Here is a 247,228-nt window from a genome sequence, read left to right as displayed (position 1 = left end):
CTTGTAGAATCAAATTACTGACCTTTTTCTCATTTCATCCTATTTTCAGTGACCTCTTACAGTATTTGACAGTGGAACTTAGGCACTTCTGAGAGCCAGATCAATTGTTTTCTTGGTCTTTTTAACCTTAAGTTCTTGCCTTCAGGAAACAAAATCCAATGAAATCAAAATGATCTGAAACAAAAATCAAAAGTGACTGGGTTTATAGGCCCATTTTCCCACATTACTTCAGATGTTATCTGTTATGTTCATACCACAAATAATCAGCAGGAAAACACTTGGAGGGTCACATAGGTCAATAAACATCTGGCTTATGAAGTGTTGCCCTGCTGCCTGTATTATGTTGATGAAATTACTTTAGTCAGGAGAAAGAAATATAAAGTACAAAATATAAATGGTAAATTTTCCCATCTTGACATATGGAAGATTTGCATGTGTAATTTACATCAGCATAAATCTCAGTTTATCAAAATGAAATTCTATCCAAAAATCTGAAAGAAAAAGAAACCTGGGGTGTGTGTTTCGGTAGTGTATCTCCATCTCAGTGTGGCTAGAGGGTCCTCTGCGCGTTGAGATGAGACCATTCAAAAGCGCTTTATACTTCTTCAAGCAAAACATATGAAGGCACTGTTTTTTTCCTGCTATGGAAACAATTTTAAGCTGCTCTAAATGCAGATCAGCAGCGGAACCCCACAGCTATATGTATTCTCATAGTCACGCTCTTCCCCATATTCTTCGTGTTTACCTCTCGAGTTTTTGCAAATATTTGAAATTCCTGGAGAAAGCCATCTTCACCTGCACCCACTAGCAGATTCACTAAAAGAATATTTAATGAGAAAGTTCTGTGTTGTCTATGTTATCGGGAACGGCATACTTAGCTTCCTTTAATTCATGTGGCAGATAACTGCCTTTCTGATAAGTCAGTTTTCTTATTTTTACAGTTGTTCTTTGCACGGCTTTTATGTTCTCTTGTGATGTTACTAAACATTTTGCTTTAATAAAGACTGGGCTGCTCAATGGATTTTTTTGAACCTTTCTGTATTAAAAAAAATTGCTTTGGGCTAAATTTTTTTTTCTTTTTTTCAAGGAAAATTCCTGTTGACTTCAAATAAGGGCTTCAGGGGTTAGCTGTCCAAGAAAAATGAATGTATGATCACAGGAAGAGATTTCTGACACTTTCCTTGGCTAGGGGCATTCATCACATATTTGAATGGAGTGCTGCTTAGAATGGATCCAGGAAAATAGGTATTAGTTTATGAACTCCAGTTGTCATGCAACCAAAGTGCAATAATGTTGTCCAATATATTTAGGTGGCAATCTTTTGTCTGTAGGAGAGTAAACAAAAATTAGTAGACGTGATACAAACAAAAACAACAGTCCTGCATTAACTGAAGTAATTTTGTTGCAGTCACAAAATTAATCAAAAGGCATCTGCCATAGACTTCTAATTCTAGTGGTTTGCTCCGAGAATTTGTTTTGGTACATCGTGTGGGTTGGATCATTTTTCAAACAACTTTAATGGTCAACCTGAAATGAATATTTCTAGAGACTTGGTACTCACACCGTAGGTAATGAAATATCCCCAGCAAGGCATTATGGTCTGTGATCATCCCATGTATCCTCCCAAACAGAAAAAAAACCCACTGATCTTTTAGTGTAGGTCTTGGGCACTTAGGCCGTAGATATTTACCATGAGAGGCAATGATATCCTCAAGAAGTCATCATCTGGTGTTTGTTAGGTAGGTTAGCTTCCAGTGTAGCCAGTTGCTGTCTGATCTGACCACTTTTCATCCTACATTCCAAATAAGTCACCTCATCCGTACTTATCTGGCCACTTTCTCAGTTTTCACACAGTCAGACGCGCTCATAAAACTGTCCTAAACACCTCTTTCACATCCTTCAACTATTCCAAACAGGTGTGGTGATATATCAGAATTTCATCGCTGTTGGCCATGGTGGATTTGCTCTGTACTTCCTAGAGTACTTTTTTTTTTTTTACCGTTCCCTGGAATGCCACAGGTGTGTGCTACGTGCCAGCAGCCAGCAGTAGCTCGCTCTATCTGTGGAGAAGAAAGGCTAAAAAAGCCTTCTGCTCTCAACTACTTTGAACTGTCAGAACCGCAGGGAGTCAGGCAGGTGCCTGTCTCTGCTCCACATGAAGGAGTGGCATGCAACGTTAGCAAGCTCAGTGTTTTTAAGCTGCCCTTCAGGATGCATGCATGGCTATGTGTATTGGTTGAATCCGTTGAATTAATATCTCCAAATGGTTGTCAGTACCATTATTTGCACTCTGCAAGTGACTCGTCTGGGTGATGACTTCCATGTGGTACGTTTGGTAAACTTAAGTTGTCCTCTTCGGTATCCCCTGCTCTTACATTAATGTTCACAGTGACAAATACTCAACTTTATGTTTTTTTCTTTTACTTCATGTGTGTTAAAAGCTGGGATCAGACTTGAAAAGAAGGAAGCTTTGAGGCTCGAGTAGACAGACAGACATTTTCTATATGTTTGGAGGCCTCTTCTATTCCCATTTAGGGTTGTTGCAGCCATGTTTGCATGTCACTGAAGTTTTGGCAAACCCTGTGAGTCCCAAAGGTGATTCTGCACACTGTGCCAACTGTCCACAACACATATATCAACAGCCCCAGCATCGCTGGCCCACTGATAAGCCAGCATTTCTGGAACCAGCTGGAACTAATTTAAGTCTCATTTCTGCCCCCTGTGCTACTGAAGATCTGTGCCTGCCTTAATGTTTCAAAAAACTATTTTGTGAAGAACGGATGGCATGGACAGAATTACTGTAGGACATCTGAAGACACACTGTCATCCTGACTGATGTTGTTACACATGATCCACTTCAGACTAATTTTTTACAATTGCTGTGAAGATCAGAAGGCCTTGAATTTATTTCTAAGCTTAGATCTTGCACAATACGTGACTTTTGTGCTATAAAAATCTAAAATTAAAACATTAAAAGATATATCAGTATTCCAAGTTAGACTCTTAAATCTACCTTTAGGCACTTAAATAAATGGGCAGGTTTTTAGATAATTAAGCACTTGCAGATCCCATCAAGTTCAATAGAAGAGCTGTAGCAAGGAACAGGCAGCAACTTTAAGAAAGAAGATATAAAGAAAAGAAGATTTTAACCAGTATTGTATCAACCTAAGGCATATGCAGAAAGAAGATGTAGAAAATATACTCTTAACATGGATTCTGCTAATTAAGGGGCTCACTGTTCATCTGTCCACTAGTTGGCAGGCATAGCAACGCAGTCGGCTCTCCTGTGAATGCATCCCTGGCTGGTACTGAATCTCTGCTAAGACGTCCTAGCAACTGTGTGCCAGCACTGCACCGTGCGAATGCATGAGTGTTAATAGGATCAATCAAACCTGCAGGGGAGTTTTCCAGTGGCTGGTGCATAAAGCATTTCACTGGAAAACAGTGAAACACCTGGTGAACTGGGATACCAGGGTTAAGTGTGAAGGTATTTGCAGGACGGCGTGGTTTTTTTTTTTAAAAAAAAGAACCAGAAATCACATTTTTGAATGCGTAGCACAGAGATTTTTCCTTTCCCTTCAAGATCCTGTTCCTGAGGATTATGCAACTGTACAAGTGCCTGCAGCAGATGCTCAGAATATTCTCACTCTTCTGATGGATTAAATGGGTCACTTCAAATTTAGGGACGATAGGACCTTACAGGTCAAGTTCACAGTATATTTAGTATTCCTATTTTGATGGTGGCCAGTCCAAAACATCAGCAGGGATTGAACTAGCTGTAATGTAGAAGTATACACTTTTTTTTTTCAGATACGTTTTCAGAAAAATGCCATTGTATATCAGCAATTTCAGTTGACTTAAAAGACAAGGTGGATTTTTTTAATTTTTCATTTTGCTTTCTGCCTTTGTGTCCCCCATATAACAACCCCGTAACATTTATTTTGGAGCAAATTTGTTGTTCAGTCAGCAAACCAAAAAATGAGTCACTCGGCTCCCATTTTGCATAAACCTTTTACTCCATGTATGTACAGATTCACAATTTCATTTTCTGTCTTGTGTGCATTACCTGATATATTAACATGCTTTCCTAGTCTTCTCCCACTCTTTCACTTTTATGTAGCTGCTGGAGAGACTTTTGTTGGAGCTTTTTTTGTACTGAAGCAAAACCCTGTCAACAGAGCGCAAAAGCATGTTTAATGGCCTCTAGCTGGCTGCAGATGCCCACATTTCTGAATAGTACTCAACATCAGAAAACTGAACGTACTATTAATTAAAGCTTTCTTTTCAAATGATGCCAAAATAGAATATTTTCTAGAAAGACTGCACTTTTCCTCCAACATGAAGTAAGATGAAAGACATTTACTCTGTGATTTCATTTGCATTCTCTGAAGTGACTCTGTGAAATGTCCTTTGGTAATAAAGAAAGTACTTGTTGCTGAAAACCTAAAACAAAGTATTACTTGTCAGTCTCTATACAGTGTATCTGCAAATGCAAGTCTCGCATGTGAAAAATTAGTGGTGGTGCAAAATAGGACATGTAAGGTCACACACTTACTGGTTAGAAGATCCTAAAAGGGAAGTTTTTTCCAACCACATTAAATCATCCACACCAAATATCTATTTTAAGGTTATTATATAATAATACATTAAGATTTATATTTGGCATGTGAAAGAGGTGTAGACAGTACTGAATAGAGCTAAAGTGACTGAATTATTTTTTTCAGAGTTAAAAAAAAAAACTTTTTTGAGTTTTACAATATAGCACTGAGTTTTACAGTACTTCATTTTGTACCCCTGCATCCCTGTAATGCTGCATGAAGATTCTTTTTACATTTTGATTGCCGTTTATACATATATATATATATATGTATTTCAATGAGAAAAGGAAAAGTGTGTTTAAATAAAGTGTAAATGATCGGTGAAATATATAGGCATTGCTTATTGTCAGAGCGAGCAAGTATATGCTTAGGGTTACACGAGTGACATCTAAGTTGTGTGGAAGGTGTGCTTGTCCCAGTTCTTCAAATTGGGAAACAAGCTGGTAAGTGCCTTTCCCCCCACTTCCAGGCCCCCTACCGTGCTTTCATTTCCACAAACACAAAGCTGAAAGGAGAATAGGAAATGTGATCTCAACCTACACAGAGTTAGGATGCGACTGCAGCATAAACTTGGGCCCGACGGCTGGGGAGACGATGCAATATACGTGCAGCACTAGGGACTCCAGAAGCAGTTCAGGGCAAGAAGAAACATACTGTTGGGCTCCAGTCGGAAAACCCCTTCCAAATCCCGTGCAGTTCAGAAAAAGGGTAAACACCGCTATGCAAAAACCCAAAGATACACTGGCTGGCATGCTGGCAAAGCTTTCTCCAGCCTTAATCTCTATCTGCCTGCTCTTGCCTGCCTGCATGAGGAGAATACGTAATGAGTCAGTGGGACCTGCGTCTCCTCTCGTACTGTGTTGCGAAGAGCGCTGAGGAACATATGGATAACTGGTACCCCTCTGTCCTCATTAAGTTACTATGTATTAGCACTTCCAGGGTACTAGGGGAATACTTTTCTGCCCTGTATTCTGTCGTATGTCTTATTTCAAATTATTAAGTCCTGTTGTTCTTGCTCAAGGACTTTTATAAGCTGTAGGAAAATGCTGCTGCTAAACTTTAAAATCCTTACAAAACCCAAGTTTTTCTGGGAGCAGTCAAATTAACGAAGCTTGATTTGTGAAGAGTTGTGCAACTGCACCTTCAGGGATCTAACAGACTCTAAGCCTTTTCCATGGTAGGGTTATTCATAATGGAGCTCTCCCATTTCTACAGTATATTTTTTAATGCTTAAAAAGTTCATATCCATCCTTTGCCTTACTGGAAAAATATTTCCACAGGGATGACGGCGAAACACTGGAACAGGTTGCCCAGGGAAGCTGTGGAGTGTCAGTCCACAGAGATGTTGCACTCTTGACTGAACAAGTTCCTGAGCAAGCTTAGCTGGCTCGTTTTGAGAAAGGAGTTTGACCAGGTCATCTCCAGGAGTCTTTTCCAATCTAAATTACTCCATGTTTCTACATAAACAATGGAGTCTCATTTATCCATTCCCATCTACTTTGTGGCACTACTATGCTGCACCTATATGCCATTGAATTGGGTTGAAATGGGCAAAAGGAAATCAAAGGTTATAAGAAGAAGATATACATCATAATCTCATAACCCTTATTTCCCTGCAAAGCTAGACTGCACATGAAAAGAAAGAAAAGCAGTTTTGTCTGAATAACAGGTTCAAAAATTGCTGAGATACAAAAAGTTGTAACTTACAGATACATTTAAAAAAAAATTACTTAATATCAGACTTTGAATGAAATTGGGTTTCTATACAGATTTTTAGTTACTAGATTAGTTAATCTAGCATCTATATTAATATATTAGTCTATATTAAGTCTTAGTGTGACAAAAAATCAAACTCAGGCAAATTCTGACCTCTGCAACACTGAAGTTAATTGCTGAATTAATATCAAACTAAACAAGAGTAGAATTTATCCCACTGATTCAAAGAAGTTATTCTGAATGTTACCAGACTATTTCTATACAGATCTATAAGAAAATCGTATCTTAAAAAATAAACTATGTCTATGCAGTGAAGAGAACTGTGCCTAAGAAGCCAGACGAGAAACCACAGCAGTTTTTTTCATGTAGTCATATAATTATTTGTGTTATTTTGTAGACACTACAACTGTATTTTATTACTTTTTAATCATTTCCTTCATGAGATACAGGATACACAAGATTAGAGAAGATTCTGGGGCACACGAAGGCTTATTCATTTGATAAACATCACTGATGTCATGAAACACAGGAGTGAAGACTGAGGAAACAGGACATAAAATGCATTCAGCCTGCACAGGACAAAAAGCTCTCAGGTGGAATACTGTAAGTGTTATTTGTTTATAAATCTAAAAACCCTACAAAATTGCATGAGAGTTTAGGTCTTCTAAATTAATGAGATTGGTGATAATGCAGAAAGTTAGAAATCTTTAATCTGACTCCATAAATTAATTCAGTTGTAAAACAACCCTTCTTTTGGAGACATCTCAATTCTTTCTAGAATAGAAACAGCAGAACAAACCAGTGTCTGCTAGCATGGTGAATGCTGCATTGGTGTCATCTGGTGGATGTTTGACATGGTATCCATGCTAAATAAGGTAGGAACCAGCCCAAAAATCATATTTTAGGAAGAGAAGCATTACACCCTTTTCTTTACTACTTTCTCCATCTTTGCAAAGGAAACACTAGAAATAAAGTGTTTCTAAATCAAACCTCTAAGATCCCTTCCCATGCTGTTCTAAAGATCCTGGATTTGAGATTCTGTTGAGACTTACTGAAATGTCTCTCCAGATGAATTAAGCAAAAGAATTCATTGTTTTATAACTTTATAGATACTTTAGAGAAAAGCAAAGATTTTGGAAAAGTTCTTCAACTGGTGTAAACTGGTTTGCAACCTTTGATTTCTGAATTTATGCCCGGTAAAATTGTACGTGGGTTTAGTGCTATCAAATTGTCCCATTGGAAACAGCAGGATTACTATATAATATAGCACTGTGGTACACTCTGAAGGTGTCAGTATCTGGCCTAAGTATCCAGAGTAGTAGTATAATCTATAGTCATGACAAAATAAACAAGTCTTCTGGGCCTGAAGCATGGACCTAGCTTGTCTGTGCTTATTGCAGCTCCTTATGAATAGAAGTAGATTTACTTTCTTTTGTAGAAACCCAGCTTTGGGGAAAGTTGATACACTTGGTGCTTGAGATTGCTCTGCCTTGAGCTGTTAACAGCACCCAATAAGATACTTGTCTCCCTGCCAGCAATTGCAAAGTGGATGGTAAGGATGCAGAGAAACCACCATTTGGCTAGTTAAGCACCTTTAATGTTGCTTTTGCTCCATTTCTGGCACAGAGTTTCTGAACTGATGGCCACACTCCAAATCCTTCTCAGACTTCTAGCCCATATGAAGTATACTGCAAACAGAAATATTTATATAGTGTCTTCCAGCATTGCTCAAGGTAACTCAGATTACCATAAGAAGGAGACTATTGTTGCTCATTTTCACAATGTTTCTATGCCTGTACTAAATGACAGCCCTCCCCCTATTTTGGCAGTCTGCACGATTTTCATGCTCAGATGCCAGCCTCATATACATAATATATAAAAATCTGCTTCCACTAAAACAAGCAATATTTGTCCAGCATTTATAGTGGTAGGTAGGTGTTGGGTTTTATACCTGGTTCTGCCTCTGTGTTTGGGAAAATCAAGTCACCACTATACAGCAAGATGTATTAAGCTCTTAAATACATCTAAATTTCTGGAGTGTCTTCTGATTACCACAAACCAGGGAGGACGGATGGGAAAGAAAAGTACTCAGTCACAGTTGACTAAGTTGGTTGGGAAAAATGGTAATTTTTTAAATAAGAGAGGTTCATTGGCATGAGACTATGGCTGAAGGACATGCCCTTTAAAAGGGTTCCTTGTGACACCAAAATTGCTAGGAAACTTGCTCCTTGGTTACTATGCAACACACCACCGCAGTGTCCTTCAGCTCACAGTGCAGCTGGTTAGAGGGTCACGGACTAGCTGCCTATGATGGATGAAGTCCCAGAGTGGACATGTGGGAGGTGAGAGGCTAGTGAGCGAGTCTCATACGCAAAGCATAAGTCTTCCTATTTCCAAAGGCCAAACGGTAGTGGTGTGGAGAAATTCCCTTGAAGAATTGTAGGGGTTCCACCCATACAGATGAGGAATGCAACTCTCTGTTCTGTCTCTAGCCCGAGCGTGAGTTTTATAGCTCTGTGAAAATCCCTGTTGTTGCAGCTAAGCTGACTGCCTGCAGCTGCTTTGGGTGGTTAGAAAAAAACATAGGTAGCTCTACTTTGTACTCTACAGAGTAGGCTACCCTAAGTCTTATCTTTTGTAAAGTGTAAATAATAACATTCCCATTTCTTCGCAGCAAGTTTAAAATCTATAGGAACAAATAATAAAAATTAGAACTTTGGAGTTTGTATAGTGCCTAGTTGGTCCATGACTAAGGTGCTCTATGATGACACAAACCATTAAGGTAATTGTTTTCTTCTTTATTGAAGGATTCGCTCATAGATATTCTGATGCACCAAAATATATGATGGGTAATAATGGAAATGTGTTGCCTGCCAGCTTTAAGATAAATTCACTAGCAAATAAACATGCTATAAGAAAGCATGTAATCTGCAAAGGAAAATTCTTCTCCGCTTATCTCCCTCCATGCTTGAAAACCTTATCCTTGATCTACGCCCTTCCCTGAATCATGCCCCTCCCCCCCAAGACAAATGAAAAACCAGTGTCACAGAACAAAAAACCTATTAGTTACAGAAGCTGAAAATGGAAGTCCAAAGTAGGTCAACTTTAACCAACTGACTCAACTTCTAAGGTCAGGGAAAGCTTCAGTCATACTTTTTGTTCCTTTGCTAGGGAAATTATTACACAGTAATGTCTTGGGGCTGTGCGTTTGCTGGTGCTGCCAAGACAAGTCATTTCTGTGTGTGCTGTGAGCAGCATTCCTTCTCTATCATATGACTACGAGATGGACATAATGCATCGCAGTTAACAGCACTGACTCACCCTGTAGTTTACGCCAACACTTAATGTCATTCATGCTTAATAAAACTGTAGGGTTCTGCTTTTCCACCCACTTTTTGTTATTTATCTTGAAACCTACCAGAGCACAAGAAAAGTTATCGCAGCTTGATATAAAATGCTTATTTTATATTCTCCATTCAAGTTTTTTGATGCATTGACAGTATATCTGAGAAAAAGTTCTCTGAACAGCCACATGTAGCTGGCCAGCGTATAGCTGAATGACTGCGGCATGCTTTTCAGAGAAATAAGTATCATCTGATATTCTGACTGCCTAGTCTTTTTGTTTGCTGCAAAGTTTGTTTGGAAATCACAGATTCGTGCAAGCCAAAATCTCCCACAAAAATCCTCCAGCTCAGATCAGTGAACTGACCCACTTCTGATCTCCTCAGCTTAGCCCTACCTTTAAATTTCATACACCAGCTGCCGTGCTCCCTTTGAATGACTGATGTGAAGAGAATCTGTTAAATATTGCAGGTACAAACCTTATTAAAAAAATATTAAATCAAACATGTTTTCCTGCAATGTTGTAAGCCCAAACACAGCAGCAGCAGTGTGGTAGCTAATGAGAAACTGAAAGTTGATGCACCTTAGTCCCAGCTCCGAGATGTGCTGGAAGGCCACAAATGCCACCTCTTAACGTCACCTCCTAACACCACGTTATGCCTTGTCCTACACACATGTCCAGAAGGATTTCACTCAGTTGCCATTTTGAGCAATGAGCAGCTGTAATTCCAGCTCTCTCCGTTCTAAGTAAAAGCAATAAGGAAATCAAACGGGTCTGAGGATGGCACGGCTCACGGAATAGTGAGGTTGGGTGGGGCCGTGATGGCTTTCTTCATGCTGTGCTGCCAGCACACCTGAGCATCCATGGGAACCCCAGTGGTAAAACCCTGAAACTTGTCGCAGAGTCTGCAATTCTCATGAACTGTGCTACTCATGTGAGAATATAACATCTAGTGAAATTAGAAGTGCTGTTCTGCGTTTGGGCTTTGCTGCAGAAAAAAGAGAGTGGAGTCAAAAAAATGGATTTTTGCTCCTATGTTCAGTTCCTGAAGTCTCCTGTCCCAGCAAGGGTAATGGAAATACCTGAAATTTGGTGTTCTCTGCTTTCTCCCAAATGGAACAAAATTAGCACTCAGAAATATCTGTAGCAGTTCCAGGAAATAATCGTCTCTCTTATTGATTTAGCAATACCAAGGCAGTAGAAAATTCTCCATTATATATTGAGGGAATTGTCCCAGTTTTCATTGTAGCAACGGAACAACTGAAATAGGCAGTTCCAGTAAAGTATTATTCTACTAAAACCACTTTAATTGTACTTTAACTGTATCTGTGTTCTATTCCGTCTCCTTTTTCCAGCCAAAAAAGTCACATATTTCGGTAATATTCCAGTAAAATTAGTAAACTGGCTTCTCTGTGTAGTATCAGTTTGATTAGCAGCTACCGTACTCAAATGCATGACCTTCTCCTTGCTCAGGGACCCTTTTGGGGACAGTATGGAGTGTGAATACAGATGTGACAGTGAGTGGGTGAGTCGCACATTTGTGGCTGGTTTTACCTCAAAAATACTCTTTTTCTTTTTTCTTTTTTCTTTTTTTCAGTAAAAAAACCTGAAAAACTTTAAACAACTAAGGATTTTTCATTGCTGGCTTTTAAGATATACAGAGGATTCTGCCAATATATGTGATTGTTACAGAATATTCCCCTAAGAAACAGGACAATGTTGCTCTAAAGCCTTCTATGTTTACCATATTTGTTTTGGGGTCTCCTGTGAAATCTATCAGAAGAAAAAGAAGAGACAGCATGTGTGTAATATATAGTTTGATCAGTCGAACACAGTGAAAAATCGTATCTGCTCTCTGTGGATAGAAGCACATTTTCAGCTAAAACAAACCTGTCTTCTGCTTTTTGCTTGCTGCAGAGAGAAGGAGTGCTGTTCTGATTAGGATAGAGTACTAGAAATCAGGAAAGAGACTCTTCAAGGCTCTGACAGGCACTTCTCTGTCTGAATAGGTCACTAAACCTTTATATGTTTCAGTTTTATTATTTGTAAAACAATTCTTATTTATTTCAGAAGAGTATACCGGACTAAATAAACCAGTTTTTGAAAAACATATTTAGATCCCTAGTAAAAATATTGTAAATACAGGACACGTTGTCTGTTTAGAAAAATAACTTCAAATAAAAAGAAAGGAGGAAAAGTTTTTAAAGGGAGCTTTTAAATGTTTGTAAGATCTTTCTACTTATTCCTGGCTTAATTTTAACAGTAAAGTCTGGGAATAAAAACCAAAGCAAAGTGTTGCAGTAGGAAGGAATGACACATGCTGTTTCCTTTCCCCCCCACCCTTACAGCTGGCATTGCTGACAGGTACCTTGGGGTTTTGGGACAGAAATTATCCAGAACTCCCAATATTGTGCCAGGATCGTACTCGGCACTTGCTGTTCAGCTGTTCCCATGCAACAGGACCCTCCTCCAATGCCATTTGAAGACCCACAGTCAACAACAGGGTGTGCAGTCCATGTTTGGATTAGGTCCTGTCGTTGCTCTTTGCTAACAAGGACAGAGGGGAAAGCAGAAAGGAGAAGTCCTAGAGCTGTTTCGCAAGGACTCAGATGCCTCAGGCAGCGAGTGCTGTTGTATGTCTGAGACACAGACTGTCTTGGAGAGATTTGAGACCCATGGTTTCAATTCAGATGGCCTACAGTGTAGGTTGCTTGGCTTCCCCTAACTAAATGGTATCTGAACTAAATCATTTAGTTCTTTGCCTTAGGCTTCATGTCCTGACCATTACCATGAGTGTATTTAAAGGATCCCCATCGCCTTTCTAGCTATCACTTAAGGCAGCAGACATACACATCTGCTGTATATACACATTCAGATTTATTTTCAGGTTTCCCATTTCAAGGCTTTCTTTATATTCAGACTTCTTCAACTCAACTGGCACTCCATGTTAGTCATCCGTGTTGCATTCATCTCATTACCCTCAGGGCCAAATGAGAGACGGCAACAGGCATACAGAAGAAAGAAAACTGTGTGCAAAGAAGTCACCATACTGGAAAGAAGAACTTGAAATCAAATGGTTGAATTATGTCCCTGTGGGCTGATGCTCTATATACATTTGCAGAAGAGCAAAAATAAAACCTTGTCCTACCTCAGCCTTGTTGGTACCAGACTAGGATTACTCAGGTGAGTAACTACTTGCCCATATGAGCAAAAGCATCACACCTTGCTAAAATACACAATTCCCATTTGCCACCATAGGATTAGCAGAATGTGGAGTTGCAATATGAGCAACATCAGTGTATTTACAGATAATTCGAGCCAGTTGATGCTACTGAATATCTCCTACATATTTATAAGCTGTATAAAATAATAGATATCACTACTTGCATTATTCAGTATTCAGTATATGTGCATACCTAAAAGTATATAGATGCACACAGTGTTGTTCCACTGCAAAGTGGGAAGGAGCAGTTCATAATTCCTTCTGGGATCTGCTCAGCAATTAATAGGTTATGGTAACATGTTCTGCATAACAAAGGACAAAGTACCTCATCCAATAATTTACACACCAAGCACCTAATGTCTGTTTGAGTTGGCATGGGTTTTCCAAGGAAGACCCAGTTCTGACTTTAGCCCTCCCTATACAAGTCATTTTAATAATTAATTAACCTCAGTAGTCATAATTTGTGTTGTGTTCCTGGTGAACATTTGTTTAATGTCTGTTTACATGCACTGGAGCTCATGCCCTTTGGTTTGCTGCTCACTTGGGCTTTTTTTCTTAAATTAGAAACTACCTTCAATCAAAAATTCCTTTACAGCACAGGAGCTGTTAAACTGAATGCAATTCACCTCACCACCTTCTTAATGGCATTTTCTACAAAACCATTAAGAATTGCAGGCTGCTTTCTCCATGCAAACCTAAGGGAAAGGAGACAGAGCTGGGCTGTGCAGGGCTGCCCTTAGCTGAAGCAATGGGGACCTGCTGCCAGAAAAGACCCTAGAGATGCTGCTCACCAAACACCTGGGGCTCCCTCTGGCCCAGACACATGAGTTTTACACCAAAAACCAAGACAGGAGGGTCTGAGGCATGGGTATGTCTCACCACAGTATGGGGTCCATACCTTGACAAGAGGCATACCTGGGCCTAGAAGCTCAGAAACACTACAGCAGTTTAGTCGTACTCTTGGCTACTCAAACGCATTTGGTGGGGAAGAGATATTGCCCTCTGTTGTACTGGTTCCACTCAGCTAGTGCTCAAGGTAGCGCAAGCAGCCACACTATGTCTTCCTCCACAATTCGTGCAGTAGGACTAGGAGGTTTTTTCCCCTTTGGCCAAATATGAACAAAAGTGTGGAAATGATCACTTTTCATATGTTCTTAATGCTGCTAAATACCTTCTCGCCTACTCTGTATGTGTTCTGTTTATATATAAACAGAATAGTTCTGATAGCAGGGTACAACCCAAGGTTTATTTGAGGGCAAGGTTTAGGAAAGCATGCCTCTTCTTCCTCTGGGAAAGGAGGAGCACTGTAATAGTCAAAAATTACCAGACATAAAGCACCGTATCTCATTTACCTAGAGCTTAATTTGTCTCTACTGTTAAAGTCTAGAATACAAAGCACAGTATATTGTGGGCAAATTCCGTAGCCTGGCTATCATATGTGTTTCCTACCTTTTGTGTATCTATCTCAAATGTCTTTTTCAAAGAAAAAATGCCTTTAGAAAAATGCCTTTAAAAAAATGCCTTTCTATATATCCAGGTGAGTTGTGTGGAATTCTTTAAGCTAAATTGCCCTCTAGATAATTTTGACAATGGGAAAGAGTATACCTGCACCATATACAGAAGTTGGGTCTGTGATTAGAGAACAAAAACTGTGGTATAATTAGAGAGATATTAAGCCACACTATGCAATAGATGAAGAGTTTTGACAATAAGGTAGAGGTATCCCGAGCCCTGTTTTTATTCACTGACAAGTATTATGTAGGTCTGGAAATCAGATATACGTATCAGAAAACTATTAGCCAAATCTTGGTATCAGTTGTACCATTGCAATTTCATGGTTTAAAGACTTTGGTTGGATTGCTTGTAAGTGTTTCTCCTCAACTTATTCTGCTTATATTAATACTCCTCTGAACAGTATTAATTATCCATTTTCAAGTCAAGTGAAACATTCCTCAGCTCACAAGACTTGTTTCTTCTTGAGAAAATAATTTAATAATGAAGAAAAAAGATAATCTTCTGATACTTGGGTTGTTTGTTGTCTTTCTTAGTCTGGAAAAGCCAATTAAAAAAAAGAACTGTCGGAACTTAAGGATGTCATACAAAAATAATTTAGTACTTTATTGCATATTTAGAGTTGCAAATGACCACTGATGAGTCATCCATGTGTTGGTATTGTGGCAAATTTGATTTAATCTTTCTGAAGCTATCCCTGATAAGAAGACATCTGCTTCTCTTCACCGCTCTGACATTTTGTCTTGAATATATCCATTCATGGTAGACTTTTACAGTTTCCTATCACTGTAATGGTCACTGGGAATTCAAAGGAATGTCCTTCCTTGCCCAAAAGGCAGGATTTAGTAAAGAGCTACAAGATGGATCAGAATTAACCATTCGTTTTAGGCCTTTGACTTCAGTGGGCCGAGTTTGAAGCAAAGGGTATACAGACTGATCTTTCTTAACTCCTTTCTATTTATGGCTATATAAAAACCCCATTTTTTTTAAACCATGCAGAAACAAAAGCAGAGGACTCCATAAAAACTTTGAACAAAGAGATGCAAGATGTAGAGGAAAAAAGTATGGTATGGTACTTAGGTATGGTGAAAGAGCAACAACCCTCAGAAAGGTATACATTAAGGAGGGTATCTCCTCCCTCATCAGGGAGGTGACACCTCCTGAGAAAACACATGTCTAGGAGATAAGGAGCCTTAAGAAAGAGAGCTGGCTTAGCATTAGGAGCAAAATAAGTTGTCGAAAAATTTACTGGAATTTACAGAAATCTGCATTTACCCCAAATAATTAAAATGGATGAGGTAAATCTTTAAAAAATAGATTGGGAGAAAAGGCCTTGTAGGATAAGAAGATAACCATCACAGCATTACATGAAACACTCAGGACATTGAGTTACTGGCCTTTCTACTGAATTGAGATAGAAAAAAAGACTCTTCCCATTACCCTGATTTTGTTATCATCTTACTCATAGAATAATTTGAAGAATAACTCAGTAACTAGAATGGCCTGCCCTTGAATGATATAGTTTGCTATACAGTGAACTTAAAAAGATAACTTCTGTTTAAAAATTAATGTGTGATCAGTTGGTGGTCCTCCACCCTACGCCATCGTACCTGATAATCAGTAGCCATGATTCCCTATCACTGTTTTTCCAATGGCAAAACCTGGGTATAGGAAATCACTACCAACATTTAAAAATTGCACTGGGCTACCATCATTGCAGTTCTGAGCAGTAGCAACATCTGTCACTGCTTTTTACTTTTACGGCATCCAAATCTCCACTTGAAACTCACTGAAAGGACTTTAAGAAAGGAGATATAAAATAAAAAATCTCACACTGACCAAAAATATCATTAAATGGCATTTTGGGCTCAGGGCTCAAGCTGCGGGGGAGACCATTTCCTTTGCTAAAAATGAAAGCATCTAGAGTCCAGTCTTGCTTCCACTGAAGTCACAGACTTCATCATACAAAACAGGGAGAGAGAAATTCACTTTCTTTAATAATTGTCATTTCAGTTCTTTATGTTTCTGTTTCCTTAGAGACTTGCGTGCTTGTAGATAGGCATACATTTTCTGATAAACACACCTCATTGTACTTTCTTCGCTTTTACAGGTTGAGTTTAAAAAGTGTTTATGCATTCCTTCATCTTCTGCTCTCTCATACGTGTTTATAGAAACAGTAAGGTTGCTGCAATATCATATGCAGGATAAAATCAACAAAACTCTGACTTGGGATGTTCCTCACTAGTTACCTTGCCTAAATAAATTTATTGACTGTAATTATAACAGATCAAAGCAATGATATCAGGAAACAAAATAAACTGTGCACACTCAACCTCTCCCAAATATTGATCTTGTTGTCATAAGTATTATTGCACCCTGTTCTTTTCCTCCATTTCCATATCCATGACAATGCATATCCAACAGACATTGCCAAACAAACATGGTATCTCTACTATTTCTTATGTGCTACGGTAAGATAACAAGGTTGATGTCCTTGATCTGGTAGGTTATGTTGAAAACCTGCAAGATTTATCTTTCTAGTGTGTCTATATGAATCTATTATTGGATCACCTCAAGATCTTCAATGAATTTAACCTCACACAACCTCTGTGAAATAGGAAACTGTTATAATTACCACTTTACATATTTGGGAAGTGAGCATCACAAAGAATAAGACCAAGATTATTAAAGCTATTAAAATGTCCCCGCACTTGGGAGCACATAAGATGTCACTGGTTTAGACGCCTAAGTCTTCCTGAAGTCACAGACCCCAATAACTACAGCACCCATCCGATTCAAAGCAGAGGCTGGGCCACCAGCAAACCCAGGAATGATTCAGTTGCCCAACTATTGAATCTCAAGTCCATCCTTCTGTGTCTGGTTTTGACTGGAAAATATAGACTTGAAGAGTCCGTTCACACAAAAAGAAGAAAATGTTGCCTGCCTTCTGGGAAATGTTGTGGATCTGATGAATCTGTTTCTTTTTTCATTGTTCAAACTAGTTTTGTCTAATAATTCCCAAAGAGCTTTTACTCTACAGCACGTCAGCTATGTTACTGCAGGATAGTAGGAACTGGCACCTGCTCAGAAAGCCCAGTTGTTCTGAAGCAGATCTTTCTTTAGGCCTTTCTTTCATTAACGAACCTCAGAAGATCACATTGTAAAAGTTCACTCTGATGTCCTGCTTACATTCAGTAGCAACCACAGACTAAAGTGATTGTTGAAAAGGGTGCAGAACAGGAAAATAAATCAGCATTGGTGTCAGTTTGTTTTATTTCAATAGTGGTCACCATGGAAACAAAAGTCACTGACCTGTTTCTTTTCATACGTACAAGTAAACACGAGGGTTTCCAATTTTCATGCATACCATTTTTTGTACCAACAATTTACCTTACACAATGTCCATACTGTACTATCTTATTGGAACTTACATTTTTTTCCCCTAAAGGGCTATTTTTATTTATTTTTTTGCCAATTTCCTTCACCAGGAAGACAATGAAAACTCAGTACTGTCATTATAATACCAGACTACTTCTATTTTCACTACACCTACCCTAGCACATAGGTGCAGTAACTGTAAACCAGCAGTCTAATAGCAGTATGATTAGATGTGCTTCAACAGGTGCTTCTGATTTATCAGATTAATTTCAGATTACTTCATTCTGCATCTTTTTAAAATATTGGTCAGTGCTACTACACAAGAAGACCATCTTCCTAACGGCAAGCTAGCTGCCATTGAGTAGACACCTTCTGTGTCCAATGGAGGAGACCTTTTCTCTTACCTGCCCAACATAGCACTCTTTAAATAATTTATTACCGCCAACCTTGCTTGTATCATACTGTTCAGAACCCATGGATCCGTTCTTTGCTTGTTATATTTGCATTATTCACATGGATTCATATGCACTTAGATAAGCTGTAGGTGTTATGAACCCACAGATAAATGGTTTTAGCCAGCTGACACCCAAAGTGAGCGTGAACATGTAAGCACAACATGTGCATGCTTGCACAAAGAAGAGGATAATGGAGTTTGCAAGGAATACTGCAAGAACATCAGGCTGAAGTGCCATTTCTCCTTTTAATACTGAGCACAGAATAATGCCCCCTCCGTAACCCTCTTAAGATTGACTGTGTATGTTGTGTGTGTGCAATGTACTGTGGCCTCAAGGATAACCACCCACGTGTGTGGGAAGAGAGACAAATCATATATGGAAATGTTGAAAAGTAAAAGAATATAATATTTGCTATATTATGGCCTCTGAGACTATGCCCTGTGCTTGTCTCATCTCGGTAACAGTTAAATAATCTAACACATTAGCTGCACGTTCTGGGCCAAATGCACTGCTGGAGTAACTTGAGTGATGTAATACACATATTTTCCTCTCCTTTAAGTAATGTAAATCCATATGATACCATTGAATTTGATGGCATTACTCCAAGACTAAATAGCTATAACTATGAACAGAATTATCTGACTGAACCAAGCTGTCCAGAAAGAAATCAAAGACATGCCAGAGAGAAAGTGTCTTTTATTTTATTGCTCTGTGACAAGCCTGACTGCTCTATCTTTCACAGGCATTTTAGGTTTAAGCTAAAGGCATATGAAAATAGTTGTTTTAAGTCAAGTTCATCTACATCACTGTTCACAGCAGTCAATATATGCATTTTAAATGACCTGGGAATTGGGTGTTGTCTAGGTCACTTCATATGGATATTTGTTGGATTTTTTTTTTTTTCCAGAAAGGATTATGCCTAAACTTTGGCTGCTATTATTTCTGCAATCTACTAGACAAATGTGGTTACAATTTCCTAACTCCCATTGCCCAAATTTACTTAAACTGCTTCATAAACAGAATTTAAACATGCTGTAGCCAGTGCTTGTGACAGATTAAACTTTTCCTGCAGTACACTTCCAAAACCTCTGTTCCAGCTGAGGGCACTGACCTTCCAAATAAATAAAACATGTTTTGTTTCCGTGCTCTGTATCTATCTCAATGGCCTGTAATCTTTCAAACTTTCCTTCCCCCTCCTTCGCTTGGGTTCTGCTGCCGTTTCCCACTGGTGATACCGATATGCAAGCTTCCTTATTGGGTAACGTTGGGCAAGTTTAACTGCTGCTGTCCACTGAAGGAAGATTTCTGTAATGACGTCCGCCAGTTTTTACAACAGCAGCCTGGGGAGTCTGAACTCAGCAGTCAACAGATTGTGGGACTAAACAGGAAGACGAAAAATAATAATAAAAAAACCCATCAACTGCTTCAGTCTTAATAAACTCCGATGATTTTTATTATCTCGAATCACTGGGATATAAAGTCAGAGGGCTTTCTCCTCATTTTCCACTTTCTAATATTTCAGTGTTCATTCCAGATTTTATTTTTCAACTTTAAAACATTTTTTAAGCTTATTTGATATTTGTATCTTTCTGTTGGTCAGGGACACAGTAGGGGAGAATTGGTGTGGGGACATAAATATTGGTGACTCTTGAGTGCCAAGCAGAGCTCACCCGTAGTGTGTTGGCCGCATAGTGTCCCTGCACAGAGTAAAAATTCATTGAGAATACAGACGGTAAAAACAGTGCCATTTTAGTTCATATCATCAGTTCTTCATATATTTTGGGTTATCTTTGTTTATTTCTAAAACAAAAATTAATACACACTACATTAGGATTGCACAGTCCACTAATAGTCCCAGATTGATGGGACCAGTGGTGACAGAGGCGTAATAAGTTTTCTAAAGTAAAACCACCCTAAAAAGTGCATTGTGTTCCAGGCAACTGAATGGGGAACTTGGAGTATTCCACATGCTGCCTCGGAGCAAAGAGATTAGCCAAATCTTAACTGTAGGAGTTAGCTTCAGAAAGAGTTTTTATTTCTTTGTCAAGTGGAGTTTGCAAATGGGAAGTTAAAGTAAACTAAATTAAAACAGGATAACATAAAATAGCCTTTCTTTAATCATTATGCTAAATTTGATACATCAACCACCCACGTAAACAGAGGATCTTAATTTTCAAGATTTAGAATTCTAAATATAGGCATTGTTGAGACACGTGATTTTGGAGAGAGTGAAAGAGAAGTCCAGGTCCGAGACAGAGTATGCGTAGCAATAATATCTCTTTAGAAATATACCCTCCCTCTGGTTTTGGCCACCCTCCAAAATTCTACTTCTCAGACATCCCAAACAATGGAGACGTTGTAACGAGAACCCGTGGAACAGTGTCCTGCATCGCGCTGATGGTTTATAAAGGAATGTTTGTCTCAGCTAACCGTTCCACGTATATAAAATTAATGGTCTCAAAAGACAAGTAAATGCTTACTGCACATAGCAAACACATTGCAGAAATCCACTTAGATGGTACTAACTTTCCATTAATTTTCTCTGCACCTTGCCAGAATAAGCAAGCAGCCGGCAGGGTACTCCTGTGTGTAAGCCCAGACCTTGAAAGTGTTGATTCCTACAGGCAGATTTCTCACACCATACTTAAGGTGCTTAAATGAAAACGACCCGTTTTTCAAACTGGTGAGAAACACAGTTGGCATGGGCATCGAGGAGATCTGCAGCTTCTAGGCAGCCAGGTACCTCCTCTTTGGGCACCTAACTATGGGGTAGCTCTGGCTGCTCAAACTTAAAAATCTTGGCATGAGTCTGGATCTACAGGATTTTGTACTGCTTACAGTTTTTTGACTTGATTAGTGATTTTTCTATTAAAATTATCGAAATGATGCATTCCCAAATTTAGAGAGTTTCCCGTTCATGCAAAGACTTCTTACGCTCTTGCTCCCTGAAAATTTAAGCCATGCTGGTGTGAGTTCTTTATACCTCCAAACCTGCAAGTGTGCCAAAGGGATTGCACTGAGCTGGGGGTTAAGTGGTAGAGGCTTGTGTTGGTGGTTGAGGGGTGGCACGGGGGGTTGAGCAGTCCCAGCTCGGCTGTGGGAGATGCAGGTCCCTGTCTCTAGATGGTGATCTGGTGAAGTTCTGCCTCTGCTTCCCGGGGCGGCAACTTTCGCTAAGGCTGCAAAATAAATATACTTTATTTGTGGTTTGGAGCCTTAGAATTTCTTTTATTAATCAATCAGCTGGATGTAAATTAAAGAGCATGGTCTATTAAAACCTGTGTGTACATGGATGGTGATCCACCCTAAGGAAAAGCCTGCTTCCTTTTAGCAAGGGATTTCCTCCTGCCTTCTCCCACCCTTCCCCTTGCCCCCGCCATGCAGGTGAGGGCAGCCCAAATGGCAGCAGGGAAATTCCTCTGAAGCTGGGAATTTGGTGGCAAGGACTGGAGTATCCTGACTTGACTTCAGGGAATTAAGAGATGACCTCTGCTAAAGCTCAGCCACTAGTCAACGTAGATGCCTGACATGGTCATCTCTTGCTCCTGAGTCATTGCTGGTTTCTCTTTTCTAGTCTTTTAAGTTCAAACTGAAGATCATGTTTCGTGAACGTTTGCTTTCCTTAGCAGGGGATACGTATACAAGGGTGCACGTGAGTTACTAAATCAACCAAAAGACATTACATGCTTGTGACTGTGGGCTACAGAATGAGAGTGACCTCTCATCGTACCAGCAATTTACACCTAAGTTTTGTTAAACTCTATTTCCCACTGAAACTTGGTGTCTCTCAGGAAGCTGCTAGGATGAACAATGACATTAGTTTATAAATTACATTTATAAATTTTGTTTGAAGACTGTTTACTTACTTGTTGATGCCATTATATAAAGTTACTGGTATTGTGAGATGATATTTTTTGCAAAAACAGTTCCCATTTCAGTTCTTATCCAAAGTCCTTCAGGCCTCTGGAAGAAATAGAAAGTGATTAAAAAAAAAATAATTATTAAATATAGTGTTTACCAGATAAAAGCAAATTGAATGTGCATAGAGTGTGTCATCCTTAATTATTTAAAAGTAGATATTGTTCTACCTTAATGAAAACAAAGTTGTTTTTATGATTTTTGCAGGTGTATTTAATAGACATAACCCAGAAAATCATTTTATGTATGACTCCGTGTTTATGCACATTATTTCAAGGATCTATTCACATGAAATAACTAGCTTGTTTTAAGGGCCAGTTCAAAGACAAAGGATTCATCCACCTATACATCTATTAATTCAAAATGGAAAAATATATTTATTTGTATCCATGGATTTTATTCCCTGTTGTGTTTCTTTACAGGAGAAAGCATTATGTTAGTAGCAAATAAAAAGCCTAAGGGTGATGAGGAGACAAGTCTGTGGTTTGAAACATGCAAGTTGCAGTTTATGAGTTAAGAGGAACATATCTTCTCTTGTGTGCTCAAGAATCATATGATGTTTTACAAAAGAAGCTCTGATGTTTTTCTTCTGCCTCTTGCACTTGTCCTGTAGGACAAAACCAGACACATCAGAGCAACGCCATGGGCTGCATTTCAGCATTCATACTTTTGCGTTAAAACATCGCATCGGTGTATGGTAAGTTCCACCACTACTTTGTAACTGATTAGTATTATGTATTGATGAATCTTATCTTGTCGTACTACTTGGCATAAATCCAAATCTTCCGATACACAAAATAAATGATGCCTTTTTCAATGTAATTTGAGTTTTGCTGGTGTAAAATGTGGACAGTTCAACAAACTTAGAAATGGAGGCTAGTTCTAGCTATGCAGACCTTATTCTGGTGGTTCTATAATGCCCTCGGAGAAGAGGCAAATATATTTTACAGGAGATTTCCATACAAGGGGCTTGCAGTTTCTACTGTTCCCAGGAGATGGCATACATCTTTTGGAAAAAAAATGTCTGCTGACTTCCTAAAGGAGGAGTGAGGTGTAGGAGGAAATACTTCAATGCACCATTCAGTCCTGCGATTTCCACTTGAAAAATTGAAAGTCAGTTGGCAAACCCCTTGGGATTTAGAAGAGATGGAATGGGGATTGCCATCCACAGAGGAGAGTTTGTGTGAATAGCTCAGCAGGAGGAAGGCGAAGAGTCCCCACCCAGCAACCGCATTTTCTTTGTGGCATAATATATGTAAGACTATAATACAATGCCCTCCTACTTTCATCTTTCTATATTGCCACTCATCAGCATTACAAAGAATGTAGCTATTAAAAGAACTGCCTCTTGGCACCCAAAAGCCATAGCACTGTATTTTCTACAACAAAAAACCTCGAGCCTCTATTATTTGTTTTGCTACATTTGCGGCAGTCTCCCCATTAAGCTTGCTTCTCACAGCTCCCTGATCTCATTCCCTGTTGGATCTAGATCAGACACACAAGAGGTCAGGCTGACTTTCAAACCTTCTTGCAGGCTGGCAGGCATAGAAAAGTCTAACAGTAATAAGGATTAAAAAGTTCTCAGATGGTCCTACCAATGTGGAAAGCCCCTCCTTTCCCCAGACTTGCCACCCTCTGAAACCCTTGGCATAAACGCCAGAGCCAGATTTATCAAGAGAGCTTGTATTAACCCCTAGTTATTCAGGCCAGCGCTTGCAAGCATGGGGGCCTGTCCTGAAGCTTCTACAAATACACTCTTAGGCACTTCAGTGAGGTTTTCAAAGGTCCTGCAGCTCCTGCTAATGGAATAGAATTGCCACCAATTTCTTGTGGTAATCCCAAATCTTGGAAGTGCAATCTGAGGCAGTGAAGGGCCATCGGACATCGCTCTCGTTACTGGCACACCAGCGTGTAGGTGTTTGTGGTAAATGGGAACTGGTATGTCATGATTTGTGACACACTGCCTGTATGTTCAAAGTTACGGTAAAAAAAAAGATTAAAAAACTCTTGCTGAAAGGGAAGCAATGTGACCAGCAGCAATGGCTACAAGAACCAAAATCTAATCTATCAGCAGTCACCTCCCTACCTGCTGACAGCCAAGACCGAGGTAGCTGCAGCGGAGAAAGCAGTGCATTGTGTCTGTTGCTGAAGGAAGCTGCAGCCAGAAGGAAAATTAGAAATATTTAAGAATTGGTTGCCCGGCTGCTGCAGCAACCAGCATCTTCACCACACATTGCAGCTGAGGGATTAGCTTGACTGCAAGCAGGGTCAGGTCTAAAATTCATCACAGGGGATGTGTGAGGTTCCACACCTGTGTGTTTCAGAGCAACATGCTGGGCACGGGACTCCTGATTCATCAGGTTTAGACTGTTGCATTGCAGGCAACCTAGGCACTGATTTGTGGGAATATAGGGAGGGGGGTGCAAATTAAAGAGGGCTGTAACCCCCAACAGTCGCTGCCAGGGGTTGCGTGTGCTCATCGTTATGTGATGGGTACATGGTTGCACCTCCTCGTTCCTCCCATGAGCACCAGAGCTGGAGCCATTCCCACAGCCACTATATAAAAGCCCCTAAAGAGGATGCACAGCTCCAGATCTCCCTAGTTTGTTGCTGTTGCTGTTCACAGTGACCAACTTTTAGCTAAGGCCTTGCTGTTCAGGACAAGGCTCACTTGTGTCACTACCTGGATTGCCTGCCTCTTGCAGGTCTTCCTTCAACTGCAAGCAGTGACTCTGGAGCCTGAATTTAAATTCACTAAGACTGCAACAGGCAATCTGTCTTAATTCCCCAAGGCAGCAAACCCCCTAACTGGAGCCCTCAGTGCCTGTGACAGTGTTCTGGGACATTAATTTTGCATACCTAACTGGAGAACAGCCCTTACTGTGCATCACGGTCTCCCACCAGATGGGCGCTCTGATAATCGTTGGTGTGCTTGGGTGCCTGGCCACCAGTTGTCAGAGATAACATGGCCCCTCAAAGACACACTGTGAAATCTTAAAGCAACTTGACAGCATGCTCTTCTCAGCCTGCCTTCTTCCACAGTGTTCAACAGAACAGAGGTGGGGCAGGTTTCAGACTTTGGGGGTCACAAAGGATTGAGATGAGCCTCTGCCAGCTCCATTAAAATAAAAGTAAGCGAAAGAGCTGGTGGCAGGTAAGTGGTGTATTTTTGAAGTTGCTGGGGGCTGTTTGATATGCACTTATCTTGATGTTAGCGGATAGTTTTAAAAGAGCTCCCTGCATTTGCTGTAGTCAGCTGTTTGCTTATTCTACCAAATAAATATAAGACACTGTGCTTCAAATATGAAAGGTTAAATTTGGATGCCATCCACAGGAAATGGGAACGTTAAGAGTGAGCGTGTATTTTGAAATACAGATGTTACAATTCGCATTCTAGCTTGCAAAACAAACCCCAAGCCTGTACCATGTCATTTTAATGATTTATAAGCACATCTTTAAAACTTATTCACTTCCTTGCGATGGCTCTCTGGTACACATGAGGCTCAGCAGCCTGCTTGCTTCTCGTGCTGCAGAGGTTATTGCTTTTACTGATGGCCAGACTGTGGCTACCCGGGAGCAGGTGTGCGAGTGAGGGGACGTGGGGAAGCCCAAAGCCTTCATCTCCTCAGGCACCTATTCAACAACCAGCAATCACAGTCTTGCTTCTTGCAGTCACCAGTTCAAAAAGAGCAGGCGAGCCACACCACCAGTTGTACCTACACAGTTCAAATGGGGTAAATGCATTTCCATCCAACACTGCCCACTGGGCTGATGTGGAGATGTTTGTGCTGCATCTTGAGATGTGTCAGTAGCTGCTCCAAGCACTGGGGTAGTGTTCAGCAAAGAAAATCACATGGCTCCTTGGACATACTGACTCTCCTCCTTTATTCACAGGAAGATAAATTCTGTGTTGCTGTTAATTTGAAAGGGCTGGATCTTTCAAGAGTATCTATATAGTCTGCCCCATTGCTCAGGCCCTCTGACACCTGGAGCTTGATTTCAGATGGGCTGGATGCTCAGGACTGCACAGGGGCTACCAGGTCTTTGCTGCTCAGAAAACCAGGAAAGTGCAGCTGGAGGAATTTTGCCATCTAGTGAGGGAGAACAGGAGCAGATTTAAATACAGACACACACACGCAGAAGCATGAGTGGAAGAAAAAGTGAAAATGAGATCAAGGGCATACAGACATGGAATTATTAAAGCATTAATTAATGATTTAGGATTTACTCTGAACCATACCGAAATGGAACAAACCAAAGGAAGGTGTTTCTCAGTTTTGTTTGACTAATGCAAAATCTAAACCATACTTAATATATCATCAGGTTTCAAAAATAAACTTATCTGACAGCATGCTGTCTTTTTTTCCTGTGAGATTTACTGTTCTTTAGAGCTGAAATAGGCAAAAGGGGACTTTTAGGCGGTTATGATAACTGGCTTATCCCCATTGACTTCACTGAAGCTATGGTATATTGGTCTAGTTTTTGAATATCTGACCTGAAGGGCTAGAAAAACTTTGAGGAGACCAGCACTAAAACCTAATCCTAGATGCAGGTAATGCAACAGTTTTTCTAAGGACTAAGAAATATTCAAGGCTGTAAGTATGAAGCTTGCAAAATGATGAGGACATTTCCAAAGACAGAATACACTTTTTTCCCCCCAAACTGAAACTCTTCTCATTGAAATGCATGTATATTTTTCAAGACTTCTCCTGATTTCTTTTTTTAAGGAAGAAGTTGCTCAGCTTACATGCTAAATGCTGGTCTTTCCCTTTAACATTCTGTGCGGAATCATGTTACAGAGAATTAGAAACTTTCAGGGCCTCAGCCCTCTCAGGGTTGAATTGACAATGATTAACATCATCATTGCAATGATTGCCACTTTACCCATCTCACAGATACCCTAAAGGTTTTCTTCCATCATGTAACCACAGCTGAACGCTAAAAATGCTTTCCACTGTAGAAACAGCTATCCGAAGATCATTTTCATTTCTCCTTTTCACGTGCAACTGTTTGCTCCATTCTCAGAGTAATGCTAAAAAAAATGGTGGCAAAAGCAGAAATGAAAGCAGTTGCAAAAAAAAGAAAGCCGTTTCAATTTGGTTAAAATTGAGACTCTTAGTGGAAAACAGCAACAGCCAATCTCAGGGCCAGAAGAGCGAACAAGAAGATGCACTGCGCTTGTCACCAGGAGAGTTACTGGCTTCTGCTCAGAGGGAACATCTGCCAAAACTTGATCTGATCAGGGTAGGGTTAGCCTGATATAAAAACAATTCTATTAATCAATTGTTAAAGACCAAGCAGGGAAAAGTTACAATTTGGTCTCAGAGCAGTCACTGCGTCATAAAACTTCCTTGAGAATTGTTTTAAATTTCTTTCACAGTCTAAATGTTTTGATTACCAAGGCAGTGTTTTCCCATGAGACGTATCTTAAAGAGATGTGGTGCCAGGACCAAGTGGGATGAGATGATAAAATATAAGAAGCTGGAACATGAGAAGTTTGAAACTCAGCTGTGAAAATGTTTATTGGATAAATGTTTACTCTGCTGCATGCTCGTATTTATTTTTCTTTCGAACCTTTGAGTCTCCTTACTGCTTCACTGAGACAATTAATTCTCTTTGGAAAACATGACATGGTTAATTAAACAGGTGAGAGAAACTAGTTTCTCAACTGTCTGGAGATTCAAAGATCCAATTGCAATTTACAAAGAATATATTACAGTTGTCAACATCATGTGAATCCTGGATTGTCTGAGAACGATAAACACGGGAATGCTGTAGAGAATACCCTTTACAGACCTGAGCTCTTACTCGTCAAGGCCAGTTCTCTGGTCACAGCACGCTGTGCTTTTCATGAACTGATTGTGCTTTGTCTTAAAAATACCTAAGGATTTTGCCCCTTTTTTCTTTCTAAAGGCTGGCTGCTTTGAAGCCTCGCTACTCTGATGGTTAAGAAACAGATTCTGAACCCCCTGGCTATTTCGTAGCCATTTCTTCTTGTGCCAAAATTGTTCTTAGCTTCAGCAGCCCATCTTCGTCCCTGATGTTAATGCCCATGATATATTTATGAAGATAAACTTATGTTCTCTGAGGCCTTCACCTTGCTAGCCTGGCATGACTGTTACTTCCCCTATTTTTGCCTTACACCTAGAACGATGTGGCCTTGATCGGTGGCCTCTCGGTGCTACTGCAATATAAGCGTTAAGTATTAATAGCTTCAAACAGCAGGGAGTTTTTAACCACGCTATGCTATCTGTTGTATTAAGGAAGACCTGTGCACTTAGCTTTATTTATGGCAGGAGGGACTTCAGCGTGACAAAAAAGGCACTTAACTGGGTGGGGAATGGGATGAGGATACTCTGGCAGTGAACTTTCTTTACTGCACCAAGTGGTAAGGTGTGCTCCTCGTTGCCTCTCATTAGTGACTGCAGACTTTCTTTCATGGTTTTCCACACAGAGAGATCAGGCAACTATGTGTAAATTCTTTACATTTGACTATTGTTTAATGCATGTTTTATTTTACTGTTTTTAATGTATTATCTGTAAACAAGCACTACTGTTTGGCCGACTGTTATGTTTTCTTTAAGATTACTTAAGTCTCAGTTATTTGTAGAATGCCTTTATATTCCTTTGGGCAGTCAGTGCATAACTCACAATTATCTAATTTTTTTTGGGGAAAAAAATATCTCCAGATCACTTTTATGCATCTTTTACATCGCTGTTAAATATTATCAGACATACATATTCACTTCAACCCCGCCACATCTGCAATTGTGGTTGAAAGTAAGAGGTTCTCTCTATAGCAACCAGCGCATGTTCAGTTTTTTTGTTTTAAAATACCAAGAGCCAGATTTTGCTCTCAGATCCTCAGTAGTTTTGTTTTTCTGATTTATTTTTTTTCTTGAGGGTGAATAAAGTCCTGATATTTTTCCACTGCAAGTGTCTCAAGATCAGTCTCATTTTGGCAACTTTCTGAACAAATGGTTTGCTGATTTTCCTCTCAATTCGAAATGTATTAATGGATCTTCAGGAGGGGCTATGCTTCGAATGGATCTGGACAGAATTAGTGACGATGAAATGTTTACTGCAGTAGATTCCTTCTGCGGAGCCTTTAGAACTAATTCCAAATGCATACACGACTGCAGACTTCTAATTGGATAATTCTTGCCTGTTGACTTTCCTCCAGCTTTATCCTGTAAGGCAATGTGTGTCAAGATTTCAGAGTCACTGGCATATCTGTGTATCCCTATTTTTCGTCCGTATGTATAAACAACTATTTGCCCATGCAAAATGGGTCCTTAGATGTGCAAATACTTGATCTTCTTGCATAAATACTTTTTTGCAAGCAGATCTGTTTACAAGAATGACTACATGAAATACAGATATGTTTGAAATAAAATGAAATACAGTTAATACAGATCTGTTTATATGAATGACTACATACACAAAAAGAGGGAATGCAACTCTGAAATTGGGGACTTCTGTATCATCTCTCAAGTTTATTGTATTTCTTTATGTATGTGGAATTACCTCACTAATAAAGTAGTTTTAGTAGCAAACCTAGCAGATATACCAACAAAACATCTAAGCATGTGCTTAAGTTTAGTGAAGCTTAAGACCCAAACAAAGTTAAGCACATGCTTCAGTGCTTTTCTGAATTGGACCCGCATTTAAATCCAGCGCTCTACATTTTTTCAGGCTTCCCAATTTCCTACACTGCAAGAGAGCCAAATTCCAATAGGAAGAGTTCATAGAGGATGCAGCATTAGGTGTTGTCAGATATATTTTATAGTCAGATTCCTTTTGTAGTCAAAGCTGATCTGAGTAGGGGCTGAGAAATTCGAAGACATGCTGTGCACTGTACCTAGCATTTCCGGAGCTGTTAAGGAAATGGTGATCCTATTGTTCTGCACGTTACCTTGCAGTTCTCCAAAAATGAAGTCTGTGGCATTTACCTCTCCAGAAAAATTTATGCACTGGTCTTTGAATGTTATTTGACAGCACAAATATTTATGCTTAATTTAACGGACGAACCTATTAAGTGGGAATCATATCATTCGAGAATAATCAATGTTCGGCTGGTGGTCTAGGGTGCCAAGAGCTGTTTCTGAAGACCATTACATTTGTCCTCATTTCAAACTGGGATAGATAGTTATTGGAGAGCAATATTGCAGACGATTAGTTATGCAGTGTTGTTTTGTTAAAGGCCGAGCCCTGAGCAGGGGGCTAAGGAAAACCACGTTTCCCCAGCATTGACATCAGGAGGGAACTTGTGCTCCTTGACAAATGGTCTTTCCCCTAGGTTATTAGCGCACAAGACAATTGCTCTCTTGCAGAAGTCTTTTGGGAAATAGAGAATGCCTGCAGTACGAGGGTGGGAGAGCCCCTGAGTCCCCGTGACTGCTTCAGTTCGCTTTCAGGTACGGCATAGAGGGGCAGGGCAAGCCTCTGCCTTCTGTCCTCCTCGCTACGGTTTTCTACCAAGCTTTTCGCTGCTGTGTCTCTGCTTCCCGTTCCCCACTCTCCCTTGTATTATCATTACAAGATGAATGTGGAAATCCAAGACCTTGGCCCTGGGACCTGGAATTTGTTGGCTCTACTGGATCAGGCAAGGCTGAAGATATTTCGTAAACTTAGAAAGAACCAAGAACACCTGATTTGCTTTATATTTTGTGATGGTGACTTTAATGATACTTAAAATTAGAAGGCAAGTCTCATAACACTGTTGTGTAAGGAAAACAAAATGCTTCTGGTTAGAAATATTTTAATTTTCCATTTACATGACAAGTTGGTAGCTATTTTTATATCAAGTTGCTCTCCACCTTTGCTTCCCCCCCATTTTTTTGCTGATTCATATGTGATTACTGCTAACTTAATGCTACAGAGATTACTTTATTTTTACTGCAGATATAGTTTTCATCTGCATGCTATAAATACATACAGTAGGCTCAGCTTTTAGAAGTATAACCTTTTATAAGACTTCAATTAAATTTGGTCTTTTTTGCAAATATTTTATTTCTATTTTGTTTAAGTTTAGTTCTGACTTGGCAAAACATTTGTGCATTTGGCCCACTTTTTAAAAAAACGTGCAAAATTTTCTGTGCTAAATGGTTTAGTTTCCAAAATGCCACTTAGTGAAAACCAACCACAAAGACAAACCCTGTTATTTAGCTGTCCCATTTAAGATAGCAAAAGATCAGCTTCCATGTGGACAGGGCCTTCGGATCGAACAGGAGGAATGGGCTAAGAGATTGTATGACTGCGAACAGATGAAATCATGTGACGGGCTTTATTGCTGGTGAAATCTGTTTCCACTTGCTGCCACCCACTAATTTGACAATAGATTGCATCATGTGGTTGCAGCAACTGAGATGACTAGCAACCATTTTAAACTGCTTTCCTTAAAGGGGAAAACACCCTATAAAAGCAGTGGAACAGAGAGACAGTGTTGTGAACATATTTTAAATTTTAGATAAATGCAGTAATGTATGCTCAGTATACTAAATTTAACATAAGCCAAGTATTGGTGGGGAGCTAAAGTATTAGCCAAAATTTGTTTATTGAGAAATTATTCTTAGTGGACAAAGACAGCTAGGAGGTTTGTTAAGAGTGATTTAGCTCATACTAGAATTGCAATTACCACCTAAGTGCTGTATGGGAAATGCACAACATTTTTCAAAGCAGAAAAATAAATAATAATGAACCCTTAGCTTAAAAATGCAATTCTCTCCGTGTTCTTTTCTTGTAAAGAAAAATCTACATTTCAAAGGAATATTTTCTTACATATGGAAATGCTTATTTTCTAGCTACTGAAGATCTGCCAGGAAATATTAGAGAATATCATGTTCAGAGTTTTAGAAGGCAAATTGCTTCTGCATACACTGTATCTAGCAGACAGCTTTATGGTGCTCTTTACCTGTCTGTCATAACATCATCAGTTTTTCCCAAAGTACCTGAAGCCTTTGAAAGTTAAGAATTGTAGCAGTGTACCTTCACATGACACATGTATTTAGCAATGCTAAGCTGATTAGTAAGTAAATATAAACAACAGAATTATGTGCTTTAAACCCAATTATTAAATGTTCCTTGATGGAGGGAAAAAAAAAACCAACTTTGAAATGAAATACTTGCATCAGCGTAAGAAGATGGATTTTAAAGAGCACTTATCAAAGCACATATAACATGGCTGTGCGCCTTTAAAAATGAGTTTCAGGTGTACTTTATTGCCTTAATTTATATCCCAGGGAAGCAGGGAGGGCCACCTTAGCTGTGGAAGATTTGGCTTTTTAGATATAAACACTGACTTTAAAACATCTCAGCAGCATTTTCAGATTGTCACAGTGAGCAGAAACATCCATGTTGTTAGCCAGATGGGAAATTTCATATGCGTTTCTTAAACTGGGTAATTTTCTTCTTCAGTGTAGAGAAGCCAAGAGCTAATGCTGAGGTCTGGGATGTACTTTCAAATGCGTTTTGTGTCAAATTCTCTGCACCCAGAAAGCCTTACTCTTTTATTTATTTGTTTGTTTTTATTTTAGAGAGAAAACAGTGCATTTCTGGCAGTTTATTCTCAATCTGGTTTAAGCCATTCTGGTATTCTGACAGAAAAAAATTTTCTTTGAAACTGCCAGGATAATGTGAAAAACTATTTCAGAGATAAAAACTGAGCTCTCCTTACATTTCATATTGAGACAAGTTTTAAGTGATTAAGAGCTGTAGAAATGCCTCATGCTCATACCTTTGAGGAAGTTTTCGTCACCACTGCATTTACCACTTTGGTCTCCCCCTTATTTTAACAAATCACGAAACAAAATAGGTCTCATCTATCTGTTTGCCATTTGGTTTCTTTCATTCCCAGTAAATTTTCCTACTTGCTTTTGATTGACTCCAAATTACAGAGTCAAGATCGGGTTTATTTATTGGGTCAGCGTAATGCAAATAAATTGCTGCTGCTGTTGGTTACTGCTTAGTGCCTGCGAGGGAGCAAGTCCAGCTCCCCTTGCCCCACGCTGGCTGCCCGCAGTGTGTCTGCTAACCAGCAAGGGGCTTGCTCAATTGCAGCCGCCCTGGGGGGAGCTCCTGGAGGCAGCAATGGCCCAAGGCTGCTTGTCAGAGAAGGAGGAAAAGGAATTCAAAGCCAAAGCTTTTTGAGGAGATGGTTCTTGCAGACAGACAGACAGACCGGGGTGAGGAGTCAAGAGAAGCGCCAGGTGGGATTGGGAAATGAAGCGCATCGAAACTGGGTACCTTGGGGCTGCAACCATCGTCATGCACGTGGTGTTCGTGCTTAAATTTTAAAAGCAGGTTTTAGCAAAGTTCAGAACACCAAAATTTCCTGATACTCAATAGTTGTGAAAGCACATTTTTGGAAAACAATGACTGAGGGAGATCCTCATTGGTTTGGAGACTAAAATTTTGAGAAATCCTTGAAAACCCCTAAGCTTTATTTTTGAATCAGTAAAACTAGAAATTCTGCCTGGAAAAAGCCCACAGATTCTGTAGGTTAACAGAAAAAAAAACCACAAAACACACACAAAAAAAAACCCTTTCCCAACTGCTGTTTCTACATGGTCTCATGAGGGGTTTTTGAGCAGGTGAAATGTAATGGGAAGGGAGCAGAAAAACTGGGATTTCCTACTCCATGTGAAATTACTTGTGTTTGCAAAGAGGAATTGTGGCCATCTTACAGAAATGCCACCACACCAAATGCCTTTAAGCAACGATTGACAGTTTGGTGATATCTTTACCTGCAGTGTACCACTTTGTGTGCTTCCACAATGCTACCAATTTTGATGGTAATGATTAGTACACAGGTAATTCAAAGCAATACCAGCATTAACCATGCTCAGCTTGGCACTCAGACAATGGAAGAAAATAAGGTGTAATTTTCAGTCTGGTAAAAGACCCGTGAAAAACCGGAGAACAAAATAACATGCTTACCCTCCTTTAACGAATATAGTGTTCAAATGACTCTTTAAGAAATAAAGATTTTGCATATCCTATTATAAGATCACTATGCACCAGGTTAAATGGCATAGCTGATCAAGAGATGACTATGACCCAGTTTTATTACGGGTAGGCTAACCTCAAAAGATTCAGCAGATCTTTTCAGTTCACAGAAGGATAAAATTACCTATATGCTTATGCAACCCTTAGTCAAACCTCCTGCAAGCCAACAGAACTACTACTGATGCTTATAAAGCTAGCCATGTGTAGAAGGATTTTTAGGACCAGGACCTAATGTTTGCCCCAGTTCCTAAGCTGGAAATAATATGAATACCATCCCAAGTAACTCCAGGATGGAAGTGCTTTGGGGTAAAAAAAAGAAGCATAAAAGAAAGGTAATTATGTCTTCAATTCACTACAAAAATTCTCAGAAGAGAAATTTTGGAGATTCTTTTGCAGCATAAAAATTTGTTCCATTTATTCACTATCACTTGTCTTCCATGATGAACACAGCCATATGCACCTCATGCCTGTTTTTTCGCTTAGTTTTTCATCCTTTGCAGGTCTTTATATCCAACAGTCTTATGAGATTCATCACTATTGCTATGGTAGTTCAAGGATGTGTCTAGAGCTTGAAAATGTCAGCTTGGATCTCAGCTGGACTTTGTATGTAGCCTTGCTGACTGTGTCTCTTCTCAAGAGTTTCTTCAGTTGCTAACTATGCAGTTGTGTTTGCTTGGATTTTGCCTTTTTGGGGTGCATGTGATCCTTCTGACATGTCAGATAGGTGCTCCAGGGTTCCCTCTCCCATCATCTCTGCATGGTGCTGTCATGGGGCTATCTCTGGAAATTGTTGCTTTGCACCATGAGGAAACATTGTTCCTCCCAAGAACTGTAGGGCCTTTGGGTCAGGTCCTCCAATTCCTTTCATTCAGATTCCCAATTCAGCCAGATTTGTGTTGTGCTGTGGAAGGCAGCATTCCCAGGGCTGGGTACTGGACCCAGCCCAACCTCCTTGCCTAAAGGCAGCAGGACAAGACTGTGGTGGCAATATAGAGGCAGCTGGGTGAGGAAGGGAGGAAGGCTGCAAATCCTCTCAATTACTCTCTGTCAATCTGTTTGGTCTGACGAAAAACTACAGAGAAAGTGCACGTCGCTGAGATACCCAAGACCTTTAAGACAGCTTTGCTTCAGGGAACTGAAAGAACTGAAAGAACTGAAAGTCACTGACTGATTCAGTGAACTGTCCTGAGGTAATAATTTAGGAGATACTTTGATTTTTTTCTTTTTCTTTTCACCTTCTGAACACCTACACAGAAATGGCACTGGTGAATCATTAGGGTATTTCACTCATTAATCTGGGAAGCTGCATGACTGATACTTCAATAATTGTTATTGAAAAGCCACAAAAAGACATTTTATCAGTCAGTGTATACAGATGTTTAGACGCTGTTGCAACACTAAGTGTGGTTCTTAAGGACTCATGCCTTTTCACTCCTTTGGCTCATAAGGACCTGGACAGTAGCAAAGAATGCTTTAGTTATTCTCTGTGCCGGTGGGAGGTAATAGCAGAAAGTATGGTGGTCAGATGAAAAAGATGGCGGAAATGACTTATGATTAGGTCAGATGTTAGTGGGTTCAAAACCTCAATCTTACGGCTGTTGATTGTTGTTTAACAAAATGGTTATCAGTATTCATAAAGTGGAGAAACTCCATCAGGTGGAGGCAGAAAGGTTTAGGAAATCTAAGCACAAAGGCACTTACCAAAACCTCACCAAGTCCTGCGTGGCTGATGGCAATGAGAAGAGCTGGGCAGCCCGATGCTTTCTTAATGTGCAGTATTTGGCCAATTAGAACTGTTATGAACTTTTATTAATCTTACTGAGGTGCTACATATTCATGGAACTGCTGTTTATTTGCTTCTTCTTGTTCATTTTATCTCTTACTTACTCATTATATCTCAATTTTAAGGGAAAAAAATAGTCTACATACCAAAATGAGACTCCGTTGTTCAACAAACAAAATAAAAACAAATGCCAAAATTCTGCTTGTTTTGATTTGCATCAGAAATCATTATAAGTACTCAGAATACTCCTTATCATTCACTAGTGATGCATGGAAAGGACAGTTTTACAGTTCATGCCATCATTCTCAGTAGAAAGTACAAGATGCTGAAACCTGGAAGATACTAGCAACAAGGAATTGCCTACAGGACTGATTGTACATCATCCTTTGGAAACTTTTATTCATAGTATTTTGAAGGAGTTCAGCTTGCTATTGGAGGAGCTGGATGACATCTTAGTTCACTTACTGCTGTTTCATTTTACTTTATTTACTTTTCTTCCCTTAAAATCCCATGAATTCTCTTGAAAACCCTGAGTACCGTGTGGCTTGAAAAGTACCATCAAATACATTTGCAGTGGTAGTTCCACTGTCTGTTCTTCTTTTGCTTCCATCTTTGCTTTGACACTTTCCAATGTATTTTTTCTAAGTGTCCGGATACTGGTTTGTGTATTTTTTATTTTACTGGTTCAGGCAAATACTCAAGTTCAAGTTGCTGTGCATGACAATTATTCTGAACTCACAAAGTTAGAAAAAAGGCATTTCTAAACCATACTGGGGCTCTCAAAGGCAAAACCAATCATGACTTTAGTCCCAGACGTCCAAGTTGAAAACTACAACTAGCAAAATCCTGCAAAAGTGATAATGTGATGGTGGGATTGGTAATGAAAAACTACTTGTAGAGGGACGGGTAATGTCTGCACAGGAGTGTCTACACAAGCGTGGTAGCAGTGGACCTGTATTGTGCAGGCCTTGTGGTGCTGGAAGAACTGGTCTAACCTGACTGACAGAAGTTCAGGATTTTATCTGGCTTCAAAATTAAGTGTGGATGCAGGCATGACCTATAAAATTTTGTAGCATAAGCACAAAAATTTCTCAATTCTATGTCTGTAAGATTGTGTGTCTGTAAAATAATGATGTTTACTTGTCTTGAAGATTATCACATTGAAAGCTGTGATTTTTTTCAGAGAGCACTGTAATGGGGCCGGGTAAGTACCATCCATAAAGAGAGACTTACTTTTAAAAACATTTTTCTACTGAGAAGTAATGGCTGCTCAGTTTAGAGTTTCCAGCAGCTCCAAACAGCTGGCATTGCTTCAATTATAGTGGGCAGGACTTCTTTCTCTTATGAGGCAAAGGAGCCATCATATTTTTCTGTAAAGAAAAAGAGGACGGACAGGTTATTGTTACTATTATTTGCAAGATTGTGAGACGGGGTAAGTTACAAACCTCGAGATGCTACAGACCTTACCCTTACCATTTACAAGGTTGCCTGCACAAAGCCTTGCTCAAATCAATGGGCTTGAAAAAGGAGTAAAATCACTGTAAGTCTGGTCACATTTTGGGCTATGTTAATCAAACAGCATGTTACAGCCTCAAAGCTCAGGAAAACCACTGAGTTGCCTTCCTAGCTGTAATTCCTGGGCTGCTTTGAACCCATGCATGCCCTGCTTACATGAATTAGAGTTGATAGGAACGACTGACCCAATTTGTGAAGGATATGCAACCCATAATATAGAGAATATAGAGTACTGCAACCATTCCCTCTTCTGTCTCAACATTCCTACTCATGCTCTGGGCTGTTGAAACAGGAACCCCTGCATCAGGTGTAAAGCTGGCTGAAAATGTGGGCTTCTGTGAAAAAGATGTGCACATGAACCATTCCTTGTTTCTGCCTCTAACTGGGAGAATTGTCCCAGCTGGGATCTTCCTCTATGGGCAACTCCTGTACCCCATTCAGGCGGCATACAGCCTTGTCTGGTCATAATATTTTGCCTATGAAAAGGCATGCTTAACAATAATGACAATAGCATGTCTGGACATCATGATAACTTCACCTACCAAAAGCAGGATTTCTTAATGTTATATTAAAAACAAAACCATCATCAGGAATCAAGCTGCTGTTTCATTATGTTTATTTGAACTTTCCTTAATGTTTCAACTCAGCAGTGAGTTCTTTTGAGGAACAATAAATTAATCACCATGTTACAAAAATAAAACCATGAGAATCCCACAGAAAGCAGAAAGCTTTCGTTGCAGAATATTTTTCCTCTGACTCATTATAGCCTTTTTTCCTAATACATACCTGAAACCCAACACCTCTCATTACATACCTGAGAAGTGCATAACTCCTAAAGAAGGTGGTCCCACTATTTACAAATTAAATGTGTATTAATTGAAAGCAATCTCTGACACTAGAAATAACTTATGCACTGACAATTTATAAAAGGTTATCTCAACACCTATTTTTCTGTTAGTAATAAAAAAAATCTTGTTGTTACCATAGAAACTGTCATATCTCTACCTACACTTCTCAAAGAAACACACCAATATACTCATTTGTGTGTGTGCGTGTCCCCCGCCCAGTGCTTGAAGGTAATCCTGGATCCTGTTAACAAATGCTGAAAGAAATAAAGCAGCATTAAGTGACAGTTTATTGTCATCAAGCCTAAAAATCTGTAGTCAAACTAATGGACAAACCTCACCAGGCAAAGTTGTTCTGAAGTTCAAACAAAGGTCCCTGTCCTGCCAGCTACTCTGTGGTTCTCAAATCCCCCTGCACCCATGAAGTTGCTTTAGGTTGGGATCAATTTATCCTTGCAATGAACATTTCAACAAGATAACTGAAAAGAAAGGAAGATTTTTGTTTTTCAAGAAATGCTGTTTTGGAAGAAATTTATAGTTGCTATTAACAGGTGAGATCAATAATTCACATCACTGCTTTTAAATATTATGCTCAAATGTCACAGTAGTCAATTTTTCTTTATTTTCTTTCTGATATTGTTTCCACCCTCACTAGAGCAAAGCTCTCCCATCACAACCACTCTGTGCAGTGGAAGGAAATTATTTTCGCTGACACAAGTGAGACACTTAAATCAGATCCCTGTTATATTTTTATTAATTCTCTAAATTGTCTTGTCACTTGGATACCATCTTGAAGGAAGGGAGAATGCTCAGGTTGTTGCTATGTAGAGTGTAAAGGAAGACGTTTACAGCAGAACCATCAAGTAAATAGATACAGTTACAGCTTTAAACATACTTTTTTCTTTTTTTTGACTCTTACATTTTACAACACATATAGTCTCTGTCTTTTTTGGCTATCCGTGAACTATTTTTTGTGATCCCTGGATTCTGTCCTATAAAGTGCTGGGCTGCTTATGTCAATTTAAACATTTTTTGAAGTGAGAAAAGGTAGGAAATTTTTATTTTGAGGACTTGCTTCTTCTTACATTGAATCAGTGAGGCACAATTATGTCTAGGGTTTGATTACAGTCTGAACTCGGTAAACTTTAAGGGTTCTAGCAAGCTCTAACTTTCAAGGCTAACTAAAAATTACATTACAGCATAAAAACCACTCAGCAACAAATCTGGCTAGGCATTACAAATGGATTTTTATTCATTAATGTACTTAAGCATATGAAATTCATAAATTTCTCTTCCTCATTATTGTACAGAAGGACTGCACATTTTGGTTTGCTAAGAAAGGCACTATTGAACATATATAAACTAGACTGACAGAGGAGGAAAAATTATGATGTTTCTATTATAAAGTTTTGCAATTGGAGTTTTGAGGAGACTGTTGAGGTGGAGACCTGAAAGGAACTTTTTTCATCTCTACTCGCAATGCTAGAGGGAAAAAGACTGCTTTCAAACACTGCCTGCATGACCTTGGTCTGCCTGTACAAAAAGCCTTCAGGTAGGTATATCATAGAACTTTGTAACTGGGAAAATATATTTATATGATGTTACCAAGGAAATTCAGTGGAGTTCTGTAGCCCCGATATTTTTATTTCTAAGCCTTGTACTCCTTGAGAATCATGGGAAGGAGGGAAGGAGGAGAAGTGGGTGAGAGTACAGCTGAATGAGACTTACTAGTCTGGATGTCAGTATTTTGTCTGCTCTAGGGATTTGCTTGGCACAAATAAATTATAGGCCAAACCCTCAATTCCTTACCTAACCAGAATTCCAAATGAGGGCTCTAGTAGACTTTTTGCTTAGGTAAAGGCTTGGAACAACCTGAGAGGCAAGGCCCAAATTAACAAAAGGTATCAGTTATTACTACGGTAAGTGTTGCAGCATCTCACAGCGAGTACTTCCCTCGAGTTTTCCTTGGGTTCACAGCTGTGAATAACCTCCAGCTAGGGAGTGGAAAGGTTTCTGTATTCCAAAGCTCTCTGAAATCTCAAATCCTGCCTCTTTCTTGGTTTAGGATGCAGCTTGCAGCCTGCAGCTTCACACTTCTGTATGACTAGCAGTCAAAATTTGAAACTGTTTTATGCCCCTGAACTCGAGGAGATGACAACAGCAGCCTTCAGTGTAAGGAACTACAGGACTTACTCAAGGAACAAAAAACTAGGTTTTAGGTCAGAGAGTGCTTGAGCTCACAGCTCTCCCCATAAGGAATGTCCCCTAACCACCAAACTGCAGGCAAGATGAAGATTGAGCTAGTTTCCATGTCACTGTAATGCAAGGAATGCAGGACTCCACCATCCAGAAAGAATAAGCATGACTTTTGTGCCTAGGACTTCTGGAATTTGCTTAGGAGAGAGGATCCTGACTCCCGGACCTTGGTCAAGATAACTAGCAAACAAACAAGTTTAGGCCTCGTGAACCATTTTGCTCACTTTGAAATGGAAAAAGGCATTGGATTTCAATCCTCTCAGAAACAAAAGACATTTTGAGCAAGAAAATGTGAAACATCCCATTAAGAAGCTGTTGAGATGAAATGCCTTTGACTTTTTTGGATTCCTTTTAGAATGGCCAGTTAAATAAAAGTGGTATGAGTCTGTAAGCATTTTGATGTTACTGAGTTTGTAGCATTTGCAGAAAACCATTAATTAGAATTCTTTTGCCAAGCCCTTATGCAAGTATATGCTTCAGAATTCAGCAATTTGGCTGAAATTTTGGACTTCAAAACTCTCCCAAACTCAAACCTACACTCATTGGAAACACTCAGGTTCCACCTTATTTCATGCTTCACCCATGCAAAACCGTTAAGTTTGCTGTAGCATTTCAGCACAAACCCATAAATCACCCTGAGAGTCATTGACAGGCCGCAGAATTAGTGACCCTATTCTAAGTTTTGAATTTGTGGCAAAACAGCAAACCAAGTAGCTTTCATCTTAGACATTTTGTGCAGGTCTTCTTAGATGTTACCCACGCTTTTTTACTGCCTCCTTGCATCTTCCGATATTTAAGAGGAAAAGCTTTGAGAAAACAAATGCCACAAATAGAAATTAGGCATACACTGTATGAAAAGGGCTGTTCGTGATCTGTCAGAAGGTGATTAACTTAAAAGTACTCTCACATAGTAATCCCAGGCTCGTACTATAATTTAGGACATCTCAATATGAGAAACGAGTGAATAATTTTTAAAAAAAATGGTATTTTCTCTTTCAGAGAGTGTCTTGAACTATTGAATTCTGCAAACACCCCATTCTGTTCCACCAGCAAAGTCACAAGGCAGTCAGGACAGAGAGTAGCTCACTTGGATGTAGAAGAATGGACTTGTAGTCTGAGCAGCTGAAGATCTATTTCAGTTTATTTGTCTCTGGGGATTGCATTTTTAGTACGTTAAAATACGTTACTCTGGGTGTACGTGCAATTCAAATATGAGTCACATTTGTTTCAATACAGGTATGCCATCTTCATGTAATGTGAGCATCAGCAGATAGGCAACAAATGCTTTTTTGAATATGTGTGTTTGAATATTGTTTAGACACCTTCAGAAATGGAGTATAAAAGTCTCCAGAATATTCTGTTCTATCCCACAAGGAACAGATTAGAGTTAACTGAATCTGTTGACAGTGAAAACACGTAGTGTGGATGCCCAGTGGTAAAGACAGAAAGCCTAATTCATTCCTACTAAACAGAGTTATGGAAGAAATCCATGTTGCTGTCCGTGTGTGGATAGCAACCATTCACATATCCTAGCCATCTTGTACTTTGACTAAGGGGGATAATACATTTTAAGCATGTTGTAACACCAAGTTGTCACAGTATAGTCAAGCCACTAAGCTTATATGCAAATTTTCTAAGCTGCAGGCAGAAGACCCTGGTTTTGCAGCATCCTAATCGAACCAGGTAGAGAGAGATTCTTCCAGTCAAGTAGTATTTGCCTTAACTAAATTACTGTTTGCTTTAGGTTTTTTTATTTAACCAAAGGCAAATTGTTGTTAACAGATGCTGGCTGGCTGTAGGAAGGCGGCTTGAGAACGTGTTACTAAATATTCTTGACAACAAACTTTTTAACATAGTCAAGAGAATCCTTTAGTGCCGCCAAAATATCTGCAGAATTCACTCGACGTGCTCAGATGTAAGTCATCTTCTGTTTCTTTAAAAGCAAAGAAGCTGCACAGTAAAAAAGCTAAGCAAACAAAACTGCAAGAATCTTTCACAGTGTGCATTTCACTAAATAATGTACTTTTCTTGATAAGGTTTAACAGCAGAAAACTCTTGCATAAGATTTCATCATTGCTATGTATTTCATACATTCGATTTAGTTGCATAAGATGAAACAAACGTATCAGCAATTCCTGTTAAACTATGGTTAACAAAACTAAATGAACCTGGTGTACTTTGGATGGAATACACCTGCCTTTTGTGTTGTACTGGTACACCAGTTGCTTATCTGTAGAAAGAAATTATTTGTAATCGGTCACATAATAAGAATATCTGTATCATGTTCTACAGACAGTATAAAACACTATGACCTTGATTTTGGGTTTGCACATGTGCTTAATCTTGGGAACAGTCCCACAGAAACTGAGGAAAACATGAGAAAAGATAGGCAAGTCTGTACAGTGCCAATGTAAATGAAATGAATTTTTGCATACTTGTGAGAAACTCTGATCTTCATAGCAATTAACTTAAGCATTACCAACACTGTGTCTATGCATTTAGATGTGCATTTAAAAGACTTTCTGGTAGCAGAATATTATATGTCTGCAATGTATGTTCACCGATGTCTTAGCTGGAGATTCAAAAAAATGACACTGACTCTCCTTGAGACTTGTATTCCTAAATCCTTTCTGGTTTACGGGTACAGACACTTGAAAATCATCTCTGTACCTTTTAACTGGAGGCAGAATTTAAAATATCCAGCTTACCTACTTGATCCTAAATATGTGCCATGGAAGGTGCCTGCACCTTTTCCAAAGTCAGTTGGGTAATCTAAAGTTTGCAGCAAAGGACTTAAAAAAAAAAATCTGTATTGCTAATGCTTTTAGGACATGAAAACAGTCTCTGCAGTATTGTACAAAAGGCTATCTGATCAGTGGAGAGTTGAAAATATGTGCATAATACTAAATTTCTCAAGAAGCCAATCCAAGGTAAAGGGAACAAATAGCGCAGTGTGATGAGTCATTAACAAATGTTTTAGCAGAGGTGAAACTGCATTATGCCAGCACTTTGTTAGCAAGAGCGGTGCATCTTCTTTTTGTGCTTATTCTGCAATGTTAGTGGAAAAATATTTCCACTACAGGGGCAGTGAGCATATGTAATGCAAACATTTTGACAGTGAATGTAAACAGCTTTCCTGCATTTTAAACCATTAAATCAAGGACACAAATTTCCATGGTTTTGCAGATTGCAATCTTCGCTGACTATAGAGAAGATGGTGTTGCATCTGTTTTGTGTTTATAATTGCATGCTATGTTGTGCCACTGTGACTGAATTTTAATAAACATGGGCGGTTTTAATTGTCATGGACACTAGGGTCTCACATATAACTATGATACAGAGATCCAATAATACATTCCAGAAAAATATTTTTAAAGAAATAAACAGTAATTGGGATGACTCAAATATTGCTCTTGCTTGCTCATCTGATAGGGAAGTACAGCAGCCTGCCTCCCATTTGATTTGTGACTTCTTGCATTTCAATTGCAGTTGATTGGCTTAAGCTGTATATTTTTGGCTGGGTTCGTGAACAGGAGCCAGGGGGGAGTCCTCTCCATCAGACTGCTCTGTCTAGGTGTCCATCATTATTTCTGTCATTGGAGAGCGTGTAGTGTCTGTTCGAGAATGGTTCCCCCAGCTCTCTTCTCCATCCCTCCAAGCTGTCCCAAAATAGGTTTACAGGGAAAATGGAAGTTGTCTTGAACAGGAGCAGAAAGCGCGTGTCAGGATGGGCCCCATATGCCAGGGAATGGTGCCCCAGGGAAAGAAATAGCTGCAGACTTATGGGGCAGGCGGCTTTTCGTGGAGGAGGAAAAGCTAGAAAGTGAGTTACCAACAACAGAGCTAATGACTTGTGAAAGAGGTAATATGACTCTCTCAGCTTAAAGGAAAAGTTTTCTTTTCTAATAAATTATTTCTCCCCCTGGTTAGTAAATCATTTCCCCTTCCTAATACACTTAATTTGCTATTCCCTTTAATTATTGCTTGTCCAGGTGGATCTTAGAGGCTGCAACTTAAAAGGAATCTAACTTAAACCTGGCAAAAAGCCACCCCCTGCCACATCATTAACTGAAAGACAATCATACCTTGAGTTGCCTTATAATAATACAGACAGGGTTCAGAATGCTGCAGTAAGTGTTCTTCTAAAGGCAAGATCTTGCATTAATAGGAAAGACTATGGTAGGGGTTGTATCAGGCCCATCAGACCCTTCTTGAATGAAATGATGGTCTATTCATATGAGAGTTTGTGTCCCTTGGTTAATGTAGTTTCACAGAGGTGCAGGGGATGGTATTTTCTCAGAGCCAAATTGCCTTTGCAGTGTCATTACCTGCCTGTAACTCTAACCTGTTTACAATATAGTGGAGTTTACCCCTCACTTCCCATAGGAAGGAACAAATTGGGAACGTAGTTTTTATGGACGTAAAGAAAGTTTTTTTCCATCCTGTACCTAAAAGTGCTGATCTGCGTTTACCTTATAGCCCTGCCTCTTTCTCAGTATGTGGCTGGCTGTACATTGAGATTTATTTCTAAATCCACTGTGTAACACTGTAGCCTGTCTATTGAATACAGAGAATCACAGCTCGCTTGTCCTGATATTTTAAAGTCATTTCCAGTAGCATATGATATGTTCCCTGGACGTCTGTAACTTGGGAGAAGGGGCTGGGAGAGAAGGGGTGAAGACAAAGAGAAGAACCAGGCGGAAACAACTCTCATCTCTTTTCGAGATGTGATTTGGAAATTGAGACACCCCGAAGTCCCAGGGTTGCCTGATCCCTCTGAGCACTACGCCTCCCACAAAAAAAAATCTGGCTCTGTCTGCCATTAAACACCTAATATGTCTACAGGTTTTATAACGTGCTCCTCCTCAAAGTTTTTAGTCTTCATGGGAAGAGAGACGTCCTCTTTCCCTTCTGTCCTGAAAATGTGTTCGGGGGCTCAAGTTTGAAAGAGCCCGGCACACTGACTCCCAGAGACACATAAAAGGAGCAGCAGTGGAGCAAGGGGAGCTCCCAACCCAGGAGCCTGTTTGGTACTCTAAGGCACAGGCCGCAGAATGACTTTGCATTTTAAAAGGACGATTATCAGTTGTCAGAAGAGGATTGTGAAGGAAAAGGCATCTTGCAAGCCGCAGTCAGAGTCATTCTGCTTAGTCCAGTGCCTCAGGAACCTGCACCGCAAAACAAAATCTTTTCAGACAGAGAAAGCAGCTGGTCAGTGTTTTGGAACAACAGTGATTCGCCGCTGAAGAAGGGAGTGAGTGTCTTCAGTGCCGGGCCATGCCGGCCTTTTTGTTGAAGAGTACTGCTGGTGACATCGGTAAGGGTCAAATTCCCATTTATGCCTGATCAGTTTAGGATCAGTCTTTTAAGAGGTGCAAGGCTGCACTGTATCTGCCCCGCTACGTCCAAGGAGTCCTTCAATTTTTTGATTCTCCCAGCACTGGAAGAATGTCACTAATTATTCACAATGCAGAAGAATAGCTGTTTGAGCATATGCTCAAGTTAGAAAATGAAACATGGAAAGTCTTCCTTTTATTCATGTTTATTAGGACCCTCTATTTTTCTTGCATTTAGGTACACAGTTTTAGAAGACCAACCTTTTGGTCAATTGTTATGTTAAGGATATCGTTTTGTCTGCCTGTCTTTACCCATTAGGACTTTTTTGAAATAACCAGCTAACCAGCCTCCTGTAGAAGCTTCTTTAGTCACTAGATATTGTGACATTAAGCCTACCTTCTACCCCTTTTCTTTATTCCAGCTTTCAAATCCCTCATGTGAATGAGATTTAAATTCAACTTAATGAAAAATTCGTCTCCTGTGTTAACCAAAGCTGTCTGAAAAATTAATAAGAGGAAGTGCAATTATGCTAAGTTTTCATGAAAATGGAAGTGAAAATCAATTCCTAAACATGACTAGGTTCAGTGGCAGCAGTACCACTATAGATATATATACACAGGTACACCTATCACTACATCCACTTAATGGCCTAAGCTGAGGTGACAAGACTATTTCCAGATGGCCTTCATGTTCCAGCTATTAACAACTGCAGAAGTTGCTCTGGAAGGACCACCGCAGCCCGTGCAAGCTGCATGTGTTGCTGGCCAGCCTGGTGCCACATCAGACCCAGAGCCCAGAGCACAGCACAGATGGCAGACAGCCTACCATCGCTCACAGGAGCACAGAATTTGGGCCAAACACCATACTTCAGCAGTTTCACTTCCAGGAAACAGGAGGGAAGACAAAAAGATAAATACAGAATAATACATCGTTCTTTAAATAAAAATGTCTTCTACAGATTACATACATTGGATTTAGCTAAGCTTGTCAGTGTACGGCTGGATCAGTGCATGCTTCTGCCTGTCACTGTTCACTGACTCCCAAAACTAAATAGACCTCCTCACTGGGACAGTGTTCACTGATCAAGAACTCAATCTGGTATCGCAGGCTTGGCTATCTTGACCGCAGAAACCCTGGCAGTCCCCGTGAGTTCTTTTTATTCCCCTGGCAAATTATCTGGAGGCCTGGACACCCTCTGGACAAAGCCTACAAGACCAGTATATGGGGCATGGCACCAACTGGCAGAGTCTTTCTGGTTTTTTTGGTGCACGAGCAGGTGGTGGAGGTGCATTGAAGGCAGAGCTTAGGGGACAAGTCCTGCCTGCCTTCAGGGCACTTAGTCAGGGTCCTTCAGTCAGGTTGAGGTGCACAGCATCAAATGACACAATTTTAATCCCTGAGAGAACAAAACTATCATGTTCTCCTCTTCATGGGCTGGGAAAACGGATTGGGACCCCATAGACCTATGGCCCATCATGCTCCCATGATCATCTGGAAGCCCTTGGAACCCTACTGGGCAGAGAGGATTCTGTCTCCTGGTCCACCCTGCTGCCCTGAAACCAAATACTGGGTGGGGGCCACAGAAGCCAAAGAAGCCCATGAAGAAGTCATGACCCAAAGCAGAAATAAGAGCATTTGGCTTGAAACAAGCCCCCCAAAGGCCACCAAAGACATCCTCACTGTGCTTTCCTCCTCCCTTCCCACTGACCAGGTACCTGTCTCCTTGCCCTCGTGTCCCTCCTGCCCTGGCTCAGAAACAAAAATCCAGTGGTGGGACAGCCTGGGTAAAATAACACAGACAAGTCGACCACCAAAACCAGTTTGCTTAATCCAAAGCACAGCTGGGCACTGCCTTGCTTGGGGGGGAACTGCCACAGCTACCTTTCTGAGGCTAAAAATCCCAAATTTTGGCCCTATCTGAGGTCTGTCAAAATCCAGCCCTCCACTGCTAGTTCTGTCCTTGCCTCGTGCCTTTATATTACACCCATACAAGGAAAAAGGGAAAAGTAAAAATACAAGCCAGCCTCTGTCTTTCCTGCTATTAGGCTGTTTAGGGTTTTTAAAGCTCACAGTTTCCTTGAGGGGAAAAATAGTTAACATGTCAAAATATACCAGGCCTTCTGACTTGGAGCAGGACTTACTGAGTTCACTTGCTAGCTGTTTCAGGGTTTGTCTGCCAATTAAACCTCTTCTAATAGAAATATAACATTCATTAATGGGTAAACATCTGTTAAGAATATGGTGTCCTCCTTTATCCTAAAAAGAAGCATCAGAGGAACAGCAATTGTTAATGCTGATGGTTGTTAGCTGCAATAAAATGTCTCTTTTTACAGTATTTAAAAAGAATTGATGTTTGCATAACAAATTAAAGAAATTCAGGCTGGGAATGCACACATCTGCAGGATGTCCTCGAGGCACTAACCTTACCCAAGAACACAAAGTCCTTGTTATGATATGCAAACTAATGAATCAGCTGAAGGAAGCATTTATATTTTGACAGTGTTTTAACTTTCTATGCCTCAAATTAGCTGTGACTGGCTGTGACTCTCTAAGATTCTGTGAACTTTCCAGCTAAAATTAATCTTTCCACTGCTGGATGTTATCGCAGAGAAAGTAATTTGCTGGAAAAGGAATAATTGATCTGAAACTACCCCTTTCATATTTTGATATTTGGAGAAAACAAGTTACAGATCATAACTGTTTTTTGCACTGTTGCCTGTGATATGTTAAACCTGTACTGGTCTTAGCTGGTTTAAACACAAAATTAAACTAAGGTCAGGTAGCAGCACCAACTGTGTGTGGATAGGCTGTGCTCTCCACACAACGTGGATTTTTGTATATTATTCCATGAACACTTAAAGAGGCTTCATACCTAAAACCTTCCACATGAATCTTGTTTATTACCTTTTATTGAAAGAACGCATTGTTGGTTGACTTTGACTGTTCTGTCAGAATGAGCTTATATATAAGAGCCCTTAAAGTCAATTTATTGACAATTCTGAATAACGTTTATTAATCACTGTATTAGGCATTTTGTGCAGTGCTTCCTTAGCCACTAGAGCATCTTTAAATTTCCAGACTTCAAGGTCCTTCTGTCTTCTGCCTAGATCTCTGCTCTAGAATTAGTTTGAAAAGCATTTAATTACCTATAAATGGCTCCTTTTTTGTTGTTTATTTTGACATGACTTGGTCTTTGACTTTGACTTGGCAAACCCAAAGCTTCACTCCTGATCAGGTTGGACGAAAAAACTTATTATGAGGCATTCTTTGGCTTGTGTCACATGGGAGTTCAGATTTGAACTCGTGCTGCAGTTGGCCCGGCTGTCTCCAACATACAGAAATATTTGAGTTGTAGTATGTGCTGTGAAAGCATATCTTCAACACACTCCCATATGTAATTTTATTCCAGCTGCCTGAGATCTAAGTTTGTTGCAGTACAGCATGTTTTGGTGTCTATACTCTCCAGCACAATGACCCGAGAGCCGAATGCTGTGCTGCAGTGACGGAGCCCTCCCGAGTCAGGAGGTGCTTGTTTGTATCGTAGCATGAGCACAAGGGGCTGGTACCCCCAGCGTGGGAAGAGAAACATGCCCTGGGCCCTTTACATGTGTAATGCTCATGCAAAACTCTCATCTAGCCATCCTGGAGGTATTATTTAAAAGAACGGTTCGCATTCTTATTCAAAGATTACACAAACAGAGCTGACAAGGTCAGTGTCTAGAAGGATTAGCTGGCCTGTAAAGGCCAACCACGTAAATAAAGCTCCTCAAGAGTAGCATTAACTTGCCTAGTAATACATATATTTATTTAACAGCTTTCTTCATCTCTTGATTTTATGAATCGGTCTTTTTATTTGTTTATGCTGGCTTTTTCTTTGCCCTTCTTCTCCTTCCCTCTGTAGTGTGCTGACAGGTGGTGCTAAGGGATATTTCTTCTGCCTTACTCATACATGCTTCTCTTACTCGTTGCTCGAGCATATTGTGAAAAAAGGTGACCTTTTAAAATTTGCATATCGAATAATTGAGGTGTGGTACATTTGCAAAAGACTGCAAAGAGATTAGATGATGAGCACCTTGACACACGCACACACACACGTACATGCGCACATGCCATCCCGCCTTGAAACAGGTACCCCTACCTATAAAATTACTTTTCTGTAATATAGTATGGAATTATTGCTGGGGATCCAAGCACATTAGGTCAGGATATGACTATAGTGTTAATCTATTCACTGGTCATTTCTTTGCTAAAGCAGTTCAGCTAGTGAAACCACAATCCAGTCTCTGCAGTGGAAGCAAACACTGTACATATATGTATATAAAAAAGTCATTTCTCATGCATAGTAAAGTTCTTCTTTTATCTCTGTGTTTAAACATCATTTTTTCTAAACCTGAAGACTAAAAACCCAGCAGCCAGGCAGCTCTGTTGTTCCAGAAACGAAGAGCCCTCCTATTCTTCTTTGTGCACCACTTCGCACTACTTTTATAACTTTGAAACTCTCTGTGTAAGTGCCAACACCGTCTCTACTCATTCACTTTTCACTGTGTCTAAGTTAGTTCTGCCCTTAGGGGGTTGTTCGCCTGCTGCTGCTGCTGGGACAGGTTGTCACCGTTCCCAGTTCTCCAGTGCCATTGCTACTAGGACTGCTTCTGCTCACTGGGGCTGGCCCCAGCCCTGGCTCTGATTCCGCTCCTCCAGCACTGCGCTCCCTGCGGTTGCTTTGATTTGTAGTGTCCTGTGACAGTCTTCACAACCCGAAGTGTCTTTTCTCCTTACTTGTTTGTTTCTGCTTTTCTTTCATTTGATTCTGGGTAGCAACCATAACATGCTAGGTTTGCGACACAGAAGACTGTCCCAGCCTCAGAGAACCTGGCATGTAACATTATTACTATTTCCAATTCTTCTTTTGTCACTCTAAATAATTGTATTCATCTCTCTCTTTCCAACCTCTGTTTCACTGCATAACATACCTTGTGGCTTCTGTGGCTGTATTTGAAAGAGGCTATGTCAAAAATAAATCAAATACCCCTCAGATTAATAAAATATATATTAAAGAACTGTATAACATTTCCATTCTTTCCCATCCTACTGATCTATGCTAACTGGAGCCAATATTTTCAGTTTAGTTGCCCTATATTGGTTCTTGAAATATATGTTTAAGCATCTAAGTAAATCATGTACCATGGAGGAAGCTAAATCTGTACAGTTCTGTGGGTACTAGACCATCCTCAGATCAAATCTTAGTGGCAGTTTTTTGACAAGGTTTTGGTGCCAAACTAGGCATTTCCAACTCCAGCTGTCCAAAATCCATGAGTCATTGAAATCTAGAGATTGGCTTAAGAATTTTGACATTAAGACCAACTTGAGCAAAAGCTAGTTCTGTTTTTCCATTATTTGTTTTGTTTGCTGATGCTGCACTCTTTAAAGTTCTATTTTCAAGATTTTTTTCTTCACAGCCAGGAGGAATAGCAATTGCCTTTATTGCCAAATGAGAGCTTGACAGTGTCATGTGAATTCAGGAACTGTGGCTTTTATTATTTTATCGTGCTTGTTTGCAGTACTTAAGGCTCCGCCCAGAGTTGGTAACAAGAGATTTAACTTCAAAAATTTTAGCATCTGCATCTGATTACATCTTTGTAGGACTTCTTATGGGCCTGATCTTTGAAATAGCTCCATATTAACTAGAACTATGAGTCTTCTGAAATTAGGCTCTAGGTTTAATCCTACTTATACAACGCAGCTCTTGTGTTTCACAAAAGCAGTGTCAGAGAAATGCGAGCTTTGAGGAGACACTCTTAGCCCATAAATTAGGTTCTTGGCTATAACATTTCATCTTTATCTTACTGTGAGTTATTTGGTGTCACGAAGGTGTACTTCCATTAGTGCAGAATTTGGTTCTCTTCTGTTTCCTGGTGGGATTATTGTTTTTTACTTTATTCTCTGGTATGTGTGACACTCTGTAGCTGTGGTGCACAGTTTCAGCTGTTAAATCTGTGCAAATCGGCATGGACTAAAAGTTTGTCTTCCTCAGCACTTGAGACACCTTAGTGTGTAGTGTCATGTTCAGAGAAAGAAACTGCTGAAATGCCTAAGCTGCTTTGCATTTATTTTGCATTAAGACATTACCTCATTCCTGGTCACGTAAATTCAGATGCTTCCTGAACAGCAGTAGTAGTTTAGATGCTTATGTTTCAGAAAGGATATTTCCTTTAAGGATAAAACCCAAAGGAACTTCTTATGAAATCTCAGGGTTCTGCTTCCCTCCCTTTCAGCTATTCTAGCTCCCCTACCCCACAACTCTCTCTCCTGCCACTGATCCCAGGAATATACTGCAAAGGCTGAAAAATGCAAGATTTCAGCCTGCACCACTGAGATCAATATGAATTGTCATCAAGGGCTTTTATGAAGATTTGTTTTACCAGTAATGCTGGCTTAGCCACTCCTGTTTCCCCTTCCATATCATTTGCTACATTCCAGCAAAAAAAAAAAAAAAAAAAAGTAGGTAAAATCTGTGTACTTATTTATATTTTACTTACCTAGCATTTACTTGTATTTTATTCATCCATATTTATCTGTTTATTTATACATTTGTAAGCTGGATCAGCTGGCTGCAGCCTGGCAAACTGAAAGGGCAGCGAAGACTCAGTAATTAAAAGCTGGGAGTAGGTACTCTTTACCTTGGTACTGCTGCTGGAAGAGTAACGATGCAGCCGTGACTTCAGAGCATGATTCCATGTGAATTTTATTTGTTTGGGAAGGAGACTAAAGAAGTTGCCAATCCCAGTTTTCCCATAAGCTCCTGCTCTTGAATTGCAATTTATCCCTTTCTGATGTCTGCCAATAAAACTGTAAGACTGCGCTATAAAATGGTCAAGGAAATGAGAGAACCTGAGGTTTTTGGAGGCTAATTTTTAATGATGAGTTTACAGTGCAGCCTCCCAGACAGTTGTATCAGCACAATTCAGGATGACGGTGAACTGCAGCGTGGGGGACGCAAGAGCGTACAGGAGAGGATCTCGCAAGGCAGCTTTGCTGCCAAAGAAAATGTACCCAGAACCACATCCTGTCTCCTGACCCAGGTGAGTTTGCATTGCTTCTCCTGTAGCTTTAAGGTATGAAACTCACAGGTATTAAAAAGCATCTGTTTCTGTAAAGCAGTTAATTAAACTAGTCATATTTAACTGGTTACGTAAAATAGCTAACCCGTAATTTAAACTTCTGGTTGCACATTAAAGGCACCCCTTTGTAGGAGACACATAAAATAGACTTCAGTGGCACCACTCAGTATTGCTAATTTTTCACAAGTGACAAGGAATTTTAGATGCAGAAGTCCCATTGATTTTCAATGGAATTTAGACCCCCGAGTCATGTAGTCTCTTTCGAAAATTTTTACCCTTAATGATTTTCTTTGGGAAAGTTAAAAAGCCCACATGCCACCAGCAGTTGTGTAAAGAGAACGCTTACTGTGTTGGGTGCTTAGTCATAAGGATTTAGCATTAGAAGTCTTCCTGTGTCTCTGTGTGTGTGTGTGGCTTTACCACACATAAATTATCCAGCTTTCCTTTTTCCTCCTACGTGTGGAAAAATACACGGACGTTCAAAAGACAGGCGAATCATCTGAAACAAGAACCCGTGCCTTTTATTCCTGTTTTAGATTTAGGCTGGAAGATAGCTCCAGAGCCAGGCCCAGTAAAAGAACTGCTTTATGCAAAGCAAAAGAAAAGCAGAGTAAAAAACTATTGAGTTGTTAAAGCAGCGGAGCTGCAACTCTTTAGCATTCAAGCAACTATCTCTAGAAGGGAAACAGATTATGCGGTATCATATTGCAAAAGGGCTGTTCAACCCTGTTGCTCTTACTCAGAGCTACATATTTACTTTTGTCACTGTATAGCAGCGATTGCATTATATCCTTCCTGCCAGGACACGAGGAGAAACAGAAGGTTGAGTGTAAACGGGGGAGGGGAAAAGAAGGAGGGAGAAGCAGCAGGAAAAAGGCTAAAAAGGGAGAAAAGAACAGCTGAAGAGAAAAGTTCCTCGCTGAGGCAGGAAAAGATCCTAAAGAAACATGGAGAAACAGGAGATCAGGCACCGCACATATGGGATTACTAATGCCATTATATTTCATCCCTGATATGACTGAAACCAAGATAGTTTGCTTATAAGAAAATAGATGCATTTTATTAAGCGTACATAAAAGTGGGAGGCACAGAGTCTGGCACCAGCGTAGCCTAAAGGAATTTCCATGATTTGTGCCATGAATGCTGAATGGGAGACTTGTAAAAAGCACCTTTCTCTTAAGGATAACTTGCTGGAATTTGTAAATATAGCCAAAAAAACAACAACAAACCAACCATGAACTAAAATAGTACACAGTGACAAAAATACCAAAGTCCTGTTCTCCAGATATAAAAACCTGCAACTAAACACATTTACTTTAGGGGGGCTCAAGCAATCCAGAGGCCACTTGGACCGATGGGTTTGGGGGGGGGGGGTCTCAAGATGGTCGTGAGTAACAGAAATGGCAGAAGGCAAAGAGGTCTGGTTTCATAGCTTAGGGTTTCCCAAAATCAAGGGTTCATGGGTGGGGGTGTGATGGGGGAACAGTCCTGAGAGGAGGCATTCAAGGTGAGTCCCTCACCACCACCTGCTGCTTTTGCCACGGCAGGTCATGGCATCTTCCTAGTAATTTCAGCACTCATAGGATCTGGCACTGTCATCAGGTTTGACAACAAGACCTGTCAGGTTTCACTCATTTTATGGAGGACCCACTCATTTGGCCTCCATCCTAATATCCCCTGGTCGTCGTCCTCTTTCTGAGATGCTTACAGCACTGTGGCTCAGCTTCTCCCTGTGTGCCAGCAACAGTGGTTGGCCTGACTGGCGGAAGAGGCCATGGCCCCACAGCTAGCGTGGTCCCAGGTGTAGCAGGGCTCCAGCCAAAGGCATCTGGCCCTGCTTTCCTTCTCCCATGAGGCTCAGCCGCTGCCGAGTACTCAGCCACGGCCCAGCATGCAGCCCTGCAGGGCAGGGGTGCGCTCCATCTCCTTGCACAATCCCATGGGCCAACCTTCTCGCCTCTCCCATCATGTGAGCCCATGCCAGAGGTCTGGACAATGTAAAAACTATTTTCCCTTTGCTGGAGAAAGAGCTAGAAGGAATATTCAGCTCATTAACAAAGTGTCTTGGCTTGAGTAGATGTGGCATTTTTCTCCAAAATGAGTTAGCTAACCCATATTAACTACTAAATTATATATTCCGGTGCAGGCTGAGCAAGTAATGTTTTAATATGTGTTAGGTAGTGTACATGAGCCCTAGGAGTGAGCCAACTAAATCATATTAAAGTACAATTTGTCCTGTCAATAACAGGAGTCGAAAACCTGTGAGCTAACACACTTGAGAAAAGAGAAAGAAAACAAAACTCCTTTTATTCCCATCCACCACCATCCCTAGCACTGAAGGAGGTTTGTGGATCTCAGGATGGTCTCAACATGGGAAGCAGTGAGAGGCAGCCAAATGGGTACATTAAGTTACAACTGTCTCTAAAAATATTGGTTTATAACAGCACAGAAACCTTTTAAGTCTGGCTCTTCCAAATTAGCTGTATGAAAGGATTAGGAATCTCTGCTAAGTAGATGGGACATACTTTTAAAAAAAACCCTGACTCTTGCTAGACTTTGATGTGAAGTGTGAGTCCATAATGACTCAGAGGGTACTGAGCTGATGAGAAGGAGAGAGACAGTGTGGTACTGCCTTGGCACCGTGAAAATGAGAGTAACTTCACTGAAGACAGCCAGATTTAGTCTGGTGCAGTGGAGAAGAATAGCAGGCTGGAGCTGTAGTGTTATTATCGGTTGGATAACCAGAGTTTCCACTGTCTCTGCAAGATAAGTACTAACTGGAGAAAGAAACTCTCCCTGGCTCTGTTGTTCTCTCACTTGCTGTAGGGGTAGCATATTTGACAAATGTCGCAAAGGTGCGGATAGCGCTATCAGAAGCACAGCAGTCCCTGGGAAGGTAGCGTTACTGGCTCCAGTCCTCTGAACTGGTGTTCTTCCACACCGAATTACTGTTTTCCATCAGACTGGGACAGCACCCGCTATTCACCAGTGTAAGCCTGGTCCATATATTTATATACGACAATAAGCATGCACAACAGTTTAAGCAACTAAAGGATCTTACAGCATAACCCAGGCTTAACATAGAAAAGGATCACAATAAACAATGGGAGGAAAGAGGAAGAATGAAGGGAAGAGTGAGAAACCATGATGAAATTATTCTATACACATCAACCTTTACTTCCTTTTATTATAAGTGCTTTATTTAAACAATCATCAAGTACTGAAGACTTAAAGTTTTATGAATGCTAACTTTGCCTATAGAGCATCAGCAGACTAAGGAATTGTCCTAAGGCTGGATATGCAAAGCAACAGCAGTGTTTTCACTGAGAAAGCCTACGTAGTCCCTGGCTTGTAATTGTCACCTGTAATAAAGTCACCTCGCTTGCCCCTCCTAAGCAGCAAACAAGCAGGGATTAAGTGCTTTGGCCTCATTCTTCTTGTTTTGCATCTCAGGTGCTCATTTTTAAGTGGGTAAAACCCTGCCACGTGCGCCACATTTGTGTTGGCATAAAATGATAGCAAAAGACAGTGAGTTCCAGTAAGCAGGTGCCGTAATGCAGCTTAAAGAACGCAAATCCCTGCTCCCTTCTTTATGTTTATGTCTGTGGCTCAAGCACAGCAAGTGAACAGAGAACCTCAGGCACAAGCACGTGAGAGAAAAGGTACAGGTAGTGCTGCTGGCAGGAGATCCCAAATGGAAGGTTACCTGAAAAGCCAAGGAGACAAAGAAAAGATGGACATAGCACAGGGTCTGAATATATATATATATAGGCGAGGGCAGGCACAAAGGGAAAAGGTCATGGAAAAATCATGCTAGGGAGAAAGTGTTGGAAATTGTTTATAGGGTATAGACAAAGACCCTGTATAGAGGTTCCCAGACCCAAATCCTTTGCTTTCATGGCCAGCTGCCGTGACCAGACTGACAAAAAGTGGCCCTTTAAGAATGAATGGTGTTATCAAGACCTTGCACGTAATCCCAGCATTGCTAATGGGGGAGGGCATGCAGGTCCTTCACTGTTGCTTCCTCCTCCTCTGTCCCTGATTGATCAGTATTAACATACTCTGGGGTGCACACCAGGCTGAAAAGCTCATGCAATACTAAACGCTAACATTTTTCCGGGAATTTATCTAAAGTGGGAAACTGTTAAGAAACTACTGCAGCAAGGAACTACAACAAAGCAGAGAACAGGGGAGGGATGGGTGACAGAGAGGAAAGTGGCCAGCAGGCTGTCGCTGGCCATCAGGGGATTCCCTGGCAGCACAGCCGTAGGAAGGGGCAGGTACTCTGTTCTCATCACCTCAGCTGGATTGCTATCTGCTTTTATTGACTCAGGTGCTGGAAAGCACCAATTATTTTGATTTTATTTTTCTCCTCACTCTGTATTTAGGATTGAAACCTAGTTCTCCAAGGCCATAAGATATTATTTCCTTCATAGGCAGATGTTTGGCCCCTAGGAATCGTGTTGGTTATGGAAACAGCTGTCCAGTAAATGGAGTGAGGCTCCCTGTCTAGTCATCCCTGGCACGTGCTTTTGCCTTGGTCCCATCATCCAGTACTTGATGCAGTTTCATCACCTGCATAGTCAATAACTGTATCCCTGGATCTTCCCATCCAAATGGATATTAGATGCACTAATTTATTGTTTCTGTAGTGACTTGGTAAATGCATAGAGTTCCATCAACTCACCCTGCTCTCCCCTACACTCTGGAAAGCAGGGTTCCTGAGGAGGATTTATCCTGAAGAAAAAAAACGAGGGTTACTGTTATCGGTGTACTGATGACTGCACATGATAATTGCCACGGCAGAAATGTCCTAGGTAGCCATCGTACTAGCATCACCTCAGCAGTCAGCAATGTCCACTCTGGTAAGCTACAACTTCCCGGGGCCCCCTGTGCATTTACCTCCCAGTCAGCCCTCCCACCATAAGGTCCTCATCTCTGTTACGCCAAAGGAACCCTGAGAAACGCCAGCCTCAGACTGGCCCCCCTCACATCTGATGTACGCTGCATGCAGTGCGTGCCCAGCAATCACAATGAGAGAGGTTGCTTCCGCGCCTGAGCTGGCTCTGGATGAAGAGAAAGGCTTGGAGTTGCTTTGGTGGGTAGTACTCAAGCCACAGGCAAACAGAGTGACTCTGCAAGGACTCCTGCAGCCTCTTCTCCTTCCTCATTGCAGGTTGCTACATAAATTAAGTCCTCCCAGGGGTAGGCAGATACCTGCATATTGGCTTGGTTTTGTTCTCTTTATCTAATTACCACCAAGCAGCTCATTCACTGCAGGGAAAAAAAACAGTCTTCTACTAATGGAGTCTTTTCTGGACAATATAAATTATCTTGCTCAGCCACGTTTTCTTAAAATCTTGAAATAAATCCTTTTGTATAATCCATTCTAAAAAGTAACCCTCATTGTATTGTGTTAGCAAAGCGAAGACTGTTTGATAATATTTGATAAAGATATTAAAAGAAAGAAAAAAAGTTATCTTTCTCCTGCTCAAAAATATTTTCAAATAATGTGGCCAGTCTGAATGTGTGTGAGGAGACACCTAGCAATCTGTGAAAGAAAGAAGCCAGACTCAGTCATCTTACATTACTGAAACTTTTGGCAAGATATACAATTCTAAGTGTTTTATAAAACATTATCTTTGTTAGCTTGCTTTTGACTGTAAGCAAATTCTCTCAGTTGATTTAGCATCTGGTATAGTAAAACACATAATCAAACAGCATGTCAGGTAATGCTGACTTTGGTGGACTTTGGTATTTAGTGTCCATATCTAATATTGCAGAGGATACAGATCCTTAAAATCAGTGTCTGTCACAAGATAATTTGTTCTCATGACACCTCGGTTATTATCAGCCAATACTGCATGAAAATAGCCAAGATAATTACCAAGAGTCACAAACTTAGCTGTCACCAAGGTACGCTTAATGCAGATGGGAGGGGATGGAACAGAGATAGCTTAAGTTGTCTTATCCTTTGCATTCTCAGGCTGCTCAGGGGCTTTTTTCTTCCCTGCATAATTTAAAGCAGCCTCAGAGCATTCACATTCTCTTCCTTTGGGTCAGGAGCAAAGAGGAAATGGCTTGAAACTCTTCAGGGGCAAAATGCCTTCTGCCCTCTGGTTGAACAGCTGTAAGACACCTTAGAATACGCTACGCCACACACTGCAACACCCACAAAGGGAAACCTGGGCAATGTATTTTACTACACACTGTCTTGTCAAGCTAGGAGAAACACAAGTGGGTAGAAATGTTTTGTAACTATCTCATGACTGTTGTAAATAGTCATCAGCATATACCACCTTGGCCTGAGTCAGTCAAAATGCTACAAAATCCCACCTGTGCCTAGGAGGGCCTATCCACTGAGCTCATCTCTGGAGGCTGGATGGGAAGATGAGGTCAGGGGCTTTCCTGCAGCCAGTGAAGTGCAGCCCTCATTCCCACAACAGGGAGAAAATCGAAACACCTATATGACCAGTTCCGAAGACCCGGTTTTCCATTTCTCTCCTAGAGCCAGAGGATGGGTCTGGGTTGAGAGTGTGAGTGCAATGACATATGTGGTTCACAAAATGTTTCCTGCCAGTATCTCACTCAGCCTTATCCTCAGAATATGGAAAATGTATAGGTTAGGACTTGAGGCTGAGACTGAGAGGGGGGATCCTCTGTGGCCTCATTGCACTTCAGTCCTCAGAATGAGACTCCAAGCCTGCCTAATAGGTAACAAGAAAATCAGTTGAAGTTCACGAAGTGTTTGGTCTGAATCATTCCTCTTTCACATGGCAAATGACGACCTGGGGCCACCATCTCGCCATTGGCAATCTTTCATCCCGAGTTCTCAATCAGCTGGATCCATACAGGTCAAATGTTGTCAATGTGTGAAAGATGTCTTCAAAAAGACTTGGTTTTGGAGACTCTGGGCACTGGCAGAAAAGTCCAAATCATTAACCTGGTCTGCCAGTCTGTAGTAGGGCTCCCAGATCTCGCAATGTTCAGTGCTGGTTGAGCCCCCCTTTTGCAGGTCTGCAGCTTCTTTCCGTACAGGAGCTGCGGTTGCTGTCACACTGTCCCTGTGAACACAGCACCTCAGAAGAATTATGGGCAATAAGGAAGTTTATCATCACATTTCCGTACCAGTATAAATGTTTAGCTATAAAGCTGCATTATTTGAGCTGGCATAACAAAAGCTCTTTTTTAATTTTTTTTTTTAATCCACAATGCTTGTCTGGAGAATTGGTGGCTGGACTGGCAATTAGCACAGTTAAGAGAAGTAAGTGGGAGTGATTTTTCTTCCATAACGCAGATGTGTATGAGTTTTGTAGATGCCTCTTTTGCAAGTGGCATTGTCTGTTCCTTGCAATATCCTCCCTTAAAGAGAAAGCATCATCCTCCAGGCCGCATTTAAGAAGATGTGTAGGTTGGATGTATCTTATAATAAGAAAACGACAGAATCACTTTGCTTCTAGCAAATTCTATGGACAAAGTGACCTTCAGGAGAAAAAAAAAAAAAGTTTACAGTATTTCTACTGTCCTTGGTTTGACAAAATGCCATATGCTTCCAGTCACCATGGGGCTCATTAGAATGAGGATAAAAATCGAACCCACAACATAGTTGACTAAGCCAATCTCTTATTAGGAAGTTTCATTTCCAATACTTGGGGTTTTTTTGTTATTCAGCAGTATAGTCACAAACATTAGAAGTGGTAAACCAAGTTAAATAATTTTAAATTTAAAGAAATCCTGTGTAACTTCATGTTTTTATCTTCCATTCTATTTTCCATACACATGGGGAAGGCACCAAGTAAAATCCTGGCCTTGAGTTGATTGCAAAGTTGACCTACAACGCAGCCTGAGGTTGTAATACTGTTTTATATCCTGCTGGATCCAATTCATCACCCTTTACTGTTAGAGACAAATGACAGCCTACTGGTTAAGGCACAGAACAGGAGCATCTAGATTTAGTTCTCTGCTTTGCCATAGTCCAGAGAAATCCACTTGGTTCAAAAGCCTTTGAGGGATTTTACTCCTCTTTTGGTACCCCTGACCTCCATTGATTTCCAAAACACAAGTCAGACATCTCAGAGGATTTCAATCTTGAGCTTTTAGCAGCAGTTCATCCCCTCTGAGAGGAAGGATTATAACTTCTCCCTCTCTCACAAGAAAAAAGAATTCATTAATCTGTGGAACGCTTAAAGATTGCAGCAATGGGCTCAGGGTGATCGCTCTTCTGTTACAAAATTAGGCAGAAACTGGTACAAGTAAATAAGGTTGTTTCTGTGTGCAAAAAGCTGTGGAAATATAGATGAAATCTTAAAGACCTGTTCTCCACGGATTTGGAAAGACTCCATAGCAGCGTTTTAGTAGTAAGTATTGCTTTAGTGTTCATGCAAAAAATTTCCCTCATCTGCAACCGCTTGTGTACATCTTAAAGGTCTTTTCCAACCTAAATGGTTCTATGATTCTGTGATTTTGGCTTCTGTCATGTGGCTGCCCTAGAGGTAACTACATTTCAGTAATGCTGAATGGGCAGCTCAGGAGGAGCCCTCGGAGTCTGTCAGCCAACCGCTACGCAAACACACAGCATCGTAGCATGTTGGGTAGGTGTCTTCTATTTAAAACCTGCAGATAATTGCCTCATCCACTTACCTGGAGTCTACCAGTAGTGAGTATTTTCCATTCCTCGGGGTAAAAGGATAGACCAGGAATTCAAGCCTTAGCCCAGCTCTTGTGGGTAGTGCTCTAAGAATAGTGCAATGCAGCCCCCACCATGTCGCTGCTGCCAAACAGGATCAGACATCACACAGAGTTCATTAGTCAGTTTAAAGACAAGTCCTCTAACCTGAAGTGTGGTTTAAAACTAGTCCCTGGTGTTCTGGGCTTTAGATTGAGATACTTTAAGAGTAGTAAAGACTGTACCATTTTAAAAAGAGCTTCTCAGAAATATAGCAGCATCGATCTGCGGGTATATATTTTCTAGTGCTCTAATGATGCATGCCTTTCAAATGCACAGGGACAAGGACTCCCTCCATTAAGAAGCTATTGCAATCGCTTATTGTATTTTTAGTGGTATTGAAAGTAAAATTATATTACTGCTGCTGTTTGATATCATGATAAAAAAGAAAAATTTCTTATAATAGTTATTTCCTGATAACTAATTGCATATTACTGCCTGCTAACTGTCCTTCCATCTGTACACACATATTTGACATCACAGTAAAATATAATAATCACATATGTCTTTTCTGTGTTACTCTGATACAGAAAGGAGTCCTGAGCCCTATTTTGAATAGCTATTTCAAAAATAAAAACAATTCAGACTTCCTTTGGTGACACATTGCACAACTTAGATATCAAGACTACAATTATTTCCTGCCAATACATTTTCAATTTATAAAATTGATGAAGATGCAGAAGAGAAAGAAATAGAGCAATAATTGCATGGTATAATTTACTGTAAACAGTAAAATGAGCTTCTTATACGCAGCTTCCCATGGGACACGAGTATAAACAGGCAACCTCCTCTTGTTTCTAAAGAAGAACAAAAAAGGAGGGATGGAGGGAAGCTAGTTACTAGTTTCAGAGCAGCCATTAAGATAAAAGCAGATGGGGACGTGGCCCAGAGGACTGGTAATAGGATACAGAACCTTTTCCTTCCAGGTTACTGACTTGAATCAGTTTGTTAGCTACTGAAAACCATGGTAGCACCATCCAAAGTATGTTCAGCAGCCTTTATAAAAAGGGCTGTTGGTTGCAGTCCAGTTTCTTGTAGTACCAGAACCAGTTGAAGTGGCACCTCAGGGCTATGCAAGCAGAGACACTAAGCTTTGGGTACAGAGAATAAAATTCCCACCCAAACTAAATCCCGATCTCCCACCCACAGCAAGCTGAGGAGATGGGGCAGAGCTTCCACCACACTGCTGACTTTGCTACGCCTGTTTTCTGGCCAGACAGGGATTTGTTTTCAGTTACTCCCCTTCAGTGTCTTTTACTGACAGATCTTCTACTGTAGCCTCCTCTGATGAAGAGGCATAATTTCCTCCCTTCCTAATGTAAGAGCTGGTTCCTGGGCACTGACATGTCCCTTCTCTTTCCTCTAATTTCTGCGCAGTCTTTCACAGTTTTTTCCCCGTATTGTCCTGATTTATTGAGGCGCTGTTTAATTAAAGGTATGGATAGAGAATATGAATTAACATCTCTGCTTCTGCCATTAAAACGATCTAGATTTTGTCTTGTGCACTGTGCTTTTTTGCTTCACTTCATCCTGCCATCTTTTCCCCTTTTGAACTCAGGGCTTTTAGGTTTCATCAGGAGGACTGTGGGCAGAGATGGTGATGCTGAGGGTGCTGTGGTGTCTGCAGACCAGCCGGGGACAGGGCCTCGCTGGGGTAGGCACCCTACCAAGCCCCACTGGGAGCCAGTCCCTGCCTTGGGGACATTGCTGTGGCCAGCCTAAAACATGCAGAGGGGAGAGAAATGCTTCTATCTGCATGAAAAACACCACAGGAATGACGAGCTCAATCCGATCGTTGCAGTAGTTTATTTTAAGTAATACTGGCCTTGTATCTGTTGAAATTCCTTCCGTGATTCTTCTTCCAAGGTTAATACATTTTGAGATGCCTTTTTTTTTCCCCAGGGCTTTGGAATAAAGAAAGTATACTCACCTCTCACCAGGCTGGGGTCTCAAGCCTGGTTAATGGCAAGTACCATAATCTCACCTCAAAGACGAGCATGCTGAGTAGGTCAAAGAAGGCGCTCAAAATACCTGAGAAATAAATTGTGATGGTTATCGTGTTCAACAAAGATGATTTTTCATTTCCTAAGTCACTCAGTCTTTTGAAGTGATACACCGTAAAAGCAGAGCAAAGGTAAAACTTTTCAGTGTCTTCTTAGTCATGAATCTACCTGCCAAGATGCAGACTAGCTGGAAAAGCTGCAAAAACTACATTTCCCCCCCCCCCTTTTTTAATTTTTTTAACAACTTTTCATTTTTAGGATTGAAGAAAAAATAGTATAATGCCTCATTATCTCTCTCTCCCATCTCTCCCTCCTGTTCAAACTTTTAAAATATACTATAAAGTAATCCAAGCATTCAGCAGTGATTTAAAATCTTATGATAGCCACTAATAAATAAAAATATCCATTCTGCCACTATTCAGGAATTTCATCTATTTATTTCAATAAGGACAGAGTAGGCAGAAGCTGAATAATACATAAAGTAAACAAAGAGTCAAGTCTGCTTAGGGAAGCAGGCATCAAGTTTCATTTCCCAAGAACGTTACATTTGTAAAATTAGTATCTCACAAATATTTTGAAATGTCTTCAAACTGGGAAACTCATAAAAGAAATTCCCTTTTTTTTCATAAATTTTTCTAGAGTTAATACTTCTGGAAATGAATTATTCAACATTTCTTTAATGCTTGAAAAGATAAAGAATATCCTTTTAGCTTTGCAGATATGGGACAGCAGAATATCTACTACTATGGAAATAAAAATTTACCTGCTTTCTTATTGTTTTCAGAATCTGTGCGATACCTGCACATCAGATAAAAATCCGTTCAGATATACATTTTGATATGCAAAGGTTGCTAATTCACTTTGTAGGAGATATTATATCATTGTGCAGGATATAATAGAAAATAGCAGACTTTCTACAGCATTTTAAAACTAACTGTGAAATGTAATAGTGAACTTAAACAGAACTTTATATCAAATTACAGCTTTTTCCAGACATTGATTAAAACACTGGGGAAAGGGTTTAATTTTTCATTGCTTTCTTTAGCTTTTTACAGTAATTTTCTGCAGAAGACTTGTTTTCTGAGAGCTTATTTTTTAAATTTATCTTGTGTTTCAATATCGATGCTAAAGATAAAATTAAGTTAAAAATAGTTGCTTAATTCCTAATTATCATTACTGTATGATGCTACAGATTCAGTACTCGTGCACTCTGGATTGAGTATGAAGTCTTGGATCTCAAAGAATATGTGCAGCTGGTAATATGGAATTAAGGAGGCAAAATACTGTAAAGGATAATGCAAGAAACAGAAAAGGAACTGAATAATGACTGCGGTTTTACTTTGCAAAGATGTATGCAAACAATTGCTGTTGGCTTTTACTTTGAATACCTGTTGTGGGTGTGTTGGGAGCTTTGGATGTTTCTCTAAAAAATCAAAGCAAAACAACGTTTATATTGGTTGTAGTTGGGTTATGGTCTCAGTTTCGCTGTGAAAAGCAAATTATCACGCATTATGTGTTATTTCAGTGTAAATACGTACTAGCTCAGATGAATTTGAGTGAACCTTGTTATATACCTAGTCTGAATTTCAAGGTTATAGTGAAGAAACAAACCAAGGTAGTCTGAAACATTGTGACATCTCTGACCAAGGGATCTGCTTACCATTGACTCTGAATATGCCCTTATAACATATACAAGTTATAAATCTTTCTGTACGTGTGCAGCACAGATATAGATAAATACAATGCTTTCTGCTTCTGAGAGGCATGGACTTTACTTGAATGCATATTGAGCTCTTCAGATGAAAGTCACTGCAGACGTAGGGCAGCGTAAGTCATTGAATGGAGGACAAGAAACACAAGTCTGGGCTTCTGCTCCCAGCTCTGCCTCTGATTCACTTTCTGGCCCCAAATGAGTCATTTTGCATCCTCAGATATGTTTCTTCACTCTTAAATGAGCATTGCTGGTATTTAACTACATATTTGAGGTACCTCAAGGTCTCAGGACAGAAGCACTAAGTTTTATTTAAAGTGCAGTTCATTACATGCCATGTATTTTCTTGAACACTAAAGAGTTCTCAGTGAACTCCTGGTAGAACAGGGCTAGCGAGCAAGTCAGGAATAGGACAATGTGAACACTAAGTAGATATGATGAATTAGGGGGAAACAGATTAAAACTGAGGTAGAGACAAAGAAAGAAAACCACAGAAGAGGCAGGGGAAGGGAACAGAAAAAGAAGGGTGACAGGAGGTAGGAAATAGGACAAGTCTGGGGAGATGGGAACAGGAAATGAGCAGCACATCTCATTCTTCCAAAGCGTAATCCTGTGCAGGACAGTGTTATCCATACATTAAGTTATTATCATGGATTCACCACTGGAAATAAGGTGGTTCCTTATGGTAGGCACCTACCAGAAAAAAAAAAAAACACAGGCGCCTCATCATCTTGCTGATGCTTTGCCATTAGATTCAGCAGGCGAGACACTTCAGGTCAGGCAGTGATGGGGCTGAAGTCCCACTTAGAACAACGAAGGGCAACCAATATGGAAAAGTTCACATTGACATGGCCTATTTCTGTGGATCACTAAGGGTTTGAGTTATGAGTTTTTAAAGAATGGAATAATAAATACGGATTTCACAGCATGTTTTTGGATAGTTTTAAACTTGCCCACGGGTTCCTGCTATTGGTACAATTAGGCTCAGGTCCTTGCCTATAGGATATGATCCCTGCGAGTAAGATCAACAGTAACTGATTAGAATATAAAAATAAAAATTTTCATAGACTGACCCCAGAATTTTCTCCAGAGTGAAACAATAATGTTATGCTTTGCTACAGCCTAAAACAGATTTATATTTCCTAATCCACCAAATTATAAGGTTTATAGAGCTATTACTAAGGCGGAGAAGTATGCATCAATATGTAAACTGGCTATCAGGCACAGAATAAACCATATTTTGTCTTCTAGTAAACACTTAAGCCTCAAACCATCCGATTATCACCAATAGGGAAAAATGTGAAGTTCTTGACAAGGTAGTAAAAGCATCTGGCAGAGAATGGAGATTTTTAATTTTTAATTTAAAGACCAACTATCATTCGTACTAAAAATATCTTGAAACAATCAGGTGATCTTCAACACTCCAGATGGGTTAAATTTTTCACTGAAAGCTTTTACCAGTCTGCAGTAATCTGTCATGACTCTGCTCAACATGAATAGTGTGGATGAAAAATGCGTGGTTTATTGGTTCACGTATAAAATGTGTAAATAAGGGAGCAGAGAGGAATGTGTGCGTGTGTATTTTTATCAAACTTCCTTTGTTCCATCCAGAAAGTTTGAATAGGGCATGCAGCCCTAGTCAAGTAAAATAATGTCTAGGATTCATTTCCTAGGAACCCAATGATTTACTTATTTCCTACGGTTGCCTGTGTAGGGACCAACTCTGCCTCTTTATCAATTTAGGAACACATTAAGAATAAGTTAATATTCAGTATTTTCAAAAATCTCAGATGAGGGAGAATGTCATTGCTCCTCAGGCTTTAACTGTACACAAGTCAAGATCTGGTTTCATATAAATAACAGTGGTAGAAACAAATCCTCAGTCATTTTTTTTCTCATAGTCTCCCTTTCCTTTCAATCTTTTTTTATCCTGAAGTCAATCCTGTACGTCCATGAACACCTGAGAAACACTTTTTTTAATCCTATCCATATAGTCACAGTTTGTTTTCATTGTTTCAGACAAGTTTGAAGTCAGTGATTGTCTCTGCATTACTTTTATTGACAAATCATTAGAATGACATACGTTAATTTAAAAGTACAGAATATGAACTACGTGTATTTTTAACTTAGCTTACATGTCTAGAATATGCAACACTAAGAAAGGCTTTTTCAGATCTCAGAGAGAATTTTTAAACCTAGATTAGATGTCAACACCTGTATTTTGGCCCTGAAAGAAAATGCTGAGGACCTATGTCTTCTGTTACTTTCATTCAAGACGGTGAGCTCTTCTGAGACTTAGGCTCATGATATTTGGATGTCCAACTGCTGGTTTAGGAGGTGAGCATTCAGCATCCTGGGCCCAGTTGTGTTAGCAAGACCTGTAAGATAATTTAAGGGGCACTGTGGTTTCTCTTACAGCTTTAGGGGAAAGCCCATGGCACCAAGTAGACATTGGAGGGCTGCATGTCAGTAGTAGAGGCTGAACTTTACTGTGTTGAGGATGAAGGTAATGAGCCTAGAGCAAATGCAGAGTAAAAGGAATTGCTTGGTGGGTAAAAGGAATTATTTCTGCCTTAATGAGAGCATGCCTTCATGGTTATCAAGAGAAGTTATAAAGAGAAGAGAAGAGAAGAGAAGAGAAGAGAAGAGAAGAGAAGAGAAGAGAAGAGAAGAGAAGAGAAGAGAAGAGAAGAGAAGAGAAGAGAAGAGAAGAGAAGAGAAGAGAAGAGAAGAGAAGAGAAGAGAAGAGAAGAGAAGAGAAGAGAAGAGAAGAGAAGAGAAGAGAAGAGAAGAGAAGAGAAGAGAAGAGAAGTTATAAAGTCTTGATCCCAAGCTAACAAATCCAGTTGTCTTTCCCTTGTGATTCAGGTTCTTAGAAGGGAGAAATCTCTTCATCTGCCTAAATATTTCATTTAAAATCATGTGTTCTTAGGGGTGCTTGTTCCCTGCCCGCTGCCCACCTGTTTCTTACTCTCCACACTCGATTTAAGGACAAAGTGCTTATGCCTCTTAGGTAGAGTAGGAGTTAAGCACTGAGATACCTGCAAGAGCCTATCCTTCAGTCTCCTGACTTTCATGGGCACTTGGTGAGCACCACGAGTGCCCTTCCCTGCTGCGCACTGTGCAATGCCAAGGAAGGCGGGAGGGACGTTTTGAGGGTGACCTTCTCTCATGGACTCCCCTTCACTGAAAGGCATCACACTTCACACCATTTCAGCAATGGGCAGGCTTTTCCTCCACATGAACTTTTGAACGTCTAGTCTCCTCTTAACGTTAAAGGACTAGGGTGGCTCATTATCAAAGCATGGGGAAAGAAGTACAGTTAAGAGAGAAGTATCATTATGGCTCACTAGGGCTAGGTTAATTTGAAAACCCAAGACAAAGAGCATGGCAGAGAGTGAAAACAGGATTGTATCTATAGCTGCTTGAAGAATTCACTAGAAAAACATCCCAAAAAAAAAGGTTTCCCTTTCCTAGCTATGCCTTTCTGTGACCCTTACTAAGACCTGTTTGCAGTCTCCAGGTCAAATCCTTGGCACTGACAGAAAAACTTTCAGGGTGTACATCACAACCAACACTGGAGAGAGACGGGAAAGCCTAGAGTCACTGCCTGGGGCCCCTGTCACTGCAGAAGAAATCTCCATATAAATTATGGCCATAACCTTGGGAAACTTTTGCTTTTGTTGTCCCAAAGGGCTCGGTATTTTGTTAAATAAATAGGAATTAAGCACATGCATTTTTTAATATCCTAAGAATTCAGTGCATATGCTGCAATGACATGAAAGTGGGAATACTGGCAATTTTTATGTGCTAGAATTCCACCTGCACACAGAACAATAGCAAGTCCAGATTCTCTAACATCTGCTCAGGACAGGGTGATGACGTTATGAATCATGGTGGGTACTCAGTCCCTGTCTGCTAACTCACACTAAAATCCACTTCGTCCACAGTCTGAAAAGGTGTCTACATAATGGATTGTGTAATTTCTATTATTTCTTGCTTTCGTGTGTGCTACTATGCCTTTGGCAATCACCTTTGTTACACAATATACCAATCATAACGTTGACTCTATTGTATCCTCAGCAAATATGAAATCGGAAGATGTAGTTTCCTCCCTTTGAAGTTGTGCAGTCAGCACTATAGCTCTTAGGGACAAGGTTTCCTTCTAGATTTTGTAAAGTGTCTCCTATAAAGAGATTAGAGATTGTAGCTGCAGATTGCAGATACTGCCGTAGTAGAAATAACTATACATAATTATTAATAGGAATTGTACTCAAGGAAGGACTGAAAATGCACGCTTTATGATGTAGACTGTATTAATATTAAATAGTTATGTGTTTTTTAATAAATGTAAATATCTGGATAATATTTCTGTCCCCAGACAAAGGAAATATATGTTTTTTCCTCTTTACTTTTCAGTGAATTTTTATGGAAATTATCAAGTGTGAGAGGCTTATCAGATCAAGTTTTGTACTTATTATAAAAAAAAATGAAACAAAATGAGCTGCATGGGGTCAGTGAGAATTCTTCCTGTTGCTCCATCCATTCTCTTCACCTTCAGTGGTATAACAGAGGGAGTCCTTAGGAATGCGCTTTGTAAGTGTGATTTTTTCCTAATAGTTAAGTTGGTGGAACCAGTTGAAAAGCATGAAATACTGCTGCATAAATTATCATTAACAATGTGGTTTATTTTTTGTTTGGCAGTTGAAATTTTAATGTAATGTTCTGCTGAAATTCTGAGATTCAGTCAAGTTTTAACAAGCTGCAGCTAGAAGGAGATTGCATTATTTTTTATGTATTTGTTATTAAAATTCTTGATAAATGTTGCAAAGATTCTACCTGTGAGCTGTTTTTCACTCTCTAGCTGCTATTAAATACTTGCCACTGGAGCTGCATTTTTGATGGTGATTTGTCACATGGTATTATTTCTGCTCCTAGAGTGGATGAATGCAACCTTCATCAGCTTTCTTGTCTGAAGCCTCGCAAGAAATACATTTCAAAATGAAAGTCTTCAGTGTGTATGTGCATAAAATTTTCCATAAAGATGTACTAGTACTATTTGCTTGCATGAATGTTTATGACAAGGGGATGTGAAGACTTTCAGCATGGGTGAAATGGATACATATTTTAATACTGAGGAAAATTTAATGGAAAAACTTTGTGTTGTTCGCCCAACTGTGTTTTGTTTAAGTCAGCATTTATCCAGGAAAAGCTACTCAGGAGCCTTAGAAAACCCCACAGACAAGGTTCCTGTGACCCACAGTGGCCTTTGGCCAAGCCACCCAGCCTGGGAAGATGGGAATGCTGAGGCTGTGGGATGCTGATCCTCAGAGCATATGAAGGTAGTTTTAGATCTGAAGGGGAAAAAGCTGAATTTTCCTAACTTTTCTCTGGCATGCTTTCCAAAGCCTTAAGCTAACAGGATCCCACCTTGCTTGCAAGGCTGGTTATGGTTGTTCTTTAGGGGTTAAATGAACCCTGCTGCATTTCTTGCATGCAATGCTATCTGCTTTCTTTAAAGCATCAACTAGTCCTTCAAGAAGTCAGTGTGGTGGCATCATGAAGCCTCCATGTGTGCCAACCTGACCCCAGGCCCTCCAGCCAATTGCTGTCACAGGAGATGCTCGCACATCAGTGGCTTTGTGCACCTAATTGTCCAAAATGAGTGCAAAAAAGGTGGGTCAGTGATTCCATGTCTGGATATGGGCCTGACCCATCTTCTCTGCTGGTTCCTGCGAGCATCATGCTTCTTCGAGCTTTTCTAGTGATTCTGTGTAATTAATCTTAGCCCACTGTGCTTAACCCTCAGCAAGGACTTGCGGGTGCAGATTGTTTGGTGGTAAAACTTGTAGGAAGTGGCTTCCAAGAAAAGAAACCTCCCCGTCGATTCTTCCCTGATCACATAAACGGTCATGCAACCTTTAACCATCCTGGGAGCCCAGAAGGAATATAGTCAGTGCTCTCCATGACCCCGGTCACCCTTTCACACTATAGTTTCAATGAAAAATCAACTTATACCAAGATGGCTGTTCTCAGGATGGACTCCTGGGAGCGCAGACCAGAGTCACAGAGGTACATGCCCGTAAGTCATTTCTCCTGCCTGTCACGCCGGGTGGGCCCAGGGGGTTTCTGTGTTATGCCGGGAGGGTGGGCAGAAAAGCCTGCAGCATCCTTTCACGTGAGGATCTGCTGCTACTCTCTGACACTTTCCTGTAAATTGTAATACGTGAACACGATTAAACCTTCATCTATAGGTTTTGTATATGTGGTGGCCACAAAAGGGTTGGGTGTCGGCTTTGAGTCTGATTTGAGGGAGGAGTGGGATCTGAAAGCTATAGATGCTGTTTTAAAGCTTTTCTCCAGTAATGATGATAATGAATGACGTAAGCCATTCCTTAAGACTGATGATTAATCCTAATGAATATGTTGCATACATATGTTTCACAGCTGTCATTAAGCTTCCATTTCAACCGCTCTTCCCCCTTCCCCACTCCCACCCATGCCTGCAATCTGCAAACTCTTATTCCCTGTAGGTATTTTGATAGAGAAACAGACAGGTAACGATCCCGATGTCAGACTGTAAGCCATGCAACTGTCAGTTCATATTGTGTCTGACAGTCATTGACAGCTTGCTTCTTCAATTTTACTAAGATTAATATTCTTCACATGTTTTATTTATATTTACTGATCTTGCTGCAGTGAATTTTTAAAGAGACATTTTCATGTTAAAATTCCCTGTTAAAAATCAAATCTGCATTTTCTTCAAAATTTAGATTTACATTTCATCAATAATGCTTGTGAAATTTTTGCACGTTGCTAATGGCCCGATCACTTGCACGATGCTTTGTTCATCCAGTGGTCAATAAGGCTTATTCAGATAAACCCCCAGGATCATCATCCTGGGAACCTCCTCATCCTGGGAAACACATCCGCACATGGTTAACTTGACACAAGGCAGTAGCTTCACAGCAGAAGACTACTCAGATGCATAAAATTATTCATGTGTGCAAGCATTTGAAAGAGTCAGTTTCTGTAAGAGTAACATTGCCACCAGAGTAATGCTGTTGAGCTCAAAAGTATTCACGTGGGTAAATGATGGCAAGATTAGCCTTTGTACTCTCTGGTGAAACTCTCTTACTGTTCTGTCTGTTTGGGCTGGCTCACCAGCTCTCTAGATGCACCACAGCGGGATGCTGGAATTGTAAATACAATGGGGGAAATTATACTTAAGCCAAAAGAATTTTAAACACAAAAGATAGAAATAGTTCGAAATTTGGAAAAAAATTCCAATTTTATGACCATTTTTATCTAAATAGCAATAGGTTATATGAAAATAATGTTTGAGAAAATGTTAAATTATATATCTATGTATATAAACATACATTTTTACATTATTTAAATGCAAAGACAAAAGCTGAATCTTAATTTCTCTGCTCTCTCTGCTTTAAAAAACGCTAACTAAATGCCCACTCCTTAGTCAAGGATTTTTATTGGGTGTCCTATCTGAGTGCAGGCTGACTTATTTGACCCATTTTAGGGAAATCCAGATCCTCACGCTGAACATCTTTGTATGTTTATGAATTGGAAATTTTCCACTTCAGGACTCCTTTTAACCCCTCTGATCTTTCAAATTGCATGTCTCTTAACTTCACGGATAAATTAGCCAATTCCGACCCCATCTAGCCTTGAGATGACAGCGGTGTTTTATCTCTTTTTTCCTTCCTTTCTCTTCAAATCTGCATCATCGTGTTTTTCCTATTGCCATGGCAATACGGCTAAGTACACAGAGAAGTGCAACAAGCCAATTGCATGTAAAAAGTTTGCACAAAGGCAGAATTGCTAACTAAACAAGGGGCATTGCTGATACATGGCTCCTGCAGGGATATTGGCGGGGGCGGGGGGGGGGGGGGGGGGCTGTGTGTCCATTTTTATCTTCTCTCCTTACCAAGTGATTACAGGTGAAAATGCAAGTGGAGAGATGAAAGACGACACGTCAGGATTTCTAAAAGGGGCATAGGAGGGGAAATCGGCATAAAATAAGAGTACAGTAGCAGAAAAGTGTGACGTTTCATTCAGATCGTATGGAGCTCTGGCAGCCTCTGATGACAACATGGGTGATTTTGCACTTCTTCAGTGAAAATAACCCTGCCCTGGCCCTCGGAGAGGGGGTGTATTATTGATGAAGAAACAGTGGCACAAACAATCAAGGACACAGAAAACCCAAGGAATCGGTGAAAAGCCCCTCCATTTAGCCTGATAATACTCTCCATATTCTTAGGTGTGAAATGAATAATAATTTGCCCTTCAGTAACACTTCAAGACAGCTTCTTTTTTTCCAAATAATAGTAATAGAGAAGTTAAAACAGAGATCCCTTTGATTTTTCCTAAAGTGAGAGGAAACGGCAGATGAACGAGCTGTAGCTTTTTACTTTTCTGGCTTGGTTTCATTTACATTTAGTTCATTAATTATTTTTCAGGGAGAAAAGGTTTGTCTTATTTTCAGTGAAAGGAATGCTGATTGTTCTCCTAGGGATATTATAAGAATGTCAAGGCAAACCATAAATATTTTATAAAGACTGATAATAGAGTTTTCTGTGCTAAAGGAAAAGTCAATGATTTTTGAAAAGGGATACATAATGATTTTCTGACTAACTGCAAAAATGAGATGGCAGTAATTTTAATATTAGTTAATAAATATTGACATTGGTATTTCAATGAGTGTAATCAGACTTTGGCTGGATATTGGAAAGTCATGATTTGTTCAGCACTGTTATTACAAAAGCTTGACTATTTCCACTGAGGCTATTAAAGGAAGCCTCAATAACTTCTCAGAATAAATCCAGTAAGACTATGCAAGAATGAACGCGTGCTCTCTGCATCATATTGTGAGCTCATCTGCTTTGCTGTCTGACTTAAAAACAGCATTGCGCAATAGGTTGCATGTTTACGGCATCCTCATACAAAATCAGCCTTTATGCAAAACGGCTTGGTTACAATGCAGCATCAGGCATATAGGTAATCTGATGTCTTCAGCACGCTTTACCTTGTTGTATCTCACAGTTATTCAGAAACTTACTGGTTCGGAAAAAAAAGAGCTAGAAAATACCCAGGGGTCACCCAGAGTGTGAAATGTCAGCTGTTATTCATGTTGGTAGCCTATTATTGCAGAGACAGTGAGAAAGTCATTATTTCATGATGACTTTTGAGTTTTCAAAAGCTTTTAGTCCCAAAGTTACCACCCCCCCACCAAAGCCAAAATCCAAAATTGGTTTCAGAACTGCTACATTTCTGGTGAAGGATACCCCTGGGATACCTGGTATTTGATGAATTAAAAATGACATCATTCTTGTTGGCTTTAGGGCTGATAATTACTGTCTGCTGAGAACACGCAGCAGTGAATGGTGGGAGAGGAAACGGAGTGAAATGAATCCTAGGGCTTTGGTTAGAAGTTCATTAACAGACATGTCCGCACCAAACAGACCGAATTTAAAAATTGGCTTTTTGTTTCAATACAGACCATTTTCATCAGAAAATGCCTTAGCAGCGATACTGTTGCCTCACAAAACAGCCCCAGTCTCTAGGCAGTGTATTTTTTAGGGGGCAGCACATCCTTGTCTCTGGATGCCTGCTCTTGCTTCCGTTCTTCAAAAGCTTCTGCTAGGCTGGCACGGATGCCCAGTGAGCTGGACTGGGGAACAGATCTGGCTGAAAACCTTCCTCTTTTGGATAATCTTATGTGGATTAATTTCCTGATCCAGGTGAAATTGTTTGAAATAAACTGTGAGAGCGGGAGAAACTGCAGCTGGCTGGCGTAAGAAATGCTGCTCACTGATGGGGAGCGATGACCCTGTCTGAGTGAGCGCTACTGCACCACCCTCACCTTGGACTTGGTGACGTATTCCCAGACCCTGCCCTTCTGCTGGCCCTGGTGCTCCCCTGACCTCTCTGTGACTCAATTTAAAGTCTCAAACCAGCTGAAAAGTAACCCAGAAAAAAAAAAAAAAAACAACAAAAAAACCCCAACCAACTATTTGTTTAAATTGGCTCAATAAGGGGTCAGATAAGCAGCGGTGCTAACGCACTTCTGTGCATTAGCAACATGTGGCATGGCCCAGGGAAGAGGGAGGACCCTCACTAGCTCGATCAGTTTAAACTGTCTTGAAACCGCTCCCTGGATGTCTTGCCAGGGGCTGCGTAATAGCAAGAGGAGCAGTTTCTGTATTGCGATGTTTAGTCCCGGCTAATTTTAAAACATAATGTAAAAAGGCTTCCTTTCTTAAAAAAAAAAATGGGATTTGTGACCCTTTCTTTTATAAATACGCATGCAAACACACAGTATAAATTAATCTGGAAAATGTCTTGATTTATATATTGGGGGGAGCAGAGGGGAGAAGAAAACTAAACTCTGTCTTTTAGTCTTGCTAATACCAAGAATGCCAAACCTGGTTTTTCCCTGCTTGGAGATGAGGAGGTTGGAGGCTTTTGAGAGAGGGACTGGGATCTTATTATAAGCTTTTTCACAGTTTAGATGAACTGAAAGGGATACCAGAATTTTAAGTAAGGGTTTTTTTTCTTCCTATATGATTTTGCATGCTGAAGTTTAACAGCTGTTGCAAGCAAGAAGAAAACATATTTTTCCCACTACATCTTTTGATTCCACCAGATGAACTGAGTTTCTTTGGCATTATTTCTTTTTAAAAAAAATCAAAAAACTAGGCAGTTAACTTTAACCCAGATATAATTCTGCTGATTTAAAATTACATTAAAACAAAGGTTGGATTTGGCCAAACCTCATGACTATGCTATTTTCTGTCCCCCTTCCCCCCCCCCCCCCCCTTAACTATTTGTCCCATTGTTTCACTAGGGATTGAAGTTAGATTTACTGGCTGGCAATTACAAGGATTGCTCTTTTGCCCCTTTGCCCCTTTCCCTGTTTTAAAAAATAACAAGGGAGGGGACAGGGTGAGGGGAGAGGGAAGCCTCAGAGGGGTTTGTTTGTTTGTTTTTTCCCAGTCTCCCTTTAGGTTGCTGGTGTTATACCATGACTTTTTAGGAAAAGTGAGAATACAAGCCAATCGATTCCCTTCAGCTCCACAGGACCACACTTTCCGGGGACACTGCAAACATCCAATTGCCCTGTGAACCATCCTATCTCATTTTATTAGATTTGGCTTTCCCTGTCCTATTGTTTATCATCATTTTTATACATATTTGACCTAATGTTATATTTTTGCTGTCAGCTAGAGCAACAAATAGGCTTTTATTAGCCTGTGAACCACATGCAGGCGAGCAGGAGTGGGCAGTACCCGGCATACAATCTCCCCTCCTGCATTACCAAGCCCCCCACGCCACAGTGGGATTCACTCCCTAAAGAGATAAAGTTCCCACCGGGTCCTCCTCCCCCCTCAGACTTTCCACTGGCGTGAGTGCCGGCATTTGCTATAGTTTATGACCGTTAAGAGAGGCTGTGGGGGACGTGCTGGGTCAGCACGTCCTGTAACTCCTCCGGCCGGCAGAACCAACGTTGGGGGGCTGCTGCCATCCCCAGGAGGTCCCCCTCAGCCACAGAGGGGTTATGGTTGGTTTGGGTTGTGGCAAATTCCTCTACCAACAGACTTCCCACCTCAGGGGTCCCCTCTGGAGGTTTATATCATCATAAGATAGCACCGACTAGGATTGAATCTGACCCCCTGTTTATATCCAAATAGAATAAAAACCAGAAGTAAAACTGCAGACAAACATAAATAACACATGCTTGCACATACTCTGCTGCGTTGTGATCCCGGTAACGCTGAAACTGGTGTCTGAGCACTTCGAACCCTGGTTTTAGAGAATTTGAAATGCATCTATTAAATTGCAGCCTTTGCTGAACCTGTCAAGAACGGTTTCTGCCCCAAATGGAGACTGTCCAAAAAATTATGCATGGCCATTTTAAAGTTATGCAAGGTCAGAAAATACAAACAAAACAAAACAAAATGAAACAAAACAAAAAAGCTGGGTGATTGAATGACCGCAGGACAAAACTGTGAGCTAGGAGAGACCTTTCCCTTCAGTCATGCCCACTTAGCCACGTGAAATCAGGGCAGCGGTGAGTTACACAGGGCTGAGTTGGAGTCATCCTCCCCCCGAATCACAGAAGTTTAGATTCCAGTTTTGTGTTTTCCATTCTGACTTTATTTTACGCTAATAGCTGGGGTGAAAAAAAAATGCTTCATTAAACCTGGTAGCCTCAAAGGGGTGGATATGTGAAATGGTCCTTTTTTTTCCTGCTACAGCAAGAGCAAGCTCTGGGGAAAAGGGGGAGACAGGTGGGGTTTCAAACCCATGGCTGGCCGGGATTCAGCGGTCACATCAGTACACGCTGCTGCCCGCGCTAGCAGACAAATGTCCCAATATCAAAGGCCCATGCCTTTTTCTCCCCAAAAACTACCCACGATAGTTAGGCTGAGGACAAAGTGAAATATTAAGTGTACTCTGATTCATAGGTGCCTTTTTGGAGTTGGGTGCACTGATGAATTATGGGGGTGGCTGGGAGAGGGTTGTCATTCTTAGCTTTGCTGGATCTGTTTTCTGGGATACTTCAAATGGATGAGTCTCCAGAGCCGTCAGCAGCTCCTTCTTCCTTGGAGCCCCCCTTTCCCCACCCCAGTCCCCAGACTGGCCCTCTGACATACATTGCAGTTCCTGGTTTTCAGTGATTTTCCCCTTCGTTAGTTGAATTCTAAGCTCAGTTAATCTCTGCTCACTGGATTAGTAAAACTTTTTTGTCTTATTGTGAGCTGCACTTTTTGTGAGCTGTATTTTTAAATTCCCAACAAGCAAGTTAAAAAGGAAATATTAAAAGTTTACTGGCTATGACTATGAAATCAAATCAACCACAAGTGACTTGAAGTTTTATCGATGAAACTTGATAAATGTGAGGTCTAATCTTTTCATTTATTTTTTTCATTTAAGTGAACTCTGAAAGGGTTTTGCAGAAAATCTAAAAAAAAAAAAAAAACTCTATGTAAAAACATGCCTCCAAAGAAAACTATCTCAAAATACAAAAAAGGGTCAAATAATTTAGAACCTGTGGGTTTAACTTTCACCGAACATGACAACCATTTTGCAAGCTGAAGGCACTCTGGAGCCAGTGTAAACCAAAAACACTGCGATGTTGAAAGTTAAAGCTCCAAGCCTGAGTACAAACTGCCTCCCTGTGTACATCTGACAGCCCGAACAATACCTTGTGTTGGGAAAACATCACTCCCCCTCTGTCCAGGGAAGCCTGGAAGATGTAGCAGCAGTAAAGACATGAGAAGGATGGAGCGTGAGCCATAGCTCTGTCGTTACTTCCCTGTCTCTCATGGAAGGCAGGTCCCTTGCCAGGATTTAAAATACTCCGTTTTTTCCCAGCGTAATTATTTGATGAACAACTTTTCAGGAAGGCTGTCAGCAACCTCCTTTCCCCCTTCCCCTGCCAATGCTTCATGTTGTCCTTGGCCCTGTACTGGTTTGTCCCACCATGTGGTGAAATGGGTGAGGGAGCTGAATCCCTGAAAAAATCACCATTTATTCTTATATTTCCTATTTTTTGTATATTTTATCTTTTCTAGGTGTTTGTTTGTTTTTTTTTTTTTCCAGGGGATTAGCTCCACCATCCAACCTACTGCACAGCCAGGACAATACTGCAGGAGGGACATGGGAGGAACAAGTTGCTGGCAAGGGTTGCACAGGGCAGCTAAAGCATCCTCCAGCCCATTGGGTGCCAGATCACACCTTCAGTCCATTTGGAGAACTGCTGTCTGCTATGGTGATTAAATATATATTTATCAGCATGTCTGCAACCACCGATTCTCTGCTGAACTGTCCCTAATTTACACCAAAGCAACGCAAACGCAGCACGTCTGCAGAACACCGCTGCCCAGCTGCGGTTTTGACTTGCTTTGCACAGCTGTGAATGCAAGGTGGAAAGTCAGGAACAGAATAGCTAAGGATGTTCTAAACAACGTCTGTGAGGTTAATTTAAATTTAGCTTATGTTTCTCAAGAGCCATTAATGATACATCGCTCTGCATTCTTAGAAAAGGGGCGGGGAGGGGGGTATCCAAGTAAATTGACACTGTTATCAAAACAACAAAAGAAATCCCTGGAGGCCGTTTAGAAGCTGTTGGAACCAGGTTTCCCAAATAACGTTAATTGTATTCTTCCCTGTTAGCGTGTTAAAGCATGTAGGCGAAGATATAAGCAATAGTAACAGAACCCATGAAGTCGCATGTGTGTGATGTGCCGCGTATTCTTCTTGCTCTTCTTCCTCTTCCTTCACCGCTCGGGGTACTTATATATACCTGCCGCTCTGACGTTACTCCTTTCAAAGGAATAATTGCAGACAACAGACTTCACTCTTTGGTTTATTGGCAGCTTAAGGCACTTGAGTACTGCAAGAATGAAGTCTTATATTTTGAGGGACACCTTTCTGTTTCATATTCTTGGGAAAGCTAGTGGTTATTAGAGATGTATGGGCAGGTGTGTGACTGGCTGAAAAATTAAAGACTTTTGAATGACTCGGTGTTTATTTTATTTTTATAGGTTTTGACTTTCATTTAACTTTCCCTCAAATCCTTTTTCTTCCAGATACTCTAAGAAAGGTGCAAGGTTCTCTAAATGTCACCTTAATCCAACATCTCCTCCCCGTGCTCCGCTCCTCGGACACAGCTCTGCCTATCACTGCAGAACATAATGGACAAATGCTTCTTATTATACCATACTTTAAAAGGTATTTTCCAATTACACAAGTATACAACATTTTCTAAACAAATAGTCTAATTTTGTGTACGTAGGCAGCTTTTTAATAGGATGCTGCAATCGAAAATTACCATACAATTCTTAAGGCCCAGTATCGCAAACATGTTATTAATCTCCTAATGAAAGCATGTGAACTGCTCCATGCTTCACCGCAGAAATCCCTTTCTTTTTTCTTTTTTACTTTTTACTAAGTGCAGGTAGCAGATTGTTTTGGCCTATTGGAAACAATTAAATCAAAGTCCGTGGGGCTTTCTACAGCTGTATTTAATAGAGAAGAGCAGACTCCTTCCTGCTGGTTAAATTGGTTGCTGCGATGCACAGCTATTTTTATTTTTGCGTGAAAGTGAGGTTTTGAAACCTTAAAAATAAATGATGGACTTGGCAGGGGAAAAAATACTTGATTACAAGTCAGCACAAATGTAGTGCTCTGTATTTACTCTGTGGTGTGTATCTAAATTTCTATTTTGATTCAGGTATTTACCCTGATAGATTAACCTATGTTTAGTGAGAGAAGCAACTCATGCTACCTGCTTCAACAGTGAATTTGCATTAAATAAGATGGGTAAGAGGAAAGCTGAATACCCCATTTGCACATTAAAAGCTGATCATTAATCCTATATTTTAACTCTGCAACTGTCAGGAGCTATTATTTCCCGGAGAGCCTGACAGTTCAAGGGATAAACTGGAGAGGGTCCCATTATAAAGGTCTATGAATAGACGTCAGAATAGTTTGCGTATCAAACCCCAAAGGCTATTAAATGTGATACTTTAAGAATCAATTTGTAGCTAAATTAAAGAGGAAGGATGTGAATCCTAGGACAGATTTTAATAAAGCAGAAAATGTAACATATAGAGAGGCATTTTAAATACAATTAGGCAGATGTAAAGATTTAAAAAAATATTTATTATTAACCATGAAAAACCCCACCCATTGATTTTCAGCCTAGTGCTTGGAAAACTGTGCCACATCTCGCCACAGCAAAGAGATCAAACGAGGAGAGGTGCTGAAATGCTGCTTTCAAAATTATGGTTTCAAGTGAATCTAGAGCAGATCAATAAGAGAGCTGATAGCTTACAAGCCTCTGAGACAAGTCAACAAACGCAATGCAAGAAAAGAGGACCAAAGAGCTGTCTTGGTACGAAAAAACTGGTTTCTAACAGGACATCCTGCTGAGTTTTATCTGAGTTCATTAGGCTTGAAGACTGAGATCTGCTAATTCCACATGAAAAGTTCCAGACATTTGCAAAACCAAATCAAATGTGATGCTGTACTTAAGCTTGTTAAGAAGTTGAAGTTAACGCTAAAACCTGCTTAAATGGGCTATCAGGAAACATGGCTGCACAAGCGGTACCGTGCTCACCCTTTTCAGCAAGCCAAAAGAAACCATGCAAGCTCGACGTAGTTCTTGTGAGGCTTTTAAGCACTACACTAGATTGGCCCCCCCAAAAAATAAGCGTTAGGAATAAGAACATGATTCTCCAGTATGTTACTTCTGTTTTCCCCCAAGGGGTCTCAGATGAAGTCCGGGAATCAGGCCCAACATATATAATTACAAGGGCAGGAGTGCAGAAAGACTGACAACCTCACTGTTCCTCACTGGGAACAATTTTGTTATCTCACATTTATTTCTACAATTTCTTTCTCTTAAGTAGTTTATATCCCAGAGTCCCTGAAACAGGATGTGCTTTAAAAATTACATGTCTTTCTCTGCGCTCTGAAAGTTAATAGTTGTTTATTATTCAAAGTAGGCTACTGAAATAAGATCTCATAAAAATGAAATCACGGTTCATTTCCATAGCTGAAAATGGAGATCCTCACTTACTGCAGCTGGAAGAGGCAAAGACAAAGCAAAGTTTGTCGTAGACTTCCCCCTGGTTGTTCTGTTTCGAGCTAGCTGAGACACGAATGGGAACTCCAGAAAGCCCCTCACTTCGTACTTCACTGCTTTATACAGATTTTAATATTCCGGGGCGGGGATAGCTGAAAGCTCTATGCTGTGTGTTGACCATAATGTCTAGTAAATCATTGTCTCTGATAACTTCGGATTAGTTATTCCTGCCTTTTTTATATTGTCAAATGCAATTAACTATTAACCACTGCATGGTCCACCAGTACTTGATTATTTTGAACTGGAGGCAAGCTCTCTATAGGCATGTGTTTGTGTGAATGTATAAACACATGTTAAAGGAACTATGTTCTTAAGCTGTGTAGACAAAATAATATAGAAAGTGCCAATACTGAGGATATCTGTTCACTCAGCCCCTTATATGTGTGCTTTATGGTATCATCTTTAATTGCACAGCCACATATTAATTTTATTGCAAAACATCATTTAAGTTTCAGGAATTAGTAGTAATTCCATTTTTTGTTACCTTCAAAGCAGTTTGTTATCCCATGCCTTATTTACCATATGCTATTCAAATGCTTCTCTGAAAAGGGAATAATTAAATTCCTCGTGAGACTTTCTGTGGTGACCAGTTCTGCAATATTTGAACACTTCATGAACATAAATTAATTTACCTTCCTCTTAGCAGTTGCTGTTGGAACTGATCCCAACCGTACTGCTCTGAGTTCTTAGTATAGTGAAATTTTGGCTTTGCCCCTGTAATCTATCCTAGAATAATATATTTGAGCATGGAATAGTGAGGACACTAGTCTATAACTGAGGATGTGGCATATGTGGTTCAGTTGGCGCTACCAGCTGTGAGAAACCTGAGCATCCTCGGTTACAGCAGAATCTTCTTAGAATTTAGCGACTCCAATTGAAGAGGTAGTGATGGAGCATGTGCAAACTGTGATTTTTCACAGACTTATAACACAGCCAAATGTATAACGAGAATAGCAAAAGGCAAAGCCCTAGCACAGGGAGCCTCTTCAGATTTTTCAGACTCTGGCTTCAAATTGTGGAGGTGCTAGAACAATTCCCAGAGAAGATCCAGAATGTTTTGAGATGGGCAAAACAACCTGGTTTCTGTTAACCTCACTCTCAGAAACAGCTAAATAGTTTTGGCTGAAATTTTCATTAAAATTTGAGCCTGAATCAAACACTCTGCATGCAAATTACAGCAGAAATGGCTAAACTCGGATGAAATATAGCTGTCTGCCAAGACAGGCTTATAAAGGCAAAGTGTCGGGCAATTCTGCCTTTTAGGACTCTGCATATACACAAATGTAAAAATCTCGTTACGCGTAATGCCACGCATGTGATATAAATGTGTAAGCACCGTGTGGGTGCAAATATGCTTGTGCAAATATACGCGAAGATCAAACGTTTTGTCATGTTCAAGATTATCACCTACAGATAGTCACCGTGTGTAATTCGGGATCAGTTACGCAAGCACACAAGCCTACTGCTCGTGAGCCACTCGGCAAAAACGCTACCTCTGACTTCGGTAAGCACAGGACGGCCAGGACTATATTCTTATTAAAGGAGCATAGATTCAGAAATCATGTCCCACTTTTGATAAATGCAGCACTGGTAGGTTACATGGATTGCTTATGGTTTGAAATGCTAGTTACGTATCTGGCTTGCAAAAATGATTTGATTCATTTGAGAAATTCTACATATTACCATTAACAGAACTTTCTTCCTTGGGCCCATAAATCCAGGTATATATATATAAAAAAAAAAGCTTGTGTTTATCACCTGTAAAGAAGTTCTCATTGTCTTTTATTGCAGAGAGCCAAGTGTAATCGCCACGAGAGGAAACGATCCAGTTCAGCAGCAGCCTCAGCAGGAAAGCTGACTGCCAGGTGCGTGAAGCGTAAGAATATCTGTGCTAGCTATGTACGCACCGACGGTTTGATCTGCATTAAAACAGTGCTGAGTTGGAGGGAAAAAAATGAAAGAGAGGATAGGTAGGCACCTACCCCACCACCCCGTCTCTGCCTGCTGAAAAGGTTTGGGTTTCATGGCAGAAACACAAATACAGCATGAAACTAAATAATTAAAGCCTGGCATTACGGGCCAAAGTCATTTCTTGTTATCAGAAGAGTATCTTTTTGTGTGTAACAGGCAAAGCTTATTTTGATTGATTTTAAATGTGGTCCTAAGAGAGAACATAATCTCTTTGAGCATTTGCAAAACTTATATTACCCCGGGAAAAAAATAAAATACCGACACCCCTGAGCACATGGGCTTATCTGCAACCTAATACTGTTATTGTAAGGGTTTGTATAGCTCACTTCCTGCCTTGAGGCTTACACAACAGGATATTTAAATTACAAAGACAATGAAGAAATGAGGCAAAATGCTCTTGATATTAAAAATATTCTAGTTGCTTTACTGTTCTAATTCCCCATGAAGTGACTTGCAGAATTAATGAGTAAACACAAGGTCACTCCTGGAGTCGCGCTGCCTAAATAAACTACAGGCAAATTAAAGGCAGCCAGCAGGGTTTATCAGCTGTCCCACTATGCTGTGAAAAACGTATAACTTACTATTATAATGGCAGCCACTACCCCTTACTACTGTTCACAGGCTGTCACTGTTTCCATTGTTAACGTGGTCTTCGGGGTGTAATATCTCACCTGTATCAAATTGCATCAGGCTGAAACTTGGCACACAGGTGTGTCTGGATGGTATGCTCTTTTTTTAAAAAAAAAAAAAACAAAACCAACAAAATTAAATTGTATCAATCAGGGCTGAGGGATATATTTTTTTTTCCTTTGCTTTCAGGCACTGTTTATTCACTTCCCAAATCTGAACACAAACTGAAGTTTAACTTTTCACTGAAAAAGCCTCTAAGTATAATTCGATCTGTCCATTGAATCTTTTGGTTCCTGTTCAGTTTGTATCGACGGGGCTATTTTTATTCTAGAGGTCTTTATCTGAGTGGGCACTTCTCAGCTTACGCTTTCCTGGTCTACCATCCTGGAGTACTAACAGAAACCAAACTAACCCATACTGGATTGCCATTAGACCCTGTTTTTTCTCTGGCTTGTCTTTGACACAGACTTTGTGTTCTCTTCAGACTATATTCATTCTCTTTTAGCTGTGCGACCGCCTCTCTCCAATTGCACAGCCAACTCAAGGAAGGTGCAAAAACGCTTCAGCAGAGATTGCTGAATGAATATAATCCTTGCTGTGTTAGGTAAAAATGCCAAAACACAATTCCAAGCACAGGTACCATGCATGACTTGTGCCATGGCTTGCTCTGCCTGGGTCAGAAAAGGTCTCACGGTATTTCATTACGGCAGCAGTGAGAGCAGCGCTTTAAACATACCGACCCATTTTGCAGCTACAAAAAATGAGGCTTGGAGAGAAAAACTGACTTATTCAGCGAATGAGTGGAGTGCCCCCCCCAAACCCAGTACACAGGGCTGCAACAGGGGTCAGACCCAGCACAGGGCCTTGCGAGCAGGGGAGAGATGCGCTGTTCCTGCATCCCATGCTGCGGCAGGCTGCAGGCAATGCCCAGGGAGAGGGGAACACGGTGCACGCCGTACCGCGGGCAGGTAGGCGCAGATGCAGCTGCAGCCAGCCAGTAATCGCCTGGGATCCAGATCAGCCACCTCAGCATTGCCGGGTGGCACGGTCCTTCCTCTCTCCTCATTCATCTGCTCAGCAGCGGGCTCTTCGGCCGGGCCTGCCCCTGCGCTGGGACCCAATCTGCGCAGGGTGAAAAGAGGACAAGTCTTACAAACCCTTGGCACGGGCTGAGTATCTGCTCGCGCGCAGCTCACGTGAAATTCAACTTAGATTAATAGTCGGAGTTCTAAACCCGTTTTGCATTAGCGATGAAAAAAATGGGCTAGTATGTGGATGAATGTAACTCATTCATGGGTTTATGGGCCCAAAGGTCAGGGAGTGGAGGACTCTGCAATAGCTTTGATGGTTGCATTCTTCCATTCATATATCTGATTAAGTTTAAGTGTAAAACTCACGGAATTTCCCATTAACTGTACATCTGAGGAAGCTGCTGAATGCGCTTATGCGAGTCCAGATAAGCAGAAACTTCAGCTTATACAAACTAGTCACACATCCCCTTGCTTTTGATAAAGCAGAAGGAGGACAGTAGGACTGTATGTGTGCTAAATAAACGGCATTAGATGAAGTAATGCCTTTTTTGGACATTTTCCACTTTGCATTTGGAAGTCAGGAGGATCTGGAACACCACATTTTTTTGAAATATGGTAGGAAATGATTAAATGAGAATGTTGCTGTCAGTCTCTTGCGTGCAAATCTTGCAGGGTCTGGAAATCACCAGTGAACTTTGGAGGGAATTTTAGCCTTAATATGGACTAAACACATTTGGTAGTCAAGGAGAAAACACTTGGCTACCAACCAAGCAAATACTTCCTTTTAAAAATGTTCTAGCGAGCAAGTGAAAAATGAGGTCATTCATGCAAATATCCCATTCACTGGCACTTTTTTTATTACCAGATTATGGCTACTATGCCTGCCCTACAGCAGAGTCGTGTGGACTCTTGAGTAGAAAACTCTTGAAAGTAAAACTAATGTGGGTACATACTCCTTGCAGAAGCACTTGTGCTCACTTTCATTCAGTTGGAAGGGGCCACACTGAAATTAGGAGTGTGCTAAGGTACTGGCAATGCTCTGCCACATTGTCTCCTCCAAGAGGCAGAGGTGGGAACAGAGCAGGTTTCGGGAGCAGATGTTGAGCCAGGCGGCGGGCAGGGGTCTGCAAAACCAGCCAGCACCAGCTTCCAGTCGCCGACCTTGCATGGACTTGGCACTGGGACCACCATAAGGGTGGCTGGGGTTACGTGGCAAGAGAGCGCTGCTGGAGGGCTCCTGGCCTCCCTTGACAGTCCCTTGACCCCTTCTTCCCATGCATGCCTTATGCTGTCTCTCCTATAGACTACAGAAGTACAGATGCACATGTTAGGTCAGTTCTACCTAGTGGAGCCTTCAGGGAGTTAAGCACCAAATGGTGAACCCGACTCTCTTGAATTCTGTAAGACAGACAAACAAACAAACAAACAAACAAAAGCTTTAGCTTTAGTGACTATGCAGGCACACCAAATGGAGTTGCCAGTACACACTCGTATGCATCCTTCTTCTCTGGAGAAACAAAACATTGGCTTGGACAGTACCGACAGTACCATTCTGTGAGCGTTTTTGGCAGCATTGTTACCACACTTATTTTGCAATGTATTATTTTTATTACACCAAAATAAACAGGATCCTGGACTTCTTAGATGATAGAGGGATTTGGCATGAAATGTTCTCATGTATTAGGGAAAGATATGTGGGATATTGCACGGCAACATACTTCATAGCAATAAAAATATGACTAGTGCTACATCTTATATTACGAGAACATTGTCGTACTAGTGATATGAAGAGCAGATCTACCGCTTTAAATTGACTTTATTAAGCGTAACCCTTTTATTATATAAAGCCCCTAGGAGAGAACAGGATGCTTGCACCATTGATATTAATGGGATCCTTTGCAATAAAAACAGTACTCAGGAATCTTTTGCACAGCAGAAGGAATCTAAGAGTTGCCGGCATATGTGATAACTGCTTTATTGAGTGAGTACATCGCCGCTTTTGTCAGAGAAGCAAATGAAAAAGTAAATAGAAAGAAAAAAAAAAGACAAGGTATCGCTCCACAAGAACAACATTCAAAACGAAGCAGTATCTTCCAAATAGCCTCTTCACCTCCTTAGGAAGAGAGATAAGTATTTTAGAATAAAAGCGCTGCTTATTCCCGAATGAGGCACCCACATCGGGAACTGCTTTAGTTTGGTTATTCTGCAAACAATCCCGATAGCAAAAGCTATGCCAGCCGGCTTCCTTGGAGAGGAGGGGGGAGGAGGTCTTAACTACATTAGGAGCCTTTTGTTGGGCTGATATGGCTATATTCCCCGCCGCACTGGGGTTCAGCAGGGTTTCCGGGATAAAACAGAAATCCAAAAACCCCTTTTGGTCTACATGAAAGTTTGTTCTGATTTGAACAGAATTTGTGTACTTACCGGACAATTAAATAGTGTAGTTTAACACTCGGCCTTTTCTGTGCTCGTTTTAAAACGCGGGGCGGGGGGGAAGCAAAGGGGATTATACTGTAGGAAACAGAGAAGCAAAAGTGCATGTTCAAAGTACGCTGCATATGACTAAAATATCTTCAAATCCTCGCCACAGAAGTTTCTCAAAACCTCACCGTCTCTAAGTAAGGCCTTTGTTGACATGAGTGCCTCGCTTGTTACTGAATGCTCCGGGTTTATTAGCTTTGGAGTTTAACAGAGGAAAAAGGCAAATGCCTCGCAACGTCTGCAGCGGACCGACTTCCCTAACTCACTTCTGTCTTTCGAACCCAATGGAAGCAACAAACTAGAAGCCTCCTGCAATTTTTTCTTAAAAGTGAGGGTAATTTTATGCCGATAATTTTATGCTAACGAACCTGGGCATTTGTTTCAGCCTCTTTCTCTCAGTAGAACAAATTCACTCGGTTGATTTGTGGATCCAAACGTGGAAAAAGGAGTCATGAATTTTGCGTGATTTATGGGGAAATTAGAAAGGTAGCCAATTTGGCACAAAATTTTACAGGGAAGAAGAATGGTCTATCAGTAATGAAAGAAATAGTGGGAAGTTTTAGGAAGAGTTCCCATTCTCAAAATAATTTTCCCCAGAATTGTGCATCTTTATTATGACTTATACTGTTGCAAACTACTGCATCTTCAGAAGTAATCATTGCACTTTTATTCATTTTTAATTTATGCCAGTCCAGAAATACAGGCTGGAACACACGGTTGTAGGAGTAGCAGATACACAGCAACACCTTCACTACCCACCCTAATCTAGGATTGCATGATTTGACTTTATGAGGTGGGCAGCAGTGGCTAATGCCACACATTTCTGATTCAAATGAGATCCAGAAGGTGGAAAAAAGGTTTGGGAGCTTCTGAATCCCGAGTTTTTGTCTGGCTCACTGAAAGGTTAGAAAGCACTGGTAAACTTTTTCTCCAGCCTGTTAATGGATCTGTGTGGATGGACCTCACTATAGGTTACAGCACCTCTGCAGTGAGGCAATAAAATCTGGGATTTAGACTCCAAAGCATCTCTATTTCTTATTTGCAAGTTCTCGTGTGCTGTCAGAAAAATAAGTATCTGACGCTGGTTAAGTTTTTCTGTTTCTTCTGCTGCTCGTCATTGCAGATCCACATCCTAGTGCTTACGGCGTATTATGTTACAGCCAACCAACTAACTTCCTCTTAAACATGTTACTTCTACTCTGTTGCTTGTGATATTGATGGCTATTTTGACCTTTGCAGTTCTCTAATTACTGAAGCCTTAAAATAGTACACGTCAGGTAAAATATTCTCTTTTTGAAGTTCCTTTTTCCTCGCATGCCTGAGCTGAAAGACCATATAAACCAAGATTATTCAAACACTTAGACCACTGCACAGAATGTCAAGGGAAATTTTGTTAGTGAGAACAAGTGACCATTTTGTTCCACTTTTACTTTTGAGGTATTTTTTACTCAGCAGAAGATGATAGCACATCAATGCATTTACCATGGTGTTACAGAAACCGCTCAAAGCCTTCCCCTTCCTAACCTCCAGAAATGAACATTTGTGAAACTATTTTTTTCTGTCTTCCTTTATTTCAAGTTTGTGAAACATCACCAGATAATGCGTCGTTTTAGAGCTAGCAACCAGTTTGCCCGGTTGTATCTAGCGGCGTGTTCGCTGTCTCATCGGAGGTCATTTTTAGCTATTGTACCTCTTTGGTCCAGTTAGAAAAGCGCACAAGCGCTCCAGTACTATCAGTTATGCTTGGAGGAACATAAGAAGGGCGAGGGGGAGGGGAGGCGACACAAACTCAGAAATAGCCCGTTTCTTTGCTTCGAGAGAGAGCGCAGCCCGCTAACAGCCAGGTCCAGCCTGCCAGAAAATCGGTGTAGTGCACTGTTACGATCGGTAGACAGCATGAAAAAACCCAGGCCACAAAAATATGCCCTCCCAAAGATTTCTTAAAAAAAAAAAAAATTCTCTTAAAAGTGGCATCCTTATTGAATTTGTCTTTCTTGAAATTAATTCTACGTTGCGGCCTAGTTCTTTTTTATTTCTGAACCTATTATGGGCCACATCTGTGGAAGTCTGTATCAGCTATTCTGAAACCAGCTGCTGCTGAGATTCTTTCAGTTAAGCTGAAATTAAGAACAGGTTTGTGGGCTCCCTACCTGCTGTGAAGCCGTGATGTCGTTTATAAAATTACATATGGGTGAGAAAATCTGACTGCCAGGGCTGGAAAAGTTGGTACTATATACAGCATTTAGCATGAACCTAAAATAACCATGTACACTGAGGCTGTACTTACTTTGCAATATTAACTTTTTCGTCTCTCTTCCTCACTGTCTTTGTAAAAGCGATGTCGGATAACGCGATGTAAAAAAATGTGGGTTTGAGAGGATCAAAGCACAAAAATCAAAATCAGGCTATATCCTAGCAACTGTGTTGACGGTAGGGGCAAATATGAAAGACATTAGAGTTAAAAATGTTGATTTTTCAAGAAAAGTCTCGGGATTATTTCTGCCATAAGGAAAAGCTCATTACATGCCATAAATGAAATGATGGAGACAAACACTGATTGTCTCTTATCATTAAAGCAATTCCATTAATAGCAAGGGGACAACTTGTATGAGCAGAAGGTAAAGAGGATATGACCACATCCTGACGCCCCATACAATTTGTCATCAGATATGCCCAAGTCGCTTATTGTGGTTACGTGTTAACAGATTCTTCAGATCCCGAAATATGTGCAGCTCTCTGAATGGAAAATTATTTTCAAATCCGTTTGCTCGATTTATGCCTGACTAAATTAACGGGGTGCAAGAGCTTGACCTGAATCCATGCCGACCCAGAGTACACCGGTGTGCAAAACTTTGCTGGGTGGTGGTGCGTTTTCATAGCACAAACTTTGGAAGCAGCCTGACAGCGCACAGCTACCGAGGCACCATTAAAGAAGAGAGAAAGATTTTTGCGGCGCACATGAGAAGTCGATGTATTTTATCCAAGAGTACACGCTTGTTATTGATTGAAACCATTTTGTTTCAGAGTGAAATTTGTGCCACCCACATAAACTCTGAAAGCACACCAGTGTTAGAATGGCCCATTTTAATTGGAGTCAGAAATGTTGGTTTCTTGTTAAAAAGCATCACTGGGAACGTTTCTGTGCAGAGATCTGCAGATGTACAGGGGTATTAGAGCCGCCTGCGCCTTCCAGTTTGTAACTTCTGCGCATGCTCTTTGTATTTCCAAATATACCAAGAAAAAGTCTGGTTTAGAATGTAAAGACTAATACAAGATTATTTGTCGTCAGGCTTTGCGTGCTCTTCTTTTCTGACCCAAGCACGCTTTGAAAGCAAAATCTCTGGTTTAGACTAAAATAGATATGTATTGTTTTCCTGGCAGAACTGGAGAACTAACTATAAAGCTAAGGGCTGCGTTCAGAAAGGGTCGTTGAGAGACAGATACGATGGGAGACCCCAAGGAAAATGCTAGTCCGAATCTTGAGATGGAGAGGCAGATTCCTCAAAAAAATCAAGAGCCTTAAACCCCCTGGATTAGCATTATTTAGAGCCATTCTCTAAATTTAAGATAGATTTGTAACAACGGAAAATATTCATCGGCACAAAACCTGAGTAACTCTGAGCAAGCAGACAGCGAAAGCTAAAGCAACTGACTCCGCTAGATTACATTTCACTGAATATATCTGTGTATGTGACATGTATACACACACACACCCGCGCACACGCGCACACATATATATAAAATGTAATCCAAACTTGGCTTGTTTGCCTGCCTTGAAGTATTTATATATGCTTTCAGCTTTGCTTTTAGAGAGACGGCCCTTTTTTCCTTGCTATTCTACGATGGTGTTTCTCGGGAACCTTTTCTTATCTAAACTTCCACCAATCATTCCTAAGGCTAAGTTATGCAGACAAGTCATCGCACAGACTTTCATCAAAATGCCATTTTCCTTAACTTGAGAAAGCCTGGTCCCAAATGCTGAACAAATAATTTATTAGACCATAGCAAAAGTAAATAAATGTTTTCCTGCCCCAAGTATTTCATTAGCCAGAATTATTATACATGCGAGTCTATAAATAGCAAAACACGTATTGAGCCATTAATATCGCTGACACTCTCATACGAAATACTGTAATTTAAAGAATTTGAAACGGGAGGGCATCTCCTGGAAGATTTCTGGCAAAGATAAAATGGGTAAACAGTGTCTGCAAACAGATTAATCACCCATGGTAATGGCACGTTACTAACGATTTGAAAATCAAGAATCTCTTCTCTACCTGCAATTTCTAACGACACCGGAGATATTGTGCAAATACATTTTGCATCTCTTTTAAGTCTATAAATTGTTATACTGTTCGAGTTTTGCTTTTAAAACCCAGAAGTGCTGGACTCGGCGGAAGAAATGTGAGAAAATCTCCTATTTAAAATTACATGGACAGAGGAACTCTGCTAGTGACTTTCCGTGAAATTAATATACCGCTTGATTGTTTTTAAAGTCTCTGCATCTTCTGAATTTTTAATTGCCTTTCCATTAAAGCGGAATACCCCTCACTTACTAAGCTTGAGATGGGTTCTCCAGTCCTTTCACCCCCGTAGCCTCAGTCTCCTATTTTTTTATGGGAACAAGGAGTGCAAGACTCGGCCCTATGGAAGCAAATATGGAAAATATTAAGCATTTTAAGCACTACCCTATCAAGTAATGGAGCAAGCACTGTGTTGTGTATTCTCATGTTTTACTGTCTAAGGCAGAGAGTCTACACAGACTATGAGAGAAAAGGAGTAAGTCATAAAAATCACATTTTTACGTAGAGGAGTTGGGAAGTCTCATGCACCTTTCATTGCTCTGACTTGTCAATTTTCGCCATATGGAAATTATTAGCTTAATACTGTAGTTCTAAATACTGCACAGGAATGCTGATTTATAATGGATTTCTTACTCTTTGTGTAAAGAAATGCTAAACTACTATATTAACTGTGATTAGAGAATCTACACGCTTGTGTTACAGGCGTGTGCCTGGGGTGAATTCTTCACGTTTGGAGAGGCGACGTCTGCTCCGGTCTGCTTGCAGGTAAATCCGGCAAAAGTGGACTCGGAATTCCCACAAAACGCTGCAAGTCTGGAGTAACTGCGAATGCGATTTGGCCTGCGATTGAAAAAGTGTGCAGGAAAGATGCTGATGCATAAGGAACAAAACCCAGACATTCCAGATACATTATTTACTATTGAGGCATTTTAAAAATACTACCTTAATGTAATGAAGCTGCCTTTGAAGGACAGGCAAAGTGCATTTCTTAAAGCGCGTCCTCTCTGTATTTTGACCAGCTGCTATGCACGTCCGATATTTTTTTTTTTCCCGTGAGTTAGAATTAAATTTGATTGTCCCAAATACATCCCACTCGGGCACTCATGCTGAAAGCAGCAACAATTGTCAATGACCTTTAACACGCCTGCTATTCAAATTAGTGCAGATCATTAATCACACATAGCTTACATTTTATGATTCGTGTATCCTTCATTACCAACTTTCCCTCTCGCTCGCTGCCCCCCACCCCCGCCCCTTGCCTTCATTTCGAGGGTTCTGGTAATACGCACTGGAAAGGGCAGGATTTAAAGTCCGTCCCCCCCCCCGCGCCCCAATTTTGTTTTCTTCTCTTTGCCAGCGGTGCCGGAGCAGTTTGCGTCCCAAGTCCAAGAGACCGGGGCCGGGGCCGGGGGTGCAGCCCCGGCGGGGGGCTCGGAGCCGGGGTGCCCGGAGGCGGGCGGGGGGCGGGGGGGGGGGGGGAGGCGGCTCCGCCGGGCCGGGGCGGTGGCCCTGAGCGCTCCGGGGCGTCGAGATAACACCGACCCTCCGTCAAAAGTCCTCCTTGTCAGTTCTACGTCATCGCACATTACGAGACAAAGAAAGAAAGAGGGGAAAAAAAAAAAAGCCTCCACACCCTCGATGTCTCGTACCAAGCTTTAGCAGATTAAATTAGGCTTTCCAGCCATAGACTAAACATACTCCCCTCGCCTATGGCACACATATTTGGCGTGATTAAACTGAGCTTCGCAAACACGCAGGAAAACAAGAATTGAACTTTTCAGACATAGGAGTGGTGGCGGTGGTTTTTGGTTGGTTGTTGTTTGTTTTTTTTTTTTTTTTTTTTTTTTTTTAAAAGCCATATGGCAGATTGATTTGTTCGGAGGTCTTTTCAACTTCCCCAGCGTGGCTGTTGAACAGTATTCCTCTTTGATCTTGATTGAGGACTTTAATGTTGTTGTTTCTGCGCATTTCAATAGATCCATAAATATTTTACCAGTGGAATTGCCCCCCCCCCCAAAAAACAAAGAAGGGGGGGGGAAGTTTCTAATGGAAATGCATCTGGGGCAGCTCCAGCCCGCACCTTTCGCAGCGGAGGTACGTGGGAACCGGGGGGCGGCGGGCTGAGGCGCGACTCGGCGCCCGCACAACGCGGCGCCCGGCTCCCCCCCCCCCCCCCATCCCCCGCCCCGCTTCCGCGGCGCCCGGCGGGTCCCCGGTGCGGCGGGTCCCCGCTCCCCAACTTTGCTCCGGGCAGACAATAGTGCCCGGCCTGCGGGCCCCGCACCGCCCAGGCCATCGCGGGCGGCGGCGGCGGCGGCGGCGGCGGCGGGGGGGCGGGCGGGGCGCGGCGGGCGCGGGCGCGGCGGGGGCGGCGCGCGGGCGCGGGGCGCGGCGGGGTCGGTGGGGCCGCCCCCGCCCGCGCCAGTGGAGGCGCGCGGCGGATCATGTGCGGCGGGCGGCCGCTCGCCTCCGGCGCCCCGCTTCACCTTCAGGGCGGCGGGCGGCTCGGCGCGCCCTTCCCCGGACGTCGCCGCCGGTCAGCGGAGGAGGTGAGGGGCGGCGGGGCGGGCTGGGCCGGCCCGGGGGGCGGGGGGTTCTCGGGCTGCGCCCCCGGGGGGAAAAAACCCAAAGCAGAAAACTTACACCCCCCCCCCCCCCCCGCGGGAACGGGGACTGTCCCCCCGGTCATCGGAGCGGCTGCAAAATGGTAACTTCGCGCTGTTCTGCGAGGAGGAGGAGGAGGAGGAGGTCGGTTTTACTGCAGTGGTGGTGCCGGGGGTGGGGGTGTGTGTGTGTGTGTGTGTGCGGGCTCTGGGAGCCTTTTGGCTTTGTAGGCTCCGTCAGGGGCGGGGGGTGGGGGGGTGGGGAGGCGGACTGCGATATTAATCCATTAAGAAACAAAGAACAAATTGCCTCACTTTAAAGTAAAATGCATCGGCTAATGAAGGTGGGTGATGGGTCTTGGAGCCCCGAGTAGCCACTTAAATTATTAAGTGGGATTTTTTTCTCTCCCCCCCCCCCCTTCCCCCGATAGTACTGATTCAGCGTGTGCGTGAAATGCCCCGATGCGTGGTTGTATGTCCGTCCGTCCGTCCGTGTGTCCGGCCCCCCCCCCCCCCCCCTTGTTTTTGAGCTACTCTCCGCTCCGTTGCGAGTCGATGGCTGCGTGATCGCCGCTGCAGAAGTACACAGTTTATCAAAGGAAGTTGGGGGTGGGCGGGCAGAGAAAACAATTATTCACGTATAGACAGCGAGGAGGGCTGGAAGGACAATGTCTCCGTAGCGATTATTTCCAGAAGAGGAAAATAGCCCATTTGGTGCGGGTGGGGTGGGGAGAGAGGCAGGGAGTTTAATGTATACGTTTAAAAAAAAAAAAAAAAAGGGGGGGGTGTCAAGGGGAGGGGGGGGGAGAGAGAGGAGAGAAAAGAAGAATAGAAATAATGCAGTTCCAGACATTTTGTGCTATAAAAGCTTTCCTCCTCCTCGTCCCTCCCTCCCTTCCCCCGCTACTATCTTCGGGGATAATTAGCATAGCGCCTAGTCGCGATCCTGATGCGAATTAAGCACTTGGGCAAGTTGGGGAAAGTTTGGATGGGTAAACTTTGCTGTGAGGGAGCAAGGTGGGGTGCTGGAGCAGGCGGTACGTGTGGGGAGGCGCCTGGAGCATGACAGCCGGCCGTTGTTTTCTCCCCTCCAGCCGGCTAACCCCTGCAATTAACTGCCGGGGACCAGCCCTGTGTTTTAAGCCGAAAAGTGTCGGTTTGGAGTCGGCACCGTTTATTCGGAGCGTTCATAAGCTCCCGGCGGCAGACGGGGACCTTGTGGGGAAGGCGCATTGTGCGCGCCCGCCGCTCATCGCCTGCGCTGCCCCTGGAGATGCGGAGGCGCTCGGGCACTGGGCGTGCAAATATCATTTTGCTCGGGCCACTTTCTAAACATTATTTCTGGTCTTTATTTAATCCAGATGCAGGGTTCCCCTCCCCCCTTCCCCCCCCCCCCCCGTTTGCTGCCTTATTGTTGGTTTACATTTTCTGAAAAGGCGACTGGTGTAACCTGTGGAATTTGAAATGCAAATAAAAGCCTGTGGGAGTTGAGGCAGAACAAATCAGCATTTATAAAGTGAAAAAGATTTAATGTCTTTGAAACCATTGCGAGATTTTTTTTTTTTTTTAATAAGAACTGAATCGTGACGTCAAGTCGTTTGGGAAATTTTTTTTATTATTATTTTTTTTTTCTAATGTCTGAAACGCGGGTATGCGAAGTGCTTACTGGAAAAACAGATTACAAGATTAACATCTGTTAACATGATCGTTTATCTCCAGCCAAAAATAGGTCAGTCCTTTCTTAAGGAAACACGATTGCTGGGCGCATGATTAAATAATGAAATTAGGCTGATGAGTTCATAAATTAGACGCGGGGCCGGCGTGCGTGAGGATCCGACCTGTGACAAAAATATGTCATTCGGGGTCCGCCGGCGAGCGGTGCGAGGTCAAAGTCCCTTTTTGGGGAGAGGCGCAACTCTCTCGCCTCCTCCTCCTCCTCCGCCCCCTCCCCCCCCGCCCCGCTCCCCATCGCCGGGCGCTCCCGCCGCCCCCCCCCCCCGCTCGCCCCCGGCAGCGCCCCCCCCCGGAGCCCAACTCTCCCCCTGCCAGCGGAGAAGTTTCCTCGGCGGGGAGGGGCGCGGGGGTGCTGCCGCCGCCGGCGGCGGGGGGGTGCCGGGGACGGACGGACGGACGGTCGGACGCGGAGCCCCCGCCCGCTGGCGGTCCCCGCCCCGCCGGGGCGGCCCCAGCCCGCGGGCCCGCCCCCGCCGCCGCCCGGCCCCGCTGCTCCGCTCGGCCCCGGGGTGTCGGGGCGCGGCGAAGTGGGACGAGGAGCGGCCGGGCCGGGCCGCTGCCGCCGTCAGCCGGCGCCCAGCGCACCCTCCGCCCGGCCTCCCTGGGTTGGGTCCCCTCGCTGTTGCCCTCTCAGTGGTGGGGCTGGGTGGGTTGGGCTTTTTTTGGAAGTGGATGCAAAAGTGCCCTTACACACACACAAAAAAAAAAAATCTCCTCGGGCCTGGCGGTGCCATCGATTTTTTTTTTTTTTTTTTTTAAATTCTTCTTTTTTTGAGGCCGGTGCACTGATTTCTAGAGGAAGATTGCAGCTCTCGAAATTGCGGGCTGGCTGCTCTGCTCTGGGCTGGCTCCTCGGTGGTTCGGGAGAGGTCCCAGAAGCCTGCCCGGCAAAGGGCTGCTGCGCTTTGGCCCCCTGCCATGGACTTTATTTCATGCTTGCTGCACTAAATGAGTTAACAGCCAAAGGGTTTTTCATTAACTCGACTTGGCAACCGTGCATTTGGTTGCCTCCCCCCCCACCCCCCCCCCCCCCAAAAAAAAAAAGAGCATAATTTTAGGCAGAAGCTGAATGGCAAAATGTGGGTTGCTTTTGGGGGGGGGGGGGTGTCTGTTGTTCAAGCTCTTCTGTCAGATTTCCTCTGTGCCCCCCTCCCTGTGCATGGCCTGTGGGTGGGTTGATATTTTGAGGGGTGTGCGTGTCTTGATTTTTGACCATTGCTTTCCCCCGACGCATTAAGGCCCTGCATGTCCTGGAGGGGACCAAGGAGGAGGATGCTGACCCTGAGGGAGGGCAGCGACCTGCAGCAGCTTCCCCTTTATCTCCCCCTCAGCCCTGCGGGGCGTGCGGGGATGGGGCCGAGGGGCACGTGTGTGTGTACATGCTGGGGGGCACACTGCTGCATGCAAGGCAGGTGCCTGTGGGGCGGAGGGGAGTCGTTGCAAGCAGGACAGGGGTGCATGTGTGCGTGCATGCATGCAGAGCCAAGGATGGGCTGTGTTGCATCGCCGCACGTGGGCCAGATGTGTGTGCCTGCAGGTCCTGCTGGGTATGGGGGGGCTGGGTATGCGTGTGCACGCCAAGGTGGGGATCGCAGGGGTGCGTGTGCACGTGCGCAGGGGCAGTGCTTCATTGAGGCAGGTGCACGTGTGTACTCGTGCATGTGTGTGTGGCGCTGGGGCTGCGCCCCACGGACAGGGGTGGGTGGCCGTGGGTGCAGTGGCACTCCTGCTCCTCCAGCGAGGCCCCCCGCTCTTGCCCCCCAGGCTGCCCGCTGCTAGCGGGCCAAATATAACTGTATTGCAGGAGGTGTTGGGTGTTTTGGGGGAGAGCGGCGCTGGGGTAGGGGTGGTGGTGATGGGAGGAAAGGTTTCATCAAGGCGGGGAGTATTTTGGGAGTTTCGCTCCTCTAGTTTTGTCTGTGGCGGCTGCTGCCGCTTTGTTTCCCGCCAGGGTGTCCTTCAGCTCTGGCACAGCAGCAACCCCACGGCCAGCCGGCCCGGTCGCGCGCCGCTCTGCGCACCCCATCGCATCCCAACCGGGCGGTGGGGAGGGGTGGGCCACGGTGGTTTTTGGAGCCTCCCCCCCCCTTCCCCTGTAAAATGGGAAGCTGAGTTGTGTAGGAGCACCTGTGGTGTAATTAGTGTTATGGTGCAGTGATTTCAGGAGTCATCTTCAGTTTCGCAAGAGTAGCTGCCATAGCCGTCTTCAATGAGCTCTGTACAATACAGTGGTTTGTGTTACTGGCATGGTGTGCACCTTCACTGGCTCCTGGTGTAAAATGTTTTTCAGGTATCTCTAATAATTCTTGCCTCGGATGTGTTTTCAAGCCTTTAGTTCCTATAAAACTGAGTGGTGTTGAAGTGACATCTAGTTGCTGGCAAGTACTATGTGATCTGTGTGAACAATAGGGCATTATAACCCCCCTCTGAACTGTTAGTTTAATATGCAAAGATAATGCTTACAAAAGAAAAAAAAGAGAAAAACTAAACATCGGTGAGAATAACATTGTCTTAAGGAATGATCTGATGGAAGGGTATCCAAAACATGTTTAGAGAGAGGAGTGGTATTTGTTAGCACGGCTCCTATCTGAGCTCAGCTGTACGCAACTAAAACGATATGCATCAAGAGCTGCATACCGTCCCTCCGTGAATCTGAACAACTACTTCCCTGTGCATCATAGAAAAGAAAACAGTTTACATCACTGAGGTGAAAGCTGCCTATTATTTGCAAGTGACCTCGGTAACAGTATAGCTGGCTGGCATGGAGCAACAGCAGCGACATTCAACTTTTTGTAGATTAAAGTTTTCCTGTGAAAGTGACGAATGTCTGTGCTTCAAAAATCAGGTTCATCATATGTTTTTGTAGTTGGTCATAGTATCGTGCTGTCACCAAGATTTAATAATAGCAATTATCAGTACAGAAGTGCTCATTGAAGGGGTGAAAACGATTGTGCCATCCTTCTGAGTCTCTGCCTGTTCAACTGCCTGTAAGTGCAGCCGTCCCTCATTTAAGCAAACAGAGATGTTTATGCCTTAACACTTTACAGACCTGCTTTGGAAGCAGGGACGTTGGCTTCAGTTGACTGAAAAATGAGTACCCTTTAAAATGCACGTTGCTGTGGGTGCTTGCGTAGCTGGTACCAGAGGGGGCAGCCTGGAAGAGTATTATCGGATGAATGATGGGGTCACCAACTCTTGCAAACTTTGGGCAGTCTGTCTATTCTGATATATTTTTTTAAAGGTCTTTGCACGCAGGTGACTTCAGCAGAGTTATCTGTAGTTAGCTGTGATCCTAACTGGCAAGTTTTACACTATATTTAGTACGATCCAAAACCTGTCAACTTTGAAAGACCTTTGAAAGTCTCCTGTGGAGACTTAAATTCATGCCGAGTACTTCCAGGGCTTTTTTGGGATTACATAAAGTATGCAAAAAGAGCCAATGCACGAGCTTTTGTGAGACCAGTGACCAAGTCTGTATATGTGTACGCGAACTGGAAAGCTGGGTTTGACTATATTGTTTCTTAAAGTCATCAAAATAGAAAGCTGAAATACAAAGTGATTGCATTTTACAGGAAGCAACTTGTCCGAGCTTGCAAATTGTACAAGTAAAATGTGCCTGTTTAAGTTTCTGAGACACAAGTACGAATTTGTAGATACATACCTTTTAAGCCTGAATGGGCATTAGTTTTCTGCACAGAAAGAGGAGACGGACTGCTGCTGTTTTCCAGAGCTGTGTGATGTTCCTCGATTGGGTAAGAGTGTGTACAACCACCCTATAAATTGACTCGTTGCTTGTGAGCCTGGTGCTGTCCCCTAATAAGCACACTTGCCACTCCCATTGACTACTGGGAGTTGCATGAGGGTGTCTCTGGGTGGAATTACAGTTTCTGTATGCGAGTCTGAAATCCTTAACGATATTGGCAGTTAATCAGCTAAAACTTACTACAGTGTTGGGTTTTTTTTTTTTCATTCTTTTTTTTTTCCTGTAGCCATAAACTTAATCCAGGTAATTAATCACTGCATGGCAAAGAAAAAAAAAAGAAAAAAAAGTTGCATTTATTTGATTAGATATCTGCAGTATAAATATTTGAACCTTGGAGCAATGTTGCTTTTTCAAAGCAGACATCTCACATGCTGCAAATGTTTATACACTTCAGTGCTACGATAAAGCTGTTCTGACTCAGTCACTGAAGGCAAAATTCTGTTTTTCAGTTACCCACTGTAACTGCGCAGTAACTCTCTGGGTGTCATCAGTACAGTACTTGGGAGTTAGAAAGACTTAACAAATAGCAGTATTTCTTGATTGTCGCTTCTAAGTTAAAAGTAAATGAGACTTCCTTTCCTTTTCCAGCAGGAGCGATTCTAGTAAATATTATGTTAGTGAGCCGGCATTAAAACATGCTAGTGGATTATGGTCCAGGTAGTTAACATTGCCATGGCTTTCATTAGGATGATGACCTCATTGCAAATGTTTACTTTCATTACCTAACTGTTAGTCAGCAAATGTTCCTTCTCTTGATCTGCTGAACCTGCTTTGCTATTTGAAGCTGATGAGCTCTATTTTTTTTGATGCGATGATTACTCAACGTCGGTGGTTCATTTTTTGATGTTGTTTACATCTTGGTTATCTGTAGAGGCCCGTCAGCGTTGTTACACGCTTCGTGTTAGCAGTTTCTCCTTGCGTTCCTGAAACTGTGTTACGGCAACAGCGCTTATGCAAACGGACTCAGGGCATTAAGCGTATGTTCTGAGATTAAATTAGTGTGCGGATGGACAATACTTGCATCTCTTAAGTTGCTGCCAAACTATTTATTGCCTAATAAGTTCTAGCAGGTATATTATAGCAGTAGCACTTGGCTGCTGTAAGGTAATGCGTTTGTTTACCGCTCCCGAGCTGTGGGCTGACCTTGCAAATGGTGCCTGTTGCAGGGACAGTGGGATGGTGGCTGTTCACGCGGTGGCGAAGTCCCGTGTTCGTGAGGACGCCGGTCTAAACTGTTATAAATCTCGTGTCGCGGAGGAACAGAAGGTTTTTACTCTGGATTCAAAGCCACTTACATTCTGATGACTGCTTAAAATCCATTTCTGCTAACCTTTTATTAAAGTGATTGCTTATGGAAAAGAATTTAATTTGTATCAGCAGGATATTGCATAGTTTAACGCTTGTTCAATGAAATCCACATTTCATTACGGGCTGTTAGGGAAGCCAGAGGCCAGGCGTTGCTGTTGTACAGTCGTCGTAAACCTGCAGTAACTTTAGTAGAGTGACTCTGAATTTACAGGGCTGTGTGTGGGGATGGATTTACCACACAGCACTTAGCTCCTAATTAAAGCTTATAGTATTACATCTGTAATCAGGGCACTCTTAGAATCTCTAAGAAATTACTTTTTTCTTTGTCTACTCCCTTTCCTTTCTTGCCATCTTGCTTTATGGCATTGGGAGCTTGCTTCTCCATGTTGGGGCCGTCATATTTACGTCCCAAAGGAAATGTTTTCCAGCAGTGTACTCCAAATTGCAAAGTAGAATAATTTTGTGGCTCCCCGAATCTTTAAGGCCAGTTTCTAAAATGATCTAGCTTTTAATCTTCTTTTCAAAGTAAAACAGAAACTACAAAGCATATGTAATTACAGTTTGTAGCTATTTTTAGACTCCTGACATGTTTCATTTATAGTATAATGATAAAAACAAATACTCAGCACAGAGGCTAGACAGACAATTCTCAAACCAACAGCATCTGCACCAGTTACCCTGCATGTATTTCATACATGTTTGCTTTGGTCCTTTTTTTGTTGTTGTTGTTCCTTTTGGTTGGGAGTGTACTGAAACTGTATGTTTCAGTACATGACTGGAGGGGGGTGCAGAGAAAACGAGAGCTCTGTCTGTCAGGCAGGTCCTGTTGGGAGTGTTTGCTGAAAATTGGATCATATGTCAGTGAGTTTTAATGTATTGCACACACACACACACACACAATGCACGCACGCATGCATGCTTTGCTTTTCCAGCAGGTAAAATAAAGGAAGAACGGTGAGCTGTCTTGTCACCATTTTTACACCGTATGGAAATGCTCATGTTGGCTTATTACAGGGATAAAGCTGACTTAATAGCAATTTTTCCTTGTCTTTTTTAAAAAGATGGTCAGCAGTGAAGCGGTATTAGTTCTTAGTAAAGACAGAGAGACTGGTGGAAATGGAGGTGTTTTAGTCGCAACTGTAGCCTCATTTTAAAATAATCACGTTTATTTATTTAAAAATAGATTTGGGAAAGAAATTAGCCATGTTCTTTGTTTGTAAAAGGATAACGTGTGTGCACTCACCATATGGTAGCATTTAACCCATATTGTATGAGCTGACAACAAGTCACATTTATGCTCTGATTTATTTTAGTGTTGCAGAATGTTCTTTTTCTGAAATCTGGTACAATAAATGATGCATTTAGAATTGTGCAACGTAACTGTGTCTTTAGCTGTTTTGCCTCATTGTTGTAATGATACCAGGCTAATCAGTAAGCAATTCCCCCCCCCCCCAATTTCCTTAAGAAATAATCGGGCTCTGGATGTTGAAATGATTTGCGGGAAGAGTTACGAACAATAGCCAGTGACACGGTGTGTTGCAAAAGGATCGCGGGGCGAGGTGTTACGGTCTGTGCTGGCTGAAACTAGAGCTGCTCCTTTGATGGTTGAGGATGTGCTTGGAAGGACTTTCTCGCCCCCCCACTCCGCTCCAGTCTTTGCACAGAGGTTGCTTAGTTGTCTATTTTAATGGATGCATGCTGGCTTCCCTTGCGGTAGACTGTGAGGCACCTGTGCTGGTGAGCTGGTACTAGTATTGGCAGCCACAAGTATGATAAAACCATGAGTCAGGCAGCTTAAGGATTGACTTCTACTATGCAATTAGGGAAATAAGGTCTCTTATTTTCCCGTTGGATTTGGAGCCCCTGGGAGTTGTATTTTTAGGCTTCCTTTCCCCCGTGCTATCCTAGCTCCGCATATCTTCAGGATTTCAGGAGATGGGGCTCTACTCGGAAGTCCCAAGGCGTGCAGTAAATAGGAGTTAGCCCCATACTGTGCGTCGCGTGAGAACTTCCAAAAGTCGGTGGCGCTCCTCGGTGAGGTACCAGTTGCTCACCATCTGTCTCTTAAAGTTGCTTCTTTTAACCTTGGAATACAAAAATATTTCAACAAGGCTATTCACCTGTTTGTGTGAAGTGTCTATAAGCGTACCGAAAAACTGCTAAGCTTCTAATTTCAATGTGGTGTTTGAGTACTAATGTATACCAATTAGGAATGGCTGACGTAATTTATAGAAGTTGAAAGGCGCATTAAACACCACCCTTCCAACACTAAATACAGCTTTTCCTCCTGTGTGTAGCTGCTGACATGAAACCAAGGGTCTGTCTTCCAGATTGTTGTGCTAGCACGTTGATACATCCTTGGGTAAACTACCGGTCTCGTGTATTATCGCGTCAGCCCCTTCGCAGCATCCTGTGTATAACTGTACCTTTAGCTGATTAACACAATGCTTTCTTGGTACTCTTTTTAATGACTCTGCGAACGCTTATTTTAAGACCATTTTTAGAGAAGTGTTTTCATCGCTGCTGAGAAAAGCTGTATGAAATCTAAAAATACTTACTTTAATTAGATTTGCTCTGTTTGTCTCTGTTTTTTTTTTCTTTCCCCCCAGATAAATTTTACCTCTGTAATGAATGCTGTGATCTTCAATGCATAATTTATATTGACGTTAATAATGATACTTGGAGAATGTTTTAATGCCAGTTTGAGAAGACACGACAATTTATGTTGATAACCCCAGTCCCATTAAATTGGAACAGATTTTAGTAGAGAGAGCTGTGACTGTTGGTGGTATGATGAAATAACCCACTTCTTCTCGTCGTGGCAAGCATATTGGAGAGTTCGTCTTATCATGAACGGTACATACCAGGTGTCAAGTGACATGGCAGACACACAGCTTTGCTTCTGAGTGACTCCTTCCAATTAGAAAGTAATGGCTTTAACGGGATCAACCGAGTAATCGGAGTCTCTCAGCTCTCCAGTGCCAGGAGGTGTATATTTGCAAATGTTATTTATTTATCTGTTCTCTAATGAGTTGCAAAATTGTTGGTAACCTTGGGTAAATTTAGGGGGGTGGGGGGAAATACTATGTGGAAATGGTGGGATTAATGGTTTAGCAGTCGGTATTAAAAATAGTCTCAGCAAATTACCCTGTTGATACTGAAGCCAGAATCTGTTAATGGGGTTACAAGCAGATTGGTTTATCAGTCATTTATTTTCTAGGTTGATTAGGGATTATAGGTTGCCATGTATTTGTATCACAAAAGTAAAGAGTGCAGAAGGCGAGGATTGCTAATGTTTCACTTCAGAGTTTCATGCACTTAAAAGGAGGGTGTCTGGAGCTCAAAAGTGTCTCCTAGACTGTGGGCAGCCATTCCCCCCAGATTTTGATGCTCTGAAGTGGATGTCTAAGGAGCCTGGGTTTTGTAAAGGGGTGGCTTTCACGGAGTGAAAGCAATAAGGCAATCTGTGAAATTCATGCAGGCCACTAAGCATGAAATTTTAAATGCCTGTTGCTGAATTGTCTGCTGTGACGTCTCCTACTGTTTCAGTGCAGAACCTAGGGCATTTTTTAGTCACGATAACGTATATGATGTGCAGTCTGTGCAATAGACTGACGACTTCTGCGTGTCCTGTTCTAACCTGCAAACAAACTGTCTTTGTGTGTACCCCTGTGTAACAAAATCTTCTGACTCCCACCCGCATGTTGCAGGTCACGCGTTTGAGCTAGGCATAGAATTGCAAACCAGGGCGTCCCCTCTGAGTCTTCCTAAAAGATGAGAGCCACGATGGAGTCTTTTAGATATTGCTCTTATCTTCTGCTGTCTAGCTCAGGAGACGCTCTGGCTTTGACACCCTTTGCTACCTTGTCGTGGTGTACAGCTTGAGATAACCTAGTGACTTTCATTGGCTTTTCAGTACTTGCCAAGTGCAATGCAATGAAATGGCAGGTGAAGATGATTTCTGCAACTGTTTAGCTAGATCTGGAGTGCTGGAGAAGATTGGTAGAGAGACTCCTAACTGTTTTCACTTCCTTGGCTCTGACAGAAAATAAAGGGGAGAACAAAAAGTTTAAGAAGAGAAATGCCAAACTGGTTCGAAAGAGGAATGGAAGATATTAGCTAGAGAGGAATCCACTGGGGACTGGCCGGTCCGGCAGGCTGAGGAAGGGGAAGGAAATGAGGTCCTTGAGATGTAAGAGATCAGGCTCATTCCTTACCCTTCTAAAGCCTAGGTCCTCTTCTCCCCTTGCAAAAAGCTTGTCCAAGCCTCCTGCACGCTCTGGGACTGGTGTCCAGGGGTCAAAGCTTGTATCACCAGACTGGAGAGGAAGACAGATGGTTGTCTCCTTAACTTGGCTCTTCTGCGCCTGAGTTTTGTGCTCCTGGAGGATGGGAGATAGGAGAGAGAGTGTAATGGACGTGGTGAAGGATGAGCAGCCCAGGGCAGTGGCAGGATCCAGAAGTTTGTCTGAAGTTTGGTTCGAGCCCTCTCTGTTCCATGTCACTTTGTAGACCAGCGCAGGTTACTCTGCAGCGTGTAGGGACCCTTTCGCGGTCCTGCTGGCTCGTTAGGGTCCGGGAACACTGCTGTCAGAGTTGGTACTTCCCCTGCGCAGGAAAAAAACCCCACCCATGGCTGAGGAGGGTCTCTGTCCTCTCTTGTCCCCATGAAAGAGGACGCACTCTCTCCTAGACTAAACTCTCTTCAACATTTAAGAAAAAGGACAAGATGATCAGCAGCCTGACAGCTAAGAAGATGCTAGACATGAAACAGATTGTTGTTGTTTTTACAAACCTGGTTTATTCTGCTTCGTTTAGTGTATTTTACACTTTGGAGAAGAGAACAGTATCTGAAGGGCTGAAATCCCAGTTTCTCATTCTAATATGCAAAATGAAGTTTTCTGTTTGAATTTTCTCATTAATCTTTTTAAAAGAAAATATCTTTGTAGGTATAGGGGTATGTGAATGTGGAAAAAAAAATATAGGAAAAATAATTTTGTGGAGGATTAGTAAAAATGCTCTTCACACAATCATCCCTACTTTACTTCCATGCTGTTAGGGTCTAGTGGATTTCGACTAGCATAACTCAAGAGTTTTCTTGTAGAGCCCTACAGCAGCTCTGCAAAGTTTACTGAAGACCAGATACACAGAATTACTCTTTGTGTCATTCCACCCACAAGGTTGCACCTTGCGTTCGGGATAGCGGAGCTGTGCCAAGATGAGCTGGTTGACTTGTAAAGACGTCTCAGCCGTTTCACGGCTGGCATCACCGTTGGTCCCCGCGGAGGCAGTGAAGAGCTGGTGTGGGCAGCAGCCGTGGCAAAGGCTGGGGGAGAGGAAAAGGCAGGGCCTGAGGAGCTGAACACAGCCTTGAAGGAAAGAAGGATGTAACAAGACCATACAGAAATAAGAGGGGAGAAAATCAGTGTTTGGAGGAACTGTGGATGTCCAGAAAGACTGTCGAAGGTGGAGAACCAGTTTCCCCTGTACCTAGGGACGCTGGGTTTCTGTAGGTTGGTGTCTTTGTTCTGTGTTTCATCAGAAATCGCCATGGCAGAAATCTGGGCTTATCTGTGGTAAGGTAGTAAAAGGATCGTTGCCCCTTGGTGATGCTTTTCTTCATGAGCAGTGAGGCTGAGGTGGCGGCTGGAGCTCCTGCAGTCATCGTGTCCCTGTACAGAGTTGCTGGATGTTGCTGTCTGGGATGGGTTAGCATGGTCTAACTGAGGTCTTACTTATTTCCCATGACACTGGCGTGCTGGGTGGTCTCGGCCATCCCGCAGCAGCAGGAGAAGGAGACAGGGAGTGTGCAGAGTTGTGTAGGAGCGGGGTATGGAGATACCTGGTGTTTGTCTGGTTCCTAGCATGTGTGGTCCGGCTCCATCAGCAGGGGTCCTGGGAAAAATTACAGTGCAAATAATGGTTTAGGGGGCGTTGTGGAGGGGAGATCTTAAGCAGAAGGAGAAGAGGAAGTTGGCCAAGCACGTTTGTTTGCATGTGCATGAAGTAACTGAATTTTTCTTTTGTGTAGTTACTTTAAGGGACTTAAGAGTTGGTTCCTACTTGACAAATCACTGTTTATCGTCGTCCCTTTTCCTGCCTCTCTGTCCCCCAGATCTGCTTTGCTCTGCGATCCTGCTTTCCCAGCTGCTGCCTACTTCTTAACTTGAGCTGGTGTCAACATTCAAAACCTGAAGATGGCAAAGACTTGGGGTGAGTGGGTGGATGTGGCATGTTGAGCATGAGAGTTTTTGGAGGAGGAATATGAAGTGGAGCAGGTTTGTGTTCAGGATGAAAATGGGAGCGATCCGAGTGTTGCAAGGGGCCCGTGAGAAGGATGGGGCTATCCTGAGAAACCAGGCTGTTGGCACAGGAGGGCTGGGTGGGTGGCAGGCGGGATGCTGGCGGCCACCTAAGGCTGATTAATTTTTAGCAGTGGCAGCAAACTTCCTTAAAAAAGGAAACAAAGAAATTGCTGTGAATGAGTAGAATTAGTTAGGACTAGCTAGGTTTGTGAAAGATGCGTGTCAGCAGAACCAGCCATTAAGAAAAAAAAGGCACTTGGGAAGTCTGTTGTTCATCCCCCGTCTTTTCTGTGAATAGTCATGAATCTGTCCTGAAAGCACATTCTCTAGACGTGACTTTTACTGCTATGACCTTAACTCTGATTACTTTTACAAGAATGTGCTGGGTATAGTGTTTCTGATCTCTTAAAAAGAAGTAATAACTTAATGTTTTAAGCATTATAAAGGAGATAAAATGAGGACATGCAGCAGTTCCTTTTTGCTAACTTCTGTAGTTGTGTTCAGTTCCTTTTGCTAACATTTGTCCTCTGAGTCAAACCACAACATGATGATCAGGTAAAGGTGTGTGGGAACACGCCGGGCATCTGTTTTAGTCTGACACAAAGTCAGCGGTTTAAGCTTACAAAAGATTATGATTTATCAGGACAGTATAATTATAGCTGTTGTCATATGGTGGCACCCAGTAGCAGCGATGATCTGTTGCTGTTGTTCCGGGATGTGTACAAACACATCGTAAGAATCGGTCCCTGGACTTGATTGTATCTTCTCTGTGTACATGCGGTTGTATGGATCCATTAACGGGTCATTAAAATTCTTCAAAGCATATCTGCTGTCAAATTAAATGCTAATAAATGCCTGTTAATTATCTTCACAATAATAAGTTATTAGAATTGAATTTACCGTGCATTTTACTAGAGAAGGGGGAGAGCCAACTTCAGCATTTGATCCTCAGCTGGCATTTGAATGTGTATCCACAATATGAGGCAAAAATTTGGCGGCAGCCTTCCTGGTACTGAAGGCTGCTCGTGTGTTGATGCTGTGGAAGTGCTTTCTGCTCTCCTCCAAACTCCGGTGGTTTCTGTGCGAGGATGGCGGGCGCCATCCAGTCCTGCCCCAGGCTCGCAGGAAAACACCACCGTGGGGCTCCGGCTCTGCATTGCTCCGTGGGTGCCTAGAAATGTGGTCCGTGCCAACGCACCTGGGTCATCACAGAAGTCAGCCTGCCAGCTACCTGGAAAAATAAGGGTGGTTTGTCTGTGTGTTAGCCCTCTTTGTGTCTTTTACAGAGGGGTAGTAGTGCAAAGATGGCAGTGAAAAGTCACACAAGAGATGAGAGCAACCAAGGAGGAAAAAGTTTGGCATGCCATGTAGCATGGGTGTATTCATATGAGTACAGTCTGGCCTGTGAGGTAAAGTATTGTTTGTGCAGTTTTCTCCACTGCAAAGATCTCTCTGCTTGTGCAAACAGCAATGGTAACTTTTTGGTTTTGGTGATTCAGCTTATTAGTAAGAGCTGTCTGGCATAGTAAATATGCACAGATACAGAGCTCACTTTTATGTATTTTCTGAGCAGTGCAGCTGGGAGTAAGTGGTGCCATATCCCATGGACATGTAAATGGCTTTGTAATTTCTTCTAGATACTGGTCAGAAAATGATACAAATGCTATTGCTTTAGCACCTCATGTAAACTTGACCCCCGAGACAGCCTTGCTCAGTTACTCTGAATTTCATTGGTGTTTCTCCACTGACTTCAGTCATATTAATTTAAACTTACATCAGCATACGTGAGACCAGAGGTTAGCATTCAGTGTGCTAACTATGCACTGCGGTATAGAAAGCGTAGCAGGATGGAAGGGGACTGAGCCAGCAGAAGGAGAGATGCTAAAGGAATATATATTGTGCCTCTGTGTACTTTACTTCAACCCTGTACTCCCTGAGTCATGTTTAGTCCCAGTATAGGTAGGTACAGCCTACGCTGAGGTTATTCCTATCTCAGGGTCACAGCATAGGGTCACTTATCTCTCTTTCTGACTGCTTTTCTCTGTAACCCGTACTGCCTTGTAGGTTGGTGATGATTTCATGGCTTTTATGTAGTCATGTCTGCTCCTGTGCATGTGCACACACAGACACACGCATACGCACTACTACAGAATAAAACCTTCAAAGCCCTCGCTGAATAATCTGTACTGACATCAGTGACCACCTCTTACTCATCCGAGGAGTCTCGCTGACTTCAGAGGCACTTTCTTATGAGTAAGAGTTTGCCAGTGCTAGCAATGGTTACCCAGCCTGGCCCCATAGGGTGGTGTTGACTCAGTCATCCTAAGCTTGGCACTGCCTGGGCATACACACACACACACACAAAGTGTTGGTATTACCAGGCCAGGACTTGAAAAACGTGGAATTGTTGGTTTCACTTCTGTTATTGATGCTGGCCATCTCTTTAAAACCGGGCAGACAGAGTACCTACAGCCTCGTAGGTGCAAGTGCCTCCTTGGCCCTGTGTGACGACATAGAACACTGCGTGCTTACGGCAGCGCGCTGTGATGAGCTTCTGCCCCCTTGCCTCCTCTTTGTCCTGGTGGACTGGATTCTCCTCGACTCTTTGCCATCACTACTCAGCGACGTGGAGATTTCAGGGGTGCAGGTCTGGCCAAGTTTGTCCTCTGTGTGTACAGGACATAGACCTGCATGCTCTGTGAATATATTTGTTCAAAGTACAGGTCAGTTGTTAAGAGAAAATGGTACGTGACTTGTTAGGTAATGGGAAAACAAAGGCAATATTGTCACAATGACAGCTTTAGAAACAGAGGTTGTACTCTGTAGTTCCTCAAATATAACAGAAGATGCCTAGCTGAGTATTGTTAAAAAAAGTACTTGCTCGCTAGAATAGCAGCAAGTGTATGATACAGTTAATGACAAAGGTAAGAATACAATTTAATATAGGGACTAAAGAATTCTGTAGTCATTCAGTATTTCTGCTTCTCTTATCTTGGTAAAGAGCAAAAGATTTCCTTTTTTCTTTTTTTTTTTTTCCTTCCCCTACTTCCAGTTTTGCAGAAGTAGGTTGTTTGTAGTCCTCTATAGTTTTGAGGTTATACGTTAGCAAGCATCATATTATTAACCCTTGCAAGTCAGTGTTCATTTTTTGTAATGTAAGCGTGGTATATGCCTATACATGTAGGGGAAAAAATGTCACAGATTTATTTTAAAGCCGTAAAGGTGGATATGTGATGCTGACAAGAACCAGAGTGTACCCTAAGGCATCCTTACATTGCCAGTTGGGATTTGAGCTTTTATACAAGTAAATTTTATTGTCTAGGTTAAAAGCCAAATTCATTGAACCAAGTTTAATCTCTGGTTCATTTCCAGTGTTGGCAGAGTTTAACCAGGGACAAATGTAGCTGTTTGGTTAAACATTAAAGGATATTATTGATTTGATATTTTTAAACTAATATTAGAGTGAGCTCAAAATTAAATAGGTTTTGAAGTTTTTGCATGGGGTTGCCATGCTGCCAGTAATAAAATGGGTCTAACTTTGTTTATTTATTTAATCAGCATACTTGCCATGAGTACAAAGCTTGTAATTTAACACTCGTCCCTGGTCTGGCAAGCTGATCCATGTAGGCAGATGCTAGTGGCCACTTGGAAACCTATTGAACTGACTGCAAAGGTTTGCTCATGTGGGTCAGTCTGTACAACTGGGGGTTTAGTTTCAGAGGCAATTAACAATTCACTATTGCCTAATTTTAAAGGTCAAATAATTGCTTTTCTTATTCAAGAGAAGAAACACCACTTCTCTTTGACACATTCCTAACTAGGGTGTAAAACAGGTAATTTACGTTAAATGGCAGGAGAAAGTTTGTCTACTGCATGAAACTGCTATATTTATGTACCAGTGTAATCTATCCATTAGTTTATGGGTTCAGAGTCCTCCTGGAAGTGTCACAAATCTGCAGTGCCCCCGAGTGCTAGATTGAGCACCTGATGCTCAGATGTAGTTTTCAGATCTATAAAGTGTCTGGATCCTTACAGCTCCCCACTGGCTGTGTTTTTCAAGACGCTCAGGTGCTTGGTATCCTTCCCAAGTCAACTGTAATTTATGCTCAATCAGAGGGGTCTCAGGCAGCCCAGATGGTAGGATTGTAATTATCCTAAGGGATGCCGTCGTCTTCAAGTTGGCAGCTGCCCTGTCCAACTTAAAAGCCTAGTTGAGTATATAACGCGGTATCAGCATGCAGGCGAGCCCTGCTGCTGCTGCTGCCGGTCGAGGGCTCATGTCCCGGCTGACGCCTCCACCCTTCCACCCACAGATACCTGCAGGACAGCAGAGTGCGCCTGCTGCAGGTCCAGGGTCGGGAGCTGAAGTAGCAGGCAGGAGTGTTTGTTGCTGTGGATTTTTGTAAAAGTGATGAGGAGAGGGTGAAAGAAAGTTTAGGAAAGCTAAAGTGCTGACTTGGGTAAATGAAACAATTTAATAAATGCACTGCTGAGATAGCATAGGTGAGATCTCCTTGCCCAGTTGCTCCACATGCCCTGTCGTGACAGCAGGAGCAGCTGAGCAGGGAAGTGTGTCGCCGCTCCCCTTCCCGAGTTTTCGTGCTGCAACCCCTATACGTCCGTCTTTTGGCCAAAAACTCCTCTCTGGCATCACTTTAGGAAGCATGTTTTGACACTGCCTGCTTGCATATGTGCTTAGAGGGAGTTGCTGCAGGTGTCACTGCAAAGAAGGCTCTTCTCTGGTGTGCGGTTGGAAGACTCCAAGGCAAAGTCGTCAGGGAGAGTTACTTATTCTTCTTAAAGTTAACCAACTCTTCCTCCTGAAAACAGCAGAAATGTTACAAAATTATGTATCAACATTGGGTTTATCTGAGGGGAGGCGATTAGTTTTAATAAGAAATGTTTGTTTTAGAAAGTTCCAGGTGAAGGACATCATATTGCAAGTTTAAAAGGTTTAGGCTAATTCAAAATGGTATTTTAACATTTTCCAGGAAGCACTCTCTGCAGTGTCAGGTACACCCATTTTACCCCAAACTTGCTACTTTTTCATAGATGAGCAGTTGTACTTAGTTGTGTGTTCTCAGTAGGAATGTGCAAGTATTAAGCTCATAAGCAAGACTGATGTATTCGCTAGATCCTGTTGTCAGTATCTGGAGACAGGCATGGACGTGGAATCGGGCGGTGACACTGATACCTCTGAAGACCAGATCTGCTGAGAGACTTCATTAACACGCTGCATGTCCTGTGCAACTCTGCAAAGGTTGAGGAGGAAAGGATTTGGTTGGGATGTAGCAACTGAACAGTATGCTAAAATCTGATAAGGCCAGGTGGATGCAATTACCAGGGCGCAGTCAGATTCGTTTGTCCTGTGCTTAGCTACTCTTCCTGTGGTTACTGACAGGTGAGGCATCCTGTAGGGTAGCAGGCGTCTGCAGGTTTGAGCTAGGTCATAGAGTACCCGATCTTACTGATATAATAATCTGGAGAGGTTTTACAGCATGACAAAAAGAGTTTGCCTACTTCTTCAGATTAACAAGGTCTGTCTCCTAAAGCAGGGGATTAAGATGTAATTATTCTGTATTTATATAACAATCATTTGTAGTGGTGTATGCTAGGTAGCTTATATAAACTTTTCTTTAGGATTGTTTCTTGTTACTTCATTTTTAAAAGCTATTAGGTGGTGGAGAAGTTGGTTTTATTTTTTTTAATAAGATTTGAAGATCAAGCTATTTTTTTTTTCCTCTGTGCATAGGATGTGACTGTTGCAGTAGTGCAAATTGAAATGAAAGCAGTTTGCTTTATGCTGACCCAACAACATGGAAGTTGTGCCTGTTGCTGGAGTGCCTTGTGCTTTGTGGGTCACTTATCCATCCTTTCAAGCCCAATGGGCCAGGCTTCTTGAGCAACCTAATCCCATAAAAGAGAGCCCATGTTCCTTGCGGCGTGGTGTCTTCGTTTGTCACAGCGGTCGTACAGGGGAAGGCAGAGGCGGGAGAGGTGGAGACCTGGGAGCCTTTACGCCGCAGGGGCATGGCATAGAGGTGGTGGCTCACCTCCGCTGGAAGCGTTGAGATGTTTTTGTTTGAGCTGGGGAGTGCTTTGAAGGCCTCCGGTGGAAAGACTGCCTCCTCGCCCCCCGTCTTCGCTTTCAGGTGGGTAGGTTTTTCTACCTACACTTTACCAGAAGTGTAGGTTTAGCTGCCGTGCTTTACAAGAAGAAAATGTTTCCTGTAGCAAACAGAAATTGCATACAGAAACCCATGTTTGATTTCTCTATTCTGAGTCTCTCTTCTCTCAGAAGAAAAGGTTTGATGTACTTCTTCTTGTTTCACTTGTTAAGTTTTAAAGATGCAAATTGCACTGTTCAAGACCATGTGAAATATTTAACTAATCAACTTGGCCAGCAGAGAAGGCCTGATGGAGCTGGGAGGTGGCAAGGGAAGAGGAGATAAAGATACCTGTTCATGTAAAAATAATGGTGCAGTGAAGTTAAGGACCCTCTAACGTTTTTATGCCAAAACTCAGGCATGAATTTCAACTGTTGATTGACATGATCATGGCCCCTGTTGCAGCATCTGACTAACCGTGAGGAAATACCTGAGTATCTCCTGTTTACTGGCGATATCTTGGTGACCTCATGCCATGATGTTCCTGTTTTCTCCCGTTGAGGCCCGTATGCATGCAGCTGCCTGTGCTTTCCTCCATCCACTGGTGGAAGGGTGTGAACGCTGGACTTCATCTCTGTGCTGCTGCCCATCCTCAATCAAAATTGTTATTTCCTCCTCTTGGTGGCTGGAAGTACATCTTTGGACATTGGATGCTAGCATCTTAGTCTTCAGTTAGAAGCGTAGGCAGCCCTACCTACCTCGGGCTTGTAAAAATCACTACCCCAGCAGGTTTTGTCGGGTTTCCTTCTTCTATTTCTGTTCGTTCTTCAGCACTTGAAACTTGCCGCTGTTTGAATTTTAAGCGTGAAGTTTTAGTTGCTAAATAAAACTTCAGTTATTCCTATAAATTATGAGGGAAGCAGTAACAGCTTCATGTTTCTTACCGTTCTGGTTACGCCTGCTAGGAAACTTTAAGGAAATATATGGAGCTGTCAAGGATGTTAAAGCAAGAGAGTCTTGTTCTTGAAGAGAAGAGACTTGGATGGCTGATGAAATCGCAGCCCTTGGGTGCTGTGGAGAACTAAATTGAAGTCATTATGACATTATGGCAGAGAGTGCCTGATCTGCCAAACTGTCAGCGTTTGATGGACGCGGTATCTACTGACATGATGTTGCACGAGCGCCAGCCAGTTTCTCTTCCTGTCAGCGTGGTGTTGATACTGCCAAATGCCTGTTATTCCCTAGAACTATTGCACGTGTAAAAAAAGCTGCTGATCAATACTATAAATGGGCAATTCATGTTTGGTGATTATCAAACACGTATTGATCTGTCTTTCAGTTATGGGCGTGTTACGTTAGGAAATCACTGCTTGAGAGGGTTGACGTATTAGTAACAGATAATTTTTCTAAATTAAAACATAAACATCCGCAACACTTAATAACCTGCAAGATATAAATAGTTTCCTGACGGCTGTCCAGCATCGGTTTCATTTGGGAGCTGACTCACTCACACCCGAAAATTGAGGGGAAGAAAAATCAATAAAAATATCAGGAAGTGATTTTTTTTTTTTTAAATGTTTGGTGTGCTTTTTTGTTTGTTTGTTTAACATGGCAGAAAGGGAACATCCCAAGGAAGTGATTTTACAACCCTGCTATGACTAAATGCCTCCAAAATGAGTCTGGAAGCAGGTTCTGAAAGTGGAGATGCAGCAGAAACAAAGGCAAAAGTTGAAAGAGCAAACGCTGACATTATGCAAGATAGCAGATGAGAAATGATTCAATAATGGTTACAAGCATTCATACAAGGGGAAAAAAAACCTGGATTCCCACTTAAGAGTATTGATTCTGCATTTGAAAAATGAACTGCAGCTTATTGCAACCAAGTTGTAGAGAATGCCGTCCGCAGATACAGGGAGAGGTACGATGGGGAGGTTTTTGCTATGTGCTTAGACAACAAAGTCGTGCAGGAAGGATTAAAGGACTTCTCAGGTGAAGTCACCCTCTATTTAACGCTTGTTGAGAAAGCACTGGCATCTTGTAGTGCTGGCTGAATATATTTTGGAGGGTTAAGGGTATTTCTGCCACTGTATGAGTGATTGTTAAAAAGATCAAAGCTCCAGTCTTCTATTGGCATCCTCTCATACGATTCTTCGAAGAAGAGTGTGCTTTTTATTTTACTGTGTCATAATTTCTAGGGGTTTGTAGGGTTTTTTTTGGTGTGATAGTTTATCATCTCTAGAACAATGCACAAATTAGTTATTCAGACAAAAACCATGAAATACGGATGACCTAATTATAGATTTCTAAATTTGCACTCCTGTGTCCTGGTATTAAGTATTCCCTTACTCAGAAGAGCTGAGTACTTAGAAATCCCATTGCAGTCAACAGGAATTGCAGTAATAAGCACTTTGAAAAAGCAAGCTCTCCTTGTTATGCACTTAAACATGATGATTTATAGAGATACCTGAGACTTGGAAAGTGTTTGCCTAAATTAGTAACCTAGTTAATATCTCCAGAGCCAGTTAACTGCTTGAAAAATATTTGCGCATCATTTGGTAAATTTCAGGTTTAATTTTACGTGATTTTAAATATTGTGGGTTTTTTGCTTCGAGCAGATGAGTAGAATTTGATCAAGTGTTTTAAGTACTGCCTTTTTGGAAGAAATTTTGAAGTTTCATACTGAAATCTCTGATTTCACTTTTTGTTAAATCTACTGTGACGTGATTCTACTCACACCTGATAGATACGAGTAGCTTTGAAAATATGAGTAGCCCCGCTGGACTTAATCTGATTATTTACGTGTGTGAAGTTACTTGGTTGCGTGTTTGCAGAATTGGGGCTTGTGTAAAGTTTCAGTTAATGACTTAAGTTCCTTTTTGTTCCGTTCTTAATAACTTTTTAAGATGTCTGAAAAGCCTGTATTTACAGCACAGCCCACCCTCTGCATTTGGTTTCAGAAAGGAAAATAGTTTTAGGTCAACTTTGTTCCTGTAGAAGGAAAAAAAAGTAACGTGGAAATAGAATAGATTTTGGCTTTATGCATGTTTCATCAATGATACAATGGATTAATTCATAAACATTTAGCAAGATGTATTTTGATATTTTTCTTCTCATTGTAAAATCTAGGTGCAAGTTTTCCTGGAGAATAACAACACAAAAGCCTTAATTTAGAGTTATAATTATGAAATGCTGATTTGACTTGTTTCATGTGGAACGAGGAGACAGATGAGGCTTTCTCTAATGCAGGCTGCTTTAGGACAGTATAATTTATGTGAACCAGGCAGTATACAACAAAATGTGGAAATGCTAAGACTTCATTTTTTAGGAAAGTATCTTTATAAAATAGCAGTTTTAAATGCATCCTGTAATACTGCCATACAGTTTGGACAAGCTGTGAGGCTCAGAACATGATGGATTTCCTCAGACAATATAAAATACTTCTTGTTATTAAATTTTAAGCAGGATTCACTATGTGTCCTTTTAAATAGCTGTTCTGGGTAATACCTGGAAGTTTAATGGTTTCAGATACTTTCTGGCTTGCTCTGCAGGCAAAATAGGGAATTTTCAAAGTAGCAGTTAAAGCATACTGAACCCCCATGCGCTAAAGGGTAGACCAAAAAGTACTTCCTTCAAAAACTCACTCTGTAACCTCTCTCCCTCACTCCCTCTCTTTTTTTTCCCTTTTTTTCTTTCCTCCTCTGTGCAAGAGATGTTTTTTGTTTTGTTTTGTTTCCCTTTCTGGGTATGCATTCTTGAGTACTTATCACTAAATTATCTGATTAACCCCTATACAAAAAAGCAAATGAGGACACTTGCAAAAAGCAGAGCTGAAGTTTTCAAAGGAACCTCCAAAATAAGATGCCTGAGTCTCTTTGGCTACTTTGAAAATTTCAATTTACGCCTCTCTCTTTGTTTGTCTGTTTAGCTGCTGCGTGTCTGCTCACATGCAAGTATATAAAATTTACTGTATTGAAAAACTGGCTTAACATCTCCTTCAAGTTAAATGTAGGCGTTGAGGAAAGGTTGCTTTAGGCTTAGGTTATTTTACCAATTTTCTACACTGAACTTATAGTCAAAACCAATACTGCCTGTAACAGTTTGTGGAGTTGGAGCGATGCTTGAGTGAAAAGGGATGTCTTCATGTGGCTGGGTGCAAGAATGAGCTGACCTCTCAAAGGCATTTCATCTGTAGAACTCACTATGTCAAGTTATTATTAGAGTAAAACATTACAGCTCAGGCTAACTAATGGAGAGGTTATGACATACGGCTTATGGCGTAAGAGAGCTGCTTAAAGCATGAAGTCAAGAAGACACCTTTTTGAACAAGGATGCTGTTGCCTACTTCAGAATTACTTTGCACTTTCTAAAGTTGGGGGCATCGGTCATGTCTCTTATGGCTGTTCTTCTGGTGAACTGATGGTGCTGGTTTTAGAAAAAGTATTCTTTTTCCTATAAATCACTGCTATGGTGGCTCAAATTTTAAGGAAATGTCCTCATGATTGTGCATGCTCTGTTATCTTGATACCAAATATGAACAGTGTACATCATAAAATGACTTTTTCCTCCAATAAAATTGATTTTTAAAAACCTGGTGCAGCAGTTAAGCTCTAGGTCAGCCAAAGCAAAGCCACAGAGTGCTTGTAATGTCACTGAAACTACACTAGCTTGTATGACAATGAGTGGTGACCTGACAGCACTTGCACTTGATTATCTTCAGAAGTTTTTTGTACAAGAGACTCCAGTTCATATAAGAAACAAACACTGTAGTACTAGGAAAGCAACACACTACTTTGCTCTGCAGTTTACATCTCATGTGCTTCATTGAAGAATAGCTTTATTAAACGAGCCACTGCTTGCAGAACTTTTCCAGCAAGACCAAATCTGAGGCTTTTTAAAAAAATTTTTTTTTCTTCTCTTTCCCTGAATGATGAAACAAGCAGAAGCAGGCAGACTCACTGCATGTTGCTTCTCTATTCATGGAAAAGATGAATTCAGGACTATCAAGCCAGTTTCCTGTTTAAATTGCTGAGTTTTTTGTTGCCCAGAACTGGAATTCAGATGAAGCAAGAACCAGCTATTTCTCTCTGACCTTGGCACATGTTTGCTTTTCTTGGCCAGCTGAAAAAATGTTAGAATGAACTTCATGGTAAGACACTAAGGGAATAACTGAAACCTTTCATGTACTTTTTCGCTTATTGGTTGCATTTCTTTAGATAAGTCGTTCAAATAATTATAAGTAAAAATAATCATAACACTCCCAGGAATCTTCTTGTGGGTGCTAGAATTGATGGGTGAAGAACTGTGATTTTGTGCACGTTTGATAGATATTTGGTCATTGTGGAGACTCTCCCTGGAAAGATTTTATTGTGCTGAATGAATGAGACCAACTCTTGGCTTCAGCCTTTGTTCTGTAAGTGTCCTGGTTTTGGCTGGGATAGCATTAATTGCCTTCCTAGTAGCTGGTGTAGTGCTGTGTTGTGGATTTAGGATGAGAATAATGTTGATAACACACTGTGGGTTGTTTTTTTTTTTTTTTTTTTTTATTGTTGCTGAGCAGTGCTTACATTAAGTCAAGGACTTTTCAGCTTCTCATACTGCCCTGCCAGTGAGGAGACTGGAGGTGCACAAGAAGCTGGGAGGGGACACAGCCAGGACAACTGACCCAAACTGGCCAAAGGGATATTCCATACCATATGATGTTATGCTGAACGAAAAACTGCGGGGAGTTGGCCGGGGCAGGGGGGGGGGGGGGGGGGGGGGCATGGCAGCTGCTTGGGAACTGGCTGGGCATCGGTCAGCGAGTGGTGAGCAATTGCATTGTGCCTCACTTGTTTTGTATATTCTTTTATCATTATTATTTTTGCTTCCTTTTCTGTCCTATTACATTGTCTTTATTTTAACCCACGAGTTTTACCTTTTTTTCTGATTCTCTCCCCCATGCCACTGAGGGGGAGTGAGCAAACGTCTGTGTGGTGTTTAGCTGCCTGCCAGGTTAAATCACAACAGTCCTTTTTGGCACCCAACATGGGGCTCAAAGGGTTGAGATAACGACAGATCTGACCAGAGCATATTAAAACAAATTGTTATAAGCATTCATTATTAGGTGAATAGTCTCTGGTCACAGTGTTGATTTATTTGCTTTCAGAGTTGTTGTGCTTGTTCTCAAGAGTTGTGCTGTGTAACACCTTACTTGCTGTATATGTTCCCTGTTGTGCTGTTTATCACCTCTGGGGGCTGGGTTAAGGTTATCATTTTGCTGTACTGGGTAACACTGGCTTATGATATGATAAAATTACTGGTCGTGAGACTAACCTGGTATTTGTACTCAGCGTTGCCGTCATCTCCATACTTCGGGAACCATCTCTCAGAAACTATTAATAATTATACACTTTACCTTTTCTCCTCGGAGAGCCAGTCTATGGGTGAGACAAAGACGGACACTTTTCCCCGCATCTCCCCCTTCACCAGGGTAGTTACAATAGCTCTTGAGAATTTTGAATATCCTTGGGATGTTCAGACCAGCATGTTCCTATTGCTATGTCTCCTGAACGTGTTTCAGGTCTTGTTTAAGGTTAAACAACTATTTAAGAATATCACCCAGAGATCTGCCCTGAGGCTGGATAGTTATGAGTGGCAAGGTGTGTGGGATAGTATGGGCAAGTACCTAGGACAGTGGGCACCTCCAGTGTTTTGGAACTTCACCCCTGAACAAGTGCAGAATCCTGAAAAACTAGTAAAATATTTGGCAAAAGTACGCTGTCACCATGGCAATTCCAGAGAGACACAAGTCACCGCATCGTGCTGGGGCCTGGCCCATGCCTACCGAGCCCTGTTGAACACTATTCAGTGCCCTTAAGGGGAAGAGAAGGTCTCTGGATCTGACAACAAAACGACAGGCACTGCGGCTACGCCAGCCCCGTCGACAGGCGCTGCAGCTAAACCAGAGAACCAACTCATGCTGGTATCAGTCACCCCTGTGCACAAGAAGAAATATTAGATGCGAAAGTCAGCTCGTTTAGTAAGGGAAGAAACTCCTACTAAGAAGGGGAAGGAGGAAGAAGTGGACGGGGCAGGCTCCAAAGTGGGGCCATCATGAAAGAGGAGGAGGAAGAGGCAGAACTCATAAATGAGGCGATAACCATCCGATCCCTACACCTGAGTGAGCTGCGAGATATGCAAAAAGATTTCAGCTGTTGTCAGGCGAGCACATTGTCACCTGGCTGCTCCAATGCTGGAATAAGAGGGCAGTAGCCTGAAATTACAGAGTAGGGAAGCCAAGCAGTTGTGACCCCTTTCTAAGGAAGGGGGCATTGACAAAGTGATTGGAAAAGGGGCACAAGCCCTCAGCCTCTGGAGGCAACTCCTGTCAGGTGTGAAGGAAAGGTATCCCTTCAAGGAAAATGTTATATGTCACCCAGGCAAGTGGACCACTATGGAGAGCGGTATCCAGTACCTGAGGGAATTAGCCGTGCTGGAGGTGATTTATGATGACCTGGATAATGAGCAGTTACCCAAAGATCCAGATGAAGTCAGGTGCACACGACCCATGTGGCAGAGGTTTGTACAGAGTGCACCATTGTCACGTACCAACTCTTTGGCAGTAATGACCTGGAAAGACAGAGAGGAACCAATGGTGGATAAATTGGCTGGCCAACTCTGGCAACATGAAGAAAGTCTCTCTTCCTCCCTATGGGCTGGCCTTTCGGCTGTGGAAAAACTGGCCTGGGAGTTCCAGCAACTCAAAGAGGGTATGTCCTACTCCCCACCTGTACAGACCAGTATCTCAGCCATTAGAAGTAAGCATTCCTCTGCTCAGGAGGGAAGATATAGTGGGTACACACCATGGGCCACCCTGTGGTTTTGCCTGCGTGACCATGGAGAGGACATGAGAAAGTGGGATGGAAAATCTGCCTTGAACCTAGAGGCACAGGTACGTGAGTTGCAAGGAAAAGCAGTCACAAAAGGGGGTTCTTCAGGAAAATTGCCTCTCCAGTTTCCAGTGGGCAGTTCCCCAGACAGAGTAGAAGGGATGATTTTGCTTCCGATCTTAAAGGGACTTCTGATTCCTATTTACAAGAAGTGAGTAACAAATACTATGACCAGGGCTGGAGGGGCCCTGCCTCCAGCCAGGTGGAGGAAAGGGACAACTTTGTTTACTGGACTGTGTGGATTCGATGGCCTGGCACTTCAGACCCACAAGAGTATAAGGCTCTAGTGGACACCGGTGCAGAACCCATCTGTATTTCTGGATTGACAGGGGGATCCCAACAGCTGACTGTACTGGAGGCTGAAGTGAGCCTAACTGGGAATGAGTAGCAGTCCCATGTGGCCAGTGTGGAAGTCTAATGGAGAATGGAGACTAACAGTAGACTATCGCGGACTGAATGAAGTTGCACCACAAGTGCTACCGTGCCGGACATGCTAGAACTTCAGTACGAAGTCAAAGGAGTCAAAGGCAGCCAAGTGGTACGCCACAGTCGATATCGCTAATGTGTTGTTCTCAATCCTTTTGGCAGCAGAGCGCAGGCCACAGTTTGCTTTCACGTGCAGGGGCATCTAGTACACCTGGAATCAACTGCCCCAGGGGTGGAAACACAGCCCCACCATTTGCCATGGACTGATCCAGACCGTACTGGAACAGGGAGAAGCTCTGGAACACCTGCAATACATTGATGACATCATTGTGTGGGGCAACACAGCAGAAATGGTTTTTGAGAAAGGGAAGAAAATAGTTCATAGACTCATAGAATGCTTTGGCATGGCAGGGACCTTTAAAGGTCATCTAGTCCCCTGCAATTGGTAGGGGACATCTTCAACTACATCAGGTTGCTCAGAGCCCCATCCACCCTGGCCTTGAATGTTTCCAAGGTTGAGGCATCTACCACCTCTCTGGGCAACCTGTTTCAGTATTTCACTACCTTCATTGTACAAAATTTCTTCCTTGTGTTTAGTCTAAATCTACCCTCTTTTAGTTTAAAACCGTTACCCCTTGTCCTATCGAAACAGGCCCTGCTAAAAAGTTTGTCCCCATCTTTCTTATAAGCCCCCTTTAAGTACTGAAAGGCCACAAGAAGGTCTCCCCGCAGCCTTCTCTTCTCCAGGCTGAACAACCCTGGCTCTTTCAGCCTTTCCTCATAGCAGAGGTGTTCCAGCCCTCTGATCATTTTTGTGGCCCTCCTCTGGACCCGCTCCAACAGGTCCATGTCCTTCCTGTGCTGAGGACCCCAGAGCTGGACGCAGTACTCCAGGTGGGGTCTCACCAGAGCAGAGCAGAGGGGCAGAATCACCTCCCTCGACCTGCTGGCCACGCTTCTTTTGCTGCAGCCCAGGATACGGTTGGCTTTCTGGGCCGTGAGAGCACATTGCCAGCTCATGTCCAGCTTTCCGTCTATCAGTTCAAACCCTTCTGGAGGCCGGTTTTGTCATAAAACAAAGTAAGATCAAGGGACTTGCACAGGAGATCCGGTTTTTAGGAGTAAAATGGCAAGATAGACGTCGTCAGGTCCCAGTGGATGTAATCAACACAATAACAGCTATGTCCCACCAACTAGCAAAAAGGAAACACAAGCTTTCTTAGGCGTTGTGGGTTTTTGGGGAATGCGTATTCCAAGTTACAGCCTGATTGTAAGCCCTCTCTATCAAGTGACCCAGAAGAAGAACAATTTCAAATGGGGTCCTGAGCAACGGCAAGCCTTTGAAAAATTACATGGGAGATAGTTCATGCAGTAGCCATTGGGCCAGTCCGGGCAGGACAAGATGGTTAAACAATAACATGGAGATAACTTAATTATAAAATGCATAGATGTTGTTTCACTTATTTGCTCAACAGTCCGGAGACATGGGAATATGAACCAGTGAAGCAATAAACGTTCTTCTAACAAAGAAGCATTTACAAATAAAATAGCTTTTAAATTTGGTATTTCTGCAGTGTGCCGAAGACATGTTGTGCTTTTATGCCTTGGAGTTTAGTATGGTTATGTCAAAGGGCTATTGGAGTAGTTTAAATATTTTTGGGTTGCAGATCCCTTATAAGGATACGTAAGGTGATACAAGCTGTTTCTTCAGTTGCACTTTCCAGTGATTTAACGTATACGGAAACATGTTCGCTTCAGCTTTGTGAAAAATATCAATCGAATATCAGTATGAAATGCGAGTCTTTTCTCAAAGCCCCACGCTGTGCAGTTAAAACTAAGCTGGACTATAAATTGTTGTTTTTGCAATACAAGTAGTTATAACGCGGTATCTCTCGGCCTAGCAACAGCTCCGTATCAGCATAGCTCACCGCCTTAATTAGCTGCTACCACACAGGCGTGGCAGCAAAGGGTACTAACTACTGCAAGCAAATCCCCGAATTTGCATGTGTTGTTTTCATTTACAATGTTCATGTAAACGACAAACATTATTAATGTAGGGTAATTAAAGCGCGCATGTATAACTTTCTGACATCTCTGCAGTTTGTTTTATTTTAGGTTGCGGGAAGCATTATGAACTCTGAGAAAGCTGTAAAGAGAGGTTAATAGAAGTTACTGAAAACAATTTGAGATTTAAATGGGAAAGCCTTTAAAATTATTGCTCATTCTCTTACTCAGATATTTACATGTATTTCATGGTTTCTAAACTACTTTTTCGAGGGCTTATATAGCTTCTGCTATATAAGGAGAAGTACTTTAAAATGACTGTTGGAATGAATGTTGATAATAGATGGGTCCGACTCTTTTTAATGGTTTAAAGTTGTTATTCAGTTAAATTAGACCTTGCTGCACTGATACACATCTGGTCATTACTTTCTTTTGGCAGGATTTCCCTAACAGTTTGCCTTCATTAACAGCTACCAAGTGACTCTTAGAAAATAATTAAAATTTCATTTGATGGTATTTGTAATACGATGGCTGTATTGTTGCTGGAAAGTGAAATCAAATGCTTGTTAGCCACAAAACCTCTACAGATGAGTTTCACTGTTTCAAACAGAGAAACTATCGGTCTTAACAGTGAAAGCTGTGATGGCTGGTGTGTGTGCACGCGCGCGCAAATACCCTGATATTCTCTTTCTTCATAGTAGTATGCCATTTGCTCAAGAAATCTTAACGGTGTTCGGGTACTGAAGCCTTCTAAAGCTCATGACATCTTTTAAAATGCCATTGCTTAAGAAAACAAAATCCCTGTGATTAATTACGTATGTATTTTCCTTGATTTCTGTTCCTCCCCTTCGGGTGCAAGACACTTGAGTTGGTCGCCCGAGTCCATTCGATGGAGGCACAGCGAGGATGTCTCTGAAGCTCCTTGTGGGCAGCCGCGGCGGTGTCTGGTTTGCAGTAAGGAAGCTGTCCGTGTTGCTGCCAGCCTGTGCGCTGGGAAGTTGTGACACAGAAACAGAGCAGGTAGCAGAGTGGGAGGAGATGTGTGTGCTTTTACAGCTTTTCTTTTTTTTTCTTTTATGTCCTGGAGAACCAGCACTATTTGCCTTCCCAGCTTGAAAGTTGTGTTGTCAGCTTTTCTGGAGACTGTTGACCTCTCGCGTATGTTCATAAAAAGGCAGGGAAGGGAGTCAGCTTTACCTTGGCGAGGCATGTTCCCACCGCTCTGCTGGAGGTGCTGGCTGCATGCTGGGCGGCTGCAGCGCCGGCTGTTTTGCAACTCGCCGTGAAAGATAAGGCTTGCCCTGAAATTCTGCCGTCACACCAAAGTGGCTCCCCACCCTTCACCTGGAGGTGGCTGGGCTGTAAGATCTGAACACGGGGAGGCCTTCAGCCTTTTCTTGTATAGCAGCAGTTGGCTTGAGATTTGTTATTAATAGCCACGGGAACATAAGAGGGTCTGAACTGGGTCAGGCTGAAGGTTCGTGTTCTCCTGTATCCTCCCTCTGACAGCGCTCGATGGCGGCTGCTTGGGGAAGGAGCATGAGAAGAGGGATAAGCCTTTGGTGGTAGCTCCTCCTGGGGTACTTTCCCAGTTTGAGCAGTTTGCAGCTCAGTGACTTCCTAAGGTAGAGGTCATGTCTGTGTCTTTTTGGTTTCTTAGCCCTGGATGGGTTTTTCTTTCATGAGTTTGTCCATTTGCAAATGTTTGGCCTTGTTTGAATCAGTTAGGTAGTGGTGAGGCACTACACGAATCGGGAACTTTTGTGTAATTTTGGACGCCTTGGTTTCCAGTTGATCTGCACGTTGTAGGCTCAGGCAGGGTTTAAAAAGAAGTCTGGTGCAAAAGGAAATAATTGCAAATGTATAAGGAAGATAAACGGCAGCCTCACACTTAAAAATGAAAACTGAAGGGCTGGTGTCTTCCTTCTCATGTGGGCCTAAGCGTGCAGTGACTCCGCTACAGTCAGTGCGGTAAGTCGGGATGGACACCCGTCTCACTCAGGCTAGAATTTGACTCACAGTTTGTAACCAAAAAAACCTTGAGTGTGCCTAAACCTCCTGTGAGCTGGCGATCTCTCTGCTAGCCCTGAGACGAGAGATCCTCATGGAATAAAAGAGCTATGTAAAACTGCTGTAATGAGGTTCCCAAAGACCAGCTGCCTCATGCAAGAGGTACCGTGTTGCCCCATGGCAGGGCCCCATGGTGGCCAAACACTGCTTCAGAGGCTGGACCAGCCTCAGTTGGTTGAGCTATCGAGAAGGCAGCATGAGGAAGCATCTAGGTAGCAGCATGAGACCACCCTTTGTACCTTTGGTTTGTGGTCTGCAGCATACGGAGGAATGTCGTCCTCACAAGTTTGAAGGTGATAATGTGCTAGAGAATAAGATGGTGAAATAGATGCTAATCCGGACCTTTATTTTCCAGCATTATTGGTGTGTCTCAGAGAGTTGGCCTGTTGACTTCTCTTTTACAGGATACCTAATAATTTGAGTCGAAACAACCCAATCCTTTCCTCTTACTGGTGTCGGTGTTAGCAGATGCTGCAGCTGCCTTTAGTTGTACCCAAGACAGACCCAGTTTTGCAAATGACAAACCCAATAAGACACAGTGGAGTTCGTCTGCTCCCTTAGAGCTGTCTTGTCTTACAGTAGTATTATCACCATCTATTCTACTTATATTCAGGGTTATGGTTTACTAGAAACATTTTGGCAGAAGATCAAGGTATTTTTAGTACCATCCAAGGTTTTGCAATGTTTGTGCCACATTTGCACCACAAGGCACCTGGCAGATATAACAAAGGACTTGTGTCCAGCGGGAGAAGTAGCTGGGGGCCAAGGAGCACTGGATGTATATCAGCAGATACCTGGATTTTTTTATGGTTATACAGGCTCATCAAATTAAGATTTTTTTTTTTTTTTTTTTTTTTTATCTCTAGCATTCTTCCTTTTGTTAAGTCTAGTCGAAAGCATTAAGGAAAATATTTATGAACCTAGATCTCAAACGTTATATACCTAAATCAAATATTATTTTTTTCCAAACCAACTAAAATGCTTTGTTTTCTTTTGCCTAATTTTTTGATTACACATAAATCCCATGGAGCAAGTGGAAGCTACGCATGCTCCGTGCATCTGACCATCCACCGAATGAGTCTGTGGAGGGATTATTCTGTCCCCCTGCATTAGATGTTTATAGGTAAGCTGCCGTAGCCTTCTGAGGAGTGTTTTATGGGGGAAGTGGAGGAGGAAAGGAATACCACATCTGTTTGCTTCAGTTATGGTGTTCCCACTTCTTATGATTTTGTCAGTGGAGAAGACGGGGATCATTTCCTGAAGCCCCTTTTTCTGCAGTCCAGTGGTTGCAAAACAGAAGATGTAAGCCTCTGAAAACAGAAAGTTCCTCGGTTCTGCGGTTGTTGGAAGAAGCTTGAGACATGACTGGGTGTACTGTAAAAGCTCAAAAGGCAAATTAGAGAGTCCATAGCTAAGTTATGTTCAAAAACCTAAGTCTTTGGATGTATCATGATATTTGAGTGCTTGACCCATGAGGTTTAGTGCTCTGAGTCAGCAGTACTATAATAATAATTTCTATTGTGCTTTCTGTGGATGGTGTTTTTAAGTAATACCTTGGCTTTATATGTTAATTGAGTTAATCACACGTGGGAAGTTCAGGAGGTACTTGAAAGCCTATCAGTAGAGAAGTGCAATAGAATGAGGAACGATACTTAGCATTTAGTAGTAAAGCTGTATTTTAAGAGTTGTGATGTTGAAAGGAGTTGTCCTACTTGATTACAAGCCTGATACATGGGTTTTATGAAAATATGTTTATAAAATATGTGATTATAGCTAAAGTGCTGTACTGTGACCCCATACCCAGTAGTAATAATGCTACGTGTGTTTCTTTCAAGAATGTGTTTTAGTCAAGTTGTGAGGCTGGGATTTTTTTTTTTTTTTTAATATGGCAAGTTTTTTCTTGTGATGAAATCTTTTCTTCAGATTATAAACAGTGACTTTGATAAACGTACCCATTACCTAAGGAAGTAAATACGGGTGTGCTTATCTAAACCTGTTTTAAAAAAAATAAAATCCAAAATCCTCTAAAGTATTAGCAAACATTGTAGCTGACTGTTGTAAACCTGCCAAAATTAGATTAAACCTGCCAAAATTAGATTGCACCTGCCTAAAAATGTGCTTTCAGTCAGGCCTTTTTGATTAGTTTTGCTTGATATTTCTGCTGAAATAAAAACCTCCTCAGCGTAGACGGCTTCTTTTTATTTGTACGCTCTGTGTTTAGCGCTGCAAGTGGAGTAGCCGTGGAGTACTAAAGATAATATATAGTTATAAATGGTTTGTTTTGATAGTAAGAAGTGTCAAGTAACTGTAGTACGAGCAGTCGTTTATATACAGAGCAAGTATAATACTGAGCCGTTACATCAATATTATTTAGCACTCTATACAGTGTAAAAGTGTATTAAATAGGGGGTAGGTGAGTAATAAATGGGTGAGATGCAGAAAAGTGAAAGCGATAAAAATGATGCATAATGAAAACTAGGAGAATGGTCTTTATGTATGTGGCTAAGACAAATGGCATTGGTGTGTTAGGAACAGCATCACAAAACATCCCATAATGAACCAGCCACAACATAATCCATGCTTATTCGTTGTGTAACAGGTTTAAGGACTTAGCAGTGTGGCTCGAATTCTGCTCTCGGAGTTAGAGTCACAGTTACATTGTGCTTCTCTGGTGGAAAACCTACTTGCTTCAGTATCGCCCTGAAGAGTAAAGGAGTATATTTGTATTTGCAGGAGCAGTAAAATGTGTAATATAAAGCAACATGCGTGTGCTGGAGGAAAGTGAGTTTGGAAAGCTTTTTCTACACCTGGGACTATAAGTCTGCTTTAAGAGACTAACCCCTCTACGAAGAATACCTCACTTAAGTGAGCCTCACTACTAGGGACCTTACACTTTAATTTGGCCTTCCGCATGGCCCCCTTTTTTCCAGTTGCTGGTGAATTGAAGAAATGGAGAGAGAAATGTTCCCTTTGGTGATATGTGGCACTTGAAACTTACTTGTCCTTATGCTTCCTGCTTGTTCTTATTGATAATCTGTAAATGGATAAAATTGGCTGGAAACCTATGTTTCAGAAAGGCGAAGAGATGAGAGGTTAGTGATGTGATTTATGCTTTGTTTGTTTCTTTACTATCTGATGGTCCTTTTGGTTCACTAAGAGATGAACTCTGCGTAGGCAGAAGAGGGGATTAGTTTACTTTTGGGGCTCATGGGAAAGACTCTCTGTTTCTCAACTTCTGGCTGTGCCTCTGATGAAAAGAGGGACTTCAACTCTTTGAAAAGGTGAAGCTTAACTTTATAATGATAATTTGCTCTTAGAAATCATTTGAAGTCAGAACATTTGGCACTGTATAAAAGTATATAAAAGAGCACGTATAAAAGATCTCAAGTCCCTGCCTTGAGGAATATACATACCAATTAGAACATAGCAATATGTACTACGCATATTATGCATCGGGGGGGAAAAAAATCCAACAAAACCGAGTGATGGATTTAATTTTGGAAAATAATTTTGAGTTGTTTATGGAAAATACACTTTTAAGAATGAATTAAAAAAAGAATGAAAAACCAGTTCTGAGTGCAGTGTTGCAACACAAGGTCGTAAGTGGGAAACCGATACAAAAGATGCATTAGGGAGAGTGAATCACTGCCCACACAAAAGAGAGCAGGATGGAACTGTGGAGGTCCTTGAAGCAGAATGGCACTTGAACCTAATGTGCGAGACATTTGACCTGGGTGTTGGCATCCTTTGATTTTTGGAAGAGCGCTATGCTGTTAGCAGCAGAGTTACTTGAATAGACCAGAGGGGAACAAGTTATGAGCTTGGTGGCCGGAGATGTAGTAACTGAAGATAGAAAAACCTGAAGAACGCGCATCTTCTAGGGAAGAGGACAGAAGGGGGAAGGAGGAGGTATTTAAGCTGGTGCTGAAATGTCCTGGCAAACAGGGAGCCAGTGCGCAGGGACCGAAGCTGTGCAAGCGAGGGAGAGCCCAAATTGGAAGAATTAGTCACGAAGGGCCCAAACAGGTTTGAGAGAGGAGGTGAAGGTGCTTCTGGAAGAGGCAGAAGCATTGGGGAGAACTGAGAAAGCAGAGGCTGAAGAGTGAGCAGACAGAAAGGGAGGAGTGGGGAAAAGAAGTGGCCTTTAAACTGCGTCCGCGGGAAGGCGACGGCCGGGGAGAGGGACCGAGGGCCTGGCAGCTGCCTGCAGGTGATCCAGAAGGGATCTGACAGGCGGGCGGCGCGCGTGGATAGCTGGGGCTCGGAGGCATGGCGGCTGGGAGAGGCGGGGTGGAGCCGGGTGGGAGCGTGGAAGTAAGGAGGTCAGTGCGGCAGGAGCGGGGTGGACAGGGATGTGCGCTGCGGCGGAAGATGAAGCAATGCATATGCAGTAATGACGGCGTGCTGAGTTCTCTGTCGCGAGGAGCATGTGTGAGAGGGGAGGGTGTTGGTGTGTACGTGGTACATAGCCACGTTTCTTTGAAAGGAGAAATAGTCTAACCGTGGTGTTTGGTGATGCAAACAGATTTAAGTTCTTGATGTGTGTAATTCATGTTTGTCTTACCGGTTGATAGATCTGTCTTGCAAGTTGTAGTGTATGGAAAAATAAACAAACCGTCAGTAGCCTGTGCAGCAGAGTCTTCTTCCGTGCTGGCTTGTTTGCTTGCTATCCTATGAGTGGTAATTTCAGGGGGTTTGGTTTGGTTTGTTTTTAAGTAGTTGCTCAGCATTTGTGTGCCGAGGCTGGAGAAGAGTTTCCAAGTCGGGGGTGGGTTTTGTTCCTTTGCTTTTTTTCTGCTCTTAGCTCTACCTTCCTGTTCCAAAGGCCAGCAATGAGCTCAGGAATGGTTTGGGGGATGGCTGTCCAGCCAGGCCCGTGTCTTTCATGGAGGATGTAACGCAGAATGATTTTCTGCACTTGGGTAAATTTCTGTCTGTCTTTTGGATCTCTGGGGAAACGACTCCTACACTGTAGGACTGGCCCAAAGATTCAAAGTCTATGATTAAATGTCAAGGGGAGGGGACGTACATGTACTTGTTTATGTAAGGAAAGTGGAGTAGTTCTGAACAGAGTTGTCAGCGTGTATCTTGTGATATCCACAAAGTCCTGAGCTGCCAAAATCTGAAGCATGCATTATGTAGTAAGGAGAGCAAAGTTAACGGTGTTGGTAAAACGTGCCTTGAAATCGTGTTTATAAGCAGCGGACGGAATCTGTTTGTCTCTTTGGATGATACATTGCAGTGATGTTCCACAGAGATAGTTCAGCGCTTCACACCAAAATAAGCCGGACCAACTGACAGCTAAAAGATTTGATTTTGGGTTTAGTTTCTTTTCTCTTGGCTGGGAGCTTTGAAATGCAGAAAAAGTCATCTTGTGCTTCATATTCATTCGATATACGGGACTATTGCTTTCTTTCCTTTGTGTTTAAAAAAGTAAATAAATAAAAAGAGGAGAAAAGTAGTTACCCTACTGGGTAAGTCAGCTCATGCTTTATGCTAACGTCACTTTTGTTGTACTGGCTATACCTGTTTGCTTTTGTACGCTGACAGTGATGGGCCAGTGCAGGACTGAGTGTATTTCACAGCTGAATTTATCACATATGTAGTGGAAGTAGCTTTTAATGATGAGAACTACAGAAAACTCTAAAATGAATTAATGGAGTAATGAAGCAACAGCAGACATCTCGTCTTTAAAACTGCTGGTGAACTTACAAACTTGTGAACCCCTCTTTTAAACTACTGGCAATCACCTGTCTTACTACCAAGTGTAAGATAAGCTCATCATCATAAATTACGCTTGTGGATGAAGTGATCTTCAGGGGTACTGTGTACCTTAGCGAAAAAAGGTGAAATGAAGGTATTTCTCAGACACTGGCTGCTCACAGGTTGGCCTTCAGCACTGTCCTCTCCTGGTCTGGGGCTGGTGTCGCTGAGCCAAAGCTGCGCGCAGCGCGTCCCGAGTCTCAGCTGGTGCAGGGCGAGCTTCAGCTTGGCTGGTTTGGGATCTCTGAAGTGCAGAGCCTCTGCGCTCGGGCCTGGGCATAGTCGGCATGCTTGACATTCAGAAATGTTGCAGAGAATGGAAAAACTGTGATTGAAAGTCTTAATTACCTGCTTGAGTTCTCAAATGTTTAAGAACGCTTCCTAAAATAGAGCTTGTCCATGTTGTTTTGTGCTTTGCAAGAGCTTCCAGTGAAATACTGGGGGTTTTTATACGTGTGTGTGTGTGCGTGTGACTGTGTGTGTGTGTGTGTGTACACTTTATATACAGTAACCCGACAACTGAAAATGAGGTTTTGGTGGTGTGCGTTTCGTGAGTTTTGTGTTGCTTCTCAGTGCTAACCAGTGCTACCTGAGAAGGTCATGTTTAACGGAATGCTTTTATGGCTTACTGCATATGATTATCCCTCCTTGTATTTCAGGGTACAGTTCCTCTCTCTTTGCCCTTTCTCTCTCCCTCTGTGTCCACCCCATTCCCCATTGTCGGTGTGCCCCCCCCCCCCTTTTTTAATGCAATCTTTTTATTCTCTTCAAATGGGATTTTAAAAAGAGATAAGGAAGTATAGCCCAAAAGCTTGTTTCAGTGCTTTACAATTCCTTTATAATACTGGAGGGGAGGGGGAAGTAAGCATATGAGTTGCTGGTGTTACTTCAGAAATAATTTTTTATTACGATAAGGCTTTAATAGTTAATCAAACAACAGTGCTGTAATTCTAAATCTGTTAACAGGTTAACGATTGGCAACACTTGTATTTATAAGGTAATGATTTTACTGTAGCAATTTGAGCGGTAGGATATATTAGGTATAAGAGAAAAGAATTTATTACCTTGAATTTCTTAATTCTCCACACAGCTTATTTCATAGCAACGTACCGTAGAAATAATCTTTACCTTCCATTGACCTGCTGAACACATAGTTGTAGCTAGTAAATTTGCTTGGTATTAAACATACCGCTGTTTGCGTTTGAGGTCTGCTGTGGGCATGTCATTACAGCGCTATATGTATGTACTAAAGCACTGAAGTTCGTTCCTCGCTGGTGTAATTGTTAGTTGTGACAGGGAGGAATTTGGGCGCTTAGGACAATGTTGCTTCGTGTAACTTTTGCTGGGATAGGAAATCAACAATTCAAAATATTTACTTTTAATTATGCTCATGTTTTTATTGCATTGGAGTCTTGATTTACACAGCACAAAGGCATTCTGGTTTTAGCTAGCAGTATAGCTTCTAATTTGGTACAAATTGATCTCGTGGCACTGTGTGCACTTACGGCAGCTGAGGATGTGGTTTGTGTGTACCTCGCGTTGATGGGGCAGATGAAAGAGGCAGCAAGAAGGGGTGGGTGTATACATGTGCGATGTACTGCACTCCACTGTTTTATACCAGATGCAGTCCTTACTCTTCTGCAGATAATGTAAAAATAAGAAAACTAAGTATTTCCTTGCACAACACTGCAAATAAAACCATATACGTTTTTTCCCCATTTTAAGGTGCAAACTGAGCAGAATGTAACAGCATATTAGCAGGACAATACCCTGCCCATACAGTTTGAAATCAGCCCCCCTACACTGCAGATTTAAAATCGCCATGTTACAACTCTGTGTAAATTGGTTTGCAGTGGAAACCCTAACAAGATCGTTAAATATAAGAGCACTGTTGGATGCTGGGAAAATACTGTGCTGCCCATGTATGTGTGCATCTCCATAGACACGCATGAATAGACAGCATCAATGCCATCGATTTGAATAAGGAGGTAATATACAGTATTGAGGTGACTTTGCTTGTATTTGTAACTGACTTATTTTTGGTTTGATACTATCAGAATTGTGGGTGTTTCTTCAACTTTTATTTTAAGTTTTAGTACTTGAGAATACTAAGATGCTAAAGTAAGTCACTTGGTGGGTGTGGCCAAATAGGGAAACAATATTCTTAAATTGAAGTAAAATGGAGGGCTTGCTTTGTTGGTTTTTTAAAGATTTTTTTAACCTAAGATGATGCTTATATTCAGAATTAATGATACTATTACAACATGTCAAAATAAGAGCTTTTGACTTTCCAACATATATCATTAATGACCCTAGGAAAAAAAAAAAAAAATCACATCTGCACTAGTGCAGTTCTTGGCTTTCCTACGGCTGATCAATAATGACATTGTGTATTCATTCCCCCAGCCCCCCACCTCACGAGGTCAACTTTAACTACTAGTCTTTATATTTCAGAAAAAGGACATAGACTGCCTTATCCATTAATGGTATTGGTCTCAGTGATTCCTTTGGATCTAATTTACTGTTACCCATCAAAAAATCAGTAATGTGTGTGTTTTTTGGTTGTGGTTTGTTGTTTGGTGGTTTGTTTTTTTTTTTTGTTTTTTTTTTTTTTTAATTTAAATACTTTAGCTGTAATTTTTCAGGAGAGCTTTTCTCCTCTTCTACCTTCCAGTGCTGTGTTGAGAGGCATAGGTGGGAACTGGACTGAGGATGCTGAGGTTTGCTATGGTTTTGCTTTTTAAATGGATCCTCTCGTGATTGTATCGTAGCACGTGACAGTGACAATGGGAGAACAACAGTTTCAGGGCCTCATGTCTGGATAGTAACACAGCTGCTGCAATAAAGTCTTGTTATGGTGACCAGTCACGTTTGGACAGTTATTTCTAATTAGAAGTTCTTATTTATGTTGCATTAGAAAATAGTTTGAAGCAAACTGGTAGATACTTGGATGAAGTTAGTTCATTTCCTCCGCCTTGCCTTGAAAGATTAATGTTGCTTTTTTGTTTTGTCCCGCAGCAAGAGTAACTACTCTTGAAAGAATCTTGCCTTTAAAATAAGCTTGCCTTTTTTTTCTTTTTCTTTTTTTTTTTTAATTTTATTTTGAGCTATAATGTAGTGGTCTCCAGCAATTGCTGGAATAATAAAGGGTTATTGTGGGTAGTTCTGTCAGTGTTAGACATCACCACTAGTTTTAAGTCTTGTGATGGCATTTTGTGATTTCTGCATTGTTGTTTTTTTCCGTGAAAGTACTAGTGATACTGGTTCCCTTTTATTCATTTCTTCATATTAGAGGGGAAATGTAGCTTGTTCATAATGGATTATTGATTGGTCTGTGAACAGCAGAAGCCCCAAGGCCTTGTCATCAATGGTACTTACTCTCCCAATAGTGAATGCATCGCTTCATGCAGCTATTCACAACCCCAGTCTGTAGAATATAAGCCCATAATTGTTACTCTTGTGCAGCGCAGTTTTTAGGGAGAGGAACTCTTCATTGTCATTATGGGATTTTCCCCCTCAATTTGCTCAAAGAATAGTCCCTTTGTTTTGGTAGCAAGATAAAGCTTGTCCTGGATGTTAATGATATATTTCAATTCATTGCTTAGAGTACTACAGTGTAACTAATAAAGTACATTTCTTTGTCTCCCAGAAGACAAACACGCACAGTATACTAAAACACAAAATATGTACTGAGTGGGTGACAGCTCTGTGTTTCTCAACATACCCCGTAGCAGCGCAGAAGCAAACTCCCCCGCCCCCCCCTCTCTCCTGAGCTGCTTCTTGAGGAGCCACAAAAAAAATCTGGGTTACGGAGGTTTTGCTGACTTTATTTTGAGCGAGATCACCTCGCTGCAAATGCCTACCTCCAGCGTTTTCAGCATTAGTGTTTTTATCTTTATTTCAGCGTATTCTTTCCCCTGCTAAGGGTGTGGCATCAGTTGAGAAAGGCCTGACTCTGCTTTCGCAGCCCTGGCTGCCGCTCTGAAGCCTGCTGCAAAATGTCATTATAGCTCATGGAGGGAGAAGGACGCAAAAACACATGATGCATTTGGAGAAGCTCAAAATAATATCTCAGGGTTCAGACAGCAGACTTTTCAAATGGGAAGAGCTTCCCCAGCTGCAGGGAAAGGCTGGTTTAAAGTAATTGAACAAAAAAGTATTGCAAAATGCTGCTGAAGGATTTTATAAAGCCTAACCGGAGATAGACTGATAGAAATTCCTTGTTTGTTTTTCCAGGAGCTTTTTATTTTTCCTTTCCAGTCCTGTGTCAATTTTGGCAGGCTTAAACAAACTTCAGGAGGTCTGTTGTCAAGATTGCCGCTTTTAATAACTGAATACGTTTGAAAATTTGACAGTCTTCTACAACTGGCTTGGGATTTTTGGATAGCTTTTTGCTGGGTTAGTTTGGAGTACTCTCAGAAAATCAATTCAGAGCTATGCTGCCTTTACCTAATGGCAAGTTTAGTCTATAGGTTGCAGAATGCCAGGATTTCCTGCAAATTCAAGTATGGGCTTACTATTTAAAGATACGCCCTCTCGTCGACCCTCTGGTGTAGTCCGAAGGATGCTATCAGCTCAAGGCAGTAAAGGGTCTATAGGCTAGTGACATGGTCCATAGGAGGCATTTCGGTAGGACTGGTGCCTAAATGAGGACGGCAGGATCGAGCCTTTAATTGGGGTGGTGGACTGATGACCCCCATGGGGTTCAGGTGTTCAGAAGAAGTCACGTGCCCTCACAAAGCGAGGAGAACGGTGTGGAGGTAGAGCGAGGCTGGTGCGTGGAGGACGGTGTCTCTGCAGCCTGCGGAGAAGACATGGAGAAGAAGAAAGGTCTCTGCAGTTCAGTGAGCATGAAGGCTGTCGAGGCAGGTGTAAAATGCTCTCTGTCTTTCGTCCACTCTTTTCCTGCACTTTGCTCTCTGTTTCTGGGGCAACCTGAGCCTTCTCAAATCAGGAGAGATCAGCTGTCCAGGTTGCCCTTCTTTGAAAGGTACAACTTCCTCAAAATCACCTAGATGTTTACGTGCTATGTCCTATCATTTCATCATCTAGAAGGAATTTCAGTAAGATATTTTTTCCACAAGATCATGCCTCACAGCGTGGTTTTTTTCTTTTTTTTAAGTCACTGTTGCTTTTGGCAGAGGAACATGGTGGAGTGATTGCACTGTATATTCAGACCTCTTGGAGATTAGAAGAGCGGTATTTCTCCAGTGCATTTATCTTTCAGATGGGACTTGAAATACACCTGAACTGAAAGCAGTTTGTTTTAAAATCTACACAGTGCCATTTGAATAGGTCTGTGTAGCTTCCCAGATTGTATGTTCTTCTTTCTTACTTACTGGAGAATTTTCCCTTCTTGCCACTATAGCCCATGCAATATGATTTTTAAAGTCGGGTTTAATTGAAGAGAGAATATATAGTCTTCTGTATGTTGGAACAGGAGTAATTTTCTTGTATGTTTTCCTCTCAGTCTACGCTGCACAGGATATTTGTAAGTAAGAAATGAATTTGCAATTACTTTTTCAGTGTGGTATCTCTTGCATTCTATTTTTCAATTTTCTTGTGTTGTTTATTTTCAATTTCTTTTTTTATTAATTGTTTTCCAAGAGGCACAAAAGCTTCTTAAGAGGGTCTGCCTCGCCCTGCAGGGAGTCCTTACAGCATACCTGGTTCCCTTCCAGAACATGCAGGTGGCATGAAGAGAAGCGTAATAGGTATTTCAGAATGCTCCTGTTTTATTTAAAGTGCTGTTCCCCTCTACTTCCATGCATGCTTCACTTCAGGACTACATGAGGGTCTTGCAGAAGTTGCGAGGGTGATGCAGCTGGGCACCGGTGTACCTGCTGTGCACCACCGGCAGGGACGGGCTACCATGGCCTCGCTGGGGAAGCCGTGGCTGATGCTGGGAAAGGCGCCGGGGCTCCGTGATGAAAGCAGGTTGCTTTGGCCAAATGTGTTTTCTCTCAAGCCAAGAACTCCATCCAAGTTAGTTTTTAAAACCAGGGAAGTTTTGATGCGTAAATGTTTGAAATAGAGTAGAATCTGACAAATAACTTGGTTTAAGCTTGTATGAAAGCTTGTTTTCCCTGGGGGGCGGCATAAAAAAAGTTTATTTGTATTTGTTTCCATGTGGGTCCAGGCAAAGATTCTCTGTGAGGGAACGGGTGCAGGAGCAAGCCTTACTACTACAATATTTGGCTGAACAAAGACATTTCTCAGCATGCCACCCCTCCTGTTTTTGGGTCTTTGTTCATGTTTCTCTTCCACCTTGCTTTATATACCAAACCTGCATGTAAACAGTGATGGTGTTAAGTGCCTCAATGTATTTTAAAGGGGCTGAAAATGCCTCCCAGACACTGACCAGCAGCTTCTTAATGTGAACTGCTGATTCCTAGTTCAACAAAATGAAGTGAATCTCGTTCATATGCCCCTTCCAACAGAATATCAAACCCTCCTGAAGGAGTTGTATGGCATTTGGCATAGTCTTAATGCTATTAAAAGACAGAAAATATTTTTAAAGACTACATATTAATTTACAGTTTACATTCACTTGCATTTCCTTATGGCTTGCCTCTCTGCTGGTGGGGATCTCTGCTGTGACAGTCGGGGAGAAATCTGCAGGCTGAATGTGACTCTGCTGTGGATTCTGTGTGACAAGCCGGTGCTAAGGAACTGCAGGGTGAACTTGGACCAAAGTGATGAAAGGTTACTGGTTACCACCTGAAATTACTGACAGTTGAAACATTTTTTAGTAGCCTTAGGGTAGCCAGAGGTGGCTGTGTTCCGTGTGTGCTGAAAGAGAATTATTTCAGAATACTTCCAAATTCGTAATTATTTCAAAATACAAATACTTCTATCATCGCATTCAGCCAGAAAGAAACAAAAATAGGTATTGCAAAATTTTACTCACAGCAGAAGAGAAATCGGTGTGATTTAATTTACCAGTTGACGTCTTCCATCCCTTGTACCAACTTTGATGTTGAAATAATTGTTTAATAATTAATACTAAGGTGGAGACTATTAAGCCAAAATGTTATTTTCTCTTGGTAGGGTTCTTTACAAGTGGTGTTTTCCTCATTTTGTATGTTCTGAATGTCTTCTGAATTGAAGCTTTTTTCAAAGTTGTCATTTTTACTTCATTTTTGCTGCTTCTTTCTGATGACCACTAGCTTTGCTGTTCTGCAAAGAGCCCCTCTAAAAGAATTACTTCTAAGTGGCACTCAAGTGATGTGAGGAGGGAGTTGTAAGTTGTTCGTATATGTTTGTGTCAGTTGATGTACCAAAGCCTAAGGGAGACCTCCACACACTGGGTAAAGCAAACTCAGGTCGGGTGAACACCCTTCCTCCCCATGGAATTTCTGTCTGTGGAAGATCAGACTTGAAATTTTGTGTGTCTTAAATGTGTATGAATTCCAGTAATTCGAATCTAGGAATACTTTATTTCAACTTTTAAAGTTGTAAAATGCAGTGCATTGGCCAAGCTAAAGTAATAAAGATTGAAACAATTTTCTTAGAATATTTTGGTGAAGACGATAACACTTCCATTAAGTATTTTAGACTAATAAAATAATTTGGTTATTTTTTAACTCTGACTTTTCCCCCAGACCTAATTTAATACAGGCCTACGGGGATCTCCTGCGAGTGGCTAGTATCCCTCTTATAAGTAATGCTTTCTTCATAGCCTCATTTTCATAACTAAGTTTCATTAATGAAAATGCTATAAATAATTGAAGTGAAATATGTTAAGACCAAGCACAGGGAAGCTGTGGCCAAGTAAACAAAGGGACTCCGAAGCTTTGGATTTACATGTGGCTGAAGTGCTGCATACAGCATTCTTGTCTGAGTTTGGCTTTTAAAACTCTTCTGAACTTTTACACAGGAAACACTGTAGAAAGTTGAGTTAAAATGAGACCTATATTTAAAAAAAAAAAAAAAAAAAAAAGTCTCTAGTCTAAAAGTCAGCCTACCAATAAGCAGTGTTCTCACTGGTGTAAACTGTAGAAAATGCAGAATGTAGAAAACATTGTATAAAATACCTGCAAAAGTCTGTCCCCAAAGCTTACTGTCTTTTTTTCTACAACAGTGGAGAACATTTCAGAAGAAGCTGTTGCTTGTTCAAGTATACTATGGTGTTAAATGCAAGAAGTTAACCCTGATGTTTCTTTTTATGATTTAATGAGTTTTAGATTATGTCTTTGATTATACGACAATATGGGTTGTTACTTAGCAGATTTAGATTATGGGTCAAATAAGATGTTACTCTGAATTGTTTCATCCATCAATAAGCAGTGTAAACTGCATTTGTATTTGCTGGTTGGCATGTTTGTACCTTCTGGTACAGCCACAACTTCAGTGGCTGCCATCCTTTATATACCCAGGGAGTTTCTTCTGAGACTGCCCCTCGATTTGATTTTAAATGGCTAATTTCAGAGGTTAATTTAGATACTCTTGTTTGTAAACTTCCTGCTCACAAGGACTTTTGAATTTGTGATCTGATTTTTTTTTTTAAGTCATAATAAATTAGTCATAATATAAAAATGCTTCATTCAAGAAATAAAATTGCATTTGTAACATGTCCCTTAGATATTACTGTCAGCTCTCTGAGGAAAAGGTAGTTTGGGTAGATGCTGTTGATAAATCTTAACATGCTGAACGGATACTAGATATGCAGAAAATCAAACCCAGAAATGAATGGTCTCGTAGCAAATAAGAGGGCTCGATTAACTTAAACACAATGAAGTTATTTTATAGTGTGTAACTGAGATGAGCATTGCATCAGTTTTACCTTGCTTTTTCTTAGGCTCATGCTGGTGATGTGGTTAGACTATTTATTTATTTACATATGGAAGAGACTCAGAAGTGAATACAATGAGAAACCTTGAAATTTGCAACTGTAGATCTGTAGCTCTTTATTTATTGAGTCATAGAGGCCAAGTGATGGATGTGTGAATATATAGTCTTGTTATTGCTCTGCATATTTTTAGCTATGTTTTAAGAAGCTGATGTTTTCTTAATATAGTAATAGATTAGTTCTCTCTATTAGAGAATACAGTATTCTTTGATGTTAGTCATGTGGTGTTTGTAGTACTTAATGAGGATGGGAAGGAGGGAAGATTTTTGTTTTACAGTGTGGTAATTGGAAAAGAAACCATCTATGGAGATCTTAACCTTTTGTTTTTGCCGTGTGCAAGGTGGAGAATTGCTGGTGTGTTGCATCTTGCATTGCTGAGGCAGATATTGACACTTGCATTGAATCGTGACAAGATACAAAAGCTTTTAAACATTTATTAATCCGTTTTGTTAATCAAAATTGTTTCTTGTTTTGTTTGTTTGTTTATGGTTAAGATTCTGTTTCATTGAGGTGGGTGGTGCTGTGGTTTCCTGTAGGTCGTCTTGACATAAATCACTGACTTTTAAGACCATTTGATACCTGCGCACATTATCCATTTGCTTTGTTAGATTGAGACTAAATATTACACTTCAAGGTTTTTCTTCCTTCATCGTCCATCAGGAAATAACTTTTAGTTTTCCTGAATGCTTTGTCAGGCTCTGGATTCTTGTTTTCTCCCTAATCAAAGTACTGAGCGTCCTTAGCCTCCGCGCCTGCTCTGTGCATGCCACATCAAGCACAGCAGAGCTGTCTGAGACGCAAAATAATGCAGTTGGCAGCAGGAATATGATACTTGCTAAAGTCTCTAGGAAAGCCTTTTATCTTTGGCAAGTAAGTATTTTACATGAAATTACACATGATGGTAAAGCCACAAATTTAAAGTGTAATAACCCCCTCAAGAAATGTTTTCCTCATTTAAGGTGTATTTTTAGCCACTTCTGCCTGGTTTTGAAACAAAAAATATTTTTAAAGTTTGCACTTTTTTAAAGATACTGTGATGTCAGTGTATGGAAATGAATGTTTGCTGTTTTTTTGGATTTTACTTGTTTATTAATGATGCTTGCCATTGAAGTCTAGAATATCAGCAAAAGGAGAAGCTGCTGCTTTCTGGTGCAATAAATTGTAGTATAGTACACTTCTGAATGCGGGGTGAGTGATGGAAGCTGTTGAATTAAAAATATCAATAGGTTTAAGTATATTTAAGAATCTACTTACAGAATTTCCATACATTTGTGTGATTTTTCTTCTTCTTTCAGGTGATCTATACCATCCGCTTACAGAGCACACGGAAGTAAATTGGCTCTTTGGACACTCTGGAGCAGCTGAAAGGAGAAACGTTACCCTGAGAATGAAGCAATAAAACATCTCTCTGCAGAACTGTATGATTGAAAACGCGGTCCAGCCCTCCTCTGCTGCCGGACATGCTTTTGTCCTCCTGCCCCGCGCACCCGATGTTGCAGTAATACAGATGGATCGTAGTAGAGAGGCAGAAATGGAGTTACGGAGATCCTCCAGCCCAGGCAAGCTAAGCAAGAACGACATGGACACTGACAAGACCATGTGCCACAGCTGCTGCATCTGCGGTAAAAGTTTCCCTTTTCAGAGCTCCTTGTCGCAGCACATGAGGAAGCACACGGGCGAGAAGCCCTACAAATGCCCTTACTGTGATCACAGAGCTTCCCAAAAGGGCAACCTGAAGATCCACATCCGTAGTCACAGAACAGGCACCTTAAGTCAGGGGCACGAGGCAGAGATGGGAGAGGCGCAGCTGGGGGAGATGGGAGTTTCGGAGGGCCTCGGCGGGTGCACCAGCCCCACTAAAAGTACGTCCGCCTGCAACAAGATCTTGAATGGTACCGCTCAGGTAGATAGCAGCAAGATCTTGTTGAGAAGCAGCAAGAAGGAGGTCATGGAGGCAGCGCCAGCCGAGGAGGATGGCAAGCTGACCTCTTACCAGTGCACCTTCTGCAAAAACAAATTTGAAAGGAAGAAGGACCTGGAGCAGCACCTGCACCAGGTCCACAAACCGTTCAAGTGCAGGTTGTGTAGCTACATGACCCTGAGGGAGGAGACGCTGTTAAACCACATAGAGAAGGACCATATAACAGCTCAGGTCCCAAATGGGGAGGCCTATGCCGAGAACTGCAAAAGCGAGCTGAGCGCAGGCGAGTTTCCATGCGAAGTCTGCGGCCAGGCCTTTAGTCAAACCTGGTTCCTCAAAGCTCACATGAAAAAGCACAGGGGGTCATTTGATCACGGGTGCCACATTTGTGGCAGGAGATTCAAAGAGCCCTGGTTTCTCAAAAACCACATGAAGTCGCACGGCCCCAAGACCGGGAACAAAAACAAACCAAAAAATGATTTGGAGCTCATAGCCACTATCAACGACGTGATACAGGAGGAGACGATTGTGACGGGCCTGTCTCTGTACGAAGTTTGCACCAAGTGTGGAAATCTGTTTACAAATACAGAAAGCCTGAAAGCGCATAATGCTGTTCACTACCGGGCGCAGCGGGGCAGTGTCGGGGATAAAGCCGAGGGCTTAATTGATGGAAGCATAAGCTCCTCGGTAACGAAGCAGGTTTTCTTGCAGTGTCTCAATCTAAGGCCATCTGTAGGGCTGGATAGAGTTACGAGAGGACAGCCTGGGAAAAGAGTAGCCGAGCTGGATCCAGTCAGTAGCTACCAAGCTTGGCAGCTGGCCACCAAAGGAAAAGTAGTAGAGCCCTCGGAGTATGTGAAGTATGTGGGATGGGACGAGGCCCTGGCAGATGCGGACGTGACTTACGACAAGGATAAGAGAGAGTATATCCTTGTCAACCAGGAGAAGCGCAAGCGAGACCAGGACTCGCCCAGCTCTTCCAGCAACCCCAAGAAGAAGAGCTGCACCAGCGGGCGCCCAGAGAAAACCGGCAGTGCTCCGCCAGGGGAGAGCTGCCCGCTTGCCCAGGGGGACCTGGACTACCGCCCTGCCTCACGGCAGAGCCGGCGGGCCACCCAGAACAAGTCCACTGAGTGCTTCGAGTGCGGGAAGATCTTCCGCACCTACCACCAAATGGTGCTGCACTCCCGGGTGCACCGCAAGGAGCGGAGGAGCTGTGGCGAGGGCGGGACAGCTGCCCAGCCTGACCGCTATGGCTCCAGCAGCGAGGAAGGGGACTCAGGGTCTGTCAGTGGGCCCAGCACCCCCGGCTCCGCATCCGCCCCAGAGGACTCGGCCACCTCTGGCCTGGGGGAGGAGGGGGCCGAGGAGAGCTCAGAGGAGGGAGCAGCTGACCCCTCGCTAGGTAAGATCACTCCCAGGCTTGCCCTGCTCACTGTCACTGGTCCCCGTGTCTCCCGGTGCAGGACACGGTGATGAGCAGAGGGAGAGATGGCACGAAAGCACATGAGAGGTTTAAAGGCAGCATGGATGGGGTCCTGTGCCTGCTGAGCGCTGCTGGTTGTCTTGGCGTGGCGACTGGTCGTTTCTGGTGCAAGTAGTAAAAGCGAGATCAGAGGATGTCTTCATAAGGTGCAGGTGAACTTGTATTTTGGTGAAGAACACCTGAGAAGTATCTTGGTTGCGTATAGCAATGCTGTAGGGTAGGGTAGTGTCTCCCCTGGAGATCTCAAGGGCTGTTTTTCCCTGATTTATAGGTGTCCTGTGCACCGTTCTGCCTGTAGTGTGCAAGTGTAGCACGGGCGCAGTCTGTGTGATGTAGCCCCGAAGCACGTAAACTTGTTAATCACCAGCGTGAGAGGCATCGTTTCTCCTCTTCTCTGCTTCGCTTCCCAAATTGTGTTTATAACTCCAAAGGCTATAATTAATCTCTCTGGATTAAAGCGGTCCTTTGAGCCCAACACTGCTAAATGGAACAAATTATTCTCCAAATAACAGCAAAGTAAATATTTAAAAGAACACCATTAAGCACTTTTGTATCTTTTTTTAAATATTTTATTTTTGTTGTTCACCAGTCTTTGTTTATAATACCCTTTTAGAAATCTGAGATTAACCATTCTTTCCTTACTAGCCTTGTGCTGTTTTTTGGTTTGTTTTCTGTTTGGCAAACAATAACGTTTTCCTCTCATTTTCATTCCTTTTGTTGTGAAGAACATAGTTATCTGTAAAGTAAAACTAATTTTCAAGATCATCGCGGATGAAGTAATCTGCACCATTGTGGAAGAGGGTGGGTTTATTCAGTTAGCTGCGTTCTTCCAGGATTTTATATAACGTTGTGCTTTCTCCACTGGCTACAGACAACGCAGCAGCAAAGCAACATTTTCCAGAATTGTGTATTAATAGTTACATGTTTTTCATAAAGTTTTGAAGCAATGTTGGGTCTATTTATTTTTTTTTTGTCATTAAGCTTCTTTCGTGAAAGTCCCATGGTTTTAGGACAACTAAAGTTGGGGCCGACGCTGCTTGGCAGTACAACTTTGAAAATGCAAGGCAAAGAGGGAAGAGAGCTCCAAAGGACTGAAATGGTAAAAAATTAAACCCATCTGTTTGTCTTTAAAACTTACAAGAACGGTCCTAAACTTGATTTTGCTACAACTTGGAGCAAGTCCCTGATGGACAAATTGGTTCCACACTAGGACAGACATGTAAATTAAACCAAGAACTCCACTTTTTTTGTGCTTTCTTGCCCTTTCCATAAACTACAATCCAAAAAGTCCTAACGACAAGCTGACTTAAGTATTTTCACTATGATTACTTGCCCATTTAAAAGACTCAAAACTTGACTTTCCTATCTGCTGTTGGATTTTTGACACTTAAAGTTGTTGTGAAGCATACATATTTAGTTTATGTGAAAAATCCATCATCTGCCACCTGAAACACCTCTGTACAGTTGACACAAGATGCAGTGATAAAACTGCAGCTTTGTCTGGAGTTAAATGAGGCTGCCATGTTTTACTGGTGTAATGTACAGTGCCCTTATGGAAACTGCTGTGATGGAAAACCATCTCCCTGGAGACGGGCTGAAAACACTGAAACACTTTTTCACATGATGTTCAAATAGGAAAGCTGTTTTTATGCACTCTCCGTATTAAGCACTTTATTGTTAACAAGAGGAGCTGTCTCATCTCTTTGCCTGTCCCACTTATTGCCTCAACTCAAGCTCTGAGCCCTTGTTGCAGGACTGAAAGGTGAGAGTTAAAGTCATACAGCAGTTTCTCTCGCAGGAATTAAGGTGACTGGCTTAACCAGTGTCACTAGCCAACACCTGGAAACTCGTTTCTTTGGGTGCCAAATTGGTCTTTTATCTTCTTTATCTGTAAAGAAGCAGCAAACTGATGGGCCTAAATAAAGGTGCATCTTGGAAAAGGGGTATGTTTGCATTAATGGGCCGGGAGGGTGGCTGCTGCATTTTATATTTGCAAATGTCACATCTGAAGAGCTAGTCAATTAGTTAACTGGCTAATAAGAAACGTTTTAATCTTATGACCAAGAGAAATGTTACCCTTGTTTCTTAATAGAGTTTATTTAAATAAAATCACTGTGTCAATGAAGTGAACGTTTTTTACAAGTAACAAAGATTTTTTGGATTAAAAAGAAAGTTTGTAGGTTGTTTTTTTGTTTGTTTTTTGTTTTTTTTAAGGAGTTTTCATAGGTTCAAGACTTGGGTTTCTCATTTTCCTCTTTTTGGTATGCAGATTTACTGACAATGCCCTTATGTTATTTTCTAAGGGACTGGGGTGCTGCTGTCCAGCAGGCTGTAGGGTTAGTTTTACTCTTCTGCAGTTTGCTGCTTTAACTCGAAAGGCTTGCTTTCCCTCCCCTACAAAGAGAAACTTAAGGGGTACAGAATGCAGGCCAGATTCTGCCCTCATGTACGCTCCTGCTAAAATCAGGTGTTCTGGTATGGCCTTGAAGCACGTTTTGTCCTAGAAGTGCTGTGGTTTGCTATCCTCTCCTGCGGCTTTTTGTAGTTACTCTTGCTGGTGAAGCTTTTCCGTCGAGAGCCGTGCTCCAGCCCCGCGGACAGCATCCCTCCCCAGTGGAGGTGGGTGAGCAGCGCTCTTGGTTCCTGTTCCTGACATGCCTTCTACGGTATTATTTTTACTCAGGCTGTGGTCAGGAAAATCTTGTGCTACTCATAAGGTTATATAATAGCTGTATCTTTTTTTACTTTCATATTCCCCCCCCCCCCCCCCCCTTGAAACATTACTGTGTTATCCGCGTCAGAAAAGGGCCTTGAGACCGCCAAGTATTGAATGTTGTGGCCTTGACTCAACTGGAAGTACTTCTTTGTGCATTTAATTCTTAATAATCTGAGCAGTCCTGTTGCCACACAGTGTCTTGCAGCAGGGAAGCTGGCAGTGCACCTCCGTGGTCACTTAGGGCCAACAGATGTTGGGGCTGAGGGTGGCTGGGTCTGGGAAGTACTGAGAGGGCTCATTGGGAAAAGGGCAAGAATTGCACCTTGCATGTGAAATGGGGTTGAGAGCCTCCAGGGTAGGCACTTCTTTGCTCTTAACACATTGGTAATTTGTCTCTGCTGTGTATGTAGAGTAACATAATGATTTCTCAGGCATGGGGCTAGTGTTTGCAAACCCACCTTATCACCTGCCAGGGGGTAAGGTAGCTGGTTACAAAATGCTTTCCATCTTGTTGGAAGGAGGGTAGAAATTAGTTTTCTAGAGTCACAGGGGCAGTGTACCACATCATACCTGTCATACAAAGATATAAGCATGATGTACGTATGCTTCATGTGACAGCCATGTGGGAAAAGGTGGCTGGGAGCATATTCACTCTGTTAAGAGCAGCCTTTAAATATTTTCAAGATCTTCCTGCCCGAGATGAGTGCTCGTTTTTATTTGGCATTCAAGCCACTGGCAAACTGTACCTGAATTTCCACTGAGTTGCATCCAGAGTTGTTTGAATCACTTCTGAGTTGTTGCTCAGCACTTCCCCAACTTGAGGCTTTTTTTTTTGTGTGTGTGATTTTCATTTTTAACTAAAAAAAAAATCCCCAGAGCTATGGCTGAGAGAGTAGAGGGGGATTATGCATGTGTTGATAAAAGTGGAAGGGAAAATACTCTATTTTTTTTTAAATCTTTCAGCTTCTCAACTAAAATACAATTTTAGGTATGCTAAAGAAATAATTCAGCCTGTGTGCATTCAGTGGTTAGTATTTTTAAGGCTCAACGTGGGCCCCCTCATTGTCACGGTGTATTTAGCAGTGAGGGTGTTACAATTTGTTACGTTAGGCACTATGAACTATTTCAGTCCTGAAATGAAGAAGGAAGCATAATTCTTGAGGCTGTGACTGCTGCTGGCAGGTGGGAAGATGAAGAAAAGTGAAAACTATTTAAATACCACTTGGTGCTCAGCAAACACATAGTAAGAGCGCAGGCCTGCGATACTCCGGTCGGTAAGGGAGTGCCATAGAGGTGCTGCTTTTTGTATGTAAGCGCTAGACTGGGCAGGAAATAAATGTTAAAAGTAATCTAGGGAGGGGAAAAAAAAAGAAAAGAAAACGAAAAGGAGTGTTACATAGGAATAAAGGAGAGGAATGCTGCTTCTAGCTTGACCTTGTCAGGGAAGGATGGCAGTGACAGGAGAGGGTGTTGCACCTTAGAGGGAATGCTGCCTCTGGTGAAAACCATCTCCTCCATTTTGTTTCCTTTCTCTCCTGCCTCTTCTCTTCCTTTTCTTTTTCTTTTTTTCCTTCTGTCAGACTCTTGATTTTTGAAATGCTTTAAGGAGAGACTGATTCACTCTTACTCAACACATGCTGGTTTTATTATGCTGGCTAATGCAGGAAGGGGCTGATTGCGAGTGAGCACTGTTGTGCTAGGCCCTGTACAAGCACAGCTTTAGGCCCAAGGAGCTCGTAGTCTTGACTAGATGAGGTGGACAAAAGTTGCTAACCAAACAACGAATATAAAACAGCGGTGGTGTGGCTGCATTTGGTTTGTGTCGGGAATTACTGGTGGCATGGTGGGACTTGCTCAGGAGAAGAGCCCCATGAAGGGGCGAGACCAGAGGTGGGAGCTGGGTACAAGGAGAAGAGAAGGGGGAATGGGGGAAGGCAGGGAGGAGCAGGACCTCGGTGAAGGGAGCTGTGCCCTGTGGTGAGGTTTCGAAGAGGAGGGGAGGATGAAAAGAGGCGTGGGATGGTGTTGGGGTTCAAACCCTACAAGGCAGTGCCAGGGTGCTGGGTGTCTTGCACTGAAGCCGTGAGGGCTCGTGACACCCTGCACTTGGAGGTGGGTAGCTCCGAGAGGATTTCCATGTGAAAACCAGAAGGTCTGGAGCAGGCACGTGGATGGGAGACAGCAGCAGGAGCTCACCTTGTCCACACCTGCCAGCGGACCCACCGGCTTGTTGTTATCGATCTGCTTAAAAGTCTGAACTCTCAGCTCCTTCCTTGGTTTTAGTTTACAGAGGGGGAAAAAAAAAATTAAAAGGAGCAGTGCCTGGTTTTGGAGCTCTTTGTTTCAGTTTGTTACATTTTAAAAACTCGTAGAAATCCATGGCCAGACACTGATTTAGTATCTTTATCAGTAAACTGAAGGAGAAGAGACAGCTGCCTGTGAATCGCTTACAGGTTATACAGACTGGGGGATGTAACACATACCATTTATCCCAGGCATGTTATAAGAAAACCCTATATGTAAATTGGAAAGCTTGAATAGAAATATAACGAAGTTAGTAAGTTTTGTGCAAGAAGAAGAGTAGGAGAGGTTTATGAAGCGTAAATTTGGACTTTGTTTTGCTCAGATATAAATTACAACAAATCCAAGAGCTGGAACTTTAATGAAAAGTACCTAATTTCATCAGGGTTTTGATCTAAAATAAAAGAAAAGTAAAAATTGTCCAGAGTTGCTTTAATTTTCCAGTAAAATGGTAAGGCTGTAATTTGGGGGAGGAGAGGAACAGTAAGAATAAAACAGCTAAGCAAGTGAAAATAGAAAAATAAAAATGCATAGTAACTCCAAAGAAGAGAGTCCTAGTAAATGTTTTCTGTTGCCAAAGTGAGAGCATGAAACGCAGCTGCCGGTATCCAGTACCAGGATTTCATTGTTCTGCTTATATGAGAAAATTTTCCTCTGTGTGCAAGGGAAGTGGTCTCCACTATTTAAAAATCAAACATTTTTACTATATATCTTAAATAATTACACTGTAGATACTTCTTACACCAGACTCTCACTTACTGTAAATACCACAGTAGAATGCCACTGAAGGCAGTGCTGTTTGGACATTTTACGCCAAATGAAGATCTTGTTCTGTATGTGCAGTCTTAAGTATGTTGAAGTTATTTAGCATATTTATGTTGCAGAATAAGCATACAACAAATTGGAGAATGTCTCGGTGCTGGACAATTGGTAACTATTGCCCCGGGCTTCCAAGAAGTGAGGAGGAGTCCGGGAGTTTCAAGGAAGAACAGTGTCTCAGTGGTTTCTGTTTGATCCCTACAAGAAGATAAAAATGTTACACTGACTACACACTTCACCAGTTACTTTTGGCATTGCTGAGGAGTGGTTGTTGGAATATAAAACCCCCTCAACTTTTCAACCCCAACTAATTGTTTTGGTTGTTAATGTCAGTGGGATTAATGCCAGGACTGTCAAACACAGCAAGATGATGATTCAAATCTTAGGGGAAGCTGGGCAGAGGCGAGGACCATGTGCTTGCAGAAGTAAGATCCATTAGGCATTGTTTGGGACCTTGCAAAGTTCAGATTGTTCCTTAAAGCAAATTTGGTGGATGGAGGACTAGATCAGTTACCTAGTTTGAACGTGCCTAATAATACCAGTCAGAAATTTTTCTTTTATACCTACCTTGCTGTAATGCACGTAGTCCAATCCTGATGTGCGTAGCAAAGCCACATGCTCATAACCTGAAGTTTCTCTGCAAAGCACTGCAGGCTGGAGCATCATTTCTGACCAGTACAGGCCTGTGTGTATCTCCACAGCAGCACTTTGTTACCTCTTCCCTCCCCTTTGGGCTCTTGTATGCTCCTCAGGACTGCAGAGGATATCTCCTATGTGTGACTATATTCATGTGGGGCTGCCATCAGGAATAGCTTTTTGCTTTAATTTATCTTTAACTGTGGGTTGATATGAATGGGAAGAACTGAGGGAACAGAACAAAACAGAAATTATAGTGATCATCGCAAGGAAATGGATAACAAGAAAAATTCTGGCAGCCAGAATCACTGAAGTGTGTATCGAGGGGAGAGAGAGAGAGAAGAGCCATAGGACGCCTAGAGGTGTGGTTAAAACCTCCCTTGGCATGTGTCCCTCACAATCGTGAAGTTGCTTGGCCCTTCTTTATTTTAGGCTGATGGTGGAACCTGCGCTTCGGGAAGCTCATGCAAAAAGTGTTTGACTGGAACAGGGCAGCAATGCTTTGGGGTAATGCAATCTGTACCCTTTAATGCTATACATTACCCTGACATCATACCAACTAAGGAACATTTAACGATTGCCCTGTAGGCATCTTGGGTAATTTCCACTCTGTTCCTGATTACCATGCTCTGCATTACTAGGTCCTGTTTTACTCAGTCTCATGTAATGTGGGTGGCCAGCAAGTGTTAAAACAGTAATTCAAGTTCCTCTCGCAATGGGGCAGGGTGATGAGGAACAGATAACACAGTCAGCTCAAGTCAGAACTAAGGCTTGCTGGCTGAGCTTGAGATACTTCAGTAGATGAATGGCTTCTCATGACAGAGATTGCCTTTGTTGTTGCTCAGAACTTCTTTTGCAGCATTTTGAAGTTATTAATCCAACTGTTGCACTGCTTTTATTCCTTGCAAATGTTTTAGTGGGGGTCTTGTTTAAGTACGGAAGAATCTTATGCAGGGTATTTTGATAGAGCATGGCAAAGATACGCCTACTGTGTTTAGCTTTAATTGTTAGTGTTCCTTTTTTGCAGGTTACCATATACAATAACAAGAGAGACAATTAGACAGAAGTATTGTTTAGACAGTTTATTGTAGCTGTAGGTCTGTGGTGTGAGTGACCACAGCATAGCTCAGCTTAGAAGAAAATTTGTACCAAGATGCTAAGGGAGAGATACCTTTACCCAGCCTTTATTTTATCTGTTAGAAAGCAAGGAAGTGAGTGTGGTTTCTTGAAGGTAGGTGATAGTAGGATAAACTTTGCCCTGAAGCTTATGTAAGGTGCCCAAAACAAGATTAGTTCTTCATACTTCTGCAGCTTTTGGAAATGTTGGCACAAGAGTTGCTTCTAAGGATTGCTTGTGTCTATGTTTAGTCCTCCCTGAATTGCTGATCTGCATTCCATGCTTACCAAACACTAACATTTAAAAAAAATACTTCCAAAGGTGTGGAAAGCTATTAGCCATCTTGGTTTCAGTTCATGCATTCAAAAATACCCCCTTATGTTTAAGTCACTTGCACAGGGGTACCAGATTTTATAGTAGGCTTTTAGCTCTACTTCAGCAAGTATTATAAACATCTGTATATAGGGGATGTGCACTTAGGAATCCTGCTGCACAGTAACTCAGCTTTCTCAAAACCCTCACTTCTTGACACCTGCCCTGGCCTTGCTGCCTTGTAAAAGCCAGTTTAGCAATTCCGGTATTTCTTAGTACTGGATGTTTCTATTACATCAGGCTATAGCATCTGAAATACTGCTTTGTGACATTTATAGTTGTAAGATCACATTGTGGTGTGCTTTTATTTTCTAGCAGTTTCTGATTAGTGAGTGAGGGCTCCCTTCCCCCCAGCTAGTAAAACAAGATTCAGGCAATGAAAATTGCAATGGTAGTGTTTTTAATCTGATTTCCAAATATTTTGGTAGCACAGCGGCTGCGTTTAGTGGGGTTCTACTGATCTGTAAAAGACTGCTAACGAGGGACTTGTGCAGATGTCGTTGAGATGTTGTTGCTGCTCTTAACATTATGGTTCACAGTTTGCCCTTCATCTTAAACCGAGAGTCAGGTTTTCTTTGTTACCGTGTTGGGTTTGGCAGTAGATGGTCTTAGTGGATGTGGTGGGCTACGTTCTGCGGGAGCTGAAACCTGGTGGAGTCCCAGGGCTGCACAGGTAACACGCGGTTTGGCCTAGCGTTGGTAGATACTTTGTTTTCTGCAGGTGTATTTTACAAATACCAGTTTTACCAGGTCACTTGACTTCACTTTACTGCTTTTTAACTCAGTACTCTCATTCAAGCACTGGATTGCTTTAACTTGAATGGGCCTGACCATGGTACCAGTCATACCAGTAAAAGTCAAGAGCAACTTAGCTGCAGTCAAGGGAACACTTTACAGTGAGAGCACCAATAACTTTTTTTTTTTATTCCCAGTTTTCTCTTGATTGCCTACAAGATTTATTAGCAGCAAACCTGGATTTTTGGGGAGATGTAAAACATGTAGTGAATTTTATGGAAACTGTGGAGGAACACAGAGTTTTTCATTATAATTTTCAGTGCTCTAGTCCTTGAATGAGACTTTTGGATCCTTATTGCACTTGGTGTGTGACTGCTACTGTGCTATATTTTGTGACCAATATCTAGACGTGGTTTTCAGTGCCTGGAATGGATTTGTAAACATGTAAGGAACATATTTTCATGGTGAATTTGTTTTCCTTGTTTATAGACAGCATGGGTTTGAACTGGCAAATTGCTGAATGCTTTGGCCCTGATCCAGCAAAACTCATAACTGCTGGCTTGATTTTAAGCATATGAGCAGTCAGGTTGGAGTCATTGTTAACTGCTTTGTTGAACCACTTGGCACCTAATGGCTTGAGGTTAGAGAAGAATACAGAAATCTTTCTTTTCTGTAATCGATGCCAGTGTAAATTGCATATCCTGAAATGTACTGTAGCGTACAAACTTTACACAGGATAAGGCATAGGGGAGGAGCAAGTCTCAGAATCGTCTTTTGTGGATACTCTGTTAATGGATTCGGTTACGGTTTAGTGATGCTAAGGGCAAAAATCCAACACTTGGTCCTTTTAAAGTGCAGAATCTCTATTGAGAAAGTGTCCATGTGAAAGACAAAAGTACTCTCTCAGTTGATGCTTATTGTAACTTGGATATGGGTGCTTACTTAACATGGATTTAGAGCATGAGATACTCCTCCTCGTACAAGACCCATGGGGGAAGATTTGCCCTCCTGCTTTTTAGAACTTCGTTTTCCAGGTTGGTAATCTCAAACCTCTGTTATTACTTCATTATCTCTGTTACTTCAAATAACAGAAAAATAAATAGCCATTAAAATATTTTTGTTTTGTCATATCACAGCTGTAATTTTAGTCTTGTTTGGGAGCCATAAGGTAGGGGTAGTTAACTCCAAGTCAGATCTCTCTTCTTCTTTTTTTTTTTTTTTTTTTTTCCTTCCCCCTGAAAGGATACAAAATCACTGATTTATTTTATTTATTTTTTTTAAGACTAAATTTGGGTTTAGTTTGTAATATAAGACACTCCCAAACCTTGTGTTTCTTTGAGATAACAAATTCATCAGGCAGCTGAAGGCATCAGCTACACCTAACAGCACTTCAGAGGTGTGTGTTATCTCAGGATAGCATATGTCTTGTGATGTCTTACTGCTTAAATAGCGTTTGAGGCAAGCTGCTGTCAGCAAAAACTAAATATTTGGGGGGGGGGAGCACAACCACAAGGGAAATAGATGGGTTCTTTCGGAAATGTGAACCTTGGGTCTAAACGGCTTCCCCCCGCCACTCCGTGAAACATTTTCAGTGTGTTTTAACAATAGAGGTTGCATACCAGTGTCATGATGGCGAAAGACTGAGTGCAATGGATCGGGATGATAACGGGATGTAAAAGACTTCATCTCTTCCCATCCCTGCTTTACCCCGAAGTAGATGAGCAGATGCTGCATTTGGTCTTTGCCTTTTGCCTGTTTTGCTAGGTGTGTAGCACCACTGAGCCAAAGGTGTGTTCAGTTTTCCGTGACTTAGCCTTTATTCAGTAGGTAGTAAAGCCTTTTTTACTAGATAATGAAGCAAATAGATCCTTCTCTTCCCTTAAAAGAGAATTCAGGAAGTACAGCTTACACTGCACATGGAACACATTAATCCTAAACCCCCTCGTAATACTTTGCAGAAGCTTCTTGTCCTTAAACATGCCTGTATCCACATGCACAGCAATTTCCCAGAAATGTCTTAACCTTAAGTACTGTTGAAGCCTGGAGAAGCCTTAAGAAAAAAAGACAAATACAGAATGGCAAGTAAAGTTGTAACAGGAAAAAACTAATCTTTACGTGGATCGTTCTGGGAGGACAAAATGGATGCATGTAAGTGAGGATCTCTTGCTTGCTACTGTAGTGCTAAATATGTTTGACAAGGAAGCCTCAATGCTGTTATTTGTGTGGAAATATGGAGTGTTGTTTTTTTCATTGGTTTGTAGACACAGACATGACATGTTAGTTATAATTCAAACATAATCACTTTATTTTGCAAGTGAAGTCATTAGGGTTTTTTTATCTCTGGTGTTATCAGCATGCAAGTGCCTAACATTAAGGCTCGTAACGGAAATGAGGTGTTATTAATGCATAATGAAATTTTTATGTGCTAGTAAAATTTTCTGCTAGACTGACCTTTCTTGGTCAGTTATATTAGAGCAAGAATTTTTTTTTAAATCTCTTAGGATATTTTCACTAAGTTGAAATACTGAGTTCACTCAACCAGGGCATCATGGAAAGTACTCTTCACACAGTATTTACTCAAATTCCAGTTTTGCAACTTTCTTTGAGGCTTTCAGAAGCCAAAAGGAAAGAAACACGATACCTAGGGAGGTGAAGGTTGGAATGAGCCAAAAACATAATCTAATTAAAAACTCCATCAAGCTGAAAAAGGTTTGAGAAAGGCAAGGCAAGGCAAAAATTCAGAAAGTGTGTGAGTGTACGTAACAAGTACAGATCAGCATATATAAACGGGAAAGGGCTGATGTGTTACTGTTAGAGATGCATCCAAGTGATGTAAACAACAACTCCTGCAAGCTCATTGGTGCTTCCAAGCAGACCTCTGATGCTGGCAGCCCTCCAGAGATCCCTGTCGTAGCGGGGAACGGAGGGCACGCAAAACTGCAGGCCAGAAATGTGGTCTTCTGCAGTAACTGCCCTGTCTGTGAATTTGCTTTCTGAGGTGAATATGTTTGGTCTGCAGCACAGTGTTGAATGTATCACGCTGCATATACATTGTAAGATAACCAATCTAAATTTCTTTTGTTGAGGGTCTGAATTTAGCGTGAGACAAAGTGCCGTTTCCCGACGCATCGCAGCGGTGCTGTGGGCGAACCAGGCGCCCGTGCTGGCGCTACCGAGAGCTGGGTGCCGTGGGGCGGTGGACGGGACCCGGCTGGGGGCATTTCCCTTTGATCCAGCTTGCTGCGACGATCACGCGGTTCTGACCCAAAGGAGGGGGTAGAAGAGTGTCCCTTCAAGGGGCTGGTCTGGGTGCAGGCTCTTGTCGGCTGCAAACCGTAGGTGCTTTATGTAGGGATGGTAGCAAATGGGAGCCTTAGGAGCAGCCTTGGAAAAAAAGCTGAATTGATGGCATAAGGAAGTAAGCTGGAGGTAAGCGTGTTGTGTTTGCATAAGCGGTGTCATGGCGTTAGCTTACTAATGGGAGAAGGGCCGCGAGGGCGGCCGAGGGCTGGAGCAGCACGTGCCAGGGAGGCTGGCACGCTGCGGGGAATCAGCCTGCGCGGGCACAGCTGGCGCTTGAAAAACGAGTGTTGTTTAAAGGAAGGAAACGAGTGACCGCGGAGTGCACGTGGGGAGAAAGTGGGGCACCAAGGAAGGAGGCACCGTAGCCGAGCATCGTCCTGTTCACGTTGGGGCGTGGGAGCGCGTCGGGGCAGGAGGTTACACAGTGCCCCTGCCGCAGCCCTGCGTGAGCAGCCCCAGCGCTCGAAGCCGTGCGTGGCGGCAGAGCAGGTGAAAGAAAAACAGGTAAAAGTTTTTCTTTCAGGTCCTGAGAACAGTGGAAACTGAAAAGGGAAGGAGCAGTCTTAGCTATGAGGCGTACAAATGAGGGATTCCGTTTTGATGTGTTGTGTGCCTTAGCGTTTCACCTGGTAAATCACAAGGGTGATTATATTCCTTTGTACCTTTTCACCTCAGCGCTTGCGTGTCGCGAGGTAATCGTTACGTTTGGAGAAATGCTTTGAAAGAAGACATTGGCAATTCTTAGACATCTGTTTCACTTTCTTGGTGCGTGGGGAAATGGAATAAATACATTTTTATCAAAAGCGTCATTGAATGGGAAGATTCAGAATGATAAAGTGCTGGACTTTGAGAACATGACTGTTAAAACTGGTGTGGCTGGACCTCTTGGCTTAAACGTAGCATGTCATTTCAAAGGCACTAAAGCCAGATACATAACTTGCCCCAGATGTTTAGATACAGTGGAGCAATCACACATGGTGTTTTGAACAAAGTTGCCTACACCCTAGTAATGGGTATTTTATGAACAATACTGTAATTCCAGACACCTTTCTTTGCCTGTATTTTCACACAAATAAATTGGCACCAATGGCAAGCATTGTGTTTGTCAAACCAGCTTCAAAAGCTTAATGTGTTATTTTCTGGTTACAGATACTTGAAAGTATTTGCTACGTTTCTTTCCTTTAATGAAATTAACAGCTTGTTGAGAGCTAAGGTTGCACGTTAGATTCATAATCAGTCTTGCTTCTATGGAATATTTTATTTTCTGCCTTTCTTTTGTTTTGGGGGCATTTATATAGTAACAGAATTTCCATTAACTCCTGCTGTTTATTCTTTACCCTTAAGCTATAGCCCTTTGTTGCAGGATCGCAGTGTTGACCCTGGAACCAATTACTGTGCATAACAACCAGAAGATGATGAGGCTTATTCTGTAGCCGTTGTTTTCCAGTAGTCTTGATGTATGCAAGTCTCTCATAGTACATGGAGCGGTAGGATAAATCTGTTTGAGAACTTTGTAACACTACCTGGCCAAAAACAACAGTAAAAGCAATACGGGAGAAAATAGGCTCCTTTGCCGATCTCTTGTTTTACGGTCCCGAGAGCACAGCCGTGAAGGCTACAGCATTCTTCCTGCATTCGGAGAGTCGGGATGTTCTCCATTAGTTTTGATGCCTGTCTCTTCTCTGGAAGTGAGTGCATGTGCAAATGTCATACAGATGTCGTATGAAAGCTTAATTATGCCTCTCTTTACTTTAAGCTGTGGTGCTGTTCTGTTTTGACCCCCACCCCAAAAGTCTTTTCCTGAGAAGAGAAGGAAAACCATTTTCCCATTCTTCCCCTACTCAGGGGTTAATTATATTCTGCACTGTGACTGTACCTCAGCAAAAGCTGAATGGAAAAACAAGACTCTTTTGACAAAAAGGCGGAAGTTTTTAGGCTAGCTCAGATTTTCTGTTCTTTTTTAGGAATTAGAAGTCCAATTTCAGCCAAAAGAAGAAATCCCACCCCGAGGTTACGTTTCATCCACGCGCTTTGCTTCTGAGAGACCTTAAACCTCTCTGCTATTTCCTCATGTTTGGTTGCTGGTCCTTGACAGCCAGCTCGGTTAAATTGTCACAGGTACAACTGTAAGCAGCTAGCAGGAACTGAAGAAAATGGGTAATCCCGCTTAGGAAATCCCCTAGTAGCTTGGTGCTCACTTGAAGCATAACACCAGAAATACAGTTAGCGGCAGTTAGAAAAAAGGAAGGAAAAAAAAAAAATCTTAGCTCATGAATCAAAATTAAAGGGATAGTCTCTGCTGTCATTTCTGGAGTTAACGTGTGTTATCACAGCTCTTCTCATAGTCTTCTGTCTTTTGTATCTGGACTCCTGAAACCAATGAAGAAATCTCTTGATTATGCTCTTAAAACTAATACTGTACTCTGGTTCTGGGATGCCAGGTATGCAGTCAGATTGGATAAACGCGTTTTTTTTTATTTTGCTGTATTTATTTCTATGTACGCCTTTGTGCTCGTTGACTTTTCATGCTTTCACAATCGCCAGTATAATCTTTTTCCCCCTTTATTTTTAAACATCCCCTCCAATACAACAAAATGAAACAAGCCATTCTTTCAAGATGTCTGAGACCTGACTTGTTTATATTTTCAGATGAGATTTAACAAGAATAGTCTCATAATTTTTATGAACAAATATAACATGGAATTCTTTTTTCAGTCACCTGAATCATGAGGTAATGAGACTGTCAAAATCAGCTTCTAAGCTAACATGGCTTGTAATTTATGTTTTCTTTGGAAGAAGATTAATTGAGCAGATCTGAAACAATTTTGGTGTTTGGTCTCCCCCGCCCCCTGAAATGGAGCTTCCTGTCTCTTTCTGGAAAAAGTGTCAGTTTGCTTTTATTGGTGTTTGTTTGTTTTTGTTTTTTTTTTTTGGAGGGGGGAGAAATATGTGAAATGCATTATTTCACATGCCATTTAAGAGAGAAAATTAACAACCTCTTCTTGTCCATCAGCTCTGTTGGTTAAAAATATTGTTGGTTTTTTTCTTCTTTTTTCATTGGTTCTTTTAAGGAAACAGTCTGCATTTTCACAGAATTATATAAATGATTTTTTCAATTAGAAAGAAGTGGAGTGACAATGTCACAGAGTCATTTTCAAGTGGAATGCTTTGGCAAAGTCCCCAAGAGAAAAATAAAAGAAAATTTTAAACAGGGATCAAAACAGAGAGTTAAGGAGTAGATAATGGTATATCTGAGAACTATGAAAGTGTTTATGACCAAAATCTTTCAGCAGGATTTCCCACTGCGTGTTACTATTTTCAAATGTACAGCTGTGTCTAATTATCTAAAGCTGCTGTACAATGCAATTAATGTGATGCTCCTGAAGAGCCAGGTAGCAGGGCAGCTGACCCTGTATGTGAACAAATAACCTAATGTTTGTATGCAGTGTCTGCATACAAATGCACGAGGAGCAGATTCAGACATTCACGAACCTTTGCAAGCCCAGCTTGTGCGCCAGTGTGGACACAGACATGTGGAAGTCAAGTGAGAAAACAGCAGAGAGACAACCAGTCAGTTTGGGAGCATAGTGTTCAAAGTTCAGGGAAAGCATTTCTAAATTCGGTTTCAAGCCATAAATAAAAATGATCCGGCAAATAGTTACTACAAAACTAGAGGCATTGTGACTTTTTAGAATTTCTCAACAGCTGATATGACCCTGTATTCTTTGTTATTTATGGAAATGTGCTACTTGCCAGATTGTGAAAATGGCTGCCTGTTTGTATATATATTATTTTTGAATCGCTTGTAACTCAGCAGCTGCATTTTCACTAAAAGCTTAATGACAATATAAAAGATGGAAAAGACAACATCTCTTTATTAATACCTAGATAGGAAATTCTTTACCTAGATATGAAATTCTTTAAATGCTTCAAACACTCAAATCATTTGTGCGAAACAAAAAGGCTGGAAAAGCTTTCCCAAATAAATGACTGTCATCAAAGCTTCTTTCCATATAAGGCTCATATTTCCGATCTAAGCCTAACTAAAAAGAACAGGAATATACGATCATCACATATTAATAAATGACTGCCTTCTGATCGTGCAGTAATTTTACTAGGCTTTCTTTAAAGTGCAATTAGGTTTTTTTCTACATTATGAAGTTCATTTGAGCTTCAGATCTTGTATTTTGCTTAGATGTTGTAAGGCAAAGCTAATCTTCATAATTGATTTACTAAATGTTGCTGTTTGTATTTGCCTATCCACATCAAATGTTGTATGGGCCTTTTGACTTTGTAACTAGCTGAGGAATTATGTGGAAGCAAGAGAGTTAAGTTAGTGATAAATTATTTGTGTGCAATCAAATCGGTTTCCCTCTCTGTCTTTCCTTCTCCCCACCCTGCCACCATACCAAAGGCTCAGCCAACTCAGCTGTAAATTTCTTAGTGAAAACTATTCAGTCTCTTCAACTGTCCTGTCACCAAAATGGTGTTTCAGACCTGGTTCATCCACTTGCCTGGAAGTCTGTATCCCTAAGCCTCGGGAGTGGAATAGCTGAGAATGCACCCCGTCAAAAGCGACCACCGACTGTACGTGTGTAGGGTATCTACGGCCTGACCGCTCCAGACAAGCCGTTGTACAAGAGCTTGGTGTGGGAAAACTATTTTAAAGTGAAGATGGGAGTGGGATTGGGTTTTGCTGTTTACAGGACACGTGAGAGAAGGGGTGCTGCTGTTTTGTTCAGGCAGGACGTTAAGTAGTTTCTGGTCAAAAAGTGGCACCACAGAGTTGGTAGAAATGATGAGTGGGAGGTTGTAAGAAGGCAAGTACAAAGCCAGTATTACTGATCTTGGAGTCCACAAGACCAAAGTAGGCAGGCTCCAAAACTCAGTCCAAATCAACAAAATTTATCTCCTGGTAGGAAAAAGTAGAGGTTTGAACAAAGCCACCTTCAGGTTCGTTTCCTAACAGGCTGAGTAGGAGAGAGGATGGCTTTTGGCAAGGAAAGTTTGAGTTTGTCAAAAAGACTGTAGCACTTTTTTGCTTCTGTCAGACATAAGTCTAAGAACTGTGCAGTCTGCAGAATACATACTACTAATTTGCCAAAGCCCAAACAGGTTTTTTGACAATCCTTACGCTTCCAGTATACCCTGGCCTGCCTTATATGCAACAAGAGTGCCTTAAGGCTGGTGTCTAGACAAGGCCTTGTGTTTTGGCAAAGGGAATTAAAAGCAGGCTCTGATGTCCCTAAGTTTGCCCAAAAATCTTTGTTTTGACTACCTGCCTCTCCTGTTTAATGGAAAAAAAGTTACATTTCTGTTGGGTCCTGGTATGTGTGAAGATAAGGTGTTCAGGTGTTGCTTGTCAAAGGATGTAACTATATTGTGGCTTGTTCAAATGCCGCCGATGAGCTGCTGCTGTAAGGAGTAAACAGTGGGGCTGCTGTTCTCAGACAATCCCATTCAAAGTCTCAGGCTGTCATTGTCATAAAGGACTATTCTGACATTATAAACTATACAAAGGCAGCTCAGTGAGCTTGACCTTCTTAAATCTAATATGAAATTATGGTCTGTTTTGCACCCTGCGGTATGGACTTAGAGAGTCCGAGATGGTGACTCTTCAGTTCAGGCATGGTGAACTAAATAAATTGCCCTATCTTACAAGTTAGTAGGACTGTTAGTAGTTAATAGATTCTTATTTGGTGTATTAGCCTTGCTCCAAATTTCAAGGGTATGCTGCTATTTGCTACCATTGGAATTAATGTCATCGTTGAGCCAGTTACTTGGGTCATGGCTGTGTCAGGGTGAATACAGTGTAGGTCATGTTGCAAGTCTCAGTTCCTCAGGCATCCAGTGCAGTTTGTAAATACAGCTATTCCTGGTTTATTATTTACTTATTCTAAAAGTAACATCAAAACTTTGGTGCACAACAGCTCTTTATTCTTTGATGGTAGGTCAAAGTCACTTTTCAGGAAGACACATACTGGATGCTCAATGCAAAATGTATAAGGGCATGTGAGGCAAATGTACTTCTCAGCCTTCAACTCAAACAACCAAGCTTTTCAGAGATCTAAGACTGAAACCTCAAGTTCAGATTTAGCTAGTATATTTTATTCTTGACAGTAAATTGTGCAAAATAGGTAGACGTGAAATGCTGTTTTGCTACTTCACAAAGGGTAGTGCCTTGGGTCTGAGAAAAATTCAGCTTTTGTTTTCAGATAATCTGCATTCCCTCGTCACTGCTTGCATCATTGAAAATAGTTCCCTATAGTGCCCCTCCATCCTTCGTCTGCAGTGCTCTTTGCTGTTGGTGAGCAGCAGGTTTAGAGTTTTGAGTAATGGGCTGGGACTCAAACGGATAACCTCTATCAATTCATGATAGATCTCAGAGTAGCCAGTGTACAGCACTGACAACATTCATACCTTTCTACTGTAATATGAACTGTAAACGATGTAGTGATGGATAGACTAAAGATGACCTTTGGCCATTTTTATTAATTCCTGTGGCAGAGTTCTGTAACCTGTCTTTCGTTGCTTATGCCATGGAGCCACTGGGTTTTTAAAAACTCCAGCTGTCCAGAGCTGGGAGAGGCTCTGAATTTACTGCTTATTATCTATTTATATCCATTTTTGGACCAGTTCTCCTTCCTTTGAGGTTAATAGTGGTATCATCAGTGACTTCAGCGGGATCATAACAGGCTGCTTGTACATATTTAGACTAATATTAGGTGGATGAAATAAAACGTGGTTGGGAGATTCTGTACTGTGGCTGATGGCAAGTAGACGTGAGTAGAGCTGTGGGGAACTCTCCTCAACAAAAGCAAAGAGGAGAAGGGATGCTTGCCCTTTGCTCATGGCCTGTTTCTGTTTGCCTGGTAGGTTAATACAAAAAAACCAGATTGAAACTCTGCGAGGGTTGAGGTGTTTTGCTTCCTAACTCTATGCATAATGGAGGTCCATTGTATAGTCTTACTGTGCTGTGAAGAGCCTCAGATGCAAATCTAGCATTACAGAATAAGCTGAAGTTTTAAGAGCATTTAAACAGTTTACTCGGTGTCCTGCTACAGAATTGTTTTCTGAAGTACAAAATGAGAAAAGGCTCTTTAATTTTGCATTTGTTTTGTTCACAGAATACATTGCTTTTAAGCACAGTAATTTGTGTTTTTGCTAATTTGTTTGAGAATGTGCTGTAGGTACAGGTCTACAGAGACTTAGTTCTGCATTTGAACATGCTGCTTACCAGGAGTTCACATGAAGGGCATATTTAGAAGATAAGAATAAAATTCAGCCAGACTTGGGAGAAATCAAGACTGACCGCTGTACTGGAAGACAGAAGGGGATGGAGGGGGAATCCTAGTCCATGACAATAGCCAAAAGTAACCCACAACTGCAAGATGAGCAAGAGACATCTCTTTCGCAGGAGACCCCGATGCACTCTGTGTTGCAGGCTCTGCTAGCAGAATTGTCAGCGTTAGGCTTCATAGCGATGTCACCCCCTAGCCAGTATAGGTCTGGTGGAAGGGACCCCTAGTGCAGGTGCAACGATGTTGGCCAAGTGGCATTTTTAACTGGGTTTTGTGTAGAGGAAGGGGTTTTTGGCTGTAACAACACAAATAGCAGCCTTGCTGAGTTGTCTGCATCCATGCTGGCAATCCCGTGGGTGTCCGGTTTTGGCTTCTGGCACGGATGTAGCCTTGGGACTCTTGGCATGAGGATCCTCGCGGTGACACCACAGCTGCTCTCCCCATCAGACCTGTGAAGCAGGGCTTCTTGGTGAGGGATGACGGGGATGGCGGTGGCTCGCGTTGCAGTAATAGCTACGCCACTACTCCGTCATGAGTGAGGGTGCTGTTGTGCTTGGCGTTCGTGCAAGCGGGGAACAAAATGCGTTTGGAAACCCTGCCACCTGTGCTCACAAGGTCACTTCAGACACAGGCGTTAAATGAGGAAATCTCCTCCCTTCAGCTTCATTCCAGGGAAAGAGCTGTGGCAGGCTTTTGCTGTACGTGCTGCAGGTGTTCAGGAGACTAAACCTAATGTGTTAGGTTACCAGGCAGTCCTGCCGGCACACCTGAATCCTGATGTGGCTGCCGTGCCTCCACCGGCAGCGCTGGAGCACCAGGTGCCTCTTCCCCGGGGAATGCTGGTCCTGGTGTTCTGCTCCCTTGTATTCGCGTCTTTAGTGTAGCTGAAAGTAGGGCTGTTCTCACTCACCAGTCCACCTTAACAGAGCGTTAGTGGCCAACATATTTTGTTGAGCAGTGTGATTCCAATTCTGCAATAATATGCAGACTAACCAGATGGAGGCTTGTACCCCTTGTGATTGTAAAATTAACCAGAATCATTGATAGTTACGAGAGTGATGACGGAGACCCAGGCGCTGTCAGAACAATGTGCTTTGAGGCATGCTTAAATCTGTTAGCACAATATTTTGTGATGGGGCATGCTCAGTACGCAATTTAACAACACGGCAAAGCACGTCTGCCTCCCTCTCAGCTGTGATGGTGGATAAGGGATGAAGGCTAATCACTACTGAATTTGACTTAGCAAAGGAGAGGCAGGTCCTGCTCCATTCAGAGGCACATCCAAGAAATTTTAGTCACAGGTCCAGGTGTCTGTATTCTTAGGTTTTGTTTATTTTGGTTTTTTAATAGGTCAGAATAGGATTTTCTAACTTTCTGAATAAAAGAAAGTTTTTTAATTGGAACCTAGTGTGAGAACTTCTAGGGAATCAGTGAGAAATTTGTAAGAAACAGCTGGAAATAACAGCGGAGACGGCAGTGCCATCTCTATTCTCTTGCTGCCACACAGCCCACAGATGTACTGTAGATCCCTGTTCATTTACATCAGTGACTAAAGGACCTATTTAAATGAATGAACTTCATGAATTAATAAGTGCAGGGAGGGGAAGAAACCTGCATTACAAAAGGTACTTTGTTCTTAGATGTTGAGAGTAAGAGCTCGGTTTGATATTTCATAACGTAGCGCTGACTGCTGTTTGCTGTATTTTGTAATACGCCCCTAAGTAACATGAGATCGCACCACAGATTCCTGCTATTAAATGGTTATTCAGACGTGTTGCGCTACCAGCAGCTTTTTGCTTGCATGTGAATTATTAGGTGTTTGAATTAGCAAAATGTGGATTAACAAAGTTTTTGCTTCACTAGTGGTACAACAGACACTTTAGCCATTTGGTCGTTAGCTACAGTCGTTCTGTGTTTGACCTTCTCAAAATAATGCCTGCTAGTGCCTCTGTAATTAAACATCTGTCAGGGTTTTCAAAATTCCCTATGGGTTTTCTTTTCGGGGGGGATAACAAGCCCCTGCTTTTAGGGGAAAAATGGCGTGTGTAACAGCAAAATGTATTTTGGCCGTTTTTGCAGGAGGGCAGACTTAGGAGATCAGCAGCTTTCTTCTCCATTTTGGCTGATGTAAATAAGCAGTAAATTTATTGAGACATCCGGCGCAAAACTGGTGTGAGAACAGAACTTTGGGCCTCGTGTGGCAGCTTGAGCAGATGGGTGCTTCGTACTATTTCTTAAAAACTGAAATGACAGGGAGATTAGGGTTTAAAAATCACAGCTTCTGTCGCATGCATTAATTAAAGGGTTTTAGTGTAATAATTTTATCTTATTGTTCTAAAGCATACGGTCAGCTACTTTCAATTTTTAAAAGTACTCAGCCCTTCTCTGGGAGCCACGGCTGTTTGTTCAGTTAAATTCCTTCTGATTAAAGCTCCCTGAATAGTCATTGCCTTCATATACCGAGACCAGCTCTGTTTTCTCCATGCTACGCTGATAATGGGGTCACTGGGAGATTTCTGAATTACAAGTTCTAACCGAAGTTACAGTGCTTCAGGGATGCTTCGCTGCTCAGCACAGTCTGATGCGCCTCAAAGTACCACTGGAGCACTTGGGGCAGTGCCTCATACGTTTCTATTCCTGACTTGTTTTGCTCACAGGGGAAGCACTGTAGCAATTTTGATTATTTCCTATCAGGTCCAAAATATCATCACATTTTTAATACGGAAAGAAGTTGGAACCCAACCTCTGCAGCAATCTAGCAGTACTAGTATTTTTCTTTTCATTTTTTTTTTTTTTTAGATATGCTTGCAATAGCCTGTCCTTTATCACTTTTTCCCTGCAAAATATAAACCTGCAGATTTTTCAAATCTGAAAACGACATGCATCGAGAGTGCCGATTTAGCAACCTCGGTTAGGAGAGGTGGGCCTCCTCTGGAGTCTTAAGCCGATGGGCTGTGACAAGGTCGCTTAAAGAAAAAGGCCCTTATTGTAACCGTCACACAACTTTTATTTGAAAATGTCAGTTCTATGGATATTGCGGATTTGTTACTCTTTTGCTTCTTCCAACAAAACTTGACATTCTGTGGAAGAGCAGATGTTCATGGAATGAACTCCTTCTGGGGAATTAACTAATTAAGAAGGTCGAGCTTCTGCATTCCTCCAAACCGTGTATCTCGAGGCTGCAGTGTGGTGTCAGGGCTCTTGCTTGGCAGTGCTCAATAGACATGTAGGTTAAAACTGGGTGAAGACCTGTACCTGTCTGCCAAGCTGGTGATCCAGGGCTGGAGTTCAGCAAAGGAAAGGGGAAGAGCTGCCAGTCCAACAGCTTTCCTGTTTTCCCTTTGAACTGATGATCGGGAGATATGGTAGAGATGGCATCAATTTCCAGCAATTTGCTGGAGAGCCTGTCCTGGTACCAGTTCAGGGAGTGAGTAGGCAGAGGTGATTTATCCTTTCCATCTCTGGCCAGCATCACCTGGTAGACACGGGCTTTGCATCTGGGATATGCAGATATTGTCATCAGCTCTGAGACTGACTTCGTGATGAGTAGTGAAATGATGATGAACCCAGGTTGTGTGTCTGTCTCTTTCTTTCTATTTATTTATTTTTTTTAAATTTCTTTTTTGGCCAAGCTGGGAAGTGCCACTCCCAGCAGTTGGGAGCAGCACCTTGCAGTAGCCGAGTTGTTCTTTGCCTTACTAAGCCCTACAGCTCCCTGTAACAAGCTATTAAGCTGTTAGGGCAGGCTGATCTATCTTTAGACTGTATTGACCCATTATCACCCTGAGTCTTCATGTCTAGAGGACAGACCACACCAAATAAGGGATTTCTTAGATCCTCTTACATGCAGGAAGGAGCTTGGTAGAAAAGGTAGGTTGGCGCCCACCCTCAACAAGGCAATCGCAGTAGAAGGGGCTGCTGATAGTGCGTTTCTGTCTTTGGGGGAATGGAAAACCTCCTCAGAGGGTGTTTCAAAGAGGGGTGAGACTTGTTCAGTGGTGGATCTCCATTTTGAGGGTGCAGCCATCTCTTGCAGAGAGAGCCTGCAGGATGGAGAAGACTAAATTGGCAAGGATTTGGGGTTGAGAAGACTGGCAGAGGGATAGAGACACTCTTCGCAACCCCTCCTGGTGCCTTTCAACTTGGATTATAAACCCCATCAGCCTAGAATTTGGAATCAACTTTAACTGAGCTTATGCATTAAATTTCTCATTCTTAATTTTAAAATGAAGGCTAGAAAAATTTAATGAAAGCTACTTAAAATGAGTCTAAGATCCAAATATGCATATTTTGAAAGTACTGTTTGTAGCAGGGTGATATTATAATGTTTAAATCACTGCTTTCCACAGAAGATAATTTATTTCTTGTGATTCAGTAATGTTGTTAGACAAAGTATTGCTTTGTTTTTTGTGGGTTTTTTTTTCAGCCTAGTAACAAGATGACTCAGATAGTAACCTGGATAATTAGGTTACATAGAAACAATTTCTATTAAAAATTTAGTTTTATGTTCTTAACGTTACAGCTTAAGTTTGCTACCAGTAGTAGTGGATCAATTTTGAACCAAAATAGGTTATGCATAAAAAATTCAGCTCCATTTTGAAGGCACTTTTCATCGTAAATACAGGAGTACAACACTGCAGTAACAATGCATTTTTTAGGTAAAGAGAATGAAGAGTTTTTTAGAAGAGCTGCTATGGTACTTGCACTTCGGATTTGTCTGAAAACAAGGATTGTATTTTACCACAATATTAAAAGTACTCCATAGTCCTAAATGTTTTAAGTTGTTTCTGCTGAGAAGATTTCCAGGGTAAAACTCGACTTCACTTTGAAGTCTGACACTAAGCAGCAAGAAAGCATCTAGCACAATGCAAGTGCCAGTGATATTCAGCCATATGAAATTCCTGGTAGTTTAATTGAAGTCTGAATTTTATGCTTAGGCTGAGGGAGCATGAATTTCTTGGACAAGAGTTACTGCCTAAAGGAAGTTTTTCGACTTTCTGTAGGCACAAATATAATGCACTGAAAGTATAAGAGTTCAGAAAAACTGAAGAGTGGTGTTCAGAGATGTTGGGGGAAGGAGAGAGGCAAAGAGAATGTAAAGCGCTGTTTGTTTACTTTAAATTTACATTTTTTTTTCATAATGACTGAGACTTTTTTTGCCCTACATAATTACTTAGAGCTTCACTTCAACTAGTTTACTTGAGTGGAAAGAAGGAATAACGAGGCTACAAACTCTGATCTACATATGCAGTTGCAGTAAATGATGAAGACTGGATATGATGAGTAGTTATGATCAGTATGGCTGTTCTCACTGTTACATCTTCAAAAACTGGCGGTGCACCAGCTTATTAAGCTCCCTGTCCTGGCCAGGGCAAGCCGTCAAGGAACCACAACTGAACTTAAGCCAGAGACTTTTACATGGAGAGTTGAGTCAGGTAGAGGACAAATCTTCTCAGATGGTTGGGGCTAAGAGATGCTCTCACTTCTGACTGAGTAACAGTGCTCCTCTTCCAGAGGACAGACAACTTTAATCTCAGAGGGACTGAACAACTTTCTCATGGTTGTTTATGGGAATAAAGTATGTGGTAAAACTGAAAACTGTAACTTGGAATGTCTTTGGATGCCTTTAACTACAAAACCATCTACCCTCTGAGATACGTTGTTGATTTTTTTGTTTGTTTTTTTTTTTTCCTTGTGAAGCAGAGAATGAGCGTGACAAAAGGACAGAGAAAGATTACTGATGAGTAGCAAGAAGGATGTGTTCTCAAGATACTGGAAGGGTGTGGGGGAAAGAGCTCCAGAAGGCATCTTTATGGTTTTGACTAAGGCAAAACTAGGTGTAATGAGCTTTTCCGCGGGCTGGATAATACAGAAAGACAGACGGGAAGATTCAAACAGGAAGGGCAAAGGAGAAGAGCGTTAGGGTAAAGTCCTTTTGTGGGAACTCAGTGGAGATTGAAAGGTTGACTGAGCTTCGTAGTTGGTGGAAGGCGCTTGCTGCCGAATTCTGCATGCTGCTGTGGAGGGTGGCTTTCACACCCGTGACCTGAAACGCAGACCACTGAGATCTAGAAACACAGTGCTAACGATTCCCTTCTCATGGCAGGCCTGCGTGCAAATCCCAAACAAGATGAAAAGAGGTACCTCATAGCGTAGAATTTCTGAACTGTAGACAAAAGAAAAATTTGAAGGCTCTTTTTAAAATAAAAAAAAGGGGAGGGAAACTGTTGACGGCGAGCTTGGGAAAGCCAGTATTTCGTCAACAAATATACAAAATTAAGACAGAGCCTTGGAAAGTCCCTGGTAAGCTCTGTGCTCATTTATGCTCTGATTTTTTTGGAGGAACTTTCATTCTGTAATAATGGAAGAATTATTATGTGAATTAAACCTAAATCTTTAAACCTGGCAATTTTTTGAGAATTTAGCTTGAAAGTGATGATTTTCGTTAAACTTTCATAAAACATCCTGAAACTGCATATTCTGACTTTGCTACTGTTGCTCTCAATTCCCAAAGAATCAAATGGAAAAGTGTAGCATCAGGGAAGAGTCAGTGGTTTGCTCTCATTCCTCGACAGGCTGAAATGGAAAATAGATGCCAGTCAAAGTACCACGTGCACTTGGGTGCCTAGTGACAGGTAGCGTTTTCACGTTTTTCAGAACATGATGAAATATACTTGTCTTCTGAAAGCTATCCCCTGTGAATGAAAGCATATGACGTATGTTGTAATGCTAAAAAATAGGAGTACCTGAGATCCTTTATTGCTTTAACCAACCTAGGCCTTTGTATCAGAGACTCCTCCCCCTAAATCCTTGATTTTTTTTTTAATTTTTTTTTTTTTTTGCTGAGAATAAAGAGTTGTCTCCATTTGTCCTACTCCAGGTCTTTGTCTTAGGATTGGAGTTGAATTCAGAACATAAAATCATACTTTTTTTTCTTTTCCTCACTACATTTGGCAAAATCTGTAGATTTTATTCACATGGCCTCTACAAATATTTTAAACTTCATAATGTGTTGCTGCAGCATCTTAGCTTGTCCTCCTCTGACCATAATCCAGCAGTCCGGAGTAGTTTAAAACTGACTTGGTTGCAAATGTTGGATACCATCTCCATAGATACTTGCTTTCTTGTGCACGTTGCTGCTCATGGGTTTACTTTCTTGTTAGTTGTATGTAAGTGAAGCTTCTCCCACTCCCACGGTACTTTTTTAATCTGTGAGAATGTTCTCTCAATTAGCACTCGGCAGGCAAAGGTTTTTGCATTTGGGAGGTCTTTGTATTTCCTTCTCCCACGTTTCTGTATTTTCCCCAGTGGCTGCGCTGGGAAAGCTCAAGCGATCCTTTCCTGCAGAGCGATGCATGTGGGCTCGCTGATTACCGTGCATCAAGAAGGACTCTCTGAAAAGAAAGATAGAGGTTGGCATTACCTCATCCTGCTGCAGACTGCCCGCACTCCGGCCTGTTTTGACGGAGATCTTTCTACATAGGAGGAGCAGTGAACAAAAGTCAAAACCTCTGTGGTGGAGATTTTGTTTCCCCTAAAATGGATGCTTTTCTACCATCTGCAAACATGGTGCTTCCTGTAAAGTAACCTATGCTAGCCTCGTGGGGTCTGTTTATTTCAAGGGAGTTCTAGTTTTAAAGAAAAATAAAAAAGGTGTAATAATATAATATAATATAAAAAAAAAAAAAGTATAATACAGCACATTGTGTAGAAAAGCCCATCAAAATACTGTACTTCCTCTCTCTGTTCCTGGCGTTTCTCTAATTACACCCCAAATCACTGGGCCAGACACAGCTTCACCCACGAGAAGGTTTTTATTCTCTTTATTTCCTTCGTGGGTGCAAACGCTGCGCCCTAGGGTGAGTTGCTCCTTGTCGTCGTCGTTAAACATGTCGGCGCACCTCAGTCCCGCGGGAAGCGTTTGTCCCGCGGGAGGATGGGGCTCCCCTCCGCCCCGCAGCGCCGGCGGGCGCCCTGCGCCCGGTCGCTGGACGCCTTGCTTCCCCGTCATGCAGAGGTGTAACGGCACCCATGGTTTTGGGTATGGATGGCAGGGGAGCTCAGCTCAGGGATTTCCCTGGAGTTGGGACCAGGTTTCCCAAATTCACAGCTGGCAAAAGGCGTAATGAGAAGATCTGCGGGATGCTGGCTGCCCCTTCCTGGTCCTGTGGCTCTTTCTCCGCTCTTGGCCTTGCAAGGTGCTCTCGTCTCTGTCCTTCGGAAGTGGTGGTGGGCGCGCACACGTAAGCCGCTGGCTCGGCTGGCACGATCCCTGTGGTCGGCTCAAACTCAGTGCAGGAATGGGGCTGCCCCGAGCGGGTGGTGATGCAGGGAGGAATCCCGCCTCTCCCGGGAGCCGCGTCCCGCGTGGCACTGGCGAGGCTTCTGCGGGTAAGCCCTTTTTCTGTTGTTTGGGTTTTGGTTTTTTGGTTTTGTTTTGGTTTTTTGGGTTTTTTTTTTTTTTTTTTGTGTCTATTTTTTTTTCCCAACTTGGAGGTGTTCCTGGTGCAGAGGACCCAACTGAGGCTGGTGGGGGATGATGGCAGCTCGAGGGGTGCGTGCGCACAGAGGGGAGGTTTCCACCTGGGTTAGCAGGTGTGGGAGCGCTGTCACCTGTGGGGTTTTTTGGGTGGGGTTTTTTTTTTTGTTCTTTTTTATTGGGCTTGTTTTGGGTTTTGTTTGTTTGGGGGTGTGTTTGCGCTGTGGGTAGGGTCTTGGAGCGGGAGGCCCAGGCAGCAGGGGGACTGGCGCAGCGTGCAGACAAGAAGGCGCTTTGGCGAGGGGTGGCGGCGGGGGGTGGGTTTGGAAACCGGCTGCGGCCCCCCGCAGCAGCGGCCCCCGCAGCAGCGGCCCCCGCAGCAGCGGCCCCCGGGGGGCGCGGGCGGCGGTGGCGGCGGGGGCTCATCCGCTGGGCGGCGGCGCCACCTGGCGGCGGCGGGCGGAGCGGCCGGCGCCGAGTCGTCCGAGTCGTCGTCGTCGTCGTCCTCCTCCTCCTCCTCCTCCTCCTCCTCCTCCTGCCGGCCTGCTCGCCAGCTCTGCAGTCCGCAGCTGCCCGGTGCCTGCTTGCTGCTGAGCCAGGGACTGACATTGGGCATGCAGGGGAAAATAACAGCGCCTTTAACGACAGTGAAAATACCAGAGTTTTCTTGGTAGGCAGCGTACTGTAAAAATCCGATGTAACTGTGCTCTTTGAGCTACGATGGTGTGTTCGTGGCAGGGAAAGGTCAAATGTGCTGCACGTGATGATAAACTCATAGGGTGGGATTTTAACTGAGGGCATTACCTATGTGCAGATGAAGGTGCCAGGGTGAAGTACACCTTAGTAGTGCTGAGAGCGTATTACTGAATTCATGGGGATACGTAACTCCGTTAGCTACGTAACCTCTTGTAACTGCTTTGAGTCGCTTCGGAAGCGATGTGTTTCTTCTGATTAAAGAACTAAAACTGAAATTGGCTTGGTGCAATGTCTGTGCCGTAAAGACCAGTTATCACCTGGACCTCATCTGTGGTCAGGTGTGCGGGTGGATTAAGTCACGGATTAAATGCGTCTTAGTGAATAGATTTAAAATGCCTCTGACTTTGAGGAGGATTTTCAAAACGCGTTTATTTTCCTGACGTTGGCCTAATCTGTATCTTTGCCAGAGTGGCTGCGGTACTCGGTACTTCTTTGTGCGATGCTACTGGGGACACACGCATACACGTGCCACGCAATTGCTTACCTCTCTCTTTTTCGAAATATCCAGGCAAACATTGTTTTTCTGTATGATTTTCTGCTGTTTAAGAATCTGAATTAACCAGATTAGTTTCTTAAGACCATTCTTCTTTAGGCAAGTTTTATTTCTGTCTGGAAGCAGTCTTAAGGAGTCAGCTGTGATTGGGATGGGGGGTGTCCTGCCTTTTGTAACAGGATAAATGTGGATAAGTAAGTGAGCAAGTAAGTGATGTAGGTGACCTGAGGAGCTCTGTCTTTATTGGTAACTTAATCCTTCATGTTTTTTTTTTTCTGTGCAGTTTTACGTGTATAACAACAGACCCTGCAACTGACACAGGGCTCGGGTGGTGGGGTGGGGAGGTGGTTTGGTTACCTCAGTTCCCCTCATCCCTCCCCAGTGCATTGCTTAACCCTGCTGGAGTTGCTCTGACCAGACCCGTCGTGCGCTGCTGGGAAAGCAGATGGCCTTCCTGAGTTTCCAAAAAAACAGGTCCCTGTAAGAGCTGAATGCTGGGGAATAATTAACACTTAAGCTCCTCAGGAGGAGAGGTGTCAGTACTGTTTCTTGCAAAAATATACCATGCCACAGCCCTCACCCAAAAACCGATGCATCTTGTTCCTTGTTCCCCGTGGGGTGCTCCTCCATCCCACCAGGTTTGCACGGCTGAGAGAAGAGCTTTGCAGTGAAGTGACAGGCATCTTTCTGTTTAAGTACACCTCATGTAGATAGCCAGTCGTCGACATTTTCAAATCTTCTCTTGCTAATCCCGTGGCAGGCGCAGGGATTTTTCACGCTGCTTTCTATGGGCTTGCTCTCAATATGGAGGCAAAAGACGGCAATGAGGTTTGCTGAGCCTCTTGCCCAAAATGATGTTTGCAGGCTGCTGCAGGTACATGTGTAGAAGCTCTTTTCTGTCAAGCCAAGTTTGTAAGTTGCCCTTAAACATACTTTCCTACTTTCTTGTAAGGTACGTAACAGAACAAGGACTGGGGAAAAGAAAAAAATCTGAAGTACTTTCTAGCTTTTCTGGATGTGTGTGGTGTGGGGTTTTTTTGTTTTTTTTTTTTTCCAAATCCTTTTGAAAAGGAGAAATTCCAAATTAAGCCAGCCTGTGGCAGTGTTTTTCAGCATTTCTTTTTCTTCTGCTGCATTCAAAGCTTAAGCCTTTGTGCTAATTGGAAAAGTTGGGAAGCTTCCTATGCACTATACGCAGTAGTTAGTTTCAGTATTTAATAACGTTTTAGCATTTTAACACAGCTCTTTACTTATTAAAATGAGTGTGTGATATAAATAATCTTGACTCACAGGTGCAGAATTACTGTTTCGTTGTCTATGAAGCTTATTTTAAAAGCGATCTGTTGCTATTGCCATTTTTCAAATGGATTTGATTTCCCCCCTCCGTCCTCCTTTAGCATAACAATGTTTCTATTATTTGAAAGATTCATTAAAACACATTTACAGCTGGTTCTTCTTTTTTCGGTACTTCTTTGAGACACCCCCTTGTCTCCTGACCTTTTGTGAGCTACATCATGCACCGTGGGATGATTCTCCTCTGACTTCCTTGCCAAACAGAAGGCTTCCTCTTTTTTGAAATGGGAAGCCTACACACCAGAGATGAATAGATGGTGGAATTTCTTACGTCTTTTAAATTACATCTTGAAAATTATTTTTTTTTTTCTTGCTCATTTTCCAGATCAGTAAAGACTTCAAAAAGTAAGAATTTAAGCGAGCCCAGAACTTTGGTGCTCTTGTGAGCTCTCAAATTCACCTCTCGGTATAAAAGGAAAGGTGTCAGGAAAAATGCTGAAACTCCAAATCCGTTTCGGAGCGCGGTTCGCCCGCAGGCAGCTGCCCTTTCTGCCGCCGGGCTGGTGGCGATAGGTTCCAGCCTGCTTTGTCTATTAGCTCTTCAAGGGGATTATGGAAGTTGCCAGTAAACGGCTGATGTCTTTAGTGATCTGCGTAAGGCTGTCACAGGGTTGTTTCAAGCCAGGTCTGAAAGGCCATTTACTTTGCTGGAAGTGCCTCCCGTAGTTATTGTTAGGGTTTCCTCTGTTCCTACACAAAGGAGTGAGGGAGGACACTGGAGAGAAAGGGAAGGGGAAAGGAAAGGCTACTTACCTAGCCATTAGCCCGCCGGCGAATGCCGCTGCCCTGCGCGGTCAATAGGAGCGAAGGCCAATGGCGAGCGGGAGGCTGGGTGGAGGGGAACTGGGTCCGGCCCGCAGGACCTCGAGCCTCTTCTGCTGAGGCCTTTGGCTCAGGGCTGCAGGCCGTGTGGCGATGCGTACAGCCCGTTTGGTGCAGTTCAGCCGCAGCCGCCACTGAGACGGTGGCCTCGGCCAAGTGGCCAGAGGCTGCCCTCGTGGCTGCGGCCACATGCTGCCTGGTAGCTTTGGTTCCCTTCGGTCCGTCCGGAGCAGAGCTGTTCAAATCAACTTTTGATCTGTCGAAAGCTCTTTTAGCGCTTTCCTGTACCTGGAGGAACCTCTGCACATCCCACACCCTGCGGGGCTCAGCCCCTCGTCTCTCCTGCCTCATCCTTGCTCCACCCCGTAATGGTGATAATTACGATCCAGCAATCTCACCCTTGTCGAGGGCGTCCAGTTTCCAGTGATGACAGTTCTGTCTGTCCAGCCTGTGTCTTGGATTTGATCTGGCTTGCTTCTTTTCCTGCTCCAGCTCTACTTTCTTCCATTCTCTTTCCAAACTCCTCTTTCTTCTGAAAACCTGAAAAAAAAAAGTTAACACAAGGAAACAGGATTTTTACCCAAGTACTGTATAACTATAAAATCTTCGAATAGTCATAATACTTTTAAAATTATAATCTACGTTCACTTTTCTGTGACACGCCACTGACTGACATGACTGACATGCAGACCAAAGATCCTTGACTGCCTTAAGTCTGTGAACAGAGCCACCAGCCACGGTAGCGTGGCCTTCGGCAGGAGAAAGAAGGTAAACTAGGTCATGCAGAGCTCCTTAATTCCATAGCTGTGCTACCTCTGTGACCACGCTGGGCTTGCTGGCTGTAGCTTAGGTATTTCTGCAGAACCCTAGCCTACAGCACAGCTGTACCCTCTGTTTTCAGGCTGAGCAGCTCTCGTAAAGGCCTTTATGATGTATGGTAATACGCTACCCATGCTTAACAAATAGGAGAAATGAAATATTGGATGAAGAATGTTAAGCTGTATAGGGTGGCTGCCAGTCCACAGTCCTGGCCTGGAAAGCCTTTCTCCTTAATGTACTTGAAGGAAGAGGAACAGGTGGTGGTCAAGATGACGCTCTGGAGCAGACATTGTGGCAAGTCTGACTATTGGAATGAAAGGGAAAATCTCCAGGAGGATTTACAACTGCTTGGGTCTATGTTTGGAGTGGCTGTACCGGCAGGCTGCTGCTTGCTTAAAAAAAAAAAAAATCTGAGTCATAATTTTCCATCTCCTCTGCAAGTCGTTTTGATGCATCAAAACCAATTGTACTTCTCGTTCTGTGCCTAAAACGAAAAAAAAACCCAAAACCAAACCCAAAAAACACAACACCCCCAACTCAAATCCAACCCTCTCAAATTTAATTATGTATCCTGCTGTGTTAATGGTTGTATGCCCTTTCTTTTTCCTCCTCCTACCTGCACCAAAGCTAACACGCAGGGCCACACACGCAGAAATGCCTAGCAGCTACAGTGTACTGGAAGTACTCTGCTTAGGTTTTGGACCAGTTCATACAGTATTGCTATTAACTCTGGAATTACGACAAAGCTGTGTTAGAGTCAAATTGGTATCATCTGGCCTAATCACTTCCTAATTTTGCAGAGCATTCCAGGGGTTTTATATCCCATAATTTTCTTTAAGTATATTATGAGCAGCAACATTTAAGGCAATGCCAAATTTTATGGTTTTCATCTTGGCAAGCAGTCCCTGCAAGTGTTTTTGTATTGGTCCTGTGTATGTATTCATCTCTCCCTCTATTTTACCTGTAATTTATAGATAAGTACTTACCATCCCTCACCACCTTCCAGGGTCCAGACGGTGATGTGGGATTGTGAAGGTGCCTGTACTTTTTAAGCCAGTGTAGTACCCTCGCTTGGGTTTGGTCTGTGAGTGGGAGTGATGGACCCTTTTCTCTGCATCCACCTGTGCACTTCGGCATTATGTTTCCTAAAGGAAGAAAAGCAGGTTGGAAGTTTCGTGAGGTGGGGACAGAGTTGCCAAAGCCATGCGTAATGTGGACAGCTCACTTTGGTTTCTTGGCGCTGTGCTTTGCCCAGCTGTAGCTGGAGCAGCCCTGCTGGGAAGGTGAAATGGGAAGACATCGGGATGCTCTTGAAGCTCACAGGGCAAAGAGGGGCTGTGGGGCACAACCGGGAAGTCTGGTCCCCAATCCCAGAAGGGGCCGTGCTGGGCCTGCGAGCAGGATGAGGCAGCAGCATGGGGGTTGGATGTGGTAGTTGCAGCCTTGCTGTGTGAGGCTGGACAGACCGGTGTCACCTCCCCTCAGCTCTTTATTTAAAGGACAAGCTTTCTTCTCAACTGGCAAAAGCCCCACTGAAGTCTTAACTACCCTTGGGTCAAGCTGGTGTGGATGAAAGGTGAAAAAGGCACTTGGAAATACTCTGATAACAGGAGCTACAGCTTTGCCTGCAGATAAGTGCACGTTATTTCGTGGGGCTTTTCCCCTGCTGCGGGGCAGAGATTACCCTCACAGACCTCTGTGAGAAACACGGAGGTGAAAGGATTGGTAAGTCATCGTTAGCTCTGCTGCTGCCCAGAATTCATATGCCCCATGTATATAATGACTTACCAAAAAATCCCACTGAGCAGGTACAGAGAGATGTGACGAACACTGGAAATGTCGTGTCTGTGGCACGCTGCCAGCAGCAGCCATTTTACCCACGCATGCACTTTCACTTCATTACGTGCTCTGCTGTGATTGCTTTCCTGCCCTCACCTTCAAATAAAGACTCTGTTGGCTCTGGAAGGGCTGATACTTGGGAGACAGATCCCAAAGCACCTGGTGCTAGAAGAGAGTTTGCGTTTGGGCTTCAGCACATGGCTTTTTGCACTCGATGTGCACCTGTGCGAAGCTGAGGGTGATGAAAAGATACTACGCGAGGGGAGAGTGGAGTAATTTGCACATGGAGCTGCTCTTGCAGCCAGTTGGCCTTTGCAAGGCTTGTAGCGTTGGTACTCTGGATAACCACAAAGCCAAATATTCTTTAAAGAAAAGTTATATACAAGTACCTGGAAAGAACTAGTTTACTGTGAACTTTCAGGCTTGTTTTTCATCATGCCTCCAGTACCTGACAATGTGCACTTCAGCCTGGCAGGTTTTGGACCTGATACCCTCTCCCACCTAGTTCCTCAGTTACTTTGTTGGTGCCTATTTGCTGATTGTGCTTGAAATTCCAGTAACCCTGCTGGCGTTTGCATCTGTGGCTGTGTGGATGGGCGATGGTTTTGGGTCTCCCCACCCCCCCCTTTAAAAAAAAAAAAAAAAGTGATCCTTGAAGTGTGACATAACTCTAAAGCATTTCTGCTGTGCAAAGGAATTTGTAATTTTACTGAGCTAGGGAATACCTTGTAGAAAGGGGTCTTCTGTGTGCTGTACTGTAACTGTTCTCAGACTCAGATTTCACTCATCTTAAAAGGTTAAGTTTCAAATTTAATCAACTAAAATTTTTGTGGTTTTTTTCCAATCACTTCGGTGACCTTTCAGATTCTTTCCAAAATGCAAAATGAATGCAGTCAGTATCTCTGATGATAACAACAATAATAATCTAAAATAATTCAAAAACCTCACCATGTGCCGTCCAGAACTGAACAAACTTTATTGAATTAGTTTGATGGTTGCCTATTCATGTTTTTTGCTGCCTGGATTGTAAGAGCTCAGTGGGTTTTGTTTTCACAAGCAGCAGGTGTCCTACCAGACAATGCCGGAGAGATTAGTCCGATGGGGACTGGGGAGCGTTAGGAGCGGTGTGCTGGGCTGGGCTGGCCTGTCCCGCTTTCGTCCCCTGCAGTGTCCCCCAGTTCTGCAGAGGGAAGGAGGGTGAGCAATATAGTGGGACCCTTCAGCTATTTGCACACTTGGGGCACGGTGGTGCGATGCTTTAAGCGTTCAACAGCGAGGGTAAAAAGTAACTTGCGGGTAAAGTTAGAAATTGCGGAGGGTAAAGTTAGTGAAATGAAGCAAACGGGACTTTGGAATAAATTCGTATGTTGTTGTTCCAGGAATAGAGGGAAGCCTGAAAACAAATGTGCAAGAAAACCAGGTGAAAAATAGAATGGTCATAAAAAAAGTTGAATTTAGGGCTCCAAGCATGAGTCATTTAATCATCGTGGCAACAGCAGTAGTACCGTTTGGGAAGAAGAGAGTGGAAGGAAAAAAACCTAAATTTCGTTACTAAAAGAACGAAAAATTGCTAAATAAAAGCCTAAAAGAACTAAAATTGCTTTGGTTAGATAATAATTTCCACTCCCTGGGCCCACTCCCAAAAAACAGGGATACGAAACTGCAGTTCTTCTCTCTCTACTTGTGAGCTTATGCTTTTTCGCAGTCAGCGCCCTTTCCCAAGAAGGACTTGGCTGAAAGCTGACAGTTGCCATCATGCATCCTTGTCCTGAAATTGTTGGCCGTGGGATGGAAAAGTCAATGAGAAGTCATTTTAATAGCTATAAGGTTTAGATGTAGAAAAGGAGAATGGAGACAATCAATGCAAACCATACCAAAGCACTGCTGGTTATGATTGGTAAACCCGTGATCTGGGTTTATTTGCTAAGGATGGAATTAATAGTGGTGTTAGAAATATATAGCTGATTGCCTGGAATTGAAAAGGTAACTCCCCAGCATCTGAACCACAACAAAAATAGGGGGAAAGAATGCTGAAAAGTAATAAGAAAGAGCAGTGTGGTATAAACCAGCAACACCTCGCTCGTGACTGGGCGAAGGCAGGACTTCTTGGGGCAGCTGGGACTTGATCCCCGCGCGCTCCCGGGCTGCGGCGCACGATGGCGTGACTCCCCTTTCCCCTGGCATAGCCGAAGTGAAACCTCTGCAGGGCAGAGTATGCTGGCTGACTGATAAACCATCTGTATCAGCCAGCATCTCGATCTCAAGAGCTGGGTTTCTGCCCGGTTAAAAACCTCAGACCTCAGCCAAAAACACTCACCGTCAGTTCTAAAATTAGTCCGAGAGGAAACGCTTAGGATATTAGCTGATCGTGTGCTTTCTACCCTTCAGTATCGCCCTCTTACCTGCTAGCCTGCCCCATCCTGCAGTACTGCGTACTCCAGTCTAATCCTTGGCCATCGCTTTTTCTGAATTATTGGGGAGCTGGTGGAGCTGCGTCTGAAAACATCTAACAACCTGTAAAGCAAGATGAGCTTTGCAGATGAGAAGCTGCATCTCATATCAAAACAGCATAACTTTTTCTTCCCCGTATCTCATTGCGGCACGTGGCCTTGTGCTGTAAGAAAACCTAAGAGGGTTCGTAGGAGTTGTCTCTCACCTTGCGCCCGCTTTGCCACCACGCTGGGGATCTGCCAAGTGACGCAGTCGGAGCAGAAAGCAGGGGAGGTGGCGGATAGCATGTGAAGTACAAAAACTAGACACGCAGGCAGCTAGAACAGGGGGCATGGCTGGTGTGAGACAAATCATCCTCTGCAAAACAGATACTGGGGTCTCTTGGAACAGCCTGACCTACGCTCAGATGAGAAACCTGCTGCTAAGGAGGGTCACGGGCTCACTGTTGAATGCTCCAGGAGTCCTTTCCTTAGCTAACCACATAGGGAATTAGTACGAAAGGAAGGCTGGTTTTGGCACATGTCTACAACGCAGTTGTAGTGCGTGGATATTAGCTTACGAGGGGTTTTGGTTTGCTGTGCTGGTAGAGCGAAGGGAAGGAGTAAGTCGTGCTTTCTGCCTCCCTGTGAAAAGGATGGATTTTTATCTTGCGTTGATAATCTGTGTTTTGTCCATATAGGTTTTACAATCCAAGTGGTGTTCCACCTCTTCCCTTGATGTTTATTCTGCAACCTGCAAATACACGTAATTGTGTTTTTGTTTTTGTTTTTTTTTTCTATTCATCGTGAGTTTTCCTGCGTGCAATTGTATCTGGTTGTTGTGATAGACTCCAGTGCTCAGGATGACATAATAATCTCTCTTGGAGCTTGGCGCTCCTGGGGAGGCTGCAGGCGTTGGCCTGTCACCCTCCCATCTTCCCTCAGCCATGTGAGGGACACTTAACTCTTCATCTTTATTTTCTGGTCAGTTGCTTTTCTGTTGCGGTTCTCTGAACTCCTTCCAACTTGTCCATATTTGCACATCTGTGCAGATATTCTAGGGGCATGGAGTATTTTTGTTGGCCCTTCCTTTCACAGGATATTAGACCTCGATTTTTCTGCTGCAAACCTGCTTTTTGCCTTTTTTCCTCTGCTGTGTCCCACTGTACTGTGCTTACTGTGGGCTTTTACATAGTGCCCGTTACTACGGTATATATATTTTGGGTTTTTTATATATATGTATATGAAATACATAAAAAATAATGTGACCAGCATGGCCATCATGTAAATGTCTTCTTCAGAGGGGTAGTTTTATTTTTATAATGTGTACTTTTATTTGTGAAAGCTAAGCTGAAGAAGCTCACCTAGTACACTGATATTTAACTTGCCGTCTATTGTAACATCTGTTATTTTAAACATCGCTGCTTCCCAGATTTCACCCTCCCACTGCCTGGGTTTTTTTGGATCATTTCCCTTCACTTGTCTTAGCCTGCTTTTTTTTCCAGAATGAATCTCACTTGATTATTTTCAGACTGCATTTCTATTCTCTCTAAGTCCCTGTGCGTTATTTCCTTGTGCCCGTTATTTTTGCAGCTCCTCCAAATGTGATATTTCCTGGAGATTTAAGTTAGCATGCTGTCTAGAGTCTCTTCTGGATCATTAAAGAAAATACCAAGTGAAATAGGACCTAATACAGGTCTTTGCAATATTGCACCTTCTTCCAATATTATCCTTTGCTTTTATCGTGATTTATTTGCAGCCAGATTTCAAATCGAGCCACAGCATTCATCTCAAACTGCAAATCACTCTCAAATGTTTACTAAAAATCAAACTCGTCACATCTGCTCCTTTCCCTTCAACTCCTAGTGCTGTAATGCTAGCCAGAAAAGGGGCCAATTTCTAGCCAGTTCTGCTCTTCTGAATGGAAATCACGGTTTCATTGTCCTCGGGCTTATAGCCTGGTTTACTTTATAGGAAGCCTCATGAATTAAAACAGCTGTGCGGCCCATTCTGAAATTGGGTTTTGTGGAGAAACAGAGCCGGGGAGGAAACAAGTGGAGTTTGTGCGGGGGAGAAAGAGAGGAGAGAGATGCATGTCTGTGGGGAGAGGGGAGTCGCTTTTATCTGCCGGTGTAAAAAACGTAACTAAGTGATGGCAATTCGATATGTTTCTGAAGAACTGGTTGATTCCCTGAACGTTTCTATGTTTCTAGACCATGGCTTCCCATATAGTTAAGTGTTTTGCACTGTCTGGCTTTGCTGTCCCGTGGCCTGCGATGCCATCGATACTTGATGAAGCTATGGCCAAACAGAAGGCATGAGATGGCATCAGCAGCCACCTCATAGCTGGGCGCCTTGTAAAATTCCTCCACGTCAGCTGTTGGCCAGGTATCCGTGACGCACAAAAACTATAACACTTTAGGGATGTGGTAAAAGGACCTTTCTCGCTCTTAAGTACAACAGGTAAACACCTGTTTTGGGTAAGAAACAAAGGAGTTGAGACAAATGTGAGATGACAGGGAGTGGAGGATAAAAAGTGAGAGCATGCTTAGCCAAGAACTCTTTCAATGGGGAATGTGAGTTATGGTCCCTGGAGATCATGCAAAAGGCATCCCATTCATGGCTTTTTGCTTTGACCTGGCCATAATAAAATCTCGAAAGTTTCTGGTGACAGTAATGCCTGCACTGCGCTGGTTAGAGCAATATTTTATACCAGTGATTTAAAAGGATTGTTAGTACCCTCTTTCAGCTGGGGCAAGCGGCTGGAAACAGGCAGAAATAAATTTAATCTCTTTCTCTAAAAAGGCTCTGCGTATATTACTAGGTGGCATGCCGTCTCCTCTTGCTCGTGTCTGCATCCCCTCTTCCCCCTGGCTTCGCAGCCCAGCCTGGACCACCACCCATGATGGGCAGGATGGCACGGGGCAGCGTTTCAGCCTGGGTGTTGGTATCTGGAGTGCTGGGTCGCTGGCGGAGAGCAGGATGGGGCTAGGGAAAAGCTTAGGCTGTGCTTTGTGCTGGTGAAGAAGTATGAGTTGGCCTGCCGGTGAAAAGCGTGTCCGTCCAAATCTTGGGGAAGGAGGGTAGGGGTGTAGTTTTGTTTTGGGTTTTTGGGGTTTTTTTGCTCAAAGTGCAGCTTGAGCAGTTAACACAAATATTGCTATTGAGGCTCCTGATCTAAGCTTTTAAAATTATTCCTAGTATGTTCAGTATTGTTCGTGTGAGACATCAGAGGAATTGAATCTAGCAAGACGCTATGAAGAGATGTTAGAAGCTATGTTTTGTAATAACCTTACAAATTTTCCTGTATTGTACTGACAGCATATGCCTTCAGCATTGTGGCAACTGCAGGCCTAGGTACACCTCAGAAATGCCTTCATCGTTTTCCTACTCTGTGCCACGTTTTCCACCTGGAAGATCCCTTTTTCTTTGGTGGCTGCAATAAAGTAATAGGGCTAAAAGGACAGTAGCCACCTCTAGGTTTGCAGTCCCAGGTTTTATACTTGCAGTTGCTGGGGCACGTGGGACTGTGGCATGTGTCTCTGCTGCCCCCTCCTCCTTTTCCTCCTCCTTTCCCCAAGCACAGACCTAAACTGAACAGTCGAGACCTGAAGACCAAGCCCAGACAACCCATGCCATCTCACGGTTCATTCAGCTCAGTCCCGTTTGCTGAAATGGCACAGTACGTAGGCTTTCACCAAGTCAGAAAGCGTCAAGGAGTATCTGAGGTAGGCAGAGCGACCGGGGAGTCATGGGCATCTGCCCAGCATCAGGGCTGCACCAGCAGATCAAGGAGCAGCCGGAACCTCCCGGCTCCGCAGGCCCTGCGAGCGGGGCTGGCGGCGGTCCCCCACCTCCCTCCTCTGCCCGCTCTTCTCAGCGTAGCCAGTAGGTTGGTTCAGTCGCTGCTGAGTACTGCTACGACCGAATGATTTGGTTTTGCTTTGCTTTATTATTTACTACGATGATCAAAGGAGCCACTCCTTGTGATCGTAAAGAGAAGCCTTAAAAAGTCTTATTTAAGAGCACAAATATTTTGGGCTTTGACAGATATGCTTTGAAAATAACACAGATGTGCAGTGTCAGATTTCACCGCTGCACGCAGTGTCTTTGTTTCAAACTGTAAATTTGGCTAGTAGTGCTGGGCATGTGCTTTCCCAAAGCCTCGTCCCCTGCAACACAGGAAAAACAAGTTTCTGGGTCGTGGGGGTTTTTTCCCCCTGAATTTACCCCCTTACAGAGTTTGAAAGGAAAATGATCTTAGCAGAGTGAGCACTCAGCCCTGCAAGGCTGAAAATCTATGGGTTATTTTTAACCTAATTACGTTGAATTAAACAAAAGCTTAAGAATTTTTTGCTTGAATTGAAGGCTCGGCTCAGTAGACTTTATTTGCAGTGAAACTCTAGCCGAAGACATGCTTCTTCCATTGTGCCGTGCAGAATAATGCCCGTGGCACTGCGCTGCGCTAACGAACAGCGCCTGATTTTCTGAAGTGCCGGCTTTTACGAGTTGATGTGAGAGGATATGCAGCTCTAGAGCAGTTCACTCCTTTCCCATTCTCACCCCTCCTATGGATGCAGTGATCACTTTGGACTGGTGACATTTTAGATGGAGCATGGTCTCCTTACACTTGCCTGGCAGTGGCTCATTAACTGCATGTTAATTGAAACTGAAAGTTTGTCGGATGATTCAATTCAGTTACATGTTAAATGGGTTCAGTGCAGTAAGCGTTACTGCTGTGGCGAAAATCTCTGTGGAGGTGATTTGTGAACTGATTTGGAGGCGTTCAACGGCTTCATCAGTGGCTCTGAGAGGTCGGCATCAGGAGAGCAGGCAGAGGTAGCCGTGCTCCCAGCAAAACAAATCCTACTCTTCTCTTTCCCCCTAAATGGCTTTAATTACTGCCCAGTATGTTCCCTTTCAAGGGGATGTGTTAGGTAGATAAATTTACCCTGGAGAGCTGAGAAGCGAAGAAGAAAATGGTAAGAATCAAAAGTCGGGTTTGAATTCTGTAATCCAAATGGCTGAAAATGTTGAATTGCTTACCTCTCAGTGGACTGAGCGGTCATAAAGTTTTCCTAAAGTTTGACTCAAACGTAAAAGTATGTTAAAAAAAAAAATGTATCTGCTTTAAACTAACGGATGGAAAATTCAAAATTTACATTCTCCATAACTCATCTTTTATACTTGGCCACTGCAAAAGTCCCTCTTAAGTGAACAGTTTATTCTGTATGCTGTACCTGCTTATATGCTTGGTTTCTGTGTGGAACCAATTTTTATTGCTGAGTTATAAACCCTTTGAAAATAGGGGCTTGTAATGGAAGCGGTGACAGACCTTTAACTAGGTCAGTCTTATCTGGCTCTGTTACCTTTGCTTTTGTTAAAGAATTAAATGGTTGCGTATTTGTTTATTTTTCTTGCAGTCTCAGAATTTTAACATGGGTATATTATTGAATTGTTCTTTCTTCAAAATGTCATGAACATGCAGCATTAGAGAGTTTATCCAGACTTCACAGTCATCTTTAAGAGTAAATTGAACTGTTGTGTCTTATTTCATGATTTTCTTGCTTATACAGTACATTGAGTCTGTAGCATGTCATTACGATACTAATACCAAAGTTTGCTTTTTCTCCTGCTATCTGACTCTAATTTTGACTTTTGCTCTGTCCTTTGGGCTCCTTTCTGCATAAAATGACAATGATGTTTTTTTGTTTGTCCCATTCAGATGAAAAGCCATACCACTGCAACTTTTCTGAAGAGGAAACCCCGATGGTAACATCTCAGTTGGATGAACTCCCGAAGCTGGGAAGCCGCAACACCAGAGAAAGTGAGGCCAGGGAATCTAAACCAGAGATTCCCGCCCTGGTGTCAGCACTGGAGAATGTCATCAAGGAGCCCTTTTCAAAATACCAAGATCTAAAAGGTTCTGCAGACATAAAGATGCCGGCATTTCACCACAGCCAAGGGCTTCCTTGCTCCAGTCACATTGCTAGCTTTGCTTCGGGTGTGGGCCAGACATCTTCAAACATGGTCATGGACTTGAAAACGTCACTTGAAGCGCAGGCTAGTCACGCTAGAGAAAATTTGCTAGACCTGAACAGGGAGCATCCTCTGACAGAAAAAGGTGCTGAAGCTCAAGAGGTAGCTCCACTCGATTTGAGTGAAAAATCAACAAGGGATAATTCATGCAATAAAAATCTGAATACATCCTTGCAGGCTGCTTTAATTGTCTACCCGTGTCCTTTCTGCAGTCACAAGACCTACTACCCTGAAGTCCTGTGGATGCACAAAAGAATTTTGCACAAAATCAGCTGTAACTCGATGGTCCCCCCTTGGGTTCAACAGAACGGATTCAAGAGTATTAAAAACAACCTGGTCTTTCTGGCGAGGAGTGGGCGTACTGGCCCCCCTCCTGTTCTTGGCGGTAAGGAATGCCAGCCTTTGCCCGTTGCCAGATTTACGCGCACTCAAGTGCCAAGTACGTTGCCAGGGTCCAAAAGCAGCTCTCTTTCTGTCGGGATGACTGCAAAGTCTGGGAGTACGCATCCGTCAAAGGACAGTCATGCCTTTGGCCACTGTGGTCCACGCTTACCAGGTCTGGATGGGTACAGACAGCCCAAGTTAAACCATTCCCAGGAGCAATATAGCCTAGCAGCACAACAAAAAAGTAAATATGAAGCAAATTCCAAACTTACGCAAATGGGAGCCTATAGCAGAAGCGTAACGCCTACTCAGACGGTCATATCCAGGCCTAGCACACAGTCTACCAACAGTAAGCAAGTGGAAAAGTATGTGGTTCCCCAAGGAAGTACTGGTTTTGCCCCTCCAGGTAAGCACTGTGCGTCCGACTCCGTGAAGGCCAAATTCAACCCACCGCCGCAGTATCATCCTCTGTGTAAAAGCGAGCAGTACACTAAACACGAAGAGCCATTGGTGCCTCAGAGGGAGTCTCACGTGAAGGCTGGGAATGAGATGAGGACATTGGCAAACTGCACAGCGGTAGCACGAGTGAGTCCACTGCTGCCGCCCCAGCCTAGCGCCGCGGGAGTTTCTCCGGCTTTACACTCCAGCAAACAGGATCCAGGATCAGACGGGCATGAGAAACGTTTGGACATTTTAAATATCTTTAAAACATACATTCCAAAGGACCTTGCTTCCTTGTACCAAACCTGCGGTGCCAACAGCCCTGTCCTGGATCACGCAGGTAAGATTTTTACAAGCCCTTCAGTAGCTGAGGACGCGGCTTGCTCGTTCCTGCCTCGTTCGGAACCACGACATGCTGTTTCACAGTTTCTTCCTTTTCTCCCTTTAACAGCTGGGATTACAAGTTCATTGTTTTTATCATTTCTGGATAGGCTTGAATAGGTTTGTTTACTGATCTCTTAACATTGCAGAATCCCCGCCTCGTGCACTGTGTGACATTTCTGTCGCAGGTTAAATGTATCTGGTTCCACCTGGAGTATTGCTGTTCCTTTGTCTCCTCGCTTCAAGCAGGGTAAAGTTACACAGATGTGCTGTCACATGAAGATCCCCCTGATATGCTGGTGCTGGCACACATCATCATCTTTTTGCTTCGGGCAAAATAAACATCCTCTGGGGCTTATCTGTGATGTTATTTTGGGGGTTTTCTTCAACTTCGTCTGCAAACGAGTCTTCCAACAACAGAGAGAGATAATTACTTGTCAGTGTTCTTTGTCTTTCTTGACAAAAGTCTTAAGATCTTCCTTGTCCGTATCAAAGACTGCTATCGTATTTTTCAAATGATTATTTTGATCTGTTTGTATGTTTATAATGAAAAAGAGGTAGGGCCGAATATGTGCTTGCTAATTCACGTAAGCAGGAAAGGCAGTTGTGCAAATAGCCAGTTTAAAAGTTCAGGCACTAAAAAAGTATCAGGGTTCTTCTTCTGTCTCTTGCCAGTCAAGTGCCACGTAAAAAGAAGGGGGGGGGGGGGAAAAGAAACCTTTGTATTTGCATTTGAAACCTTACTCTTCTGACTCTCTGCCAGAATTAGTTTGTCTCAGTGGAAACTGAAAATCACACTGATTTATTACTCTTGAGATGGGGGGGGGTGGGGGGTGTAGGGGGGGAGAATGGGAGCCATAGTCCCAGCTCTCACCATTTGTAAACCATCCCATTTTTTTATATGCTACTTAGAAGTTGTGCAAGAACTGAACTCCACATGGAAAGAGCACACGTTCCAGTCCAGTGTTTGTGTCCTCACCTGACACGATGCTCTCTGTTTTGTCAAACGCATGTGTGAAATGGAGCTTGTGACCCCCTTTTGCAAGTGGGATGAAACGCAGGACATTTGGAAGCTGGTAATCTTAAGGACAGCTGTGGTCTGCTGCCCAGAAGGTGTGTGCAAGTTGACCACTCTGGCAGCTGTGAGGCAAGGAAGGAGCCATAGTATTTGGTCAGGTCTTGGTGGAAGGCCTCTTGGAGAAGACAGGAAGGCAAAATCTATCTGAAATAGTCCATGAGGTGCACCTTCCAGCCACTCCATTGTCAGTTTTGCTCAATCATTTAAAAAGCAATGCTGCGTAGGAGCCGGCTGTTATTTGTTACTATTGAGTAGATCGTTTCGCAGGTGGCTAGAGGCTGCATGATGATCGCAACTAACATCAGGCTCCTGGTTTTTGTTAAGGAAGCAGAGGAGGACGTGCTTGGTTTCTAAAACTGCGGGGTCAGTGTTCCTGTTTTTGTCCAGCCGACTTTGCTTTTGCCATCCCGACTTTGCTTTTGCCATCCCAGTGCCTAGGAATGTTGTCCAAAGTTTCTCCCTGCTTGCTTCCAACACCAGTTAATTGTTCCACCATCAGCTTGGGCTGCCTTCACATGGGTGCCCTCCTTGGTGTTATTTAATACTCCATTGTGTCCGCCTGCTCAGAGGAATCTTATTGATCCAGTGAGCTTCCAAACATGTTAAGAGGGGTGGAGAGAAACAGTAAAAGCCAGGAACTAGAAGCTGACTCAGTGAATGCAGACACCTGAAAAACCATGAGGAGCGCTGGGGCAAAGTAAAGTAGGGGCAGGGTTTCCAATGAAGTCTCTATTTACCTGCTTTTTAAAAGAGGGATTTTACTGCCAAAGTGTTTTTGCTGGGCAGTGATTTCCAGAGACACTTTAACTGGGAGTTATTTAGTGCTCATCTCTGCTTTGAAATCTCTTCTTTCATTCCAGGTGTTTTACAGCAATCAAGTTTTCAGAATTTGAAACTTTATTTTTTATGTAGCTTGTCTTTATTTTATATACAACCTCCAGGTTGTTGATGGTTCTCCAAACCAATTGGCATGATGGCTGTTTTTCATAGCACTAAAATAAAAAGCTGCTGCAGGCAAAAGGAACAAGATCCTACCAACTGCGAACAGAGGAGGGTAAATGAACCTTGTCTGAAATAACACATGGCCCTAGACTGAGCCCTCTCAGTCAGTATGCATCATACAATTAAGTCTTACTATGGCAATGTGAATACGGCAATAGTGACATAAACAACAACCAAAAATCCCACTTAGGTATACTATTTGTCACGTGTTTTCTTTTCCCAAGTGAATGTTCCTGATAGGCTCTACTGGATGTTTGGTATATTACCTCTTCTTGGATCGCAGTAGAATATTTCTGTGTGTGGTATGGCAGTGTTCAACTTCCCTTAGAGTGACTGGATTTATTGCTGGGATTCTTTCTTTTACACTTGTGCCTATTCCAGTGTGGCCTTGGAAAAGAGAGTTGTTGTATGTACTGTTGTTATGCAGCTGCAAACACAAAGCTTGCTGTTCTTAGGCTAGGTTTGTTTCACACTGCCCAATCTTCCCAAACGCTTGTAGAGAGAACCTTATTGTTATATTTAATAGTGGTTATTTGTTTTATTCATGATATTTACATGACTCGCCATATTAGGAAAGGATGGATTATGGCAGCAGATGCACTCTTTCCCTGGGGCTCCTTTGAGACCAGCTTTGAGCATCGGTTTTGCAGGAGCTCCCATTCAGATAGTCAGGTTCGTTTACCTTAATTTGCTAACACCTGTAGTCATCCACCCTCTTTTGTTCACATATAGGATAACCTGAGTGATGACTCATAGGGGTATTGCCTTGCGGCAGTGGTGCCCATCGCTCAAAGCTCTGAACTATCAAAAGCCTTACGGTGCTCCTTAGGAAATGCAGCAGTGGCAAATATACCTGGAAGCAATCCATTTTTTCCACCTGCTTTTTAAATAACTATGGTGAAGTGAGTGCCAGGGAGGGGTTAGATGAAAAGTCCTAACCTGCTCACCTTTGGCGCTTGTACAGGGTACGTTGGCTTACAACAGCGTCCTCAACCTGCCTCATGCACGACTCAAGTGGGAGCAGTGTTTCCATGAAGGCTGTTGGATCGGACCCATAACGGCTGCTGAGACAAGCGTATTCACCTTTCACAGAGGGAGACCTGGAGTATAGGGAGATTAGATGTCTTTCCAGAAGTGGTAGAAAACCACCTGAGGAGCCCAGGTCTCCCAGCCTCCATGGGAGCGGCTCTGCCGTTAGCAGAGCCCTGCCCTGCCTGTCCCTGCCTGTCTGGCGGCCGGCACAGCCGTCTGGCAAAGGCCACGTCTGGTCTGGTCCCTCAACACGCTTCGCTCAGCTTTGCTTTCGAACTTGCAGCTGTAGTTCCAGCCAGTGAGGGGGAAATGCTAGTAACAGACAGGAAAATCTGCTTTAATCTTGACTGCCTTACAAGGCAAATCCGTCTCATTATAGTACGGTGAAGCTGTCATTGAAATTTATGTGATTTCAGTTGGGTTTTTGTTGTGGTTTTTTTTTTTTTTTTCTTTTTTTGTGTATGTATGTATATGTGATCTGGATTTGCCCCTAAATCATGATGTCGTATTTGACTGCCAGGAACTTAATAGTTGGGAGTGAGTGTGTTCAGCTACATTATACAGACTGTACTGCCATCTGCAGGAGGTGCTATTATAAAAAGAGAAAACTATTTGTGCGTGGGTTTTTTGTTTTTTGTTTTGTTTTGTTTTTTTTTCTGCCAGACATTTCTTTTCAATATATGCTGTGGTAAAAACCATCGCAGAACGCTTGGTGCCATACCAGCAGAGTAAATGGCAGCCCGTCTTCTTTTCCATTCATTTTCAGGTACAGCATCTGTATTTCGGATGAGCCCTCTGTCCTCCTGCAGTTGATTTTTCAACTGGGGGGGGGTTGTTGCCACTTTTTCACAATTTTATGCTTTTTAAATGCTGTAACGGGAGGAAAAAATGAAAGAAAAGCTGAAACTTCACTTCTGCTGACAACCCCCTGAGAATTTCTTTAAAAGCCAAAGTGTTCCAGTGGCAAATGGAAACATCAACTCTTTCCTTCTGAGGAGGGCGTTTTACCAAAATAGAAAAGATGATGTTCAAACGTATTTTTTTTTAATAATAAAAAAGCCCAATAAAAGTCAAATGTGTCTTTTTTGATCAGCAGCAAAAAGACAAAGACCAGCCCTTTAAGTCAGATGCTGTAAACTGACCTTTGGAGAAAAAGGAGAGGTTTGAGCGGTTTTCCACAAATGCTAATGGCCTAGAAAACATGTTTATCCAGGGCTGGGGGAAGGCTGCTGCACTGCTACCAGCTCAAAATGTCCGGAATGACACTTTCATTCACAGATGTCTTTCGTCTGTGCCTCAGAGGTCCGGGGTCAAAGCAGCACCGGCAGGCAGGTAGGCAGGGGCGAAAGGTTTGATCAGTCTGTGATGGCTCCACTCGCTCTGCATTTGTCTCTGAGGTATTGCCGCCCGGGGGGGACAGTCGGGCTCTGGTCCTACTCACTTCCTATTATCCATGTGACTTGTCTCCGCCACGCTGGAGTCACTTTGATTTGCCTGATGTACTGCTTGACAAAGCTGGGTGATGGCTGGGAAGTGGATCCAGCTGCTCTGAAAAGCGCACACCTGACATGCCAGTCCTGGTGCGGGCACATCATGGGGAGCATTTTTTAATTCAATGTAATTTATGCATTCTTGCAGTCCTGTGTGTGCCTGGCCTGTCAGCCAGTGCCTAGATGAAGGCTGACAGTTGTCATCCAGGGCCTGAAGGTAGCCTCACATAATGACACATTAGACATACTAATGATGTTTTCTTCTGGCATAATGTTTTCTTCTCAACTTTCCTCTCTCCTCTCCCCCCCCACCCCCTCCTCCCTCCCTCCCTCCCTCCCTCCCGACTACAGGGATGCTCAGGACACAAACACGCCAAGGAGACTGCGTCTGCAGAGAATGTGGAAAATGCTTTACCCAACCCAGTCACCTCAGGACTCATCAGAGGTCCCACACAGGTACCTTTTCACACTTGCTCTTGCTTTCTCCCTTTCCTGCTTGCCTGCTTTTGGATCCAGCTAACAAAATGCCAAGAATTACGTTTCATATACCATGTTAACCTAAGTAATTCCAGTACCTAAATCTAATAGACAGGTTTTTTATTTTTACGACTCTTGCTCTTGTTCTCCGGATATTGCTTACCTGATCCCTGCCCGAACTCCATAAAATTGCAATGCATTTAAGATAAGTCTGTTTGCAAATCTTTTATTTTAATTAGAGAGTAGGGTACTCAGAAATGAATATGCTAATGAATTCTGTTGCCACCAGCACAAATTGAAATCAAAGTACCCCTTTCAGCACAACATAAGGCTTTGTTTTGCCTCATCGTTGCTGTTGACAGGAACATTTTTCGGGAAATGAGATTTTTCTGCAGACCGGTCAGCCCTAAAATGGGAAATCCCTACCAGCCATTTTTAACCTGGCACAGGCTGTGGTTGAGGCTGTAGGAGGCTAAAGCCACCGGTGTCGAGAGACCTCCTGAGCATTGCACGAGACAGTGAGACTAGCGGGTTCCTCCTGAAAAGTGTGAATGATGCATACATAAGCCAGTCTGATGCAAAATGACAGAGGCCAAATGGTAAGTAATGCAAGAAGAGGGTCCCTTTACACATACACTGATAATTAATGTTGTCAGTGATTGCTTTCTTCAGCGCTGAAGTCTGAATTAAAAAGGGCAGTGGCCCTAGGCTGCCATTAGCACACTCTCTTACAGTAAGTGTTACGGTAAATTGGTATTTTCCGGCCACAGGCTAGTAGCTGGTGTCTTTTTTTGAACGTGGTTAATCTGTAATGGTCTCAAATAATGTACACACACTAACGAAGCTTGAATGTTCATCTGTTAACAAGCCCCCTTGTTCCCACAGTGGTATTTGAGTCTAATGGACTCCGAGGTACTGAAGTTCACACCACCTCCGCAGATGCCCCAAAACAAGTATGTTTTACAATTAATTGGATGTTTGGTTTTTAATGTGGTAGCTGGGAAAAAGTTGCACAGTGATACTCATCACTAAAGCGCTGACTGTTTTATAACATGTATAAATAATAACGGTGTTGCTTGACTTTTTAGCTCTTAAATTTTTTAAGCGTTTTATCAAAGTCTGTTATATAGAGAGTCAGTTAATTGTAGAGCAGGTAGTTAGTGTTTAAATAAACATGTTACCAGCTTACTGGGGAGTGGGTGGGATAAGTAACTGTAATGCACAGTGATATATAATACTGAGATAGTAGATAAAGAATTCTTAGAAATAATTTGCTTTTACAACTAACATGTTTTCTGCTGCAACAATACAATTAACACTTAGTCTGTATTTTTGTGAAGAGTATTCGTACCCTGATAGCCAGTATCTGGCCTTTGAAAGGCCCTCATCCTCCAGTTTCCGTGGACTCTCTGTGGCGGTGTGCTTTCCTGTTTCTTAGTATACAGAGTTTCCTGTCTTAACAAACATGTCTCAGCACTCTGAATTATGTATGACAAAGCTGTTACATAGAAAACCATTAAACTGAATTTGTTTTGCGTATCTTAAGTCTTTGGCAACCAGTGTCATAACCTGGACCTTCCCACTCCATCTTCCAACTTGGCAGGTGGGTTTCAGGGAACACCTTCTCATGGCGGTTTTCTTTCATTGTGAAACTGCCTCCAGCATCACTCACTTTTTCTTTCATCCATGTTTTTAGTTTAATTTTGACTACAGCACTTTTGCTGTCCTCTCTCTTACTAGACGACGGTAGATGCTTTCGGCCATGCTTAGAGAATGCATCTCCGTTCTAGTCCCGCCTTCGTGAAGTTTAGTAGTTGGTTTCTACTTGCTCAGTAAACATCCTCACTGGGCACCACCACATCACATAGTTCATACGCTGCATAGTTCATATGCTGCACCCTTCGTGGAGACTCTTAGCACCTTGTCTATTGCACTTGCATCTTTCTGGCCCAAAGGCTACGTGGAGAACCCAGCTGCTGCCACAGGAGTATCTGAGTTGCTGTCAGGCTGTACGAGTGGCCAACAACTCTCCTCATAAAGTTTTCAAGATGGCGTAGCACTCAGTAGTTGTTGTGGGCAGCATTTGCTTTGCTTTTCTGGGATAGTAGCAGCAAAGTTATGCTGTAGTTAGAGAACTAGGTGAAAGTGCTCTCCTTATGATGCTTATGCAATAAAATTGTGCAAGGGCATACCTCTCAGTAGAAGTATGTGACAGAGTGAAACACTGCAGCTCTGAAAACTAGCTCAACTAGTCTTTGGTTCTCATTGGTTTAGTAATGTAGATTCCGTAAACCTAAGCATGTTTAAAATGCTCTTAAATCTTTTCATGCTCATGGTTTTATCTCGTGTGTAGTTGAGATTGGATTCTGAAGGCATCTGGGCTTTTTTCCTCTAAAAGACAATGTAAGGTCAAAGTCGGAAATACATTTCCAAAAAATTCTGAAATGGTCATTATCTATCCAAAAAGAGATGTGGCAGCTCAGTCCACATCTGGACTCTTTTTGTAATTTGGGTTATATTACTGCACAATAAATTTACTCGTAATCTTGGCTTTGTAAACTACTGCCATGCCAGAATTTATTGACTAACTTCATCCACGGCAAATGTAGTTTGCTCTTGCGGTCTCAGTCCGTGTCAATCTGTCTTCAAAGTATTTGATTAAATTACAGCATCTCTCAGTACAGCAGAATACTGAGCAGGCGTTAGCTTCATAAATCGCTTCGTCTCTTGCCCGTCGGTATTTCTTCCACAGAAGCTGCAGTATGATCACTTCTCCAGGAGATAGTTCCCTGTCTTTTGTCTTGTTTGCTCCTCAGTATCAGCCTTTGTCTCGGTTTGTCAGCACCTGTGTCGGTTAGGATTATTCAGTTGTCTGCCGTTTTGCTTGTTCTCGTCGCGCGCAGGCTTTGCGCTCCCCCAGAAGACTCCACCTGCACAGTCCCTGGGCGTTAGGGAGGGAATACGCTCATTTCTACCTGCAGCCGTAGGGGCCTTTAGAAGCACAGAAATGAGTTCGCACCGGGAACGATGCCTGCAGCATTCTGGTAACATTACAATTTCCCACTTTAAACATTGTCACTCTGTGTCTTCATTTCATTTCTTAATTGGGGACAGATCTATTCATGAGAGTTTATAGTGTAAAGTCAGTTCAAGTTACAGAAGTGCCGTGCACATGCTCCAAGCAAGAAACAATAGTTACCACGTATGGTAGCTTGAGAATGAAAGGTTGTTTTTTTATTTTCTTTTTTTATGTTAAGTGGAAATGATTCACTTTACATAACGTTGCCTCCTTACAGGTAAAATGTCTTCCCCTGAGTAGTCGGCTAAAGAGTAAAAATATTAACATTAGTATTTCACAGTTCCCCCATTCCCGTCAGTAGTCAACTAGAAGATCATCTCTAAAGGTTTTCTTTGTGAAAGAATGTTAGGTAGGGCTTTTAAAGTCCCCCAGCATAGTAGCTTACAACAGCGCTACATTATATAGCAGTTTTCTCACAGAATAATTTTAATTCTGCATGTTAAAAATAGGGTTTACAGCCAGGCTTTTTCAAAAATGAGCCAGCTAAATCTATACTTAGGTGTCTAAATGAAACCTACTTTAGGGTAATGAACCACCAACCAGAGATGCAGGTGTTCAGCATCACTGAAAAGTAGGCCACCTATAGGGGCGTGCAAAGAAGACCACACACACCCAGTTTTGATAATCTTAGCACTGGGCTGTGTTTCATGCTTCGTTATCAGCACCAATGAAATATAAACAAAATGTAGGAAATGAGATGTTCATCTCCTTCATAACATATTTACTGTGGTTTCTTACTTCTACCTGAATGCTTTAAAAAAAAAAAAAAAAACAAAACAACAAAAAAAAACAAACAAGAAGGACATTTTTACATTGAATGAATTTCCTGTGAACTCTGGAATATTTTCTACTCTTCTTTGTCTAAAGGACAAAAAATGCTCATTATATACCCTGAGTCAATACAATCTGTGCAAAGTCATGTAGATTCTCTTGAAATGGTGCCATATTAAACATACTGAATATTCTGAATATTTTTATAAATGCTAAATATCCCAATATATCCATAATTAAGCTTGCTTATCCACAATGAATATGTATCTTAATTTGGAATACACTAAGCAGCATGCAAAGACCTGATTTAGTAGGCATGAATTCGGGGAGCGCACTCCAATTGCTTATACGTGGCAAGACAAAAGCTGGCTCCCCTTCGGAAGGGTCCCTGCGACCGCATGTACCTCGAAGCTGCTGGAGCTCTCAAAGCAAAGCTCTCCTAAAGCATGGGCTCATTTCAGAGACACTGCCTGATGCTGCAACATTGCAACCAGCAGCCCCATTCCCACGCGCGTTCAGTCAGTCTCTAGCCTGCTTTTGCAAAATGGTGACAGCAGTGGTAGCAATTTCTAATACATATGCCTTGCGTTTAACTACTTCTGTTGCATTTTTAAGAACGTACAAAAACTTGGCCCGCTTTAGGAATATAGTTTATCCTCTATCAGTGCTTCGTCAAACAATCTGGTCTAAAAATTTTAAGGGACAAGTAATTGGGTGTTCAAAAGGCATGATTTACTGGTTAGCAATGAGGAAGAGTTGTGTCTAATTGAGAATATATATACGTGAAGCATATTTGCAGTGATGGAGCCTGAGACAACAAGTTCTCTGCCTTTTGCGTGAGTGAAATGAGCAAAACCCCCAAAACTCCAACCTTTGACCTCTCTGGAAAGACGGCCTTTTACTCATAGAAAATCAATTAAAAGCTAAAGCCCAGAAAAAAGAAAAATGAACTGTTGGTATTATGGATACCTCTGGCTGAAGCTTTCTGCATGCCAGAAGGCAGCGAGGGTCCTTTTCTGTGAGAGAGCTGTGGACACCACAGTCCTTGGGCCTCGTTCACTGAATATAGAGGTGCGCAGTAGGCCCTTTGTGACAGGGGTAAACCACCTTCGTTAAGGCGTCCATAAGCCTTAATTTTCTCCACTATAACTATTTTAAACTATTTCTTGTAGTGTTCGATTCTTGAGATAAAATAAATGTGAATAGTCAGAATTTGGGGGATAGACAGACTGGAATGAACCATCAAGAAAACAATATATATATTGCAGAGGGGCTTGAGGGAAAGGCTGGGGGCATCTGTTACCTCTAATCTTTTTATAGACCAGCTACAGTACAGCCCTGCTTGTCCTAAAGCAACTCTGGAGAGAAGAGGAGGAGGAAAGAAAAAAAAAAAAAAAAAAAAAGACGACTAAAAAATTATTTAAACCATTGGTTTCTGGGTTTGGTTGGGGTTTTTTTGCATTGGAAATTTTAGCACTCTCTGTTAGAAGTCCTATTTATGACATTTGTTCATATGAAATGTCTTGCCCCAGTTCCTTGCAGAGTTTCTTCTAAAGATCATGATTAATAGTTCAGTCCTCATTATTGCAAATGTTATTTTTAAATAGTTATTCTGAGAACAAGAATTCCATTAATCAAAATAATAGATAATGAACAAATAAATGGCAACCTAATTTGTCTCGTTCATACATATGGAGATTATAATGCAAACAATCAAGGAATCATGGAGGCTGCTGCACTGGCATCTGAGTAATATGCATGTACTGTATGTCCGTTAGTTTATGAGCATTATAGACAGGATCAGCATCTGTAGTTTTTGTCCCAACACTTTCCCCTTGCCAGCAAACTGGAGCGGTATCTGTGCTCCAAACCGATCACTGCAATTTATTTCAATGTCGAGCGATAATCTGTCTCCAATATATTAACATGCACACAAACTGGTTTTTTTCCTGTTAAGTGGTGAAAAGCCCTAGAAGTTGGTACGAAAGCAGCTTTTGGCATGGAAGCTATAGGTTTCACTTAAAAAAAATCTGCTGTTTTTCCCATTTAAAATGCTGAAAGTGAAGAAAGCCTACTTTTAAAAATGGTAAGCGTTTCACTTCAGGAAGAATTCAATCCAGCGATGTATCAGCTGATTCAAAATCTGACTGGCCCCTCGGGCTGATGCGAGTACAAGGGCGCGAGCCACTGGGTAGGTTTTGGCACGCGTGAAGCTCAGGTGCTGTTTCCCGGTGAAACTGGGGGCACAGCCATGCATCAGAGGGGTCCAGGCACCCACCCACCCACCGCCCCGACCCCTCTGCGCCTCCCTGCCAGGTGGGAGGAGGATGGATTACCCCCTTTCATGGGCCTGTGGACCTGCCAGGCGTGCCTCGGCCGGCCAGCACCCTGCAGGCTATCCATCCCCAAAAAGCACCCCTAATGACACCCCTTTTTTCAGTGCTTACCCAGGGAAACTGGGGCGAGGCGCCCGCCATCTCCTCCTCTCCCTCCCTCCCTCCTCCCCCAGCTCGGCGAAACCCTGCCACGCTCCCCCGTGTACGTAGAGCCGGTTCGATATGAGACGTTTTAATGATGAATGCCTCCTCCTGGAATTGTGGCTCTGTCTCTCCGGCATGATGCAGCCGTGCAAAAATGTAAAGCATCTTTCTTGGTTTACTGCAGGAAATTCAGCATCCAACTAAGGAAGTTTTATCACATCTCTCATTCAGTTACTGTTTCCTACATTTCAAATATACTGCTGTCTGTACAGCAGCTTTTTTTTTCTTTAATTTTGTTGCAAATCTTTCCGGCTTAAACCAAACTTTGACTGGTAAATGTCATGAATCTCGGGCCAGGTTTAATTAGGAATTTTCTAAATCTATTAACAAAAGAGATGCACTTAATACATTATGTCAACCAGAGCTGGGCTTTCTTTAGCTATTTCGAGGGCTGCCATAGGCACAGCTTGAAACTTGCTTGGATTTTACATGGGTGCCGTATTTTATGTTGCATTAATTTAAAATGGTCTGTTTCACTTCATCAAGACTTTAGCTTAAGGATAATGCATTTATGTAAGATTAATCTTGCCATGTTGTTTTAGGATCAGGATTGTAAACTGCATTGTTCCGACAGTGATGTTCTAAATGTCATTTTAAAGCTTTTCTTGGGAGCTGCAGGCTCCCACTTATTCATGATGTTATCTTTAATTTCACTTGATTTTAGAATATCCCTGCTATTTTTTTCAACATGGTAATTACTCATGAAAATTGGCTAAAAAAATAAAAGGAAGATGACAAGGGGGGGGGGGAAAAAGCTGCCTTAGCGTTTGACAGACCTGTGCAAGAATTCAGTTTTTCTTCTTTTAGCTGCCTCGGTGACTTCAAACTTCAGCCTTTTTAAAACACTGATCTACTTACAAATCCCTTTTGGCTAGCTCAAAATTCTGCTTTTTGGAGGCCTCTTCTTCCCCTCCTTGTTCTCAGCCTTCTCTGAACCGCTCCATCAGACGCTATTACTTGCTCTTCTAGTCCGTCAGGGACTTTATATGGGCCCGGCACACTTTGTCTTGCTGGAGATGATTAAAACAACCCAAAAAACTTCTGATGCGGTGGGCCAAAATGAACGTACGTGGTGCTAGTAACGGGTAACGAACGCCAGCAGAGCTTGCTGGAGGGTTGCGCGTGGGAGCGGAGGCGAGAATGAGCTTTTCCCTCTGTCGTCCTTCTTGCAGGGGAGAGACCACGGCGGCGTGGAGGTCGCCCACACGCTGCCTCTCCGGAAGGGAACCTAGAGCCCCGGCGGAGGAGCCCCTGCGCCAGCGGCCCCCACCCCGACGGGCAGCGCCGGCAGCCCCCCGCGCCGCCGCCCCGCGCCCCGGCGGCTGCAGAGCAGCCTCCCTGCCAGCCATCGCCTCGCCCGGAGCCGCTGCGCGAGGCTGGAACCGGCGCTCTGCGAGGAGGGGGGGGTGCCTCTGCGCTGTTAATCATTTTAAAATAAATGAAGATGCTACACAAGATATATATAAATTGACGTACTAATCAGTCCCATGGTTCCTTATTTCCTTTATAATAAACAGTGGAGTTGGCAAGCACTGTGGCAGCACAAGGCATCTGTATTAATCAAGAGAAGTTTGAGACACTGGAAAAATTAAACTTTATGTGATTTGGACAGCATGAAGAAGTTAAGCACTGTAACAAAAACCTCCCTGATGCTCACAATGACTATTTGATACATTTGAAAAACAGCAGTGGATTCGAGGGCTGGAGAAGTATTAATTAATGAAACTGCCACTGCCTGTCATGCTGAAAAGCAAATTAAAAAAAAAAAAAAACAGAGAGAGAGGAAGAAGGGGGGGTGCGGGGAAAAGGTGGCATTCGGTGCTGAGAAAGCAATGCTTGATGAAGGATTAAAGGGACTAAAGAGAAAGACCGTCATTCTGCAATGTTTTGTTTCATTACAGTTTGGGGACCACTTGCATTTCTAGTGCTCTTGCTCTTGACTGCGCACCATTAATAGTATGTGAATATGGAAATTGAAACACTTCCAGAGAAAAGCTTCTATTCGGCTTTGGAAAAGAAAAGCTAGTTGAACACTAAGGAAAAAAAAAAAAAAAAACCAACAGGCTTCTGTGTTTTACTCTCAGGACCTTTTTTTGTAACAGGGCTACTTTCTTCGACCTGATCACAAAGGAAGTCTTCACGTTTAAAAAAAGGAAATAATAAAATGCTCGGCTGTCTCACGCCGCTGATCTGTATGTTTAGAAGAGAAAAGGTGTCAGTGAACAAGTTCAGGCAGCCCTGGGCCTGTAAAGTACTCTCTGCTCCTGCATTTGGTTCAGCAGGTTCACCGCTCCTCCCTGGGCCCCGTGACATTTTGGAAAGACGAGGAACTCCTTTTGTGGTGGCAGGTTAACGTTCATATAAATGTGTCATGTCTTGTACTTGGTGATCACTGGTGGTGTTAGGAAAAAAAAGAAAAAAAAAAAAAGCTTTATATACCTCTTCTACAGTAACTCTTTAACTGCAAGTTTTCAAGGTGGGGTTGTGGCACATAACAGGTTGTTAAACCATGCAGTGTAAGCAATTAAAAATGTATTCCACAGATATAAATATTTTCTTTTCTTATTGCTGTGACACTATGTGTGATGGTAATATTTCTGAGAGTTTCAGATTTTGCACATATAATTTTATGCATTATCAAAAGTTACTGCTGCCTTGAAAGAAAATGTTCTGTGAAAATTTTTGCAAAAGCTTTACTAGTTCTTTTTTAAATTGTAACATTTTGTAAAGGCAGGAAATGGATTAAAAAAAACCCTAGCATGCTAAATATATTTTTCAAAAAAGCAATAATTTTACATGTACAGAAATGATGCTAACCTTTAATACAGGTGAGAGCAACAGTTTACTTAATACAATAATGGAATAGTGCTGTTTTTGTAGAAATGGGCTTCTGACACAAAGATTTGTTAAAAAAAAAAAAAAAAAAAAAAACAAAACAGAAAAAACCTTACAGTGTGATCTTTCTGTTCTAACAGTTTTGGTGGGCGGGGGGTTGCTTTTTTAAAAAAATCTAGTCAGTAATTGGTTCTGGATACTACTTGTTACTTGTTTTAAATTACTTGACAGTTTTTGTTACTTCGCAACACTTGCAACAATGCAAATTAACTTTCTTATGTATTTTTTTTAAACTAGTTTTTCCTTATGCTATTACACCAGATGTATATCAGAATTCTCTGTAAGTCTCGGTGTAATTAGGAACGTCTGTGCAGATACTTACAAGTGACTGTAATTAACTGTTCTGTGAAGTTATTTTGAGGGAGGTCGCATAGACACATTCCATTGTACACCAAAAAAAAGAAAAAAAGGAGAAAAAAAGAAAAAATGAAATATTTTGCTGTGTTGCTTAATGATTATCATTTTGGGTTTGCACTAGCTTTCTCCGTTTGTTTTGTTTGGTGTTTTTTTGTTGGTTTTTTTTGTTTTGCTTTTGTTTTGTTGCTTTTCTGAGTCATATTTTCCATGAGTGAAAGTAATGCAGTTCAGGAATGCACAAAAGCTAGTTGCTTAGCCTATTTGTTTGTGGTTTAGTTATTAAAAACTCTTCTGTACCCAAGATGGCACAAAAGTGTAGTGTACATTTGTAACTTCTCTTTTTTTACTTTTTTTTTTTTTTTTTTTGCAAGCTGATCTAGAAAATCTGCGTTGATATTTAGAGCCAAAAGCTTTTTTCTGGAGCTTTTCTTCCAGAATCTCTGACAGAGAAGCTAGTGCTGTCACTGCCATTACCAGGGTACTAATCAGCAAAGTTTACAATCATAATTTAGCTCCATGAAGAACAACAGTAGGGGAAATCAGTTTAAATAATTATATGCTGTGTATAGCACAGAAATGAGATTTTCACTTAATTAAACAAGAAATAAGAGTGGGTGGGGGAAAGCCAACCTTAAAGACCATCTGTTTTCAGAAGTGAATCCCACAGTTTCTTTTTTCTTCTTTATCATTGTATTGTATTGATTTGTTATTTTAGTTAGGCCATAGTATTTAAAATGAGTTGTGTTCCTTATTTATTTAGTCAATGGGCTTTGATCAGCTCTTTTAAGCAACGTGATAACTTTTTTTGGCATGACGCGCTCCTGTAAAGCCCTTTTATGACTGTTACAGGGACTTTCTACTACCTCTACCAATCTACTGTTCTTCTTCTTAACAGGTTTTTATGGTGTTGCAAGTCTAATGTAACTTAGACAATAAAGGGTTTGATTATCTACGCTGCAGATTCTCAGTGTACCTGCCATCTCTCTCTCTCTCTCTCTCTCTCTCTCTCTTTCTCTCTCCCTCTCTCTGGTTTTTGTGCGGTTTATTATAGCTAAAGAGCAGAAGACTTTTTTTTTTATTCTAGCTAAAGTGAAAGAAGACCTTCCTTGCCAGAGTATTTTTGTATCCTGCATGTTGTGCACTGACCGAAAGTCGAACTTGGAGAAACTTCTTCTACGGAGCTAATCAGCTACTACATTGCCATCGTGCTGTTTGCATTCTTGAAATTCCTTCTGTCAGAAATGCTATGAATAAATCGGTACATACTGCAAAACGGAAAGCAAATTAGAAAGCCAAAACAGTTCTCAGGTTTGTATTTCAAAACCACTTAAAGTCCTTAGTGAAAAGCCTTCGTGTAAATTGCCACCCCCATCCTATGGAAGACTCTGCTTATATGAAAACAACTAGTTAAGAAAGTTATCCTTTGGAAAATAGCATCATCTGGTTGGTGCAAAACAGTGTTCTGCTCTTAACTGACTGTCAGATAAAAATCTGTCACTAGAAGGGTGTTGACATCATGCACATTTCGTGGTAGTCCCTGTAAACGTGTTGCCGCTTTCCGGTGCTTTGGGGTGCTGCGTGTCGTGGGGTGCACGTGTACGTTTGTCGTGCTCAACACATCGGAGCGTGTGCGATGTTTTGAGCCGTGTTACAAAATTGTGTCATTCTAGTGCGTGTGCATCCCCATGTTTGCTCGTTTTCATGCTCAAACGGTTCGTGACCAGGCCTGTGCTGGGTTTTGTTCTCCGTCCTTGCTGTATATTCCCATGCTGGGCTACATACAGCATATCTCAGCAGCCCCAACAGGAGTGCTAGAATTCATTGGGGATTTCTCCTTGAAAAACCAATCTATCTGTTGCGCAAAGACCTGGAACAAAGCAAGAGGTAACTTCTTTGTTAGGTTCTTGCTACATAAAATGTGTTGGGCTAAAAGTAGGAAACGTTGCATTTCATGTCAAGTCAAATTTCCCGCTCCCCCTGCAAGCCAGTATTTTTAAGCCAGCAGTTCTGTGCAAAGCACTGAGTTGCAGAGAATCCCCTTCCCTCCTGCTCTCTCCTTTCTCTTTTGCTGTGTTTGACAGCCCCATACGTCAGGCCAAGCCAGTGTTCAGAGGCAAAGCTGACGTGGATTCACTGGGAGCTTGTAGGTAATGAGTGCCTGCTTGATACCAATGTTTAGAGAGTAACTCAAATGAAATGGAGTGCATTAATACATATATAAAAATTCCTTCCACTTTAGTTTGTCATTATAAATTATGAAATGATTGTTTCTGGAGCAGCTAGGGGTGTAAAACAGTTGAAGATCAGTGGAAGCATAGACAATACTCCCCTGTTAACTGCTTTCTGTGGGGTTGCGTGTGTGCTGGCATTCTTGAGAGGAACTATAACAGTGTGTTGACATCCTTACCTGTCTCAAGGTAAGACAGTAGCTGTTACAAACTTATTTATGCCTAAATTTTTTTCTTCAGGTTTTTCTTCAGATTCATTAGTGCTGCTTTTGGGAGGAAGGGGAGGGGGGGAACAACCAAGCCTAAACCCCAGAAAAAATTGCCTTTTGTTCGAGGCTGGTGGACAAAGGGCAAACAGTAGATGGGGAAAAAAAAACCCATATGTGTTGGGTATAAACAAGTATTTCCAAACTGATCACCTGTTGCTAGTCAAAATGAGGGACACTTTTGCTATCGAGAGAGAAAAGGAGGTGTTGGGAGTGGGAAGCAGGCAGAGAACAGGGGATCGTTTTGTTGTGGCTGAATAAATGAAGATCAAGAGCATTAAGGTGACCCAGCTCTGTGGGTTTGAATACTGAGGTGGATGTTGCCCATAGGGCCATAAGAAAAAGAGATGGAGAAGGCATGTGAAAGATCAGTAAGGGGCTAAGTTTTGACCCTCTGAAATTCAGGTAAGTAGACGGAACAGCGTCTGAGAAAGGCCAAAGCTGAGGACAGGCCCAAGGAGAAGCCAGGAGCAGAGCTAGAGGTTTAGAGGAGAATCGCTAAAGAGTGGAAAAGTTGCCAAAAAGGGCGAAGTCAACAGTGAGAGAGATCAAAAGGCTGTGGAGATGGAGCAGAAACTCTGAAACCTAACCAGAAGAGGTCTGCGCCCATTGCAAAGTGCTTCTGTTCAGATGAAAGGGAGGAGGGATAAGCAGGCAGCTTCTGGGGAGATGGATTGGAAACAACAGAAAATAAGCACATAATTTAAACTCGGTGAATCATCTTATTCTGCAAAAATGTTCTTCTGTGGCATAAGCCTGAGTGATGTTCTGACAGAAAATAAGAAAATGCCTTTTTGGATTTTTGCTCTCTTGACGGATGGGTGAACCAGAGTTAGGACTGTAATTATGAGTAGTTGAGGCTGGACTGAAGGGTCTCTCCAATACCCAAGGGGTTTTGAAAATCATATTGCTCTTTCCGAGAAACAAGCAGACTCTGATTAGCCCCAAGCAGGAAGCAAAAAAAAGCCAAGGCAGGCAAGAAGGCATAGTGTTTTAAGCAGATGCTGAACTGGAACAATCCTTTGAGGATGCTACAGGGTACGTTCAGATAGCGTTCTCTAGTACAGACTATGTTAAGATGCCTCGTAGTATGTTGGATAAAAGAGCTGGGGATGCTCAAAGCTGTTTAAGAAAAAATGCCCGATACTAAAACGGCTTCAGACGCTTGGCTCTCTCCTTTGTGAAATCTTCTGTATCTCAAATATAAGTTGTGGTTCATGTAAGATTGGTACAGATGGCTTGATTTGTTTGTTCCTGTGTCATCAGTGTTATCTACAAAGGTGAGTTACTTGTCAAGAGTTTAGAAAATGTGAGGTACCCATGTTCCCTTTCTGTAAGTGAAAATCTCTACATGTCATATTTCATCATCATCAACCCAAGTACCACAGGAATCTTAGAAGATTTTTCTAAGCAGAGAAAAATGATTTATTTATCTTCTAAATATTCGTTGTTCTCATATGACATAAAATAAAAGGGACACTGGCCGTCCAGTTCATCTTACTTCCAGAATTCACCTCACTCGTCTGGGACAGAGCAGTGTTGTGCCTTGCCTGGGACAATTAACGAGCCACGAGTGGTTTCTGAGACCTACAGCTTGCCACGGAGCGCTGGAGCAGTGCTCCAATAAACATGTTTCTGCTAGGGATCTCCCTTGATGAAGGTAGGTCATGAACTAAACCATTTCTTGCTTTTTACTACAAGTTTTCACGAGAGTCATGCTGATGTTGCAGGGACACTGGGTCTGTTCTTCCACAAGGGAGCCAGCGGTGGGAGGTCACTGCGGTCAGCTCACCCATGGAGGACCATGGACTTAAATGGTAACCGGTTTGCTGGCCACTGCTTTCCCAAACTTTTCTTCTTCATGTGTTCGTCTCCCTCAGAGAGCACAGATGCAGGTGGTTGCTTGCAGCACGGAGGAGGTGACATCTCCAGAGCAGTGGTGCGAATGGGCAGCTGGGAAAAGTCTCTGTTGGCAAGAAGTCCACATTGGGGGCTTGCTAAGAGTCCCGTCCCCTCTGCTGGCATTTTTTCCCTGCCTCTCCTGTCAAATAGCAAATCAGTGGTTGTGGGGCAGTGCTCCCAATAAAGTGCAAAACTCTGCTGTGGATATGGGAGTGACTGTTTTTTCCCCCATGTTTTTTCCCCCATGTTTTTTCCCCCATGTTTTTTTTTTTTTTTCTCTTCAAATGTTGACAGAGTAGAGAGCATCCCTGAACTGCGTTGTTAGAGAGCCAGTCTGGAGGAAGCGTTGTGCAGATGCGGTATTAACCACATTTTATATCTGTAGGAATGGCAGGCAGGCTCCAGGGGCTCTTTGCAGTGGTGGATTTGTGGAAATTTGCTAACTAGAAGGCGGAGTTAAGTGGATATCTGCTCAGGTGCTCAGTCTCTGGTTGCTTGCCATCCCTGCCCTGAGAAGGCAAGGCTGCCTGCTGCCACTGGCCCTGGGCTGGCCCTGGGGTGGTGAGGGGGGACACCCACTTGCTGCTTTCCTGGCAGTGACACACGTGCATGGCTCTTCCTTGGGCTCCCTTCCCAACCTGCTCACTTCCCCAGCAAGCAGGGGGAAGCTCTGCTCGCTCATGTCCCATGAGCCGCATCCACCAGGACAGAGCCATGAAGGGAATCGGGACTGGTCTGAGCCCATCGGGGAAGGCATCTCTGCTTTGGCACAGCTGTATTTTGGGTTTTTTTGGTTTGCACCAACCATGCAATGGGAGCAGCCCAGGAGCCAGCAGCTCTGAGCTCCTTTAACCGGGGAGATGTGCCAGGCCTCCCTGGAGGACCCTGTGCGTGGTGAGCGACTGAGACTCTGGGCAGTGATGTCTTGAAAGGCTCATTGCAACTCTGTGTTCAACCTTTGCAAGTAAGGGCTCCCTAGCATTTGGCCAGGGGTCATTTATGGGCAGAAGTGACCTGCAAGAAGCCTGTAGGAGCTTCCTGAGCTAGGCTGACCGCAGCAAGCAGACCCAAGGGAAATTCCAGTGAAGTCACCATTCGTTATTGCTGAAGGTAATCTGATGGGTGATTTTATAGATCTGGTTCTTTGCTCAGCGTTCTACGTGATGTTGGACAAAGCAATTTGCCAGTTACAGTGTTGAGGGTAGGGGGAAGGTCAGGTAGTGGGCAAATGTCAAAAACGACATGGGCTTTTCACGTGCTGCTGGAGATGCTGATGATTCACTTCACAGCGCACTGTTTATGGGCTACTCCATTTCCTACACTGCCCCTGGAAGTTTTAGTGTTAGCAACATCTAAGGAATTCCCTGCGAAGTTACTTAAGTTATGTTTATTTTGTCTCCTCCGACAGCACCCAATGTGAGAAATTACATGGCTTTTAAGGTGAGGCAAGTAGAAGGGGAATAGTCCAAGCGGCAGCAGTGTTGCTGTCCTAAACTGCTACTTTTTCAGAGCATGACATTAAATTATTTGGGAACTGAGTTCGTTCTCCTTTGCATTGGTTCTGTTAAATAAACAGTGACTTTAAAATGAGGCACAGCTAGAGGCACCATTAAACCCACCTGAATTTCACTTCTCAAGTTGTATTTTCTGAGTATTTTGCAGAATGTGAGCTTTTATTAAGACACTGAGAGCTTTTAGAAAAAGAAAAACAAGCTCCTAAGTTTAGAGAAATTATTTTGGTTGTAGCCAGAATTACAGTGCTTCTGGAATTTGACCTTGGAAGAAACATGTGAGGGCTGAGGTGGCACGGGAAGAAGCACCAAGGCTGTAAACCTAGCTAGATGGTGACTTGGCCACGTTATTACTGAGGCTGGTTTGGTTAATGTGACTCCGGGGAGTACAGGTGCCTTGTAGGGCCTCCTCCGATCACTTTTCATACTACTTCGGCAGAATAATTTTCTTTGTAAGATTACAGTTTCCTTTATTATATAAAGGGCCTCTTAGGTAGGTATCTGTCTGCGCTGGGCACACCTATGGTAAGAGACATTCCTGATGCGAAAGCTGCACGTGGGTTGCCATGCAGAAGCGACTCTGAGCTGGGCTTGAGGGCAAATTCACCCTCTGCCCACCTCACTTACCTGCTTGAATGCCTTTAAGCTGCCTGTGAGGCAAACTAGTTGCTGCTTTGAGAAGCAAGGTGCAACGCACAGGGGATGCACGCGGTGCTCTAAAGGCATTACCTGCCATGGGGCTGGGCCCTGGCACTCTTGGTTTCAGTCAATCTGCCCTGGACTTCTGCTCTTACTGCAACCAAGATATGCAACAAATAATGCTGGCTGGAGCACAAGAACTTGACAGTGACTTGACTTGTGTGGAGGCACAAGAACTTGACAGTCTTAACCTGACCAGGTAATAACATGGAAAGTTATTACTTCGCTGTTTCTATAGAGCCTTTAATTGTTGTTTTCAATCATTCTGTTCATCCATGAGTCCATGTCACTTCTGTACTGTTGGAAGGATGCAAGTTGTTTCTGAGAAGAGACTGAAAGACTTTGGAGTTCTCTCTATCCTTCACCAACTCAGAAAAAGGGCAAACTATCTTCTCCTCTCCACCTGCCTGTATTTGAAGCAACTGCATTAATGTCAGTAGGATTTTTGCATAGTTGCATGGCTGACAGTGAGGACAAATCTGACTTCCAGTCAATGATGCATGGAAATGTGATATATGCCTATTTGCATACTTATTTTATGAAGGGAAGGGGTTAGAACAGGGATTGCAGGGTGATCGCAAAATGGTCCTGTTCCCTACACGCATCTGGGGAAACTGACACCAGTCCTAAAGCCAAACCCTAGTTAAATCAAGAGATTAGTGTGAAGCTGATGTCATATATTAGCTCTTAATGTTTTAACCGAAGTTTCTGCTTTTGGCAAGAAACCTATCTTTAGAAAAAAAAAATAAAAACCAACAAAAAACTTGCAATAAAGAAGATGGAGGTAAACAGGTGTAGTTCTCCCAGTGAATCAATTGCAAAGAAGCAATGAAAATGATACTTAATATACTTTAAAAGATTTGGCTTTAGTATGAAAATGATACCAGTTGAAGTGAAAGCAATACTATCTACGTGGGAAAGTGGCATTGAAATATTCTTTCTTTCTGCCGCCTTTTGTCAATAAGAGAGGCTTGAATTATGCATTAGCAAGCTATAGAGTTATGGAAGATAATACAGTGAGGTTATGAACCCAGAACAAAAGAAGGGGAAACTAGGTTCAACTCGGTAATACATCACTTTGAACATATATAAATGGTTATAATGCTTTGCACATTATAAAGACAGTAGTCACATATTTAAATGAGAACAGAGCCATTGCTTCAAGATTTTCTTCAAATATTAATTTGAGCATTGTAATTAGTTCCTCTTGGGAAGCCTTGCAATGTTCAGTACGTTTAGAGTTTTGTGGAATATTCTAGAAAATTACTCTTAAGTAGATGTACTTGAGATATAGGATCTTACATAGATATCAATTTGTATTCACATAAATGAAATTTTGAATCGCTGGCTGTGAATAGTCATCTCTTGAAATGGGAGCAATCTTTGGACAGAGATGGCCAAAGCAATACTAATTCTAAGTACCAAATATTTGAAGGAGAAACCGTAAGCAAAGAATTATTCACAGCATTTTTTTTTTCATCATTAATTGTTTTATAATGTGCTTTGCTCCCTAAATTGACAAAGAGAAAGGGAAGCAAAATCTGTTGGCTAATCGATTTGCTATCTGCTGGTCATTACGAAACGGTGCATTTCTGCAAAGCCTTCCCCTGAGTGATGTCCAGCCGCTGTTACCCGCCGGGTGCTGGTGCTTCTCCCGGCCTTGGCGTCCGCTCCAGCCCATGAGGCCTCGTCCACCCCTGCCTGTGCAGGGCGCTCGGCTGCAGCAGCGGGGGAAACAGAGAAGCCCACACTTAAGCCTGTTTTCAGCAGCCCCAGGTTTATTCGTTACGTTGCTTTGTATATCTACGGAGGCGCACGGTTCCCAGGGCAGTTTTGTTTGGAGCTAGGGTGCTTGCTTTCCAGTTCTCGAAGATGGAGTGGCACGGGGCAGGGGGACGTATGGGGGGACAGAGCTGTCCTTGAAACATTGTGTTTCCCAGTGATCAATGGGATGATTCAGCTGGTGCTTCTCTGGGCCCGGGGGCATGGGATGACCCTGAGAGTTTCTGTGATGCTGGCTTCGAGGCCCTTGGCTGCACCACCATGAGTGGCACTTGGGCTTGGGCAGATGTTGGAGCTGGGTCCACTCAAGTCCTCCTTCTTACCCACATGGAGCAGATTTGCTTCACAGTCAACATGGAGCAGGGAGGCTGCCGTAAGCCTGTTGAGATGCAGCCTTTCCCTTTCTTGCTCAGCTTCAGAGGCAGGTGGGAGCCTGGATCCCTCAGTCCTCCATGCTGGGCTACGGCCACCGCCAGTCCTCGCTGTGCTGCTGGCCAGAGGTCCATGCTGTCCCAGAAGTGCTCGGCTGCTGAGGTTGTCTGCCCTCCTCCGGCAGCGTAGGGAAAAACGATTGCGTGTTTTTGTTGCTTTTGCTAATAATTTTATTATTTTTTTTTTTAATAGGATTTTGGGCAGAGATCAAGTGAAGAAAAGTTAACTACAGCAGTTTTGGCTTGGGTTTTTTTGTGTGTGTGTGGTTTGTTTTTGTTTTGTTTTGTTTTGTTTTAAAGAAAGAGAATTATGGACTTTGAAAACCAGGTCTTCCAATGGCTGAAGCTGTTTCCTAAATCAATGAGAGACATCTGATGTGCACTCGCAGCTCCCTGAGCTGTATCATTAAACAAGTATAAGTTAACCAATCTTCAGTCCACTGTTATTTGCTTTTAATCACAGCTGAGGAGCTGCTTAAGAAAACTCTTGGGAAAAGCAAACCATTTCTTGAAGAGAGGAATAGGGAGTCCAAGGTAAGCATTTACCAGTTGCCAAGAATCTTTAGATCCATTTAGTGTCTCATTATTTGGTGAATAAACCACCTGGCATTGCTTAGAAAAACATCAGTATAATTCCTTTCCAAGACAGACCTAATTGTATAGCAGTGTGTGGCCATTATTTTCTTCCACACCCAATCTGAGACTGGGAGTACATGCCATATAGTTTCATTCTCTTTTCGTTTCAAAAACAATGTCCTTAAAAAATGAATAATTGTGGGGAAATGGTACTATGTTTGGCTACTCACGCTAACTGCCTTGCTTAAGAAAGGTGCCAGCTGAACCCTTACAAAAGAAGTAAAAATACACACACGTGCCCCAGCATTATTGTGCTCTGCAATGAATGGTTATGATGAGGAAAAGAGGAGACTTGGGTTTTGTCCTTTGTGTGGTTACTTTTTGGGCTCATAGATGAGGGCTCCATCGTCTTGAATTAGTCATCAAGAAGCCTCTCATTTTCTACCTCCTCTTTCACAGTTATACACTCCCATGCACATAATCATGAAGACTGTGGCTCTTGGTCATGAGAGGAGAGGTAATTCCTGACGTTTGGTCGTTCTCACTACCTGCAGATTTTGGAAACTGATTCTGAAGAGCATTTGGTAGGAGCTGGTTGGGATGGTGCAGGGATATACATACAGTTCCTTAATTTTATTTAGTCAAGGGACTGCTGCATATGGCAGTAGGCATGGAGGCTTTTTAAAGTTGGGTTTCACTCCTGAGCATATGGTACGCTGCCAGTAATTAAGCCTGACAGTCATGGATGCACAGATCACTTTAAGTAAGCAATTTCCACTTGGAAGAAACAACGTCTCAGGGCCACCTAGGGAAAGAGGTAAATGCATCCTTACCCGTATTGTATAGCCAACACCAGCAAAGAGCGTAGCAGGGCTGAGTTCTTGGGTACCGATGTCCTGCAGGTGTGAAGGTCACAACTTCATCCAGCTGTTTGCCTCTGCTTGTGCCTATCTCCTTGTTGCTGAGGTGTAGCTCCTGTCAGTTGCTTTTTGGTAAGTTTCTGGTTTCAGGCAGGATCTGGGAGAACGGGGAAATTGTGACCTGTGGAGGGTTGATGGCTTTTTCCTGACTATTGCTAGCTGCTGTGGTACGCAATGTCCTCTGGAGGTCGGAATGGAAAGCATGAGAACGTACAGCTTGTGCAACCTCAGGATGCTCTGTCTTTGGTGCCAGTGTCCATCCGTGAGAGGCTGGTGCTAATTTTCTTGCTACATAGCCCGGATCATGTTACAATTTTCATAAGATTTTTAGAATTTTCAAACTCTTGGAAAATTTAATTGTCGATTTAACAGAAGTAATGCTTGGTCCATAAAACATAACACAGCTTAAAAAAAAAAAAAAAAAAAAGGCAGTGAGGATACAGACAGTTTCTGGGTAGAAAGTAATTCACAACTTGGGTGGCTTCAGACCAGTTTTGGGTCTCCTGTAGGCTGAGGAAAAAAGTTGCTGCTGCTTTCCATAAAAGTAGGAGCCTGTCCTTGCTCTTCATTTCCAGTGCTTATTATTTTTACCACATTCATATTTTTATATTTTGCTTTTGGAAGACACAAGGACAGAGCGATACTCCCTTTCCCCTGATCTCGCTGTGATTATCTAGCATAAATCTCCCTTTATAATCTTATCACTGGGCAATTCAGTTATTTTAAATGTGAGCCTTCTTGCCCACTAATCAGGTCATCTTCAGGTTTTTAAAAGCGCTATTTCATAATTCTGCACATTCCAATTGCTTCTGAGTGTCCAGCCCAGCTCTGCCTTCACTTATCCCCGTCTCCTTCCTTTCTGACAAGGCAGGCTCTTTCTCTCGCTCACAGTCTTCGCATTCCTTCCAAGTTGATGCACATAGTCATTTGTAATCAAGGCTGTAAATTGTATTTAAAGCTGTACTCCACTATCCATGGATATTTGGATCATAAATGAGAGTATTGTCCTGCCTGTACTCTCACTTATTCTTTCAGCCGTAATAGATCCTTTCATTTGTGCTCAATTAGCTTTTCCACTGCTGCATTCAGACCCTGAAAGTTTCCACTCTTTTCTTCAGGTCTTGAATGCTGATGGTGTGGCCACGTTTGCCTCTACCGCATAATTTGGTTAGCTCGTTTGTGCCACAGACCTCACTGAATATGGTTTGTTTATTTTGACAAGTCAAACCCCCGTGACTATATTGCGCCATAATATAAAAATGTACCTTTTAATTATTGCTGGGGTGCTACGGCTTTGGGATTGACCTCTTAGGTGTTTGGGCTTTTATGTCTCCAGGTTGAACGTAACCAGAATTTTTCTAGAAGACTGGTTTTGTGTTGTTTGGGGTTTTTTTTATTATTATTATTCTGATAGAGCAGCAAGCCAAGTCACAGCAATCGTGTCAGGAAGAGTCATTTTTAGAACAGCACCCCACAGTGTGCAAGTACACAGAGTCCTCTTCCTCTTGCCGCAGCGCCCTTACGCTGCGAGGCGCGATCCAGCCCGCTGCCGCCCCCGGCCCCTTCCCGCGCCCACGCTGCCCTCCCGGCCCAGGGCAGGAAAACCTCGGCGCTGCCGCCGGCTGCTCCGCGTTAGGGGTTACGGCTCCCCTGGGACTTCAGCCTTGATGCAAAATATGTGGCTCCTAATATTTGTAATGATTTGTCCCACTGCCGGCGCAGCTTTTTATGTTTGCTGACGTCTCTGAAGGTGGAATTAGAGTGAGTCTTCTCGCGAGCGAGCGTTTCCTTTTCCCTTCACATTTCCACCCCCAGTTTCTGTTTCTTTTTTTTTTTTTTGTCTTTGTTTTCTGAGAAGGAAAAAAGCAAAACTCAAAGAAAATTAGCCAGCTTCACTTCCGTGCTTTGTACTACAAGATGTGCACATACTCTTTCAGCGTGATCAGAGAGGTTTTATTTCTCTTCTCATTCCATAAATGTGGGCTGATTTTTATTTTCTTTTTTTAATGGATGTTCATTTCTGTTTTGAAAGTATTTTTAGGGGAATTCTCTTTCACTTTGAACAAAGCCGGCACGTTTAAATAAATGTTTCTCTTCTGTACTGAGCCCTGGGATAATGTTGCAGGCAGGGTAATTGATGTTTCTTTGCAACTAACATCTCAGAAATTATTTTGTGATCATCTTCCCCTTGGAAGACAATCATGACCTTTCTTTCCAAAACTGTCCATGGATGGAGGGAGAATCTATTTGGATTCTGTTTTGGATGAAGTTTGTCCTTAATATTTGTCAAGATTTCTAGTAGGTTTAAACTGAATATGACAGAGGAACTAATCTCTAGTTTATTTCTCTTGCTATAGATAAGCATCCCTGAGTTTCCCTAAAGTTTTCCTATCCTGGGATACTCTAGAATTAAAAATACAATTAAAAAAAAATCTGTATCTCTGACAGACTCAAATGAAGAGTGTTTCACTCTGTGTGTAAGTGCACAAAAAGCAGGGAGGGAGCAGGACAAAGGCAGTGGAGGTGTTAGGATATTCATCTGGGACGTGAATCTGAAAGCAAGGCAGGAAAATACACCAGCTAGCAAGACCTTTGCTGACCTGCGTTTGGTGGGGAGGATTTAGGGAAAGAACTCTGTCCCTAACTCTCACCAGCAAGAGATGACAAATTTAAGCAATAAAGTATCATGCTTCAGGCTCTACGTCAGGGGCACCAGAGCTTGTCGGACAGAACTTTCTAGAGCAGTCAACTCTAACGTTAACCCCTTCGTCAACATCAAATGTAGCTAGATTGTCTTTTCATATTTAGGGATATCCAAAGTATAAGCCTTTTTATTTCATTTCTTTTTTTTTTTTCTTTCTTTTTCCCCAGTTAGAATGGACTTGAAAACACCCCCAGACCTCATTTATTTGACACTTTTCATTTGACAGCTCTGAAACATTTAATTTTTGTGAATCCACAATCTTTATAGATCCCCAAAGAGACCTATATAACTAACAAAAACATGGCATAGCTAGTCAAAGCCTTTATATATGTATGTATAAAAATCTCAGTTGCCATTCTTTTCTGTAGACACCTTTCTCATTGTGGAACCCTACTCATCTACACAGAAAACCTGATCTGAAATCCTACCCTTTCCTCCTGAAAGGAGGGTCAACGTGTGCCTCTGCTGATACAGATTTTTCCACATAAACTGACCTTGTGCAGCATTTCTACTTAGTGAATTAAAATCAGTGGAGAGAGCCAGCCATGTACAAGTCTCAGTGGCCTCGTTTTATTATACGCACTTTAAGGACAGACTGTTAAGGAGGAACATTGCTTGCATGATGGTGAATAGCAATTCAGGCAGACAAAGCACAATGGAATTGCTCGGGATTCACATCCCGATCTGCAGATTTCCATGGCTGCAAGTCCTGTGCTATCCTCCCTCTTTGTACATCTGTACCCTGCACATACGATTATAGCTCATGTCCAGAGTTACTGCCACTTGTATATCGCATACCGCAGTCATAATGTCTAATATTGCTATCGATATATTATTTTCCTCTGGGTTTATTTTGGGTTTGGACATTGTCTGAGTTTCAGACTCCTGACAGCAGGGAATGATTCCTTCTTCTCAGTCCAGAAGGTCATCATCCTTTACCATGACAGATGTGTACCAACATTATAATCATTGGTGACGTCCTACAGCGAGGTAGCTCGCCCTGAACACGGATTTGGATTTCTACATGGTTTTTATTCCTCTGTATCCCAAGTTCTCCATAGTTTAAGGATGGGCTGAGAGGGAGGTAGATGGAGGTCAGGGAAAAGAGAACACTGGAAGGAAAATGCGATGCAAATCAACAAGCATCATCATTATCAGCAGTGTGCCAGAAGCACATAAGAGGGACTTGGATGTAAGGAAGTCTGAGCCTGGCTGGTGATATGGAAGAGAGGATCTCTTTTTTTGGGAAGTGGTCAAACACAGGAGGAAAACCAAAGTGATCCATTCCTGGCAGCTCCTGTGCTGTTTGAAAGCACACTCGTGCCTGTTCCCTTTGGTATATGTCCTTTGGGCATCTACTGAACTGGAATTGCCTGGTAGCAAAGCAGAAGTTGTTGAGATATAAAAATGCCCCTATTTTGCATTTTCAAATTAAAACTGCCAGTACGCTGTAAATGCTAGCAGCCCCTTACCCCCCTGCACAGAGGTGCGGTGGCACGTGCTGCACGCTGCGCTTCTCGCTGACCAGAGACCTCCAGGAGGTCTTGAACCAGAGATGAGATGTTAAGGGCGGATTTTCTTCTCTGAGAAGAAGTGAGAGTCTTACCATTATTTTATCATAGTGTTTTGGTATTTAATATACAAGGATTTGACAAAGTACTACTGTATAATCTTCTAACAATACCCATTTTGTCCCATAAAATTATTATATCCAGTCTTAAAATGTTAAATATGTCACTATTAGGGTAGAGTATCATAAAATTCAGTTTATAATATTAAAACTCAAAAATGACACAATGTTATCAATCACATTCCTTGGTAATATTCAACTTTCTTCATTTTTCTTTAATTTTGCATTTTAGTATAACAAATTGAGATTAAAGCCCCAGCCTCCAGTTCAAGGTCTCTTGGCGGTGAATGGCAGTAAAGTTACAAGTAAAGTGATAAGAAAACAAATCACACTGAAATCTAATATTTAATAACATTTCAGACAGATTACAGAGATTTAAGACCCTGTGCTGTAATCAGCATTGGATCAGGGCAGATATGCTAGTAATTGCAGAGGGAAATGCTCTCATCTCCTTGAAATAAATGCAGATCATCAATGGAAGACTGGAAATTCACTGAGCAGCTAGTATAAAACTGAGCTTTCTTTCTGGTAGGATTTTTTTTTAAATTTCTATTGTGCTCCCAGAACACAGAAACCTGTGTTACATTGTTTGCTTTTAACTGAGAAAACTGTATATTCCCCATTCCCTTCCATTCCCCATCACCTCTCCCATTGCTGCTGGTATTGCACATCTTTAATCCAAACTTTTACATTTCTTGAACAAATGTAGGGAAAACTTCCCTAAAAATGAAAAAAGCCCCCAAAAAGGGCTTTAAGTGCTCTGATACATTTCTACTTATTTTCTACTTTTTTAATATATCTTTATCCTGTATTTTATTTTTAGAATACCAGAATGTAACAAAATTGTATTTTTATTCAGCTCATAAAGGACTAAATCTCCTTTTGAAAATTTGTTCAACTGACAACGAGCTGATGGCCAAGTTGCACAATAATGCAAAAAAAAAAAAAAGTTACACTTGAGTTAGCGGGGCTTTCTTTGCACGTAATGTACATATCAATTACTTAGTGATGCATTATACGGTATAATCTAATTCAGCATGTCAAACTTTTCAACCCAATTTATAAATTCAGCTGCATCAGCCTCTGCATCATTTACACCAAGTAATTTTTAGCTTCTCTAGAAATCAGCTCCTATGGAAAAAAATGGCTAGATTTATTGTATGTGTTATACTCTGGGACCTAGTTTGCTCAGTGAGCAAAATGCATGCAGTGAGTTTCACACAGTAGAACTAGATATTGTGTATTGTATTTTGTATGCAGAGCCTTTTTCTTTCTTTTCTCTCTCTCTCTTTCTTTCTTCCCCCCCCCCCCCCCCCCCCCCCAATAGAGCTATCCAGTCTTGAATATGTCAGTGTGCCTTGAATGTGCAGTCACATTCTGAGGTATGTCTTTGAACTCTTCAATGGTGCTTTGCATTTCTTTGAGACCTTTTATGGGAAGGAAATAGAGAAATGTGGACTAAAATGCTGTGCGGTTGTCTCATTATTTCTCTTCCATTAAAAAAAAAAAAAAAGAGTTAGTTTTTGTTAGACAGGGACACCTCCGTTATATAGTATATTCAGCATCTACTGTGCATGGCTCCATACTGATACTTGCAGACAGCATGGGGTATGGCGTACCAATTTAGAAGGCCAAGACAATAGTTCTGTATCTGCTCCGAACAAAGAAATTATCATCCCCAGCTAGCAATTACTTTGACAAAAGGATAAATTGATCTTCAACGTATATCTCATTCCTGTTTTTTAAATTTTATTTTTTAAAATAGAAAAAAAAAAAAAAACCTAGAGAAAGATGAAGACTAATGGCTAGTAATCAGAGGATAATAAAGTGTGACCAGAAAAATTAGAAGCTCCCCTGCAGCTCTAATTAAGCCAGTAGGAAACATATCTGCAGAAGGATGGCAGAATGGGACCTGTAAATACATGCTCCTCTTCAGGGCAGGATTCTGTCACCCTTCCTCAGGCAAAGTAACATTTTGGTACCTAAATGGTCACGAGCAGCAGGCAGTATGGGGTCACAGCATGGCATTTGGCGAGTTTCAGCTGGAAAAGCTTGTGCCGCAACGCTCGATACACAGCACTTAGGCTACAGTCAACCGCCTCCGTACTGCAGGGATGTTAAGCGTGAGTGTCACCAGCCAGAGAGATATAAATTAAAGATATTTAAGGAGAAATTTCACAAAGGATTATTCTGGCACATAAAAAGGGAAGCCAATAAAAGTTTGGTACAGAGGACTACTCACAGAGATTGTACTAATGTATTTTATGAGGTTTCTTTTAATTAAATTTACAGTTTAACAGATTTTATTTCTACATGTGTTAGGCACGAAGAGGAAAGAGGACTGTCTGAGACAGTTTTTCTAGAACTGAGGTAAATTTTTTTCTTACAGTTGTGAATATATCCTCTGCTCAGCAACTGTGTTTATCTTTTAAGCGGTGGGGAGTATGGGTTTACTATCTCAGTTAATTCTCGGCTCTAACACCCATAAAGTGTAATGCATTAAACAAGTTTAATTTTTAAAATCTATTTTGCACATGCTGTTTTGACAGAGACATTCCACAAGCAGCTATCTTTTTATACTGTACTTGGGGCACAGTGTCTGACAGAGATTACTGTATAACCTGAAGTAAAAGTATTGGTGTAAAATACAAGACTGTATACATGGGATTTCATCCAGAGCACTCAGCCAAAAGAAATACTGAACCACCGCTAAATCATCCTAATGAGTTAAGTATTGTGTGTGGTTTTGTTATTTTAAGCAAATGCACTCGTATTTGTTTCTGGAACTATAAGGGATCAGTCAAGCAAACGTTTCCGTGAAAGGAAAAAAATATATGTTCATAAAACTTACACCGCCTTACTTTCTTGGTGGCAAAGTATTTAAAATAATTGTTCAACAAAAGACTAAACATTTTCTTGGAAAACTCATTTAACACAAGAATTAGCCATATAGGGTGTCCACTCCACAGTGTAAAATAATAAACTTCTTTCTTTCTTTCTTTTTCTGTTTTACCTTTAATGCATAGCCACCTTTATAAAATCCATATGTTACACATAACTAGGCATTTTCAGTTGAAAAAAACACCAACCCAAACCTACAAAGAATTAGACTTGCAGGCCTAAGAAAAACATTTGACTGGTTTCCAGTTTAAATTGGGGGTGAGGGAGTGGAGAGCGGGGCAAGGTAAGAAGGAAACACTACATCTCCGCCTAGGCTCAGCGCCGGGTTGCCAGAACAGGGGCTTTCAATAGGAACAATCAGAACAGCCTCAGCCTTTATGCTCTTCTCCAGCTTTCTGTGGGTATAGGGATTAAGTGACTACTGCAGTTCATACATGAATGGTTTCCCTCCCAGATGTGAAACATCTTCCAGACAGCTTGGCCGGGAGGTTTGGAAACATCTGCTGCTCTCTCTTCTCCCATCCCCACCTCCCGGTCATCCCGATTGTGGTGGGTATAATAATGGGAAAACAAAGGGGGCAATCCCTGGGTATTATGGTTTACTTTTCAATAGGAGTTGGAAGGTTTTCTTCATACGCTTTGCACTTGCTTCGGTGAGTAGCAAAACAAGGAGGCATAAACACAGCACTGTGTTTACGGTAGGTAACTCTGGTGGGTAACACACCTTCGAAATTATTCTGTTTGGTAGGGGGCTTCCAGCCAAGGACCATTTGACATGCAGCCTGGGGCAGTGGGGGACACAGCAAAAATGACTTCATTATATCTTTTGAAGTCTTCCAAATCCTGGCTCACTGAGAAACAGTTCACCACTGGACTAATTCAGGGCAGTCACACGTGTGACCCAGTAACCCGGGGGCATTCTCCCACCAGCCACTTATTGCTGGAGTCCATCGAGCTGGGACCATGCTGTCACCCGGTTTTGGAATGACACCTACTATCTCAGCTGTCTGCTAATTGAGGCTTGTCCTTCTGGAAAAGCCTTCAGATGGTCATTTATGGCAATGTGTGAGACTTGCAGGAACAGAGAGAGGGGCTCTCCGTGCTGGAGGCTACAGCCTTTCCCTTAGTCTTCACCAGGCAGTCTCAGTCCCAGCAGCACTGGTTGCTCATAGACTGTATGTAAATACGTTGGCTGGCTTTGCTGGCTTCACCACCCCCAGCCCACCCCCCCCGCCGAAAAAAACCCAAACCCACCAGTTTTCAAGATATTTCACTGAGCAACACCTACAGCTAAAATAGATTTAAGGAATTTTCACTCTATGATACAGAAAGGCCGAACACAGTATAGAATCGGTTTTTGCTTTCCTTTAGAAATCAACTGTTGCTTTAGCATTTAACAATCATAAAAAGACACTATTCTGTTCAGGGGATTTTTTAAAAATAATCCTTCTCACCTCTTTGAGGTAAAATACATTTCAGCTAAGTGTCTTATTGGTGTATTTTTTCCAGCTGTAGCCAAGAAGACCTACTTTGGCATGGATGTCACCACCTGGAAAGAGCAGAGACCTACAAACACAGAGAACACGGTTTCAGTTTTATCATTACAGGCTAAGGCACAGTGTGGCCATTACCAACAGCTGGACAATGAGACAATAACTAAACGTGGCATTATTGTGTTTCTCATGGATGCTTTGCTGGGAAAGTTCAGAGAGGTGGAGACACTCGTGACAGAGAAGCTCAACAAGGATTTTTCACTTTGTGTCACATGATAGGTTTTAAAAATTTCTGCTAAGATATGTCAGAGGCGAGCTGAACAGCTTGAGTCAAATGCCAAAATCAACACACACAAATTGTTCAGGTCCCAGTTCTGCACTACAATATGTGTATACCTACAAATTATAAATGCATCTATCTGAGAAACCATGCCTTTGGTGTTTGTTGCCTACTTTATCTCTGCCACAGGTTTCTGTCTTGTAGTGAGGTCAGTAGATGTTTGTGTCGCTACTGCGACCTCCTCTTTGCAGGAGGGGACAGCGGAGTCTGAGCTGGACACAGTACTGCAGGCCGTTTAGGAAACAGTGATTTCCTCTCCCCTATCTCCATTTATTCACCTATGCTAGAGCCTGCTCTCTTGAGCAGCTTCACCCTCAGCCATCTGCTGAGTAAGGATAATTCTACACAACACCTTTTTCAGGCAGAAGCACCCACGCTGCCCACGCACTGGGCTGACCAGACGTCCTGTGGCTACCGTGAGCCCGAGCTCACCGTCCCGGCAGGCAGGTTAGCTGCTGCTCCAGGCACCCACAGGCACACTGCTCTGTTGGGAGGGCAAGAAAGTCAAGCTGTGGCAACTCAGATGGAAGGCAGAAAATGCTTGTGTAAGCCAGGAAAATATCACGGAGGCTGTATCTCAAGTCTGCTCCAATTTCCACGCTCAAATGCCCTCTTTAGCATTATTGTTTTAAGTGAAATCTAACCTTGATTATGTGGCAGGGACCTATTACGTTATTTGACTGTCGGGCGTTAAATACATTTTCAGTACGGTATTTGATTATAAAATGTTAACAGCATTTGCGGTATTGCCATAATAGCTACAGATCTCTGCTACTAACAAGGCCTTACTGTGCCACTCATTTTAAAAATCTGGAGTAAAAGACAGTCCTTGTCTCTGAGACTGTGAAGTTTAAAGAGAGACGTGTCTGAGCACTGAACATAAGCACAGAGAAACTCAGTAACTTGCCTGAAGTCTTAATAGCCAGTCAGTGGGAGAGCCAGGGAGAAAAAACATGTTCCCTGAGCCCTGATTGTGCTGTGCTCACTTGATCACTTCATTTTTAAATAAATCTGGTGTTTAAAGTGCTGTTTATAATTATCGTTCCAAGGGACGTTGATAAGGTCAATGCACAAGCACCTAAAACAGAAGAGAGTTATATTTGAAGGCGCTGTAGTGCACAGGCACTGCAAACATGGACAGGGATGGCGAATTTTGAAGAACGGTGGTGTAATAAACTGAGTTAACCTGTGAAGTGGGAAAAATATCAGACCACCTTGTCTGAGCAAGTGTCAGGATGTGGGGGAGTACTGAAGCAGAGGAGGGGAAAAGCACAGGGGAGAACATATGGATGTGTCTTCTGCTCTTGCAGCCACAGTCTCCTATACAGGGGAAGGTCACAGTGTTCTTAAACACGAGTGTGCTGCAGCTGTAAGGCAGACAATCAGAATAATCCACTAAAAACTATATGCATCTATGGAGATATATGTGCCTGTATATACAAAGACAAAACTTTCACTTATGGTAGAAAGTTGACCAAAATTTTATTTCCTTATTTAGTTGAGAATATGTGATTCCCATTCAAGTTCCAACAGAAGCTAAAAACATCTCATCTAACTAAATCACAGTGGGTGTCTGGTACATCAAAACTGCATGAGTAACTGATGGGACATGGTGGGGATCTGGTGGCAACTCTTCTCAGTTCTGACCTCCTGTTCATTAGCAAGGACTGATCAGCGCTTGAATTTATTTATCATCTTCAGTTTAAACATGAACAATATATCAAATATTCTCCTGAATATTGTAGTTTTATATAACTAGGTTCTGTGGAAAATAGTTAAAGGGTAGAGGATTTACTCGAGGAAGAGATAACAAATATGGTATTTATCTTAATAAAATGATTTCTAAATTAAATTCATTTTTTAATACAATTTGTAACCGTGCAACATGGGATTCAGTCTTCTCTTGCTGAAGCTGGTGACAAAGCATTCCCTGACTTCTACGTAAACAGATGGTTTCCTTGGGTCTTGTTTTTAATAAAACATTTTTGTTCCAGCTTAACTAAAGGTAGGCTAGAGACCTGTTGGTGTCCAAGGGTCTAAAATCAGTGTAAAAGCTTTAATGAATGAAGATTAACTGCTGCACTAGAAGAAAGCAAACTCCTTTACAAATCATTGGAGCTAGTCATCTTTTTCATCACTGGCCTATGCGGAACAAACTTTGTAGTGTCAATCCAGTTCTCTTTCTTCAGATTACCAAAAAAAAAAAAATTCTCTGTTTTGGAGTGTGGCTCCCTTTGTCCATTTGAGCTTTGAATCAATGTGCATGCCACAGGCAGCCAGAAGTCATCAGGCTCCAAGGTATCTGGAGGCTAGCCTTCTTACTTGCGCTGACAAACAGCTGTATAAGTTAAGGGGTGTCCGTATGCCATCTGTTCTTTTCAAGCAACCATGTGAGAAACTTTGCTTTCAAAGTGGTTTTACTGCTTTGATCCCATTCCTCCATGTCTTTTACTGCTTCTTACTTTCTATTCTCTATTACTTTTCATTGTTTCCCATTATTAATCCTTCCTTACCCTTGATATGTCCCCCAGGGCTCTTATTCTGCAGGTGGTGAGCACTGTCCCATGCATGAAGCTTCTTTTGTCATCAGGGGATGACTGATGATTTTTTTCTGAAATCCCATGAAAGCTCAGAAAAACAGCTCTCATCTGTGTCCCCGCAGAGCAACCTTAACACATACTGATGCACTTTTTGTGTGTTGTTTACTCTAGGTATTAATGTGCACTGGGGCAGTGCCGCATCTGGATGAGAGTGGCAGAGATCCTTCCTCATGCATTTGAGGCTCTCTCTGTGTGGGGCAGGTGTACCAGATATCATGTTCACCTGGCAGTGTCCTGCCTCCTACAGCTTCTGAGTACGATGTTGGAGAACCGGTAGCATTTCAGGCATTCAAAACATGAATGGGAGACATGGGTGGACCCTTGATGCTATTTTCAGTCTGAATGTGTCCTGTGGTTGATCATTCTCCACCTCATATTCCCATAGGAAATGTCCTCAGCTTTGCTCCTCAGTTCATGTGATTGTTGGCTCTGTGTCATACCCTCTTCTGATCCCGCAGAATGGAAAATTGCTATCTGCCTTTCCTCTGGTTCTGTTGTGCACTTGGATATGTGAAAGGTAAAATAAGATGGAGCACATGCAATTCCACCCAGCTCAGTTTGGTACCCCTGGGGGCTTATGAAGCCTGATCAATGAAGGTACCCATGCCAGACCTGATGTTGCAGGAAAATGACATTTCCTAAGTTGGTAGTTCAGCCTTCTGCCTGCCACAAATAGGCTTTTTGATGTCTCTTATGACTGAAAAGGTATTGCTCCTCTGTGGTAAGAAAGACAGGGCCAAAGGGTCAGGTTTTCTTCTTGGGGTATGACTAGATCTGTGCTCTCAATTTCAGTCCCTAATGCCTTGAAATACTTTCTTGAATTGAAAAAGTCAACTTTACTATCACCTGCGATACAGTTCATCTGTTGGCAGTCTTTCCCCATTGCTGCCAATTTAAAGGTGAGATTTTGTCCTTCTGCTCCCCTGGAAGGCAGGTTGGTCCCAAGCCCTTGCAGCAAATCACCCAAATGTGGAGTCTCTCTGCCCTTTATGACTGAATTTAATTTAAACCAGGAGATATATTTAAATGCTTGACCTCTTTCCTCCAGTATTGCAGCCTCCAGGTGAAACAATGCACAGCCGTGACATCAAAAGTCAAGTTTTATACTCAAAAGGCCAGGCCATTCAGACATGCTCAACTTGTTCCAGGTGGGTCAAAGAGTACCTACAAAACTGGACAATTGTGTGGATGTTATGACATGTCATAGACCTGCAGAAGTGACGTCCTCTTTTTTGACCACGGATCAGTCTGCCAAAGCTCTGTCCATGCAGGGAGCATCCCTCCAGACTGTGTCTCTCATTGATATTTGCAGGACATCAAGGAGTTCCTCTTGCATCTGAGTTTATGAAACACTGAGACATCCAGAAATAATGCTGGCTGAGGTTGCTCTTTCAACAAAGGATCCTGAGACTGACTTCTAAGTGCAAAAAATGCTTAGAACCTCCAGTTTGCTATGTGTCTGGCTTGCCTGTCTCTTGCCTTCTCATCTCCTTTTGCGGTTTTTAATTAGTTGAGCATGTCACCTCCCAGTAAGATTGTAAATTGAAAGGAACTGGGGGCTAAAGATGTCCACCAGCTTATATTTATGCTCATGTATTCATGCTCATGTATTCATTTAGTGTAAAGAAGTAGACCCTGAATATATATTTTGGAAAATTTAGGGTGAAAATGTCTCAAGCTTTAGCTAGAGGGGACATATAACCGCCCGAAGTCAAAATGTGTGTGTGGAAAATACCTCTGTCAAGTATTCTGGTTGCTGTGTACTCACTGGCACTCAGCGACATCTGAATTAACTACCTCAGCAGGAAGACCACAGGCTAAATGCTCTTCCGTCTGGAATTTCATTTGACTCAAGGGTCAGGACATCCTGGTGAAGCTCTGTGATGGTATAGAAGAGCCCGCACTGCACCAGGCTACCACTTTTGTTATCGCTATTAAAATTCACGTCCAGGTAAGAGAGTCACGACCAACCTGAATAAAACATAGATGGTCTCTCACTGTGTATGACTTAGAGAACTTCAGTTCAGATGAGGTCCCCTCAAACACACACATGACTGATTCTAGTCATGCACCATGAATGTTATACCCTTTAAAAATGTTTTCCTTGAAATACACGAGAATGTAGAAGAGCACCCCAAGTACTCAAATATCTGGGAAACCAGCTTAGTATTGTTTGACAAATCCTCCCTGCTGAGCTAAATCAACCAATTAGTCATGCTAATGCTTGTTAATGACATTTCTGTTAGAAGAACAGTGTAATTTGGCTTTATTTCCAAATTCCAGCAACAAAAAAATAACGTGTATTGATCCTGTACTGCAAATGAATGATGTTTCTGCATGCTGAAACTCAGAAAGTGCATGATGGGTTACACCTTGCTACCATCTGCCGAGGCAACGACTCAGTCGTAGTCTCACACCTTCCAGTAAAATTTCATGATACGGATCCCAGCAGAGACCATTAAATCAAACTTCGTACAGGCATGGCTACTTCTCTGAGAAAAATACCACAGGCCTAAAGAAGCACTAGAGGTTGCTCGTGTAATCTGAACCTATTAATTGCACCAGCGTCCACCTCCTCTTTGTGCTCAATTATGAGTCCATTTTGAAAGGGCAGTTCGTCTTTAATGGGTTAACTGATGCCACATTAATAGAGGAGCTATAACATGACAAACAAATATAGTTTAATGCACCCTACTTTGAATGCAGAGTTCATATGTATTCCAGACAAAAGGCCAAACAAATTTACAACACTTCATGCATTTCTATAGCCGAGCATTTTTTACTGAAGGATATGTAAATCCTGCACTAATCAGAGGTTCTGGAATTCCAAATGCCACTAAAGGTTATGACCTGAAGCCCTGCTAATAGATGACTGAGGGCGTAGACTAAGTAGTTCTGAATGACAGCAACCACAGGGTGTTTTGCATGAAAAGTAACCTCTAATAAATGACCTCTGCTTTTTCCCTTTCAAAGCTATGACAGCAATGAATATGAAAGGGGAGCTTTGTACACACCGGGTGTTATTTACACCTAAACACTGCAAGAGTGTGGATGGTATGTGAGGGTTTCAGCTCCTCTGAAAAAGGAGGAAAGGGTGTTTTCGCTGCCTTAACAAACACTGCTGCACTTCTGACTTCATTAATGCCCCCTTTCTTAAACAGTGCCACCACACAACAAGGTGATGTTATTAAAGGAAACATTTCCTCCTTCATTATATGTACGTGCGTGTATAGAAATATCTGTATATACCTATGTATGTATATATGTTTACCGGATGGGTTACAGGCTTTATGTGATACTTCTTGGATTGCTGATAGAAGCATTCAAATTTCTGCTGTTTTCTGACCTTTAGTTAGGCAGAACACTGTGTCTTTGGTGGTATGAACAAAACAAGGATGTTTTTAATGGCAGAGAGTCTCTCCTAGTGGATGATATTTACACTTTTTGCAGGAAAACAGCTCTGAGATTTTTTTCTTAAATGCAACCAGAACCAGAGCTCTTAAAAAAAATTATGGATTTCCTTTGAATGATGGTGATCAGTCAGTGAAACTTTTCACATCTTACTGGAGATCCTGGAGGGGGAATAGAGCAATTATGAACGGACCGTCCTGTCTGTGGTCCTACCAGCTCAGGATTGTTCCCGGTCACATACATTGCTTTGCTTTACCCACCCTTCATGTAAATCACTTGCACCGTGTCTTTTATTGCTTTGGGGCCTCCTTTCCCTTCCCAGTTTCAGTGTGTAAGGGCAGACCAGGATGTGGGGGAGACAGGCAGGCAGGAGCATGCTGGCTCCTCTGCGCAGTTGGGAGCTGAGCCGTGCAGGTCCCCTTACCACAAGGCTGGCAGAGGCGTTGTGTGGGAACACCGTCATGGCAGAGGAAACCAGTTGTGTGGAGTGTACTTAACCACAAAAACAGGGGTCACGTCAGAGATCCGTGAGGCAGCGCGCCGAGGCGCAGGCTAGTTGTTTGAGACGTGGGGTGCGGATGTGCCCGCCTGGGACCCAGCACCGTACGGCCAGCTCAGGCAGTGCTGGGGGGGGATTAGCCCTCCACCTCCCTCTGCCAGCGGGGCACTGTAGCTTCCAGTTTGGGAGCTTGTGTACTTAAACCCCATCTTGGGCTTTCTTGACAGTCCTGTTCAGTAGGCGTATCAAAGGCCCAGCATCTTCAGGATGCTTAGGTGCCATTCTTGCTGCTGAAAAGCTTGGCCCTGTACGGTGCCACCACTACACACCGCTGTGCATAGACTGCCTTGAGACATGTCACACATGGCAGTAGGATGGCTCTGACACTCTGCTTGCCCCCCAACACTGTTAGCTTCCCTGTGCAAAGCCTGTTTATTTGGGATTCGAGCCTGTGAGCATGCAGCATGTGGCCTATGAAGAGAATCTTCCATAGCCTAACACACTTCATACCCCGGGAATCTTTTGCCTGATATTCAGCACAAGTTTTTTCGTTTTCTTAATATCATCCAAATATTTTTTCATTAGTTAATTTTTAATACAGATGTTTTATTTGCAAATCATAGTTATGTTTGTTCAGGTATGACTGCCATTTTGTTAGGTGGCAATTTTGCCTGAGTAAGGAGGCCAAAGCAGGGCTTTAAAATGCACTCCTCATAAAAAATTAAAGAGCTATTCTTTATTTACATATTTACGCAACACTCAATCCATCGTGTAAAGCTTTCTCTGCCTTAAACCCAAATCTCCAGGGTGTACTCCGTGCCTGGGGAAATTGGATGGCTCAGAGAAATGATAAAGAGATATCTGTCCATCCACCGATCTATCATTTTTTATACCCTACTCATTACCATGGTCTCTGAGCTCCTATTACATGTATGGAGCCTTTCCCATTTCGGTACAGAGCTGGTCAGCAGAGACAGCAAAACCATCATTATTTTCTGAAGAGCGCGAGCCGGTGGAAGGACCAGTTGCTCAGTCTGCAGTGGCCGTTTGGCAGCAGCCAGTTTGTACAGAAGACAAATCCCTTTTATTAGCTGCCTGGGAAGTCTGGTTTGGCTTCTGGAAGATGCAGTTCAAATGGACTACGTGCAGAGAGTTAGCCTTAGGTATCAACATTGCTGCTCCCACATTCACTTCACATCACCTCGAGAGAGAGGCTACCTCTTCCCTGCCTCCCTGACAGCTGCTTACCAGGAGGGGGACTTCAACTCTGAAAAAGCATCAAAAGACCTGGCAACTTTAACTTGGATAGACTGTCTGAGGGACTCCTCAAATTAACAGAAATAGCCGCATTTCTCATCCTTTTGCATGTAACTGTTTGGCCACTTTCAGGCCATGTCATCACACATTTGTCTCATTCTTACCCCGGGGTCCACCTGTTTCTTTGCAGAATTCACTTATTGTCTTTTGACTTGTGCTTCAATTTCAAGCTCTGGAGGATGGCGGCTTTTTATTAGGTTGTATTCAGGGCCAGCCATAGTGGGGGCCTGATCCTTGACAAGGACCTGTAGGCATTCAGCAGACAAATATTAGTTAACACGGATCATTACTAAGAATAAAGTAACATCACCACTCCACAGCTCGCTCCAAGGCTGACTCTATTACAGCTACTATTGCCAGTGATTGTACCAGTGCTATTAGCCATCCTGTTGCCCATTTGTTTTAATCTTTTTTCCTCCCGTGTTAGGAGGAGAAGTTTCAAATCCATCTTAGTTTGTCTACCAGCTCTGTCAGATGTACGGCAGCAGCCTGCAGCCCCCTGTGCTCCCAGGAGGGCTGCTACTGGGATGTAGCAGCACGGCCTGAGCGTAACGCTGGGGTGTGGGCTCCAGGGTCTATAGGGTGGATGGATGCTCCAAATACCTTCTTCTCCTTCCCCCATTCCTGGGTCATGGAGCAGCGGAGCTGCAGGGAGAGGGGTAATTTTGTTCCTCTTTTATTGGTAAAGGGCGGAGTGGTCTGTCCCAAATCACCAGCCCAAGACCAAGCACGGAGCCTAAATCTCTGACTTGTCCCTCCTCTGCCACAACCATCCCTCTCATCCCAGCCTGGCTCAGACATGCTGTAGTCTACTCTCAGCTTTAATTTAGAAATAGATGCAGGCTTCATCAGCAAGTCAGCTGGAGTGGCAGCTGGCATTCAGTTCATGAAATGTATCCAAGACTAAAAGAGGAGAAAGCTTGTGTTTTTGGAATAAATGTAGGGGGAAAAATTATAAATGGCAGATGAAGAGCTGGAACCCCCCCTCAGGCCAGACTCTGACAGGGCTTTACAGATCATCTGTATCTAAAATTGGAAGGTTTTGATTCAGGCTTTCCTGTTCTTCACTTACAGAAATCTGGCACAACTACAGGCCAGCTGAGTAGAGCCACGACAAAACTCAAAAAGAGATGATTAGTTTAACTTGAAATGCTTCATGGAAATGTTTCAAGTTTGACAGGTTTGTGGTGGAAGTCTGCCCTTTTTTCCTGGTCAGCTGTTGGGACCCTGGGCTTCTGCCCACAATTTTGGGATTCCTTTAAAACTGGAGTCCTTTGCAGCCTTGGAGGACCTTATTTCAGGACTGATGACTGACTGGTGCTCCAAAAACAGACCATGGGACCTAGTACAGTACTTTGAACTTTTTTTTTTTTTCTCTTTCTTTCCTATGGTTGTCTTACGGAGGCAAAAAAAATTAGTTTTCTAGTGATGTACAATAGAAATGCATTTTCTGCTAAAGATTACAGATCAGATTTTCAGCTCTTTCCAACCAGCCTAACTCAATTGATACTTTTGATTTATGCCAGCCTAAGGAAGAAATTGGGCAATTTAAATTTTAACTTCCTCTCCTAGGAACAATCCTTTCATTCCTGAAATCTGCAGATGAAGAATGAAATGCTAAAAAACCTGCTCAGCCCGGCCACGGCTTCACTGCAGGACCCTGAAAGCAGCAGTCTTGCACAGTGCGGTAAAGAGGCGATTAAAAGTTTTACTATCCGTTTTATCATCTCGATTTTTACAATAAAGAGAGCTGTCATTGTTTTAGGATTATTTTACCTATGTCTATTCATTTTGTTTCATTGTCTTTACAAGTCTCACTCCCATTTCGTGCTGCTTGGGTTCTGCCCTTTTCAACTCCTCATGGATGAGCGGGGAAGGAAGAGCAGACTGGCCAACAAACTGGGCAGGGAGAGAGTGTGAAAACTGAGCTTCCATGCCAATCTCTTCCTTCACCTAGGAGGAATGCAAACACCACAATTTTTTTTTCTCTTTTTTTTATGGTGCCTTGGCATCTTACAGGTACACTAGACTGTTGCCACTTACGTGATCAAGCTGTACAACAATATCCCTCACTGACTGTTTGTGTGTATTTTAATGGTCTTGGAAATCCAGGCAAAGGTACGGTCAACATGCTGAGATATAGGTGGGGAAAGCAGAAGTGAAGTGTTTTTCAGTCTGGCATTTGGAGGAAAACAGAGGAAGGAAGGCTGGCAATGGAGACAATGGCACAAAAGAAGACAGGAGATGGGAAGGCAAAAAGTAGAGATGCAAGTAGATAATAACATTTTAAAAGGCATCTTTGGGGTGTTTCAAGCTTCTTTGGTAGTTTCGAAAATCTCAGTAAACAAATATTTGTACCATTAGATGCTTAAATTATTTCAAAACTTAAAAAATAGGGATAATCATGCTTGAACTTAGAGGCTTTTCTTTCGTACAGACAAGAAAAGTTCTTGAAATACTCAGTTTGGGGAGAGAGTGAGGATGGTATGTTTTCCAGGTGTCATGCAAGTTCAGAAGTCTTGCAATTTAAAAAAAAACACAGCTAAATACCAAAAATCTGTTCTGGGAATATTCATTCCAATTTATTAAAGAATTAGGGTCCAGCTGTGCTTACTTTCCACAATGGTTTGCTTTTGGGACATTTTTCATTTGCTTTTCCAGCAGTTTCTGTATCAGAAACATTGTTTTAAATGTCACAGTTGTCAAATCAATGAACTAAAACAGTATCACATGGCTTAATTTGAACAAGTAATGCACTTGGAATTTCAGATTTGGAATAACAGGCTTCCTGATCTGTTCACTGTCCCTCAGCAGTTGAAAACAGAGAAATTGGAGTAAGGTTAGGCTATGCCCTATCCCACAGGGCTGCACAGAAGAAGGAGGAGGGGAGGACATTTGCTTATGTATTTAACCTGGAAGTACCTATCTGTAATGAAAGTTCAAATCCCAGCCAAAAACTTTCAGTTTTGTCTGTATCTGTCTATCTATATGTATGTAATTTTGTCTCCAAAGGGTTCACCCGAAGTCTGTCTAAGTTTCAGTGGATTTTGAATAGAGTTTAATGAGGTCCCTATTACTGCCTACTGAAAAAAACCAGGAAAAACTCTCACTTACGTCAAGAGGAGTAAAGTCGTTTGCTTTAGGCTGACAATCTGATACCACTACAGAAAGACCCTTTACCTGACACATGGTTTATTTCTTTCGGATACTAGGAAGTACTTCAAGTTGGACATTCCCAAGCTAGGGTGCCCATAACCGTGTCTGCATCTGAAATCTAGGTAACAAGAGTGGAGTCATGGGTGAGGGTCATGGAGCAGTCCTTCTTTCTCCAAATTTTCCCCCCTAATCCAGTGGCTTGCTGTCCTCTGCCTTTTCTTCTTTCCCTGTTTTCTTTACTCCCCAAAGCTTAGGTGTTAGTATAGCCCCAAAGAGTACCGTAGAACTTTGCATAGCACCAAAACCAATATCAAGTCCCTGTCTAAGCTGCTTTCTTCTCCTTGCTGAGCATGCCATGTCAGGGATGAACCAACCAGGGGCAGCTCAGTGCATAGGGAAGTATGGGATGGTGAGATTCGTGGGATGCTTTCAAAAAGGAATTTTACTTCAGTTTCTTCTTCTGTGCTATGGAGTATGGATTAAATAGGAAAAATATATAAATGTCTGGAAAATCAAACCACTGGATAGGATTTTTTTTTTCAGTTAATTTTAAAGAATCACCTTTACGCACCCCTGTGGTTTAACCTTCACTACATAAGGGAAATATCAGCAAAGAACTTGGCTGGTTTAATCAGAAATGCCTACTTTCTAGCCTGCCTATTTTTTTTTATTTTTTTTTTTCCTGGTGAGTATCAAACTTTTGTCCTTCTAAAGAAGAATGTGCTGTGTAGGTGTGTGTTTAGAGAAGAACAGTTTTAAAAGAATGGTTTGGATTAAGGTGATAAGGAGGACAACATGCAAAAGATTACATAAATGGTTTTAAAATTGCAAAGATTTGGGTTTATTTGACTTTCTACTTGCATCGTAATCTTCTGTGTTCGCATTCTCAAGTTTCAGCTTGCAGTCATTACAATTAGAAATTTGCGTTCAAAAAATAACATAACTGCTAGACATCCTAGCAGATCTTTGCAAGTGAAAGTTTAAGAGAAGGTAGTGACACAGTATGAGTATTGTTTAATCATGAGACGTTGGTGGAAGAGAGTTCTTTCACTAGGGAATGTTGGGAGTAAATATTCTGTTACCTTTTTTTTTTTTTTTCATAAGCAGTAATAAGCATTCTCGCTGCAGTCACAAAGTTTCTCTGACTCACGCTAGTCACAGCTCAGGTTCACCCACTGAAGTATGAAGTCTGTATCCCATGACACAAAAGAAGGGAATACAGGCATTCACTGTATCAAACTGCCATATTATCACTTTACCAAATTTTCCAACTCTTGTCACCTACTTGCGCTACTGTAGTTACTTATTTATCACCATGACTACCTTAGCAGGAACAGTGTACATTCAGGCTGGTATAGCACTACTATAGAACATCTCCTCTGAGCAGAAATGGTGCGGTGTGTTGACTTGTGCAAGGACTTTGTTATGCTAATATATGCCGAACAGGGGGGAGAACTGCTTGAGAGTTCACCCAACTCACAGGAAAACCGATCAAACTACCGAAAAGTGGTTTTGGTACATGATAGGGTGATAAGGCAGTCTTCTGATTTTGAGGCAACAAATTCATGAAGTTTGGCCATCAACAAGGAGATAATACCCTTTGTTTAAGTTGCATTTAGATTCTGACTTAAATCAATAAACTCAAGATCATGCCTAAGTGACAATCCAACCAAACCTGACTTTTCCCATTTCTCTCCGTGCCTGCAGTTTGAACATGGCTTTGATTTACAAAAACATTTCTGCAAACTCTTCTTTTTTAAGCAAGCAGTGCAATTAAGGTTTGAAAGGTGGCTAATGTTCAATTAACTTTATTATATATATTTGCTGACTTTGGAGAATGGATCACCTTACCAAAACGTGAACTGTTATGAATGTGTGTTTATGTATAGTGCATTCTTAGCCTGTCTCAAGGTAAAAGTCTTGAAAGGATTTTAGATTTCCTAAATATGTGCCTACTGATTAGATCACAACAAATCCAAAAGGATCATAATATGCTTATTACAAATCATTTTGTTTCAAAGGAATTATTATAGTTAGTGGGTAAATATGCACCAGTGCCTTAGGGAATAACAGAAATTAAACCATTAAATGTATATAACATTGAAGGTCTGAGTAATATTCAAAACACCAAGAAAAGGCGGCTGCAAATTTGGTCTGACACCATCTTTATGTTGCCCCATGCTTCCTTTACATGCCAAGGTTTCCGAAGTGTGTGTGATTTAGCTTGGTGCAATATAAGTGCTGCCTTTAATTCGGGGTTATGATGGCATGTGTTAAAGACAAAATGTCAGTCAGATGATTGGATTTTTCAGCTTTGAACATACTTGAGGTTATGGGTTTAAGTCAGGGCTTAACTGTCAATCTGACAAAGGACTATGTTTTGGTTTTTTTTTTTCTGTTGGCATGTTTAATTACATGAAACCAAATGCTCAGATGAGTGAGAATAACTGGTAAAACTTTTCTCAACCATAGAACTAGAACTGCTTTTATATCCCACTAAATTCTGGGCTGCACCTACTTACAAGGTAATGGTGGTCAAGAATACCGGTTTCATTTGTACCTGCCGCAGCTGAGGTTCCTTCTGTAGGAATGGGAGGCAACTCCAGACTTGCCAGGCTCCTGGAAGAGTCCTTGCCCTGCAACATTTTCTCCACTTTGGTCTACTACCTCTGACTTTACTAGCCTCCTAAAACTCTCTTTCCACACTTAGATAGGCAGCCCTCTCCTTTGATGGGTAACTAGAAATATTTCTTAGCAGTGGGACTGAAAGACCAGTGCAAGCCATTTAGTGTTGTAGCTGCATTGTGATAACTTTGGGCACTATCAGCTGTCTGCTTTGAGACACAGAGGTAAAGAGCAAATATCAAGATGTTTGTTCGCCACAGACCTATCAATAGGGAGCTGATTTCATCATTCAGACTGCCTGAAAACTCCCGTGCACAATGAGATTGTTTCAAGCCCAGAACAGAAATTCAGGCAGACTATGAGTGAAGAGACGAAGTTACTGAAATGAAAGGGTTGCTCCAGCCCTCTGAAGGCACTGCCCTCCAGGCCCTCAACCAATTCCTCTGAGACCTTTGAGGTGAGCTGAAAAAAACCACATTTTTGCAAGCTCTGTATACAGGAGAGCATTCAGGAGTCCTTCTTCCCACTTAACCATTGAAATGAAGAATAACATGAGGGAGGTAAGGTAATGATATCACAGTAACATTGTGATTCTGTCTGCGATATCAAAGTTATCGGGTGCTGATACTACATTGGTATTTGTAGTACTAGTCTTTTTCCCTGGCGTTCACCAATCTCTTTCCAAAGAGCTGGGGCAATCCTATCTCTATGACTTTTCTGCTTTGGCAGGGAGGAGAAAAAGGAGTGGACAATGTTCTTGCCTTCTCCCAGCTGGCAGTGGTCCTCTCTTTACCCAGGAGCACATCAAAGTAGACCAGTGTAGCATGGGTTCAATGGGCTCAAGAAAGGGAAGGAAGGAGTCCCACGGCAAGGAGTCCCACAGCAAGGGTACCACCACTTTCCCAGGCCACCAGCACCACCTCCAGGTGCCTGTTCCAGCAGAAGTGAAGTCCTCCTCCAAAAATCCCAACACCTGAGTTACCAGAATGCTGGAAAACACCACACAGAACAGACTGCTGTGCTCCTGATGGGTCCACACACCCCAATGCAAAATCAATGGCTCTGTGGTATTTTTAGGTGCCGACGCTTGCTTCTCCTTTCATATCATGGCATAAACTGGGGCAATTTACTGTCGTGTCAGTCAATAGAGTGGTCACCAGTCAGGGAAGGCAGTTTAACTTCAACTATAATAATATAAGTTGTTATACTAATCATTGTTATTATAGTATTGTATTATATTGCATTATATTATATTATATTATGTCCAAGGGACACAATGCCAGGCAAGAAGTGCCATGCTATACATAGACTTAGACAAAACATATCATACATCTCCAGTGGCTGCTTCCAGAGTGCAGAGTTAGAGCTGTAGCACAGCACAGTGGGCACCAGTTTTCAGAGATTAATGATAAATGTGCATTTAACATATGTACAGCAAGGGTATTTTAAAAGTCTCCCCAAATAAGCTGTGTTTAACACAAACGCATCTATTCCCACCTTGGGCATTCAGAACATTTTTGTGTCATGCTTGGCTTCTTTGTTATGCTGGAGGCAACCTGCTAACTACAGTGTTATCATTTTATGTTGAATTATATATGTATAGGTTTGATATAATCATTAATTTTTAAGATACATGATTATCAAGTACTGCAACTAGCAGAAAAATTGTTACCTAAATCAAATCTGTGAGGGAAGTTTGAGAATCCTCTTGCTCCATTTATGCTGCAGGAGGAGTGAACCAGATTTCAGGTGAAGCTGAACTACCACAGTAGGAAAGAAGCCTCTTTCCTCTGGGTGACAGAAATAAAGCTGTAGTTGCATTATTCCTGGCACCAGACATTTCTCGCTTTAAACAGAACCACAGGGAGGAGGAGAAGAAAGGTGCAATGGCTCCTAGTAGGCGTAAGAATGGTCTCTTTTCCGTAGATCTGTTGATTTAAGTTCTCATTGAAGATATTTCCTTAGATTGAGGCATGAGCCAGGAAGAAAGCCATGTTTCTTAAGACGATCCTTGAATAGTTTCTCTACACTGATCCGAAGACGAGATGGCTTTCTCGTTGTACACCTAGACATTCTATCTAAGAGCTCTGTTCTGAAAGGCCATACCTATAAATACTCTTCATTATTTTTCTATTTTGTGACCTTGTTGCCAATTTTGTGATCAGTCACCTCAACATACATTTTCTTGGATTGAAAGCGACTTTCTTTCTGTCCTTAAAACTTGTCTAACAACAGGGAGGTAATAAGAGGGTTTGGATGGACACTGGGTGCTTTGTTTGACCTGGTTACAGCAGCAGGTGGGCAATCTTCTGCTGTCCACCCCTTGAGATGAGGTTCGGATGGTCAGGAACTGGCTACGCTCCTTCCACCAACTAATAAGGTCAGTTCAGGGTTAACAGCAACAGGTTATAAACCTGGGATGAAGACTTTCCCATTGGAGGAAAAAATCTGTGCTGAAGTCTTTGAACATGAACACAGAGGTGAAGCAACCACCACTGCAACTCTACTGACTTCCTAGCCTGCACTTGCCCTAATACAAATGGCAATGGATTCTCGGTGATCTTTCACCTGTATTCTTTTCAGCTGTGTACTGAGGATGTTTAAAAGGCCCCAGACTTCTTGAGTGTCTGTACCTAACAGAGGTATGAAGCAAACAAGTTGGATGCGTGAGTGGGATGAAGTTGCCTAAACATCCGTTTCTAGTGCCATTTGTAGATGTTCTTGACTATCCTACATGGCCATCAGCCACTTCTCTGGAAAGATGTGGGTCTTCTGCAGCTCATATGTCATCTCTTTCAAGTCATGCAGATATTTTGGAAATCCCACAGCATCTAAAACAGTGCCAGAAATCTATGTTCAGGAACCTGAAATGTTCCTCTGGTGTTTAGTAGGGGGAAAAGGCTAACGGGAGACTCACCATTATGCACGAAATGTTTATATACTTCAAATTTAACATATCCTGGAGAGCACGAAGCAGCTAGCCTCCTTTTCTACCTGCAAGAGCAGCTACATTACAAAGCTTTTTAATATTTTGTTTTTGTTTATTTAATACCTCTGGGGAGAGCAGGTGGCAGCACGGAACAGCTTCAAAAGCAGGAGGTCCATTAGCAGAGGTCGTGCCTCCACAGCACGCCCTTCCCTCCGCTGGCCCTTCTCTGTTGGCAGATCAAAGTTTACGGGCATTTTGGGGGGCAAGGAAGGGAAGGACTGGTTTCTTCTTTGCTGCCTCTGCTCACAGGGGTCTGTTGAAAGCTCATTTCTGACAGCGATTACAACCGCTTTGGCCTTTTTGGCAGACAGATGCGCTGTCAGACGAGGCCTGGATTTTGGAGTCTCGTGCCTGTTCCTGAAAGAACAAAAACATGAGTGAAGACACTCTATCTGAAAGGGACTTGGGGAAGCACCAAAATAAACAAAAATAATTGAGGACAGACTTGTAGAGGCCCAAACTACATGCATTGTAATTCTGCTGGCCCAACAAATGATATCTCATCATCACCTACTCTGTCTAAATAAAGCCATCTCCCCACGAGGACATCTGACCCAGAAACTGCGCAGGCACGGCCGGGAACCTGCCACGATATTCTCCTCCCGCTTTCTTAAGCTGTTTGGCTCAAAAATAGACTTCAGTGGGGAACTAAGGGGTGAGGAAGGTGAACTTCTTCCCCCCTCTCCATGACTTGCCCACCTTGCCGGCCTGCTGGCAAAGGGAAGAGCCGCGTTCCTGCGAATCGCCCTCCTGGCTAAAATGGAGCGTAAAGGCAAATGTCTCCCTCAGCTGCACAGAAAGTTCTTTTTAAGGCATGTTCTTTCTCCAACCCTCATTTAACCGATACCTCCGGCTTTCAAAGGAAAGGAGCGGCCTCCTGTCCCCGCCCATTTGGAGAAGCTGCGCCGAGAGAGGGGGGCAGGAGGCGCCCACCCGGGCCGCCGCCACCCAAATCCCGGCGGTCGCCCCGCGGCTCGGAGCGGAGCGGAGCGGGGCGGTGGCGGCGGGGGGTGCTCCCGCCTGCGGCCACGAGGTGTCGCCCGCGCCGCTCGGCTGCGCGCCGCTCCCGCCCCGGCCCGGCCCGGCCCGGCCAGGCCGGCCTCTGCCCCGGGGCTCCCGGGAAACGGTCCTGTGGTTTGTTCTGGTTCGGTTTGGTTATTGTCTTATTTTATTTTGTTTTGTTTTGTTTTGCTTTATTTTATTTTATTTTATTTTATTTTATTTTATTTTATTTTATTTTATTTTATTTTATTTTATTTTATTTATTTTATTTGGGTTTGTTTTATTTTATTTTGTTTTATTCGGTTTTGTTTTATTTTATTTTATTTTGTTTTGTTTTATTTTTTATTCTATTTCTTTTAATTTTCTTTTCTTTTCTTTTCTTTTCTTTTCTTTTCTTTTCTTTTCTTTTCTTTTCTTTTCTTTTCTTTTCTTTTCTTTTCTTTTCTTTTCTCTTCTCTCTTCTCCTCTTCTCTTCTCTTCTCTTCTTCTCTTCTCTTCTCTTCTCTTCTCTTCTCTTCTCTTCTCTTCTCTTCTCTTCTCTTCTCTTCTCTTCTCTTCTCTTCTCTTCTCTTCTCTTCTCTTCTCTTCTCTTCTCTTCTCTTCTCTTCCCTTCTCTTCTTCTCTTCTCTTCTTTTTTAATTTCATTTTATTTCTTTTTATTTAATTTTATTTTGTTTTGTTTTGATTTTTTTTACTTTTATTTTATTTTACTTTATTATTTTATTTTATTTTATTTTAGTTCATTTCATTTTATTATTTATTTCATTTCTTTTCTTTTCTTTTCATTTCATTTCATTTCATTTCATTTTATCTTCTATTTTTTTGGGGCAGCCCCAGTATACCTCCGTCACTGCCAGAACTTTCGGAGCTGGCTGCGTGCCCCAGAAAAGGTAAACCAAAGGATAAACGTAGGGGTCTCGGTGCTTGTGGGGTGGTCACAAGGGGGAGAAGACACCGGCTCCTGCTGGTTAATAAAGTTTATTCATAACCTTAATTCCGGTTTATTAACTTTAGGTATAACAAGTTGTGCAGTAATTGTGGTTGTTAAGGGAGCACCGGCCAGTTTTTTCCTAGAGGGTATCAAATTCTGTGTTATTATTATACATGCACTAAATCTCCATTAAAAGGCTTTCTGTAAATGCTTCAAGGCTATGCCAGATAGAAGGGTACTTCGTCTTGGTTTCCAAACGGGGTATTATCTATTTTAAATGCCCTGCAATAACAGTTGCCCTATTCGTCTCCCACCCAAAAATACAGTGGCTTACGAACGCTTTGTTTTTTTGGAAGAAAAAAAGACATAAATTGAACTTTCGTGACTGCTGTATCAGTCATTAGTAAATCTGGGTTCAAATGTGCACTCTCTATAGAGCCTGGCCGCGGTCTTTCACAGTCTAGCAAAATAAGGAAACTACAGGATGGAAACTCAATGAGCCTAACTATTCTGCTTCCTTTTATTTTTTTCTCCCTTTCGTATAAATCACACTCTTTTGAAGCCGCTGCTTTTCTTTCGCAGGCACAAACCCCTCATCTTTTAAAGTCTGTCTTTCAAGCTAATTGTTTCAACAGGCCAAGCAACTTGCAAAAGACAGCTCCAGCCTATCTCTATATTGTCTCCCCGGGAATGTTTGTAAGAGAAATACACGTTTATACAACAGACGCGACTGTTCAAGGGCCGGATAGTGAAGGAATATTTTTAACGAGCTTAGTTAATGGGGTTGTTCAGCGCCTGGAAGGCAGCGTTCAGGGCTTGTGGGGCAGAATTGCTGTGGCGGGGCCCGAAGCCAGCGGCAGGTATTGGATGGGCTCCCAAGGATTTCAATGGCCTTTGAATGAAGGACTCGGCGACAGATAGAAGAAGTTGAAAAGTGCAAGCGGCAGTACGGAGGAATAAAATGGAGAGCAGCAGGACAGATGCAAGCGAAGAGCAGTGATGTGTGAGCCTCCGGAGGTGCTGTTTATGTTTGTGGTGAAGGTCTGTGCTATTAAGTTTCAATTTGACAGTGCATTTTAACAAACATTTTAGAGAAATATGTTTGCAGGAAGGATCTGAGATACCCAAATCTTTGACTGCAGTGAAGCATCAAGTGAACCTCAGCGTCTTAGGGAGATCTGGCAAACTTGAAATTAGAAAGAAAAAAAAGATTGGGCAAGATTTTGTGCTGTTTTTGCAAAGGCAGTGGAGTAAATGATGTTGTTCTTCTGGAATTTCTCATCTATCTGAAACCGAATCTACCTGAGTCTTATGTGTGTTTTTCAGCCCACTTTTTGGACCCCAAAAATTCACAATCCTTTTAAAAAAAAAAGTGTTCATATTTTTATTTTTAATGATAACTCATCACTAGATTTTTTAGGATCTGATCCCATCACTCTCCTGGCAGTGATTTTTACTCCTGTTGATGAGGCCAACGTTCTGCTCGTGCTCTCGAAGCCAATACGATTACTCACTCAAGTAGGACCTAGATACGTGAATCAGTATTGTAAAATGCGGCCCAGAGTCTGTAAATGGAAAACGTTAGCTCCAATAGGCAGGCTATGTGTCTGGTTTAGCTCTCAGCTCCATTAATATGTCCATTACTTAAATGAGTGAGATAGCAGGCCTGCCTTAGAGTAACAACTTCCCCACTATCCCATTACAGGAGGCCTCAACGTCTTGTTATTTCCCCCCCATTCAACAGCCTGTGTGATGTGGGATAAGGCTGCTGGTGACACAGCCACGACTTATTTCCGAGGAGCAGGATTTTCTAAATGTGTCCACTAGATAGCACAATAAACTTCCTTCTTTTCCTGTTGAAAAACTTTCTCTCCCACCCAAAGAGCCATTAGCCCTTCGGTCTCAGAGTAATGGTGCTTCAGAAGGAGATCAAAGTTTCTCAGATAAGTGTTCCTCTACACAATGTTACCGACACTCCGCTTTGTAAACAGGCTTCTTTTTTATGGTTAAGAAGGACATATAAACATGCCAAGTGAGATGGATAGACTGTCACTTTTTCTTTTTCTCTTTGAATGTGTGTGTGTGTGTTAACTGCTCAATGAGTATCATGGTTGGGTTGCGCTGATACCATTGAATGTGGTCTGTCTTTTGTGTAAACAGAGGAAGAAAAGAGAACGGCAAGAAGTAATCCCAAGTGCAAATTTCTTACCGGAGTCATTGCAGCTTCAGTCCCACTTTCTGCCGCCTTTGATGAGAAAACGATGACGTGTCCTTCTGAAAGAAGATGGAGATGTTAACACTCGAATCCATGTGCTTGGATACCTGCTTGTATGGACATGTTAGATCCAGGTTCTGTTTTAGGACCTAAGCTGAGTACTGTAAAACCTAAAAATGAGGCTGCTGCCTCAGTTAAGGTTGCCAGACTGCCTCAGTCCCCTTTAGCTTGAAACAAGGAAGAGCATGAGGCCTCTCCAAAGGCCTCTGGGAAAAGCTTACGTCCCCCATTAGGGGCCATACAGAGAAACTGGTCCCTGCTATAGGGCAAGTCAGCATGTCTCCATATTGAAGGGAGGCCCAGCTAGAAACAGCTGATAGGAACCCTGAGAGGTGGAGGGAAACGCTCCAGCTGAAGCAGTGTGAATACTGCCTGTAAAAAGTATTGAGCAAGAGGTCTTTTATTCAGCTGGAAAACCTGAACGCAAATATGCATTTTGAACCCATTTAAAATTAAGTGAAATCGGCAACTGAGATGCTCCCATTCTTGCTCCTTAGGGAGACAGGGGCCTGCCAATGTAGGTTCGACTCTTCCAGCTGGAGAAAAACATGTGCTGTGGCCTCTGCTTGTGCCTTGTCATCTAGGGAACTAGTCAGTACCCTCTCTTGTAGCTTGGTTAGTTGTTATGCTTTGAATAACTGTGTTCTCTGTCATGCATTACCAAATGCTATATATAAGGTAAGAAAAGAGGAAAATCAGAAAAAAAACCCCCTCCTCCTTTCAAGCCTCCCAGTGAGTTTATTGCCTTTCTACCCAAACTGTAAGCTCCTCAGGGCAAGGACCGGGACTGCGTGGCAGCCCTAAGCAATGCCCTTGCAGTGTGATCCCCCAGCGCATATAAGGAAGGTGCAAAGTGTCTGCTTGCATCTCCCCTTTCAAACTGGGGACCTGACGTTTCTGGATCCCTGACTTAAGAAGGTGATGACAAGGCCCATCTTGTCTTTCACGTTTCAGAGCTAACTATAGGCGTGTAACGCACATCTTTAAAAACAGGTGACTCAAGGGATTTTCCACGACAACCTTTCAAACTAAAGCAGAAAACCTCTGTTTGCAGGTTGAAAACACTCTTAATCACGATGCACAGGCTCCCTCTGACATGAACGTGCTACAGCTCTACTAATTAGATATCCCTGAGGGTTATGGTTAACTGTAGTGGCACCTAGAAACCGCAGGCATGGATTTGGACCTCAGATTTCTCTCCACTTCAGAAATATAAGCAAAACCAAACCGAACCAAAAGATGAGAGAGAAACAGTGAATACAGACAGGCCTTTTACCTTGTCATGCCTCAGGGACCCCAAGGTAAAAGTGAGACAGAAATGGGTAGTGGGCTTGGCTCAGCGGTGGCTTAGTCACTGCTCTGGTCTTGTAACCATCCCGGCACAGAGAGCCTTGCAGAGAGATGTGAAGGAGAGCGCTGGAGTGATCTGCAGGCAGATGTGGGGAAACCCACCCCAAAAGGCCATGCAGGTGTTAATTAAGATGCCTGTTTATAACACAGCTTTGCTTACTTTTCTGTGTTCTTCAAGGAAAAGATTTGCCTATTTCCTTTTCGTGGGAGGAACAGTGGTACAGCCAGCCTAGCCAAAAGCCTTCTACAGACCTGTTTTCTCCTTTTCTTTTTCTTGCCCTTTTGCATCCATAAGCAAGACTATCTCAGATCTCATCTTTTAAGTGCTACAACCGATCCATTAAATAGCTTCTCATGGACATTTTTTTCAACTCCAAGGAGTAGAGTTGCTGAGTGAGAAAGGCATGAGCCGGGCTCTCACTGCTGGGACTTCCTCCAGACCAGCTTGCAGTCCTAAGAAAAATGAGTTGGATGGTCTCAGCTCTGTCCCCAATGAGCAGCAGCAGTAGATCACTTTGCAAAAATGAGCCACGCGTAATTTGGCACCATTGACAGAAGACTCACTCGCAGCAGCTCGGGGCCTTGCAGGCTTGAGATAATGTGCTGCTAAAATCACCTCTTGACCCTAACCCAGGAGGTTCCTCCAGGTCACAAGGGAAGAGGGGGGTAGCAGGCCACTGTGAGATACCTTGATAAATGTACAAGCCCTACAAGTCAGCCTGGCATGCCTGCACCAGTGTGAGCCGCTCTGTTCATTGCAGTAAGGAAGAAGAATATGTTTCCTGAGTTGTGTTAAGAGGACTCCAGACTTCTCATTTAAGCTGCCTCCTCCTTTTCCCCTCCGGTGCAGCGAGCCCACTGTAGTGAACCGGTGGCCCTGACAGAGCGCAGAAGCAGGCTGCATGCATCTCCTTGTGATGGAGCTGGCAGAGAAAATCGGACACTGGGACAAACAACCATAAATCAGGACTGTCCTGATTAAATCAGGCATGGCTGGCAAGTAAGTTATTAGCCGCCTGTGAAACTAATTGTGATACTGATACACTCAATTTTGCTGTGTCTTTCAAACACCGGTTGTGATGGGAAACAGCTGTTAGAACCCGGAAAAAAAAAAAAGAAAGGGAGAGAGAAAAAGAAAAAAAAAAAGAGAGCGCGCTTACGATTCAGAATCATAATAAAGTCTGTCTTCTCTATTCCCTTGCACAAAAGCTCTTAGATTCTTCTATTCTCCTCTAGACAATTACTCCCAGCAGGCAGGGTCACTCAGGATGAGCACACTATTACATTTAAAGTTCATCTACTGAAGGGGGGGAAAAAGGCAGAGAAAGAAGGTAAAAAAAAAAAATCTTCCCATTAATGTGTGAAAAAATGGCAGGTTTAAAATGGGTTAGAAATTCAGGTTAAAGTAAAAAAAAAAAAAATTTGTCACATGACATCAGTAGAAGAAAAGATTTTGTTCAGCGGTATTGTTTGACCGAACACTTCCTTCACAATAACACTAGTGCCAGGATATAAAAGCCAGTGTTTATTTGATGCCTGGACCGGGCAACTGTTATGAGCAGTTAGCATAGAAAAAAGGGGATGTTTTGAAATATGTCAAAAAGAGAAAGGGCCTGATCCTGCTCTGGTGGAAGCTGGTGGCGAGCCCTCCTCCCACTCCTGTGTTGGCTGGCAGCCCATGCTTCACTGGACCTGGGGGTGCTGCGCCGGCGTCGGCAGCGTGACCCCCTGTGTGGGCTGCGATGGGAAAAGACTGCAATTTGACCAGTTAAAACCTATTGCTGTCAGGAGTTTTCCTTCATTCAAGCCAAGGGCAAGTAGTTAGTAGTAGCACTGTAGTAGTTGTAATGGCTTAAGGTTAGGAGCCGAGCAGGGTTTGTAGAGAGATAGTTACTGGACTGAGAAACATAGCTCAAAAACCAGACAGGATTTTGAGTATACAGGCACTTCTTCAGGTCTGAAAAAGAAGCAGCAAAGCCGAGCTTGAAGTTTGTTGCTCGTCTCCGTCCTGAAGAAGAATTTTGAGCCCCAAGTCCTGTTTTTTCCAGAAATACTTAGGCTAATACAAACTATTACCTCTCTTTGTACACCTCTCATTGCCAGGATGACAACACATATCTGCAAATACTCCCCCTGCATGGTGCAGAACATAACTACATATGCAATATGTGGAATTTGAAGATGCTTCCCCATGGAAATATTTATTCTTGGTGATTTTGTGCCTTCTGCTGAAGTCTCTGCAATGGGCCACTGTTGGAAGTTGGACTTTTCCAGCTCTTGGTTTGAATCCCTGTGGCCCCAAATACTTTATACCTACTATTTTATCTTTTTGCCATTTTCCTTTTCATCTTGTATCTATCTAGTATGTCTTTCTACTGCTGTTCTTTTTTTTTAAGTTATATTTTAGCTATAACGGTGGAGAGAAAATGACATGCATTAGCTAATAACAATATGACTGCACCACGAGTTTGGGAGAGATGGAAGGAAAAAACAAATCACTCATGTTTCAAGAATCTAACCCCATCCTCTCAGCTTCCACAGTGATATTTCTGGCTTCCTGTTTGCAAACCAGAAATGTTTATTTACAATGTCTTTCAAGACAGCTTTTAATGTATAATGCTCGTGTCATTACAT

The 247,228-nt window shown here is 42.4% G+C and overlaps 1 protein-coding gene and 1 long non-coding RNA gene across 6 annotated transcripts; both read left to right on the top strand.

Moving 5' to 3' along the window:
• Positions 1 to 22,724: 22,724 nt before the first annotated feature.
• LOC148057403 (uncharacterized) lies at positions 22,725 to 84,146 on the top strand. The gene is made up of 4 exons (XR_015701978.1): positions 22,725 to 22,840; positions 79,066 to 79,234; positions 80,055 to 80,196; positions 83,906 to 84,146. It is a non-coding gene; the product is annotated as an uncharacterized LOC148057403 (long non-coding RNA).
• Positions 84,147 to 94,607: 10,461 nt separating this feature from the next.
• ZNF516 (zinc finger protein 516) lies at positions 94,608 to 204,033 on the top strand. Of its 5 annotated transcripts, XM_087757862.1 has the most exons (7): positions 94,956 to 95,080; positions 108,055 to 108,152; positions 142,689 to 144,719; positions 186,816 to 188,294; positions 193,289 to 193,393; positions 194,300 to 194,367; positions 200,977 to 204,033. In XM_087757862.1, exons 3-7 carry the CDS (start codon positions 142,814 to 142,816, stop codon positions 201,034 to 201,036), a joined length of 3,618 nt encoding a protein of 1,205 aa, XP_087613988.1. In that variant the 5' UTR covers positions 94,956 to 95,080; positions 108,055 to 108,152; positions 142,689 to 142,813; the 3' UTR covers positions 201,037 to 204,033. The 5 variants fall into 5 exon arrangements, with proteins under 5 accessions (XP_087614011.1, XP_087613977.1, XP_087613988.1 ...); XM_087757885.1 differs by lacking the exons at positions 94,956 to 95,080; positions 108,055 to 108,152 and adding an exon at positions 94,608 to 94,625; XM_087757851.1 differs by lacking the exon at positions 108,055 to 108,152 and having other exon boundaries at positions 94,949 to 95,080.
• Positions 204,034 to 247,228: the final 43,195 nt, after the last annotated feature.

The sequence above is a fragment of the Nipponia nippon genome, unplaced genomic scaffold, assembly GCF_047370975.1.
Source record: "Nipponia nippon isolate SJK-2023a ecotype South Korea unplaced genomic scaffold, ASM4737097v1 scaffold_1, whole genome shotgun sequence".
In the NCBI taxonomy this organism is placed as follows: Eukaryota; Metazoa; Chordata; class Aves; order Pelecaniformes; family Threskiornithidae; genus Nipponia; species Nipponia nippon.
The sequence above is the reverse complement of the archived record's forward strand: the minus strand, read 5'-3'. Positions and strand labels throughout refer to the sequence as shown.

Coding starts and splice junctions, on each gene's coding strand:
- ZNF516 (XM_087757885.1), top strand. CDS start 142,814: ATGATTGAAAACGCGGTCCAGCCCTCCTCTGCTGCCGGACATGCTTTT. Junction 144,720..186,815: donor AGCAGCTGACCCCTCGCTAG/GTAAGATCACTC, acceptor TGTCCCATTCAG/ATGAAAAGCCATACCACTGC. Junction 188,295..193,288: donor CCCTGTCCTGGATCACGCAG/GTAAGATTTTTA, acceptor TCCCGACTACAG/GGATGCTCAGGACACAAACA.